General features: G+C 38.6%; 28 protein-coding genes, 3 long non-coding RNA genes and 1 other non-coding gene across 63 annotated transcripts; 16 read left to right on the top strand and 16 right to left on the bottom strand.

The window, feature by feature from the left end:
- Nucleotides 1–25282: 25282 nt before the first annotated feature.
- On the top strand, nucleotides 25283–27970 carry LOC112178545 (flavonoid 3'-monooxygenase). Its single transcript, XM_024316694.2, has 3 exons — nucleotides 25283–25808; nucleotides 26243–26689; nucleotides 27191–27970. Exons 1-3 carry the CDS (start codon nucleotides 25365–25367, stop codon nucleotides 27839–27841), a joined length of 1542 nt encoding a protein of 513 aa, XP_024172462.1. The 5' UTR covers nucleotides 25283–25364; the 3' UTR covers nucleotides 27842–27970.
- Nucleotides 27971–31672: 3702 nt separating this feature from the next.
- Nucleotides 31673–34004, top strand: LOC112175828 (protein CANDIDATE G-PROTEIN COUPLED RECEPTOR 2). The gene is made up of 6 exons (XM_024313577.2): nucleotides 31673–32083; nucleotides 32167–32358; nucleotides 33138–33300; nucleotides 33380–33482; nucleotides 33572–33653; nucleotides 33751–34004. Exons 1-6 carry the CDS (start codon nucleotides 31796–31798, stop codon nucleotides 33826–33828), a joined length of 906 nt encoding a protein of 301 aa, XP_024169345.1. The 5' UTR covers nucleotides 31673–31795; the 3' UTR covers nucleotides 33829–34004.
- Nucleotides 34005–34155: 151 nt separating this feature from the next.
- On the bottom strand, nucleotides 34156–52278 carry LOC112175827 (DExH-box ATP-dependent RNA helicase DExH14). The gene is made up of 49 exons (XM_024313576.2): nucleotides 52023–52278; nucleotides 51793–51854; nucleotides 51533–51701; nucleotides 50945–51392; nucleotides 50773–50838; nucleotides 50338–50442; nucleotides 49954–50247; nucleotides 49231–49347; nucleotides 49087–49146; nucleotides 48554–48625; nucleotides 48335–48451; nucleotides 48071–48232; nucleotides 47200–47265; nucleotides 46967–47119; nucleotides 46801–46884; nucleotides 46521–46595; nucleotides 46303–46434; nucleotides 45957–46022; nucleotides 45377–45442; nucleotides 45144–45266; nucleotides 44549–44698; nucleotides 44192–44404; nucleotides 43724–43879; nucleotides 43403–43627; nucleotides 43215–43316; nucleotides 43033–43113; nucleotides 42837–42917; nucleotides 42471–42674; nucleotides 42248–42364; nucleotides 42020–42142; nucleotides 41167–41256; nucleotides 40929–41054; nucleotides 40704–40766; nucleotides 40132–40220; nucleotides 39960–40050; nucleotides 39070–39219; nucleotides 38788–38979; nucleotides 38624–38689; nucleotides 37938–38093; nucleotides 37702–37845; nucleotides 37420–37487; nucleotides 37153–37318; nucleotides 37001–37063; nucleotides 36658–36753; nucleotides 36399–36566; nucleotides 35606–35776; nucleotides 35051–35194; nucleotides 34855–34986; nucleotides 34156–34460 (listed from the first exon to the last, which is right to left on the bottom strand). Exons 1-49 carry the CDS (start codon nucleotides 52130–52132, stop codon nucleotides 34347–34349), a joined length of 6288 nt encoding a protein of 2095 aa, XP_024169344.1. The 5' UTR covers nucleotides 52133–52278; the 3' UTR covers nucleotides 34156–34346.
- Nucleotides 52279–58380: 6102 nt separating this feature from the next.
- LOC112180876 (PLASMODESMATA CALLOSE-BINDING PROTEIN 3) lies at nucleotides 58381–62324 on the top strand. The gene is made up of 4 exons (XM_024319446.2): nucleotides 58381–58564; nucleotides 58972–59208; nucleotides 59309–59342; nucleotides 61661–62324. Exons 1-4 carry the CDS (start codon nucleotides 58510–58512, stop codon nucleotides 61968–61970), a joined length of 636 nt encoding a protein of 211 aa, XP_024175214.1. The 5' UTR covers nucleotides 58381–58509; the 3' UTR covers nucleotides 61971–62324.
- Nucleotides 62325–62776: 452 nt separating this feature from the next.
- On the bottom strand, nucleotides 62777–73024 carry LOC112178949. 16 transcript variants are annotated; one of them, XR_002927556.2, is made up of 14 exons: nucleotides 72808–73024; nucleotides 72513–72612; nucleotides 72105–72170; nucleotides 70019–70108; nucleotides 69844–69867; nucleotides 69435–69757; nucleotides 69177–69303; nucleotides 68581–68662; nucleotides 65846–66006; nucleotides 64835–65042; nucleotides 64578–64636; nucleotides 64343–64432; nucleotides 63891–64135; nucleotides 62777–63796 (listed from the first exon to the last, which is right to left on the bottom strand). It is a non-coding gene; the product is annotated as an uncharacterized LOC112178949 (long non-coding RNA). The 16 variants fall into 16 exon arrangements; XR_002927563.2 differs by lacking the exon at nucleotides 72513–72612 and having other exon boundaries at nucleotides 69177–69299; nucleotides 69435–69527; nucleotides 69615–69757; nucleotides 72808–73022; XR_002927558.2 differs by lacking the exon at nucleotides 72513–72612 and having other exon boundaries at nucleotides 69435–69527; nucleotides 69615–69757; nucleotides 72808–73021.
- An 11621-nt stretch (nucleotides 73025–84645) lies between these two features.
- On the bottom strand, nucleotides 84646–85705 carry LOC121050322. The gene is made up of 2 exons (XR_005802671.1): nucleotides 85647–85705; nucleotides 84646–84803 (listed from the first exon to the last, which is right to left on the bottom strand). It is a non-coding gene; the product is annotated as an uncharacterized LOC121050322 (long non-coding RNA).
- Nucleotides 84797–87717, top strand: LOC112179964. The gene is made up of 3 exons (XR_002928008.2): nucleotides 84797–86450; nucleotides 86596–86826; nucleotides 86923–87717. It is a non-coding gene; the product is annotated as an uncharacterized LOC112179964 (long non-coding RNA).
- Nucleotides 87718–104588: 16871 nt separating this feature from the next.
- On the top strand, nucleotides 104589–110616 carry LOC112175774. 2 transcript variants are annotated; one of them, XM_040510227.1, is made up of 9 exons: nucleotides 104589–104925; nucleotides 106071–106171; nucleotides 106920–107542; nucleotides 107635–107820; nucleotides 108113–108233; nucleotides 108707–108940; nucleotides 109035–109168; nucleotides 109368–109715; nucleotides 109813–110616. In XM_040510227.1, the coding sequence occupies exons 1-9, from the start codon at nucleotides 104923–104925 to the stop codon at nucleotides 109917–109919; spliced, it is 1857 nt and encodes a 618-aa protein (XP_040366161.1). In that variant the 5' UTR covers nucleotides 104589–104922; the 3' UTR covers nucleotides 109920–110616. The 2 variants fall into 2 exon arrangements, with proteins under 2 accessions (XP_040366161.1, XP_040366162.1); XM_040510228.1 differs by having other exon boundaries at nucleotides 109816–110616.
- A 9-nt stretch (nucleotides 110617–110625) lies between these two features.
- Nucleotides 110626–115444, top strand: LOC112176361 (histone deacetylase 5). Of its 2 annotated transcripts, none has more exons than XM_040510226.1 (14): nucleotides 110626–110891; nucleotides 111233–111434; nucleotides 111741–111887; nucleotides 112048–112160; nucleotides 112345–112556; nucleotides 113115–113179; nucleotides 113316–113486; nucleotides 113616–113702; nucleotides 113964–114099; nucleotides 114176–114297; nucleotides 114470–114663; nucleotides 114752–114884; nucleotides 114989–115050; nucleotides 115138–115444. In XM_040510226.1, exons 1-14 carry the CDS (start codon nucleotides 110719–110721, stop codon nucleotides 115301–115303), a joined length of 1983 nt encoding a protein of 660 aa, XP_040366160.1. In that variant the 5' UTR covers nucleotides 110626–110718; the 3' UTR covers nucleotides 115304–115444. The 2 variants fall into 2 exon arrangements, with proteins under 2 accessions (XP_040366160.1, XP_024170003.1); XM_024314235.2 differs by having other exon boundaries at nucleotides 110627–110891; nucleotides 114986–115050.
- Nucleotides 115445–115528: 84 nt separating this feature from the next.
- Nucleotides 115529–118657, bottom strand: LOC112176360 (DNAJ protein JJJ1 homolog). The gene is made up of 3 exons (XM_024314234.2): nucleotides 116680–118657; nucleotides 116116–116174; nucleotides 115529–115990 (listed from the first exon to the last, which is right to left on the bottom strand). The coding sequence occupies exons 1-3, from the start codon at nucleotides 118591–118593 to the stop codon at nucleotides 115936–115938; spliced, it is 2028 nt and encodes a 675-aa protein (XP_024170002.1). The 5' UTR covers nucleotides 118594–118657; the 3' UTR covers nucleotides 115529–115935.
- Nucleotides 118658–119716: 1059 nt separating this feature from the next.
- On the bottom strand, nucleotides 119717–121390 carry LOC112176431 (DNAJ protein JJJ1 homolog). Its single transcript, XM_024314352.1, has 2 exons — nucleotides 120671–121390; nucleotides 119717–120553 (listed from the first exon to the last, which is right to left on the bottom strand). The coding sequence occupies exons 1-2, from the start codon at nucleotides 121388–121390 to the stop codon at nucleotides 119717–119719; spliced, it is 1557 nt and encodes a 518-aa protein (XP_024170120.1).
- A 753-nt stretch (nucleotides 121391–122143) lies between these two features.
- Nucleotides 122144–126046, bottom strand: LOC112178938 (S-adenosylmethionine carrier 1, chloroplastic/mitochondrial). Its single transcript, XM_024317218.2, has 9 exons — nucleotides 125822–126046; nucleotides 125388–125503; nucleotides 125236–125293; nucleotides 124816–124965; nucleotides 123877–124087; nucleotides 123614–123659; nucleotides 123280–123400; nucleotides 123086–123158; nucleotides 122144–122640 (listed from the first exon to the last, which is right to left on the bottom strand). Exons 1-9 carry the CDS (start codon nucleotides 125919–125921, stop codon nucleotides 122406–122408), a joined length of 1110 nt encoding a protein of 369 aa, XP_024172986.1. The 5' UTR covers nucleotides 125922–126046; the 3' UTR covers nucleotides 122144–122405.
- A 3966-nt stretch (nucleotides 126047–130012) lies between these two features.
- LOC112180017 (ATP synthase subunit gamma, mitochondrial) lies at nucleotides 130013–133638 on the top strand. Its single transcript, XM_024318507.2, has 9 exons — nucleotides 130013–130255; nucleotides 130724–130767; nucleotides 130882–131034; nucleotides 131347–131460; nucleotides 131556–131683; nucleotides 132106–132228; nucleotides 132327–132446; nucleotides 132950–133071; nucleotides 133311–133638. Exons 1-9 carry the CDS (start codon nucleotides 130164–130166, stop codon nucleotides 133378–133380), a joined length of 966 nt encoding a protein of 321 aa, XP_024174275.1. The 5' UTR covers nucleotides 130013–130163; the 3' UTR covers nucleotides 133381–133638.
- A 2205-nt stretch (nucleotides 133639–135843) lies between these two features.
- Nucleotides 135844–140036, bottom strand: LOC112180016 (respiratory burst oxidase homolog protein A). Of its 2 annotated transcripts, XM_024318506.2 has the most exons (14): nucleotides 139523–140036; nucleotides 139156–139312; nucleotides 139021–139069; nucleotides 138757–138870; nucleotides 138265–138672; nucleotides 137772–138158; nucleotides 137596–137691; nucleotides 137397–137512; nucleotides 137196–137298; nucleotides 136923–137111; nucleotides 136703–136834; nucleotides 136468–136596; nucleotides 136236–136314; nucleotides 135844–136147 (listed from the first exon to the last, which is right to left on the bottom strand). In XM_024318506.2, the coding sequence occupies exons 1-14, from the start codon at nucleotides 139824–139826 to the stop codon at nucleotides 136038–136040; spliced, it is 2373 nt and encodes a 790-aa protein (XP_024174274.1). In that variant the 5' UTR covers nucleotides 139827–140036; the 3' UTR covers nucleotides 135844–136037. The 2 variants fall into 2 exon arrangements, with proteins under 2 accessions (XP_024174274.1, XP_040368002.1); XM_040512068.1 differs by lacking the exons at nucleotides 135844–136147; nucleotides 136236–136314 and having other exon boundaries at nucleotides 136469–136596; nucleotides 136703–136823.
- Nucleotides 140037–142481: 2445 nt separating this feature from the next.
- Nucleotides 142482–145785, top strand: LOC112180981 (phosphoserine phosphatase, chloroplastic). 2 transcript variants are annotated; one of them, XM_024319572.2, is made up of 8 exons: nucleotides 142482–142640; nucleotides 143052–143286; nucleotides 143604–143736; nucleotides 143819–143926; nucleotides 144223–144316; nucleotides 144708–144857; nucleotides 144934–144987; nucleotides 145377–145785. In XM_024319572.2, the coding sequence occupies exons 2-8, from the start codon at nucleotides 143058–143060 to the stop codon at nucleotides 145500–145502; spliced, it is 894 nt and encodes a 297-aa protein (XP_024175340.1). In that variant the 5' UTR covers nucleotides 142482–142640; nucleotides 143052–143057; the 3' UTR covers nucleotides 145503–145785. The 2 variants fall into 2 exon arrangements, with proteins under 2 accessions (XP_024175340.1, XP_024175339.1); XM_024319571.2 differs by having other exon boundaries at nucleotides 142494–142640; nucleotides 143043–143286.
- Nucleotides 145786–147368: 1583 nt separating this feature from the next.
- On the top strand, nucleotides 147369–151202 carry LOC112180976. Of its 2 annotated transcripts, XM_040512030.1 has the most exons (5): nucleotides 147369–147515; nucleotides 147809–149027; nucleotides 149256–149677; nucleotides 150076–150318; nucleotides 150415–151202. In XM_040512030.1, the coding sequence occupies exons 2-5, from the start codon at nucleotides 148160–148162 to the stop codon at nucleotides 151042–151044; spliced, it is 2163 nt and encodes a 720-aa protein (XP_040367964.1). In that variant the 5' UTR covers nucleotides 147369–147515; nucleotides 147809–148159; the 3' UTR covers nucleotides 151045–151202. The 2 variants fall into 2 exon arrangements, with proteins under 2 accessions (XP_040367964.1, XP_024175334.1); XM_024319566.2 differs by having other exon boundaries at nucleotides 150076–151202.
- A 230-nt stretch (nucleotides 151203–151432) lies between these two features.
- Nucleotides 151433–153823, bottom strand: LOC112180979 (glycine-rich RNA-binding protein 3, mitochondrial). The gene is made up of 5 exons (XM_024319570.1): nucleotides 153666–153823; nucleotides 152827–152977; nucleotides 152670–152738; nucleotides 152440–152546; nucleotides 151433–152037 (listed from the first exon to the last, which is right to left on the bottom strand). Exons 2-5 carry the CDS (start codon nucleotides 152969–152971, stop codon nucleotides 151654–151656), a joined length of 705 nt encoding a protein of 234 aa, XP_024175338.1. The 5' UTR covers nucleotides 152972–152977; nucleotides 153666–153823; the 3' UTR covers nucleotides 151433–151653.
- Nucleotides 153824–154169: 346 nt separating this feature from the next.
- Nucleotides 154170–155121, top strand: LOC112180978. The gene is made up of 2 exons (XM_024319569.2): nucleotides 154170–154635; nucleotides 154720–155121. Exons 1-2 carry the CDS (start codon nucleotides 154185–154187, stop codon nucleotides 155055–155057), a joined length of 789 nt encoding a protein of 262 aa, XP_024175337.2. The 5' UTR covers nucleotides 154170–154184; the 3' UTR covers nucleotides 155058–155121.
- A 16-nt stretch (nucleotides 155122–155137) lies between these two features.
- Nucleotides 155138–157971, bottom strand: LOC112180977 (glycine-rich RNA-binding protein 2, mitochondrial). Its single transcript, XM_024319568.2, has 5 exons — nucleotides 157827–157971; nucleotides 156942–157095; nucleotides 156789–156857; nucleotides 156344–156450; nucleotides 155138–155828 (listed from the first exon to the last, which is right to left on the bottom strand). Exons 2-5 carry the CDS (start codon nucleotides 157084–157086, stop codon nucleotides 155331–155333), a joined length of 819 nt encoding a protein of 272 aa, XP_024175336.1. The 5' UTR covers nucleotides 157087–157095; nucleotides 157827–157971; the 3' UTR covers nucleotides 155138–155330.
- A 1876-nt stretch (nucleotides 157972–159847) lies between these two features.
- LOC112180201 (presenilin-like protein At2g29900) lies at nucleotides 159848–161837 on the top strand. The gene has a single exon (XM_024318720.2). It carries the CDS (start codon nucleotides 159997–159999, stop codon nucleotides 161281–161283), a length of 1287 nt encoding a protein of 428 aa, XP_024174488.1. The 5' UTR covers nucleotides 159848–159996; the 3' UTR covers nucleotides 161284–161837.
- A 2640-nt stretch (nucleotides 161838–164477) lies between these two features.
- LOC112176434 lies at nucleotides 164478–166938 on the top strand. Of its 2 annotated transcripts, none has more exons than XM_040512035.1 (3): nucleotides 164478–164777; nucleotides 165202–166193; nucleotides 166478–166938. In XM_040512035.1, exons 2-3 carry the CDS (start codon nucleotides 165253–165255, stop codon nucleotides 166677–166679), a joined length of 1143 nt encoding a protein of 380 aa, XP_040367969.1. In that variant the 5' UTR covers nucleotides 164478–164777; nucleotides 165202–165252; the 3' UTR covers nucleotides 166680–166938. The 2 variants fall into 2 exon arrangements, with proteins under 2 accessions (XP_040367969.1, XP_040367970.1); XM_040512036.1 differs by having other exon boundaries at nucleotides 164478–164747.
- A 901-nt stretch (nucleotides 166939–167839) lies between these two features.
- On the top strand, nucleotides 167840–171369 carry LOC112179066 (replication protein A 70 kDa DNA-binding subunit B). The gene is made up of 12 exons (XM_024317379.2): nucleotides 167840–168060; nucleotides 168397–168543; nucleotides 168635–168805; nucleotides 168901–169078; nucleotides 169188–169458; nucleotides 169544–169646; nucleotides 169748–169872; nucleotides 169975–170053; nucleotides 170132–170276; nucleotides 170421–170581; nucleotides 170687–170807; nucleotides 170887–171369. The coding sequence occupies exons 1-12, from the start codon at nucleotides 167927–167929 to the stop codon at nucleotides 171076–171078; spliced, it is 1827 nt and encodes a 608-aa protein (XP_024173147.1). The 5' UTR covers nucleotides 167840–167926; the 3' UTR covers nucleotides 171079–171369.
- Nucleotides 171370–171765: 396 nt separating this feature from the next.
- On the bottom strand, nucleotides 171766–174881 carry LOC112179068 (glycerophosphodiester phosphodiesterase GDPD6). 2 transcript variants are annotated; one of them, XM_024317381.2, is made up of 8 exons: nucleotides 174645–174881; nucleotides 173507–173685; nucleotides 173217–173400; nucleotides 173022–173096; nucleotides 172753–172862; nucleotides 172438–172656; nucleotides 172206–172361; nucleotides 171766–172116 (listed from the first exon to the last, which is right to left on the bottom strand). In XM_024317381.2, exons 1-8 carry the CDS (start codon nucleotides 174658–174660, stop codon nucleotides 171877–171879), a joined length of 1179 nt encoding a protein of 392 aa, XP_024173149.1. In that variant the 5' UTR covers nucleotides 174661–174881; the 3' UTR covers nucleotides 171766–171876. The 2 variants fall into 2 exon arrangements, with proteins under 2 accessions (XP_024173149.1, XP_024173148.1); XM_024317380.2 differs by lacking the exon at nucleotides 174645–174881 and having other exon boundaries at nucleotides 173507–173713.
- Nucleotides 174882–175455: 574 nt separating this feature from the next.
- On the bottom strand, nucleotides 175456–179083 carry LOC112180856 (ninja-family protein 6). The gene is made up of 2 exons (XM_024319421.2): nucleotides 178798–179083; nucleotides 175456–175859 (listed from the first exon to the last, which is right to left on the bottom strand). Exons 1-2 carry the CDS (start codon nucleotides 179081–179083, stop codon nucleotides 175456–175458), a joined length of 690 nt encoding a protein of 229 aa, XP_024175189.2.
- Nucleotides 179084–181596: 2513 nt separating this feature from the next.
- LOC112179447 (mitochondrial import receptor subunit TOM5 homolog) lies at nucleotides 181597–183066 on the bottom strand. The gene is made up of 2 exons (XM_024317864.2): nucleotides 182913–183066; nucleotides 181597–181922 (listed from the first exon to the last, which is right to left on the bottom strand). Exons 1-2 carry the CDS (start codon nucleotides 182997–182999, stop codon nucleotides 181845–181847), a joined length of 165 nt encoding a protein of 54 aa, XP_024173632.1. The 5' UTR covers nucleotides 183000–183066; the 3' UTR covers nucleotides 181597–181844.
- Nucleotides 183067–183261: 195 nt separating this feature from the next.
- Nucleotides 183262–184170, top strand: LOC112178671. The gene is made up of 2 exons (XM_024316854.2): nucleotides 183262–183427; nucleotides 183759–184170. The coding sequence occupies exons 1-2, from the start codon at nucleotides 183299–183301 to the stop codon at nucleotides 184128–184130; spliced, it is 501 nt and encodes a 166-aa protein (XP_024172622.1). The 5' UTR covers nucleotides 183262–183298; the 3' UTR covers nucleotides 184131–184170.
- A 63-nt stretch (nucleotides 184171–184233) lies between these two features.
- Nucleotides 184234–190310, bottom strand: LOC112176441 (nuclear transport factor 2). Its single transcript, XM_040510715.1, has 10 exons — nucleotides 190304–190310; nucleotides 189320–189540; nucleotides 188096–188290; nucleotides 186944–187247; nucleotides 186623–186861; nucleotides 186346–186520; nucleotides 186010–186131; nucleotides 185859–185921; nucleotides 184939–185002; nucleotides 184234–184824 (listed from the first exon to the last, which is right to left on the bottom strand). The coding sequence occupies exons 1-10, from the start codon at nucleotides 190308–190310 to the stop codon at nucleotides 184574–184576; spliced, it is 1641 nt and encodes a 546-aa protein (XP_040366649.1). The 3' UTR covers nucleotides 184234–184573.
- Nucleotides 190311–194088: 3778 nt separating this feature from the next.
- On the top strand, nucleotides 194089–196674 carry LOC112179538. Of its 2 annotated transcripts, none has more exons than XM_040509901.1 (2): nucleotides 194089–194564; nucleotides 196341–196674. In XM_040509901.1, exon 1 carries the CDS (start codon nucleotides 194178–194180, stop codon nucleotides 194556–194558), a length of 381 nt encoding a protein of 126 aa, XP_040365835.1. In that variant the 5' UTR covers nucleotides 194089–194177; the 3' UTR covers nucleotides 194559–194564; nucleotides 196341–196674. The 2 variants fall into 2 exon arrangements, with proteins under 2 accessions (XP_040365835.1, XP_024173747.1); XM_024317979.2 differs by having other exon boundaries at nucleotides 194090–194564; nucleotides 196374–196674.
- A 4425-nt stretch (nucleotides 196675–201099) lies between these two features.
- On the top strand, nucleotides 201100–203515 carry LOC112179537 (transcription factor TCP5). 3 transcript variants are annotated; one of them, XM_024317976.2, is made up of 3 exons: nucleotides 201100–201375; nucleotides 201891–203185; nucleotides 203386–203515. In XM_024317976.2, exon 2 carries the CDS (start codon nucleotides 201994–201996, stop codon nucleotides 203146–203148), a length of 1155 nt encoding a protein of 384 aa, XP_024173744.1. In that variant the 5' UTR covers nucleotides 201100–201375; nucleotides 201891–201993; the 3' UTR covers nucleotides 203149–203185; nucleotides 203386–203515. The 3 variants fall into 3 exon arrangements, with proteins under 3 accessions (XP_024173744.1, XP_024173743.1, XP_024173746.1); XM_024317975.2 differs by lacking the exon at nucleotides 203386–203515 and having other exon boundaries at nucleotides 201891–203337; XM_024317978.2 differs by lacking the exon at nucleotides 203386–203515 and having other exon boundaries at nucleotides 201100–201331; nucleotides 201891–203337.
- Nucleotides 203516–207980: 4465 nt separating this feature from the next.
- On the bottom strand, nucleotides 207981–208052 carry TRNAT-CGU. The gene has a single exon. It is a non-coding gene; the product is annotated as a tRNA-Thr (tRNA).
- A 331-nt stretch (nucleotides 208053–208383) lies between these two features.
- On the bottom strand, nucleotides 208384–214420 carry LOC112177065 (protein LONGIFOLIA 1). Of its 4 annotated transcripts, none has more exons than XM_040510482.1 (7): nucleotides 213869–214420; nucleotides 213660–213737; nucleotides 213230–213559; nucleotides 212823–212893; nucleotides 210202–212226; nucleotides 209956–210106; nucleotides 208384–209442 (listed from the first exon to the last, which is right to left on the bottom strand). In XM_040510482.1, the coding sequence occupies exons 3-7, from the start codon at nucleotides 213375–213377 to the stop codon at nucleotides 208616–208618; spliced, it is 3222 nt and encodes a 1073-aa protein (XP_040366416.1). In that variant the 5' UTR covers nucleotides 213378–213559; nucleotides 213660–213737; nucleotides 213869–214420; the 3' UTR covers nucleotides 208384–208615. The 4 variants fall into 4 exon arrangements, with proteins under 4 accessions (XP_040366416.1, XP_024171014.1, XP_040366415.1 ...); XM_024315246.2 differs by having other exon boundaries at nucleotides 213660–213745; XM_040510481.1 differs by having other exon boundaries at nucleotides 213230–213737.
- Nucleotides 214421–222335: 7915 nt separating this feature from the next.
- LOC112176578 (titin) lies at nucleotides 222336–229480 on the bottom strand. 4 transcript variants are annotated; one of them, XR_005803117.1, is made up of 8 exons: nucleotides 229328–229480; nucleotides 225606–228638; nucleotides 225438–225519; nucleotides 225293–225359; nucleotides 224895–225080; nucleotides 224723–224783; nucleotides 223619–223836; nucleotides 222336–222597 (listed from the first exon to the last, which is right to left on the bottom strand). XR_005803117.1 is itself a non-coding variant. In XM_024314574.2 (7 exons), the coding sequence occupies exons 2-7, from the start codon at nucleotides 228580–228582 to the stop codon at nucleotides 223673–223675; spliced, it is 3537 nt and encodes a 1178-aa protein (XP_024170342.1). In that variant the 5' UTR covers nucleotides 228583–228638; nucleotides 229328–229480; the 3' UTR covers nucleotides 223391–223672. The 4 variants fall into 4 exon arrangements, 1 of the variants encoding a protein (XP_024170342.1); XR_005803116.1 differs by lacking the exon at nucleotides 222336–222597 and adding an exon at nucleotides 222622–223320; XR_005803115.1 differs by lacking the exon at nucleotides 222336–222597 and adding an exon at nucleotides 222622–223326.
- Nucleotides 229481–240102: the final 10622 nt, after the last annotated feature.

Below are 240102 nucleotides of genomic sequence, written 5' to 3' on the forward strand. Positions count from 1 at the left end.
AGGTGCTCAAAGCTACCTACCTCCGTAATGAGCTCTCCCATTGACTGGATCATGTTGCCATGTTGCTTCTTTTGCCAGCGAGGTTCTAAGCCCTTGATTGCTAGCTTAACCAATTCTCTCTCTGGCAGGACCATGTTCAGCTTAGCCTTTTGAATTTGTAATCATTGAAGATAAGTAACAGCAGACTCAGTGGGTTGTTGAGCCATCTGGGTAAGGGAAGCCAAATCAGCCTCAGGCACTATAGCCCCAAAGGTTTCCCGAAAAAGCTTTTCCATCGTGGATCGCGACTGACCCCGGTCTGAGTTTAGAAAACCAGGTTAAGGCGGTCCACGCCAAATTTCACTCTCCAGCAGTCAAACACCCCTCGGACCATTCGCCTCGGCGAGGGTACAGCGGCTGCTAGCCAGATAGTGCCACTTTGCAAGCTGCTCGCCAGATTGTGGTGATGTGAGACTGATGTGCTCATATTTTCCTATATTTCTTTAACTCTTAATCTTAGTATTTATGCTTAGTCCTCCTTATTTTGAGTCATTTATGTTGTTATAGTGTTTTTGTAGGTTTGCCTCATAAAGAGAAGAAAAGAAGCCAAAATGAGCTAAGTTGGATTGAAAGACAATGTGCAATCTGAGACTGGGAATCTGCCTGTGCAGAACCACCAACTTCTCCGAATTACTGGGAGTTACTCAGATCGAATCAGACAATGAACCTTATATCAATGGAAAGCTACGGATGTCTACTTTCTGTAGAATTTTACGGATCTCGATTTTGATACTTTTGGAGAAAGTTATGATTATTTAAGTGAAGATAGGTCGGACAGGAAATCTGCTCGAGAATTTACAACCATTCGTGGAGAACTCAAGTTTTGCAGCACAAGATCGTCAATTCTAATGTTTCAAGGAAGTTAATTCAGATGAGGATTCAAGAATACATGTATTCCTACTTCTACAAGAGATATTTCAAGGTTTTCCCATTCCAAATGAAGAAAGGAATCCAAATCCAAGTCCTACAAGGAAACTTGAAGCCAAAGATGAGCAGAAATCTTCCCTATATAAGGGAGCACGAATTTACATGAAGGAGAGTCTCGGGAGCACATTGAAGACGCCTAAGGAGCGGAGACGACTCACCCATCTTTCCCCATCTTTTTCCCTTCCATTCTTTTTATGTTTTTCCTATGTTTTATTTAGTTATATTTTGCTAAACCTTTTTCTAGGTTTATGATGATGCCCTATCATGATTGTTTATGTACTTTGATGTTTTATTGATGGATTTATAGTTTCTTTATGATGAATGCTTAATCACTATTTGAATTGATGCTTTATGTTTAAGTTCTTTGATTGATCACCTTAGGGCTTTGCATATAGTAATTGGAAGACAAATTTGAAGCAGAGATGCAATATAATTTGATTAGCTTCTTGTGAATAAGTGTGGTAAATTACATTATTACTTGAGAAAGACTAATGGTTTGCTTGATTCTCTTGTTTTCTAAAGCGTAATGAGTCTTGCATGTTAAATTTATACCTGAGAAGGATAAACTGCATGGTTAGGATATACGATCTTTACCCGAGAGGGAGAGCATCATACACTTAAGGAAAACTATGGTCTAGAGTACCTGAGAAGGACTTAGATACGGGAATTATCATCTAAAGAAACAAAAGAATCTGTTAATTGCATTGAAACATGAATAGGATTGTTAGTGGTTGATTATGAAACCCTAAGTTTTATCATTATTTTGTTTCTTTCTTTCTTTCTTTAAATTTTCATATTATTTCTTTATTCAAAAATCCAAAACCATATCTTCTTTAGTTTGATTGCTTATGTGTTTTTGTGTTTGGATTAATTAGGTTAGGATTTAAATTAATTATCAATCCTCAGTTGGAACGACCTCGTACTTGCACACTATACTAACGACGATTCGTGCGCTTGCGAGTTTTAATTAAAATTTCACAACAAGTTTTTGGCGCCGTTGCCGGGGATCGATGATTGATTTTGATTCTAACTTGATTACCAATTTTGTTTTCTTTTTGTTTCTCCATTTTCTATAATTTTCAATTTTGAATTTGTTGACGTGAAATTTCTTTTTATCTTTTCAGGTTCTGTACCTTCTTTTTGACGTAGATTCTGGATATCTTCCTGGAAGTTTTAATAGGCTTATTGCATATCACCAGAAAGCTACACGAGTCTAGTTTCCAACGCACCAAGCAGATCATCATTCGGAGCTGTGAGCTAAGAGATATTTGAGAAATACCAAACAGTGCTCAATCTGCGCGGAAATTTTTCCTGATGACTTCTGCAATCTTTTTTTGACTTCAACATCGGCTTTGTGCTATTCTTTGAAAAATCCCAGGGAGCTCTAAACTCTTCTCTTTACTTTCTTGTTTTTATTTTTCACTTATCTCTTTTCCATGCTTTTATGTGCATTGCATGCTTTAATTCTTTCAACATTGAGAACAATGTTAGATTTAAGTGTGGGGAAAGGGATTTTGATTTTTGTTTCTATTAGGTTGTTAGTTTTGTGGGTTTTTTAAAAAAAATTGAAAAAAAAAAGAAAAATTAAAAAATTGTGTTTTCTCTGTTATTTTTGAGTCATTATTTTTGGTTTTTGTTTTCTTGAGTCTTAGGCCTTTCAACAACTATGATGAGTATATATTTTAGAAATCATGGCTTAAGAGGATCATAAAATTGAGATGATGTTTGACTTTATTCTTTGGTTAATAAGGATGTATGATTGTCATATGTATGTGTAGTGGATGTGGTTTTGCTTACATGGTACAGAAAAGAGCATGTTAAGATAAGTTTTTGATTCATACATAACCTATGTGAGATATTTGAGCCTATTTGCCTTTTCTTTGTTGAGTGTTGAATGAAAAAAAAAAATATATATATATATATATATATCATCTTATTTTCTTGGCGATGATTTTGTTAATCTCATTATTCCTTCATCTTGATTGATTGCTTGCCATAGATTAAATTTAATGAACTATAAAATGCTAGAATTCACTCTTATACTTGTCAAGACTTTTATCAATATATGCTTGGACCTTGGAAAGGATAAAGGCACCTTAGGAAATTATCACCATTGTCAAATTGCCATGTGTCCCTATTTGTGTATACAAGATGTACACCCCCATAGATAAACCCCTTTGAACCTACATTGAGTCTTTTCTTTCATCACCCTCATAATCCTTAAACCCCTAAACCTTAGTATAGTTATATCCTTACCCATGTTCTAAAGACATAGTGGAGCTAATTTTTGAGACATACAAGAGGTTTTTGGCATCAAGAATGAGATGGAGAAGAGAAGAAAGTTCAAGTGTGGGGGTAAGACTTGTCCATAGAAAAAAAAAATTGCATGTATGTATATGCCGTGAAAAGTAAAAAAAGGAAGAAGAAGAAAAAAAAAAAATTGAAAAAAAAAATTTTATGTGACGGCAATGAAGAAAAAAAAAATATGATAATTGTTTATGGATTTTAGTCCCCCCATGTGGATTTGGAGTTTGCTTTGAAGTGAAGGCCCATATAAGAAAAAAATTTGGTCTTTGTCCGATTCACAAGCATTCAAAGGAAAAGGAGTCTATGATGTTTCTATTTGGTGGAATTTCAAGATTGTCTCTCTACATCAACAAGAGCTCTACTAGGCTTTTAGGATACTTTGTTATTTTCCTATCCCCTCGTTTCTATAAACCCTAAGCCTTGTCCCAATTACAACCTTAATTATAAGACCTCTTTGATCCTTGCAAAGAGCAGCCTTTGATCTGTGGAGATGAGTTATAAGAGTTGAACCTATGGCTTGGGTCCATTTGTGCAAGTAGTTGATATCCTTCATGAGATCATACTTGAAAAATATTTTCAGAAAAAGCTTTTTATTTCTATTATATGTGAGTTATTTGTTTGTCTTATATATTATCTCTCTCACATATAACTTGAGTGAATATATGTTTTTGCATGAGCCGTGAATCTGAGAGAAGAAAGAGGGTAAACCGGTGAGGATTTGAGTCATAACTTGTTTGAAGCATGCTGAGATTAATATCACCAATGTTGCCCCCATGTCCTACATGTTTATATGTTAAGTTATATATTTTTGTTAACTCTCAAATAAATGTTGGATTGATTCTTGGTTGTTGTGTTAATCTTGATGCCATGAAAGTATGAGATTTTTGAGACTAACGTTGAAAGGCTTAGTGTGTTTTTGTTTGTTTTGTTTTGTGTTTGTGTGTTCTTAGTTTTTGTTGTTTTGCTCGAGGACAAGCAAAGTCTAAGTGTGGGGGTATTTGATGTGCTCATATTTTCCTATATTTCTTTAACTCTTAATCTTAGTATTTATGCTTAGTCCTCCTTATTTCGAGTCATTTATGTTGTTATAGTGTTTTTGTAGGTTTGCCTCATAAAGAGAAGAAAAGAAGCCAAAATGAGCTAAGTTGGATTGAAAGACAATGTGCAATCTGAGACTGGGAATCTGCCTGTGCAGAACCACCAACTTCTCCGAATTACTGGGAGTTACTCAGATCGAATCAGACAATGAACCTTATATCAATGGAAAGCTACGGATGTCTACTTTCTGTAGAATTTTACGGATCTCGATTTTGATACTTTTGGAGAAAGTTATGATTATTTAAGTGAAGATAGGTCGGACAGGAAATCTGCTCGAGAATTTACAACCATTCGTGGAGAACTCAAGTTTTGCAGCACAAGATCGTCAATTCTAATGTTTCAAGGAAGTTAATTCAGATGAGGATTCAAGAATACATGTATTCCTACTTCTACAAGAGATATTTCAAGGTTTTCCCATTCCAAATGAAGAAAGGAATCCAAATCCAAGTCCTACAAGGAAACTTGAAGCCAAAGATGAGCAGAAATCTTCCCTATATAAGGGAGCACGAATTTACATGAAGGAGAGTCTCGGGAGCACATTGAAGACGCCTAAGGAGCGGAGACGACTCACCCATCTTTCCCCATCTTTTTCCCTTCCATTCTTTTTATGTTTTTCCTATGTTTTATTTAGTTATATTTTGCTAAACCTTTTTCTAGGTTTATGATGATGCCCTATCATGATTGTTTATGTACTTTGATGTTTTATTGATGGATTTATAGTTTCTTTATGATGAATGCTTAATCACTATTTGAATTGATGCTTTATGTTTAAGTTCTTTGATTGATCACCTTAGGGCTTTGCATATAGTAATTGGAAGACAAATTTGAAGCAGAGATGCAATATAATTTGATTAGCTTCTTGTGAATAAGTGTGGTAAATTACATTATTACTTGAGAAAGACTAATGGTTTGCTTGATTCTCTTGTTTTCTAAAGCGTAATGAGTCTTGCATGTTAAATTTATACCTGAGAAGGATAAACTGCATGGTTAGGATATACGATCTTTACCCGAGAGGGAGAGCATCATACACTTAAGGAAAACTATGGTCTAGAGTACCTGAGAAGGACTTAGATACGGGAATTATCATCTAAAGAAACAAAAGAATCTGTTAATTGCATTGAAACATGAATAGGATTGTTAGTGGTTGATTATGAAACCCTAAGTTTTATCATTATTTTGTTTCTTTCTTTCTTTCTTTAAATTTTCATATTATTTCTTTATTCAAAAATCCAAAACCATATCTTCTTTAGTTTGATTGCTTATGTGTTTTTGTGTTTGGATTAATTAGGTTAGGATTTAAATTAATTATCAATCCTCAGTTGGAACGACCTCGTACTTGCACACTATACTAACGACGATTCGTGCGCTTGCGAGTTTTAATTAAAATTTCACAACAAGTTTTTGGCGCCGTTGCCGGGGATCGATGATTGATTTTGATTCTAACTTGATTACCAATTTTGTTTTCTTTTTGTTTCTCCATTTTCTATAATTTTCAATTTTGAATTTGTTGACGTGAAATTTCTTTTTATCTTTTCAGGTTCTGTACCTTCTTTTTGACGTAGATTCTGGATATCTTCCTGGAAGTTTTAATAGGCTTATTGCATATTTGGATAGCTAAGTTGGATTGAAAGACAATGTGCAATCTGAGACTGGGAATCTGCCTGTGCAGAACCACCAACTTCTCCGAATTACTGGGAGTTACTCAGATCGAATCAGACAATGAGCCTTATATCAATGGAAAGCTACGGATGTCTACTTTCTGTAGAATTTTACGGATATCGATTTTGATACTTTTGGAGAAAGTTATGATTATTTAAGTGAAGATAGGTCGGACAGGAAATCTGCTCGAGAATTTACAACCATTCGTGGAGAACTCAAGTTTTGCAGCACAAGATCGTCAATCCTAATGTTTCAAGGAAGTTAATTCAGATGAGGATTCAAGAATACATGTATTCCTACTTCTACAAGAGATATTTCAAGGTTTTCCCATTCCAAATGAAGAAAGGAATCCAAATCCAAGTCCTACAAGGAAACTTGAAGCCAAAGATGAGCAGAAATCTTCCCTATATAAGGGAGCACGAATTTACATGAAGGAGAGTCTCGGGAGCACATTGAAGACGCCTAAGGAGCGGAGACGACTCACCCATCTTTCCCCATCTTTTTCCTTTCCATTCTTTTTATGTTTTTCCTATGTTTTATTTAGTTATATTTTGCTAAACCTTTTTCTAGGTTTATGATGATGCCCTATCATGATTGTTTATGTACTTTGATGTTTTATTGATGGATTTATAGTTTCTTTATGATGAATGTCACACCCCGAATTTTGAAATAAGGATTCAAATCCGGAACATGACTAATAACAAATACAAGTAACGTTCTGAATTTTTCTCTCAGAAACAACCACTAGTTACACCTCTTTTTTTTTTTTTTTTTTTTTTAATCAACAACAATGACCATCAAAATATTTCATCCCGTGCAACAAAGAGAAAGAGAGCAAAGGAAACAGTAAAACAAGGACATCAGAGCAAACTCCAGAAAAAGGAAAACAAGGACTGAACAAATAATCAACAAGCAAATCTATAGGCCGGCCATGAGACAAAGTCTCGACCAAAGGCAGAAGACAAGAACTGGGGTAACGAATCCCATCTGTGAGTACCTTCATGTGATGCACCATAGTTAGCTAGCACATCTGCCACAACATTCCCTTCCCGAAAGATGTGAGTGACACGTAACTGCAATTGTCTTGCTAGAACCATACCGTTTAGCCACTCAATGCGCAGCCTCCAAGGGACAAGAGATGGGGATGCAATATATCTGACCACTACCGCTGAGTCCGTCTCAATCCACAAATGGCGCCAATTGCGTGACCTAGCCACTCCAATTGCTTCCAGAAAAGCAAGAACCTCAGCATCAAGGGCACTAGGAACTCTTACCCTAGAAGCAAAAGCATGGACAAAAGCACCTTCAGCATCACGAGCTATACCACCATATCCAGCATTGTCCGCATCCCGGAAAGAGCCATCGGTGTTAACCTTGACCCAAGGGGGAGTGGGAGGCGTCCAGGTCACTTTTATGAAACGAGGAGCGGTTGCTCTCAAAGATGAAAGTGATAAGATATTAAAAATAGGATAAGTTGAGGTTGGGGGAGAATGGACAAAAGCCAAACCTGCAGACTCTTTCAATGACAATAAGAAAAAGCGCATGAATCTGATGAGGTTGAAAGCGCCACCCTCATGTCTCAACCAATTCCTTTCTGACCAAAAGCACCAAAGAAGATTGCAAAGAGTGATGCGCCAAAGCAATTTCACTGAGGGAGAGAGAGAAGATATGAAGGATGAAGAAAGGAGTTGAAGTATAGAGTGTCGTTGCATGGAAGGGAACTTGAACATGCTAAAACACCACCTCCAAATCTCCCTCGAAACGATGCAGCTCCAAAAAAGATGCTCCCATGATTCCCCAGCCGACCCACAAAAGCTGCATTTAGATGGAAGGGCCACACCCCTCCTTTGTAGCCGCTCATCAGTAAGAATCCTCCTGTGAAGAATCTTCCAGGTGCAAATGCTCTTCCGTGGTTGTATTGCCTTATGCCAAATCAGCGAACCCCAATGTAACTTGGGAAGCGGATGAGACAGGGTGCCATACGCATCCTTAGCCGTTGGAACACCCGATGAAGTATCGGACCAAACAACCTGGTCCCTCATAGGCTCGAAAGGAAGGGTATAAGAGGTGAGAGCAGCTGCAACATCAGGAAAGGCCTGGAGGAAAATATCTGGCAAATCCCATCTTCCATGAACAATGAAGTCACTGATCTTATTGTCAAGTTGCCCCAAAGTTTGGGAATCAAAATGAAAAGCCTCACCTAATATGTCACCCATCCAATTATCTTTCCACAACCTAATCGACTTGCCATCTCCAATTATCCAACGAAGCTTGGAGAGTAGAACTCGCCAAACTCTTTTTAGACCTAGCCAAACTGAGGATTTTTTATAGTAAGAACAAGGTTGAAACCCATTCGAAAGAAAACAAGCATGAAGAAACTTCGCAGAAGGTGAAACGTTAGAAACAACCTCCCACCCACGTTTAAGAAGCAAGGCTTGGTTTAACACAAAAAGGTTCTTTAGGTTCAACCCACCCCTATCCTTACGTTGACATACTTGATCCCAAGAAACCAAAGCGCCTCCATCTTTCAATGGGTCCCCATTCCAAAAGAAGTTACAAATCCACCTTTGAACCACTTTCAGGAGAGAACGGGGCCAGGCATAGATATGGAAGCTATAGATGAGTAAGCTTTGAATTACAGAGTCAATAAGTTGTAATCTAGCAGCTTGAGATAACAACTTACCCTTCCAGGAGCTGAGTTTACAACGGACCTTATCCGCTATCGGTCGTAAAAAGGCATTAGTAGGACAGCCTTGAAAGATGGGGACTCCAAGATAGCTGAAAGGAAGAGTGCCTAACTGTATGCCCAATGATTGAATGATGATACTCTGTCGAGGACGAGCTGAGGCCCCTAAGAACAACAATGACTTGTTTTTATTCACAACCTGGCCAGAATTAACTGCATATTCCTCTATAAACTCGGTAATGGCCTTAAGGCCAAGGGGGCTAGCCTGCATAAAACCATTATGTCATCTGCAAATAGCACATGTGAAGGAGGAATACAAGCACCAGGAGTAGCAATACAATCAATCTCTCTTTGAGAAACAAGGAAGGACAAACCCCTGCTTAACACCTCTTCCGCAAGGCAAAAAAGGATTGGTGATAAAGGATCGCCTTGGCGCACTCCTCTTGAACAATTGAAAAACCCACAAGACTGGCCATTGACTAGGATGGATAGATGTGCTGACTGAAGAATGCAATGAACCCACCTCACAAAAACCGAGTCAAACCCAAAGGTACTAAGAACTCTTAATAGAAAATGCCAATCAATTGTGTCAAATGCCTTTGCTATATCAAATTTAATGGCAATATTCCCATACTTACACCGATGGTCAAGGAGATTCATGCATTCAGAGGTAAGGATAATAGGGTCCGCAATTGATCTTCCCTTGATGAAAGCACTCTGATTCTTGGAGACAATCCTTGAAGCAATTGGACGAAGACGATCAGCAATAATTTTGGTAATGATTTTGAAAGAGAAATTTGCCAGAGCAATCGGACGATAGTCACTAATGTCTTCTGCTTCAAGAACTTTCGAGACCAAAATTATAAGGTTGGAGTTAAAGTGGGGAAGAATGAACCCAGTTGCAAAGAAGCTTCTAACAGCATCAATCACATCTTTGGAAATTATATCCCAACAGAAATTAAAGAAACCACCTCCAAACCCATCAGGGCCAGGGGAGCTACTACCATCCATACCCTGAACTGCTAACACAATCTCCTCATCTGTAGGGATTGCAGTAAGAATCTCATTGTCCGCTGTAGTAACTAGATGAGGAATGGTTCTTTCGACAAGGCCCGTATCAGTGATGCTCCGGTCTCTAGTAAACATATTTGTATAGTGTTGAACAATATAACTGGCAATGGAATCATGATCTTGCAAAATGGCATTCCCATCAAAAAGAGAGGAGATGGATTTATTTGAGCGACGAATCCTTACCAAGTTATGCAGAAATGCAGTATTACGATCACCATCCTTGAGCCACCTCACCCTAGATTTATCTCGGAGCATGGTGTGCTGCAAAGAAAGCTCCGCTTGAAAGAGTGCCTGTGCATCATCTTCGCGCCTGAACCTTTCATCGGAGGGACCCAGATTACAAATTTCAGATTGGACACCATCCAGAGCCTGCCTGGCAGCCTCCACCCTTGCGTTAATGTTACCAAAATGCACTTTATTCCAGCTTTTAAGCATTATCTTCAAGGCCCGTAGCTTGGAGCTTAAGATAAACATCGGGCAACCATGGAATTGTAGCGTGGTCCAAAACTCCCGGATTAACTGGAGGAAATTCGGGTGAAGCAACCACATATTCTGAAACCTAAAAGGAGAATGACAAGGGATAGCAAATCTTTGGAAGGAGAGCAAAATTGGACAGTGATCAGATGTGGACTTTGTTAATGTGCAACACTCCATAACTTGCCAAGCTTCCAACCACTCCAGATTCCCCAAAGCTCTATCCAACTTCACATCAATACGACGGTTAGACCAAGTGTAGGCAAGACCCTTGGTCGGAATATCAATTAAGCCACAAACAGTACACATCTGCTGGAAGTCCATGCAAGAAGTTAAGTTAGGAGGACCACCACCCCGCTTCTCATGCGCACCAAGAATGCAGTTAAAATCCCCAAAAACCACCCAAGGGCGACCATAAAGGTGGGAAGTATTAATCATAGAAAGATCCTGCCAAAGCATTCTTCTCCCAACAATAGTAGTCTTAGCATAGACCGCAGTAATAACACAAAGTAAACCATCCAGTGAACAAGAAAAGGTGATCTGTTGGTCAGTGGAAGATAATACAATAGGTTGGAGTGCTTCTTGACCCAAAACCCACAAATTTGGTGCTTGAAGTCCACGGTTATTAGTTGTTATAGGAACAAGGCCAAGAGATCTCCAAAAAGACCGGTTGATACTATCCAGCAGAATAAACGGTTCAGAAAGACAAACAAAGAGAGGACGATGAATACGTACCATGTCCAAGAGAGCCCGCTGAGTGTCATCATTAGCGATTCCCCGGGCATTCCAGTATAGGAGCTTCATTAAAAAAGCTTATGTTTTGCTCCCTTAAGCATGAGAGCACGCCCTGCGACAGACTTTCTACCTTGCACTGACTTTCTACCTTGCGCTCTAGCAGTAGGTTTATCAAGCTTCCTCAGTTGTTTTTTAGTTTTTTTTGACACTACAGGTGTAAACTCACCCTCCTCTATAATGTTGGAAGTTTCACCAATTAAAAGAGAGGTTGGGTCAGCCGCATAACAAGAAGGCTCTAAGCGTGTTTTACCAACCTCACAATCCCCCGGAGGGGTGACATCACCATTAGAAGCCATGCCGACTTCAGAGGCAGTTGGCTCCAATCTCTGAAACCCTGGAGGAACACTATCAAAAGATGAGGCTTGGTCTGAAAATTGTTGACAACCCTGGTCCGAATTCACCTTGTTGGCCTGCATCACATGCTCGTGTGGAACAAGGTCAACCGGAGCAGCCACCTTTTCCAGAACTGTCTGCCTACCCACTGTGCTATTCTCAATCTTCTGTTTAGAATTCTTACGCGATGCATTAGATCTTCTTTGCCACCTACTCGATCGCTGAAGGGATCGACCACGTACTGTTGTTGCATCCTCCATGGGGAGCACCACATTCAACACTCTGCAGGTAGTACTTTGATGCCCCACAATTCCACAATTCGAACAAACAGTCGGTAAAGCCTCAAACTCCACACCAATAACAATTTGCTGACCTGTAGAACGAGTCACCCTCAGCTGGTGAGGCAGAGCCTGGGAAAGATCCACATCCACTAGAACCCTAGCGTACAACCCCACAGAGCGGTTCACCGTTCGCGGGTCGAGTTTCAGAGGGACACCAATTCCCCTAGCTATCTCGAACAATGTTTGTTGCTCCCAGAAATCAAACCCCAAATCCCAAAGTCGAACCCAGACTTGGGCAAATGTGTTCTTGTACGTAGAAGGGGAGAAGCAAGGTGACCATTTAATTAGACGGAGGGCCCCCTGTTGCAAACTAATCGATCCCAACGACCAGATATTTTGCATGTCTTCCAAACTCTGAAACTGAAGCATAAAGAAGCCCCTGCCAAGGGGGGAGACAGACCAAGTGATGATAGAAGGCCACAGAGCACTGAGCTGCCGCTTCAGATCATGTGACTTTAGTGGAGACGCGCTCGAGGGCAACACTAAGCGCCCGACTAAATTGGTTTTGCAACGCGCTAGTCCCCGAAGATATGGTCCCTCTGAGATACGGACAGAGAGAAGTCCATTCTCAACAAATGGGGGCTGGAGGTCGTCTATGCAGAAGTCAAGAGGAGGGGATTCAGAGCTGAGAAGAGAAGCAAAAGTGGGTTTCGGGGGTGGCTGGGCCGAGTGTAGGCACGCATGGTTCTGGGAGCAGTCAATTCTCTGATTCCTGTCTGCATCAGCAGTTGGTAAGCATGCACCTTCTTTCATCACTTTTGTCTCTATTATGTTAGCACGCGGGAGACAACGTTCCAGATAAAATTCCACCAGTAGACAACTTTTCAGAACAATTACTTTTTCTCCACTAGTTACCTCCACGTTGCAAAGCAAAAAGATAATAAAAAATAGGAAGAAACTCTCCCTGAGAATCCACAGATCGCCACCACACCGACGGAATATTCACAGAAAACAACCCAGATCAGCAGCTGGGTTACAAATCCAAACAGACTTGAAAATGCTTTAGTGAAGAAGTAAGAGAACCAAACGAAAACCGAGCAGCGATGCTAACACAGTGAACAAGAATCCGTCATCGGGTGTGCTAGCATCCCTGCTGAAAGACTCATGAGTATGCACGGCCATGCAAGGAGATTGAGATCTCTTGAGCCAACCAGTCTCGAGCATGGAAATATTTAGATCCAACTTCCCATCTTCACGAACCGCGAAAACCCAACATTTCCATCCATGTAGATATTGCTTACCGGAATATTCACAGAAACAACCCAGAATCTGCCCTCACCATCTTGATCTCCAGTTGGTGATGCGCGCTCTCTAAGTAGACAAGACTGAGGGAGTCTCCACAGATCGCAAAGACCCTGTTCGTTTCGTCTTCTTCGTCTCCGTGGGCGGTGGGGCGGTCGCCTTCAAGGTTAAACTCGGGCTGAGTCCTTCGGGAGAAAATCAGACTTACTCCTTGCCACTAACATCCCATCGAGACTAACCTTGAGAATTAGATCCTTGGCTCTTGGGGTTGTTTCTACTGGCTACGGTCGATAATGAACATCCCTCTAGTTACACCTCTTGATTTGGTTTTATGTAATAACTAGTTACACCTCTTGATATTACATAAACCAAATCCTCAAGCTACTTATTACAGTACACTCTCACCAAATCAAATTGTAAAACTCAATGAGTATAATTCTCCTCACAAAACAGATGCTGTAAATCCAATACTAATACTCTAAACCGCACGATCACTGCCCTGATTCTCCTGACCTGTAGGATTTACCCGCTACACAATTTGAATAGTGTACCGGGAATGCAACAACACCAAACCCGGTAAGCCATGACAGCCCGTATGAGTAAACAAGAAAGAACTGTTGATTTATTTAATTACAAATCTTATAATTCAAATAAACAATCAACACATTCACAAGGTAACTCCAAAAATCACATAAACATAAAAGTAGGTATTTTTCGATACTCTCTTTTAAAACTCAATCAACAAATATTGCATCATTAATATGTGAAATAACATTAAAGCAATGCATGCTTGATTTTCTTTTTACCAACACCTTCACATATTCAAAATATATCATGGATAGATATTTGATCAACTTCACATAAGTACACTTCTCTTTTTAGTGAATTTTCGGATTAACTGGTAACAAATCATAAATCCACGTGTTAGGGTCCATAATACCAAAACACGGGATAACCAGGTTGACTGGTATCAAATCATAAATCCACGTGCTAGGGCCATAATCCCAAAGCACGGGAAACCACATGCTAGGGTCCATAATACCAAAGCATGGGTAAGCCGCAGCATACCAAGGCCACTCTCCAAAGTATGTATACTCAAAGTAAGCAACCTTCCTAAGAGTATAATAGTGCACTATCTGAAGGGACTAGGGCCCACAGCTTAATCGTCATCATAACATCAAAACACATTTACCAGTAATTCACTTAAGCACGGGGTTGTTGTAATCACCCGGCTTCATAATTATATTTTTTAGCCATAATCAATTTCTCCACATACAATCTTTATAAGTTTTAGATTGTATAAATGTATATGTACACCCATATAAAGAGACAATATTATTTCAAGATAAATCTTCACTTCTTAAAATAATTTCCACATTTTCATAATTAGCCATATAAAATAGCTTTCACATCACATGATCAACATTTCATTATTCAACAATTAAATGAGAGATTAATAGCTTGAATAATATCCAATCAATTCTCAATCATTTCATCATACCAATCACACGTCAAATCAACATATATATTTCACGTAAATATATATATACGTAATCATCCGCTCAGGAATGACCACTAATACCAACTATAGTTCAAGTATAAAAACCGTGAAATTCATTTGTATAATAAAATCATTTTACTTACCTATGGACCGTAGTTGATCAAGTCCATATGATTTAAAACAAATATTTATTCCATAAATATTTTCACACAATTACGACAAAATAAAGTAATTAAATTTATTCAGTTCGTAATATGAGACACGTGAGGTTTACTCACCTCTAATCCCGCTGCGTCTTCTAAAAAGTCAATTATAACGATATTCCAAACGCTCGTCAACTCAAACCGTCAAGTACCTAATCAAGTATGGTCTTTGCTTAGTAAACGAAACACGAAATAAACTTAAACGACGATCCAACGGTCAGATTCTAAAATAAAGATGATCCAACGGTCGGATCCTCACGGATCGCCCTTAGGATCATCCTCCAAAATTATCACGAAGATCCAACGGTCGGATCTTCCTGAATCGTCCTTATAAACATCTCCACAAAATTTCATGAAAATCCGACGGTCGGATTCTCACGAATCGCCTTCCGAATCACTATTTCACAATTATACGAAGATCCAACGGTCGGATCTTCGCCCGTGACCTAACAAAGTCACCGGGACAGTCATACGATCAACTTATTAAAATTTGAAGTAAAACCGATGGTCTGATCTTCACAGATCGTAAACCGAAGATAAAACGTAAAACCGTTAAAACATAAATCCACTATTTATCAACTTTTTCTAAAATAACCTTGTAATATATCAAAACGCTCGTATGGATGCGTAGATCATCGTCCAGATAATATAAACTCAAAATATGGTCCGACGCGCCGCCACAAGCGGTGGTCAGTGGGTGGTCAACACGGCAGTCAACCACCTCCGATGCAAAAGTCGTCAACTACAAACTTCTTCAAAATGAAAGGGAGATCAGCTTTCATACCTGGAGCTAAGTCCGGTTCGGCATAGATCGTCCTAGATCAAGCTTTGAAGTTGGATTAAATCTCGGACGCACGATCAGATCCTAGATCAAATCAAGGACGTCGAAAAAGTCAAACCTTGATCTAGCGTTCTACACACAAAATCGTGATGAAAGACTTACATGGGGATGATCAGGGGGAGGAGGAGAACCCAAAACCGAGAGGATCGGCCGATATGATGCCGGAAAATAGGTTTTCCGGTCGGGTCACCGATCGGGGGCTGGGTGGCTTCGATCCAGCTTTCGGGGCAGCGGCGGAGCAAAGCGACACAGAGGGAGGCTGAACGTGCGGAGGCGAGTCCAGTGAGGTCCGGGTCCGGGGCCGGAGGAGGCCGGAGGGGCCGTGTTCGTCCGGGTCGGGTCGGAGGGTCGACGGGCCTGGGGAGGGTTTCGAGCGAGAGAGAGAGAACCGGAGGGAGGGACTGTTCAGCAAAACTTAAGTTTTCTCGTCCTTAATGAAAAATCCGGAAATTCCCTCTATTTATAGAAAATTTCCAAATTTCAAATATTCATAACTTATTCATACGAACTCCGAATATTGCGTTCCACATATGCACGCGATCGTATCGACGAGCTCTACAACTTTCATGAAGGAAGTTTTCCCAAATTCCATACGTATAAAAAGTCACTTTTTGAGATCCCCTAAATAACGTTCGATTTCGAAAATAAAATCGTTCGAACTACTTCCACAACTTCTCCAAGCTTCGTACTCGCTCCTAATACCGCAAAATCAATTATAAAAATCCATGGAATTTAATTTGGATTTTTCGGGGTATTACAATGAATGCTTAATCACTATTTGAATTGATGCTTTATGTTTAAGTTCTTTGATTGATCACCTTAGGGCTTTGCATATAGTAATTGGAAGACAAATTTGAAGCAGAGATGCAATATAATTTGATTAGCTTCTTGTGAATAAGTGTGGTAAATTACATTATTACTTGAGAAAGACTAATGGTTTGCTTGATTCTCTTGTTTTCTAAAGCGTAATGAGTCTTGCATGTTAAATTTATACCTGAGAAGGATAAACTGCATGGTTAGGATATACGATCTTTACCCGAGAGGGAGAGCATCATACACTTAAGGAAAACTATGGTCTAGAGTACCTGAGAAGGACTTAGATACGAGAATTATCATCTAAAGAAACAAAAGAATCTGTTAATTGCATTGAAACATGAATAGGATTGTTAGTGGTTGATTATGAAACCCTAAGTTTTATCATTATTTTGTTTCTTTCTTTCTTTCTTTAAATTTTCATATTATTTCTTTATTCAAAAATCCAAAACCATATCTTCTTTAGTTTGATTGCTTATGTGTTTTTGTGTTTGGATTAATTAGGTTAGGATTTAAATTAATTATCAATCCTCAGTTGGAACGACCTCGTACTTGCACACTATACTAACGACGATTCGTGCGCTTGCGAGTTTTAATTAAAATTTCACAACAGAGACGCGAGGAAGTGGATGAGATTATCAGGTTGGAAAATCCTAGGGCCCACCTCGACGAGGTGTACGAGGGGCCTTTCCCGCCACTTATAATGCTTGTGCTTTTTCATAGAGGCTATAAAAATATCATATTTTCTACTTTTTTTCAGGGGAAGATACAGAGAACACGACAACTCATCTGGCCAGGTTCAAGGTGCAATGCAGCCAGTACTAGAATGATGACAGTCTTAAGTGCAAAATCATTGGTACTTCTCTACCTGGATCCTTCGCCAAGACTGTTATCTTAACCGAGTTGCCTACCTGGTCAATTCTATAGTAGTTGTCTGGAAGCTCCTGGTATATGTTCTCTGCTCCATCACTATCGTATTAAGTAAACACGGTAGTCTCAGCAAGGGTACCTTCACCGATATTCAGAGTTCTGCTATTTTGCACGACCGGTGATGTAGCCTTGTCTTTGCCACCAATTACCAGGGATTTTTCCTTGGTTCTGGTCGATGCGGCAGTAGCTGTGGCAGAAGGTGTAGCAATACTACTGCTAGCCTTATCTGGCGCATTTGGTGGCACGTACTTGCCGGACCCAGCAGGCTGACCAAGTGAACCTAGGATAACATTGGGTTCTCCCAATGCCTTATTCAGAACCTCTTTAGCCTGGTCCAATTCAGCTTTCTACATGGCAACTTGGGTAGCGAGATTAGACCCATCATTACCAATAGCCGCGACGTATGTTGCAATATGTTTGCTCTGGGCAGCCTGGGCATTTATCATAGCCATGAGTTGCTCGTGGTTTTCTTGGCTTCGTTGGGTCATGTTCTCTAGACGCCCCTGTGTTTGCCTCAATCCTCGCCCCAGGTCTTGGACCCTATTACAAAGGTCATCAAGCTTCCATCACTCTTCCACGAGGCCTTTTCTTGTCTTCTCATAATACAAGGCATTATTCTGCTAGAAGATGGCAAGTGAGTCGCTCCTCGACACTCGCATTCTCTAGGATAGGAATAGGCACGAAGTCATCCGTTATGACCTCGTCTCCAACCACCTGAGTAATGTTAGATGCATCACTAGCCTCAGCAAGCCAGATGATAGGAACATTGTTGCCCTCAGTGGTGGGCTGGTGATTTCCCCCCTGTTTAGTTGACATGTCAAATGACGGTGGGTGGAGAGAAAATCTTCAAATTATCTGTTCGTCAGAAAGACCACAACAGTTAACGTAAACCTTTTGGTAAGGGTTTCCGCTTGACTTCCGAATGGTGGCAATCGCGCAAAAACACCCCCCTGTTTAGTTGACATGTCAGATGACGGTGGGTGGAGAGAAAATCTTCAAATTATCTGTTCGTCAGAAAGACCACAACAGTTAACGTAAACCTTTTGATAAGGGTTTCCGCTTGACTTCCGAATGGTGGCAATCGCGCAGAAACACTATGCAGGTCCCACTGGGCGTGCCAAAATGTTTGGCTCCAAAACCAGTCTGGCGTGTAAACAGTCTCTTTTGAGTGCGCAGGCGTGCCAGCACCGTGGGCTGCAGTCGTCGGGGCGTCCCTTGACCTGACTTCTTGATCAAATGTTGTGGACGAGGAGAGCACCAACCTCCTCCCCATGTTCTTTTCTATGCCTTTCGGAAAAGGATTTATTGCCTTACGGATAAGGACTTATGGTGTGGTCTCTTGCGTCACCAAGTCGATACTTAACATTGTAGGTTAAGCAGAGCAATCACCTGGAAGTAGGAGAAAGCATGGGTTTGCTAAAGTGTGACTTTAGCTTCGCTGGGTTGTGAGGGCATTACCCTTGCTTCGTTGGTTTTCAACTAGGTTGAAGGTTGGTTTGCTCCGGAGAGACTTTGATAATCGTTGAGATTGATTGGAGAGTTGTGTGTTTTTGCATCCTTGAAACCTAGTATTTATACCTTAGAGTTTCGACTGTTCCTTGCCATACAAGATTATTGATTGAAGATTCCTAATCGGTCTCTGCTACTTGATTTCTATATGGGCTCGTTTTCCTTATGGACCTCAGAATGGCCGAAGCTATAACCCAAACCCAAGTAGACTTAATTTTGGGTCGTAGGTGCCGGCCCGCTATGCTAAACCCCCTAAAAGGATCTTACCAAAAATACTTTTGGGCTCAAACACAACGTACATAGCAGACCTAAATATATAAGGTTAAGCTAACAACCCCCTCGTGTATCAGCTGGTTTATAATTCTCCACTTTGCTCAAAGTTAGAACTTGGAAATGAAATAGGATAACTACCATTGCATTTAGAAATGAATTGATATATATCTTTTTGTAAATATTTTTTACCGAAAACTAGAATAATTTCAGTGAACAAAAAAGTTTGTTCAAGTATGTTACTCTCGATGCATTAAATATCATTGACTATTCTATAATTATAATGACTATGACATTTTAGGGTCCATTAGAGCAAATGCACCCATGAACCAAGGGCAATTGCTGATTTGCCAACCAAATTGGTACTACAAATCCACTGTTCATCCAAAATTGGCATTTGCCTCTAGCTTACACAATGCACCAATGAAAGGCAATTTGCCTGTCAATCTACTATTCACACTTCAAATTTAAATAATCCACTATTCAAACTATTCATGAATTGATGGAGGAAGAAGATGGAGAGGTAAAATTTTTAGAAATTTTGGTGTGAGAAATTAAGGTGAGCGAATTGGTATTTATAGAATTTTTGAAAATAAATTTAAGATTTTTTTTTTACCTTCTAGATTAATTTTTAGAGTGGAAAAAAATTACCGTTGTCATTTAATTGCTGCCGTTGGATCGTTCGTTCCAATGGTTGAAATTAAGTGACTGTTATCAAATAAGATCAGTCAAAAAAGAAAAAAGAAAAAACGGTTGCCAGTAGGCCCATGTGCCATGGACCCACCACCAGCGGTCGGGCAAAAGGATTGCTAACTATCATCGAACTACCTAGGCATGTGGGGCCCTCCAATCAGTCAGGCAAGATTTTGCCGCTGCATTAGCTAGGAAGCCATAATTCTCCAATAGGTACTCCGCTGCATCTGCTCTTAGAGGGTAAGTGTTTTTTTTTCTTCTTCTTTTTTTTGGTTTGACTGTTTTTTTTTTTTTTTGCCAAATGTATATAAAGCATTAATTAATGCATACATCTTAGCTTGTACCAAGTTAATTAAGCTAACAACCTCCTCGTCTATCAGCTGGTTTATAATTCTCCACACCCCACACACAAGTTATTGTGTATATTAAATTATTAATTTTATTGACTATTTGTGTCTCTATAAAGAGCTGGGGTTCATGATAGAAATTAGAGAAAGAAAGATGGGGACGGCATTAAATGTTGAGAAAGGAAGATGGGGACGGGATTAAATGTTGGGAAATACTGATTGATGGTAAGTAGTGGTGCATAAATACATAGGACAAAAAATGATATACGTAGTCTACCTAGTAAAAAGTCGAGATTTACGTGATGAATGAGTGATAGCAGAGATCGTTAGGTTTTGAATTGGTACCACTTCGATCATATATCATTGTTGAAGATCCATCTTTGGCTACTTGATGGGGTGGTAATTTAAGCCAAGAACCCTAGCTCTTTGTATAGACACAAATAGTCAATAAGATTAATATACACAGTAACTTGTGTGTGGGGTGTGGAGAATTATAAACCAGCTGATAGACGAGGAGGTTGTTAGCTTACTTAACTTGCTACAAGCTAAGATGTATAAGGTTCTAGGGCGGACGTCTCCACTACCGCAAAAGTGCGGAAGTCGATGCTTCTACTTTGTCCAGGCGGCGACAACGTTGTGGGACTTGTCGGACAAAGGCCAGGTGTCCGCACTGACCTTCTTCTTGCTGGTGGACTTGCTGACTACCAGTTTGCAGTCACTACTCAGAACCTTGAAGTTTCAGGTGAGGTCGCTGCCCAGAACCTTCGACTTCGATCACTAACCAGAAATGGTTTACTACCCAGAAATGGTTTGGGATGCCTCTGGCCTCCGTCCGGCAAGATTCACGTCGTCGTCGGCGCCTGAACAAAGCAGAAGCATCGATGTCCGACCTTTTGGAGCAGTACGGATGTTCGCCTCTGATCCTCTATATATATATATATATATATATTTATATTTATATATTTATATATAGCCCTTCTCTGCTAAGGATATCCTTAACTTAGCTTACTGTACAGATTTCCATATTTTGACCACTTTTCAATCATATATTTTTATCTTAACCGTTCAGTTTTTAGGTCCTAATGTATAGATCATATCTACAAATTTTCAGCCAAATTGATGATCGTTAAGGCATCCAAAACTGCAATGTACACGAACGAACCGAATCTGTCAAACCTGACCTAATGTATAGTCCATTAATTCCTTTGCTTCTTCTATATATTAATCACACCATTAGAGTCTCATAAATTCAACTCCAAAAACAGCAAAAGTTTCATCTTCGACAAATTTTTTTATATTTTTATTATGACTGAAAAAGAAAAAATTTACAAGGTAAAAATAAAACCACGTGGAACACCCCCTCCCAGCTGATCCAAACAGAACGCTGGGCACACAGAAAGGGGTAAGCAGTAGAACAAAACCTTTGAATTATCACAACTGTAGGCTAAAGAAGCTAGATGATCAACTACAAAATTTGATTCACGATAAATATGTCTGAAGATGATATGATGAACTTTGTCCGCCAAATCTCTAATATCTTGAATCAAAGTCTTGATATACCAGGAAACAGTCACAGAGCGAAGAACATAGTCAATGATAAGCTTAGAATCCCCTTCCACGATTATATGGTTGAAACCTTGAAGATAAGCAGTATGCAATGCTTCACGTAAAGTTGTGGCTTTTGCTACTAAAACATTAGTAGATCCCAACATCCTGTAAGCTGCTACTAAGGCATTACCATTTGAATTACAAATAACAAAACCATGGCTGCCTTGCTGTTTGTTGTGAAATTTTAATTAAAACTCGCCAGTGCACGAATCGTCGTTAGTATAGTGTGCAAGTACAAGGTCATTCCAACTAAGGATTGATAATTAATTTAAACCCTAACTCAATTAATCCAAACACAAAATCAAAGAAACACAATGAACAATCAAGAGAAAGAAGATATTATTTTTTTAGATTTTCAAATAAAGAAATAATGTGAAAATTAAGGAAAGAAAAATGTAAGTTGATAAGTAGAAAAGCAAAGATGATAAAACCTAGGGTTTCAGAATAAACCACTAACAATCTTATTTATGTTTCAATGCAATTTACAGATTCTTTTGTTTCGTTAGATGATAATTCCCGTATCTAAGTCCTTCTCAGGTACTCTAGACCATAGTTTTCCTTAAGTGTATGATGCTCTCCCTCTCGGGTAAAGATCTTATATCCTAACTATGCAGTTTATCCTTCTCAGGTATAAATTTAACATGCAAGACTCATTACGCTTTAGAAAACAAGGGAATCAAGCAAACCATTAGTCTTTCTCAAGTAGTAATGTAATTTACCACACTTAATCACAAGAAGCTAATCAAATTATATTACATCTCTGCTTCAAATTTGTCTTCCAATTACTATATACAAAGCCCTAAGGTGATCAACCAAAGAACTTAAACATAAAGCATAAATTCAAATAGTGATTAAGCATTCATCATAAAGAAACTATAAATCCATCAATAAAACATCAAAGTACATAAACAATCATGATAGGGCATCATCCTAACCCTAGAAAAGGTTTAACAAAAGATAACCAAGTAAAACATAGAAAAAACATAAAAAGAATGGAAAGGGAAAAGAAGGGGAAGGATGGATAAGTCGTCTCCGCTAGCTCCTTACGCATCTACATTGTGCTCCCGAGACTCCTCTTCTCATGTAAATTCGTGCTCCCTTATATAGGGAAGATTTCTGCTCATCTTTGGCTTCATGTTTCCTTGTAAGACTTAAGAATAGATTCCTTTCTTCATTTGGAATGGGAAAACCTTGAAATATCTCTTGTAGAAGTAGGAATAAGTTCATCATCGAATTCTCATCTGAATTAACTTCCTTGAAACATTAGGATTGACGATCTTGTGCTGCGAAACATTAGGAATAAGTTCATCATTGAATTCTCATCAACCCAAACTTCACCACCAACACCACTCCATTACTTTACAGGTTCCATGGCAGATTCCAGATAAATCCGACGGTCAGATTTTTTTAAATCGATAATCAAAATATCAATCATCAGAAATTCAAAATCGATATCAAACTTCTCCGATTTCCACCAAAATCATATCTACAAGTTCTACAATATATATATATATATATATATATATATAATTTAACTGGCTAAAAACAGTAATTAAATTCCTACCCTACGAGCCTCTACGCGCATCTACAGTAGCAGCACGTGGGCCCCACGCGCCGCAGGCCACCACCTCCGATGGGCACCAAATTTTGGGAACAACAGCTACTCAACAAGCCCAACACTTTTCTCAACTATAAGAAATTCCAATTTTACCTTGAAGTGTTCGAGATTGGCCGGTGAAAATTTTCCTGAAACTTTCATACCCTAGGATCAGCTTTTTCCTTGATTCTTCCTCTACACTGCAAATTGGAGCTAGAAGTTTGAGGGAAAGTGTTGTATGACTCCAGGCGCTCCTATTGGACTTGGTTTGGTGGCCGGAGATGGCTGGAATTAGGAGAAATCGGCGTTGACCTCAAACTGCTACAATAAACTGTATGGCTTCGATTCTCTCTTCTCTAGCCAAAATATCATAACCCAATGCCACAGGCTTTCAGAGGAGGAGGACGCAGTTCCAAAAAGACTAGTGGCCCGCCATTTGGTGGCCGGACGGCGAGGAATTGGCAGAAAATCAGAATACCTGAAGAAAATGGTGCTGCAGTCCCTTCTCCTCCTTGCAGCACCTTGCACAATCCAAAATAAATCACCAAACCGCTATATAATTGAAGAGGAGGAAGAGAGCTTTCCAACGGTACTTTATGCGTCAAAATCCATTGCCGGATAGAGGAGAGAGAGAGAGGGAGAGAGAGAGAGAGAGAGAGAGAGTAAGTTTCTGAAAAATGAAAACTTACTACAGTAACTTTTCATAGATATAGAAAGTTATCATGAACTGTAACCTTAGTATTTTGGCCATAACTTTCGCATACGAACTTCGATTTATGTGGTACATTCACAGACTCGGTTTAACGCCCTCTACAACTTCCATGAAGAAAATTTTCTCAAAATTTAACCCGAACAAAAAGTTAACTTTTAGGGCCCCTAAAAGATCGGAACGGAGTTAAATGTAAAAATAAATGTCATTTACCGTCCGAAATACTAGAAAACCGGTAAATTTAGGCTCGGGACGTAACAAATACCTAAACCACCTTTATCCTTAAGTAAAGCAATTTGGGACTAAGAGACTGTAGGATTTGAGTTACCCCATAAATTTTTTTTTACAAGATTTATCAATATTTCTATTTAACTTAGTAGGACATTTTTTTTTTTAATAAAAGGCTAGTGCAGCTGCTTTCAAACCTTGACTTAGCAGGACATTTAAAACAAGACAGAATGTGATTAGGCATTCCAGAGATATTAGCCTTTATTAAAGTGAGTTTACCTGCACGTGAAAGGGTATTTGCTTTCCAACCGAAATTTTTTTTTTGCATTTGAAGCATGAGTTCATTTCGATTAATAGGATCTTTCTAGCAAACAATATTATAAAGATTCAGCTTGCATTGGTATACATCATAAATTGTCTACTGGTAAGTATCTTGTGAAGAAGAAACATAGAAGAAAAGAAAGGAGTGGATTTGTGATAATTCACCTGTTGGCCTGAGGCTTCTGAAAAGGTTTGAAGCGTATTAAGAATATTTTAGGCTGCTGAGACATGAGATATTAAAGAAATTGGTCAACTTTTCAAGAAATCAAGGGTTAGTTTTATTGAGAATTTATACTACACACACATATATATGATACACACACATGTAAACTATAAATAATTTTCAACTTTCATCACTAACCGTCAGATTTTTTTATCCATGATGTACATGTGTATATAATAAAATTTTGGAATTTTATCCACCCACTAGAAAAAACTCAAAAAAGTGAAGGTTAATCAAATAGGGGTCGAGACTCCTCCACATCTTTTTCTACTTGCAGATATTTTACAAGCTTTTATTAATGGGTAATTAACAATGAGGCCATATTCTTGTGATTTTGTCAAGAGAGGAAAATATCGGCCTTCCATATTTTTCTTTTCTAATCATATTTCTTTAAGGTTTTAAAATGGGATACCCGTCCTTCAAATAAATAAGTGCATCTACCATTCACTTATACCAAAGTACTGAGAAACATCCAACCTAACCCACACACGTTGTAACCTACTAGCCCCACGTACCTCACTCCCCAATACCCCTACCTCTATATTATGTCTGAAACCTTCAACACACTCGACTCAGATTGAACAGAAAGAAGAACAGCCATGTTTCTCATAGTAGTGATTACCTTCCTCTTCGCCGTGTTTTTGTTCCGGCTTCTTTTCTCCGGCAAATCCCAAAGCCACTCGCTCCCTCTCCCTCCTGGCCCCAAACCATGGCCTGTGGTTGGCAACTTACCTCACTTGGGCCCCTTCCCGCACCACTCCATCGCGGAGTTGGCGAAGAAACACGGGCCGCTCATGCACCTCCGCCTCGGCTACGTTGACGTAGTCGTGGCCGCATCAGCATCTGTAGCGGCCCAGTTCTTGAAGACTCACGACGCCAATTTCTCCAGCCGACCGCCCAACTCCGGCGCCAAGCACCTCGCCTATAACTACCAGGACCTCGTGTTCAGGCCTTACGGTCCACGGTGGCGCATGTTCCGGAAGATCAGCTCCGTCCATCTGTTCTCCGGCAAAGCCTTGGATGATCTTAAACACGTCCGGCAGGTAAAAATTGACCAGCTGCGAATACGTTAAAACTCTCTAGAATATTGTTAACTGTTCGTGCCCAAAAATAATATAACTGTAAAGTATTTAAGTTACTGAACGTACAGGGTCAGACACCGAGATTTTCACTCATCACCACTTGTTTTTTCATCATTATAAAACGTTTTCTTCATCTTAGTTAAAATTATGTTTAAAATTAGAGCTTTGAGTTTGATATATATTTGTTTGATATAATTTCTTTAGTAATGATATCATTAGCAGTGATAGTTAAATGATTTTCATTGACTGGAATATTATCTACCTAATAAATTTACAGATATGTAGGCTCTTATTTAATTGGCCGTTCATGTTAATGACCTATTCATAAGTGTTAAATTAAGAGTTTCCTTTTCTTTTTCTTTTTTCTTTAATTAACTATACAAAAATAATTGTAGGAGGAGGTAGGTGTGCTAGCGCATGCCTTGGCAAATTCAGGGTCAAAGGTAGTGAACCTGGCGCAACTGCTGAACCTGTGCACGGTCAATGCCCTAGGAAGGGTGATGGTAGGGCGGAGGGTTTTCGGCGACGGCAGCGGAGGCGACGATCCGAAGGCGGACGAGTTCAAATCGATGGTGGTGGAGATGATGGTGTTGGCAGGAGTGTTCAACATAGGTGACTTCATCCCCTCTCTCGAATGGCTTGACTTGCAAGGCGTGGCGTCCAAGATGAAGAAGCTCCACAAGAGATTCGACGACTTCTTGACCGCCATTGTCGAGGACCACAAGAAGGGCACCAGCACGGCGGGGCACGTCGACATGTTGACCACTCTGCTCTCGCTCAAGGATGACGCCGACGGCGAAGGAGGAAAGCTCACCGACACTGAAATCAAAGCTCTCCTTTTGGTAAGTGCACGTCTCTATCTCTCTTGTATTGAACCAAAAATATACAGTTAAGGTTTAATTATGATGATGCTAATGGTCCTGACCCCTGACCGAGATAGATATTCAAGGGCCTGAAAATCAATAAATGACCCATGTGGGCATGAGCGTGATTGCGCGTGTTCCTCACATGCAGTGAACTAGTACGGATGTAGTTAGACAGGACATGGAGGATGGCCTTTCCCTATGTTACTCCCCAACCTCGTAGCCTACACGCACCCAACCCCCGTACACATATACATCACATTTTACCTTGCTATAGTGAAGAAATTTAACCTAGGTTGCATGTCTTTCTAGTAATTTTAGCCGCTTTTTGATTGCCGTAACTTTATTATTCAAAAATCAAAATTACGAGACCATGAATAAGTTAGTATCCCATCCATTTATTATGTGTTTGTTTGTTTTTCTAGAAATGTGTCATTTTTACTATTATTTGACCATATTATGTGCATTATATGTATGCAGAACATGTTCACGGCTGGCACTGATACATCATCGAGCACGGTGGAATGGGCAATAGCTGAACTCATTCGGCACCCTCATATGCTAGCGCGAGTCCAGAAAGAGCTTGACGATTTTGTCGGCCACGACCGACTCGTGACCGAATCAGACATACCCAACCTCCCTTACCTCCAAGCCGTGATCAAGGAAACGTTCCGACTCCACCCATCCACTCCTCTCTCGTTGCCTCGTATGGCAACCGAAAGTTGCGAAATCAACGGCTACCACATCCCGAAAGGCTCCACACTCCTCGTCAATGTATGGGCCATATCACGTGACCCGGCTCAATGGGCCGACCCACTGCAGTTCAAGCCCGAGAGGTTCCTGCCAGGGGGCGAAAAGCCTAATGTTGATGTTAGGGGAAACGATTTTGAAGTCATACCCTTCGGTGCCGGGCGAAGAATATGTGCCGGAATGAGCTTGGGCCTGCGTATGGTCCATTTAATGACTGCAACATTGGTCCACGCATTTGACTGGGCCTTGGCTGATGGGCTGACGGCTGAGAAGTTAAACATGGATGAAGCATATGGGCTCACTCTACAACGAGCTGCACCGTTAATGGTGCACCCGCGCACCAGGTTGGCCCCAGGTGCATATAAAACATCATCATCTTAATTAGAGAGCTATGTTCTAGTGTGGCCGGTTTGATGTCTCCATGTTTTCTATTTAGGTTTGAATCTGTAAGATAAGGTGATTCATTTTTTTTTTTTGGAAATAAGATAAGGTGATTCTATGCATGCTGAATCACAAGAGTTGCTATCTAAATTCCATGTCCAATGAAAACGTTCTTCTTCCCTTTTGTAAAACTTTCTCTTATATAATATATTCTTTTGATTTGTTAAATATATTTATTTCAATCATCTTGATCGAGATTCAAGACATAACTACTCAACAATGCAATAACGCAATAATGTAACAATGTGTACCAAGTTGACTATGGCTAACTTTCCCCTAGAAAGACCTATCTTTGGAATAGGTCTTTCTAGGGGAAAGTTAGTCATAGTCAACTTGGTACACATTGTTACATTATTGCGTTATTATATTGTTGTATAGTGTAATTGACTCATAGTAGAACTCATTTTAAAAGGGTGAGGTATGACTTCGATGCGTGGAAAGAGCTGCAGATCCTATTAGAACAAAAGAGATAGATGTCAAGTTGCTGATATCAGTCGACATGCTTGATGGCCAATAAAGAGAGGGAGAAAAAAAAAAGCAACTATCTAATACTTTAATAACATGACCAACCGACTTAAAGAAGGAAAGAATGGTCATGTTACGTCATCTATATATCAGTTGCACGGTGGGAAAGCCAGGAATCAAGACTCCAGGGGGATTGATACTTTGATGCATCACATATTCATCTAAAGTCTTTACGCACGCGCGCACACACAATGTACAATATATACACACACACACACACCCTTCACTCACCCAAACAAAAGTATCACATATCTTAGAAGTCCGCACCTGAAAGAATTTTGAACAAGAAATTATGTTTAATTACATTTAGATGTAGATTTAATGATGAAAAATAAAACAAGTCAATTTAAATTTTTTTTTTTCATCGTTGAATTTACATCTAATGATACTTGAGTATCAGTTAACAATAGTGATGTTCACCTGGTTAGTTTCTGACCAACAAATTATACTATCATTTTTTTTTTTTAAAGTGTTACTCAATCACTTCAGGATGTAAATCCAATGGTGGAAAAATAAAACTACTCAACTTAAAAATAACTTTTTCAAGGTGAAAACGATGTTATCAATTGTATGGTCACTTGCAAAAGTCAAAAGTTTAAGCAATTTTTCATCCCCAACTCCAATAGATTCTCTATTTTACAGCCATCTCTAAAATCTTCATAATCTTTTTAAAATTTTAGAGATTGCTATAAAGATTATGAAGATTTTAGAAATTGCTATAAATTTAGAGAATTTTGTTTTCTCTTTTCTCACTGTCCCTAAGGGGGGTGTATTCAATTCAGATTTTAAAAGATTTTGTTTGAGTTTTTATAATCCATGGATTTACTTAATCCATGAATTGTTTAAATTCTATATGGACTCTAATTGATTCTAATAAATTGATTTACTGGTATTTGTTTTGATTTTACAAGTCCTTATGATATTTTTGGTAGATTAATTTTTTTCTTCTTCTTTAAAGGCAATGGATATATGGATCCAACTATAATTCTATATCAATGACAAAAAAGTGTGTGTGTGTATGGTAATGTACCATTCTTTGGGGAAAGACTACAAACTATATTAATTGAAACTGAGGAGTACATGGAGTGATGCAAACGCATAAAAAGAAAAATAATAAAACATGACAAGATGCACAGTTGCATCTATAATGAAGAAAAAATAATAAAATATAACAAGATGCACAAACGCATCTAGAGTAAAAGGTAACAAGGACGTGACTTGATACCAAAAAATTTGATATCGCTACACTGCATATGTCACGAGAGCAGTGTAAATGTAGTAGTAACCATAGACGTAACCGTAACCGATGATAGGAATTACCTAGGAGAGGTGATTCGATCACCAAGAGCTCGAAAGTGACTGAAGGTGTCAAAAACTCGAATTTCAGCAGACGAACTCCAAAAAACCAGAACCAATACCAACACAAAATGAGCATCTGTCTCGAATCTAAGATCCGAATTTGGGTACGACCTGGGTCCCAAATTCGGACCCAAATCCTTCCCGAATCCAGAGACAAGCCCACCAGCCCAAATAAGGCAAGAGTTCAGGCCCATGTGCCAAGGTCAACCTATCTAGAAACGCTAAGGACACCCAATTTGCTGGGCACCCTAGCGCCGATCATCTCTGGTCTGAAAAGCCATGCTGCCCATCAGATATGACGCTCCGTCGATGAAGTTTGAAGAGGAGCAGACTAGGAGAAGGTGCCCAACGATGGAGAGCACTGTGACCCCTTGAAAAGGACTCCTCCCCATCGAAGAAGACCCGATCTCTCCGCTAGAAGGGTCAAACAATGCGCCTCCGTCCAACGTAAGAACAAAATAGCGCTGGTCCTACAACACCCAGATCCGCACTGATTCAAATTGATCCAACCTTTGAGGCGCGCTCGCCTTGGCCTTGATGTCCCTCCATCGTGAACCACCAAGCGAAAACACCGATCAGCGTCACGGTACCCCGCAAACTTCCGATCGATATGCCAAAGCATTCCAGGTACCACAACCAGCGGGTTGAACAGAGGCAAGCCACGATCTCAGAGAGATCGACCAACAGGCACCGTGAGGAGGGGAGACCTCAACCGGAGCTAAATTTTTTGATATTAGAAGCCCTAGGGATAGGGTTCGCCGCCATAGAGGGAAAAGAGAGAGAGCAGTCGCTCTCATCTTTAATGTACCATTCTTTATGTTGTGTGTTAGTGTGTAATGATATATGAATAATAAGAGAAAACTAATCAGCCAAAATGTTACACAAAAAATAAAGTAATAAACTAATGACATAATTTATTTCATATTTAATTTACAAAAGAAACATGTGTGTATGTATCATCTTAACAATACCATTGAAAGTGAGCTTAATTATCTAAAATGATTAAAAATAAAAAATAAAATTATTAGATGAAAACAGAGGCAGAGGTAGAGGAGGATAGTGAGAAGATAGGTCTAAGACAAAATGGATGAGTATCATCTATTGAGAGCTACTTTTTTTTTTTTTGTGAATAGCTTCTTCATTTTTTGAGTGAGAAAGAATCCATCAAAATCTCTTGGGAAGTGGTTGAATTGTTTTTGAGTTTTGATATGTATAAAAAGCACTATAAAATCCTTCAAAATTCAGCATTTAATGAAATCCTTAAAAATCCGTATATTTTTGAATATCTGCATATTTGAATGGATAATTCTAAATCTTAATTGAATACATCAAGATTTTAAAGGATTATTAAGAATCTCAATTGAATACCCATAGACCTTCAAAATACAAAAAAATCTTGTAGATTCTTAAATGAATACACCCCCCTAAAATGAGGATAGTTAATGAAAATCTGTTAAAACAAAATAGACTTATTTTTTCTAAGAGAAAAATCAAAATACGAGGACTGTTGGAGTTGCTCACAAACTTAGAGCAACTCCAACAGCTTTCCTATAATTTTTATATTATAGAGAAGCAAAAGTCAAACCTTTAGCCTATTTTTCTTCTCCAACTCCAACAGATTCCCTAGTTTACAGTAATCTATAAAATCTCCATATTCTTCTTTAAAATTTTGGAGTTTGCTGTAAATATAGGGAATTTTGTTTTCTCTCTCCTCACTTTCCTTAAAATAGAGATAGTTATAGGGAATCTGTTGGAGCAAAAGAGACTATTTTTTTTTCCTAAAGTAGAGAAAAATCAAAATATAGGGAATCTGTTGGAGTTTCTCCTGACTAGACTAGATGAACATTATTGTCTTAATGGCAACCAGGTGAACATTATTGCGTTAATAGTGCACTCTCGCATAGTGGTGCGTGACGCAGAAGCGACGTCGTGATCTCTATATTACCAAAACTAATGCTATACTTTCTTTGATTAGCCTAAACCCTTGATGCAATCTCCTCGGCCAGAGCTATGGCAACAGATCTCCTACAACACCTGAACGCCTCGGTCAACCCGCCGATCCCAAGCCTTCCCGCCACCGTCGACGGCGAGGATCGGAGGTTGTCCAGCTCAAACTGCCATGGCCTCTGGTACAGCGCCGTTCTCGTCGTCCCTTCCGTCATTTTCTTGGTCTACTTGGCCTTCCACGCCAAGAAGAACCTCAAGAAGCTCTCAAATGGCAGCTCTTATATCATGATTTCCTATTATGCCCTCGTCTGGGTCGCCGCCCTCCTCAACCTCGCCTGGTGCGCTCTTCAGGTCCGTGCAGCTTTCGCTTTCTAGGGTTTGAAATTGCTTTTGGAATTTTAGGGTTTGAGATGAAATTGGCGTTTGCAATACAGGGTTGGCAATGCTCTGGTGGAAAGGCGGTGGCTTGGAATCTGTTGACTTTGTTCACAGCTTCTGCAATGATGTGTTTGGAGATTAGCTTGGTGGCTTTTTTGCTCCAGGACAATTACTCGACTGGAGTTGAAGCTCTAGCTCAGACTTTCCTTTTCTCAGGGATCGTTGTGAGCGTGGATACACTGCTCAAGGTACTATTGAAAATCCATGTTTTTACCTGTTTGTAATTGACCACTTGTTTCTGCATAATGTGATTTCGGCTTAATCTTTCGATATGACATATTTTGGTAGCAGTAGATTCTGTATGTATGATGTGGGGTGGTCTTGTTCCGGTTTCCACTTGTTTGTAGTATTGTTGAGTGGATTATTACTGAATCAGTTCATTCAGATCCACAGTCTGAATCAGATAATGTGACCATCTGTTAGTAATTTCTTTTACTACTACTTCCAATTTTATGTTCCAAAACCCTTTTGCTGTCTCTGAGCATGCACTCATTCGTTCAGTGGTAGAACAAGCAATTCAATGATCTCAGCAAAAGATCCTATTCTTCAAAGGGGTTGCAACCTGGTGTTTTAGTCTTGAAGAAGTGTAGTGTGTTTTATTTTAACTTGACGAAGAAGTTTAGTTACTTAACACTCTTGACAGTTACCTCTTGCATATGCAAAATGGTAACAGAAGATTACATATATACACCCAACACTGTGCGATCAATAGATTAAATGGTGGAGAGTGGAGGTCCGCAAAAGGGATTTGTGGCGGATGTTCACTCTAAAACTAAAACAGGCCTTGTATATCTATGATTTAGTTGTCTTTGTATTTCTTTCCCCGTTCTTATTTTAACATCTTTGTGTTTCTCATTCCGTTCCAATGAAAAAAAAAAAAAAAAATTGGCTTCCACCTATGTACTGGCACTGGCACTCGAACCATCTTTACATCTATGGGTTTAACATAAGCCTTGTTCAATTTCAGGCAATCTATGTATTTGGATTTGGGGTCCCTCTCTTCATGGTTGGTGTTGGAGGTACGACTGGAGTGAAATGGGGCCTATGGTTCTTCCACAAATCATTGCTTACTGCAGTCTATGGCTTCATATTGTTTGTGCATTTCTCCAAATGGAGAGAAAAGCTTCCGCGTGAGTACATGTCTGGTTCTTCTATTGCCACAGCTTTGTTTGACCAATTTAACGTGTAGTTCTGTTCTCATGTTTACAGCCAGACCAGCCTTCTACAACTACATTGTCGTGATGTTTGTATTTGGTGCTGTGACAATGTTTGCTTGTGGGCTTGCTGGAATCGGGGCTGGTTTTGGCATTTGGTAATTAAAGATTTGTTGAAAATTTGAATTAGGACAAAGTTATTATCATTATCTTGCAATTAAAAATTTGAAGTATGTATCTCTTGCAGGTTGTACAATTTGACAGAAATATGTTACCACGCTCTCTATCTTCCTTTTCTATATGTAACCTTCCTGGCAGATTTTTTCCAGGTGATCATTTCAGAATCATGGTTAAACAATGTTTTCTGGTTTTCAACAGCTTATGGGAAGGTGATAATCATGTAAAATTATGTTTTCTTGTTTACAGGAAGAACAATTTCTTCTGGATAATGCATATTACTCTGAGATGAAGGATGCAGGGTTCTTCGATGCTGATTGGGATTAGTCTCTTGGTAACTTGTAACCATCCGGCCCTGCTTTGAATACCTTGTAAATAAGATGCAATGTGTATTTCAAGGGTAAATTAGCGCACGAAACAAAAACCATACTCGTTGGGTAATAATTGTAAATGCAACTTTGTTGAGTAGTGAGAGCAAATCTAATTGACTAATTCTGTAGCCATCTGTGCTTGCCAGAGCTCATTCATGTTGCTTGGATGGTCGAGCTGAAGAAATTCATGCTAATTTTTCACAAATTTTTCTTTTCTTTGCATAGTCTGGTACCGTCTAGTCTAGTGATATTAGATTATTTTGTTGTTGTTGGAAGTCCCGGGTACGACTCATAGACTAATTATTGTATATTCTCAATCTTTTATGTTATCTTCAATTGCACCTGTTACCATATACAATCTTGCTGACTATTTTTCAACAGTATGGACATTCACAACTAATGTCAGAACATTTATGCATATACAAACTTGCTGACTGATGTGCAATGGCCAGCGAAGTAAAACATGGCGATCTATCAACTGATAATCCTACTCTGGTTACTGCCATCCTTCAAGGCTTCAAGTTCTGAAATTGAATGCTCTTGTTCGAACCCCAGATAACAATCTGATATTAAAATCAGTTTCATCCCCTGAAGAAAACAGTAAACAAAACTTTTATAGTATCAAAAAGATGTCCTCCTCTCACTACAACATATGTAGACTTACTGATAAAGCAAGACAATTCCAAAAACTATAAACAGTGAGAAAAACATCAATAACAATCCAATCAACAGATCTATGCAACATACACACTAATAATTTACAATGCAAAATAATTTCTTTACGCTGTCCAGTAATAATTTACAATACTACATAATTTCTTTACACTGTGTGTAGTTATTCCATTGTATTTACACCAACACCTATTTATCTTTAGTGATTGTCTTTTGAAAATTACATAAATACAGTTCCATTTCTATAGACACACCATAATCAACCAAATTTAAGCATAGGTTATCAGTCAAATTGAAAGCTAGACAGTACCTGGAGAGTGGTTGAATCGGATGGCAACTCCATGTTAGTAACCAAGTGATCAGAGAAAGATACTCTCTTCAGAGCATATAGTTCCAACGTAGAGGTGTTCCCAAGGACCAACCACCATGCTTCATTTTTCACCTGTAAAAAGAATGTCGAGATTAGATTGGTGCGCTCATAACTAGTTTAGAACAAGAAGTTTTACCTTAGGAAAACGTGGAGTGAATGCTCTTGATTTATATTTCCTGAAATTGGTCTTCACCAATCTGATGTTTAAAGAGCAGGATTTTCCACCATCTTTCGGTAGAATTTTTAACTTGACTTCGATGCGTGGAAAGAGCTGCAGATCCTATTAGAACAAAAGTGATAGATGTCAAGTTACTGATATCAGTCGACATGCTTGATGGCCAATAAAGAGAGGGAAAAAAAAACAACTATCTAATACTTTAATAACGTGACCAACCGACTAAAAGAAAGAAAGAATGGTCATGTTACGACATCTATATGTCAGTTGCACGGTGGGAAAGCCAGGAATCAAGACTCCAGGGGATTGATACTTTGATGCATCACATATTCATCTAAAGTCTTCACACACACACACACACACAAAACAAAATAGAGAGCTGAACACCTCAAAAAAAAAGAAAAAGGGAAGATGGTTTTTTCGATTACGGGTCATAGTTCTATACACTCAAACCACTAACCCCACCCACCCTTCTCTTACCCAAACAAAAGTATCACATATCTTAGAAGTCCGCACCTGAAAGAATTTTGAAGCAGGGAAGTTTCCAATCATGTTCTGCAAAGTTGCCTTGGGAAGTTCCAATAGCTGCTGTATATGGAAGATTCCTCGTTTGCCGAGTGATTCCGCAAGTTCAACATTCATGCAAGGCAACATCCATAAGGAAGAATCCTCATCAAACCATAAGCCCTGAAAATACCACAAAAGGATATGAGATGAGGCAAGAAGGTGGAGTCAATACTTTTTAAAGAACAAACCATCTAACCCAATGAATAATTGCAAAAAGATGACTTGACATTTCTATAAACTAATCAAAATTCACGCCTTAAAAGTGACTAAGATTTTATGGGGTCTCCTAAATGTCTAGTTAGCTCAATTCCGACCCTTCATCAGGCAAATATGACCACCTGAAGGGTAATAGATTCCTCTAAAAGTTATGTTGTAGGAAGGTATCTGTTTCTCTTGTTGATTCTTCTGTGTAAAATCCTCAAAAATACGTACACCTGCAATTTCTCTTTTGTAGAAGGTTCAAAGTTCTGGGCAGATGGCCCTAAAAGGTTTGTAGGCCTTTCACCTTGAAAGAAGCAAAAAAGGAAAGAAGAATTTTTCTTGGAACCAATGAAAAATTAAAAGACCATCAACAACAATGAAGAAGACATCAACTAACAAAATTCACAGATATTCAGCATCTCTGATACGTCTAGCTAATCAACAGGTCTGTTATCTGTAGATATTCCCTTCTCCATCAATCTAAGCCATTATTTATTTTCATGATAATAATAGTTATAACTGTAACTACTAAGAAGAATACCTGCATGACCATCTGCAAAAGATGCATGCAAGTAACTGAACTTGAAAGCCACCCACTGTTGGCACATATATCTATCATGGCCTGGATAATCCGTATACTTTGATCCAAAACTGACTTCAAGTCTGTGACATAGTCAGTAATTGGTAATTCTAACTGCGAGAAATGTGCCTGAACAAAAAGTTCATATAAGGTGAGAAAATAAAATGAGAGGAACTAACAAAAAAACAACAGAAACTTCATGGTTGAAGACAAGTCTGACCTGAAATAGCAGATTTGCTTTGACATGTGGATCATCTAGGCGATCCTTATCCACTTTATATCGAACTCTCTCAGACAATGCCTCATTGTAATTTTCCTATTACCAAAGAAGAGAGTACCCAACAATATTAAGATACTAGTCTCATTTTTTTCTTGTGTGTGCTGATCAAGGAAACTGGCAGCAAGGACTACTGTCGGCCAAAATTATTGGTTTCCAATGAAGAACTTAAGGTCCTCTTTGTGGCGTTGTAAAGAAAACATATGTAGCAGCATATTGTATGCAAAACATATTTATCTAAAAGGAAAACTAAGTACACATGTATCGACAAAAAGGCAATATTTACCTCGTTATGGCGAACAGGAAGCTCATCATATTCAGAAGCAGCAGATAGGATATGCAAGAATACCTATAACAGAAAACCTCCTTGAGCATTACAGAGGTGTAAAAATGAGAATTTGGAATACTGAATAAAAATCTTCATGAACCGTTTCTTACTTCAAGAGAGGTATCTGAGCCAATGTTTGAACCAAACATCGATACAGTCAAGTAGCTAAGGTAATACTGGGATGCTATCGAACCCAGCATCATTGGCTCCACACTGTCTTCACTCATCTTGATGCATCCACTGTCTTCCAGATCCTCCAATGTGTTCTGCACTAACCTGCAGAAATAAATCAGCATGTAATCAAAGCAATTCCACCAAAAGAGATCGATGCATCCTGATAGAAATACATTTCATAACAAATGGGAATATACTATTACCTAGACAAATAAGAACTGAGACTTTCGGCGTCAGTATTGTCCAAGCCATAGTAAGCCGGATTAAACATCTGTAGCAAAGAAATTTTCCACGTAAGATCTTGGACAGGCTCAACAAATAAATAGAGTTTACTAATAGCACAATTATAATAAACACTAAAGGGTTTAACTCATCATGTGTCACAGTGTCACAACAGTAATGGTAGAGACCAAGAATGTATAATCCAATTCACATATTTGTTTCAATATTATTACACATACATATCACAGATACCAAAACCATACCAGTCTGCGGAATAAATATGTCCACGTAAGATAATGCAATGCATCCTCTTTATGGCAAATTGTGCCAGAAACTATCTCCGCATTAATGTGATTATGCAGCTGTTCCCTCAGACTACTCTCGACAGGAAATGGTTCATATAAAAACTGCAATTCACAAAACCACAAATTACACCATGATCCTAAAAGATATGCATTCCATTCCACTAACTATATAAAGTCACTGCTTCAAATTTGACCTTTTTATAGAAGCTCTTTTTGGGTTCATGAACAAGAATGACTGCTTTCCCGTGTTGATCAAATTGTGGGCGACCTGCACGACCCATCATTTGCAAGATATCTGTGATTGGGAAGTCGACGTATCTTTTTGTTTTCCCATCATAAAATTCTGTTCCCTGCAAGAGAATATAAAATCTAGTCAAAATTGTTTCTACAAGGGTGGAAATCAGGAGCGTACAACGGAGAACATTTCATGCACAGCTACCAGAACTCTAATAATGTAAAACACATCCCAAATGCTTTGCTAAACACGGGTCACTGAGAAATTTAATATTAAAAAGCAGAAAAAGGATGGTTACAACTCCTTTTGGTTCTATTTCCAAAAAATTTCTTGTTGGTAATCTTTCATTTATCAAGACAGGACCCAATAGATCTTTGTCTTCTAATTGAATCTTCCTCTTACCCAAAATATCTTCACAAAGTCCAATACCCCTACAAGACTTGTGCTTCAAATCCATAGAAGGAAGTGCTTCAACCCTCAAGCCAAATTCTATACAATCTCACTGATTGATTTGAAGACTCACGTTAAAAGCATGATGTGAAATGTAAAAAAGATCCAAATTCTGAACAGCAAAACATCCCAGATAGAAAGTTTCTTATACTGGGAAAAAAAATGTAAAAGCATGCCACACAAGTATTGCCTTACCTTAATAATAACCAGATGCGCTGGAAGGTTTACACCCCATGCCAACGTGCTAGTACAAACCAATACCTACATTTTAATGAACAATACTTGATCAGTATAAAGAATGAAAGGATATGATCATTGTTTATTCCTTTTCCTACTGTATTTGGGTAAAGGAGCAATGCCTGAATCTTGTTGTTTGCAAAAAGTTCCTCAACCAGGGATCTATCTTTGTCATTCAGACCAGCATGGTGTAATCCAATGCCAAATTGCAAGGTGTGCCTCAGGTTACTATCAGCAACCTGATAAAGAACCATCTGCAGTTCTTCTTCCAGTATACAAAGAAACTGCCTTGGATGCTCATCTGAAGCTGCATACTTTAATTACCAAAAGAAAAAGAAAAAATGTTTAGTCATAGTTATTGATTGCTTTGTATCCCCAGCATTACCATGGAGTTTCAATCCTACCTGAATGAGGTCCAATGCAGTAAGCCTTGTCTGGCGACGTGAGGAAACAAAAATTAGAACCGGTTTTGTAGGTGAATGGGTGCATATAGCAGCATATGATGGTTTGTTCATGCTATTCATCCTTGGACAATAGAACTTTCCTGGATATCCCTGTTTGTAGAAACTGGCATATTAATACTATGAAGTAAACTATAAACATGCATAGATCAATAGGAAGACGGTATAACTTCTAGTTAAAGTAGTCATATACACCCAACAACAGATAGCCTTGTATATCTAGCAGCAAGTGCAACAGGTTCATGCATTATTTCCCTTTATATAAGAAAATAAATTATTTTATAGTTATTTGAAAAGGAAAAAAAATAGTCTACCAAAATAGTGCAAACCAACTTGGCAATATTCTTTCACTCTAAGTTAGGGATGGGAAAAGCAGTGCTGAATCAAATGTGCTTTGCTTGTGCATGATATGACTGCAGACTTGTTTTTGTAGGAAATCTTGTTAATCATCATTGTAGTCTTTTTATAATTTTAACATTATTAAAACAATATTTAGCTAGAAATTTTTGTCCTTGTAAGTAATATCATTTGTTAAATTAAAACTATGAAAGATACATGACGAAATAATTTTGCAGCCGCAATTAAAACTTCTCTACAAAACCAAAAATAAGCACTGCACAAATTAATACAACAGACAGGAGAGCAATTAATAAGAGAGACAGAAGGACAGAAGATTAATAATAAATTTCAAAGTAACAAAATAAGGATGTCCATACAGCTCATGAAAAGTTATTGATATATCTAAAATGAAACAGAAAGAGCCAAGATTAATACTACAGATAGCCAATTACTATTCAAGAACCAAATCCATTTGAAACACTAAATCCACTTACCTGGATATGAACTTCAAGAGGTACAGGTCTGACACTTGGTTTGAAATTGAAGAGTCCAGTTTCTCCAACACCCAACCAATCAGCTAAATCTCTATATAATTCAAACAATATAAAATTTTAAAATGTGACAGCTTGTGCAAGATACTAGGATCAAAGATACAGAGAGGCATACCCTGCATTTGCCAGAGCTGTAGAAAGGCCTACAAACCGTACTTCACGCTCTGTCTGTGAGGATATGTATCTCATCCTTGACACAATAACCTGAAACAATGAATCTGGGGTTAGGATGTTCACTGCATAAATGAGAGTCAACTACTCAAGCTAAAAGAACTTGGAATACAACACATATGAGGAATGGAACAGAAACTCGTGTAAAAGAATTATACAAACCCCGGTTAATTTATGACTTGACTACTATCGTAAAACGATGTGATTCTCACAACTAAGTGGAATCCAACAGAGGAGACTTCAGAGATTGCCAATATTGATTTTTTTTTTTTTTAATTTCATTTTTGACAAATTTAAGGAATAGCTACATTCAGTCCACATTTCAGTTGAATTGCATACTTAAGTTGAGTAGATAAAAAGTCCAGAAGCATTTGAGATGAGAAAAAAAAAATGGGTTAATACTAGCACTCAAAACATACATTTCACTGTACAATCCAAAAATATCAGTAAGAAGCTACATAACATGAAATTGAAAGTTGTAGTACAGCTAAGAGCACGGAATTTTCAAATAAATACCTCGAGTATAGGCCCACGGTCAGCTCCCAACAAGTGAATCTCATCCAAAATCATAAGCCCAACCTACAGGTAAAATCACAGTTTAAGATATGACTTCATATGATCTAGTAGAAAGGAGTGTAAAAAGAAAAAAGAAAAAATTGAGAAGAATACCAATTAATGAAAGTAATACAATGCCTTCTTGAAAGAATAAAAAAAGAGAGGCTTATATGTAAATGATTGCACCTTTTTAACATAGGTTCGGCTATGCCAATTACGACTGATACCATCCCATTTTTCAGGAGTTGATATTATGATATCTGCTGACAAGATGGCCATCAAATCTGGAGTATAATCTCCTGTCATTTCAACCTGATAGTAAAGTTCAGTCAGTACCAGTACCACATGTTAAGATATAGCTATAAGCAAAATAAAATAATATAATAGTGAAAATATAGTAATAAATAAGAAAGAAAATACCAACCATTTTCTTCCCTAGCTGAGAGACAAGGCGCTTCCTCCAATCATTCATTCTTTCTCGAACAATAGCCTTCAAAGGTGCTATGTAAATGACCTACAGCAAACAATTCACACAAATAGCACTTTAGAATACAAAGCAGCATTCAAAACATGTGGTGGAACACATACATCATACACCCAATGTTAACCCTCATACCAAGGAACCTTAATAGCCGTTAACTATATACTGACTACAAAGCATACAAATCCAAGAGAAAGCTGTTTTATAAGGTAACTTTTCAGTAATTTTGTCCATCAATTTGACAAATGTAAAAGCATAAGACTTGGATTACTGAAAGTGATTGTCCCTTTGTAGAGTTGCCCAGATCAGCAACAACTGATATCCTCTAAAAGACTAAAACCAACCCTTGCCCTTTATTCTCCTAATAATTTCTTAAAATTTCACTAAATGGAACCTATACAATATACCCAGAAATTCACCAATCCCACTTCGCAGACCTGGGCTTGAAACTTGAGTCTGGACTCTGGTGCCTCTTTCTGAACCCTACAATTAGAAGACAGGAAATTCTAGCAAATGGCTAGGTGGGTAACGTGAGGGGGTACACATCCCAGACCACATGGTAGCAAACCATGGCCCTGACCAAATCCATACAATATAACGAGCCTGCTGCAGTCTCCAAGCAAGAAAGTGTGCTGAGAACGAAGTTTTTCTTCATTTCTGAAGAAGGCCCAATATTGAACACTACTTCACTGTGATCCTCAAAATTTGTTTTATTTCTTTCTCACCAAACCATGATTCCAAAATAGTGTTCATCTAATTTTGTGCTGTGTACCATTAAGAAATGTGAATAACATACCTTCATATCAGGCTGGGTGTTGAAGAGACGAAGCATAGCAAGCTCGGCAGAAATAGTTTTTCCACTTCCAGTAGGAGCTCCCAGTAATACATTATTGTCTGTGTGATACAGCACATGGAAAGTCTGCCCCATTGCAGAAAAATTGTCAAGTTACTGAAATGTAATGGATACAGCCCAAAAGAGCAAAAAGAAAAACAAATATAAAGGAGTACAATCGCCGAATCAAACCTGTGTTTGTATTGGATTAAAGTGCGAGAATTTGTACAATGCTTCATAAGCAGTGTTTCCAAGAGATGTCACAGGGAGAGGCTTTAAATCTAGCAGTTCTGTATGTGAAGTATGGGCCTGAAGAAAGCATACATGTCTGATGAGACAAAGCTTTTGGCAGGACCATCTTGAAATTGCAACCCAAAAAAAAGAAAAGAAAAAAAACACGGTGAAATTTAATTACCTCTGGTAGTGTTAGATTATGGAAAGAAATGGTGTAGAATGCCTCTGCATGCAACCAAGAATCAGAAACAGCACGTATATAATACTGTGGCGGATGTGGCTCAAATATTGGCACAGTGAACGAGAGCTTCTGGGGTTCCCCTTTAGCCATCCGTTTTGTTAGAGTGAATAGCTCCGAGTGGTAGATATGATCATTCTCAGAATCCTGTTATGTAGTTGTACAAAACTCAATTTAAAATATATAAAGAGTAATTCTGCTAGTTAAATATGTAAAGTATATGAGGCCACGATCGAAGTGACGTAAGATTACTATCATACAGGCAATCATTCCTCAAATATTTAACAGATAGAGGATCCAGGTCTGCACCTCAACTAGAATCCACCAACGCTGGGCGGTGCCGTGAAAACGATCTTTCCATATAAAGTCTGGTTTAATATGCAAATCCACCTGAAAATTAAAATTAATCAAGTAGGATTTGAAGATGAAATTCTTGAACCATTAAAACGTATTAAGTGAGGGAGAAACTAAAATATAAATTTTAAGGTTCACAACAAGAATTTACCTTTAAAACAGTTCTGGTAATTGGACTTACAGTTGCTGCTAACTGGATCCATGGAAAATATCCCAAATATTGCTTAACCAACTTCAATCACCCAAAAGAAAAAAGGCGTTGGACAAATTTCTAATAATTTGAGGCATACAGCACCACATGAAGTTTAAAACACCGCATTAAAGAACATATACCCTTCCTCCAGGTCCATAATTGACCAGTTTCCCAATCTCTTTTTCCTCCATATCATATAGGCGATCAAGATCAGCACCTCGTTCCTCAAGATTTCGCAGTATCTGTACAAAAAGAAGCATTTTACATTTTTGTCAAACACCGGACAATACTTTGAGTAAGTAATAGGATAAAGGTACAATGGACAAACTTGTGCTGAAATCTCCCTGTCAAATTGTCTGAAAGGATGTTGATAGGGCCAAACTTGGCGGTCCACTGCCTTGCAATATTCCAACATGAACAATGACATCTCACTCCAGCCTTTTCGCAAACAAATCTCAAATAAGGCCCGCATAATACGTGCCAAGCTTGCACTTATATATTGAGCATCAGAAACCAAAGAAAAGGTATCAATTGAGCCTCTAGATATGTACACCTGCCGAGCACATAAGTCATAAATTAGCCAACAAGTATTGCCTTTTCTGCCAGTTTCTAACTAGTATTTGGTACCAGTTCCAGAGCAAACAGCAACCTGAATGAGAACGGAAATCTTTCCATGTTTATTTGAAGGACCACCCCTAACTTCTACTGGACACAATTTTCGCACCAACATCTCAAGCTCATTTTGTTCCTCTTCTCGAATAACAATATTTTCAAATTCTGAGGAGTGGGCTACCATGTCAATTACCTGCAAGACCAGCAAGAAGAGTACAATCATATCAAACATCACAAGACAGTAATATTACCAGTCATGGATGGATCACCCATACAGTTTTCCTATGAAGACACGCTTTTAAAGGCTCTAGTGGGTTCCCTCAACTAACTCACACTACGAGTTTCCAGCTCATTTTTTTAACAGGAGCATGATCAGTCCATAACAAACAGCATCTCTAGGGGACATATTATTTATTTGGAAAGATACTTTTGTTGAAAACAATTGGGTGATGGTAATTTTGAACACACACAAATCCAATACAATTTTATTAAAGAAAACAATTACCTCAGTCTCATTCATGTGACGTTTCAACATTTCATTGTAGGTTTCAACACTAGAGTATTGAATATAAAAGTGGCTTGCTATGCGACCAAGCTCTGTACAATAAAAATTGCCACTTTTCTCGTCAAACCGCATCATTTTTGCTTTGTCAAGGGCACGCGCAGCATCTGCTATGAGAGATCTCTGCTTTAAACTCAAGGAAGGATCTGCCATAACCTGCAAAATGCAAAAGAAATTTTTCCTGTATAAGCACCTAAATTCAAGTGAACTAAGCATAATGTAGTTCAGAGAAAAGCCATCAACATTCAACGAGGGTCAACCGGTCAACTATATAGGTTAAGTGTAATCAACATACAGTACCTCCTCCCACGCGATACCATATGCCAAAGGGTTGAGCCTCATCCTTATAAAAAGGTATGTATATCCAAGCCATGCACAAGCTTCCTTGACATTGGTGACAGTTCCAAGTGCCACCTCTGCATTTAAATTGTCCTTCAAGGAACTGATGAACTGAAAATAAAAAGACAATTTTTAAACAATAAGGAAATTAAAGCATCTTGACAGTCTTAGATAAATCGAATGCACAAACAAGCAGAATTCAGAATTTAGAGCAACCAATAATAGCTTTCCATTAGAGCACACATGAATATTATCAATATCACCACTATACTCATATTTTATAAGAGCCACAGGTAGAACCAGAACATGAATCTGAAATGTGAATGTGAATTTCTATTGACGTACGCATAATGAAGTTCTTGAACACATCACACATGAGAGACATGAACCACCACTTGGTTGCACTTTAGATCAACTAAAGCTGACTAGTGAGTAGTGACAAATAAGAGAAAATAAAGTAGATAATCAATAACGCAGCTTTCACCATCAGTTTCTCCCGAATTTATAGAAAGTTCCTGCCTGACATAATTCTCTTTTTTGTAAACTACAAAAGTACCTGACTTTCAATAGGAAGTTGACTCGTCAGCAACCGCAGATAGTAGGCCAGCTTGTCATGAGACGTGATTATAATACCTTCACCACTTTTATCGAATTGAGGTCTCCCAGCTCGTCCAAATATCTGAAACCCAGATGTCATGAGTACAAAAAAAATAATAATAATAATAAAATAAAAACAGATGTCAAAGTTTACTTGAGAATCGAGATAAGAGCAATGGTTAAGAGGCTTACCTGCATAACATCAAGCATTCCCAGGTCTCGCCACCCACCAGCCTTTGGATCATATAATTGGGTCCCCTGGAAAAGAACGCAAGACACTTTATACTTTATGCATAATATTTTGTATTTTTTTTTCTTTTTTTATGTGTAGGATACAGGAACTATTGTAATAAACAATCAAATTGTGAAAGATAAACCAGAAGTCAATGCGTCACAAGATTTCATCAACAAAAATTCTTCCCATTCTTGAATTACACTCAAAGGTACATCCCTAAATTAAACTGAAACAGTATCGTTTAGTAGAAATCTTGCCATTAAAGTTATATACATTGAGAGAGAGAGAGAGCAATGTCTAAACTTAATATGATATACTATGGAAGAATTTCTCCTTCATTAAAATGTCTAAACTTAATATGATATACTAGAGACAGATGTAAAAACTCCTCAACAGAAAGAAAGAAAGAAAAAAGGCGACAAATTTATAGTCCATTTTGTCACATCTTGTGGCTTTATAAAATTACAGTATATATGCTAACTAAATGCAAGACTTAAGCAATGGACATATATAATACTTTTGGATAGATGCTCAAACCTTTATCACAACAGTGTGAGCTGGTAGATTTACACCCCACGCCAAAGTTGCTGTACAAACAAGTACCTATATAAAGAAAATAACAGAAGACACAAATGCTTCAACCAAATAAAAAGCATAATGGTACATGCCACATCATGTAATCAGGCTGGAAAATCTTAGGAAATGTAAATGGAAAAAAAAAAAGTATTAGAAAATAAATAAGTGAGATTTTTTAGTGAATTTTATGTGGTACGTCCACCTCATTTGCCACATCAGGTGGTTTAAATGTGTTACATGAAAATCTTTAACATTATACATATAAAATTGATGGTATGATGTACGGAAGGAAACTAGATTTATCTACCTTCAATAGTCCATCAGAGAAAAGGCGCTCAGTCAGACCTCTATCAGAACGTAACATCCCAGCATTATGAATTCCAATTCCAAATTCAAAAAGTTCAACAAGATCTTTGTTTCTGGATTTTACAACTTCCCTCTGAAATGCATAACATGGGACATCTATGAACAAAAAGAAAACAACACTACTACCAATAAAATGCAGAAAATCAGGGATTTTCATGCCTGGATCAATGAAAATTGTGGGTGCTGATCATTCTTAAAGAGCTCCAGTCCTTCAAATTTGCGAGCAAGTTCAACCTGCCAAATAAGTCATATCAGTTGATAATGGGAAGCAACATATAAAACACATCACATAAGACGCTAAAGAAATCACATAAGAGAAAAGAAAGAATGCATACTGGTCTCGCTGATTCATTGGCATAAACAACCAACCTAGTTTCTTATTAACACTTGCAAACAAAAATTTCAAGCCAAAACAAATCCAAAAAGATAAAGCACATACCAGCTTCTGAGCCGTTTTTGCTGTGTCCTTTCGAGAATGGACAAATACCATTGCCTGATGACCTTGCCTTAGTGACTCCACAACCTGGCCGAACAAGTATTTAATCAATCAATGAGCATTCCCATACATAAGTGGCACAAAAAAGAACCTCCCAGGAAGCACAGACCTTCTTGTAGCATATCTCATTCAACAATTCAGTTTTGGCTGAAAAGTTTGTCTCACTAATACCAATATACTGTTGTGCAAGGGGCACTGGACGATAGCTAGAATCAAAGTAGAAGAGTCCTGCCTCTGGATTCACTCTCAGAAACTGTGCAACCTACATTATTATAAAAATAAGTTCAAAGTATGGCAGTTGAAGGCAACTGAACAGATTATATTAGTAAGTGGCCAAGATACCTCCAAATAGTTGGGTAGAGTGGCGGAAAGTCCCACAATGCGTATCATTGACTGTGAAGACTCCACCTGTCGCACATAAAAAACAAAACCAAAAAGAAAAATCAAAACATAAGAAGAAAAAACGTAGTTTGCAGGTACTCATAACATGCAGCTATCACATAACACTTCTGAAGAGACAATCCTCTTCTGGATGACTAGGCAAACAATACATTTTCATTTTTATTTATTGTATAATTGTAAGCTTGTTATACATTGTTGTCCTCATCCCTTATAAATTAAGCTCCAGTGGTAGTGTCATATGGTAAGAAAGGCTTGGTTGAAGTAGGTCTCATTCACCCACCTATTTGCTGATTAGCAAGGTGAAACTCTTGGTATGCATAATCATGAGCAAGATGGATTTGCACAATAGGAAGATGCTAGTTCGATATACATTGTTATTCATTCCCTAACAGCAGAGACATTTGGCCATTTGGGCCCAGTGGATGTTTGGCAACCTTCTGAATCTCTAATCTCTCTAAGTTGGAACCAGTTAAATAAACACAGAACTTAGAAGTCACAAATAAGTGGAAAAAAACTAAATGCATTGAATGATTCACCAAAAATTCAATAGATTAAACTTAGGACTTTCTCAAAATATGCATTAAGCAAACGTGTAGTGTATTGGTCCAAGTTAAGAATTATGGTAATGAGAAGGGAATAAAATTCTCCCTCTACTGTCAACCAGACATCAGAAGATAGAACCAAGAGCCAGCAAGTATATAAAAGCATCCTTCATGCACATAAGTTGATTGTACAAATTGAATCAATCACACTTAACTGGTACAATAATTATTTAACAGCACAAAGTAAGACATTAATGATTAAACATTACCTGGCGTAAAGTCCGAGCAACTAGTGCCTCAATTACCGGGCCTCTATCATCATTCAAAAGATGAACTTCATCAATTATTAGAAGCTTCACCAGCATTGAAAGTGACATGTCACTGCTCTTGCGAGTAATGACATCCCATTTCTCAGGTGTTGTTACTATCATCTGAATAACAAGATACGAAAAAAATTAGTTTGTAACAGTAATAATATTAGTTTTTGCATGCATGTAACAACCAACTGAGCCATCAGAAGTTGATCAATTGACCTGAGTTTCTTCAAGTTCATTCTTAGAAAGTTGCATGTCTCCAGTAAGTTCTCTCACAGTCATATTCAATGGAGATAACCGATGGCTAAAAGTTGATGTGACTTCTGCAGCTAACGCCTAGAAAAAGAACATGATTATAAGTGACAAATCACTAAGCCAATGCCCACTTCCTGCCCTCACCCACTCAAAAAAAGCAAGAGAGTAATATATGGGAGGAACCTTCATAGGTGCAACATAAACTATTTTGAACTCGTCTTTGTGCAGGTAACCATCTTTGAAGTGCTGTCCAATCTGCCACCAAATGCCTCAGTTACTATCTAAATCTGAAAATGGATCCTAAACGACAGTAAGGAATACTTAACCATGCAAACACAATAAATTGAATTCTACATGAAAGGTACTTTACTATACATAGCGCCATAACTAAGGCACCCAATAGCTTAGTTTTCTTCTTGCTTTTTGGCAAGGTGATATTTTGAAGAGATGAATTCTCTTGGAAAATATATTATATTATTATAATATTTCCCAGCTCAAGGACTATGACTGTATGACAAGCCTCTCACACATCCCATACGGAGGAGGAGGACTGTGCAATGAGCCCAAGTTCAATCATAGATAACAAAAACAAAAGTGCAAATCTTTGACCATTTCCAAGTAACAAGAAAAAAGGGTTTACTTTTTTTGGGTGCCTAAAGAGAAACAGTCTAATCACAAAATGCATATTAGAAAAACAGGAATGGCAATCTTTGCACCTCATGTAGAATGGAAATCATAGCTATGTTTGTTTTGCCAGCTCCTGTTGGAGCACAAACCTGCAAGTTTATGGAGAACAGATTCAGACACATACTTTCACTACAATGGTTTGCAATTCAGAAGATCGGAATAAAATATCTTACTAGTATATTCTCATTTGTGTAGTACACAGTATGATATATGCGGCTCTGAATGCGGTTCAAAGATTTGTATCCACGAAAAGCAGCTTGAGCAAACTCATCTAACTCCGAGATCTCAATCTGACAACATGTGATAGTGAGCACAGATTGCAAAGGAGAAATGAAGGTCAGAAGTTGATGAAATGCCAGGGCAATGGCTATTTGTTAAACCACAGTAAATGCAGAACTTATTATCAGTTTGCCACTCAACTCCAATTGCATCACAAACCCATTTTAAGGAACATAAGTCCATACAATTATCTACAAAAAATTGCATGGTTCATATGATTCTTCTAATGAAAGTACTATCTAAAGGCTTATACATGTCAAACGCATTCTGTTCAAGCCTCCTTTAGAGAGAAAATGTACAAAAATAGCATGCGTTTCCAAGTAGTTTGTATGATAAATTTAGCAAGCCTATTCATCAGGTAAAGGAATAGACAGGTTTAGTACTTCATTGTTATGAAGTACATAAGATAATTATTATGAAGAACGGGCATCCCTCCCCTGGTGTTCACTTCTGAATTACCTAAAGGTCCCTATTAAACTCATTTCTTTTGTTTATTGACTTGGTTATGTAACATTGGAAATCTAATTATTAAATATCTAGTAAAAGCATTGAGAACCAGTAAATAAAACTGGAATGAGAGTCACGAAGTACAATGAACAAGAACTGCAAATGGTTACCAGCTTTTCTCCAGGTTTCATTTGTGCTCCTGGTGTTGGAGGAATTAGGACCTCCTCATACCCCTTGTGGTGCTTCCTCTGGGTTCCTTGCGGAAGAGCATTAACTGCTATCCCTTCACCAAGGCCCGATAGATCATCAAAAATATTTTTTTTCTCACTTGCTTGTAGTAGAGAAGAAAAATTTACAGCAGCCAGATCACTATCAGTGCCATATTCTGTTCCTCGTCTATTTCGCTTTTCCTCTTTGCGCCGAAGCTTATCAATCTGCCGTTCAGATTCTGTTTGAACAGTAACCTGAAAGACAAGTGAAATTGTTTGATGCCACATGTTACTCTTTTATGTTATGTAGTAATGGGAACAAGTTTTAAACAGAACCAGCTCTACCTGTGTGCCATAACTCGGCATGCGAGGTTGAGAGGTCAAAGACGATTTGTCAGATTTCATTACTAGTAACCCATGATGGATCGCATCAACAAGTTCCTTTCGATGCTGAGAAATTTAAGAGAAGAAACGAAACAAGAGTTTAGCTGTAAACTCATAAAAAAGTAAATCTAGAATGGACTTCTCCAACAAAAGTCCATTCAATAACTAAGAATTAAGTATCGATAAGACTAAATCTTTGGAGAATATATTTTGAGCCTTTTCTACAAAATGAATATGTACATGAAGTGGCGAGAGAAAGATCCTGATAACACATGTCAGGAAATCAAGACTACTGTGGGAAGAGATTTTGTTTTGTAGTGTGTGTGTGTGTTGAAGATGAACCATAAGGAGTATCTAAGATCAATCTTAACAGTACTAGAATATTTAGATTCTTACTGATATGAGGTCTTGAACAGTTTCAAATGCACCATCCCCCACAAGGTCCAACAAGTCACCTGCTATCTTTATTGAATAAAACAAAAAAGAGCTTACAATCAGAATGAAATGGAATTAGTTGTGTAGAAAAGCTCAAGAGTGAAACCAACATATATGAACTATTAGCCAGTACCTCGTCACCAGGTTTGTCAGAATCAAGCACCCGACAAATGGCCATAGCCAGTTCATCTCGAGAAAGCTGTGTAGTACTTTTTGTTATCTGATCACATGCATCTTGTAGCCAAGTCAGATCGATGCTGCGCCCATCAGTAGCAGAATGACCGCCACTCAAGCCACTGTGACCATATGATCCTTCATAATAAGAAGAAGGTCCAGCGGTTTCCTCACAAAATGACTCCGCATCATCCAAAGAAACATCTACCAAGAACCGAGCCGGAGGATGAAAAACAAGGTTGGCACCAAATTCTGCATCGTCATGAGATCCACTTACAGGCCTTTCTGAAACAAGTGTAATCCCATGATCACTAGACTGCATCCCACAAAGTCTCTGAGCTAGAGACACAACTTTCCGCATGTTAACATCTGAAACTGTGTGCCCCAAAAGCATTTGCACTTCCTGCCTACATTTCAAAATGATAAATGCAATCACAATACTTGAAACTTTTCTTTTCCTTTCAATACATGCATAGAGTCGATTACACTTCCAAACTAATGACTGATTAAAAAAAGAAGATTAGTTATTCGGAAACAGGATTTATACTTTTTTCCGGTAAAATTTGTTTCAACACTGCCTTCCTCCTCCGGTCTGCCAAAAAGCCGGTAAACAACGAGTGCCACCTCACGAAACTCCTCGGATTGAACTTCTCCATCTATCAACTCCACCACAGCTCCAATAAACTGCTTGTAAGCTTGCCGCAGCTCATACGAAGCTGCTCCACAAATTTCCAAATTGCATAAAGATCAAACACTCCCAAATGCACAGCTAACATTACATCAACTTCTTAAAACATAAGCCATTACCTTCCTCCCATCTATGAACTATCTTTCTCGCAAGCTCCGACTCATCAACTGAGCTCGATGATCTATACACACATCAATACAAACATTTCCAAACATATATTAAGCATCAAGCACAAGATCAAAGGCGAAGTAACTAGCAAAATGACTAGTACAAAATCAAATTTCGATTTCGGACCAAAGCGAACAAAATTTCAACTACAATCAAACGCAGTAAATAAAATCAAACATACTGGCGAGGCTTGGTGTGGTTTTGAAGGATGAGCTTGCGCTGCAAATAGGCCTGGTCGACGTCGAAGGGCTCCCTCAGAGAGCTAGTCAATCGCGGAAGCTGAACCAGCATTGTTGAATTTTTCGCTCGGAGAATTTTGCTTTCCGTCTACTTGTTCCGGTTTAGGGTTTTGCTTCGGGCGATTACGGCGCGAAATTGAGGAGGGAAATCGAGCTCCGGAGTCTGAAGCGTTTCTCGGACTTTTGAGAGAAGAGGAAGCTTTACTGTAACTTACGTACAGGTCCTGAACCGGTTAACCGGTTTACTGCTTTTTGGGTTTGAGCCCGCTATTCGGTGAAAGGTGCCAATAATCGGGCCCAATAAAAAGTTGAGAGTAATCGAGGCCCGGGTCGTGAAGGAAATAGTTTCATTGGGCCAGTCTCTCCCAAGTTGATTGGACCTGGGAATCTCCCATCCGGACTAAAACGGACCGTAGTGTGTACGTGTGGTCCATTTGTATAATGGTTTTTTTTGCCCAATAGGCCAATACCATAGTCAATTTTGATGTTCACCATAGGTTCGGCCTTAGAATTTTTTAGAGTTACATACTGGTTACTCTCTATAGTTATAAGATTTCGTCGTTTTAGTCCCTGACCTTTGAATTTCACCTAAAAAATCCTTGAACTCTCAATTTCCTCTCATTTCGTCCGTGCCGTCAAGCTCCGTCCAAATTGCCCGTTAAATTGCTGACATGGCATTCCTCACGCGCTGAAATGCCTAATTTACCCTCACTTAATTTTTTTAAAATTTTTTTTTCTTCTCTCTCTCTTCGGTTTTTCTTTTTTTCTTTTTACCTCTTCTTCTTCCTTCTCTTTCCTCCTCTATTTATCCGAGTCGAGTAGGTCTTTGAGGGGGAGGTGGAGAGAGCCGACTAAGGGTTTGGGAGTGTCGGAGGGTTTGGAGTGGAAGATTTTGAAGGTGAGGAAGGAGTTGTAGAGGGAGAAGGAGAGGGGGAAAGTGAAGCGCTCATTCCAAACGGGTCGAGTGGAGCCGGAGTCGTCGGATTTGGTGGCGAGGAGGAGGTAGAGGTCGACCCATAAGACGACGTAGGGCTTGAGGTCGTCGTTCTTCGAGTTAACGTTCTTCAGGTGCTTGGCGGAGACAATCATAAGGTCGAGATCGGGAGGCTTCGGCGGCAAAGGGCAAGAGGAGGCGGCTAGGCGCTCTCTTAAAACTTAAAAACCAAATTGACAAAGAATCGAAGATAGGGTTCTTGGGTTCAAAATCAAAATGATGATACGCCATCTCTCTCTCTCTCTCTCTCTCTCTCTCTCTCTCTCTCTCTCTCTCTCTCTCTCTCTCTCTCTCTCTCTCTCTCTCTCTCTCTCTCTCTCTCTCTCTCTCTCTCTCTGGCACGGCTGCACGGGCCCTCTATTCTCAGCCTCTCTCCCAGCCGATGACATTGTTGATTTGTTGCCTTGCTGGTAAGTTGAGTTTCTGGGTTTTAGACTTCTAGTTGATTTGCTGCTTCTCTCATGAATCATGATTCTCACAATCTCACAATTTATGGGTTTACACTTTTCAGTCGAAGGCTCGAACTCTTCACTCTTGGTTTGCTATCTTTGACTCTTCCTCAAGCTGTGATTATGTGAAGCTTGATGACACAAGCTTGGAGAAATTTTGGGTTCGATTTCTGGGTTCAAGCTAGGTGATTCTTCAAGCTCGATTTATGGGTTCGAATTTCTTGAATCTCTTGTTAAGTTGCTGGATTCGATTAAGTTTCTCATTCTTAAGTTTTTGATTTTGGGTTATGGTGTTTCTGGGTTCGATTAAGTTGTTGGGTTTGACCTGTTTTGGATGACTTTGCTTACTGTATTTGTTTTGAAATATCAATATTTGGCCTCTGTATCTATTTTGGATGTGAATTGAATCAATTGATTAATTAATAATTGAATTGCATATGTTTTGGCCTCTATGAATGAGAATTGAATTGATTGATTGATTGAATTGCATATTTGCATCTGTTTTGGCCTCTGGAGGTTAAAGTGAATGTTGATGATGTTGTGGAGGTGGGTTCGAAGGAGGAAGAGAAGTGGAGGAGGTTGAGGGAGCAGGAAGTGAAGATGGAGAGAGCTGGGTTTATTTTTGGAAGAAGAAGACAGAGATAAACAGAGGAGAAAGAAGAAGAGGTTAAAAAAAATGTAAGTTAGGGTAAATTAGACATTTCAGCGAGTGAGGAATGTCACGTCAGCAATTTAACAGGCAATTTTGACGGAGCTTGACAGCGGGGACGAAATGGGAGAAAATTAAGAGTTCAGGGACTTTTTAAGTGAAATTCGAAGATCAGGGACTGAAACAACGAAACCATATGGCCACGTTTGGTTCATGGAAAGTAAACATTAAGAAATGAAACTTGTTCCTTTCCTGTGTTTGGGATGCAAAAGGAAAGGTAATCATTTACTGAATGAAGGTAAAATAAAGGGGAAAGTGGTTCATTTCAAACCCCAAATGAATCACTTTCTCTCATTCTTTCCTTGCATTTATTACTCACAACATATTATTTTATTACATTATTTACAAACTTTTCAACAACTTTCATGATAACTTTATTTATGTTACCAAACATTTGAATGGAAAGTTATTGAGAAATTTCATTTCCCTTCCAATGGGAAATACAAAGGAATTACTTTCATTTTCGTGAACCAAACGAGGCCTATAAGTATAGGGAGTAACTAGTAATTAACTCAATTTTTTAGCAAATAAAAAAAAAAGTACAAATACCTTTTTTTTTTTTTTAATATGAATTGATTTCATTAGTAATCAAGCTATGAAAACATGTTAGAGTCTAACATAACTTACATAAGGAATTCCGGAACAAACCAAATAACTTATCTAAGCCACAACTAAACTCATTAAAGTCTAAAGGGACGCTCGTTGAACAGCAAGCCTAAACTAAGCAAGACTAATCTCGCTCTTTAAGGGAAATATATTCATCTAGTTTAACCTGCCAATCATGCAATTGCGGTACAAATATCAACTAGAAAGTCTTAGAGAAGCCTATAAAAATTACCCCTACTTCAAAAGGCTTGAGTTCAAAATGTCTAAAAGCCTAGAGAACTTAAAGAGACGCTAGTCCCTCCCCCTTAGGATTAGAACTAGCACCATATTCAGCCTCTGTAGTACCCAACAACCTTGGCATCATGTTGGTCTCTCGGCTCTTGGTTGTAGTCTTCACGCTTGAGTCAGTATCACTTTTTCAAATTACCCACAATACGACCTCTCTTCCTCTTTGATTCTCTCCAACAATCTCATTATCATTGCAGCCAGGTGCATTACAGGAGAGCCCAAATACGATAATATATCCCAGACATAAAATACACCCTTTGCCCTCTTATAGAAATTGGGCTGCCCAAATGCTCTGGGCACCCAACCTTTTAACAACCCGAAATCAGTGTCGACACCTAGTCTATAGCTCCACCACTCATCTCAGCCGCCATCCTCAACCAGGTTCCTCCTGTAATGTCGGCGCTCTTCCACACTGCTTTCTTCCTCAGCCAGGTTTCCATCCAAACTAGGTCATCATTGCCACCACGACCCAACCATCGCACCGCAGTCAAGGCGTCAAAATCAGGGATAGACATATTGATTCCACCAACATCAACACTCCGCCGTCTAGCCAAATCACCGGGACGCCACACTAAAATAGCATATGTCGTCCCACCATCATCATCCCAGAAGGCCAGGCACTCATTAGCAAAATCCTTCTCCCTCAGGATCGGATCTGCAATAACAGATCGGAGCCAAGACCAACCATAAAAAGACCATAGGGAGAAAGTTGACACCAGAGCGAGTCTGGCACATTGTACGAGGGCGGCAAGGACCACCGTCTTCATTAGCAAAATCCTTCTCCCTCAGGATCGGATCTACAATAACAGATCGGAGCCAAGACCAACCATAAAAAGACCATACGGAGAAAGTTGACACCGGAGCGAGTCTGGCACATTGTACTAGGGCGGCAAGGACCACTGTCTTCATGCTCTGCACCTCCAGTCAGCGCTGCTAGGGTTCCACGGGGGAGAGGCATACTTTTTTTTCTTTGCAATGAGTTTTCTAAACTAAAATCATGGACTATAACGCAATGGGTTTTTTAGGAAAATTAATTTTCTTTAATTTCTCACCAATTTTTTTTCACCATCAGATTATGAATTTTAAACACTTCTCCAACTGACGGAACTCAAAAATATGAACTCCATTTTTTAAAACGATTTTTCATAGTTGAAAATAAAAATTTTGCTTTAGAAAATCTTGTCATAGTTTAAGTGTTCCGTCTATTTGAAACCCTTTTAAAAATCATGCTCTATAAATTGTGAGCTTATGACACATGATAATTTCAAAAATAAAATGGTAATCAGAGGGAGAAATGCCATGGTGGCCCCACATCAAGTCCAATCATGCCAATAATGTCAAGATCTATTTTCGTTTAAATCATCTCATGTCATAATCTCATAATTGGTAAAACATGATAGTTTGTAAGTTGTAGCCTAATTTAGGGGTAAACAAACTAGATAAAATAACATGGGTCTTTTATAGTGGGGTTAATTAGGTTATATAGGAACAAGTAAATATCAAGTGTTAGAATACACATACTCGTCACACTGTGAGAAGAGAAATGAGAATAAAAGCAAGACAGACGAGTTGAAGTCATGCAAAGTTGAATATACTAATTGTGGCAGCAAATAAGTCACACGTCAATTACAATAACTTTGTGGCATGTTTTATTCATTTTCACATATGAATGGCTAGTGCTTCACTGCTTCTAATGCATTATTCTTTCTTCTTTGAGTATAATGAATAAATTCAAACTCAAACGAACACAATTCATAAGCTCCTGAAAACTCGGAGCTTAGTATACCGAAACCTAAGGTTTTGTGTAGCAGGGCGGCGGCGACTAGAAGGTTTTCTGCATGATATAGGGCGCTTCCGGCGTCATTCTCTTTCAGTGTATGTAGCAGGCTTGGTGGTGGAGGCGTCAGACTCGTGATAAGATCGAGTTGTTTGGTGCTAGGATTGATGTTTAAAGATTTGGTTTCATCGTCGTACTGTGGCAAAGCAGTCACCTCTGAGGAGGTGCTATTGGGTTGAAGACGACGCCGGCGAGAGGCGGCGACGGTCCAGATTGTTTTGTCGGGGTGAGTACCGACCGGCGCCGTTCAGTTGAAGGTGGCTCAGATCCTTGCAAGCCTTCTTCGGGGGGAACTTCTTCTGGTGGCTCCTATGGCTGAAGAACGTTAGCGGCCGCCGGAGTGATGAGCATAGGTTGCTCTTCTCGAAGTTCAGCTCCGGCAGTACCGGGAAGGCTGAGAAGGAGGGGACATGGTTGGGGTCTAGGGTCTCAGTTTCTTTGGACCGCAACAATGCGCCCTGGTGGGCTGGGCTTTAGGGCTTGCCCAATTTTTTTGTTCTCTCTCTTTTGGGTTGGCTTGATCTGGGCCTTTTAGGGGTGGCATATCCTGCTCTGTAATTGTTGTTAGGTCGAAGTTGTCTGCTGTTTTCATGAGTGGAAACGTACACCATGAGGGTTTTAGGCGTCTAAGCTTCTGAAGACAGTTGTTTTGCCTTAGGGTGTATAGGAGTAGGGGATTTTATTTTCCTTCTTGGTTTTTAAGTTTAGGAGTCTCCGTTTTTTTTGGAGTTTAGTCTTTTTAATAATTGAGCATCGATTATGTACTATGAAGGGTGTTTGTACCCTTCATGCTTGACCGAGTAAGGTCGTCATGATTTTACATCATTGGATTAGTTTTCCATTGCCCTAAAAAAAACGAACACAATTCGTAGATTACTTTATATCAATCTTCCACCCTCCCCTCGTCCATCTAACCTTCATTACCCTTGAGTTTGGTAAAAGAACACAATTGCAATGTAAGAATGCATCATGCATGCTGATATGATCGATGCAAATATAAGAGTGAGATTACAGATTACAGGATCCCAATAGTATGTTTTACCGTATACAAATAATTCCCAGGAAAACCGTAGAGTAGGCAGTACGTATGCATGCACAGCTAGCTAGCATTATTTTCGTATCTGAGCACCGCTCGGAAACCCTACGAATCGGGACAGACACTCTATCCGGGCCGTCGGCTGTGCTAATTAGACTGTTTTACTAGTCCCCATGCCACCACACCTTGTCGATTTTCAAAACTGTAAAAAAGGTTAAAAAGAAGCAACAACAACTGAACGATCTACAGAGACAGCAGGACACGAAAAAAACAGAAAAGCACTCACAAAACGACACGACGTTCCCACAGTAAGTTGCCACTACCGCCACCGTCAAGTTGTCCACATCACACCACTATCTTACAAATTCAGTTCTCTCTCTCTTTTCATATTAACCCCATTTCTCTCACTCTCCCCAACGCCACTTCTCTCTCTCTATCTGGTTTGAGCTCACCACCATTATTGTTAGCTTCCTCAAACACTTGCCACAAAGCTTTCTGTTCAGCTCAGTCATGGGTGTTCTAGCTTTTGCAGCTTTGGTTTTCTTGGCCATGGCTGGCCAGTCAAGTAAGCCCTTGCTCTTCTTTAGATATTCATATCTATATATTTTCCTTATTTTCTTCTTGAGGCATGAAAAAACATAAATCAAGTAGTTTTTTTTTGTTTTTGAAAGTATGATATTTTTCATTACCAGTAATGTGTGGATATTTTGTAGATTTGAAGACATTTTACCCATTATTTGTTTTTTTTTAGTTTCTTTTTTTTGTTTTAATTTTCAGCATTTTCTTGTGCTAGAACTGGTTCTACAAGATTAGTTCTTTTTTGTTCTTACCCAAATCTTGTTTTCAGTTTTATTCTGTAGGACAAGAAAAATCTGATCTTTTGCATTTAGATGTGCAAGTTCTACCTTTTTATTGTGAAAGTTTATTCCCTTTTTAATTTTAATTTCCTTTGTGGGAGTACTGCTATTTTAGGTGCCAATTGGTGTGTGTGCAAGAGTGGGAGTGATGCAGTATTGCAGAAGACATTGGACTATGCCTGTGGAGCTGGGGCTGACTGTAACCCCATACATCCAAATGGGGCTTGCTACAACCCTAACACTGTTAAAGCTCACTGCGACTATGCTGTCAACAGCTATTTCCAGAAGAAGGGCCAAGCTCAAGGCACCTGTGACTTTGCCGGCACCGCAACCCCTGTTACATCCGATCCCAGTAAGCCTCCATTGCTCAATTAATACTCCTTTTTCGTATTCTTTTTCAGATCAGTGTGGTAATTAACCAACTCTTTACATTGTTCTGTGGTGATTTACAGGCGTTACTGGTTGTGTTTTCCCATCTAGCGCCAGGTATGATTTTTGACCCATTTTTATGTTTTCCAGGGATTTTACTTTTGCCATCTTTTTCAGTATTTTAGGTAAATCTGTTCCTTGTGTTTGCACATTTTGATTTGGAGAAGACCCACACATTTCATAAATGATTGAAAGGCTCAGCCTGAGCATATGTATGATGACCTAGGGGTTCTTCATTTTCTAAATCACCCCAACAGAACTTAGCTTGATGAGCAATGGATTCTACCGAAGTAGAATAAGTTACCAAGAAGCAATCTGCATTTACTTCTCACACTTACGACATTGCCCTTCAAGAGTCTTCTATTTACTTCTTAAGCTTTCTAGTTGAGTGTTATGAACCGATTGGGAGGACACATTATTTCTACAAAGTCTTTGTTTATATGGCTGAAACTAATTTTTTTTATTGTCATCTAAGAAAAGAAAAAAAAGGAAGGTTTTTTTATGCATATTAGGTTCGCAAGTTTTTATTTTTAAATTTAAGTTACCGTTTAGGGTATTTCTGTGGTAGTGTTGGTGCCTCTAGCCTCTAAACTAAAGAACTTTGCTTTTATTCAAATATTTCTCCTGGTGGGATAGGCATCTTTGCTTTTATCATTGAAAAACGGTGCTTTCTGAAAGAATGATAATTACTTTAAATTATTTTTGGTTCTGGTTACGTCAATTAGCTCATGATGAACAACCAATACGCTCCTCTTCCTTTTACGGTTTCACCCCTTTTTCCCCAATCTGAATTGAGTTGAGTATTACGATGATGTCCCTGACCACCACCCCCTCAATTATTGGTGGGGGAGCTCCTTCATTGTGTGCAATAATTCTGAGCTCCTCATTTCTACAAAAGGTGCTACAAATAGTTGGGATCCGATGCTTTTTTCCTGAAAGGCTTGAACAGTGCAAAGGGTAACTTCTTACTTCCCCCAAAATTACAAACTGGTCCTATGTTTATCCCTGTGATAGGAGCTTTATTGGCTTTTGGGTAACATACAATGCCATATTTACATTATGGGATCTGACCCCATGGTCAAAAATTCAAAAGTAATGGCCACCATGCACTGTGGTGAAAGGGTTTTGTCTACATTGTGATGGGCAATACTTTGTCCCTTATAAAAAGCATAGTACAACTTTCATAGTGGGACAAGTATTCTGATTATATGATAAAAAAGCTTTGGGGATTTGCAAACTTTTTGAGATTTGAGCCAACTTTTGAAGGTTTGAATTCTTGACGGTTGTGCCTGTATGTGTAGTCCCAGTCCACCGTATTTACGGGAGTACTCCCCTAAACTCACTTTTACCTTTTTTTTTTCCTAGGATAAAAATGAATAAAAAAATTAACTTAGTTTCAAAATATATAATTGCTCTTTTTTTTTTCCTTTATTTGATGCATGCATCTTATGCTTTAACGAAACTCTAGCAAATACTTTTACTTTCCTTGATTAAAAAGCTTTCTAGGATGACCTTTGAAGCTATGCCTTAATCTACTTAGCAGTGACCAATGTAGTTTTCACACCTCACACAGCACAAATATGCTTATGTGGTTTAAAGTCTTTGACTGTAATCAACTAATTTGATTGGCATATTGCAAGATTCATACACTTTAATTATCAGCTCCCAACAACATAAGGTGCTTTGATGGATAGGATATCAATAGATTGATATTTTGGAAGTCAAAATAGTTTCATTGTAATGTAATGATATGAACATTATAGTCTTTTAATAGAAGTGCCTGATCTTGTAAGGCACTGTGAGTCTGCATCAGTCAAAATAGTTTCAAAGATATGATAATCTTTGAGTCCACTGTGAGTCTGCAAGTCCTATAATTCTAATAAAGCTCAAAGCTTGCTTTGCCAGCATCTGTATCAGGCTTTAGGAAATTAGAATATAACTGCATCTACAATGCCATACTTGTTCCATTACATGATGGAGATATTCATCCAAAACATGTTGTCATAAACTGTATTTGTATATCTTCATGGCTGAAAATGATTTGAGAATGGCATGACTTGTATATTGATGCTCTGAAGCTGCGATGATTTAGGAAATATATCAATACACTTGTTGAGTTCTGGCAAATGACCTAAGATACTAGAGTTAATTCACATGATAATGTGGGACCATAATTACATCTCCTAGATTGAAGAATAGGACCTGTACTTTGAAGAGGAGAATAATAATGCCAGATGGTTTCTATTCCACAATATAATATTGGTTTCAGTTACTATGCTTCTGATGTTCATGGGCTTTCTACTTGGATTTTGACAATTCTACTTTTTGTGGTTGATGTTCATGACCATAATATTGGTTTCCTTTCTTTCATTCAGTTCTTCCGGCAGTACGACTCCAAGTACCGGCACAACCACCCCAAGTACCGGCACCACCACCCCAACCACCGGCACAACACCCACAAGTACCAACACAACACCAACAACCACCGGAACAACCACAGGAACAACCACTGGGACAACCACCGGTGCCACTCCATACACTGCAACTCCAGGAGTATTTGGAGTAGGGCCATCTGGAGCTGGCATCACGGATGACAGTGCTGGGATTAGACTCATTGACACTACTAGTTTGTTCTCTTCTTCCGTAACCTTATTCTTTTCAAGCTTGATGCTTTGGTGGGGTTGATATGAAAACTTAAGAGGTGGGGTAGGGCTGGATATCCAAGATGATGCTATATTTCAATATGCAGCGGTATATGCATGTGATGCTGCTGTTGATTATTGTTCATTTAGGGACAGCCTTGCTAAGTTTTTGTTTTCTCTCCATCCTACTATGATGTATGGGGCAAAAGTGCAGGGGCATTTGATTCCTTTTGGGTGGTGTTGCTAGTGGGACTATGGAAGCATATCTTTGTGTCTTCAACTATTTCGGTTTTTGTAAATTAGATCTAATCAGAGCGCGTACTGCTAGCTAGTGTATTAATTTGATGAGTATTTGGCACTCATTGGTATTAAGCTTATATTTCTCTCTTAATTATTATCATTTTGTTTCTTGTGTTGGGTTCTTTGTGATTATTGTGCCCCACTCTGTGCTAGGGTGTACATATATATTATAATGAACCTTGGTAGTTTCTTGAGCTAGTCGTTGTTAGATCTGAAACGTAAGCACATCATGCCACGGTTAGCTGAAAGTGTGGATGGATCTACTTTCACTGTAATTCGAAGAGTGTGACGTGACAATTGACAGATAATCTTGGAATAATTATTATGCACTAGAATAGACGCCCGCGCTCTGCCGCGGGTTTTGGAGGTTTAGGTAAGATAAAAAAGGGAAGGAAATACTATAAAATACTATACGTAAGGGTTATAAGGAAAAACTTACAAACAATTGTGGAAGATTCATTGTGGGGAAGACATTTTAAGTCCGAGCAATGGTACCCGCGCTTTGTTGCGGGGATTGTTGTTGGTAATAATTTACAATAATGAAAGATATAATTGAAAATGACTTTATTATTGATCAAACTGATAAAATACCATATATTACATCAATTGCAGTAGTATTTTTGTGAAGAGACACAAATTGTTCCCAATTGAATTGCTCTAGAAAGTACTTCAATATCATCTGATTCCTCCAAGCCTTTGATTTCCATTACCACATTGTTCTGTGACAGAATATGTATCCCTCTAGACAATCAGCTTTCTGTTTTAGCCGTGCAACAATTGCATCCAGCGACATTAGCAGTACCTCACCTGGAGGTAACTCACCTGGACGGAACTCCCTCTTGAATTCAATTTTCTTATCAGTCAGACTTGATTTGGCAAACTAAAGTCAGTAACTGCTCTCTCTTCCGCAAATGGATATTCCTTTACAAAGTACTTAGCAGCTAAGAAGAAGCCTCCGCTTAATGTCTCGATGTATCAACTTTGGTTCAATGGCGTTGTGTAAATAAGCAAGAATGCGAAAAAGTATATCTTGTGACTCGTTGAATAAGAAGAACACGTTGGCATCAAAGACAAATAGAGATACCCATGGTGACGGATACCTCCATGAAGTTACTGCTCCAAGTTTCCATTGTTGACATACATGCAGTATATCTGAGATAAACAAACCTTGCGATACCGCACTTTGCCTCGGGTAGTATAAATGCATTCTAGTCATATAACAATTGTAAATTGCTTTTTTCCTAACTGAACTAACAACCAACAAAAATCAAACGAAAAGGATTCAAATAAGAAACCAACCCAAAATCAGAAAAGAACATTCACAGGTTAAGTATTCGGCATCACTTCTAAACGCATTCTGTGTCACATTCTCACTCTTTTCAATCGATCCAATCGTTCATAGGTGAAAATTTTCAAGTTAGGCACCTTCTTTTCCAAGCTCTTTAAAACCTCTTATAGTGTTTTGCAATCTAGTAGCTCTTCTTGATTGTGTGTAGACAGTTTCATTGAAACTGGTTCATCACACTCACTGTCCAATTCACCACCAAGGCAAGGAAGAAATATCCTTTCCTGATCAATGAAAGCAGTGGAGATTAGTATTCATCATGGCACTACATTTGACTTCAATATAGAGGAAATTAATATTAGCACAATTAAGTGGTACCTCAACGTGTGTTGGGGTTGGGTATTCAATCATTGATTCAAGTAGTTGAGAAGCTACAACTACTTGATTGTTTAGCTGCCCACACACTTGAATTATTTTCTCTTGGACCATTGGAATCTGTTTGAGTGGGATTTCAACTCCAAGATCAATCCGAGCAATCATGACTCCATAGAAAGCTTTAATGATTTTTTCCTGCTTGTGAATGGCTTCGAAGCTCTCAATTTTCACCAAAACTCTTAATAGATCTGCAAACAATCCCAATAGATAAAATCAATTTTATATAAATAGAAAGCATAGATCTTTCAAGATTAAAGAAAGCTATACATTAGCTGCTACATAATAGAAAGCAAAGGCATATTCCCCAAAAAAAAAAAAATTATAGAATTTTTTCTCCCTCTTCTCCTCTATGCAAAAATATGATACCAAGTATAAGCTGATTTGTTATACCACACCTTCATTCTTAACAACTCATGGTCTTGGACAGGAAGGGAAGATCTCCACCAGGGTATAACCCCCTTCAACTGTGATGATAGCAGCTTGGACTGCAGGGAAATTATTTAAACCTTTTTAAATGTATGCACTTAAGTCTCATGGGCTTTAAACATACTACTCAAAACAAATTGAAATAAATCCACCAAAAGAGACAATCAATATTCAGTACATTAGATAATAGTGTTAGAACAAAACCTCATTGTTAATTTCATATATTGGCAATCAGATCACTCCAGCTCTACCAATTCGTCAAACTGCATAAAAATTAGAGAACAAAAGAACAATACTTTTTTAGTATAGTAATTGACCAAACTGATGCAGCAGCTTTCTTTACATGCATAAATGATATACTATTACCTCAGTAGTAGGAAAAGAGTTAGATGTGTTATTACTAAAAGATAAATTTGTGCTGCTTAGACTTAAAATTGCAATGATAAGCATAGACTTTTTACCTCATCAAGATCAGTTAATCTTCTCTCCAAAGTAGAAGTATTCTTGTTTAGCCCTAACCTTTGAAATTCAGGTTCAAGTTCTGCCTCTATTTTACTCATCGAATCTGAACTTATACGAACCCTACCATCATACTTGGTTCATTTTCTGTTCAGGAGATTTGTTCTAATTCGAATATCAGTAACAATCATCCTGTGATCCTCTGGTGTGCTGTTCCAAACAATAACCTCTTAACATAAAAAATATATATAAAATATAAAAAAAAAATATATAGGAAAGCTGATAATGAATTTGAAAAGCATTTAGCCAACGTTTCCTTTAAAATATATATGAAGCCACAGCTGTGATTCTTTATACTGGAAGATACGTATCTATGTGATTACATACCACTATCCATTTCCTGCCCTACAATATTCCCGGAACTGTTGGCATTCAGATGATATACTGAATACAAAATATACTGACATTCTTTTTGAATAATGATAAATGCATAATGCCTCTTATAGAAAGCTTAGATACTGGTATATTGTCTATCGCTATCACTTGTAAATTTAGGGGTAGGTTTGTTTACTCAAAATCTAATGAAATGAAATCGAAAAAATTCAGGAAATTATTTCTGGGAAGCAAAACTCACAATAGATGAATTTATAATAAATTATACAACAGAAAGTTCAAGTATAAATATTAATAACCATATTTTCATATGATTTCCATTTTTGACATGTACAGACTAACATGTTGGATCTAGTATCTATTTTTCTGTTTCGTAAGTAAATAGATCAAATCTATACAAACTAATCCGAAAGTAACAAACCCAAAAGATTTTGAAACAGCTAAACATAAAATCTATCAAATCCATCAATTTTTATAATATTTGAAACAACTATACTCTGTGTTTCAATGCAATTAAAAACAGAAACGTAAATTAATCACAAATTCAGAAATAGAAATTTAAGAAAGAAAGAACTCACAACTCACAAATTAAAAAGCAAATTGGCTTAGAGACAACTAACCTCGTACTCAGATGATGAGGTGACAATCTCCTTTTGTGAATATCAGCTATCTCTCTCTCTGTCTGTCTTTGTGCAAAGCAAAGCAAACAATCACAGCAAATCTCTCTATTTCTGTGTGGATCGTTCTTGATAAGTGATCGAATTGAAATGGATCAAAATACCTGAAAATATATATAACCAAAGACAGCACAGCTTAGTGGAAGTTGAAACATGAAGCTAGATAACTGAATTTTTATTTTTTATGATGTAAGACGTACAATCGATGTACAATTAAGCTAAACGCATAAGAATTCAGTCAGTATCTAAGCTATCAGTATCATTATTGCCTTCACTTCAAATTAAATGTCAAAAAATTACATCCACTGAAAAGACAATAGGAAAATGGACAACCATATACTGGTAACCCCAAAATCATATATCTAAAGCTTGTCCCAATCTCCAGTTTCTCTTTCTAAAGCACCAACACAAACAAAACAAAACAAAAGAAATAACGATACTCTATAATATTTGAAACAACTATACTCTTTGTTTCAATGCAATTAAAAAGAGAAACATAAATTAATTCCCCACACTATTGCCTAAACTTACATAGTAACATAACTGCATTTTACTAAATGAACTAAAGCAATGGACAATATGACAGATAAGGATGAAATTTCAAAAAAATGCTCATTATAGCGTCAGTTTCAGAATCATCAACTCCCATGCCTAATTTTATAATCAGTTTATAAAACTTATCTCACAATTTATAATCAATTTCCTTCTATACTTAATAATTCATTGACTAATACAAATTGTGATAGACGACAATTGTAATCATTGACAGAGAAAAAGGGAAACTCAAATGGAACTAATTCAGATTGGATCAACAAAATGCGGAGGACACCAAAATGATTTAGCAGTGGGTGCCTATTTTAATATATTGGAGTCGACTAATACTATTTCGTAAAGAGTTTGAATATGCACAGTTGATCAATTCTGTTTAGGATAAATGCAGAAACTAAGCCTTAATGGGTGTGTAAAGGTATAGCTGCCAAACAAAAGAAAACAATTCATACTATGATTGTCCTATCCAAATTGATATACAAAATCATATCTAACTTTGTTAAATTGCAGACACAAAAACAAACTCGCATTATTTGGGAATTCTGTACTTCAGTGCTTTCTAAATCAATTGCTAAATTCATAATTATGCTCTAGATCCAATTCCTGGGTGACTGCCTTTGCCTAAACATCTTACCTCTTAAAGGAGCTATCTCCCTCACTCTCCACAGCCTACCTTAGGAAGGATATAAGAAAGTCAAATTATGGACCACTTCTTCAACTGTAGTTAATTGCGAATGAAAGCTTTTTTATAGTAGAATGTACGATTAAGAGAAAAAGAGATCATAATAATGATAAAAAATTAGAAAAGAAAATCAAACAAAGATAGGAGATTAGAAGAAGGCACACTTGGTCTTCCCATACGATGCAGGGTCCCTCTTAGAATTAAAATTTTTATTTATATTAGTTGCTCAATTGAAATAAACTCAATAAATCCCTTTAAAGACAACACCATCATTCGTTCAAAGATGCAGGGGTCCCTCTTAGAATTAAAATCTTTATTTTTATTAGTTGCTGAACTGAACTAAACTCAATAAATCCCTTTAAAGACAACAACATTCTTTTTCTTCCAGTAAAACCTGATCACCCAAAAACAGTAACACCTCTTTTCACTATTCTTCTACTTATTTTTATTATAAATTTTCTCTTATTGATAACTCTTTCTTTGTCATCTTCACAGTTATATATAAAACTCACACAACAATATACCAAAGAGACTTTTCATTTTCCAATAAAAAACTTTCATAATTAGTTGCATATTTTTTATTTCAGATCTTCCTTGTTTGGTGATTTGCTGCCATGGATTGAAATATTTCAGCTCAAGAAAGCAACCACAATATCTTAAAAGCTGCGCTGAGAGGTATACCCCAAGATTGAAATAGGGCGAAAGGAATTGATAGACCACACACACATCCATACCCTAGGGTATGCAGCTCATAGGCAAGTATAATTCAAAAAACAACTATAGTCATGCATAACATGCAAGAAAACAAAAGACTCAGACCTCAAATTGCACCAAATTCAAAGACAATACTTCCCACGTTTGAAATTTTTACAAAGATTTGTTTACAACCATCCCAGAATCAAAGCCTAATAATAGTGAATAGTCCATGGAGAAATTTAACCATTCCTTAGATACTAAGGTCTTTTTTCACTTAATCGAAGCATGTAGTAAACACCCGAAGTAGCCACTATAATAGCAATTTGAAAACTAACAAAATCGTTTACACAAACGACCTTTAAAATCAAAAGCATAGATGGTGACTCATTTTCAACCAGATTGGTTAACATTGATTGCTATTGATTTTCAAATGCCTAATGTTTAAAACACTAATTAATATCTGAAGTTGCCATAAAATTTAGACTGAGCAAATTATACCTAAAGCTTTAAAATTAGATTATCGAATCAGATTGGTTAACATCGATTGGCATTGACTGTCATATATCTACTATTTAAAACAGTAATGTCTAAAGCTGCCATAAAATTTAGACTAAGCAACTTATGTCTAAAGCTTTAAAATTAGATTACAATTGGAAAGCTTTCAAGTTATATATCTGGCACTATAATTAGGAATATGAATATATCATTATCACAAAATTGGGAATTATATTAATATAGCAGAGGAGTTTACCTAAGCCCTGACCAAGTTATGACCAGAAACTTCGATTGAAAGAAATGTGCTAAAGCCTTGGGAAGTATCTGATGATAAAATTCTGTGGGAATTAAAGACACAGTTAGATTGGCTTTAAGGAGAAACTAAGGCATAAGAATGCCAATACGAAATAGGATTACAAATCAAACACAAAAGCAAATCAAAGAAGCAATTAAGAGCAGTTTACTGAAAACCAATGGCGTTTAACAGTTGCTTAGCTTTATTGAACCACCCGCACAACTCAATAACACAGGAAAAAAAGAAAGGAAGGTAAAACCAAACCCAAAGGCCAAAACCAACTAACCCAACAACCAAGAATCAAAATCTTCTTTCTGTTCTCATATCAAAACTAACATCAAAATCATACACTAACAAATAAAATACATTTACTTTTATCCAAATAAGCCTAACTTTCAGTCAGTAAGAAGAACTGAATGATGATTCCCCTTTCTGGGTAGCTAAATGATAACACCTATCTCCTTTCCTCTACTCTTACCCAAAACCACCATCCCCCTCAAAAACAAAAGAAGAAAAAATCCAACAACAAAAATCACAGAACGATTCAAACCACATACCTTTGCAACCGGTTTTTTCTTTCCACTCTCTTTTTTCGCTTTTTTCGATCCCAGACCCAATAGATCTTCTCCTTTCCTCTCTTCTATCCCTCTTTGCAGACCCGATAGATCTCCTCCTTTCCTCTTTCTTACAAATGTAACAATCAGAAACAATTATCCTCCATAAACAATTTCTAAAAATAAGCCAAAACTATCATCCCCCTCAAAAACAAAAAAAAATCCAACAACAAAAACCAAAGAACGATTCAAACCACATACCTTGCAATAGATCTTCTCCTCTCTCTTCTTTCGCCTGGACAGAACTGAAATTGTTTGTAAGCCACTGAATCGCAGCCCGATCGTTATCCAAGACTGAGAAATGCAAGGACGAAAATGACCCGATCGTTATACCTGTCCAACGCTGACAAAAGGAAGGACGAAAACGACTTTTCCGCCAACCTGATATTCTCCTTGAACAGTGAGGACAAACGGGTTTTCCGCTTCTTAGCAATAGTGTAACAGTGTTATTCACCCTTTATATATAGAATAATTTTGTTCTAGCAATCTTTTTCCTCTTCTGTGCCTGATATCTGATGCCATAACTACATTGAAAACCAAGGGAATTAAAATCAAAAATGACTTAAAACCACTTTTATAATCAAACCTCAATCCAAAACATTACAACAACCTGAGTGCACACTGTCCCAAAGCTCTGCAAAATTAACATAAAGGAAAAACTAATTACAAAATACAACATAGTTACTCAAACATACATAGTTATATAATGTATTTTGCACAAAAAAAACACACAATGAAAGCAAACAAAGCCGCTAATTGAGCAAACAAAAATTCAAAGTTCATACCTGAATAAGAATGAAAGATGCAGACAACGTGAAACAGTAGACCAAGGAATAGTGGCAGCCAAATGATGTTTAGACTCTTTTGCATAAATTCTGTAAAAAGCAAACATAACTGTAACATACTTATCAAATTAATTATATAACTACAGAAAACAATACCAATACCATATTTGTTAAACCAAACCAAAAACAAAAGAAAAAAAAAAGTACAAAAATAAAGGAAATTTTTTTTTCTTACAACAACAAATTCTTATTTCAATTTGATAAAAGTACGTAAACAACCACGCTCATATAGTTAGGCTTTAAATATTCATTGTTGCATTATTTGAACTTTTATAGAATTGCAAGGACCTAGGAAAAAAAAAGAAGAAAACTAAGTTCAGCAGCCAAATTGGATTCATTTCAACTGTTGGTACTCTTCGAAGCTAACCATGGAGTTTAGAATTAGGAGACCAGACCAAAAGTCTGTGAAGATCCACTTTAAAAAAAATAAAAAGAAAAACAAAGAACTTTTTCCTAATAAAGCAAAAAAAAAAAAAAAAAAAATCTGGATAACTTTTTCATTTTTGTCCTTGCTCTTCTCTGTGTATCCAAATGATTGGAGTTGACATGCTCATTAGATCTACATTCGTGATTACTCACTGTTTTTTCAACAATCTGGATAACTCTTCTATTTTTGGGTCCGTTCTGGTTTGAATTTTAGTTTTCAGTTGGAAGAAATAAGTCCATATTGCACAAAAAAATCGCAATTACATGGGTAATAGCATCTAATATGTTGATGTAAGAATATATAATTTTCAAAGATCGAGGCTTTGGTATCTCAGTTAGGCTGAAGGAGTCATCTTTATTATCCTCACCAACCCAAAACACTGTCTCATACTACCATACACATACAAAGTCCAAATCCCAGTGAAGAACATATAAGAATTCATTTACAAAGCTGCAGTACACAGAAAATCATAAAATAGTATATATTACACACACACACACACCCCACTATATGTATACATGTATCAGTATGAGTATATATATATATACATATATATATATATATATATGTCACTATATGTAAGGCATCTATATCTATATATATATATGCTCCTGGTGAAATTATAATACACATACATCTATATCACTAAATGTATATATGAGTATGAATACATATAGTATATATATGGTTGCCTATATCTATATATATGTTGGGCATCCCATGCATCTCAAACATCACAATTCACAACCCATCAAACTTCCCTCTCTCTCTCTCTCTCTCTCTCTCTCTCTCTCTCTCTCTCTTCAGGACTCTCTCTCACTTCATCAGCAACCGGTTTCAGATCGGCCAGTAAGTCCACACCAGCCATCATATATTATATTCACAGAGCTTTTCAGTACTACCCATCTCTGATCTCCAGCAACATTTCTGGTCATTACAGAGAGATTTTGGGTAGGATCGAGTTCAAAAGGGTGGTTCAAATGTATACATGATCAAGAGCTTTAGTCATATATATAGTACTTAAACCCCATCTGAGTTTGCAATTAGCTTATTATCTTCGATCTTCCCCAATCTTTCTGGTACTAATTAAAAGCTCATATGGGTGGTCAAAACATCCATATATGATCAAGAGCCTTGAAGATATATGTATATAAATACACACATAGTTATTACTTACAGATGTTCTTAAGGTTGTTCAAGGTTTCTGAATCAGTGTACTAATTTCACCTCATTTCATATGCAGTACTATAGAGAGAAAGGTTTCTTATCGTACAACTAAAAAGAGAGACGTGCAGGATTAAGTTGAACATATAAGAATTCATATAAAAAGCTGCAGCACACAGAAAATCATAAAATAGTATATATTATACACATACACACACCCCACTATATGTATTCATGTATCAGTATAAGAGTATAAATATATATATATATATATCGCTATATGTAATGCATCTATATCTATGTATATGTATGGTCCTGGTGAAATTATAATACACATATATCTATATCACTAAATGTATATATGAGTATGAATTAAGGAATACATATACAAAGAGTACAGCACACAAAAAGAGATGGGAATTATAGGCAACCAACCTGAGAAAGATGATTGGAATGTCAACAGCAGCTTGACAATTGACAACAGCTCAAATGCTACCTAATCTGCATACAATAAATCCAACTGATAGAATGAAAACACAAAGCTAAATGACTATATATATTATTCGTAAAGTTTATCTAATCCCATATATTACAGACTAACATACCCAAAAACTAAGCAATCCCATGAACCTCTGATTACAGAAATAATTAGTTGCTCCGATCTTTAACAATAATAGTTGCTCATATTGTTCACCAAAAAAAAAAAAAACTCAGAGAACTGAGCTGCGAGGAGCGAGGTTGAGAACATGAGGCATTAGAGAGAGAGAGAGAGTTGAGAGCTTCAGTTATTATTTTGCAACTACAATAAGAGTATAATCACTTGTGGCTGCCAGGAGATTTTACCAAACATATACCCAAATCAAACACACATCTCTTCCAAAACCCAGTAACCTCTTCGACCAAATTCTTCAATCTCTCCACTTCTTTATCCTACCCCAACAATCTACCATCAAAATCAAAAACCTTACATCAAATCGAAAAGAATAGACCCTACAACTTAGAATCAACTTCAATCAACCAAGAAAACCCCCAATTCAATCAACCAACAAAAGTATCACCCCCTCAAAAACATCTAACAAAAGAAGAAAAAAATCAAACAACAAACAACACAGACCGATTCAAACCACAAATCCAATACCTTGCAACCGGTCTTTTCTTTCTTCTCTCTTCTTTCCAGAGCTCACACATCTCCTGCTTTCGCCTCTTATATTCCTCTTTTCTCTCTGCTCTCTTCTTTCGCTTTTGTTGATCTTGATGGTCTTTTCCTTCTTCTCTCTTATTTCCAGAGCTCACAGATCTTCTCCTTTCTCCTCTTCTATGCCTCTTTTCTCGCTGCCCTCTTCTTTGGGTTTTGTTGATGTTGATGTAAAGCCACCGAATACCAACCCCGAGTCCCCGATCATTTGGATACACTGAGAAGATCAAGGACAAAAATGACTTTTCTGCCTTCTTGATATTATCCTGGAACAGTGAGGACAAATAGGGCTTTTCCGCCCCTTATAAGAAACAGTAAAACAGTATTTTTCATCCTTTATATATAGAAAAATATGATAACTACATAAGCCGTTTAAACTTTAAAGCTCGAGCTTAACGGCTATATTGTGGTTCTTGCAATTTGCAAACTTATGGAGGACTTGAAGGGAACAAAACATTTACTGGGATATCTCTGCAAAAGTTGCAGACTCCATTATATTGTGTGCTCTGGTCCACGCACCTTGATAAGGTTGGTACTATATAGTCTTCAGTTAGCGTAGAGCGTTCAATGAAGCACTAATTAGCTCACCAACTTCACTGTATATTGACAAGGAAGCTCACCACATATTGAGAAATGAAGGCTCGAAATAATGTGGTTCTCAAAACTCCCACATTGAAGTTTAAAAGAAGCAACACCATGTGCAACACCTTGAACCGAACCGACCTTAATTCTCAGTTTAACCTTACGACCTCGGTAAGAAAATGTGAGAGACTGCAGGATCAAAGAAAACTCGGTTCACATGGTGCCACATTTTTATAATGAAAGTGTACTCTATTTCCCATTTACTAATTCCCAGTATCTCTCTAACCCAATTTTTTTATCAGTCAAGAAAAAAAAAATTGCAATTTTTATAATGTGCATGCTTTTACAGGGTCTGACATATCAGGATGTCGATCGTTGTGCACTTGTACTCCACATTCTGATTTTTGAGTCCAGGGTTCTTGAATTTACAACTAATTGTTCAGTAGAATATTTTGTAGTCTCTGATTTTTCATTTCTTATCATATACTTGAATATTCAGATTCCCACTTCTTTCTTTGTCAGCAGACTCCACTATTATAGGCACTACTCTTTTAGAATATGCCAGAAAGTGAGAAGCATCCTCACTCAAATTTTGGTATCAAAATTGCGCATGTAAAAGAAGAAGAAAAAATCGTTTAGCATTTTGGTAATTTGAATTTAATTGTTCTAATTAGCTGTGGCTTTACTTGTTCTTTGTTGAATTGGGTGGATTTTCCCTCAACTTATTCTAGTAGGCTAGGTTGGATTAGCCGACTTTTCTCTCTGCTAGGGTTTCCCTCTAGCGAAAAAATTGATTGAGTTTGGGCTGCCACTATGGCAGGGGAAGCGGTGGCTAATCCTGCAGGGATTGAGGCGGCTGTGGTGAATCTGATTGGGGATGGCGAAGCGGTCCATGATCCTTTCTTTTATCTCTGTGGACGTCTGCTATCTTCGAAGCGCGTGGTGATATCGTCATTCTCGGCGACGATCTCTGGTGTTTGGAGATTGAAAGAACGTGTTTTGATCCGGCAGTAGGAGGGAGGTATTTTCATTTTCTAGTTCAAGGAGCAGGAGGCGAAGACCCATGTCCTCAATGGCAGCCCTTGGTTTTATAACAATTCAATGTTGTTGGTGGCGGATTACGATGGAGTTCATGATGCGAAGGAGGTACCGCTACGCTACCTTGATGTTAGGGTGGCGGTTTGACGGGGCTTCGTATTGCTATGCGTAATGAACGAGTCCTAACCCTACTTGGAAAGGATTTGGGGCAGTTTGTATGGTTTGATCAAGCGGCAATGGTGAGGAAGGATCGGATTCGGAGGATTCGGGTGATCCATGATGTACAACTTCAAATATGGGCTCGGCGCATGTACAATTTTTCGCCGGTGGTGGCAGTGGCTCTAGAGTTCAGGTACGAAAAGTGCCATGGCATCTGCAAGAGGTGCGGGTTCTTCGTCCATGGATAGGATGGCTGAGACAAAGCACTTGAAGGAACGGCGGCGGTGTTGGACTGAAATGGCTTGTAATCGAGCTTTGAGTTGGCGTCCAGTCCGCAGGTATCTGTGGCGGCGGCGGCGGGGCCAGAGATGCTCCCTATAGGGCTGGCGGAGCTGGGCTTGATGTCGAAGATGGCTGAAGATATGGTGGTGGTGGATGGACCAGCGCCGGATGTTGCAGCAAGTGTTGCTGTGAATGCTCCAGAAAAACCTGCGGGGAACCCTAATTTAGAATTAGGGTTGACCGCAGGTTTTACTGGGCTGCACAGAATTGGCCGGGTGACATCTCTAATGTGGGTGTGGGCTCTGCTGGATCTTCTTCTAGGCTTAGGGCTAAAAGAGGCCCAATGGTGGATTTTGGTGTGAGAAAGAAGATCTTCAAGCCTAGTTTGGCATTTATACCGTCGGAATTCCATCTTGGTGAGTTGGTGGAGGTTCTGATTTTGATAGGGCCAGCTCCAAAGAAGAAGAGGGGTTGTCCGACTAGTCGCCCGGTTAAGAAGGCGGAAGGTAAAAATGCAGGTGTGGATTTAAGCTCCAACTCGAATGGGAATGAGCTGTTTATTGCTTAGCTATTTTGTTTCGGGGTTAAGCCTGTGCGAGGGTGAGTAAGTTTCTATGATGTTTCTAGTTTCTCTCTTGTACCACAATTGCGTGATTGGCAAAGAAGGGCTAGTTGAATGATTTCTTTCCATAGGAGGCGAAGCTTTGTCATTCTTGGATATGATTGCTTAATTGTGAGATTCCCAATGATGTTAATTAGTTTGCTTTAGCTTGGATATGATTTCCCGGATTTTCTTGCCGGAACTCTTATGTAAGTTTTGTAAGCTATGACCCATTAGCCGTTGGTTAATGAATAACAATAAACTTCTATTTCCGAAAAAAAAAAAAAGGCTAGGTTGGATTAGAGGTTTTAGCCTCTACTTCGGGCCCGGGAACTTCCGAAATTGGAATGGGCTAGGCCTCAACCTTCCTTTAGGGGTGAGTCCAAGATGTATAAGACAGCCTGCACCCTAAACCCTATATTATTAGGAGTGTTCTATAGTGCTATGAAGTATTGAAGTCGTTGAATTAGCTCATGGGGGAGGCCCGTCAAAAACTGTGACTAATTAAAAAAAAGGAACGGCTCTCAATTCCAGAGTGTTAATACCCTGGAGAAGAATTTTTGGAATCAGAATCACCAGTACAGCTTTTCATGTGCAACATCTGTGGCAGCAATATTAACACGTGTGGATTAATTACTGGTTATAGTTGCAGTCTGCCCCACCATTCTGAAAGGCAATAATGGTGGAGACAAAACAACGTTAGCATATAGCAGTGAAATTTGAAGACATGTATGCATATGTGCATTAGACTCATGAATACCTTTTGCATCAACAATGATCAAATCAAAGATATGACGAACAAACACACTTTCAAAGTTCATTGCAAATTGATCATTCCTTGCACTATAATACCAGGTAGGCTAGTTTGCTTAAACATTTTTCATAACTAAATATATAACTACATAATGAGATCCCAATTCTCATCTAGAAAGCTAGGATTAAGAGAAGTGCTTACTTCAAGCTCTACATAAATACACGAATAACTTCTGTCAAAGAGCGAATTATGCTTTTCGAATTGTTGACAGTTTTCCACTGCAGCTGGTGAGTGACACCATCACAAACATACTCCATTTTCAATTCCCGTCACAAACATACTCCACTTTCCCAGGGCTTACTTTGATGTCACCAAGGCTTTCCAACCATCCAGCGCCAAGCATAATATGTCACAGCCCCACATTCGCCTCACATAATAGTCGACACTGCAAAACCCATGAAGATTCAACAGCAAAGGCAGGTTCAAACACTTCTTCACACAATCTATTTCTTCACCTTTAGCACCAAGCCTCAAAGCACCTAAATGAGTTTCCGCCACAGTGGAACAATTAGCCTTCTTCACAATCCAAGGCTGAATAAAATTGTAGGTACTGAGTACTGACAGTGCCTATGACCACATTTACCTTAGCCCCTCCAAGATACCCATTCACTCTCATTAGTCTAGGGTTTAAGGTTTTAGGAGTTATTCCTAGTTGTCACAGGAAGGATAATTTCCTTTCTTAATCTCTAGCCAACAGATACGCTTGCTGAACATCTTTAGGCTTATCTTCCATAACAAGACACCTAATGTTTTCACTCAACCCATTGATATAGATTTTGAGCAGACATTTCTGCGCCCTCCTTTGATCTGATGCACATTTTTCGAATATTTCATATTGTACGTAATCCTCGACACTGCCCGTTTGTTGCAAACTACACAGCGCAGTTTCTGGGAATTTCACATCTGGGCAGCCGAATTTCGCATAGAGATCAGCCTTGAACTCCTCCCAACCACTCCATGGTTTCGATATCAGTCTCTTCTTATACCACTCGCGAGCTCTCCTTCAAATATGAAGGAAGCTGTTCCATAAGACACTTATATGACCGCTAGTGATCGATCAAAATTTGAATTCATTACGTGAGAATTAAGTAATTTGGAAAATAGCGTTTCTCACCTTGAAGGTTCTCATATATTCATGTCGTTAATGAATTCTATTAAGCGTTGGGAGTCCTTAGACATTGCAATTTGACAATGAACTTCTTAGAAGAATATGAACATCGTCAGAAATTTGAGAGAAGATTTCGGTACATTAGGTTAAACTCTAAAGCACGGGATCCCATAAAGACTCTTACAGTGATCAAAATTTGAATTCATTACGTGAGACTAATAAAAATTATTGTGAGAGCAAGCTTTCGGACGATCAAGTCGTTTGAAAAATGTCGTTTCTCACGTAAACAAATCAAGAATAATACTCCAAAATAAACATGATCTTAGCATGCACTAAAACACCAAGTAGCTTAAACAGTTTCAGTACTAGGATACTACATAACAAGACCCCAATTGTCGTTTAGAAAGCTGGAACTAAAAACATTTCATCACATTTGTCTTAATGAACACCTTGAAGCTCTTATTTGATCACCTAACCTACTAAAACCTGCTACAATTCAAGAACATCATGGAGCCAATTCAAGCAAGTTCATCATGATCGAATGGAACTTCCCCAATCTCCATTCATAATCCCTGGCCAACCTAAATGCAGCGTCGACATGCATCTTTGGGCTTAGCTAACATAACATAACATAATCCCTAATGTCTTTACTCAACCCATTGACATACACTTTAAGCAGAAACTTCTGTGGCAATCCTTCAATCTGATTCACAATCCTCAAATATTTCTCGTCGTAATCCATAACACTACCTGTTTGTTGGAGATTGCACAGAGCGATGGGCAGCCGAATCTAGCAAAAATATCTGCCTTGAACTCCTCCCAATCACACAATGGTTTCGATTTGATTCTCTTCATCACCCTATACCAATCTCCTGCTTCTCCTATACCAATCTCGTGCTTCTTTCACTTCAAATGTGACCCCAGCGATTCGGATTGCTTCTTCGAATGGGATAAGATAGAACTCGCAGAACTTTTCTGCTTCAAGGGCCCAGTAGTCCGGGTCTTACCCGCTGAAGCTTGGAAATTCGACCTCGATGTAAGGAAAAGTTATGTAATTTACTTGATCCGGATCAAGGTGTTTAGGGTTATGTTGCTTCTTTGGTTTTGGCGGGGGAGATTAATTGAGCTTGAGGGACTTCCTTGAAGCCTTCTTGATCACCAATCATACGGTTAAGGTTTTGGTTCATGACGGTCAATTGCTGACTGATTTGGTTGAGCTGAGATCCATGGCGTCCTACTGTGTCGACCAGTTGTCGAACCTTTTGATCCATTCTTGGCTCTCTACAAAACCCTAGAATTTAAGAGACAAGGTGAAAGAAAAGTGACCAGGTCGGCTCACTCTGCTAAACATAGTCATTTTTCGTATTATACGCGAATAAAACACGTACTTAATTTTTTTTTCAAAAATATTCCCGAACTTTGTATTTTTGAAAGGGACTCGTTAAATTTCCCGTACTTTTGAAGTTAAAAATATTATACACGTACTATACACGATTTTTACGTTTTTTTTCTTCTGTATTTTACACATATTATTGAACAAGAATGAATATAAATGAATATTTTTAATTAAAATTTTAATTATTTAATTAATTAAAAATATTTTGCCTAACTTTTCAACGAACTATTTGATAAATGTCCGAATAATACACGTACTATATTTGGCGTACTATACACGTCCCGTTTTTTACTAACTATGTTATTTAGAGGGTTAAGTGGATTAAATGTTCGACCTTTGGGTGGTCATGACTCATGGACTTCCTAAATGATTTAAGAAATTTAAAACGTGACAATAAGAGCATTTTTAATGGGCTTCCTAATGATTTAAGAAAGTTGAAAAAAGACGATAGAGAGTAATTTTCCGTATAATACGTAAATAAAACATGTATTGATTTTTTTTAAAGATTTGTTATTTTTTTTGTATTTTTAAGCCATAATTTTTTTGTATTTCACATATTTTTATATTTTACACATATTATTGAATAAAAAGATTGATTTATTTTGATAAAAAAAAAGAGATTGATTTATTAATTGATTTTAAAAATATTTTGTCAAATTTTTAGGAACTATTTGATAAAATGTCTGAATAAGCGGAGATTCTTCAGCCCACCTGGGCTCTGTTAACAGAGCGTGCAATGCACGCGTTAACATATTCAGCCTAAAAAAAAAAAATCTGATCTTCAGTAATAATTGGGTTTACTGGCACATGTTCTTCACGTGCAATGTTTATAATCGAGAAGGTCGACTTATTGTTCTCGATGTTTATAACAGATTCCCATCGCTGACTGCAAACCAAAGCAGAGAGTCGACGATTGTTGAGGGTCGTTCGAAACTTCATCACAGCCCATTGGAACAGAAGATTTGCAACAAGTCCCTGTCATCGATCCATATCCACACACTTGAGTGCTATATACACACTCACTTGAGTGTGTGTGAGCCACACTCAGACAAGTGTCAACTTCTCATAACTTTCCACTATTTAATTACATAATAATAATTAATGCAACTTTGAATTTATTTTTTTCCATCTCTACCCCTGTTTAGGAAAACATAGAGATTAGAGACCATTTTCCTTCTACTTTCCTTCCCCGGCACAAGCCAATTAAAGCTTCATTTTTCTCGCCTGAGGGCTTAATTACCTCAAAGCAAACTTTTGAGATCCTTGATTTAGAAAGAAAAAAAAAACAAGCTTCTGAGATGCAATTTCCAGCTATATTAGTTACTTTCGTGGGTTGCCTTTTACATTGAGGTAAGATTCTTAATCAATTTATGCGATTTTTGTGTTGATAGTTGGTACTGATATATACTCATGATGGTCCCTAATTAAATCGGTACTCTATTGTGAGATAGTTCTTATTCTTATATACCTGATTTCCTCTTTTAATTGACATGATTGTAGGAAATCAGTTAATTGACCTGCTATTATTTATATTGTCCAATTAGTCTTGTTTCATTTCTCAGGTAGTGAAAATCGGTTGAATAGTAGTTTTTTTTTTTTTTTTTTTTTTCTGATGTAATTTTGCAAAACGTTAATGGAAATTATGATCTTATTTTGCTGTTCTTATTTTTTGTTGATCTTAATGGTTGAAGAAAAAAAAAAAGGATCTTATAGTACCTTACCAACCAAGTTTGCTAAATGTTAGTTCTTGATAAACTTCCTAGCTGTCATAAAAAAAAATTAAATAAATAAAAAACTACCTAACTGCTATGACTAATAAATGCAACACTATTGTAGCTGAATAAGTCAAGAATGGAGAGGCTAGTTTGTTTGATTATATCGTGTTTTATAATGCTCATAATAGGCTATTAAGTGGTACCCATTTTTTTTATAAGCATATTCACAATCACATGAGTTATGATTAAATGGGTTCTAGCTATTCAGAGTTCTATATAGAAATAGATAGTGGAGGGAAAGTAAAAAATGGAGGGAGAAATATGGTTAGGGGTAGAGATGGAAAACAATAAATTCAAAGTAGCATTAATTGTTATTGTGTAATTAAATAGTAGAAAATAATGAGAAACTAACACTTGTCTGAGTGTGGCTCACACGTACACACTCAAGTGAGTGTGTATATAGCACTCCCCTCTAACCAATATATGTAATTAACCATGCATGTCAGCAGTGAAGTCCTCCTTTGGATTGATTGCTTAAATCTAAAGAGATTCAATAGGTTTGAATTGGATTGTGAATTTTTTTTTTTGAGGATTTTCCTAATTCTTCTTCAACCTCCTCCATAACCTGGGATTTCAAAATCTGAATTCAACACTTTCACCCAAGTAGCTCTCTGAGAACTAGTGGCTGCATGTCGAAACTTCCCTGTCATCTCCCCTAAGTTCGGGGGACCCTTTGATCTTCTGAACAATATAATGAACATTTTTCATCAACAATGGAGCAATGGAAGCATCCTTATAGTGCTTAGACTTGCCGTCCAAATTAAATTGCAAAATTAAAATAATTCAAATTAAATGCAAAGCCAACGGGATATTCCCCTCCAATTCAGCAAAATTTCATATCCGGAGTTGTATGGTGGCCAGAGTACCACGACCCGGTGGGTCTTCGACGTATGAATCAGAACTGACTCCAACGACGTCCATTCAAACACAGAATCAAGTCGTGTAAGTCGAGAATCTTGAAGAGCTTCTCGGCGACCTCTGGCTGATGCTAATCCCATCGGCGAAGTAGAAAAGCTTAATTGCGTTTTTATTGGGTTGAGTGAAGACTTTTTGTCCAATATAGTTTGAAACTAACGATAATGGTCTAACAGATCATCCAATGGCTGAGATCTCTTAGTCGCTTAGGGGCAATCAAATCTCTTGACACCACATCAGGTGACCCCCCACCTGGGTGGGTAGAAGAATTTTTGTCTTTGCATAGAATATGCATCTGGCCAAAACTTTAGTAACTTGTTTAAGTTGTAATAGGGTAGAACTTTAGTAATTTGTTTAAGTTGTAATAGGGTAGATATCTACAAGATATTTCATTCAATGTAAGATTACGTCTCATTATAGAATTCAGATTATGTATTTTGTAATACTCTATATAAAAAGGCCCATATTATCAATGAAATACACATTCATTCTCCCCAATTCAGATTCTCTAAAACACGTATGAATTTTTTACATATTATACGCGTCCTGTATTTTATAAACTCTGCTATGTTAAAATAAAATTAATAATATTAAAAAAAAAAGATTTAAAAAAAAATAGTAATAAGAGCATAATATTTAATGCGTTTCCTTGTTTGTTTAGGAAAGTTTTAAAAAAATTGCTTCTTTCACAGCGAATCTCTATTGGCTCTGTACCGTATCGTATTACCTCCATTAGAGTCGAGGAAGCACAAGAATGATGGAACCGAGACAAACCCGCACGCCTGGTGCCTGGTAAAAAAAAGAAAAAAGAAAGTAGGCAGACTACGACCAGTCTTGATTCTCTTCATTTCAATTAGATTCTTCAGCTTCATTATTATTCTTTTTGTTTCAAACCTTACTTGGAATGCGTGATGGTCATTCATAATTCAGAAGTGTACTCTCGGATTCTTTATTTACTGCAACCTTTCCTACTCTGACGTCTGATAGTTACAATTAGGTGGTGTCTTTGTTCATATGATATCTATACATATATGCTTGAAAATCTCAATTGTCTATGTTGTTTCATTTTCCTTTTTTCTGAACTCAGGACTTCTTGATTTAATTGTTTTGTCATGTGTTAATGAGGAATGTGATTTTACATGAGCCCTTTAGGTTGTGAAGAGATTGAGAAAGGAAAATTTGATGATTTTAGACTTAATTCTTGATTAGTACTCTGGGGCTCTGGGCTTATTGTTTCAATTCCATCATTATGGAGCTCAGTAGCTCACTAGCACATGCTCATGTACGAAAATTTGAGTTTCTTCTTGGGCAAGGCTTTGAAATTGATATAGGGGTGGTCAAGAGAGCATTGTTCTGACAGCCAATTCGTGTTGAAGTACACACCTCTATCGCATAACCATAATCAAAAACAGCCCCAAGGTTTCGGGTACATAATTTAGAGTACCAAGATGGCTAGCATGTTAACAGTCATTCCAAGGAACTTGTGCTCCATGAGCATATGTCCCTCGATCTGCAGATAAAAACAGCAGTTGGTTAGACAAGAGTTTAGATTTCTGTGTTGAGTTTGATTTTGGTTGGTCCTACACATTGAATTAAACGCTGTTCGCTTTCCCTCGCTGGATGAAATTCTCTTTAAAAGAGTTACTGAGACCATGCCATCTCTTTCTTTTCATTTGTCTTATCAAATGATTAAATCATAACTTGTGTGTACAAGAGCTTGAAGTGAACTTCATTATTCTTTGCTATATCTCCGACTTCACATACAAAATCTCCCCGAGTACTTGTGTATGATTTGTTGCTTACTCCCAAAACTCCCTAAATTGTCTCTCTTATCTAACATATGTTATTTTTATGAAGTATGTCCTTGGTCAAATACATGTGTGAACATATGAATCTGTGTTTTTGTGGCATGTTCTTGACCTTAATATGCACTTATTTCATTACTTCAATAAACTCTGTGTTATTTACTTTATAATTTGGTTCCTGTTGGACCAAGGAAAGTGCAGTTCTGATGATATGAAGTCTTCTGTTTTGATAACTATGCTGCTACATGCTTAGAAATTTTTTTCAATCATAAGAGTGTACTCATCGAGTCCGAGGGGTTGGTATATATATTGTTATTCGATTTGTATTTTTCTTTTAATAACATTGTTAAAAGGATCATATTTTTGTGTAACCAGTTGTGACACTTGAACTGATAATGTTCACCGTTTCTATTTCCAGCTACTGCATGCAAGTACTTCTTTAATTTTATCCAGACATTTGGTTTCGTGGGACATGTCGCGATCTGTGGGTTCCAGAAGGCTATTTGAAGAGTCTGGCAGTTCAGGTCATCTAACAAGGAGAATCTCAATGCGAACCAGAGGAGAGTTTTTTTCTTTTGACAAATATGTTAAAATGTCATATAGATCTCAGAAAGTGGATTTTCCGTCACCATGTAAATGGCATGCAGGCCCTGTCCAAATAGATACCATGGTAACAATGTCTAGAAGGCATTCCAACGAGTTTAAACATGGCCGTAAAGATTTATCTTTTCAAAAGGTGAAGGTTACTTACAAAAGTGAACCTACTGGACATGGCACTGAAGAAATCAATTCAATCATTGAGAAACAAGAGTCTAAATCATCTGCTGAACTAAAATGTATAAAAACTCTGGCACTGATTGCATGAGAATTTTTCTTGTGAAGAAGGTCATAATTACTTGCTGCATTATCTCGAATTATTAATGCATTTAAATTTTTTTGATCCCCTTATGTTTCTGTTTCAGATAAAGCTACTTCTATCTAATAAGAGTAACTCTCCACCATCAGACAAAACATGCAAAAGACATTTAGGAGCTCAAGACCACAATTTGTATTTGGCATATCAATGTTGTCTGCCACGCTTGTCCACGCTTGTTTAGCACATCTCTATGCTTTGTAGTCTATATATTTGTTATCCTTTGTAATCAATCAATAAATTCAAGCAAGTTCATTTTTCTTCATGGTATCAGAGCATCTGCTTAACAGCTCTTGATCCTGTAAACTCCAAAACCTTCCCTGGGTGTGTGGAGTCATTTTCTCCATGCACCCACGGGTTGCAGCATCTCCGAATCTTTCTTCTTAGTTCAGCTTTCAATTCAACACAATTATGGCAGAAGCATCATGTTTCAATTCCCCACCCAATCCCAACAACCCTTCTCCTCATATCTTCATCAACTTCTTCTGCTGATTGCAGCATCTATGACCCTTCTTCTTAGTTCAATCTCCGATGAACCATGCCGGAGCAGCCTCCCGATGAACCATGCCGGGCCATTCAATCTCCGATAAACCATGCCGGAGCAGCGTCCCGATGAACCATGCCGGGCCATGCCGGAACAACGTCTCCAATGAATCAGCAATGCTGCATCTCTCTTCTTCATTCGCCGCTCTTCTATAATGATCTCTCTTTTACTTAAATCTTCTTCTCCTCATTTCCTCATCCTTTGAGATATTATATTCCAAACTCACTTTCTATAATCTGCCCACTCTCGGTCATCTTCTCCCACTCATCTATGTATCTCTCTATTTAATCATTCTTCAAGTTATTATTCCCTATTCCGTCTTTTTCTCCCAAATCCTCCCGGTCTCTCTCCTTCAAATTTTTAATCTTTATCTACCTCTCTTCCATGCTTTACATCTATTGCTTTTTTCCACATCTTCCCCATTGTCTGCCACACCAACCTTAAACCAATCACATCAAGACAAAGTCTTGTCTCCCATCATCTTCCTTTTCCTTTGTTTACAATTTCTTCTTCCTATGCTTGCCAACTCTCTCTTTCTTATTGTCCAGACACTGCGTCATGTTCATCTTGCTTTTACTATGTTATTTTTAGTCTCTCTTTTCCTTCCCTCTGCATTTGCTTTTGCTTTATTCAAGTCTCTTCCCATGTGATTGCTGCCTTTTTTCTTTTCTTTTTCTTTTGTTAAACAAACCCAAAACTCTCTTTCTCAGTTTCTCTATTCTCCCAATTCTCTATTCTCCTCCTCTCGGCATGAGGCAACCATCTTCTTCTCCAACATTACTCTGCAGCCATTCCGATCTTCCTTCTTTTCACACTTCTTCCCTTTTCCTTTGTTACATTTTCTTTCAACCAACTTGCTATAACAAGCTGTCTCCCTTTCCTTTCTTGCACTTCAATCCGAGCTCCATCCCGTCGTCCGCAGATTTGAGGGGCCCTTTGGGTTCGTGCGTCTGCGGTACAGTGAATTTACTCTTCTCTCAAAATTCAACCTGTTGCACACTACTTCTTCAATCTCTCTCATCTTTGGAGTGTGTCACCTCTTCTGCTGCTTCTTCTCTGTTTTCTCTCCAATCTAGCCATTGTTGCCGATATCTTTACCGAAGTACTTCTCAAGCATTGCTTTGCAAATCTTAGTTCCAAGTTCCAAGCTGCTTGCTCCTCATCACCGCATCAGCTTGCGGGGGGATAATAAGAGTAACTCTCCACCATCAGACAAAACATGCAAAAGACATTTAGGAGCTCAAGACCACAATTTGTATTTGGCATATCAATGTTGTCTGCCACGCTTGTCCACGCTTGTTTAGCACATCTCTATGCTTTGTAGTCTATATATTTGTTATCCTTTGTAATCAATCAATAAATTCAAGCAAGTTCATTTTTCTTCACTATCAAGTATAAGAATCAAAACAACTGCAAGAAAGAGTCACAGGATGCTCCGCTCATCAACTTTCCAGGCAAAAAGCTTCTCGGAAGTGTTTCTTATTGTTATGTAATTTTTTTCTGTGCAATATGGTCCTTCAGTTACATCTTTGGTGTTTACTAATTGAACATGTGTTTTCTCAGGAGATAACTCTATTACCTCTGAACTGCTAAACATCAAACCCAAAACAGAGATAAATCTGCCAATTCGCGCAGTTTTAGATGCTACTTGGTGGTGAGTAACTTATATTTCATGAAGGTGCACACTCATTCAAACTGTTAAAAACATGCAATATAATCTGACAGAATATATTTCTCTAGAACTTGTGTTTGCCTATATCGACATTGTTTGGTTACTGATGATGATACTTCTGCTGTAGTGGAAGCCTTGAGATCCTTGATAAGGATTCAGGTTGTCAATTTTATGATGGATTTGTGGCTCATCTTCCTGGAAAAGTTTGTCGTAAAGCTCTAGAGCATACACAACTGATGCCTAATGTGCTGCCTTGTACTATGCTCTCTTGTTGCAATGTATGGGAAGAAATATTTCAGAACGAAATCCCCACCATTGAGGATATTGCAGTATTCTTTTTCCCTGGCAATTTTGAGAGGTCAGTTCATGAACTAATTTTGTAGTTCACTTAACTTATATACAATCTCTTAATAGATGATGCCTTGTCATTTAAGAAATCCTTCAATCATTTTAGGTCCAAAGAGCAGTACTTTAGCCTTGTACAAGTTATGGAGACACAAGATCTGATACTGAGGAGTCTTATAAAGGGCGTCAATCTATTGATTTTATCTTCTAAGAGGCTGCATCTGGAATTCCGTAACGTATTGTGTGAAATATTATAAAGCTCAAGGGTTAAGTCTCATACAAATAAAAGGAAGTAAGAAAGAAGCTAAAACATTGCTGTTTTCCTTAAAGACTAAAGAACATTAACCTCACCATGAAACATTACTCATATTCTCTTTAATATTGGCTTGGATATGAGGGAATGAACAAAAGAGGAGCCAGATTATAATATGGCATGAAATTGATATGTCTCATTGTTGATTTAGGATTGAAAATGAAATCTTTCCTGTGGGGAATATATTGCCCTCTCCAGCTTACCAATGACTCCCAAGCACACTCAATGAAGGCTAATTGCCTCTCCCTGATGCAGGGGATGCTGCTCTACCACAACATGAGTTGAGAAATTCATTGACATCTCAAAGTTCAATGTACTCCTGCTATGATGTTCTGTGAAGAATTAGATAGAGATGTATCGATCTGCTGGAATTAGAAAGGCTAAGTAGTGATGCATTGTACTAATAAATATGACTTGCGTAGTGCAGTACGTCGTTTTGAGAAGATGGGGAGCTTGATGAGAAATGTACCAAGTTGGCTATATTTCTAGAACTGTTTCCTCTGTCTCCATGGATATTTACGATTTCACACATAAATGGCTGAATCAATATGCACTGTTTCATGGTTATATTCACCGGTTTGGTTCCTAATAGGAGGTATCGAAATAAGTTTGTTTTCTCTTTAATGGTTGGAAGCATTTGGAGAAAATGACACTAATGTTGCTTCAGAGATGACTTATATGTAATTAACCCTCAGAGATATTTGTCATTCATGAACGACCCTTCATTAACCAATCTGTGATTTCAGTTATGCGTAAAGTTGAAGCGAGTCAAGAGCAAGAATAAAGTACTTAATGTTCTTCCTAAATTTCCTTTGAGAAGCGACAAATTATACCGGACATGTCAACAGAAAATCAGAAATTACAAACAAGCTCTCACTCACATAACCAATCTGTGATTTCAGTTATGAGCAAAGTTGAAGCGAGTCAAGAGCAAGAGTAAAGTACTTGATGTTCTTCCTAAATATCCTTTGAGAAACCACAAATTATACCGGACATGTCAACAGAAAATCCGAAATTACAAACAAGCTCTCACTCACATAAAATAAACTATCATGCAGTCTTTTTTTTGGAACTAACGAAAGGAAGTGTGTGTCGTCGTTGCTCCTCACCTCAGGCTAAAGTCCAATCGAGCAGGGAACTTTGCAGACGTAAACAAGAACATCCCAATCCTGGATTTACTCTCTCCCCCACGAACAGAAATGCACAATCTGTTTCCAATCCATCTACACAACATTGTATATGTCACATTTCACATTCATTCCTTCATTCATCCCAATGGATGCTCAGTCAATTGAAACACAAAAAATAGACGTAGAAATGCAATCACATACCTGATCGATCAGATTCTGTTTCTACTGTTATTGAGCACCTGCAAAACACTCTTACTGGCACCTTGGACATCTATTTTCACTTCCTTTGGTGTGCTGAGGGATCCTAAACAAAAGTACAAAACCTCTTCATATTGTAGCATTTGAGGACTTTTATGTCTTTCACTAGTGGCCATTTCAAATTATATTTGCCTCGCGAAAAGCTTCTGAGATTTGGTAGCTCCTCAAGAGTCAAAGTACATAGCTGAGGGAACAAGCTGTCTTCCTCTGTTTCTTCACCCTCTGCTGCTGCTGCAGCTATTTCTTCAATCTTCTCGCAGTCTTTTATCTTTAGTCTTTGGAGCTTCACAAGACCTCTGGCAATTGAGGGAGAGAGCAGAGTTCTCAAACTTTCACAAGAAAAATTGATATCTCTCTAAGATTCTGAAATGCTTGACGAGATTGATTCCTTGACTCAGAAATTGTTAAAGCAGCAGCATCCCCTTCATCATCGACAGTCAATCTTCTAAATTCAAAAATCTCTTCCAGAGAAGAACAGTACGATGTGTGTATGCACTCCAATTTCTGCAATCTATTTTGCATATGTGTTGGTACCAAACGCAATAGTTTGTGACATTCGGTCACCCATAAAGATTTTAGTTCACAGAAGGATTCTGCAGAGCTGTTCCATATCTCTCTTAGGTTCCAAGGAGATAATGTATAGTTTTGTCAAGACTGGGAAATGAACCTGCATGCAAGTACATGTGAGTCTGTCAGTCTATACTTTATAGTACTATACTGTCTCCCAAAATTACTCTACTTGTTTGCGTATGCTGTCTAACAGATAGGTTATTTGTTGAACATTATATATATAAATAGTGTGATGATACTGAACATTTATTGAACTATATATATATATATATATATATATAAACACGAACGTACGGTTTCACAATGGTTGTGTCAATCAGATTTTCAGCCCTATAAATGAAGGAAAAGTTAAAGTTTCGCCAACAAATAGTGAAGATAAACATGAGTAGTTGGGTTTAGGGTTTAGGTTCGGAAGAAGTTATGACCAAAAAAGAGAAGAAACAGATACCTTTGTATCGAACAGAGGTTGTATGATGATGTCAGATTGTTCTGGGCTTATGTCTTCTAGTAGCCGTTCCGACCCATTAGAGATATATTTGCTTATCCCAGTGAAGCTTGGTAGTGTTGAGAGAGTCAATTCTGTCAGACTTTGGAAGTTGAACATCTTTTCATCATCTTCAAAGGCAAAAATCCCTTCCAAGGAGGAGCAGCATTCTATTTTCGAACTTCGTATTTCCTTGAGAAACCGCGTTGGCAGCTCACCATGAAAAATCTCTTTCAGTCTACTTGCATAACTGATCTCCAGTGAATTCAAAACAGGAAAGATGCCGCAGCTGCGATGTGGAGTAGTAGGTTTCACAAGGGTCGTGTCAATCAGATACTCCACAGCATCACACTCCTCAAGTGTAAGAGACTTAATCTTTGCAAAACAGACCGTATCTAAGACATTCAGAGCTTGAGTTTCTGTTAAATTCTTCATTCTAAACTCAAGAATGTTGGTTTTCTATAGCAACAAAGTGATTCCACCACCCATAACAGCGCTTCCGTCAAGATCGTGAACTCTCAAGTAGTTGCCATCATGCTTCAAGTCCCAAAGTATATGCTGCTTCCATCCTATAAAGATCTTCTTCTTTTTTAATGAGAGAGGAAAATTCGACCAAACAACCAAGCAAAAAACTACCGAAAGGGAAAATTAGGAAGTCCCATAAAATCTCTATTGCAAAAAGAAGCAACAAAATCTGGGGGCGGGTCCCACCAAACCATAGTATCTGAAGTGAGACCAAAGTTTGCAAGAGCATCTGCAACTTGATTCCCTTCCCGAAATATATGAGAGCACCAGAATTGCATTTGAGAGATGCGGTGTAAGCAATTACCCCATTCCACTCGAATTTGTCAAGGCACCAAATTGGGTGATTTAAGAAATTGAAGAACTAGAGTTGAGTCAACCTCTAACCACACATGTTTCCAATCTCAAATCCAAGCTAGCTCAATTGCTTTAATAACCGCCATTACCTCAGCTGCCACTGAACTTGGAATGTCAAGATTAGAGCAAAAGCCACCAAGAAATGTACCGTTGAAATCCTGAAACACACCACCGTAGCTAGCCTGACCTGAGGCACTCCTCCAAGAGCCATTTGTATTAATTTTCACCCAACCCATTATAGGAGGGATCCAATTAACCTCAATGATTGAAGGAGCTCTACGTGGCCTGCATGTAGCCCCAAACCTTTTCAAAACAATTAGCTCTTGCACATTATTAAACATAGTACCTGAACCAAGCTTACTGGAAGCTAAGATCTGTCCATTAATCAATTGATATGCCTTGGGAAGCTCGACAATAATTCCATCATGAAGATCTTAAATCTTTCGAGCTTGTTAAATAGATTACTAGTTAGAAGCTTATTAACTGGTGGCAGAACAACTTCTAAAGTAGTCAAATGGGACAAGGAAAGTAACTTTGCAAGTATCCCACTATCCCAGTTTTCCAGTCCATGGAGTTAGCCCACCTTGTGTGCTCATCGTTTGCTCTGTCCAGACCTTGAACCTCTTTTCTAAACTGGTTTCCTATGTTTGCTGGTTGCTCAACCGCCAATCTGTTGAATCTCTTCCACGTGTCCAGTAACGTTTCCCGATAGTCCACTTCTTTGGATTCATCAACTCTCTCCTCAGCCTCCAATTGAAAGATCCAATTGGTTGTTTCGATCGAGGCTAGTTTCTCAACTACCCAATCCTCGAAGCTATGCAACATGCATAATTCCTTTAATGGAGATAAACTTGATATAACACCTGGTGGTATTATTTTTAGCTCACTACATATGGACAAATCAAGAAATCTCAGATTAGACAAATTTTTGAATGTATCAAGCAACTGTTCAATGTCGGATCCATACAAATTGAGTATCACGAGTGTCCTTAGCTCCCCAATTATAGATACAACATAGTATCACACATCTAGACACAGTGTATGAAGGTTTTTCAAAACTGGAAGTGATGGCAGTAGTGACAATGGAGACATACTCTCAATTACTAGAACCGTGATATCTTTCATTCTACTTAAAATTGTGGGTGAAGGCTCTGATGGAATTCTAGTTAAAGGTAGAATTCTCAACAGTAAAAGCCGACAAAGCCCAGCCCCTTGATACTCAGTGAAGTACAATAAGTAGATTTCTCAGCAACACTATTCTTAGCAGGCCAATCCATCAATTTCACAGTTTTTGCTTTGTCTCTCACCACAATTAAGTCAAAATATGAAATGGAAAGGAAGAGATATTTGTGAGTGATGAATTTTCTCATATTGATTCAATGGTGTAAATGAGGTTATATATACAAGCCCTACACTACTACATTACACATCTTGATTTCCAAGTAAACTTGTTCTCTAAGTGTACTTGTCCTCCGAGTTTCCTTCTTCTACAAGATTATATGCAAGCAAACTTGTTTTACATAACATGACTCACAAGTCAACACTCCCTCTCAAGTTGGGGCATAAATGTCACGAAGACCCAACTTGCCTAGTGAGTCATAGAACAACTCGCTAGATACAGCTTTGGTAAGTATATCCGCTAATTGCTCCTCGGTTGGAACAAAAGGAAAGGAGATTAACTTTGCATCCATCTTTTCCTTAATGAAGTGTCGATCAACTTCCACATGTTTTGTTCGGTCATGTTGTACAGGATTATGTGATATGTCAATAGTTGCTTTGTTATCATAGTATAATTGCATTGCTGACTTACGCTTAAAACCCAAATCTCAAAGTAAATTTCGTAGCTACAGAAGTTCACACACTCTATGTGCCATACCTCTATATTCAGCTTCAGCACTTGACCTTGCAACAACCTTTTGCTTCTTATTTCTCCAGGTAACAAGGTTTCCACCCACAAAGGTGAAGTACCCAGATGTAGACTTCATATATGTGATAGAACCGGCTCAATCTGCATCTGTATATCCACTAACATCGAGGTGCTGACATTTAGAAAACATTAAACATTTTCCTGGTGCTGACTTTAAGTATCTCAAGATTCTTACCACTGCTTTCATATGCCGTTCACTTGGATTATACATAAACTGACTCACAACACTAACTGCATAAGAAACATGAGGTCTAGTGTGTGACAAATATATCAGGCGTCCCACTAACCTCTGGTATCTTGGTTTATCAGTTGGAACCTGATCAGGATATTCTGCTAGTTTGTGATTTTGCTCGATTGGAGTGTCAATTGGAGAACAATCCAACATACCTGTCTCTGCCAAGAGATCCAACACATATTTTCGCTGACATAAGAAGATGCCATCTCTCCCCCTGGCTACCTCAATCCCCAAGAAGTACTTCAAATCTCTCAAATTCTTCATCTCAAACTCAGAAGCCAACTTCTTCTGAAGACTTTCAATTTCTACCAAGTCATCCCCTGTTATTATCATATCATCAACATATATAATAAGCACAGTTACCTTCCCCTTTTGGTGCTTTAAGAATAAGGTGTGGTCTAAATTGCTCTGCTTGTATCCAAAGCATCTCATGGACTGAGTGAATCTGCCAAACCATGCCCGGAGTGACTGTTTAAGTCCATAAAGGGATTTCTTCAATCTGCAAACAACATCATCATGTGTATATATCTGATGCATATCCAGGAGGAAGACCCATGTATACTTCTTTAGTTAACTCCCCATGAAGAAAAGCATTTTTTGGCCAATTCAGATTAGCTGCAAGTGACAACAATACCCGAATAGTATTCATCTTGGCTATCGGAGCAAAAGTCTCATCATAGTCAATCCCATATGTTTGAGTGAACCATTTAGCCACCAACCTCGCCTTATATCTACTTACTGTGCCATCTGCATTATGTTTGACAGTGAAAATCCATCTACACCCAACAATCTTTTTACCACGAGGAAGTGGTATAAGTTCCCAGATATGATTCTTTTCTAATGCCTCCATTGCCTTGGCCAACTTTGGGTCTCCCAAAGCCTCCTGCACTTTGTTAGGAACAGATACAGATGATATTTGATTCACAAATGATGCATAAGATTTAGATAACCTATGGTGTGACACAAAGTTAGCTATTGGATATTTGACTTTAGCAGTTATGGAAGGTTCATACTTTTTTGCTGGTTGACCACGGGTAGTCCTACTAGGTAACACATATGTAGAATATACAGACTCTACATGGTTACCAGGTGAAGATACTATACATACCTGAGATAGAGCTTCTTGACCAGAAAGTTTTGCATTAGGGGGTGAAGTATCAGATGAGGGGGAAGCTAGAATAGAGTCCTCTTCAGAAATCGACTGGTCGAGAATTTCCTTTGATTGGTCTAGTACACTTCTGCCCATTTCGCCAGTTTCTTCATTCGACTGGTCTATTTGGAAAATTTGACTAGTCAACTTTGGGATGTCAGTACTCTATTCTTCTCCGTCTTTATTCATCTTTAACTTTCCACCAACAAACATCTCTTCAAAAAACTCATTCTCCCCCTGAAGAGTGGTGTTGTTGGGGGAGAAATAACACATATCTTCATAAAATGACATGTCCATGGTGACATAGAACTTTCGTGTAAGTGGGTGATAGCATTTATAGCCTTTCTGATGAGAACCATAACCTACAAAGACGCATTTAAGAGCTTGGGCATCCAACTTTGACCTCTGATTTTTTGGTATATGGACAAAGGCAACACAACCAAAGACACGAGCAGGAAGATTATGGAAGGAAGGAATAGAGACATGGGTTGACAGGACTTCAAAGGGAATGCGCCCCTGAAGAACACTAGAAGGAAGACGATTAATAAAATGTGAGGCAGTCTGAACCGCCTCACCCCAAAGATACTTGGGCATGTGAGCACCAAATAGCAATGCTCGTGCTATGTCTAGAAGATGACGATTTTTACGCTCAGACACACTATTTTGTTCAGGTGTTTGAGGACAAGTGGTTTGATGGATTATACCTTTTTCTTGGAAATATTCCTGAAAATCACGATTAACAAACTCCCCCCCCCCCATTATCAGAATAAAAAACTTTGATATGACCATTGAACTGTGTCTGAACCAATTTTTGAAAGGCTTAAAAAGCAGAAAACACAGCATCCTTAGATTTAAGCAATGCTACCCATGATAATCGAGTGCAATCATCAATAAACAAGACAAAATAACGCATTCCAGAAACAGTGGGTTCTCTGGAAGGTCCCCACACATCAGAATGAATAATCTCAAAAGGCATAGAACTTTTATTGGAAAGACTCAATGGGTAGTTGACTCTATGGCTTTTCGCCAAAACACAAGTTTCACAATGTAAGGACGACTCATCAATGCCAACAAATAAAGAGGGCGTAGCTTTACGCATTACACTGAATGAAGGATGCCCTAAGCATCTCTGCCATTACCAGACTTCATTAAGCTCTCTAGAAGTCAAAGTCAAAGCAATTGGGACATTTTTCCTTGGTCTCTCCCCGGCATAAGCTTGATCTAGATGAAATAGTCTCCCCCTCATATACCCCTTGCCAATGACTTCCTTGGTCAGAAGATCCTGAAACACCACATACATGGGAAAAAAATGTCACAAAGCACAAGGATTGAGTATTCAATTGGGGAACTGAGATTAAGTGGTGAGACAAGTCTGGTACATACAATACATCATGCAATACTAAGGTAGGTGTGACTCTTATGGACCCAATACCTAAGACAGGAAATGATTCACCATTGGCATTTGTAACATATGACACATTAGGTGTGGATAAGGTAATGAAATACTTCTTATCATAGGTCATATGATCTAAAGCATCAGAATCAATAATCCAAGTATTTGAACCTACAAAGTTAGAAATTTTTAAAGTCATACCAATCTTACTAGTACCTCTAGCAACCATTGAAACTGAGGGAGGGCATCACTGCCTGTGGTATGATCTTGCCCATCGACTCCAAAGTACTCTGAACTCTAAACAAGATGAACAGCTGCTTTTCCTCTACCTCAAGGTTCAGGTGGTTTGGGTTTGCTGAAGTATCCAGCAGGGTACCCAACCAACTTATAACAAGTCTTCTTGGTGTGTCCAGTCAATTTACAATGTTGACATACAGACTTGCCTGGAGAAGAACCCTGAGTCATGGGATGTAATCCTGATTGTGGTGTACTGAACCAGGAGGTGGACCTTGAGCCCGAGGGGGCTTAGCTTGGATTATTAGGCTGGAGATTTCAGAATGAGCTGTCTTTGTGCTACCTTACTGAGACTCATCCTTGCGGATGTAGGTAAAAGCCTCAGTGAGGGAAGGAGGCTCTTGCCGAAGCAACAACTCTCCCTTGGCACTGTCATGTCTAGCATCTAATCCACTCAGAAACTGGTGCACACGCTCCAACTCCTTCTCCTTCTAGTACCAAGAAATATCCTCAGCATTCTTCAATCTGTTTGGTCGCCGTTGATCAATCTCGGGCCAAATATTTTTCAGCTGGGTGTAGAACACTGAAACTGCTTGCCCATGCTGCTTCATCCTTGTTGCCTTGCACAACAATTCATAGATCTGGGAAAAATCAAATTCATTCAGATAGAGATCATTGAAAGTCTTCTAAACTTCTGCAGCAGTATCACACCCAATGATTAATTGGATCACCTCATCAGTCATGGCCTTGTACAGAATTGATAGTACAAGTCCATCAGCATCTTCCCACTTGACATATCTTCACTTTTCTCATTCTCCGGTGCCTTAATGGTACCGGTGACATGACCCATCTTATGGATTCCACGAAGGTGAGCGGAAATCATCTTCTTCCATGTCCTATAATTCTCAGGTCCATTCAGTTTTGCTCCTCCGAATGAACCTGATGAAGAATCTGGGTTTTGAACTGAGACTTCAACTTTTTGAATACCGGAATTGCTGGTATTCCCTCCTTCTAGAAGTGGAGCATTAGGGCCAGCCATTGGAATTCCGACGAAAAAACAATATGCAACGGAATTGAGACAGAAGGTATGTTTGACAAGTTGAGAGGGATTAATCGACTAGTCAAGAAGTAGCAGTACTTCCTAAGTAAAGAGAAAATAAATCTTATGCTTAGGTGTTGCCTATTGCGCAACCTTTCGGTAACTCCTTTCAATGCGACCAGATAAGGAGGGTTAAGATTTTGGTGGAGCAATGCTCACTTTTCCACCTTTCGGTTACCTTTCTCTTATTTGATCCTTGGCCTAGACATCGCATTAATTGGATGGACCTAGTAGTGTTGGGCGAGTAAGCTCGACGTTACAAGGATAAAATTCACCTTCTAAAAGATAGAAAACAATCCTAACCTCTGAATTAGAGGAAGGAACAATCTTACCCCAGAGTGTGAGGAAAGAAGAATGAAGGAAAAACAAAGAGACAAAGTCCTCTCGCATCTTAGCTTTGATACCAAGTCAAAATATGAAACGGAAAGGAAGAGATATTTGTGAGTGATGAATTTTCTCATATTGATTCAATGGTGTAAATGGGGTTATATATATAAGCCCTACACTACTACATTACACATCTTGATCTCCAAGTAAATTTGTTCTCCAAGTGTACTTGTCCTCCAAGTTTCATTCTTCTACAAGATTATATGCAAGCAAACTTGTTTTACACAACATGACTCACAAGTCAACAAATTCTCTTTTCAACCCCATCATTTTTCTTTTCTATAAAGTCTTCAGTGGTTATATATACGGCTACATCATGCACCGCATCATGCATTCTCACAAATTCTGGCTTATCATCACTGTCTAACAATACAAAGCGACTTTTAAGTGTCTGAACCAATGTTTCCATACAGTGTCTTCCTTCAACCATTGAATCAATGCCTTTAAAGAGCTCAAGCCCAAGCCCGTATCTAACCAAATCTTCGATTGGTATATCAACGCTTTGTTCAAATATGCAACACAGTAAAAAACATAATTTGGCTTCCTCGTTTCGTAAACATTTATAGCTGAACTTTATTTTACCATACACATGTTCTATCACTCCCGGAACGTTTTTCTGGGCTAGCCTTTTCTAGTTCCTTTAGTGCATTCTTCCAAATTGCAATGCTTTCACCTTTTAGTGCCATTCCAATAGTTGAAATTGCAATTGGCAACCCAGCACATTCCTCCAGAACCTTTTCTGCTACAACATGCAACTCGAGATCAGATTCGATGGCACTTCCTGCTGTCTTCTTAAATAGACTCCAGGCATCTCTATTTGGCAAACCATCAATTGAAAAGTTCTTTCTTCTGTCCATGTCCTTGAATAGATCTTGTTGCCCTGATGTGACCAGAAGTTTACAACTAGGGGGAATCCCTATTTCCCACAAAAGGTCTGAGGTTGTTGTTGAAACATTGTCTAACATTACAAGGATCTTCTTATTACCTTGAGATAATCTTTGGCGTAGCTTACTTGCTCTTCGACCTCTCTCTTTTTCGTCCTCAAGGATCTTCTTGCCTAGATATTCTGCAAGTTCACCTTGAATCTGAATCACGTCAGGAGCTTTGTCAAGAGATTCCTTAACGGTTGCCTTTGTATACTCATCGAACAGACCCTCTTCCTTCGCTTTCTCAAAAATTTGCCCCATCAATGTTGTCTTCTCAATGCCTCCCATGCCGCATATGATAATCGGATTGAATTGATTCCCCTTGAGAGCTTCCATCACATCTCTAATGGTTGATCTTCTTGAATCAAAATTAATATTTTTTCCTTCATATGGAGGTACCTGTTCTTGGTTTGATGTATCTGAGGAGCTGCCACCTTCATGCAATAAGTCCTCTGTGGGTTGGAATTCCACCTCTGGATGAAGAGCAGGATGCGCTATAGTCCTGGGTTCATTAGCAAGGAGTTTATCCACCTCATCAGTCATCTTCTTAGCTTTCCTTCCCAAAGAATGACGACACTTCAAATTTGGAAGCCACCCATTACAACATGCCGCCTTTGCTGCTACAGTTACTTCACTGAAACTCTTCTCCTGTTCTACTGTGATCTTTTCTACATCACCGAGCCAGCGATCAACTCCGGGACCAATAATCTGTGAAGCTTCTCTCGCAGGTTTACTCTCTCTCTTTTGTCACGGAGTACCTGAACCTTTCTGGTGAGATGCTCAATGTTGCTGTCGTAGTGAAACACATAACTCAACCGTCGACAAATAGGTCTCACCGTCCATTCTGCCAATGGTTCAACAAATGCTACAATAATCTCTTGCATTTCTTTCACTACTATTTTGTTGTCCTTCTTTTGTTTTTGACTGGAATAACAACGTTTGAAAGATGAAGAAATTAACGAAGGAAAGGAAAGAAATAACCAAAGAACGATGAAGGACACTATTTTTTATTTTATTTTTTCCCCTGTTCTGGATGAATAGAACAGATTGATAATGTAATGATAACACAGATAAAGAACGAATGGCAGAAAGAAGGCAGATAATCAACTCAAACAGCAAGTTTTTTTTTTTTTTTAGAATTTTGTTGACTAGAGAGAATACATAATCAATAAGTGGAGACAAGCTAGTGTACGGGTGGGTATGAGATACCCTCATTTACAACTATTTGAACAAAAATTTACAAGTATTTGAACCAAAATTACAACATTGAGAACAAAAGTTACCAAATTCATTTACACTATTTACATATAGTTAAACAAAAATTACAACATTGACAACGAATTTGTTCAAAAGCTTGTAAAAATGTCGTAAGAGGTGTAATTACCATTATTAGAACTAAGATTACAACATTGACAACGAATTTGTTCAAAAACTTGTAAAATGTCGTAAGATGTGTAATACCATTATTATAACTAAGATTACCCAAAGTATGACTCAAATTACAACTTTGACAACAAAATTTATTCTCACTTTTGTAAATGTGGGTATGAGATACCCACCATTACACTAGAATTTCCTCAATAAGTGAAGCAATACTACGCATCAATTAATATATGTTAAGGGACTGAAAGAAACAAAATAATGGAAGTGAGATTGAATAATGATTTGCAAGTGCAAGGCATACCTCTGTCTCTATCGATCTGTTGAAATGTTTGTAGACCAGATTGAGAAAGAACTTTGGAGCACAGAGAAAACTAGACACAACACAAGAAAACTCAAAAAGTGACAAAGCACACATTATGGAAATTTTAAAACGGGATTGATTCCTTTCGTTTGCCACACTCCTCATGTCATTCTAAACTTTTCTTCTTTCGAAAACTTATGACACGTTTACTGACTTGGAATGGAAAATAATCATGAATCGGAAACAAGTGGAATTGGAGAAGAAATGAATCGGTATTGATTCCGGAGGAATGATTCCTAAACTCATCCCCCCCTTCGTAATAGAATTCCTGAGTATTCAGGAATCGATTCCTGATAAAGAGGTGAGACCTACATCCATTCCGATTCCTTCATGTGTTAGTAAACGCAGGAATTCTTTTACCCGGAATCATTGATTCCTTTATGTGTTGGTAAACTCAAGAATGTTTTTACCCCGTAATCATTCCCTTTCCTTTCAAGTAAGTAAACGTGCCATTAGACTCTTCAGATTTCATAATACATTCTTTTCTCTTTTCTTTTCTTTTCTTTATTTTAGAGTAGAAAGCACCATTCTCTCTTCTCCTCTGCAAGCAATCAAATTGGGCATGGACGTTGGAAAAAACTGCTAATTCACTCTTTTAATCTTGGACATGAATAAGTAATGGCAAACTGGGTGTGAAAGTTGGCCGTCCCAAGAGGAATTCCTTGCCCTGTGAAATTCTTCAATTAGAGTTTACTAGTTTGTTTTTTCAGCAGTCCTGTGAGGTCTATATGTTAAAACCCAAAATGGAAACTTTCAAATACTAAAAAAAAAAAAAAAAAACCAAAGTTGCAAAATTGCAGTAGAGCAATTGTCTAGCAAAAGGAGCTAGCTAGCTTGTTCATGAGCACAAAATGCTAGCATGAGTTGATTCAAGGGGAGTCAAGTCTAAAGCGGTCTTTACCAAAGTAAATCAGGTAATAGAAGACTTTGGAATTTGGATAGTCTCATGGTATTAGTGTTGCCGTAGCGTGTTCAAAAACAGTCTCAAGGCCTCTGACTACTCAGTTTTTGACATTAACTACATTTTTTTGTTGAAATTGAGGGGAAATTAATTGCCATACAAAATGACATTCCAATCGTTTGTCCCCAACAAAACAAATGGAAATGAAAAGTTAAAGCTTTGATTCTGAAGATCCATTTCATTCTCATTCGAAATGGAACTTCTAACTTTTTGAGATTTTGATCAAAACTGTTTCATTTCTTGCACGATCAGAGAAACCTTACTTGCTCCTCCTCACAAGTAGACATTCTTTTGCTTAATTAGTCATTGTTAGTATAGATATATTGTTGGCATTCATTCTTTAACAAAACTCTACCCAAGACCCAAACAATTGCAATCTTCTTCTTTATTGTGGTTGTTTTGCTGTCGAATACCAAGTTTGAAGATCTGTTTAATTGCAACTTTGCTTCCCCATTATGGCTTGCTGTCTTGTCGGAGATCAAGGTTGCATTTCCTTCATACTCATGGCTCAGGTAAGCTCCTGCATAGCATATGATGGGTCCTTAAATTGCTACAAAGTTATGGGTTTTTTATGGCTTCCATTCTTGTGTCAACCATGATTAAGGGCTTTTGGGTAAAACTGGTTTTTCCAATTGAAATTAAGGAGTATGGGCTTACCTTTGCAATTTGAAATTAAGGGTATAGCTTTACCTACTCCAACTGAGTTTAAGGGGCTATTGTATTGAAAATAATTTTTGGTTTCTTATTTTACAAAGTGTCTTGTTCCATGTTGAAAACGTTGAAAACAGTTGAAAAATACAAACCTTGCATTCATATTCATCTCTTGCATCCCATGAGGTCATTTGGCATCTGCAAGCTTCAAAGGTGAAATCTCCAAGAAAAACTTGCCGCGTTCATAGCTGAGATTTTCTAAGTGTATCACTTGTATAAACATTTAGCAAGAAGTGATTACACACAACCTAGTGAGTTAGTCTAGGAGGGATTGTCGCGGTCAGTGCAATCCCTGTGTTTTAAACTTGTAATATGTTTTTAATTAATGATTTGATTTTGGTCTTTCAAGAGTGAAAGACCATGCAGATGTTTTCCCTTGATATTACTGCGTCAACAAAACATGTGTTCTTTACTGTTTTAGTTGGCTTGTTTGATTTTACATACATTATCTTCAATATCAGTATTCATGATTGATCATCCATTTGCAATCTCTGAGAAAATTTTTGATCGAAAAAATTGTTTGTGAGCCTATTCACCGCCCTCTAGGCTTCTTCCAAGATCTCCAGACATGTTGCATAAACTTTAGTTTTTGAAATCTGTAATCTAGTCATGTTGTCACTGCCTCTCACAATTTTTCAAAAAGATAAACTGCATAATGATTTAATGGGTTTAGCTACGCCTCTCTTATTGTCTCCGACCCTGGTAGTGACACAAAGATCTTTCTATATAACAAAACGAACCCCCCTTTTAGCTAGCATTTTCTACAGGTCCCGTGTCACTTTTTCCAAAACTTATATCATAACTGAAACAGCAAACTAAACATGACAATACATAAATTAGAATTAAGCTTTTTGTCCGTCTAATTCTCATGCCTATTTGCATTAACTAGTCTGTTATTTGTCTTTCATTTACACCACACGACCACTTCTTGCTGACAATGTACTAATTCTCATACCTTGTTGTAAATCATGAGCCGCTGCTGAGCAGATGTAATCGCACCTAGAGCAGAGAGAGGTTTTAGATGTAAAAGACAGATTATCCCAGTCGATGTGACGCGCATGTGACAGCTTTACTAATTGTGTTAGACAAAAGGTTATAGTTACAGCATGAGCCGCTGCTAAGCATATGTAATTGCAACTAGAGCATAGAGAGGTTTTAGTCTTTTAGATGTAGATGGAAGACAGATTATCCCAGTCGATGTGACGCTAACTTGAGAGCCTTACTAATGGTGTTAGACAAAATATTATAGTTATAGTATGTAACTGTGTAAATATGATTTTCTTCTACCAACTCGGCAAATTAGAGGCTTGAGAGTGAATTTGTGTTTCATTTTCTACATTTCACTAGTGCGATATCAAGAAAGTAACACAGTAACAATCAATCACTTAAATAATATGGACCTTAGAAGGAAGAAAGTGAATCTCGTCCCTCCCCACGTGGCCACGTGCATACTCTTTTTTTTTTTTTTTTGGCAAAAGGTATAACTAAGAAAGAAAGAGAAACAAAGACAATAGACCACACCTCAACCCCTAACAGGCGGGGGAGGGGGTAGACCATCATACAGTAAAATACGAGAAAGAGAAGAAGGAGGTCGTTGTAACCAAGTGACCGGGCACTTCTTCAGTTCTTCTGTCTGGCAAGCGAAGCTACTAGGTCAGCAGCTCTGTTTGCTTTCCTACATCTCCGCGTTAGGGCAAACCTACAACTTCAACTCCGAAAGACTAATGTGGAAAACGTACCTGTCTTCACAACTCCCAGGTATGAATTTCCGCATGAGATTTACAAATCGCGCAACCCAATGTAGGACTGCTGACAGCAGGAGTCGAACTTGAATTGAGACTCAACCACAAACACCGCCATATGTACCAACTGAACCAAAGCGTGTTGGCTATACGTATTCATTTTTCCTTTCACCTGGGATTGCTTTTCTTTCCTGAGTCGCCAACCGAGTTTTTCGCTCCTTTTCTTATGTACCGAAATTTGCACGTACCAATTTACCATTTACATAAGGATGTCATTTTTCTTCAGTCATGTTTCTGATTTAACACTCAATATTTGATTTTTCATCGAAAATGAAAAGCAAACCCAATGGATTTAACGATTTTTTTTCCCTCTTTTTTTCATGTATCAAAACTTCGTGAATCTAAGTTTGCACTTGCCAAAAATGAGAATGGTATTTTTTATTCATGTTTCTGATTTAATACGCAATAATTGATTTTCCATGGAAAAAGAAAAGCAAACCCAATAGATTTAACGCTTTTATTTCTTCTTTCTTTAATGCATCAAAAGTTCATGAATCTAAGTTTGCACTTATCATGGTAATAAATTTCGGCGTGCAATATTGAGATATAAAATAAAGGAAACATATACTTTTTCCTTCTACCTGGGAATTTGCTTTGTTTTCGTCTTTTCTCTCTCAGCAAAAACTAATATTACAAACCATAGAGAGAAGCATCTAGTTAGGTCCAGAACAACCATATCTAAAACTACTGAAATTCTGGAGGTGGAGACCTCAAGTCCAAGTGCGACTTCTACCAAGAGAGTAAATAAACCCATTGTCATCAAGCTATCTACAGGGTTGAAAGAAATCTCACCAAAAAAATTATATGTTGGCCTTCTTTTTGTTATCATTTTATATGTAGGATCTTCTTGAAGTACTGTGTTTTTTATATTAAAACATTTTAATAACCTATGATCTAGGTTGGTGAGTGAAATTACAGTTACCTTCTTTTCTTTCTTTTGCTCTTTGCATGATAGCTTTGCTGCTGGAAACTCTGGATGCAGGTTTGCTGTTTTTCCATTTCAGGTAAATAGCTTCTCCTAGAAGTATAGTTCTTTTATTTTCTCAATATTTTTTGTCATTACTCATTAGGCCCACAATTATAATAAATATTTGTCACATTAATTAATGATATTTATGGACCACAGGATCATGAAGAACCCCTCATTAACCAATCTGTGATCGATCTCCATTGAATTTAGCCGACTTCCCATTACATGCTTCTAATTAATCAAAGCTCCTACTTGTTAACTACACATTAACCACCAATCTCTGATTTGACAGAAAACATAGTCAAAGCATTTTCTCCTTTTGAAAATTTTACAGTATTCTGGAGTATTGAAACGAACCGTTAAATTACAGTATGTCCTATCCAATAAGCAATCTAACGATTTAAGACTTTAAAATTTTAATAATCCGGAGCGCTACAGAATACACATAACTTTTTAAAAAAATTCTATAGTATTCGGGAGTATTAAAATGAACCGTTAAATTACAGTGTGTCCCACCCAATAAACAATCTAGCAGCATAAGATTTTAAAGTTTTAATACTCCAGAGCACTACAGAATACACACAACTATTTTCTCCACATTGGCCACCTGAAACGAAACCAACAAAACAAAGTCCCTCACTGAAATCGGGTACACAATTCAAACCAGAGAGCCCTTTAATCGGCCATAGCTGTCCTAGAGAGCAAAGCCAACACACCCATTTCCTTCATCCATTCCCTTTCTACAAAAACCAGTCACCATTTTCAAACTGTGATCAATGCTCTGTTTTCTCTAACCCTGTTCATTCTTTTGTAGTTGGTAGCACTTGAGTGAGTCCCTGAATTTTGGGTCTCCTTCAGTTCTACACTGTTCTTCAACAAAAGGGGACCAAATATCAAAGCTTTGGAGCTAAGAAGCTCGAAATTACTGAGACCCAGATGGTAAAAACCCTAAAGTTTTAATCTTTACTCGTATTCTGCTACCCTCTGCACTTTATTTTGTAATGTATGTTCGAATGATCTTTTGTTTTGAAGAACGATATTGTATTCTGCAACAAAATGCTTGTTCTTGATAGTTTGTGCAATTTTTTTGTCAATGTTTACTACAAAAAGTTTGATTTTTTACTGTTAATTATTTAGTTTTGTGGTAAATTTTGTGTTTTGTTAAAACCTGTGCCTCTCTGTTTCTATCGAGAAAGTTTCTCAATTTTGTTTTCACTGCCTTGTATTTATTTATTTCCTTTTAGATAGATGATTAGGATTACTCTGATGCATGAACACCTATTGATATCTGAAGTTAAGCAAATGAATGAGCCAATGTTCTTCAGTAATTTGAGATTAATTTATTCTTTTCACTAGTGAATGCTCTTGCACTAAGAGAAGGTCCAGAAGTGTTAATTAGGAGCAACGAGTAAGTTCCTCAGGGTTTTCTAATTGAAAGTTATTGAGCTTGGACAGAGTATGATTTTGCCGGTGTGCAAGTATTAAGATTGTTAAACTCTATAGAAGAACAATAGTGTGAGTTAAAGATCAACCAAAGTAAAAGAAAGTAAATGTGATGCCCCTTACATTATTTTGTTGCTCAATATGGTACTAGCAAGCTCATTTAAAATTTTGTGCTTTTACAATAGAGGTGTTTCAGACAAACCTTTACATTGAATTTAGTTGAAGTTGGGCTCTGCCCTTTACATTGTATTTAGTGCAGTTTCCAATCAGCATAGAATTCAAACAACCAATGCCTTGTTACATGCTATTGGAAGTGCATGGGACAATAATATATACTTGATGGGCAAATAAAAACATTTGAACTTTGAACTTATGTGCATGGGACAATAATATATATCAGGTTGTACACACTTTCGAGTTTGAACTTTGAACTTATGTGGAATTTTCATGATATCTGAAGAAAAGAAATAAAATAAAAACATTTGAATATATTTAGATGGCTCTTGTGCAAATGGTGGAAAGCTCATGTCAAATTGGCTGAATATCAGTGCATCCATACTATTTCTTTTCAGGAAATATGCTGTATATCCATGAACTCTTCTGATTTTTTTATCCTTTTCTGTATCTCTTTGACTTTTCAGGGCGGACCCTGTGATATATGTGGTGGATATACTGATCGTGGTAATGCTTTTGAAAATCTGATTGTAACTTGCTGTAAATGCAGAATAGCTCGTGAACATCTGTATGACTCTCTCTCTCTCTCTCTCTCTCTCTCTCTCTCTCTCTTTCTCCATGAATTTTCCAGTTAAATCAAGATCCATTATGTATCTTACTTGCTCCTTTTGTGAAAGGTTATCACTAAAGAATAAAGATTGATAAAAGTACATTGGATGTGAACAAGTAGTTCTATATCGGAATCATAACTAGTAACTACCATCAGAGAGCAGATATAAGAAAACCAGCTCTTAAGTAACAGCAGCTTTTAATCAGCATGGATTGAGAAAACTAGTATTTCACAAAATATAGTTGAAACCAAAGCCCACTAAGTTTACTAATAAAAATAAACTCTTCCCACAACAAACCATTCTACTGATTCTAGGGAGTTTTTCTGCTAGCTTCTTGAAGTAAACAGAATCACTCTAAATTTCATGTGCATCTCCTTTTATTACTCATGTATATGGTATTTTGAACAACAACATTGTCGGTCTGATGTCCTGTCCTTACACTTTAGTTGCTTAATTATTTTCAGAAATACATTTTAGACGTGGGGAAAAGAGGGGAAAACAAGGTAGCTAAGCTGGAGGGTAGATTTTATAATTTATTTTATTTCAATGCCCTGTAAAAAGTAATAGATTTGTCTTTTTCTTTTCGCTAAGATCCCTATTTAATCTTAATAATGCTTGTTACTATAATTGTTTCTGGTGGCTGTAACTGTATTTTCTGAACTATCTTGACCGTTGCATGTTGTAATGTGATCTCTTAATTTTCAGTTATTGCATGCGGGCTAAAATTTCCTATTGTAATTGGGATAAATGGGCTTGCGAATCATGCACTAAGGAAGAAGGGACGCTTTGTTCGAAATCTAGTATTAAGGGAGATCCAGTACCATTGTCAGCTGATATAGCCGACTATGATGGCAGACATTTCGCAAGCCCCAGCAAAAATTCAGGGTGGCAAGCTCACTCTAGCAGGCAAAAGGCTGTCAAGAGTGGAAAAGTAAGGTACATTACACATGAAGAAGTCCAACAGCTAGCTAATACAAAATCAACATCACCCCAAAAGACTTCTATTGTGGTCAAAACTGTTGCATCAAAGCCCCCCTTATCCAGGGTTAACGCACCTCCAGATGTGACGTGGCCTAAACATAGCAGACCCCCTAACAGGCAAAGCATCTCCATTTCAGAAAAGGGCAGCCCCTTCTCCATTTCACAAACCGTGACGCGTCCTAGACGTGGCAGGCCTCCTAAAAAGCAAAGCATCTCGATTTCAGAAAAGGGCAGTCCCTTCTCCAGTTCACAAACCGTGATGCGTCCTAGATGTGGCAGGCCCCGCAAGATGCTTAGCATCTCCAAGATTAATCATCAAGCATCTCAAATTATAAAACATTCACAAGGTGATATATGTAATCTTGCTATAGTAATTTGTATCCCATACCTAAATAGAGATGGATGTGTTATAGAACTGATGTTATTATCTCCATTTCAGAAAATTGGTCTCCTGGAACACATACAAAAGGGCACGTTATCAAGGAAAAACCAATGGATGGATCAGTACTTTCTCGGGGAGCTGAAACTTCTAGTAGGAAGATAATGAAGGAACCGAACACACTATCATGCACACCATCACCATCACCATCACCATCAAGGCATTCATCACTAAATATGAGTTCAGGTAAAATAAATTCTCTAATTATTAATACATTCTACTGACTTGGATCTAGTTTCTATTATAGTAAATAAGTTGAACAAATCCTTCAACTGTTTTTATTACAATTTCTTTGATATGAAGGAGCACTTTAAGATTGATTGGGAGTCAATGATGAAATAAAAAAGTATAGTGTATTTGTGGGTGTTCAGTTCTTTCCAAGCAATAGTATCTTATCATAGAATTGAAATTTTACCAGAGTTGTGAATGTGGTTGGTAATTAGTTGCCTTACTAAATATTGAACATGCATTGCTTTAGGTGGTGAGACATCTGCTGCTGAACATAATCATACAGATGGTGAAGAAAGAAACCTCCTCAACATATTCTCTAGTCTCCATTTATATCACGCGTCTCTTCCTGCTCTGCATGCTACCTGGAAGTAAATAACTTCTCCATTTTAAGATATTACATATTGTCTATTCTTGATCTTCCCAACTCGCATGCTGATTTGAATACCAAGAATTATTAGTTGATAAAAAAGGAGTTGCTTGACAGCGTGATTTTTATTTTTTATTTTTAACTTAATCATCTGGTGGTTTCACTTTTGTGTTCAAAGTTTTGAACACGCTACTTTGTGCAGGGCCTCTGGGCTACTGTATCACATATATATTAACATCAAACTCCTTTGTCAGGCTCTATAATGTCTATATGATATACTGATATATGGTTGTCACCTTTGTTATCCACCCTCACCTTTTCTAGCTGGTAGTATTTTATATGTGTTAAGGCATACTGATTGAAAGAATGGTTCTTATACCATTTTCAGGTCCTTAAGGTGTATATGGCATTTAATCTTATCTAATTCCATTAATTAAGTGTTTTCAAAAGCTTAATTAGTGTATCTTTCTTTAGGGGAGGCTTCTTCATCTTTGATGCAGACACACCTGCTCAATTCATTGGTGGGTTCCAGGCACAACTTCCCTGTAAGGTTCGTCGTAGAGCCTATGACTTATCACAAAAAATGCCTGCTGTTCTTCGAGCTACTTTGCTTCCTCGATTGCATCTTTGGGATGATCCGTTCCAAAATGAATGTCCTGAACTTAAAGATGTTGCACTGTACTTCTTCCCTGATGATAACATTGCCAGGTCTGCTTTGGTTTCTATTGCATGCATGGTTACATCTGGAATGTGTTTTACAGAACCATCTTATCTGAATATATTTTTTCTGGATGATCTGTAGCTCAAGAGAGACTTATGCTTCGCTGTTTGAGGTCATGGATACCAAAAGTTCAGTCTTGAGAATTTACTTTGATGGAGTGGACGCTGCGGAGTTGCTTATATATACATCTAAACAGCTGCGTTTAGACTTGCTGGGTAAGCTTTCTCTTGTAGATGACTTTTTGGAATTTTTAATTAAAAACTCCCTAACTGAAATTCTTGCATACATTGCTTATCTACCATCAACATATTGGTTCATAAGTTATTGCAAAAATTGGGTCTTTCATAGTGTGCTTTGCTTTGCGCTTGTTCTCTCAGTGGCTTAATATGATGGCCTGCAATTCTGTTTTTGCAGACACTGTTACATGTCCAAAGACACAAAATTTCTTATGGGGAATCTTTCGTTCTGGAAGTAATTGTCAAGCTGACATAGATGACAGCGCAACTATTGCAGATATGGAAGTTGACATGGTTGGTGGAAAGATGGTGGGAAGTGTTGATGTAGTTGTTTCGAAAGATTCATCCACCCCTTGCAGAATGTCTGAGCAGCCTAGAATGACTGCTGTGCAACAACTTTTGTGTATTACAAAGCAGGAGCATTCTTCTTACCAAAACAGAATGAGGCTTCTAGATACTGCTATTAAACAATTGTTGGGAGTTAAATCAGAAGAGCCGAAGGACTCTGATACTTCTGCATCATCAGGTGCTATATACTATTGTGAACTGTTGTGTTTTTTTTTTTTTTTTCCTCCTCCCTTAAAATAGGAACTTCCTCATGGTCTATCATTGTAACATTTTAGCGGCAATGGAGACCACAATTGCATTGCAGCAAGCGATGTTGGAGAAAGACAATGACGAAATGGTAGGGACTTCTTCAACTACCGATCATGCAGATAATCAGAGTTAAAAAAACCTTTTGCAGAAGAGTTTGAAAACCACACTGGAATATAGTTAGCTACAAAGGACTTACAGGAACACTACTTCTACAACATCACTTCCAAAGGTATGCACAGGTTTCCGTGGAGAATGCACCTATTCTGTTCACCAAAAAGAGTTAGAGTCAGATGCTTAGAGCTACTCTGCTAGAGTTCACACATATTTTAGTTTTACAGGTCACTGAATTGAGTTAGTTCACTGATGTAGCTGGTATGTTATGGATGTATTTTGTTGGCTCAAAAAACTCATGTCTATGTACTATTTGCTCTCCATCTTTTCTTGTGTTTGCATTTAAGATTTTGAATTATTTGATAGGGTATGGCATGCAAGGTTAAATGGTTGAATGTCTTTAGAAAAAGTCAAAAAAACGACCCAACATTTGGCCAATGTGTAAGGTTGGGTCGTCTTTCGATGGGTAACACATGTAATTGGTAAGTATGTCATATTTCGATTTTTGCAATATATGATGAGATGAAAATCTGATCATCTGTTGTATTGGTCGAGAAAACATGAAGGTATGGCAGAAGAACTCATTTCAATTTTCAGACTTTTTTCACTTGTTAAAGTAAAAGAGAAAGAGCAAGGGGAAAAAGTAAAAAAGAAATCAAAGTGAAGGCAAAAGGGCAAAAAAGGTATTAAAAGAAAAAAAAAAAAAAAAAAAAAAAAAAGGAGAGTGGGAACTTGGAAAACCCCAAAATTGAAATTCACAGTCCAAACGAAACACAAAAGGAAAAGAGATTGGTTGGCTCAGAGTGAGAGATCAGAGCACGATGGAGGTTGGTGGTGGTGTTGACTCGGAGAGCAAAAGTCAACGGCGGGTAGGGCTGTTATACGACGAGAGGATGTGTAAGCACTCCACACCGGACGGTGATCCTCACCCGGAAAACCCTGACCGGATTAAGGTCATCTGGAACAAATTCCAAGCCAATTCCATTCCTCAGAGGTATAATATACACATTCATCATCATCATCATCATCATCATTCAAACTCTTTTTTTTGCTGACAAATTAAGTAGAAAAGAACAAATCTTGGGATTCGTGCTTTTGAATTAGTGATCAAAGTTCACTACTTTATTGGTTTCATAGTTTTTTCTGTGTAGAGTAAAAGGTCTAAATGCAATGAGAAATAGAAGGAATTGTGATACTTGAACAAAGTTGTGTGTGTGTGTGTATGTGTATACAATTTGTATATACATATGTATATTATGTACTATGGTGGGAGAGATATTGCTTGGGTTATTTGCCATTTCTTGAAACCTGTTATGAATTCTTTTGCTTTCTCAGGTGTGTTCTTTTGGATGCCAAAGAAGCAGAAGACAAACATATCTTGGCAGTCCACTCCCAAAAGCATGTTAATTTGATCAAGAAGATAAGCTCCAAACAGTTTGATTCACGGAGAAATCGAATTGCATCAAGTTTGAATTCGATATATTTGAATGAAGGAACATCCGAAGCTGCCTATCTTGCCGCCGGCTCTGCCATAGAGGTAATTAGTGTAATTGGTGCATTGAGAGTAATTCATGATTGTTTAGACTTTAGATCACATAATTTGTGTTTTCTTGTGTTTGAACGGTGCGGATCCAAATATACCTTATTTGGAAGAAAATGACAGTCTTTTATCCAGAATTTGGTTTAAGTGTTTAATTCAGGCGGATTCCACCCCTGATAGCAAATTTATTGCAACTTTTTTATCAGTTACAAATGAGCTACTCCTACATGTTCCTGTCTGACTGTATGTCTTGTAGTGTATTTCAACTTTATAAATTCCAACTATGCGTGTTTCCTTATGTAGGTAACTGAAAGAGTTGCAAAAGGAGAAGTGGATTCTGCTGTAGCTATTATTAGGCCTCCAGGACATCATGCCGAAGAAGATGAAGCTATGGGGTTTTGTCTTTTCAACAATGTAGCTATTGCAGCAAGTTATGTTTTAAATGAAAAGGTAAGAATGCCCTATAAATTGTAATCGTTTCTAGTAGTCGTGCTTTCTAATGCTTTCTATTCATTTGAGACTTTAAATAAGCTCTTAAAACATCAAATTTTTCCCCAACACTTCTATTAAGTTGTCATCTGAGGTTATGTTCATACTTTGTGCTTGGCAGCCAGAATTGGGAATCAACAAAATACTGATCGTTGATTGGGATGTGCATCACGGTAATGCCACTCAAAAGATGTTCTGGAAGGATCCTCGTGTTTTATTCTTCTCAGTTCATAGGTATGTCAGAACTTTGAGCTGATAATCTTAATGATAATGAGTAGGCAGAGTAGCATACACAAAAAATTATATTCCTTGATAACGATTTGCTTTTAGCTTGTAGCTTGTTTGGTTTAATTTGTCTCACATGAAATCAAGGTTTTCATTCTTGTGGTGACCGTTTGGAGTTGTGCTTTGTTTTCAGGCATGAGTTTGGAAGTTTTTATCCAGCTACTGATGATGGTTTCTATACTATGGTTGGAGAAGGACCAGGAGCAGGATATAACATTAATGTCCCTTGGGAAAATGGTCGATGTGGAGATGCTGATTATTTTGCGGTTTGGGAGCATATCTTGCTTCCAGTTGCCAAAGAATTCAATCCCAACTTAATTATAGTCTCTGCTGGATTTGATGCAGGTTGGTAACTCCTTATCTGTTAAATATTTTCCTTTTACCTTCCATGTTTCTGGCTGATTGAGGGTTCTAATCTATTCTTTATCAATTAAGGTTGTAAAAGGAACTTATTCAAGTCAAGAAAGTTTTTATCCTTACTATCAGGGGTCATCTTGTAAAAATAGAGCAATCATATGAACATTTTTTTTACCAGGGGAAGGACGGGTTGGTCTGAGGTTATGTATTATCACCATTATTTCAAGATCATTAGCTTCTATTTTATATTCATATTAAGCATTTGTAGATCACCACTCCGAAATTGACATGTACAAGCAAGAACAAAAAGTACTGTTAAGGTCCTGAGTCATTCACTGGTTACCGAGGGACAGTTGTTCTTTCATGTTGGTTTGTGACTGTTTATGACTTTAAGATGATTTCTTGGATGTTGATATATTTATTTCTTCCTCAAAAAAAAAAACAAAAACTTTTTGTTTGATGACTTTAATCATTGATTACTTGCTAGGAATATTTAATTGATAACTTTAAGTATCATAATATTTTTAATGAAATTGCTTGAAACAGCTATTGGTGATCCTTTGGGGGGTTGTCGGATCACACCATATGGATATTCAGTTATGCTGAAGAAGGTAGTATTTCAATTTAATCTTATTTCTTCTTCTGCCTGTTTTGGTTGTGTTGTCTGTCCAGTTCAATAAGTTCTCCATCAGTATTGTTTTGTAATGATCTGTGATGATCATGTTTATTGATTATATCGTCTTTCAGTTGATGAATTTTGCCAATGGAAAGATCGTCTTGGCTTTAGAAGGAGGATATAATTTTGAGTCTATAGCAAAGTCAATGCTTGCTTGTGTTGAAGTTCTGCTAGAGGACAAACCTATTCTTGGATCTTCGGAGGCATACCCATTTGAGTCTACATGGCGTGTGATACAAGCGGTAAAATAAGATTTAGTACTTTTTTGCTTTTGGGTTGACATCCTTTCTGCTGGATCATCCATTTCTTCTTTGTGAGTCAATGGTACTATGCTTCATAAAACTTTGATGCATTTGTACTCTTCTTTTCAGGTTCGCCAGAAATTAAGTGCTTACTGGCCGTCACTTGCAGATGAATTGCCAGAGGAGTTAATCAATCAAAAAGTGGCTCCAGCTGTGGTACATTTCCTCTTCTCTTGCCAGTACTTTGTTGTTGATTGTATCTGAGGTTAAGTAGTGATTAGTCATACGTGAGAATGCAAGTTAGTAACTGTTAATTGTTAAATCACTCGGGAATTGGGAGTGCATAATTCTCTCGTATCTGTTGGGTACTTGGGTCATCCACTCATCCATCTATCTTTGTCTCTTGAATCTCTTCTGTTTAGCTGTATCTTTTATTCCCCCAAAGGAAATGCTAAGATAGTTGTTTTGCAATTCTAGTATGTTCTGACCTCAAGCTCTGACTCTGAAGCGGAGGAGGATCACGAAAGTCCAAAAGTATCTCAGCATCTTGAGGAAGCTCTTCAGGAGATTATAGAGCCCCTTTCAAAGCTGAAAGTTGATGAAAGTACTCGGGGTTAGTTGATAACTGAAGTTTAGAAAATGCTGTCAATGGTCTGTTTTTCATACGTTGAGCTTTAAATTGTTTCCAGATCATGTGGCAAGCAACTCTTACACATGGAGGTCGGAGCTTTCGAAAGTTGACATCTGGTATGCTGCGTTTGGATCAAATCTGTGGTTGAAAAGACTGCTTTGCTATATTGCAGGTGGACAGGTAATACACAACTCCAATAATTCTGTCTGTAATGTTGACGCACTAAATTTGTAACAGCATTCTATAAGCGTCAATGTTCTCTGCTTTTAGTCTCTATATGCTGTCCTCTTGTTTTGATTCTTGTCTCCAACACCCCTGCTCCTTTTGTTCACATCCTCAAGATGGCTTTCAGGTGGACGGTTTGCAAAAGTCATGTGTTGGTTCGGTGGATAAAACTCCACCGAAAGAGATCACGTGGAAGACTTTCCCTCGTCGCATGTTCTTTGGTCGCGAATCTACTCTGTCATGGGGTCCTGGAGGGGTTGCGTTCATGGACCCTGAAAGCAACAGTCAGGATAAAACTCACATGTGCCTGTATAGAATTACGTATGTTACTGCTAGTGACTCCATTCTATCCTATTGCTTTCTATTTAATCCAGTGGAGCTGAGTATTGAAGTTGGTGTTTTCTTGCAGGCTCGAGCAGTTTAACGATTTGTTGGTGCAGGAAAATTATGGAGGCTATGCCATGAGCTCTCCTTTGTTCGACTTGACTGCTTTAAATTCAGTCACAGGTCAAGAACCTAATTCCCTGCAGGTTCGCCTAGAGGTATGTCAAAAGTTGTTATCACTTGGGGCCAGTCTGCTTTTTCGAATGCATCATTTTGATAGACTTACTTACTGCTCGGATTGTGCTTGATTTTGTTTCAGAAGGGTTGGTACCGTAATGTTGTCTACTTGGGCAAGGAGCGTGACATTCCAGTACTGACTATGACGTATGCGGCAGTCTTCAATTTTGATCTTCTTTCTATGATGTATAAGGAATTCAGTCGGTTTGATTGCATTAACAAATTACAATGCAGGTGCACACCATCGGACGTTGAGGGCTTCAAATCTGGAGAGCTTCCCTTGTGCGCTCCAGCCAAGAATTATGCCAACACAATAGTGAGAGGCTTGGTGGAAGGAAAGCAGCTTTCACAGGAGGAGGCAATGGCTTACGTACAAGAAGCCGCTACTAAAGCATTATGAACTGGATGCCAACTTCTTATCCTTGCAGTATTTTGTAAATTTAGTACACTTATTGCTGGAATAGGATCATACAGATGCTTATTCATAGGATATTAAAAAACTTTTCCAGGCTGCCATTGCAGTGGTTGTCATTGACTATCATTTTGGTGCTTTTTTTTTTGCATTTTTTTTGCATTTTTCAATGTGTTTAGGGCTTATGAATCATAAGAAACCAACGAAGATATAGATTGCAAATTTCAAACAAAAAGAAGGGATACCTTCTAATAAAGGATTATATAAAAATGTATCAAAATTTTTATCAGCATACAAGGCAAATTGACTATAATTATCATTTCATTCTTCTTTGGTTACTCCTTTTGTGAAGACTGAAGAGGGATTTAACAAATCATATGAACCAGACCAAACTGGCCGACTGCTTTGCCAACATGCCCCTTGCGTATCTGTAGCATGCACTCAGGTTATCAAAAAGAATGGGTTGCTTCCTGCAGACCCTTTTCTACTTCTGCAACTTTTCCAAATGAAGGAATGCTCATAATAAAGAATTGCTGCCTATCAATGTCTACAACCCTCTTCTATGGTTCACAGTTTACTCACATCAATCCAATATTCAGCAAGTTTCCGTAATTGGTTCTTCACCTCTTCAGTGAAGCATGTCCAGTGTCACCTAAATGCTTATGTAATTGATTCCTGTCATGAGAAAAACCATCCACATCCTACTAATTAACATCTACACCAGAAAAAAAAAACTATAATTGATATTCAGATGTCGAAATGAAAATGTATGCATTGCATCAAGAGATGTAATTAATTACCTTGATCCAAACTCCTCTCCACATGCCTCACATGCATTGCTAGAATTCTTTGACGTTGCCTGATTTGGGAAGTGTGATCAATTAATAAACGGAACCAATAAGCAGAACCAAAGAACAAGCAGCAAACAGTATGTAACCAAAATCCAGTGAGACCTAAATTTCGCTAAATCAAGCACTAAGAAAAATCTTGATATAATAGATTCTGAACAGTGTAGTCTCCAGTCGTTGCAAGTTGAGACTTAAAAAACAAGCAGGCATTAATCAAAAAGAACCTTTTCAAGTACCATCCTAGCAAGTAATAGTCTTCAAATTTTCTTTGCCATCATAATATCCAGTTTTAAACCACCAGTAGTAGGTAACTACCATGGGATGTCTATTTACCTAAGCCCATTAGAGACTGCAGATTTAACCTCAACAATTAAGGACAAGCCATACAAGCGGTTCCAAATTAAGCATTCAATATGAGTTGCAGGTTTACAATTACAAACTCAGTATAGTATATCTAGACAATTGTGGTCCCACAGCTGAGGCAAAAAGAGCTGATTAAGCAAGCAACTATCTTACCTTAGCTTTCTTCCCTTTGGAGGAGCTCTTTGATTTGCCGTTGGCCTCTTTCTTCACATTCTCTTTCTTCTTCTCAACAGTTTGTTTTGAAGATTTCTTTTTTCTGGCTATTTGATCATCCTGTTTTTCGTTAGTACTCGCCATTTCCACCATAGAATCAGATGTGGATTCCTTTACATCTGAATTATCATTTTCACTAGCTGCCTCACTTTGACCATTACTAATTTCATTCATATCGACCCTTTTAGTTTCTCCACCACTCTTCTTGCTCTTCCCTTTCCTTCTGGTGGGCTTCCGATTCTCATATTCCATAGGAACGGACTCTACACCATTGCTATCATTATCCACATGAACACCGGTCACCAAGGGATCCTCAACCTCAACCCTTGAAGCTGCATTTTTCCTACTCTTTCGCCCTGCCACCAATGCTTCAAGAATATCCATTTCATCCTCGCTCCCACTATCACCATCATCAACTCCAACTGCTTCACCAACATTTTCCCTACTCTTCTGCCTGGCTGCCATTGCTTTTAGAAGTTCCATTTCACCGTCATCATCACCATCACCATAAAGCTTTTCCCTACTCTTGTGCCTGGCCGCCATTGCTTGAAGAAGTTCCATTTCATCATCAAGTTCCATTTCACCGTCATCATCATCAGCATCAGCATCAGCATCAAGCTTTTCCCTACTCTTGTGCCTGGCCGCCATTGCTTGAAGAAGTTCCATTTCATCATCATCATCACCACCACCATTATCATCCTCATCATCATCATCAAGCTTTTCCGTCAGAATTTCATCACCAAAATCATAAAACTCATCGTCGCCGGCACTCACTCCAGCCCCATCATCCTCCTCCCCAATCTCCAAACCCTCCCTCATTTGGTCACCTAAATCATCCACTTCCTCTTCATCAAGCTCCTCATCCCCAATCGACTCCCTGAACTCCGCAATCTTATCCTTATGCTTCTTTGACTGCTCATGATTCTTCCACTGCTTCTCACTCTTAAACTTCTTCCCACACACCACACAATACAACTCATTCCTCTTCCTCTCCTCCTCCTCCTCCTCGTCATCCCCTTCCTCTTCCTCCTCGACCGCTTTCGCCCACTCCGGCTCCTCATACGCCATAGCCCTCTCCAGTTTCTCCTTGTCCATCTTCTTCTTTCTCTCCCTCTCCTCCTTCTTCTTCCTCTCCCTCTCCTCCTCCCTCTTCACCATCATATCCATCACCCTCTTATCCCTCTTCTTCACAAACTCCGCCAACCCCCGCACAGTGTCATTATACTCTCTCTTAGCCTTCTTCCTCTGCTTCTTATTATCCTCCTCCATCAACCTCCTCACCTTCCGATTCGGCCCCGCCATGACGTCATACTGATCCACCCAGCAGAAATCCATCACCGTACAAAAACCTAGCCAGTAGCCATAAAACGCCGTCACCTGAGCATAATCGCTCTTCAAATTCCCCAACGCCGGAGCCTCCCTCACCGCGTCAATCCCTAACCCTAACTTCCTCGCGAAACTCAGCTCGTTCGAGTAGATTTTATTGAAGACGTCGGCGTAGACCTTGTAGAAGCCCTTGCCGGAGTCGGAGTAGCCGGAGAAGACGGTGGTGGAGAAGAAGCTGAAGAGGTTGGGGATGACGGAGTCGGGGACGGAGTTGGCGGCGGAGGGATCGGCGAAGAGGATCTGGGAGCGGTGGGAGTCGTACCAGGCTCGCTCCTTCGGGTCGGAGAGGACCTCGTAGGCGTGGCCGAGCTCCTGGAACTGGGCGTTGGCGTCGGCCTGGGAGACGCCGGTGGGGATGAGCTTGTCGGGGTGGCGCTGCAGGGCGAGTTTCCGGTACGCCGACTTGATCTCGTCGGCGGTGCAGCCGCGGTCGACGCCGAGCACCTCGTAGTGGCACCGCCGCTCCATCCGAATTTTTGGTTATTGGCGTATTTGTGTGGGGTTTATATAGGTTGGCTCCGCAACGACATGCCGTTTTTTTTGTTGTGGCTTTTCCGGGAAGGAAAGGGAAAGAGCAAACAGACTCTAAATTTGCATCTCAAGGATGCTTTCAGGTTCCAACTGTAACAGTGGACTGGTCACTGTAATGTTTTGTTCAGGCCATTTCGGCCTTGGCTCGGATCTTTTGTTTCGGTTAGCTGGACGAGTCGGTCGAGGCGTCGAGCAGAAGAGCAAACTCAGCGCGCAGCTATTGGGTTGTCAATCTTCCTCTTTTCTTGTCTCATATTCTGTTGTATGATGTTGATCCTATTCTGATGTCTCTGAGTTTGGGGTGGAACTGGAACTGGATGCCTAGGTGTACGAAGTAATTTAGTCTTTAGGGGTTAATTTGTATGTACTTGTTACTGCTGCCTCTTAATCTTGCACCTTCACTCAAGTGAAGGTGCAAGATTAAGAGGCAGCAGTAACAATTAAGTACATACAAATTAACCCCTATAGACTAAATATCTAATTTTTGGCTAATTTTAGACGGTAGTTCCCAAACCAAAACTACCGGGACGTCATTTATTTTGTTAGAATCCATGTCAATCTTCTACAATTAAGTAAATTGCGCAATGAGTGTGCATCATACTCATTAACTCGTTTCAGTAGTGAAAACTGCTTTTATATGTGCTTTTAGTAAGTTCTGTAGATTCAGTAACATGAATCAAAAACAATGCTTCTGTGGAAGTAACAAATAAAATCTACATTGTTTCGATTAGAAATGTTCTCAAACCTTCATTTCATCCCACCTCATGCCATTTGAGGTAATATTAAGGGCATAATCCACCAAAGTCTTTTATCTAGAGTTAATCTACAGAAGTACTTCTAGAGTTAATCTGCAAACTAGAGAGAAAATTCACTACAGTAGCAGAAAGTCCTCTAAATGACTAAATCCCACTTACTTTCACTTTGAATATCATCAAAATCTCAACTATGATTAAAGGACAGTTGAGAGAAAGCAAAATTATGAAAGCTCCAAAATCAACAAAGTAAAACAAAATATGAATTATACGATAACATTCCCTTAAAGACCACAACAAAAAATTAATTAATGTTTGGTAAAATCACCTCTACTCTTCTTCCCTGCATACCTTATCCTATTACTAGACTTGGAATTCTTTACACCAGAATCCTCATTCTCACCATTACTTTTGGTATTCCTTTTACTCCTCTTCTCTTTCTTCCCTCCCTTCTTTCTCTTCTGCTCATCTTCACTCCCATTGTCAACGCAAGATTCCGCACTAGAATCCGATTTTGATTCCTTCTTATCATCATGTTCATTGATTCTAGTACTCTTCACACTCCTCCTCCTCCTCTGTTTCTTCTCTCCTCCATTCTTATCCATGTTCTTTGTCTCCTCGTGCTCCATATCCACCTCATCCTCCTCTACAACAATGATGGTTGCCATGGGCTCAAAAATTGGTTCACCAACTTTTACACTAGTTTTTCGCCTAGCCACCATTGCTTCAAGAACTTCCATCTCATCATCCTCCTTATTCTCTTCTTCCTCTTCATCACCATCAACAACTTCTTCTTTCGGATTTTCATCAACACATTCGGATACCTCATCTTCACTCTCACTCTCCTTTTCTTCTTCACCTTCTCCCTCCAAAACCTCATCTACACCATCATGCTCAAGTTCCTTATCCTCATCTCCCTCCTCCTCCATCAACTCCAAGACCTCCTCAACCAAATCGCGGTGCTTCAACCCCATCAACACTGCTACCATATCCCTATGCTTCTTCGACATCTCGTGATTCAAGCACTGCTTCTCGCTCTTAAACTCCTTCCTACACACCACGCACTCCCATTCCTCCCTCTCCTCTTCCTCCTTCTCCTCCACACCATACTTCCTCTTCCTCTCCACAGGCTTCGTCCACTCCGGCTCCTCAAACTCCAAAGCCTTCTCCATCTTCTCCTTCTTCAACCTCCTCCTCCTCTCCTTCTCCTCCTCCATCTCCTTCTTCCTCTCCTCCTCCCTGTGCGCCATCATCTCCAAAACCCTAATGTCCCTCCTCTTCACATTCTGCGCCAACCTCCTCACTTTATTATTATACTCATTCTTAGCCCTCTTCCTGGCCTTTATGTTCTTCCTCCGCATCACCGCCACTCCCTTCTTGGTAGGCGCCGCCGCCAAGTCGTACTCGTCGTGTGGCTCCTCCCACGTGAAGTCCATTATGGTCCCAAAGTTGAGCCAGTAGTTGTAGAACTGCACCACCGCCGGATAGGGTCTGTGCTCGTCCCCTATCTCCGGCGGCTTGATCACCGAATCCGGCGGCAACTTCTTCTCCTCTTGAAAAGCAACCTCGTTGGCGTATATCTTCTCAAAAACGTCACCGTAGACCTTGAAGAATCCCCGGCCCTCGTTGGAGTAGCCGGAGAATCTGAGGCCCTCGGTGGGCACGAGGTTGGGTTTGAAAGTTTCCGGGGTGAAGTTTTTCTTGCGGTACAAGTCATAGTCGGCTCTCTGCATGGGGTCTTTGATGACGTTGTAGGCCTTTTGGAGCTCTTGGAACTTTGCGGTGGCTTCGTCTTGTTTCTCTTGGGCTTCGGCTTCGCTCAGGCCGGCGACTCTGACTTTGTCCGGGTGGATTCTCCTCGCCGTTTCTTTGTAAGCCTTTTCGACATAGCGTTCTGCGTCATCGAGGTCGAGGTCTAAGAGGTCTTCCGGTTCGATGCCTAAGAGCTCGTAGAAGTCGAAGCGCTGGTTGAACTTCACCATTGTTGTTGTAATGGGCGAGAACAGGCGGGAGAGACTTTTGTGTAGTTATTAATGCATGGAGAGATGAGGTTCCATTGTTTATATAGGCAATGGAATCCTAATCCTCATTGAGGAAGGAAAGACTTCCTACGAGAAATCTACTTCCCTAAGTAGAAATTACTTAGGATTCAAGTTGTAAAGTTTACTTCTATATATACCTGGAAATCTTTTGAGGTCGTAAACAATTCTTGACTACTGTCCATCTGGACATATCTTACACGCAGAGAGAGAGAGAGAGAGAGAAAGTGAGTCTCTGAGATTGAGAATGAGAGAGAAGCAATTTCGAGCTGTACCAATCTTCTTCTTCTTCTTCTTCGTCTTCAATGTCTGTGATGCCTTCAGCTGACTCCCTCCAACTTCAAGTCCAAGGTTCTGGACTCGAACAGAATTTGCACTCTTACAGGTACTCGGTAAGTTAGAGAGAGATGTTAGAGCGAGACTGCATGAAAATCCTGAGATGAAATGAGGAAAGCTTTGCGGGAAGTACCTCTGTTGATTTGTGGATATGTGGTTCAATGTTGCGTACATGTAATGCCCCTATTTGTTTCATTGAAGTTGAGATAGTTTTTTATCAAGAATAGTGGATATGCAGTTCAACGTTGTGTAAAACTGTAAATGTAATGATCCTATTTATTTCATTGAAGTTGAGATAGTTTTTATATATATAGCCAATCAAAAAAAAAAAAAAACCTGTCCATTTCATTGAAAACGTTGAAATTAAAAGCATGGCCACTAACTCATATTTTGCTCTTTTAACCCTTTTTGCAGTTATCAAGTTGTTTTCATCAGCATCAAAGTGCTGTTTGATATATACCATAGTGAAATTTGTAGTAGAATAGGTTAGATGTTCATCCTAGCAAACTCAGTAAGTTGTGCCTGACAATGTAACAACTTCATCTGAAGAATGCAGTATCTATAATCCATTCTGTGCAACAAACTGGATGGGATCGATGGGAAAAGTTCCAGTAAATTTTTTTTAAGCCGAACCTTGCAAAGGTGAATTCTTTTTATCTACTGTCAAGCTAGCAACTTCTTGCACGCTATCAATGCTCACTCCTTCATTAAAATGGTCTCTGAGAAACTCCACAGCCATAAATGTAAGAGCTGAAGCTGGAATATACCATGTAATCCTGGGGATGCTACCTCTGAACAATCCCTTTGCACCTTCAGTCATCCATATACTTCGCAATGCATCCCACCAGCCATTATACCTAGAGTTCAGAACATTAGATGAAAAACCAAACAAGTGTTTAAGTATCACATCTTAACTTCCATATCAGACATCCAGATCAAAAGGAGAATTGCTTTATCAAATTTCCCTTCCCCATCATGTTGAGCCTATTAAAAGCTCAGTTCTAAATTACAGTAATTGCAAACAGTACTAAAGCATGTTAACCAAATACTTTCCCTTATAAGGTGATGTGAACATCCAAGATAGCATGTTAGGCCTCCTTGTAAACAGGTTTAATGGTGATTGTCAGTGTGAGTATTTACATGCACATCAGCTGCCTTAATAGAGAAAGCTAAAGCCTTGGTCAGGTAACATCACCATAGTTGATAGTGAATGATAATTCCATATGATGCTTGGAGCAATTTAATCATACGCCTAGAATTACAAAAGTCGTTTTGAAATAAACAATAATAATTAATGGGTACCTCAATGCTGATCCCTGTACTTGCAATCTTGTCTTGATCACATCGAAGGGAGTGGTAAGATAAGAACTCATGCCTGTACAAATTAATGCAAGTATAAATCACCTTCAAAGTTCAGTCAATTCTAATTGCTGAATTTAATCACAGATTACTTAAATGTACACAAAGCAGATGATACATAAGCAAGGTACACATACCACCAGCCAATCCTCCTAGGACAAGTCCCTCCAAGGAACTATTAATATGGAAATTCGGATTGCGTACGTACTTTTTCTTCCCATACTCTGTCAAATCTTTCAAGCCTTCATAGAACATAACCTGAAAAGTGCAGACAAAATCTTTGAAACAATACTATAAGAACCTAACTGCCTATGAGTCATCAATGATAAGAAAATATGTCAGCATGTATGGTTTTTACTTTTTGTTAAGAGTTTGGTAATCCTGTCTGTGATCACACGTGTGAATGTTGAGAAGCAACTGATGTAAAGCCAAATAAAGTGAGCATAGTCAAATATTCAGAATTTCACATACCATCAGACCCGCAAAAGGCACATCCCTAGCAAGTGTTGACCCAAATCTGCCAAATGAACAAAAAGAAAGTTATGATCACACTTCATATATGTGCACATCCATGCTTGATGTGTGTCCTTCCATGAGTATTGGGTGTGGGAGTGCATGGTTGGGTCATGAACAGGCAACAGACTAGTAATTTACAATTTACGGTAAAAACAGTACCATGCATTGGTAAAAGGATCACACCTAACCATTATTGATTTTAATGTTGAGATATATACCCTGCATATAATCCTCTTGGCCCCTGCTCCTTCCATATTGAGCAGCCTGCCTGGAACATCCCTGTATAGTAATCATACATTTGGATACCAGGCTTCATAGAGATATTATCTTTCAGCATAACAGAACTCCAAGAAGCCTTTGTCCCTTGAACCTGCATGCGTTGCTTCATCACTTCACATGGAACATATACAAAAGAACCAAGTGTATCTCCTGAAATACATAAGGAAAGGGAAAAGATGGATTTTGAGTCCCCTGAGGCACATGATGGCTGAAGAGTCCACAATAAATGTTGCTACTACTAACATTGGAAACGAACAACAATTGGCAGCTACAGCAACTAGATAATGCGTAGAGTGCACGACAGCACGAGCACAACCAAATCTCTATGGATGAGCACACAAAGGGGGATTCATGCTAAGGTTGTAAGTGGTAAAGTAAATGCAGTCTAACATCCATACTGAATGTTTGACTTCACTTTAAAACAAAGGTGCGATATGTACGCACATAACAGAAGCTTTAATTTATTTTCTTAAAAAACAAACATGTTTATATTATAAACAACGAAAACAGGACACTGTAATAAGTTAAGTCAAAACAGTTCATAAATCTAGGATAAAAAGGAGTCAACTGAAACATCAATTACTTCTTAGTAAATCAGAGATCTGAAGCATTAATAGGCCTTAGATTCTACAAACTTAAACCGACATCCAATCAAACTTAAGGGCATCCTTGCAACAATTTAAATACAGCTATATCTCCAATTATAAACGCAAATGTCATAATGTCACTCATAATCTGAAGCCCTTAAGATCATTAGTGAATACTGAATACTATCAACATTTAACAGTCTGAAAATTTGTTCCAACACATGATGACTAAGATACACTCGAACATCTGCAGTACGACTGAGATAAAGTTTTGAGAGCTGTAACTCTTACCAACTGCTCCAGCAATGAAATGCGCCCAATGTCCCCCAAGGTTTGGATGTGATTCTTCAATCCAGTTTTTGGTTGATTCTATGACACCAAAATATGTTGCTCCAGTTGCAAGAGAACCAGTGACACCAGGAGCTATGCCTCTATAGAAACCTACAGAATTATTAGTTAAGAAGAACCACATGCTCTGAGAAGGCACCAACAGTAAATCAAGAAAACAACAATCCCTTGGTTCAAAATCCAAAACTGACGTGTTACAAGTAATATGTTTGGACTTTGGATACTTCTAATTCTTGATGATAAAAAGTAAAACTTCTGTGATGTGGCAAAAGATAATGTACAACATGTAACATGAAAAACAAATAGGACTGCAGGACGGCATGCAAAAACTAGAAAACTGCTTTAAAATGAAAAGTGAAGTACCCTTTAATCCATCAACAGCCCAAACTGTTCGTACCATCTGCAGTATGTTCTTTTGGTGCTGCAGGTGTGAAATAATTCAAACACTATTACACCATGAATGGAACATTGGCAATGAATGAAAAATCTGTAACATCTATACACCATGACCATACCTGACTTGCACTGAAAATAGCTTGGCTTTGAATACGAGTCTTCACGGTGTCGATGGGATGCATCACTCCTTCCCCAAAAGCCCCAGCAATACCTCCCCATAGAAATTCTCTCCAAACTGCATTAAAATATTAAAACCCAAAACCTCAATCACCCCAACTCTATACGGCTATACCCATTTTACAATCATGCTATGTGCAAAATGCACTAAACAAAATCTATATACAAATTCTAGAGCATACATTTCTATAATCAAGAACAGAAAATTCCCTTGGTTTCTGTTACTGCCCTACTGGGTTATTAAATTAAATAAATAAATATTTAAAAAAAAATTTCTCTATCAGAAAAATCATAGTTTCAGAAATGGGTTTTCATTTGCTGCGAATTCCAAACACGTAGCTAGAGTTATTTGGGGTTTAAGAATTTGAAAGCTTACCGAAGAAGTTGTGGTGAGTTTGTTTTGCTGGGGAGGAGCTTTTCTGAGTCGTGGTGCCTGGAGCATGTGCTTCCCTCGAGGTCGAGCTCTGTGTCGCCATTGGAGGAGCTCTCAGTATGGCTCTGGTTTAGGGTTTATGGATTGCTTTGAAGTGACTCGTGAGAGAGGGTTTTAGCCCCGGCGCTATAACCCCGAAATTCAGTGCCAAACTGCCAAACACGGAAAGGTTTCACCAAATTTTGAGATTTTTTTTTCACATAATATTACCGTGTAATTCCAATTCTTACTTTATTCAGGGATTTGATTTTTTTTTTAATATATATATATATATCTTTACTACTATAAATGGAGGTCATCTTTTGGTGTCAAAAGGCTTCACCAAATTTTGAAGTACCTGTAATACTCTTCGATAACATAATTATCAAATTAAGTTAATAGAATATAAATAAATAAAAGTGTAAAAGTGTAATTAGCCAAACATCTAAAAAATTACTACTATAAATGGAGGTCATCTTTTGGTGTCAAAAGGCTTCACCAAATTTTGAAGTACCTGTAATACCCTTCGATAACATAATTATCAAATTAAGTTAATAGAATATAAATAAATAAAAGTGTAAAAGTGTAATTAGCCAAACATCTAAAAAATAAATAACATCTATTCTTTTTAGTTGATCTATTTTCCATTAACATTATAATATCACCCGCGAGAAACGCGGGCAAGTTGCTAGTACTATTATTAAGAGAAGAGACTTTGTTAGCCAGAGTGGACGTTAAAAAACGACTAAATTCTTAGACCATAGAGCATCTAAAAATATTTTTTAATAAATAGAGGACATAATCGTAATAAGAAAAATAACAAAATAATATTTAAATTTATTTTCCCCTAAAATCTCTCTCTATAACTTCCTAATTCCACAGCAAAAAGGTAAAAAAAAATATTCCAAAACTCCCCACATCTTCTCTAATGATTATTTATTTATTTTTTATTTTTCAAAATTAAACTCACACAGAGAGTATGTGTTTTGGTCTAGTATATATATATAGGAAGCCGTTCGGAAGCGGACGTCGATGCATATATATAGGAAGCCGTTCGAAAGCGGACGTTGATGCTTCTGCTCCAGTGCTCCGCTGAGGCTGCGTCGGTGCCGCACCGCTTGCTGGAATGAGGCCAGGGGTCGGACGGACCAATCTGCAGTCGGGTGGGGTTGCCGGCGACCAGGTTGCTGCGCTACCTAGAACCTTGCAAGTGAGGTTGCTGCCCAGAAGCGGTCTAGAATGCCTCCAGCCTCCTTCCGGCAAGCCTCGCTCGGCCTTAATCCTGCTGCAGCGTCGACGTCCGCTTGTGATTGGGCCTATAGACACACACACACACAATCTTTCTATGCTAAGAAGGTCCGTTCCTTAGCTAAGGAACAGACTTCCATATTTTAACCACTTTTTGATCACATATTCACATGTTAACCATTCAGTTTTTAAGTCCTAATGTATAGATCATTTCTGCAAATTTTCAGCCAAATTGATGATCGTTAAGGTGTCGAACTCGATTAAATCAATGAATGAACCGAATTTGTCCAACCTGAACCGTTCATGTTCATAATTGTAAATTGCAATTTTGGATCATCAATTTGGCTGACAATTTGCAGAAGTGATCTATACATTAGGACCTAAAAACTGAATGGTTAAGATGTGAATATGTGATCAAAAAGTGGTCAAAATATGGAAATCCGTTCTTTAGCTGAGAAACAGATAGTCTTTCTATGCTAAGAAAATCTAAGGATTCCCTTGAATAGACTTACTTTTTTATCTCATGTCCACATCTTAACCGTTCAGTTTTTAGGTATACATGAGTAGATCATCTCTACAAATTTTCAGCCAAATTGATAATCATTAAGGCATTCAAACTGTGATTTACAATTATGAACACAAACAATTCAGGCTGGACAAATTCGGTTCATTCATTCATTTAATCTAGTTTGATACCTTAACGATCATCAATTTGGCTCAAAATTTGTAGAAGTAATCTATGCATTAGGACATAAAAACTGAATGGTATATATGTGGATATGAGATCGAAAAATGAGTCTATTCAAAGAAATCCTTAGATTTTAAAATCTAAAAAGGTCTTTAGCATAGAAAGATTGTGTGTGTGTGTGTGTGTATAGATATATATAGGGCCTTTCCACTAAGCGATCCCCTTTTTTGGTATTTTCTAGGGATAGGGCATTAGACCAACTTTTCTATCACATTTCGGCATCTCAGCCATTCAGTTTTTAGGTCCTAATATGTAGATTATTTCTGCAAATTTTCAGTCAAATCGGTGATCGCTAAGGTATCAAACTAGATTAAATCAATGGACGAACCAAATATGTCAAACTTGAACCGTTCATACTTACAATTTTAAATCACCTTTTTGAATGCCTTAACGATCACTGATTTGGCTGAAAATTTGCAGAAATGATCTATACATTAGGACCTAAAAACTGAACGGTTGAGCTACCAAAATGTGATAAAAAAAAGTTGGTATAATGCACTATCCCTAGAAAATACCAAAAAACAGGATCACTCACTAGAAATACTATATATATATATACACACACACACACACACACACAGAGGATCAGAAACGGTGCGACTCTTGAGCTTCTTCTTGCCAGTGGACTCGTCAGCTACCAGTTTGCAATCCACCTTGATCGGGCTTGAAGTTTCAGGTGAGGTCACTGCCCATAACCTTTAACCTCGATCTCCTTGACCTTCATCTTCATGGTGAAGCAGTCCGGGACGCCCTTGGTCTCTGTCTGGCAAGAGCCGCGCCGCTGTCGGCGCTTGATCGCTAAGAAAGCATGGATGTCCGCACTTTTGGGGCACTGTGGATGTCCGCCTCATAATGGGCATGTATATATATATATATATATATATATATATTTGTGTGTGTGTGTTATAGTACTGGAATGTTGGCCATATGGCCCATATCTATTGTCAATTTTGTGTAATTTTAATTCCATTAGAGATTATAACTTCACTTATGATCTTATTACAAGTACTTAAATTTATCGTTAATGTTGTAACTTTAGTTCAATTAGATGTATAATGAATGACAAAGTGGTGTTAGTTCAGTGGTTAGAGCACCCACTACCTATGTACGCAGTCATGGGTTCGAGTCACCATGGGGGCAGGAGTGAAACTATTTGATCCTCTTTAAAAGTCACAAATAATAATAATAATAATAAATGTATAATGGATGAACGACATACATTGTTTGATACAAATCAAAACATATCCAAACTAGACTTTTGACACGCTTCAATTCATTTCAGACTAGTTGAGAATGATTTTGATCTATTTCACGACCTATTAGAAGTAGAAGTATTCCAGTCAGATCCTCCCACACCAAGCATCAAGTCATGCATCATCGTTTCCCCTCACCCAATGAGGTCTTAGTATTCCAAGTTTCCAACAAAGGTAAACTGATCTCTTGCCGCAGTGCACAAACCCGAAGGCCCCTTGAATATGTTGGCCACAAATTGATGGGAGTTGAGACTCAGATGGTAGAGATGGAGGTTTCATTCTATGTCACTCGACCAACCTTGCCACATCGGATGATTGTGTATTCTCGATTATTGATAAAATAAAATAAAAAAGATAAGTGTAGTGTTTTGGTTTTATTCTTTTTTCGTCTTTAGTTTTTTGTTTTAGTTTTTAACCCGACTTTCCGAAAGTCAATGAAGATTAGCATGGATGACAAGACACTTAATTGAGTAGAACTCTCACCCAAGTTTGAGCGCCAACATGCACAAGTCTCTCATTGGTATGTTGCGGAGTATTGGGCGGGATCCATGAGACGCTAGTGAAGGTGTCGGCTTCTGGAGAGTAATGGGCGGGATCCATGCGACCCAAATGTTTAATTGGGTTCTTGTGAGTGAGAGGTGGTTCGTAAATTGTAATGTTCCTGATCTGAACATGTGAGATTGCCTCCCCACGTCCAACTACCAGACCAAAAAAGAAAAAAAGAAAGTAAAAAAAAACGCGATCCTCCGAAAAGATTGTACGAATATTTGGTGCTACCTAGGCCGTTTAGCCAGTCGATGACACGCGGTTAGGTTTGGGTGGCGTCCTCACTCCGCGAAAAATAACGAGCCGACGTCGTTTCATCCTCATTGCACGTATCAAGAAGCGTCATCGCATATAAGCCCAAAAAGGTCTTTCTCGCTCACACACACACATTTCCTCTTCTACGAGAGACTGAAACCGCACCGGAGCTCGCCCTCGTTATTCTTCGGATCCGAACATCCACCTCCTCTAGGGTTAGGGTTTCGAGTAATCGATCACCGCCAATCTCAAAGCAATGGCCATGGCTGTTCTCAGACGAGAAGGGAGGCGTTTCGCCATCTCCCCCAATCCAATCGCCGCCGTCCGATCCTCCATCTTCCCCGCCGAGTACGTTCTCATTCAAATCTGCTCTTTTGTGGTTGCATTTTGCATTCTTATTCGTTCCATGTTATTGATGAATTTTGTGGAAGACTGAAATTGTGATTCAAAACGCTAAGATTAGAGAACCAGCCGTTTTCAGCTTTAGGTTTTCGAAATAGTTCAACTGTAGATAACAACGGTAGTGCAAAGTGTTGGGTGAATCTGGCTATTTGAGAAATGCAAAACGCCACGACTATGAATGAAATGATACAATTGAGCACCGAAAATTATAGTCTGACTACTTAGGGTAATGTTGAGTTATAAGATAGCTGTGGATGTTTGGATAGTCATGTTTGCAACTGTGCATCCGTTCCTAAGTTTGCGTTTGGCTGTCGATGGTGATTTACACATCAATCATTTTGTTAAATTTTTTGCCACTGTTTATCATTGCGTCTGCGCTTAATATAACTATTATCTTTTGGTTTGGGTTGGCAGGGAGCAGGCCCCTCTGGGAGTACGCTCAATTTCAACTCAAATCGGTATGAACCATTGCCATCAATTAGTTAATGTTTTTACCTGTTGTGATAAACTTTTGGTTTCACTTCCTTTTAATAAAGACCAATGATAATGTGGTTTTTTCGTACTGTATACAGTGAGAAACCGGATGAAGAGTGTTAAGAGTATCCAAAAAATTACAAAGGCAATGAAGATGGTTGCAGCCTCAAAGCTGCGAGCAATTCAATCCAAAGCTGAAAATTCTCGTGGCCTGTGGCAGCCTTTCACAGCACTTCTTGGCGACACCCCCAGTAAGTTTACCAGCATAATATATGCTGTTCAAGCTTTGTTTTTTACTTTTAGTCTCTGTCATTTATTACCTAGCATTTAAATTTTGTCATTGATAGCTGTTAGTTCAAATTGGCTAACACTGGTGATGAGTGCACCAACATTTCCTTTTGGTTAATGTCTTAATGGATACTTTTACTATTGCCAAGTCGTAGCTCCTCTGGAACTCAAAATTACTCTACTATTCTATGCCTTGTATGTTTCATATATCTGTTTATTCATATTGATATCATCTTAAGTTTTCCTCATTATGTATTTCTCTGTTCCCATGCTAGGTGTCGAAGTTAAGAAGGATGTTATTGTTACCATCTCTTCAGACAAAGGTTTATGTGGTGGAATCAACTCTACTTCAGTCAAAATAAGCAAGGCATTGAACAAGTTGAATGCTGGTATTTCTTGGAAGCCACAAAGCTGATGTTAGTCTTTTGATCTTTCCAAATTATGTACGCATTAATGCCATTTCTTCTTTTTTTGACTGTCCTAGGTCCTGACAAAGAAACAAAATATGTAATTTTGGGGGAAAAAGCAAAAGCTCAATTGATTCGTGACTCAAAGAAGGACATTGAGCTAAACATAACTGAGTTGCAGAAGAATCCTTTGAACTACGCCCAGGTTAGCACTTTTTGTTCCTTGCTTTTATTCCTTATTGATTAAGAGAAATAAGTTTTGTCTTATGGTTTCAGCTACGCATGCTAGTATATGTATTTTTTTTCTTCTGCCAAATGGCAGTCTGTAACTTTTATATTATATGAAGAGCATCTGACATTTGAGTCATAGAGGGGAGCCAGTAAAAATCTGATAGTAAGTCAACCTTTGGATTTCATTGAGGCCTCTTCTAACTTTTAGTTCAAGTTAGTGACATGAGTTTCATTGTCTGAGTTCCATGCATTAGCTTAGGTTTTTACTTTAAGCCCCTCAAACACTGAATTGTTTGTTGTTCATACTTTAAATGGTGAAGTGGAATTATACTGATGTGTGTTAAACTTTGACTAGTTCTTGCAATCATTCTAAGTGTGTACTTTTTGTCCTTTCAGGTATCTGTCATAGCTGACGACATTTTAAAAAATGTTGAATACGATGCTTTGAGAGTTGTCTTCAACAAATTTCAGTCAGTCGTCGCATTTCTGCCAACTGTTTCTACTGTATTATCTCCAGAGGTAATAATAATGCTTCAATTCTATAAATGCACATTTTACCCACCGTCTCATGTTTAAATTTCTGGTAAGTGAATAATTGATTTCAAATGTTTACATAGGTTGTGGAGAAAGAGTCTGAAGCTGGTGGAAAGCTTGGTGACCTAGATTCGTATGAGGTTGAAGGTGGCGAGACAAAGTCAGAAATTCTACAGAATCTGACAGAGTTCCAATTTTCTTGTGTAAGTCCTTCCTTTGTATTTCCCTAGGTAGTTGGGATTGGATCATTGTCATGTGCCACACTTGTATTGTTATTTATTATAGTGCAAATCATTATCAATACCCTGACCTGATTGGACAGTTCACTTCAAATTGCATTGATTTGATGATGTTAGATTTTTTATTTTTCTGGTTGCTTAAATTGCTGGATAGCAGCTCTAAAGAGAATCCTGTTCAACTGTTTTCTGGCAGAAATATATGTAGTCCATCATGGAAGGACTTCAGTGTGGTTGAACTTGAACACTTTCTACTAAACATTGAACATCCAAATCATTAATTTTGGTTTTCTCTGGGAGCTGATACTGTATTCCCTTGGGCCAGTGATAACTGTTTTTTCATACTCTGTCATGGAAGCAATTCCTTTGGGTGCATGTAAAAGGCGAAACGCTGTCACGTTGGGGATTTTCTGTTACTGAATTTGTTTTCTTGCTCATATTCATACAGAAGAATTTCATATTTTGAACAGGTCTTGTTCAATGGGGTGTTGGAGAATGCTTGCAGTGAGCAAGGAGCCAGGATGTCTGCCATGGACAGCTCAAGCAGAAATGCCGGAGAGATGCTTGATCGCCTCACACTCTCTTACAACAGGTCTCTTTCTTACCCCTCCCAATACAATTGCATGCGCGCGCACACGCGTATCCGATGACCCTAATTTTTTGTGTATAAAGATAATTTTCTTGTTTGGTCTTATCTAGTTAGTTAGATTACTTTCTTTTGGTATTGGCTATTTCTTTAGTATAGACTTATTTTGTTACTTTTTAGATGTTCCTTTCCTGTTTAAGGTTTAAATGACTGATCTTGGTTGTTACTGTGATTATCTGTTATAGAACCCGTCAAGCATCTATCACCACAGAATTGATCGAGATTATATCTGGAGCATCAGCACTGGAGGGCTAGTTTATCTGATGGTGACGAAATAAAAACTGTGGTTTGAAGTTTAAAGATGTTACCTTTGAGAGTCATTTTGTTATTCTAATAATTACTCCAGTGTCAAATTCTGGGCACTAAAATTGTACTAGTGATCAGTTAAATTAATGTTTCTGGGATTCCTTTCCCTTTTTTTGAGTTCCGCACCTGAGAAATCCATCTCAAGATATTGAGGATTGTACAAATTGTATCGGTTCATTTGTGATAAAGTTTTATTTTTGTTGGCCATCTTTGTTTTCTAACGGATACCATTTTGTCGGGTGCTCAAAGAGATTTTTGTGTGTGGGTATGTCCATTGTAACAATGTCTTTTTGACACAGTAGTGATGCCGGTGTTTCATACGTGCAGGGGCATCAACATCTTTCCTAAAACTTCATTTTCATTAAGGCTTGGATTCTTATCATTTCTGATTAAGAAAAAGCCATGGATTCATGTACCATGAGTTGGGGTTGCTGTGAAAGAAAAATGTTCAAACAACAACGGAGCTTAATAATTACAGTTCTTTCTGTGATTAGTTTTGGGTTCTTAGGAGATTGAGTTGACAATGGCCAAAGTTCGACCATATATTTTGTCCAAAGTTTCCGTGGGTACGAAAGAGAAAGAGAACCACATTCTGGGAGGTTTTGATTCATCGCATTTTTAGTAGGGGCCGTAACCATTTATCCAATTTTAGTCTAAAAATTGTCTACTTGTTCCACTAAGAGTTTTTTAACCTCATTTACCAAATCTAACATCTATTGACAGTATTGCCCTCATACTCTCTCTCTCTCTCTCTCTCTCTCTCTCTCTCTCATCCCAGACACTCTCTCTCAATGGACCAAGTGAATCACACCCAAACCCACGCCGGAATCCGAATCGGACTCACTGGCCACCACCGTCGGCTATCTGGTCCGCGCCGAGTTCTCTTTCCTCCAAGTCTGCGACCTTCGCTCACTCCTCAATTTCCTTTGATCCGTCGCAAAGTCTGACTCCATCATCAACCTATCTGTTCCAAACCCAATCTATTCTGGAGCTTCAAGGTCCGGCGATTTCACACCTGTAATTTCACAGTTCCAGTCGATCCGAGAGCAATCGCAGGTGTCTTCGTCCCCAGTCAAGCCGATCGCAATCGCCAGCGTCGTCTGTCCCCTAATAAAGAAAAAAGATTATTGCCCCCCAATAATATGTCTATTGGGGGGGCAATAATCATTGGGCTGTTTATTAAAGCACACTAATCTGTTAATGATAGAAACTGGTGATTTTTGGGGTGGTCTATTGGGGGGCAATAGACAGATTATTGCCCCCCAATAATTTCTTAACTGTGGTTAATTAATCACTGAAATTAGAGTTTTGATAAGACCTTATGTTGTTTTGAGTTTATTAAAGTACAATAATCTGTCAATGATAGAAACTGGTGATTTTTGGGGTGATCTATTGGGAGGCAATAGACAGATTATCCCCCCCCCCAAAAAAAAATAATGTTTTAACTGTGGTTCATTTATTACAGGTCCTTTCAACAAATTGCTGCTAGATTCATTAACCAAAATAATTAGGTTTATTGGGGGTCATAAAAAGTTTGTTGCCCCCCCCCCCCCACCCCCAAATATTTTTTTTTGAAATCTAACTGTTTTAGAACAAACAGAAGCAACAAATACGAAACGAAACTAAGATCAAAGTCAAAAAACCAGTTCAAACTTAACTCGAAGCTCAAATTCACCAAAATCAGTTCGAAGTTAACAAAGCAATTCAAAACTAACACAATGTACACAAAAAGACCTAGAAATTCAAATCAAACAAATTACACCGAGCTAAAATAAAAAATTTAGAGATTGATGAAGAAAAGAATCAAACCGCGATGAAGGAGGAATACAAACAAGAGCTTGATCTCTGTCTATGGTGATAATCACAGCACAGCTCCTCTCTCTATCTAGTAATCGCAGAGCTTCTCTCTCTAGAAATCGCAGAGCTCATCTCTTCGGAAATCACACCATTTCTCTCTCTTCTCGAAATCGCAGAGCTCCTCTCTCTCTCTCTCTCTCTTCTCTCTCTCTCTCTCTCTCTCTCTCTCTCTCTCTCTCTCTCTCTCTCGAATTTGCAGAGCTCGTCTCACTCCAGAAATTGCACCGCTCCTCTCTCTCTCTAAAATGGCAGAGCTTCTCTCTCTATAATCGGGGAGTTTCTCTCTCTAAGTCTCTTTCTGTTTCAATTTTCAGCTTTGAAAATTAAAAAAGGGCAAAACAATCCAAAAATATGAAGAAAACAGGTCCACTCTTAGAGTTTTGGGCTAGTGGAGTTTAAAAATAAAAACCGTTGTGTGAGTGGGTAATCTCTTAGAGTGGGTAATCTCTATAATCGGGGAGTTTCTCTCTCTAAGTCTCTTTCTGTTTCAATTTTCAGCTTTGAAAATTAAAAAAGGGCAAAACAATCCAAAAATATGAAGAAAACAGGTCCACTCTTAGAGTTTTGGGCTAGTGGAGTTTAAAAATAAAAACCGTTGTGTGAGTGGGTAATCTCTTAGAGTGTTTGGGTAAATGAGGTTAATTAACCCCAAAATTGGGTAAATGATCATTTTCCCTTTTAGTTTGTGGATTTGGTACAGGACTACAGATACAATAGAGATTTCTGTTGCAACTAAATGTCTAATCCTGTTAATAATTCTCCTTGTGAAATACAAATCTTGTGGAAGTTTTGGTCGAAAATTTGGTACACATTCCCTCCAACTCGTTTGCTAAGGTTGATGCGCCACAGTAGAAAACCCCTGTCCAAGAAAAAACCCAAATTTTCAATTAGCATATAGCAGTGATCAATCGACATAAATTTCTTTCTGTTTTCCGAGAGTTTCTCACCAATCCGTGCTCTTCTGTGTTTACATGCCAATTTTGAGAAGATGCTGGACCAGTTTGGCCGGGCAAAATGTGTTCTTACCTGAAAATTTCGTCACAAATAAGATCAAAATGCTTTCCTAGATAAACCTTCACTTAGTGAGGCAAAGAGTATAGTGTATAGATACCCCAAATGCACCATACTAACCAATTGATGAGTGATATAGAAAGAAAGGGTTTGTGATGCAGTACTTACCGGAGTCCGGGAAACAAAGTCAATCCCATTTTTGGCATAATGCAATGCTTGTATTGCACTTATTAGAACTGAGCGCGCATCTCCCTCTTCATACACAGAAGTTAAGAAATTGTGCATCTCTACAACAGACTAAGGGACGATCACCACAAGTTATTAGCATGCACATTGCAGACTGGTAAACCTTACTTCATCAATGAACAGTTGCAATGAAAGTATAACCTTTGCAGCCCTGTACCTGCTTTTCGCTTGAGTTTGATATTTCCTTCATGATGTCTCTAAACCATTCAAAGGAGCTTTGTTCCCTTGTGACCCAAAAAAGATAGGCTTTTAGTGGAGACTTTCTTGAGCTGCATTCTCTGCAACCAGACTATTTCAAATATAGCAATCAGAAGGATTTTTGAGTAGCCAGCTTGAAATCAATTTTCTCAAGTGAAAAACAAAACTAAGAACCATACATGATGATCACAATGTGATGACTTTTGAGCACCATTGACAATATCTTTGAGGATGCCAATGAAAGGTGTAGCGCCTATGCCTAGACCGATTAGAACAATGATATCATACTTGATATGGTCTTGGGAAGCAGCACCATAAGGCCCATCAATGTGTACTTTGGGGTAACTGTTAAGTCCAGATAATGTTGCCTGCAAAGTTTCATAAGAAAAACTGAACTGAGATTTGGAATTTATTCTTCTCATTCATTTTGTTCTCACAATTTTCCACTTTACCTCTTGGAAAAGACTGTATATTTGGTAACTCCAGTCCCCAGAAGTTCTAATATGCACACTTAGGTAGTCATCTTCTGGTCCTGATGTTAACGAAAACGGGTGCCTGAAATGAGAAAAGAACATGGTAAAGAGTATATTACATTGCTTATCTTTAATTGTAAAGCTGATGAATATTTGGTTGGAGAAAAGTAACGCGCTTACCATTCAAATGGTGAAATCTGAGGGCATTGAATGAATATGTACATGCCACTCAGGTACTTGAAACCTTTTGGTTTGTGCAATTTGAGGGACACAACTTTTCCAGGATGAATACTTGCCTGCACAAAAGGAAGTAAGACAAAACTTTAAACTTATTCCTTCAAATTAACAAGGATGATGATGATATATATTGGCATCTTACCTTCAACATTTCCACCTCATAAAATCCTGATCTCATGGCTCGAAATACTCGTTCTCCAGTATATAACAGAACTGGAATGGCAATGTACATCCACGTCTGCTCAAGCACATTGTTAGCATCACGACATTTTATGAAGTTAATATTCCACATACATGGGGACTAATCGAAAGGCTTACCGTTTTCTCATTTACGTTGTTTGTAAGGAAGAGGAATATAGAGTGAAAAATGAGCAATGCATATACAGGTATGAACAAGTGATGTGAGTACCAAAAGGTATTGTATCCTGTGACATTCCGGACAGACTTAGGCAGTGAAGGTGACCCCCGGCGTGGCCATGTTGTTGCAAGTGAGAATGCTATGGCCATTAGTATTACCATACCAATCCCTGATGCCACTTCCTTTGTGGACAATATTTCAAAGTATGATGGTTGATGGTACCCGAATTGGGCAGCTATTGTTTGCCTGAAGATTACATGATCTGAATCACTAATTCTTGGTAAATCACAGGTTAGGTGACAACCACCATGTAGGATAACTCCTACTGCTATCCCTCCTGCGATGAGCTATACGTAGAGAAAGTTATCATCTGTGTTAGTAATAGCTCAAAAAATTTCCTGTGGAGGAAGTTTTCTACTATTAGAGCTAAGCTATGACAATGAGCAACATTACCTTGTGGAAGTTGATAGTGTCATTGAATGGAATGATCGAGTTGACTGAACGATTCCTTCGGAGCCATGTAATTGTATTACGACATACAGGGAGGAGAATTAGAGCCATGTTGAATTTAAGGGTTTCAGCAGCACCTTTGGCAGAGGATAGGCAGTACCCCATTACTTGAAAAGCTGCTCTATGCCTATATTGCAGAAATTTCCAAGTGAACAGTGCACTACATATGGTCAACCACAACAAAACTATCCATGCTCGTCGCCAATAAGATCGAAACAAAATTTCTATCCTGGAATTTGGCTCCTGAACTCGGTCAAAATTGTGATACGGATCATGTCTGATTGACAAGTGATTATTTGAGAAGGAGGCCTTTGATAAGCTCACTTTAAAAAGAGTCTCAAATTGGGGAAGCTGCAAGATAGTCACAAACCTTCAGAAGTCAATATTATATCCTTTTGTTTTTCTAAGAATCCATTTGACATTATTGAATGATACCTCAATGTAGCCTCTTTTTTCAGTGTCAAGCAGCTCCATGACTAAAGCAGCATAGTCTTCTGCTTCCTCAGGTGTCAAAAATAACTTATTTGTAGTAGCACTTAGTATAATAGTCTGAAAAAATCATAACATTCCAAGTAAACCAGGAAGCATCAGCACAAAATTGATGCCAAAAAATTTGAAGTATAACTCAAAATTATGAAGTATTCACTATCATAAGAGGTGCTAGCTAAAGGTCTGCTTTTCATGACAGTACACAGTTACCTGCTTAATATCTATCTCAGTCATTCTTCCTTCCATGTTTCTGTCACACCTGAAAAAGAAATACAAAAATTTAGAAAATGGATTTATTATTCTTGCAAATAGGATATAAAACATTATAATATAAAGGATCATTACAAGTCAAAGAAAATCTGCATCCTTGAATTGAAGCAAGGGTCAGTCATACGACACCAGTAACTGTGCAGTTCATCTTTCCTCATACAAAAATTGCAATCCTTGCTTTTCCTTAGAGCCCTTAATAGCTGATTAGCAAACTCTTGCGACTGTTTCATCCCTACCAAAAATCGAAGTTATATAAAAAGAAGGAAAATGGAGCACAAAATCGATCAATAATATTGATGAAGGAGCTAGCTAAATATTCTCAAAGAAAAATATAGATAATGTATCATTATCATAAGTAGTAATATACCAGTCACTTGTACATGTATGCATAGGCTCCTCATTTTGTATCAGAAACCTTAAATATTAATATAAGTTTGCTCACCTATGCACAAACCAAAATCAGACCATTTTATAACTGGATCAATTTGGCAATGTGTGATGGCAAGCCGGTCAAACCGGTCCTCTACATCCTCCCACCTCATCCCACCATTGGCAGTGAGGTCCATAAATCTCAGCAATTCAGTATCTGACCTGGGAGTGGATGCCTTCTCCTGGTTCACAGCTTGCAGTGGTTCTGTTTTATCGGATTCAGTCCAAACCGGAGAGAAAGAAAGCGGCATAGTGTTATCATTAGTACTGCAAGATGATGAAGATGACAGTGATAGCGAAGATGGTTGTGGCTCCATTGATGGATACTTGGTGATCAAGTTTTCATGGGAAGAAAGAAATGTGGTTTGTGATCAATGTAGGTACTTATTGGGTTTTCCAGCTGCAAAAATCTTTCATTCTTCTCTTCTTCTAATTACTATGAAGGAGAAGGTAGACAGTAAAATAGCAATTTGTTTTCTTTGAGAGGTACAATAATTAAGCAAGCGAGGTTTTTGTTCTTTCTTGGAGTTGGGTGGGAAACTGAAGCAATAAGCTAAGAGATAGAGGTTTTGTTAGGGGTTGATATACTAATTAGGAACAGAAAGGAAGTGAGAGCAGGTAGAGTAGCTAGCTAAGCTTGAAGACAAGAAAGCTAAACCTGTAGACAAGAAATCATGGAAATGAAAAGGTTGTGATGTGAATAAGAGGTTATATCAATATTTCTCAACAGCTAAAACCAAAAGAAGCTCACACCTTGACATGTCTCACCATGCAAGAAAAAGGGTGTGGAGATGAGTATGTGTTGTTAAGTGTCGTGCACCCAACATCAACTTTTGCTGCAAAGCTATATGTAAGAATAAGGCAATTGATAGAGAATTCTACCTCTTGCATAACAGAAGCCAAGTTGAATCTGCTAAGTTTGTTCAGAAATCACATCAAGCTTACTATTAGTAAGGTGGTGAAAAAGAGTCAATTTTTCGTTTAAACGTATCTCTAGCTTCATATGTCAAGATATACCTCATATTTGACCTGTGTGTAAAGAACATATTTAGAAATAATTATTTGGTAGCACTTTGCAAAAAAAAAAAAAAAAATTGTAATTGGGTTTAGGAGATTCCCAAGTTTAAGGTTAGTTATACAAAACCAAATCCCTTTGTAAATTGCCTGAAAAAGTTAAATTATCTAAAAGTAGGACTTTTAATTTCATTTGGACAAATAAGTCAAGAGTATTTGCCAGTTGTGGAAGTTGGTGAGTTGGGTTGGTGAGTCACATATCCTCACGTAAATTTTTTTTTTTTTTTTGATTCAAGGAAAGTTCTCTATTAAACTCAAACAAGTAATACAGGGAAAGCAAATACAATCTCAGAAACTGAGATCAGCCCCTAACATCATTTGTTGCCTCAACTAACTCACTAAGCCAAGGAGGACCACGCTCCCTGCAAAACATGGACTGGACACTCTTCAAAGCTGATCTAGCCAATTCATGGGCTACTTGATTGGCTTTTTTACGAACATGCTTCCAATTCACTAACTCAAACTCCTGCAGCAGTAGACGAACTCCCTCCAAAACAGCCCCAATCTCAGTCAAATCATTTTCAGTTTGTGAAAGTGAATTAATGATACATAATGCATCTCCTTCAACTTCCAAATTCCTGATTCCCAGCAATCTGGAGTACCTCAGCCCTTCCTGCAGAGCCAAAGCTTCAACTGCACTTGGTTTCAAAGTCGCTGCAATAGGCACTGCTAAAGCACCCACCAACTCACCCAACTCATTTCTGATCACTGCACCCAGCCCAGCTTTTCCCCCATTAGCCTCACAAGCTCCGTCGAAATTCAATTTACACCATTGCGGTGGGGGCCTTTCCCATTTCACCTCCAACTGATTCATCGACCTAACATTATGCTTGTGTGCTTGTTTCTTTTCCCACACTTGCTTCAGTTCTCTCTGCCAATCACTACATTTTCGAAGCAGCTCACTTGGTTCCATAGATGTTTGCCTATGAATAAAGTTGTTTCGGTCTTTCCAAATCCACCATATAAGGAGCCCAAACAATTCCACCTGCTCAGCTTGTTCTGAATCCAACACGTGGGCAAACAGGTCCATAAATGAAGGTTCCTTCCAGATCTTGTAAACCGGCCACATCCAAGATAATTTCCAGATTTTTCTAACCACCCTGCACTCCCAAAGGCAGTGAATCACAGTCTCATCCGCCTCTCCACATCTTGCACACACCGATTGGGAACAAATCCTGCGTTTCACCAAACGCTCAACACAAGGCAAGAACGAGTGGCAAGCTCTCCATAAGAGTAACTTGACTTTAGAAGGAACTTGTAAGCTCCAGATCTTACTCCAGAGAAAATTGGAGTTTGAAACACCCATTCTGCCACTACTCCCTGCTCCCAACTTTATCTGCTTCCATTCCATCCCCAACCAGTACCCAGATTTGACTGTGTAATGTCCAGTCTTAGTGTAATGCCAAATAACAACATCCCCAACAGCTCTGCTACTCAGAGGTATAGATAATATCTTCTCTGCATCAATAGGTAAAAACTTTTCAGAAATGTAGTTAACGTCCCACATACCTGGCTGCAGCATCAGCCTCTTAACCCTGGTGTCCCTTGGTAAAAAAGCAGGTGTTATGATTTGAAAGCTCCAAGGTGATGGAATACCATCAACAAGATTTTTGCATTTAATTGGCTATATGCATAGCATAGCATAACAGTGAAATCCACATTCTCGATTTTACAATTTACGCTTTCTATTTTCTTTTTTTATAATACTAACACGTCATGCCGCACAGGTTTAAAGCCTCCGGATTAACGGGTGTCAACCCGTTTGCCACCCCTCGTCCTCGGCCATACGGCGAGGGGTCCATCACCCATCACAAACGGGTCGGGTTGCCCCCTACTATTGAAGGTCACTTTCGTAATTAAGACAAGTTTTCGGGTGAATTTGCTTCACACCAAACATAAAGAGAGAGGGAAGGAGCTCCAGAGAAAAAAAATGAAGAGCACAGAATAAAAGGAGCAGCTAGATCTTTGTAGCTGTTCCTATTTTAATCTTTGTACCAATAAAATAAAGGAGCAGCTAGATCTGAGGAAAGAAACCAAACACTGTAATATATACACAGGTAAACCTTCATTTCAATCTTCCTTGTCTTTTTTTTTTGTTTACCTTCGTAAAGTTTCAATCTTTTGCCTTTACTCTGTAACTTGTGCTGCGTTCAATTTGAGACTGGTAATGGCATTTTGCTCTGTGTTTGCTTGCCCAGAAAATGTGAGGAAGAAAAAAGTTCATATAGTATGAGTTGGGTTTTGTTTGGTGTATAAAAATATGAACTTTCTGGTTTAAATTGTGATATGTTTATGTATGTATGCATTAAATTTATGATCTTTAGCTCTTTGTTGTGTTGATATGTGGGTTTGTAGAATTGGGTTGTTGTGTTTTGTAAGAATAGTATGCATTATGCAACTTCTTTAGGGTGTTGGAGGGATTTTTTTTCTCTCTCTTATGATTGTTGTTTTTGATTTGGTGGAAGCAGATATTCATGGAAGGATTGGTGAATTCGTCTAGAATTACTGCCATTGGGACTCATTTTAGGCAAAAGAGCCATGCTTTTGTTCCTACATCTTCAGCGCAATTCACCAAAAGTTTGTATAGAAATAGAAATATTGGGATAGAGCAGCACCACAGATCTCTCAAGCCAATTGCTGCTTCGATTCAACCAGTAGAAGCCTCCCCATCGAGCCGCTTTGGCAACATGCTACCTTCTAAAGGTAATGTGATTGATCTACTGCTATGTTGTTTGCCTCTAGGGTTTATAATTGGTTTTAGAAAGAGATGGCATCATTGTGAGGACGTTAGGATGGTATTTGATTCATTGGAGCTGAACTCTGTTAAATATATGTATATTTAGTCGGTGGAAAGTGTGGATTATTGCTTGCTGATTCATTGAAAGAGTTCGTGCTTAAGACTGCAGAACAGTTGCATCAACTAGGCCTTCTTATGAAATTAGTAATTGTCCCACCTAGGCTTTATACTGTGACCTAATGGAATGACATGTTGATATGATTTGGTATTTTAATGTTTATAGAGGTTCTTGAGTTATGGAGAAATGCTGATGCGGTCTGCTTTGATGTGGATAGCACGGTTTGCCTCGATGAGGGCATTGATGAACTTGCAGAATTTTGTGGAGCTGGAAAGGTTGTTGCAGAATGGACTTCTAGGTGGGTGTCAGCTATTAAAATTGCTTAGTTTGTTTTGAATTGTAGAACTTTGGTCTCTGATTGCAGTTCTCATTCTTTCTAGGGCAATGAGTGGTTCAGTACCTTTTGAGGAGGCTTTGGCTGCCAGATTATCTTTGTTTAATCCATCCCTGTCTCAAGTACAAGATTATCTTGAAAAGAGGCCCCCAAGGTAGGAGGCTTCTATTAATCAGCTTGAGTGTATACTGGCTTTCTTTAAGTATCTTTAGTATATGTCACCTGCTTGTTTGCTCAAGGAGTTCCTTTGGTACTTTATAAATATTGAATGATTTTTGTGTTTTTATAAATTTGATTACAAAATATAGTATTGCTGTTATTGATACAAGTGAGATATTTAGATAAGACCATATAAGATTTAGGGTGACCTGAAGACAACACAATAAAGTATTGCCAATATTACCAAAGAAAAAGTTTCTGAAACTAATCTTCGTGCACATTCTTATGTAGGATTTCTCCTGGCATCACCAAATTAGTCAAGAAGCTGAAAGCTAATGGAACCACAGTCTACCTGGTCTCTGGAGGTTTCCGTCAAATGATAAAAGTAGGCTTCTGAATGTTGGAGTACTCCATTTCTTTATATTGCTACTTTGTTGGTCTCATTTATCACTTGTCAGTGGAAAATTAGAATTATTTGAAATATAAATGGATCATTAGAGTAGTCTGAATAAGAAAGACTTTGTTATATTATTTGCTGCATGCTCACTTAAATTTTCAGGAGGAGTGAAATATATGATAATGTTTTATTTGTGGCGGATTCTACAATTGTTCATCACCAAAGAGAATTTTTGTTCTCTATAGTTGATTTTTATTTTCCTCCATGTTTCTTTGGAGGGGGGTTGTTTGGGCCTAACAAAGAGCTTCTGATACATGGCTTTTCACATATGACAGTATCTTCTTTTTATGTTGTCGTTACTAACCGACTATTTCTACAGCCTGTTGCATCAATTCTTGGGATTCCGCCAGAAAACGTGTTTGCCAATCACCTACTATTTGGAAGTAATGGAGAGTTTGTCGGCTTTGATGAAAATGAGCCCACTTCAAGGAGTGGAGGAAAAGCCACTGCAGTGCAACGGATAAGGAAGGTCAGTCCATCGTCTTATGGTTGACGTTTAGTTTTCAAGTATCGTGGTGGTAAGCTTATAAAACTGATTTTCTCAGGCTCATAATTACAAGGAATTAGTCATGATTGGGGATGGTGCGACTGATCTCGAGGTGAGTAAATCACTCGAAGTCCATCTGACAACAAATATTACTTTGTGTTTTATGTGTCTTACTTTCTTGCATCTAGTCTTGTACATACAGCTAAATGATGATCAGGCTTCCTTGATTGAAATATTAATAATCTTTTCTCCTAAAATTATCATAGACTGGTTCAGTATTCTGGGGGAAAAGGAAGGAAGAGCAAAAAGTGAGGATAGGATTGTTTCATGAATTATCTTTCTTGTATTTTGATAGTGGTGAATGATCAATCGATTGAACTGATTTGTTCAAGGATGGTTGGCTAAATGAGTCAAGTCATGTTAGTGTGATCAATGTAATAATATTCTCGTTAAGCTTACACATGAAGTTTCGTAACCAATATTGTTTTTCACTGTTTCCAGGCACGTCAACCTGGAGGTGCTGATTTGTTCATCTGCTATGCTGGTGTTCAACATCGGGAGGCTGTTGCAGCAAAGGCTGATTGGCTTGTTTTTAATTTCGAAGAGTTGATAAGTTCCTTGGAATAGCCTTTACTCTTCTGTGGCCCATTGATTCCTAATTTCATGCTATTGTTTCTTTATCAGTCTGCCTGCCCTGCTGCATTATATGCTTAGATCAGTCCTATTACTACATGGTGGCTTGTGCTTCGTGTATAAGAAGATGAATAAAGAGTGAGAGAGCATTGAGTGGTTCTTAGGATGTTGTACTTGTGAAATTAGTGTCGCAATTAATGTAAAACATATTGTTGCAGATATACTAGTTTGAAAGCTTATACATTATGAATCTGAGATCAATATCTTTACCCTGAAATCCTTGATCAATTTGACAGTTTTTGCAGACTTGATTGTTTAATATGTGATAATGTTGGACCTGCCATAAGGCCCATAAACACACCTATGAATTTAGCCTTAATTTATTGTCAAATTTGGGTTTGGGGGATTTCAAAGTCCTATCAATCAAAAGCTGCGGGTTAGCCAACACATTGAACTGGTTTGGTTCTCATTCATCAAAGGAAACAGAGAATAATTGAAACTCAAATGTCAATATCATCCTTCTTTTCTATATAGTATGCAACTGTGAAATGAACGGCTTATAACTAAAGGAACATTGACAGGTATCAATATCATGATAGATTGATAGTTCAACTACTGAGTTCATATCTAATAAATATTATAAATCTGATGTGCAACCTCATCAAAAACTGTTACTCTCATCCATTGCTTGCTAATAATTTAGCATGTGAAGCACTTCTTAGTGGGTGGGGGAGTGCTTAGGGGTCCAATATACATGTGGGTTGGCCTATACTAATTACTAAATAAGGTCATTAAATTAAGGACCAAAGTCTCCCTTAACTTTTGTGTTCTCTCCCTTTTAGGGTCCCTATCCTTTTCACATAAAGGAGCTCAAGAAAATTACACAAGGATGTCAAAACTGGAGTCATAAGAAAATGACAACCTGATTTTGATTCAGTGCCATGTTTTTTATAAGATGGGGTGAAGAAGGTGGTTGCTGATCTTTTTCACTTCTGTTCTTTCCACTTCTGTTGTTGGAAAGATAAAATGAATCTACTCTATTCCCTTTTTCTGTTGGGGCGATTATATCAAAGAGTACAATGTACCTACTGCGAAAAGTATGTGAGAAATCCAAAAGCCAAATAGAATCAAGAAAAAATAAAAAATAAAATAAAGCATGTCATAGCCATTAGTTAATTATAGTGACATATATCTCATTGCGATCTCTTGTATTCTACTCAAGAAACAAACTCACCAAGTTAGAGTAAATAATGGAATCAGAAAAAGAAAAAGAAAAAATTAAAGTTAGGGTAAATAAGTGTAGGTATTTGTTTGACATCTACGAACTAATTCTTTTTTCCTCCAAAATTTTTGAGAAAATATATGAAAAAATGTAGGAGGAAAAATTGAAGAAAGATTAAAGCGGGAGATTTTTTTTTTATTTGTCAATCACATGGTGTCCGCAAAGACTTCTTAGGCCCAGAGACCGGGGGATCTTGTTAGAACGCTTCCTCCCCCCTGACCACAAAGAATATATTAGGATTTAATCTCAATAAGCTTTGGCGGGATTCGAATCCGGGTGTGGGGGTTCCACACCTGGAGGCTCTTACTAACTCGAGTACTCGACCACCTGTGGTGGTTTTTAAAGCAGGAGATTAATTTGACTTTTCTGAGATATTCTCGTAGATCTCGGTCTAAGTGCTAACCGAGTGTGTACTAACTCGTTAATGTAACCTAGATGAGTTGCTACCTCACTCCAATAAAAAAAAAAAAGGAAGATAGACAGAAAAAGGAAAAATAACCCATGAAAAAAAAGGGAGGGGGGGGGGGGGGGGATGGTATTTATATATGTGTCGTTATTATCTAATTTTGGTCAGAATAACGATTTTTCTTTTTTGTCGTCGTTTACCAAATGTAAGAACTTGTGGGTTGTATCGGAGCCCTGTAGATAACAGAGCAGCGGGTGCTAATTCTTCAAGATTCACAAGTTGGGCTGCTTTTGGATTGGCCTCAGGACCCTCATACAACGTAAAGTCTCTATCTTTTTTCTTGTTTCATTTTCAGAGCACTGAGACATTTTCACATTCTTGCTAATGGTGATTAGGAAAATGAGTTTGATTCAGTAATGGGTTTTGGTGGGGTTTGTGGAGTTTTCTGAGTAATGGGTTTTAGTGTTTGTAGGTTGCTATGAAGTGGGTAGTGTTTGGAATTTTATATATGTTGTTTATAACTTTATATTGTTGCTCTTGGTTGGTTTCTTATGTGGATTGAGGAGTTTAGTTCTGTAATTGTTTTTTTCTTTTCTTTTCTTGTTCTTGCAGAAAATTGGAGGTTTCTTTTTTCAGTTTTTTGGGAGTTGGATATTGATGCCTGTTTAGTGTCGTGTTGTTCTGTGGAAGTAGTATTTTCCAGCTTTTGATGCTGAGAATTGACAGCTGAAGTTCTGTTTTTGATGAACTGGGCATTGGATTTTGGTTCAAGTTTGAGTTTTTTGTAATCAAATGCTGCTCTGAATCTACAAAGGGTGTTTGATTCATTGGTTCAAAGGTTTTTTTTGTCTCCCCAATTTTGGCTTCATGGATGTTTATGGTTATGGGGTATTGAGAATTGAAAGAGAGAGAAGAGTGTGTGTGGAGGTGTTAAGTTAGGCTTTCTTTGTTAGAAGGGAGGATATGGATTTGTGGGTTGTTGCCGCAGCTGCCGGTGCTGGATATTTGACCAAGTATTGGCAGAAACTTTCGAGGGAGAGGGATAAGGATGGCTTGTTAAATGTTTCTTTTGGGGATGCAAATCTTGAGAAACCTGAGTCCCCAAGCTCTTCCCTCCGCAGACACAGGGCTAGAAAACCAGTTTCAGGTGAGAGAGTAGCGGATGTTAACGTCTGGGGAGGTGTTTCTGACACCGAAGAGGCTTCTTCTAGTGGGTATGATGGTGAAAAGCTGGCAAGTCTGGTGAGTTACCAACATTGCAATGTACTTTCTCTATCAAATATATCACCAGTATACCAAGCAAACAAAAATGAGAATGGAGATGAAAGTAGGCAAAATAATGACTTTGATGACAATACTGGTGCCATGTTACCTAAATCTTCCAATGGAGAAAAGGGTTCTTTTCATGCTCCTCTGAGGAACAGAAGGTCTTTAAGAACTGAACATTTACATGGGCATATTGTTAAGCCTCTAAATTCCTTAGAAAGTTGTCTGATGGCTCAGTTATATAAAGAGCGTGCTGAAACAAGTGTCCTTACCCTTCCTTCACCATCCACTCCAAGTATGAGACCATTGATTGTGAGTGATGGAAGCCGAATAATTAGCAGAGCAAATGGTGACCATTTCAGTGCTCAGATTGGAATCGAGGAAAATAAGTTGCATAAGGAAGACCATTTAGAAACAAATGAAAATGCCTCTGGGATTCCTCCACTACTAAAACTTGGTTGCCTGGATCTCCCAAAGAAGATGAAAATTGAGACAGGAAAGGGGCAGACTGGTAGATCCAACAGTTCCAGTCACACGGCCAGCAGAAAACACTTGCATGTTGAAGGTGGGACTCTTCTCTTGTAGCTTTATTTTGGGTTTAAATCAATAATATCCAGATATTGGCACATCTGACTAAAAGCAACTATAGAAGCTACTATATATGTGAACCATCAAATAATCAAAATTCAAATCTTTACCATTTATCTAATACTAAGTTTGTATTTTCTACTATTTGAATGGTCTTTCTCTCACTGTATCACAGTTCATGGCCTAATGCTTGTACCTTCATCAGGTTCACCAGATGGAGTTGTTCTACTCTGTCTTGGGGTTTCTATTGGCGTAATATCTTCTTTCATTGCAAATAGAAAGGAAGTTGACAAGTTGAAAGACGTATTGAAGCAGACCGAAAGCTTGGTTGAAGATCTGCATGAAGAACTGGAAATGAAAGATTCAGTAACAGTGAAGGAGCTAACTAGTGAGAATTATGGGTCACAGGATACTTGTGACAATTTGGATTTGAACAGGGCCCTAAATCCTTTTTCTGCTGAACAGAATATGGACAAGTATGATGGTAGAGATTCATATGAGCAGAAAGCTGAGGAGAGTTCAGAGTCGATGAGTAAAATAGAGGCAGAGCTTGAAGCTGAACTTGAGAGGTTGGGGCTAAACATGAATACTTCTACTTTGGAGGGAAGAGTAACTGATCTTGATGAGGTACAAAGTCGATGTTTATTGTTGCAATTTTAAGTTTAAGCAGCACAAGTTTATCTTTTTGGTTTACATTAGATCTTTGATTATTGGGTTCAACCTATCTGTGTAAATACACAAACGGGCAACCGGCTCTTTTCCTACTTCTGTAGTAATTTTGTGTACTGAAACTTTGTGGGTGAATCAAATTCTTTGATTTTCGTTGTGATAACTGTTGCTCGTTAAACATTATTAAGTTTTTATCTCCTTTTTTTCCTCAATTCCAATAGCTATCTTTTGCAGAACGTGAGTTGTAATTCATAGGAGCTCTACATGTTTTCTACTACTGCATGCACTTGTTCTTTTGGCAGAGGTGGAAATCTCCTCAATTCTTGTTCGCACTAATGGAGTTAAAATTTTTGCAGCTTGACCCAGACTTGATGGCAGATTTTGCTCAAGGCGAATTGAGAGCTGAAATGGTTGGTGGGCACACTGTTCCGCAACCCGAGTCAAATGAGAATGCAAGCAGCACCTCCACTGCTCATCACTTTGGAAACTATGCAGTTTCTCCTAGAGAGCTTAGCTTGCGTCTGCATGAAGTTATCCAATCAAGACTGGAGGAACGTATCCAGGAGCTTGAGGCAGCACTACAAAGCAGCCAGAAGAAGGTCCGCATTGTGGAATCAGAGGATAAGGATTGTTTGAGAAATCTCTCAAACAGTTCTGTGCAGTCCACAATCCGAGATGGTAGCAACCAGAAGGAGGTCCGCATTGTGGAATCAGAGCATAAGGATTGTTTGAGGGATCTCTCAAACAGTTCTGTGCAGTCCACAATCCAAGATGGTAGCAGCCAGAAGGAGGTCCGCATTGGGGAATCAGAGCATAAGGATTGTGTGAGGGATCTCTCAAACAGTTCTGTGCAGTCCACAATCCGAGATGGTAGCAGCCAGAAGGAGCTCCGCATTGTGGAATCAGAAGATGGTACTAATTCCAAAGAACAAAGCCAAACCATCATAGAGCCTCTAGTCATGAATTTAGCAGGGGAAGCTCTAGATGCATACAATGAGGCTTACGAAGAGTTGATGAAGCTCAGTGAATCGGAAGAGGAGGATTCACCTTGTCAAGATATTGAAACATTCCGAGATCAAATCCGCAATCAAAGTTTTGATGTGAATGGCTCCATTGGGCATTTTGCTCTCGAGGAAGAGAAATGGATAGGGGATGAGCACATTTCCATGGTTGAGTGTTCTGTCAGTGAGGGGGAGAATACCAATTCTGATGATGAGATGGAGAAACAGCTAATACTGCAGATTGTGGAGAAGACCAAGAAAGGTTCTCCTGTAGTCCTGAATGCACAAAAGTGGTTGTTTTCGATGAATGATTATGATATCTGAATTTTAACCAAATTAAGTTCTGCAAAAGTGTATAGACTATACAAAAATATAGGAGAGGTTAGGTATTCTTGACTTTACAGCTTAACGAATCTACCAACAATTCCTTCTAACATTGTTGGTTTCCTGATGATTTTTTTTGAACTCCTAATTACCAAACATGAGGCTTTGTGAAAATATGAGAATCCATATCAGTCCCTTCTTTCCTCTTGGCAAATGGATTTGATGAGTTGAACTTCTGTATGTTTACATCAAAATTAGCAGTTCTATCGCTCATGCTTAACAAATGCATAAATGTTCATTCAAAACTCCTAACTTCTGATAAAATTAGAGAAGATCTTCCAACATTATATTTTGCGAATGGACAAAAAGACTAAACAGCTCTGGACACTTAAGAGTAATGAACAAGCATGTAAGGAAACCTTGAATTACAATTATTTCCAGAATTCAGGTTTGATAAAGCACAACAAACGGTGCATTAAGTTCAAAGCCAAATTTAACAAAATAGAAATAGCAGGTTCAGAGGAAGACTGGGAGGGAGGCACTAGAAGTTGTGACAAAAAACAATCTACTTGTAGCACTGCAAACAAACGAACTAATTTCTCTTGAAATTTAGGCCCTTTTTTCGAAGTCTGCAGTGTCATCATCATCCCTATTGTTTCCTTCTAATGGCTCTTCGAAGCCACTTTTGTCCTCTCCAAATTGAGCTCCACCAGTGGAAAAGCTGTTGTCAGTACCACCAAAACCACCAGTGCTAGCATTATCAAAAGTGCCCCCGCTGTTGTAGCCAACTCCACTTCCACCGTATCCACCACCAGAGTTCCCCGAACCGTAGCTGCCACCTCCATAACCGCCGCCTCCATAACCGCCACCACCACCACCATACCCTCCACCACCTCTCGGGTAACCACCATCACCACCATAACCACCTCCTCCAAAGTTAGTCCGAGGCCTATCAGTAGCATAATTCACCCTGACGCGGCGGCCATGAAGCTCCTACAAGAATTTTTGAGACATTTTAAATTCAACAACTATGACATAGAAAAATCATATGTTAATGCAATTACATGAAGCAACATAATTTGCATTTTAAACTCAACATATTGTGTTCACTGGAATTGTCTCAAAAGCTACAATTCAAAAATGTACTTCAAAATATTACATGTTGAACTAATCATGACAGCGTACATGAAGCTAAAACTTTAACAAGTTTATATCAATTGAATTCACAGGATAAAAAAGCACAACTTTAGATCAAAATATGAGCTTTTTCCCAGCCGCAATTTCCACATGAAAATTTTCCCAAGTCTCATACTTTAGATTCTGTACTCAAGATTCATTCAGCAGGTACGATAAACTGATTTTTGTAATATTAAGGTATGAAATATGAATAATTACCTGACCATCCAAGGCCTGGATGGCACTTGATGCCTCCTCGCTAGATGTGTAAGTAACGAATCCAAAGCCTCTCGATCTACCAGTGTCACGGTCTGTGATGATTCTTACTACAACATTTATCATTTATCAAGTCAGTCCGTATTAAAGGTTCAAACTTTTGTAACAAACAGAAGAACTAATCTTAGCGAATGAAAAGTGAAACAGAAGAGCGTATTAAGAGTATTATATACCATCAACAACTTCACCATATTTGGCAAATTCTTCCCTCAAACTTTGCTCATCACTCTGAAATGACACACCTGCATTACACAAAAAAATGAGAAACCATAAACACAAAATCATCCCACAGGGAGGAGAGAAAACTTATTTAAGCAACTACGAGAGTACCTCCAATAAATAGTTTAGAACTTGGCCCAGTTGACATGCATCTTATCGCCTGAAAAATCGACGGCTTGGAAGGAACCAATTCAGATCTGATCTGCCTGGTTGCGGTCTGCCTAAGTATATTGCCAAATTTACTCAAGAACGCCATCGCAGCCTACAACAGAGCACAAAGTAAAAACAAGTTTCAAGAAACAATTCCACATCATACACAAGACTGGATACAGCAATCAACATTCCTCTTATCACCCCTGCCTAAACTCCTTACCGAAAACAACAAAAATCCAAAAACCCAAAGCCCTAATCAAGTTTTGTTTCAAAATCCAGAACTCCAATAAACCAACACCCCATTTCTTAAAATGACGATGTATATGGTTGGTTCCATGCAACTTTGCCTTTCCTACCAGGGTTTTGGGTCACAAAACCATTGTAATACCTTAACCCCGTTACAAAAAACAACAAAAATCCAAATACCCCCCAAAACCCTTAACAAGTTTTTCTTCAATCCCAGTACTCCAATAAACCCAACACCCCATTTCTTAAAATGATGAGGTATATGGTTCCATACAACTTTTCTTTTCCCATTTCGCTTGCAATGAAGAGCGAGATTACCAGGGTTTAGGGTTTCAAAAAACATTGTAATATTTCCAAAGATCCAAACTTTCACTCAATCTATACCCTTACTTGTACTATACAAACAAACCCAGCAAACACAAACCTTATGAGATTGTAAAGCTTAAAACTTTAAGCCGAAGAACAAAACCCACAACGAAATCGAGAACGAAGAACAGAAACCAAATCCAAGAACCCAAAAACAAGATCGAAAACGAAATGAAAAAGGGTACCTGATGATACTACTAAATGAAGTAGCAGAGGCTGAAAGACAGAAATTGGGGATTTTGTTAATAGAGACGAGAGGGTTTTTGTGAAAACACAAAGGTGGGGGGTTTGAGGGTTTGGGCGAGACGGGGGTTTAAATGGGCCACGAGGACTTCTCAGCTCAATTTCCCAATTTAGGGTTCGGTTTTTACTATTATCTCTTGGAATTATTTTATTTTTTCATATATAAACAATATCATTTGTTAATTTATTTTTATACTTTTCGAACTCAAAAAATGAAGTCAACATTTTTATAGTCCGTCACTTAGAAAACAATTTTTTTTTTTTAAATCATGTTCTACCAACAACAAAATCAATTTGAATAAAAGTGGTCTTAACATAATTTCATGATATACATATAATTATACAATTGGTCTCGTCGAAATCATTTTCCAATACTGCCATGTATAGTGGGAGCCTGTACCTACAAGGCAAACCCGAGAGGCCAAACTTGGGCCCATAACCATATACAATTTGTGTCGTATATGACCATATCCTATGTGCAATGTCAAAGGAGTATTGAGAAGCGAATTCGACAAGACAGAGCGGAGGAAGTGATGGCAAACCCCAGAAGGAACAGCCAGAGCTTAGAGAACCCATTTCATGGTCAAAGCCAAAGCCAAAGCCAAAGCCGAAGCCTAAGCCTAAACCAAAGCGTTTCATGGTCATCACTTGTACACTTTCTGAAGAAGCCCCATGCCTTGCCTTTTCTGCTCTCAATCTTCCTTCTGCTTACATGGGTCTCTCTCAGGCTCCAGCACTCCTCGTCCTCTCCTCATTCTCATAATATCAATACACCATTACAGAAGAGCATCAAGGACGACAGCAAGGCCAATCTCGTTAGGTTCGGTTCTGGGTTCCCCTCTCGGATTGCAAAAGATAAGCGGGGATGGTTGCTCGACCCCATTTCCCTTGCCCAACAATCTGGCATTTTGGGTACCTTGTCTTTACAATTTTTCATTGGATTTTCCAATTCAAATCTGCATATCGTCTAATACAAAATACTTTTTGGTGATTTAGGTGGAGCTGTGATTTGTGCTTCAATCCATCTTGGAGAAATCCGGCCTGGTGCTTTAAGGGGAAACCACAGACACCATTCTTGTAATGAAACGTTTGTCATATGGGGAGCAGAAACAAGGTTTAGGCTGGAGAATGATGAGGTAGATGATAAGGGTTACGCTGAAGTCACCATTGCTGCAGATGAGGTTGCTGTTGCAGCTAGTCGAAGCGGAACTGCCCACGCTTTAATAAACATAGATCCGGTTCGGACCACGTACTTCATAGGGTGCCAGGACAGTGTCATAGATTATAACAGCTCAAGTACTGATTTTAATGTCTGGGAAAGTCTTAAGCATTAGGAGCTTCTGGTGTTGCATGTAGGAGACTTATTCAGTGAAATGAAATATTTTTGTGTATGAAGTATTTGGGAACACGAAAATTTGAAACTAACAGTAAAGTATAATTATTCCAGAACTCAGGTTCTTCAATGCATTGAAGAAGCACGCAACCGTGCATCAAGTTCATAGAGCCAAATCCAACACAAATTAAAAGGTGTAAGGATAAGAAAAAAAAACAATCTATAACACATCAGAGAAGCAAACTAAATTCCCCTTAAGTTCTAATAATATTTATCAGGCCCTACTCTGATAGCCTAACTCATCGTCCCTGTTGGGAAAGCTACTGTCATCACTGCCACCAACACCAAAGTTATCAGCACCACCAGTTCCAACACTACCAGGAGAACCATAATTTGGGCTATCGCCAAAACCTCCACCGGTGGGAAAGCTGCTGTCACCACCACCAACTCCAAAGTTATCGGCACTACCAGTAGCAACACTACCAGAAGGAGCAAAATTTGTGCTATTGCCATAACCTCCACCACTAGCAGTTTCAAAAGAGTTTCCACTTCCATAATTACCACCACTATTATAACTGTCATTGCCATAGCTGTTGTAGCCACCTCCGCCTCTGCCACCGTAACCGCCTCCACCACCACTGTAACCACCTCCGCCACCACCGTAACTGCCTCCGCCACCCCCGTAACCACCATCACCTCCTCCATAACCAAAGCTACTACGAGGAGGCCTCTCATTGGCATAATTCACCCTTATTACACGGCCATGAAGATCCTGCAAGATTTTTGTTACTTCAGAGTTCAGACATTTCTTTCAAAACAGTAGATGTAGAATAACTGATGCAGGTATGCATGAAGTTGAGTTCCATTTTGATAAGAGGCAAGCCTTTTGATGTTGAAAAGAAGAAAGAAGTGTTCGGTCCAAGTCTCACACTTCAAATTCCATTTCAGAAATCCCAGGTAAGATTTTGAAATCCATTTTAGCCACTATTAACTGATTCCATTCACAGAAAGGGACCAAAATGCAATGACAACTCCAGTAAAATATATTTTGATATTCTAGCCACTCAGAAAACACAAGACAAGACAAGCCATAAAAGAATTCTAAAGGCTGGTGCACTTCCATTGCAAAAAAAAAATTTACTACAACATATGAAATCACATGGTTTCAGGATTGATCAACATGATGTTTTTAGTTCCAAAGAAAACAAAACAAGAGAATTGAAATGAAAGCCACCATTGGCTAATTCCATTCACAGAAAGGTATCAAGAGAAAATAACAATAATTACCTTTCCATCCAAGGCCTGAATGGCACTTGATGCACCCTCAGGTGTAGCGTAAGTAACAAATCCAAATCCTCTTGATCTACCACTCTCACGGTCTGTGATGATCCGTGCTACAACATTTATCAAGTCAATCAGCATTCAAGATTAAAAACAAATAAAAATGAAAAAAAAAAATCAGTCAGCATTAACTTATTGAGATGTTCAAAATTTTTGTTTCTAAAAAATACAACCTAGGAACTTTGAGAATTATCTTCAGTGTGAGTTGAATGGAATGAACCAGAGACACACTGCCAGAGCAGATAGAAATTCTATAAAATGTACTTACTTTAGATGCGATTGAAACAATGAAATGAAATCAATCTATAAAAAACCAGTTTCAGTGAACATACTACAATAACTGCAATGTATACTTTTTTTTCTAGAATTCAGATTACAGATTTCCACATACCATCAACAACATCTCCATATCTTGCAAAAGCCTCCCTCAGACTGCCATCATCCGTCTGATACGAAATACCTGCATTATAAAAACAGATACCCTATTAACAAAATTGCCCCATGGGGAAAGGAGGAAGATAACATTAAGGGATTCTAAAATCACCTCCGATAAAAAGCTTTGAGCCTCCCATGGATGACATGCATCTTACAGCCTGATGGGTCCACAGTTTGAAAGAAGACAAGTCAGAGTTGATCTGCTTGCCTGCAGACTGCCGAAGTATATTCCCAAATTTACTCAAGAAAGCCATCGCAGTTACCTAAAAGAATCCACAAGAACAGAAGTTTTGATAGGCAATTCTCCAAATATTAAGAGTGAAATACACATATCAGCCTTGTTTTAGTTACCCCTTAACCCAACCTTACCATAAAACCACAAAAAGGAACATCTCCAAATACCCAGTCTTGTACATTAGAGGCAAACAACACTTGTTCGAATAAATTTCACCCACCAGTTGAAAGCATATAAAACCACATTGTCCAAGACTCAACGTCCTTGAACAACCCTTATAAAAAATATAAAAAATAAAAATAAATAAAAACTCTAAAGTTGTGTTAGTGTTATAGACTTATAAGCAAGTACAAGCATGCATGCCAATTATGTACAAAAAACACAGACTGCCTACATTGAATTATAATCACGAGAGACACAAATTTCACTTCCTCTCTTCAAATTTCATCCAAAACAAAATCAAAAACCAAGCACAGGAGCCCATTTTGCAGAATTTACAAAACCAACCCACATTTCTTTTTTCTTTTTCACTGATTGATTCACCCAAATTGCGTCTTCTATAAAACCCAGGAATAAAAATTTCCTATTTCTATAAAACCCTTAAAGATTCTTAGCCATATAATCGAACAAACAGAGAACAAAGACGAACCGAATAGAAACAGAAAATGATAACCAAAAAAAAAAAAATTAAACGGAAGCAACATAATCGTAATCGTAATTGGGAAGAAAATAGTTATGATCATAAGGAATCGATCGTACCTTGCTCGCTGGCTTCTCTGAGACTCTGTTTTTTTTTTTTTCCGGGTCTGAGACTTCTAAAACCCTATGGAATGATCATAGGGTTTATGTAGAGAATGAGACTGGGGGTCTTGGTTATGTGGAGGACTGTGGACCGTTGAAAGTAGGAGAGAAAACATTGGCCGTTAGATTAGAGCCGTTGGAGAAATTAGAGGTGGGGTGCGTGTGGAGTGTTTAGAGTGGGTTGTTTTATGGTTTGTGAGACGGCACGAAAACTTTTATCCAGAGATTTTCAAAGGACCTCTAAATAAAATATCTCAAGTTGTTATGGATATTTTTGCTTGAGGGAAAATCACAGTATGTTAATAGATAAAAAGTAAATATGACGTCTTATATGTTTTTAGAATAGGATAAAAAGAAATATATATTTTTTTTATTTCTTTATTTTTAAAGAAGATCAAAGGATTTCACTCCTACCCCCATGGTGACTCGAACTCATGACTTCGTACATAAGTAGTGGGTGCTCTAACCACCGAGGATAAAAAGAAATATTATTTAAGTAATTGTATCTATTTTATAATACAGTTTAGTTTAGACATTCTTATGTTATTTTAGCTAAACACAAAAAAATAAGCTAGAAAAGTCCATCACATCCGAATCAAAGTCTAGTAAACTTGAAAGAAAATTGACGTCAATAGCTTTGCCGTGTATGTCTGCTAGATCATATGAGCTCAACATGAATATAGTCCCCATATACCTTGTATTTAGGTATGCGTGAGGAAAACCACATCCACTTCGAAATTCTGGTGTATTGTCATCCATGCCAGCAACAACTCCACATTGTGTGAATTTATCGACAAGCACCTATATTATCACCGTCGTCTGTCTTTTCTCATAAATCATACCGCCTTGTGTCTCTACCTCCATCAAACACTAACCCACGATAAACCTACAAACCAAAGTTTGTAATCACCATTGTGCTCATAGTGCAAAAATTTATGGTGCAGTGCACAAGACCACCACCATGACCTCAATGACGAAACACTAAAAAGCACCTATGTTTAAACATCACCCCATGATTAAAAATCAAAGAGCACAATATGTAAGATCCCACAAGGTATTGTAAATTGCCTTTAAATTGAATTTTTAGAGGGAGATATAGTTGATAATTGACTTTCACCTAGCTTTACAAAAATAGGGGAGAACTAGGGTTTGAGAAAAATAAAAGTAGCAGTGTGGCCTGTGCTTGGACAGGTGCGGCCTTCGGACCTTTTGTGGCGGTACCCGGAAAGCCGGAGTCGACTCTGACGGATATGGAAACGGTTTGTAGCAATGTTTTACATTTCTTTATTAGGTTTTTAGTTTTTGGGTTTTGGTTAGGTCTAATAAGTCCCTCCTCAATTGAGTGAGGGTTTGGTTGTCTTGGATTATTAGTTGTGCCATTGATATGGTGTCTTTCTCGAGAACGATTTGGTTCAATTCTAGTTTACTTTTGTTGTCAACTTGCCGACGAGCGATTCTTTACACGTGGTCTGGTATTTTTTGGACGCGGTGTTGAAGAGGACGACGTCTTCTTTGCTATTAACTACTGAGTATTACTGGGACTTTCGGGATAGTAGCCTTGGAAATGGGTGTTTTATGGTTAGAGTTTGGACCCATTGGCCTGATGATATCCGCAACTGCAGTTTCTGGAGGTATTGCATGTCCCCCGAGTGTATGTTTTCTGGTTGATTTAATGAAGTATCTATCTTTTTCTTAAAAAGAAAAGAGAGAGATATAGTTGTAGCTAACAGTATGGATATAAGAGATAGAATATTAGGGTTTCGTTTTGTTTACTTTCACAAATTATAATTTTATTTTCATATTTTAGTTCAATTCATGACTTTTTATCTATAAATAAAAGACCTAGTGTCTCATGTTGTGACTTAATTTATTTTGCATTTTTAAGAAAAAGAGTCACAGATACAGTCGCAGATATTGTTGTCATGACATCAGCAAAACTAAGAATTAGATTTAATAAAATCCAACCAAGATCAACGGGTAGGAACTATTCCCATACACCAGCAGGTCATCATTGCCCAAACGGTCAAGTCAAACAACCAAAACCTTCATAAACTTCCCTAATCGCAACTCTGAAATCTCAAACTCCGATCACCCGGACCACCCCAACAACCCAATTCCCGACCACCCAATGGCCCAAAGCCCAAGACCCAGAAGCATTCTCGAAACTCTCGGCGAAGAACTCGTCAGAATCATCACCCCTGTCTCCATCTGCATGTTACTCGTGGTCATATTGGTCTCGGTTTTAAGCTCCGATTCATCTTCAACCGTCACCGTTAATTCCATTGCCACCATTGCTTACACGGAGACCACCTCGGACTCCACCTGGGACAAATTCGTAGGTGCCCTTCTGAACTCTCTTGTGTTTGTCGCTGTGGTCACTCTGGTCACTTTTGTTTTGGTCCTTCTGTTCTATCTTAGATGCACTAAGTTCTTGAAAGCCTACATGGGCTTCTCTGCGTTTATTGTGTTGGGCTTTATGGGCGGCGAGATTGCTTTGTTTTTGATTGAGGATTTTAGTGTTCCGATTGATTGTGTCACGTTTTTGGTGGTGTTGTTCAATTTTGCTGTTGTGGGTGTGTTGGCTGTGTTCATGTCGAAAATGCCGATACTTGTCACTCAAGCGTATTTGGTTGTGATTGGGATGCTGGTTGCGTATTGGTTTACGTTGCTGCCTGAGTGGACTACTTGGGTGCTGTTGGTGGCCATGGCATTGTACGATCTTGCCGCGGTTTTGCTGCCTGTCGGGCCGCTGAGGCTGTTGGTGGAGCTAGCGATTTCGAGAGACGAAGAAATTCCAGCTTTGGTTTATGAGGCCCGGCCTGTGGTGGCTTCCCAGGATCCAAGGGGACGTGTGGGTCAGAGGAGGGTTTGGAGAGAGAGGAGGAACGAGAGTGAGAGTAATGGAAATGTTGGTTCTGGTTTGGGCGAGAATGGGAGTACCGGGTTGGGTGATAATGTGACTGCTAATGTTGAATTTGGTAACAGGAATGATTTGAGTTTGGTTAGGGCTGAAGAGGGGAGGGTTCCGGGTAGGGGTGAGCTTTCTGCGCCATTACTAGAGCACATAACAAGTGTTCAGCAGAGTGGGCAGGGTGATGATGTGTCGGTTGACAGTATGTTGCTGGAGGGTATTGGATTGGGATCTTCTGGTTCAATCAAGTTGGGATTGGGAGACTTCATATTCTATAGTGTTTTAGTTGGGAGGGCGGCGATGTATGATTTTATGACAGTGTATGCTTGTTATCTCGCTATTATAGGCGGTCTGGGAGTTACTTTGATACTGCTGGCTTTGTATCAGAAAGCTTTGCCAGCTCTTCCTGTGTCAATAATGCTCGGTGTACTGTTTTATGTACTGACCCGGCTCTTGCTTGAAGTCTTTGTTGTACAGTGTTCTTTGAATCTCATTATGTTTTAGAATTTAGATATATGAATTGGGTTGTAGAAGCTTGACGAGCAGCTGCAGAAAGCATGAGAGTATGCTGTAATCTGTATGATAGTATTGATTTGTTGCCACTCGAATGTTTTTCTACAAAGTGGTTGCATGTTCAGAATCTACATTGTTTAGGAAAGTTGGTTTGAGATGCAGTAGATTTTGGTTTCTAGCTCTTCACACTTGGATGTCAAAGAAATAATGAGGCACTGGAAGATGGTCACCATGCACATTGGGAGGAGGATCGGAGTTCAAACCGTAGTCCAAAGGTCTTTCCTTAACTACTTGGATAGATAGTTGTAAGCTTCATGCTGCTCGAGTTACAAAAAGCAAGTATACAAGACCTTGTTGTTACCCGTGCTTCACTTCCAAAGGTGATGCGCTTTTGTAAAGTTGATTATTCAGCTAGCTTCAGAATGTATTGGATATTCATTGTCTCTGTATCCATCTTATGTATACTCAGTGTTGTATTTGGCAAAAACATTGATGCTAGGTGATTTTTCAATTGGAAAAGTTGATAGTTTAGTGTTCAATCTTGATCTCTCTGCTTTGAGTCTATGAATTCCCTACTCCATGTTATAGTATATCAACATCAAGAATGATTCGTTTATACCTTCTTCTTCTTCTTCTTTTTGTTTTTGTTTTTTGCAGATAGTAAGCACAGGTTGGGTAATAGAATCTGACAACCAAATAAAGGGTTTGCATCAAACAAACTTACTTTAGTCCATGAATACTTCTGTTTCTCTGGCTGTGATTAAGACGTTTCTTTGAATAGAAACAAGCAAGAGCTTTCTTCTTACAGTTCAAGCATTCTCAATAACATGAAAAAGCATAGATGAGATTGCTACAAAAAGAGAAAATGTTGCTGATATTTTGCCTAATTTTGCTTAAGAAGATTAGAAACAATTGCATTTACATCTATTACAATGCATTCCTGACAAAATAAAACACAAAACACTAGAACTATAAACAACAAGCAGAGTTTCACTTCCTACACGTAAATGATTTGTTTAATAATCTCCGCGACCCTTCAAATAGATCAAAAAGATGCTTCTCCAGATCATCAACAGTGTACTTCATGTACTTGTTAGTGATCTTAAACTTTACAGAGACCCTCTCGACAAAATTACGATATGCAGGGATTACATTCTGTGAAGTTGAAATTTGTAGGTCTTCCCGAAGCTCAAGATCTGGTACGTACCATCCTGTCTGTGTCCTGTACACCTCCTCAAAAGCATTAGTAAAAGCCTTGCACCTACTTTTAGAACTTCTCTTTGAGAGAGAATGTGACACTCGAATATCATGTCTTAACAAAGAAACGTCTGAACTCCAAGCAGCTCTCACATAATCTTTAACATGTTGCTGGACTTTACTCTTTTGTGTTCTTATCCTTTCATCTCCTAAAAGAAGCTTGAGTTTGGTGTTCTTTATCTTCTGCACCATGTAGTTGAGATTGTTCATCATGAAAACATGCTGTAAATCTTCGTACAATTTGGATCTGTTCTCGAGATTTGATTTTAGAATCCCAGTAATTGACATAACATGAAGAGATGTTGGAGTGAGCGTCGAAGATGAACTGCCTTTCTTATCTTCAAACTCAATTTCTGTAATTGATCCTTCTATGTGTTGATCCTTGAGAAGCAAGTTAAGTGTATCACCATAGTCAGTAACAGTCTTAATAAACCTAAGGAAATATGAAATGGATCTTAAATTGTATCATGGATCGTGTGCGAGAAAATATCAACTACAAACCTAAGGAAACCATGAGGACATTGAGCCAGAGTATGGGGTTATTATACTATATTTGAAGGCCCATCGAGCTAAAGAGCGAGCCTTCGAGTTGATATATGGAATGCCAATGAAGGACATAGTTTTTAATCAAGCCGAAGTTCAGGGAGTAGAGAAGGCCTGGCATGATGTACTTGATCATTGTAGGAAGAAGTCTTTGAAAGGGAGTCCGGTGCACTGTAACCTGTGCAAAAAAGCCGGACATAATAGGAGGAGTTGCATGAAGTCAAGTCAAACTCAAATTCAGGCTACGAACAGAGAAACAAATTGTCACTGCATGATCTGCAAACAGAATGGACATAATAGGAGGACATGCCAGAGCAAGGTAATTTATCTGATGCCTCTTACATTGATTCCTTTAGGAAACACAATCATACGCTTTATGTTTCTCCCTCCCAACTAAAAAGTGTTCAATTTGCAGCTGATGGAGCAGAATCAACAGATGTGGATGAACTAGTTATAGAAGCTGTATCATAGTAGGTGAGTTTAGACGGCTTATTCATATGTGTAGCTTACTTTCTGCTGGTGTATCTACAGAATCTATACAACTATATCTTCTTCAACCTTTTAATTCTCGGGGAAGGGTAGAAAATTTTATGCCAGATTTGATTATGCCATATATGTTTCACATACCATTTAAAACAGATTGATTTTATATGTTGAATTTGGGATAGTTCCATATAATTACCTCCAGCAAGATTGAAATGTCTTAATGTCTTGTTATTATTTATGTGAACCTCAATGTCTTGTTGGTCTGACAATTTGAGTAGTTTCTTTCTTGAAAACCAACAGGTTCTCATTTCCCATTTGTAATTCAGCTATAGCTTGATATAACAATCTGCAGAAGTTAAAGCGAGGGCTGAATTTTAAATCAAGGTCCCATTGTATGCTTTTATTCAAGAGGTGCTCAATTTTATCCGGCACAACAGCGACATTACATTTTGGTCAGACATCCCACTCTCTCTTTTAAGACCAATGTGGAGCCTTATAACTTCAAAGTTAGACTACTTAATTCGTCTCAGAAAGAAACAAGGACTACTGATGAAGTTAATGACGGTCTGTCCGATGAAATGTTGGAATTCTTCTATCATAGTATTGGCATGGTTGTCAAATCTAATGATAGAAAGTAATCAATACCCTGAAGGGAAAGAGACTCCGGTCTATCGGAAGTATAAAAATGATTGGTATGGTAAAAAGTTTTGATTCCACATTGACCGTAACTAAAAGAAGCATTTAGAACACGTAAATAATTTTGGATGAGATGAGTCAAACAATTTTCATATATAGAAGTGTTACATACCAAAGGGACAAAAAAGGGCAAAGACAGCCTGAGATTTAGTAATTAGTTAGGATGACAGACGCGGAGAGCTGGTTGTTATATGGAACAGAACGAAAGAGAGAGCAATGCCTATGTCTATTCAAGGCCTTCTAACCTCCTCCACTTTTATCTCTCCTCCCGTTGCACCATTTCGTTTTTGATTTTTTGTTCTTGAATTGGTTTCTGTTCCAATTTTCAGTTTTACCCGTCACTCCTCCATAGGTGGTTAATTCGGCGTCAACGCAAAACTGAGACTGCTGTTTCTCAGGCCATCATCACCGGGATCAAGGCCGGAGATTGGCAGTCTCTCTAAACTTCTCTCTCTCTCTGGGGGAGAGTGTTGGTAATTGCCTAATTGGCATTCATTTTGCATGAAAGTTTTGTAACACATGTTGCTTACTTTTTGTGGATTTTGCTTCCCCCTCAATTTTGTGTGCATATTTTGTTTCATTCAAAACATGTATTCATTGAATACATTATGTTTCTCATGAATTTTATGCTAGAAGATAAAGCCTTTTTCTTTTTTCTTTTTTGAGGAATCAAGTATTCCATTGAACTCATATATGTAGTCTGCGTTCTGTTCTCAATGGAATGAATGCATTCGAGGATTGTATGATTGTTATGTTTACTTTACTTTTTCCTATAATTTGGGTGGTAATTAATATCAGGGTTCTTATAATTTGTAGTCATGGTGTAACCTAAGATTCTGAGATGCAACTTTCAACAATGTGTTTGCATTTGAATTTTCACAATGCGATAGATTGGTTTCTAATGCTTGTGCTTTTTTGATTTTACAGAAATCCGATGGTTTTGGACCACCGGAGCTAGAGAATCAAGACATTTAAGTTATGGAATCTGCGAATGAGAAAATAACGTCAAGCCCATCTTCCTCCCCATTACCATCATCTTCAGACCATTTGCAAGCAGCCCCTGAAAGCAAAGGCATAGGGAATTCGGACCCGAGATTAAATCAGACAGATACAGGTGCTGGTGAGATTGCATCTGCAGGCAAAGGCTTAAGCCCCAAGACCCCTGCAAGTACTTCTGGCCCTCTGGAAGTTGATGTGGGCAATGTTGTAGCTACTTCGGAAAATGGTCTTGCAACGACTCCGTCCCCTGCTGGCTCTCTTCTAAGTACAAGCTACATCGATGAGGATTTTCAAGGCGGCTCGACACCTAAGACTGAGCAGCTTAATGGTGAGTTGAGCCAGGGCAATGATTCAGCAACACAATCGCCTCCTAAGCAGGTGATGGAGCGGCCTAGTGAGCCGAGTACTCCGTACAGGATCCCGGATTATGTCTTTGCGAGGAAACCATCCACAGCCCCGATGGAATGGAGTGCTGCTTCCAATGAATCCCTATTCAGCATTCAGATGGGTAACATGAGTTTCACCAGAGAACAGTTTGCCTTTTTAGGTAAATCTGGTGAGTTGGGTTTATCTGGAGAACAGAACATGTTGTCCGGTCCATATATAGACTTCTCGAGTAACCAGCCTCCGGATAAGCAAGTTGAATTTTCCCAAAACGGCGGCAATTTGGATGAGGGCCCAAATCCGAGAGTAACTGAAGCAAAAGCCGTAGAGACCATGAGAGAGGTTATAAGGGAAATTGCCGAAAATGACAACAAAGCAAGTCCATCATCTTCGGCGGATAATCACAGCAAAGGAAGCCCGTCGCCCAGCGTCCGAAATCCTATAGTCAGCCCATCCCTCACTGAACACAAGTTTCATAACATATCTAGCCTTTCTCATGCTTCTGATGGAAGTACTAAATCATTTGCATTTCCAGTGTAAGTTGCTGGTTTTGCATCCTTTCATGCCTAGGTTATGAAAACTTAGACATTGGAGTAAATAGCTTTGCATCCTTCAAACTTCTAACTGCCGTCATATCAGAATAATTCCAATCTTTTGGTAATTTTGAAATTGTGTTATAGCATTAACTTCTTATCATTAAAATTAGCATAGATCAATCATTTGCAAGAGCAAGTATATTAGTAAAAAGTTGCTTTTCAACTGTTTGTGCATATTTCCATAATGTTGAGCAAAGAGCTGAATTTGTTCTTGGTATATGAAGATTGGCAGGCGAGGAGAGAAGTGGTTCACTGAGGGTAGATGGAGTAGGGAAGCAAAAGCAACATTCACCACGAAGAGGCTCACGGCCACAAACACCTAAAGAAAGCAGAAAGCCGATTGCTGCATCTCAGAGCCCGAAATCAGCCCTGACCCCGATTAAGCACAAATGGCTACCTTGCTCTTGTTGCCCATTTTGTAACTGATCGAGACTCATTGTCGAGGGTAGTGGTACTATTTCATCTGCCAAAACTTTTGTTAACATCGGAACAAAGGAAACAAAAATACCCTGAACAAAATTCTAGCCTTGTAGTTTCTTTCTTTCTTTTTGATCTTATGGATATTAAGACATGTTATTTGAGGTTAATATGTTTTTAGTAACATTAGGTAACAAGAAAGCACAGGACACATTTAGGAATGTAAATATTTAATCCATGAAAATTCAAGACATCCCTTTATGTTACTGTTATCTTTCACATTCTCTGTTATTTCTAGTAAATTACGTGCACTTTGATACCTGCGGGTGTTGCTGGATAATCTTAGATACACCGTAAAAATTGTTACAAGATAGATCATGTACGATTGGGAGGAAAGAATAGCGACCTCATGAGCAACCTCCCCTAACCGTCACTGACCCCTTCTTTGGATCCCATCCTTCCTGACCACATTTCTCCATCTTTTTAAGCCGAGCTCAGTCTATGCCAGATACTGTTCGATATCAACTATGAAGTACACACCGGTAGAGCCATAGTATATGTCCCTTTTTGGGACAGGAACCAAGCGGAGACCTAATTTTCGCCCGGCGCTTTTACAAGGCAATGAAGTCGTCCCACTAACTTGAGCCACTATTGGACCTCAGACATATAATAGTCAACTTCTTTTGAAAGTTTTTTTTGTAAAATGGATCAGGTGAGCGTGAATAAGACCCAACAGTAGTACTCACCTTGTTAGTAACTGACTAAGAAATTATGCTCAATCACCCCTTAAATATAAATCCAAGAGTGAAAATAATTATTTTTTTATCTGAGTTATTTTATTCTCCAGCGTTAAATTTACATTTAACGGTAGCTGAACGTTATTGAAAAGACGCCAAATGAGAACAACACAAACAGTAGATGTGTTGGGCTTCTGCTATTAGTCTATTACCCATTACCTATGCCAGAGGCTAGCCCATGGGTTGCTAGAAGGACAAATAAGTAAAAACACACAGAATTTCCAGCGGGCGCGGGTGGTCCTCAAATTAAAAATAACGAGAGGGAAAGGTAAATTTGGCGCCGAAATTAGTAACAAAATTTGCTTTTGCGGGAAACGTTTTCAAAATCTCCCGCCAAAAACCCTACCTATACAAAACCCCCCAAATCCATTCTCAGACTTTCATATCATCTCTCTCTCTCCACACCCAAATCGCCCCCAAAAGTTTAAGAGAGAGAAAGAGCGAGAGACCCAGAAAGAAATGGCGAAGCTTGGACCAACCCCAGATGCGATTTCGACCCTCTTGGCCAACCCATCGCCGAAAGAGTCCAGCCCGATCCCGGAGATCGTCGTCCAGGTCGTCGACCTCAATCTTAAGGGCATCAACCGTTATATGTAAGCTTCCTATTTACCCTTCAATTTTGTGAATTGATTAGGTTTTGTTAATGCGTATTGAACCCCAGATTAGTGTGTATTTTTTACTGTTTGTGTTTCGGAAATGCTTTGATTGTTAATGGGTATTGATTGAATCGTGTGTTTTTGTTGTGATTTCAAGAAAAATTTGTTCTTTTTTGTTTTTTGAGTGATTTTGTTTTTAGGGTTTGAGTTGGGTATTCAGATAGGGCTTCAAAGATCTTAGATCTAGGTTGTTTGGCTTGTGAAATTATAGGGTATGGAGCCTCAACCCTGCAAAAAAAATAGAATTTAATTGATTATTATTTGGTTGTGTAGGTTTACTGCTAGTGATGGAAAGATGAGGCTAAAGACGATGTTGAACACAGAATTGAGTCCTGATGTTATTTCTGGGAAAATTCAGAACCTGGGCCTCATTCGACTTCTTGATTACACTGTTAATGACATTCCAAACAAGCCCGAAAAGTAAGCGGGTCACTTCTCTGTCTCTCGGTTTATTTCTTCTCTCAAGTATTGGGTTTCAGATGTTGAAGTTTGGATCTGGTTTTTGTCTCAGATATATGATTGTAACAAAATGTGAGATGGTCTCACCTGCGCTTGAGATGGAGATTAAAAGTGAGGTCAGTAAAGATGAGGTGAAAGGAGAACAGGTTGGGATTATTTTGAAGCCCAAGCAAGAGATGGTGACTAAATCAGCTGCTCAAATTATGCATGAGCAGAATGCAAAGTAAGTGTTTCGTTTGTTATCATTCTGTTGTGTTGGAGTTTGTAGCCATGCACTTGATTGTACTGACTGTTTGCGTTTGGTGTGAATTGATTTAGTATGGCCCCGGCTGCACGAATGGCCATGACCAGAAGGGTTCATCCTATTGTTTCCTTGAATCCTTATCAAGGCAATTGGACCATAAAGGTTCGTGTTACAAACAAGGGAACCATGCGTACTTACTCGAATGCTAGAGGTCAAGGCTGTGTCTTCAATGTGGAGTTAACAGATGAAGATGTAAGCAAAAGACTCATTAGATTCTGTTTACATTGTTCCAATGCTCCTCAGTTATATTTGTGGCTTAGTGATTCTCACTTATGTTTCATATATGTTCAATCTGGTGTAGGGAACTGAAATTCGAGCTACAATGTTTAATGAAGCTGCCAAGAAGTTCTATGAAAAGTTTCAACTAGGGAAGGTCTATTATGTTTCAAAGGGAGCTCTAAAGGTTGCTAACAAGAAGTTTAGCACAGTACAAAATGATTATGAAATGACCTTAAATGAGAATTCTGAGGTGGATGAAGTCAGCAATGAAGAAGCTTTTGTTCCTGAAACAAAATTTGATTTTATCCCAATTGATATGTTGGGTCCCCATGTTAACAGCAAGGTGCTTGTGGGTAAGTAGCTACTTCTACAATATGTTTTACTCTTTTAGATGTGTGGTTTTCTAAATCCTTGTTATACACTGTTGCCTTGTCTCAGATGTTATTGGAGTTGTTACAAATGTGTCTCCTACAATGAGCATCAGAAGAAAGAGCGACAATGAGAATATCCCAAAGCGTGACATTACCATTGCCGATGAGTCGTAAGTCTAGTTGCTACTACAATTGTATGTCAATGTTCTACATCCAAACAATTGGTATCCTTTTCTTTTGGACTGACAAACAATTTTTATATGAACTGCAGGAAAAAAGTGGTTGTGGTTTCTTTATGGAATGATCTTGCAACTGGTGTTGGCCAGGAATTGCTGGACATTGCTGATCAATCTCCTGTAGTTGCTATCAAATCCCTTAAAGTTGGAGACTATCAAGGTAGCCTGAAAGTTTATGTCGTGAGAGTTTTGAATTGTGTAAATTCTGAAGAAATGGGCAAGAATTCCTATTATTAACAGACTTTTGTGCATACTGTTGTAGGTGTATCCTTGTCTACGTTGTCCAGGAGCTCAATATTTGTAAATCCAGATTTACCTGAAGCAAAGAGGTTGAAATCCTGGTAAGTTCTTGCATGGCAGATTATTACCTTCTCTGTTTGTATCTCAGTGGTATCCATTATAATTGTTTGATTTGACAGGTATGATTCTGAAGGTAAAGAGGTTTCGATGGCATCTGTTGGCTCTGGTATGAGCCCATCAGCCAATAGTGGAGCATGGTCCATGTACTCTGATAGAATCTCCCTGTCTTATTTGAAAGATAACCCGTCCTTGGGTGAGGACAAGGTAATACTAGTTCCCTTGATGTGAAATTTCATGGAAATGGTCATTTAACCTTTAACATTTTTAATGAACTCAAAAATCTATTCCTTGCAATTCTAGTGGTAGGCTTTCTTACTCATTTGTGATCTTGTGGGTTTTCTTGGGCAGCCTGTGTTTTTCAGTGTTAAAGCTTATATAAGCTCCATCAAGCCTGATCAGACTCTCTGGTACCGGGCTTGCAAAATGTGCAACAAAAAGGTGACTGAAAGTCTGGATGGTGGTTTCTGGTGTGACGGGTGCCAGAAAAATGCTGAAGAATGCAGTTTAAGGTAAGATGACATTTTGGTTGACAATGCATGATATAGATGATATTGGTTCTGTTGGTGTTTTACGGTCCATGTGCCATCTCATTTAACTTGGTTCTCTCTTTCCAGGTATATATTAGTTGCAAGAGCTATGGATGCAACTAGTGAAGTATATCTTTCTGTGTTTAATAATGAAGCAGAGAGAATTATTGGGTGCTCTGCAGATGAGCTGGACAAACTGAGATCAGAGGTATATGATTGCACATGAATTCTTATTTTGAAAGAGTTAAAGCTGATTCTAATTTCTCAAGTTTTTCAATTTTTTCCAGGAGCACAGTCTGTACGAGGTGAAGTTGAAACAAGCTACTTGGGTCCCTCATGTTTTCAGGGTCAGTGTTTCTCAGAATGAGTACAATAACGAGAAGAGGCAAAGGATAACTGCCAGGGCAGCTGCTCCACTTGATTTTGCTGCTGAATCAAAATTTTTGCTAGAAGAGATATCAAAGATGAAAGCTTCCTAATTTCTAATAGACTGCCTATGCTCTTTTTTCATTAGAAACTATGGTTCTAGAGCCCATTGAGAAAAGGAGATGAGGATTACAGGCAATTCACCTTTGGTCTCCCTGCCTTAAGTCACTGGCTGTGTTTTGTCATTTTCCGGAAGAGCAGTTGTCATGACATTTCAAATGTTGGTTCTCATAACATGACTTGTGTATGCCATTTTAGAGTTTAGACCAGTACAGATGGTCTTGTTGAATTCTAGAAATGCTAAAACCTTATCTATTTATTATATAAGAGAGTTATTATATGTAGTCCTTTCTGTGATTGACTAGTACAAAAGTTGTTATTTTGCTGTAGTCGCTAATTCATTTTTTTTCTTTTTGCAACTTCCTCTTGTGGGATGAACGGAATGCACCAGGGATAATACTTCTAATTTTCTAAATCTTTCTAACATGGACTTGAAAAATCTGAGTCAATACAGACAATGGTCAAAAACAAGATTTGTTCAGAAAACCTGTGGGCTATAGATTGTATAATTGTAGCAAGGGAGTTGAGGTACCTTGTTTTTACAATCTCTTTAATAGAAGCAAATTCTGTAAAGGTAATTTCCTTTTCCTTTGTTCTTCTGGTATAATGAAAATGTGGTTCACCAGAAAATCTCGAGGTAATTCACTCCTTGGATTAACATTATTTGATTTGAAAGGTAATATTAATAATTACTGCTGAGAATGTTAACTGTACTGGTAATCTTTTTTTTTTTTAAAAGAACTCAAATCTGAATTTTATTACAAGACAAAATGATACACAAATGTACTGTCTCATGCCTTTGTATAGGAAGAGACCAGCAATGCTATTTTATGCAATAGCTTTGACGCATTACTGTTATCACTTTGATTAAAAGAGGTCCATTCTTGATAATTATGCAGGCTGCCTGTGAAGTCTGTAAAGAGTCCATCAACGCCTATCTTATTAAGCCAGTACTCGTACTCTTGATACGGATCTTGACGAAAGTCAAAGTGCAGGGAGGAGTTGTCATTCCTGAATGTATAGGGGTGCACCTGGATTGGAATTCAAGAACAAATATAAGAATGCCATCGAGAGTGACCACATTACCCAAAACCCAACGGAAACAGAAAAGAAACCCTACCTGTAGGTTATGTGCATGAGCCATGGGGACCAGGTCTGTAGGTGTTTGCAAATAATTATTTACTACAGGAACCACAGTATCCTTCCAAGGTCCAATGCCTACCACATACTCCTTAATGTAGCTAAGGTAGCTGTCTGAAGTAATTTCCCAATACGACTGCACATTACAGTGATACAGTTTAAGGTTTATAAAGAGTTTTTCCTTGTTAAACACATTAGGAAGTAACATGAACCTGATTAGTGTCTTGAGTAGGAATTGTGATATCGTCAATCAAAAAGATCTTGGGCAAGTCTGTCAGATTTGATACATAAACAAGTGAAGTTGGAGCAAATGACTGGATAAATGCAGGTTGTTTCAGCCAATCTTTCGACATATATGAACCCTTGTATCCGTACTTTTTAAGTGTCTCCACAAACTTGTCCTCGAATCTCTTACCATTTGACCACTTTACCTGTCATTAAATTAGGCATTAGCTGAGTGTGATTGAGAAAGGCATAACACTAATCAGGTTTGGTGCAGCCTTGGCTGCAGCTTTCAGGGTACTCACATGTTGGTTGATCAATACAGGATTCTTAATCTCCGGATATATGCCAACAACTCGGGGTGCATCCAGTGCGATTGAAATAAACTCCTCAAAAGTAATAATAGGAAATTTTCCTGAGGAAAATACCAAAAGAATAAACTTACTCTAAAAGATCATAGATGATGTAGCATTTTACATATATTCTATATAATGATCAAGGGTACTATGATTAATTCTGTACTTTAAATATTTATTTAAATAAGCTCAGAGTTATTTATCTGAAAATAACTAACCATTATATTGTTGATCACGAAATGGGTATCTCTGCTTCACTCGTAATGTCTTCAGTTCTTTAAGTGTAAAATCAACTGCATATAATTAAAATGATGTTTTATTATCCTCAGTTAATTACGGTAAATGGCAATAAGATCAAATATTCAGTTACATTAACATTTTGACAAGTGTTGAAAGCAGAAGGGCTTCCATACCGGTGAAAAAACCGGTGGTGTTGACCCCTTGAACGTCATAGGTCCGTTTGCGATCTGCAAATTCCGTATGCTTTGCAATATCAGTTGTCTCATCGAGGGTCACATCATGAAAGCATATAAGGACACCATCTTTAGAAGATAGAATATCTGTTTCAATGAAGTCTGCACCCTCTTCAATTGCTCTCTGCAAGAATGCCATGTTTTAAGAACTACTTTTAATCAGGTCAAAAACAATGAGAATCAGGCTAAGCTAAAAGCGTACAACATCTAACTATTTTGTGAATTTGTACCATGTATGCTGCAGCAGTTTCTTCAGGGATCTCTCCATTTGATCCTCGATGTGCAATGTTGTATGGTCTAGAAGTTTGTAGAGGCTGTCTATATCTATTGGCCTCTTTACTTGGAAGTGGATATAACGGCCTTGCGGAACATCCAACGAGGAGTAGTAGAAATACAAAAGGAGCAAAGCCTGTCAAATGCATAATCACCATAATTAAACTCTCTAAACATAAGAGTGGTTATTGTGACCAGTATAGATAAATACAAATTTGCCCAGTATGTTCACTTTCATATATATTGGAGAATAAAGACGTATTGTATCCCATATTTAGAAAACCAATTGTCTCATTAAACTCTCTAAACATAAGAGTGCTTATTGTGACCAGTATAGATAAATAACAAATTTGCCCAGTATGTTCACTTTCATATATATTGGAGAATAAAGCCGTATTGTATCCCATATTTAGAAAACCAATTGTCTCATTAAACTAAAATACCTACTCGCGAATAGAATAGAAAGCACAACCTCAGATCAAACACCCAGGTCTATCATTTTGCTAAAGTAAGAACAAAAATCAAGGCATTTTCCAACTAAAACCAAATTTCCCCAAAATGCAAAAGAATCGTATCCTCTTTAATCACCAAGATGGGTTGTTTTCTATTGTCAAATGCCAACTTTAAACAAATAAAACAAAACCAGATAAGCAAATTCCCAAAGGCAAACAATTAACAAGATTGAAAGCTAATATCAGAATCACATCAACTACCAGAAAAGATAAAATTTCCACAAAACTGAAAAAAACCCAGAAATAATTCACACACAAACATTCAAAAACATGCACCACCAACAAGAACAATACTTTAAAAACACAAAAAATGCATCACTACACTACCAAAAAAAAAGATCAAATTTTTCAACAAAACTGAGAAAACCCAGTAACCATTCACACACAAACATTCAAAACCTGACACCAGCTACAAGAACAAGACATAAAAACAAAAAATTTATCACTACACCACCAAAAAAAAAAACAGATCAAATCTTTCAACAACTGACAAAAACCCAGTAATCATTAACTCACAAACAACACGAACAAGACTTGAAAACATGAAACCCATCACTATTTTGGGGTCAAGTTCAAAGCTTACAGTGTGAGGAAGCCATGGAACTTTAGGCTCCTTTTGAGAACCCCTAAGATGATCACAAAAGCGTGCGCCTTGGGAAGTGTAAAGCAATCATATGTGGTTTTCTGAGGTAAGGTAGAATCGTGTGTGAGCGAGACCTTTACAATATGGGAGACTCTGAATATTAAGCGCCATGGATCTTAGCTCTAAAACCAAAGAATATTCCTCGTAGAGCCGTTGGGACTGTGAGTTGGCGTTGACTGAATGGTTGTTTGTCATTTGTGGCTTGATTGGATGATACTAGGTTTTGGATTAGAATTTAGAGGAGGAGATGTCAAACAAATAAGGGAATAAAGGGCCAACATATTTTTCTTTCCAAGGAGAAATGAAGCAGAAAATGTATTTTCCTTGTTTGGTTATTTAGAATTTGGGTCAAGGACAAGAGAATTTATCAAATATGGCTCTTGGGCTTGGGATTGACCTTTCGAACCAGATTATAAAGAGCAGATTGAGCTTGGGCTTGGGCTTTGAAAATCATTTCAAACAACAGGATGTGAGAACCATGCATTTTGTAACCAAAGCATACAAGTGATAGAACTGCTATCTACCAAACTAAAACAGCAAGGAAAAGGTCTATATAAACCTATAGTCTATGGACAAACATAGGCAATTAGTTTTATTTAGCTAAGATCCATTTACAATGATGGAACACCAGAACATGACACTTACATGATGAACAAAGTTAATTACGTACGAAACTCATCAGGACGTCCGTATTTCTTAACATTCCACAGGGGGTGACTGCATTAATTGCCACCACCATAGACCTAGTTATTTAATCAAGGGAAACAGTGATTTGCTTCAAAGGATTGGCGACCTCATTGCCACCGGCATGCTTGACGAACTCCGCTGGGGACTGGAAAGTCCCATGGCAAGCACATACAATCCGCACTTTTCCTTCAAGATACTTGTACAGGTACCCTTCCACTTTCTTCCCATCAGCCCCAATGGTTTTCACAGAAGGCATTCTAACCATCCCTTCACGCCTAATTGGCCTCACAACATTGCCATGATAAACTCTAGCCCTCTTTGCTGCACTGTCTTGTTCAGGGTCATCAGCCTTCACCTTTTTTGTGTTAGCCATCATTGTCGTGGTGACCACAGGCTGATTGGAGCTCCCTTCTCCAGACTTAAGCTCAGAACTAACTGTGTTGCTTGTTGCAGCCAAGCGTCCAGATCCTGTAAGGAACTTAGATTTATTTAGAACTCAAAGGAAAATGTAGAACAAAGTTGAATGGAAGCATATGTCCGTGTCAAAGCAAAGGCTGGACGTGCAAAATACTTTGACCGTGGCTTTTTGAGCAGGGATTTCAAGCATGTATGCAATTCTAATGAATGCTTAAAAAATACGTGGACATATCATGTAATGTTGGTGTTTATGTTTAGCATAGTGTGGCAGCAAAAATATGCTAGGAAGGAACTCTGATCGTTGTAAAAGATAGGATCCACAAGCATACATCAATAACTTATCTGCAATTGGTTTATCAAAATGAAAACAGATCAGGTAAACCAGAAAACCTAGAGAAGATTCGTAAAGTGTTAAATATGATAGACATTTCCCTAATTTGTCGACACATTGTCGGATATAGACTTTTTCTTGATTATATTTGTCGATTTGCTAATGAATTTGTTTCTTAGACATTTTCCTAACATTTGTCGGTATAGTGGATCCTCGACCTTTTTCTTAGCATTTGTCTATATGCAATAATTTCGAATTTATTTTCCTTTTTCCTAGCTCGATAATTGTCAGATGAAGATTTTATTTAATTTTTGTCGGAAGGCAGATTTTTGGAAGATTCGATATGTTGTTCACCAATCATCACCATCGTCACCATTGACCATTGAGGGTTCCGCCCTAATCTCATGTCTCGATCCCCCACACTATCTACGTACCCTAGGCGTTACACTTTTCATCATAGAATCGAATATACGCATCTACCAACTAATAAATCGTATTAATTAGGTACCTAAAATATTTCCCCATGCATAAATAATTCCGAGGCCTTCCAAAAATAATTTGAGATATATATGTTTTCCTAGTAATGACATTGTTCCTCTTTCATTCTAATTAGTTGTCTCTTCTCTTTACTATCAATCTAAGCATTCAACTAAAGAGAAACGTGCATAGACACATATATAGACATATATACTGATATACATGATAATTAAACATAACAAGAAAAAACTCCCTAAATCCATACCATCTAGGGTAGGCCTAGACTTGAGATTTTGAGGCTTGAGGGGAAAAATAAAAATATGCCTATATTTTTTATAAAGAAGAAAAAAAAATATTTACAAAAATAAATAAATAAATACACAACAGAAAAGGAATTCACACCTAGGCTAGGAGTAACATAAAAAAAAAAGAATGCAACTTACCAACTATACCAATCTCATTTTTGAGTAAAAGACTTACGTACATTTTATTTACTTAATAATTTTTTTAGATATATAAAAAAAAATTTAGGCCCCGACGAGACATTATGCCTGAGACGACTCACTCACAGACCTCATGTCAGGTCCGATTCTGTCCAGGGGCATCCAAACATGCATACAGCTTCTTCAAAAAAGTTAAAAACAACTATATATGTAGTTCTTTCAAATAATAATAATAATAATAAGGGTCCTTGCCCAAAAGCACCAAAATGAGCCAAATTTTTCCCACTTACCCCAGCAACAGATTTTTATTCTCACTAACCCAATTCAGAGTACAATGACAAATATACCCTCAGTCTAATTAAACAACTTCATTTTATGCCATTCTCTCATCTCTCTCTCTCCAGCACAGCACGATTCTCTCTCTCTCTCTCTCTCTCTCTCCATAATCACGTACAGATCACCGACCACCTTCACCGGAGAAAGTTTCACGGTGACATGGAGATCTATTCTTCCCGGACGGCGACTAATTCAACCACGGAGACGACGCAGAAGACCCATGGCTCTACACTGTTCGACGCCGTCTGATTTGGACCGGAGGATTTGCAGAACGGCGGCAGGGATCTGTCCGACTCGAGACATCGTTGAGGAGGTCATCACCGGCTTCGATGAGATCGATCTCCACCGCTCGACCCGAAGACCCGATCCAGCGAGGGCCTCAGCTCCGTTTTGCAGAACCACCAGCCGCCGTCATTTCAGCCTCGGGCTCCGGCGAGTTCAGATTTGTTTCAGTGACCAGCCAAATCGAATTCGATTCAGGCCTCGTCTCCAATTCGATCCTTTTAGCGCTAGAGGAGGAGTCGTGGACGAACGTCCGGTGCTTTAGAAGGTGAGGCCGAAACGAAGAGTATGGTTTTCGATAGACTGGGGGATTTGGTGCAGCAAGAAGAGAGGGTTCCGGTCAATTGGGGAAGAAGAAGATTGGGTGCCCAGATCATTTTCTGGGTGCCCAATCCGTTTTTTTTTTTTTTTTTTTTTTTTTTAAAGTAACTGGACAGTGAAAGAAAAAAAAATTTTGAATGTCTATTGGGAGACAATAGACGACTATTGGGGGGCAATAGACGTCTATTGCGGGGCAATAGATGTTTTCAATTGATGTAATCTCTTATTTTTTTTTTGTTAATTAAAGTTTTATTTGTCTAATTTTAGCAAGATTAATTTTCATTCCGGCAAACGAAAGTTCTATTGGCGGGCAATAAACGTCTATTGGGGGGCAATACATGGCTGATAGTCATCTATTGGGGGGCAATACATGGCTGATAGTCGTCTATTAGGGGGCAATAGACTATTGGGGCAATAGACGTCTATTGCCCCTCTATTAGGGGGCAATAAATGTCTATTGGGGCCGGTGACCGGAATCCGGCGAAAGTTGGCCGGATTCCGGCGGCCGGCTCCGGCGAAGTTTCCTATAGTTTCTCTCTCTCTCTCTCTTTCTCTCTAAGTAAATAAGGGGTGAAGGGTAAAATGGTATTAAAAAAAAAATTAAAAACAAAAAAAAAATCTTAATGGGGTATTAGGGAAGACTCCCTTAGAGTGTATTGGATAAGAGAGAATTAAAAAAACTCAATAGGGTTAGTGGGAAAAAAATCCCTAAAAATGGGGTAAATGGACAAAACATATGTATTTATAACCATATATGCATTTAAAAGGGTAAAATGGTATTTAAAAAAAAATCCCTAACCATATATACACGCCGCTGCCGGAGCTTTCTTAGCCTTTTCCTCCTGAATAGTCAACCTCAGGCTTGTAGCCATCGCCCTGCTCAGAAACTGAACCTCAGAGACCCTCATCATCTCCAGCTCCCTAACCGACGGCAGAGAAACCGCCCTGGGACTCGGCGCCGCCGCAACCTCAGTCACATTGACTCCCACCGACACAGCGCGTGCCATGCGGGCCCCACCCGAGTTGCCTCGGTAAAGTCCCCCAAGTGAGAGCCCGAGATCGTGTTGGTCCTCTTCGCCCGCCATTTTCCTATATATATATATACACCACAAAACACGAACAAAAATTTGTAAACTCGGTCTGTCGGTCATAACAAACTTAAACACACAAGAGAATGAATGAAACTAGGGATGGCAAAAGCGTCACCATCAACAACCAGAGGTCGAAAGTTGAAAGTTTTGACCTTTGGAGGATTTGAAGGTGACCAGTGGGTACTGGCTTTGCTATCAAAGTAATGACAAAAGCGACCCCCACATAGTAGTGATAGTACCCACCGGACCTCCACAGCCATCAACCAGGGCCGGAAAATGGAAGAGATTGGAGGTGGCCGGTGGGTACCGACTTGTGCCATCTCTAGAAAGAAGAGAGAGAGAGAGAGGAAGAGAGAGCTCTTACTTTCTTCTTCTTCTTTCTTGAGAGACTAGCTATCCAACCAAATGCATCCAAGGGAGACAGATAGGGGAGGATTAAATAGAGATGACACAAGAGAAACCGACGCAGGTTCTTCTTTCTTCTTCTGCTTTTGCATTACAAGTGACAATTGACAACGCACATCTAAGAGTCCACGTGGATATTATCAGAGCATTCACAGTGACACTCGAGCTAGCCCTATTACTCTATTAGAGTGCGAGAAACAAGTGCTTCTTTAGCCCAAGTTGCAGAATCTGAGCTTCTTCCACCACCTGTAACCTAGCTGTGTTCTATATATCTGCCACTTTCGACTTTGGCCCGGGTTGTAAATTAAGACGGTCCACGAGGGCGGTTTAGCAATGGAAAAAAAGACACTTAGATTGTGGCCGAAACCCGTAGACTCTGAAACTCAAATTGCTCAGACTGGAGAAGAAGTCTGTTGGCTAAACTCTGTTGCCCTAGAGTTAAAGCACGTGTCGAATATGGGAGGAAACTTGTAAAGCTTGTTACTAGCATGGAAGCCATTTGGCTTGGATTGTTGTGGTAATTACCGAGGGCGGATTCAAAAACCCAAAACTCTATCCCGCTTTCACTTTTCTCAAATGGGTTTAATTTGCTTTGACAGATGTAATTAGGTTTCTCAGTTTCTGAGTACTTTGCCATGCATTTCTTCATGGATTAATCCAAATTTGATCTTATCAGGTTAGAGGGGTTGACGGATGAGGTTAAATTTGTAACAACTTTTAGGGGATGCTCACACTTTTCTTCACTTGCATTTCATCATGGTTTAATGTCCTTTTATGTTTATCTCTGCTTTGCATTGTTCTTTCATTTCTGTGAGACTTTCCATCTCTAATTAATTACTCTGATGGTTTTGTTAGCCAGATTTGGTTTAATGGTTTTAGTTAAATTGATGGGATTTTTAAACTTAGAAAACCAGTAGTGGATCTTTCAACATTCAAAAGCTTAAGCATACAAACTTAGTTTTTGGTAACAGAATATATATTAGAAACCACAATATAATTATGATTAAATCCAGTAAATTATTATTGTTATCATCGTCTAGACACAAAGTAGGTGATACCTTTGAAATGTTTTAAAAGATCATTTACATCATGGTTCAAACGGAAATAAATTTATGTCATTTCCAATAGAGAGTCAAATCGACCCAAAATCTTCAAATATCAACATTATACAAGAAGTTATTTTATGTACTGACAGTATTATGTGATTTCAGTCATTATTATTTGTAGTCCATTATTACACATAATCTATTTGAGTTTCTAAGGACTATAGCCTATTAGCCTCTACCTGAATTTATACATTCTTGCAGCCCACACCATGTCGATGAGAAACAGCTATAGGCTATAATTTGACCACGGAGCAAGTGGAAGACGGGTAAAAATATTTTTTACGACGGTTAATGGCAGTAATTTTGGATTGGGAGCAAAAAAGCGCGGCGAGGAATTAGTGGAATTGGCGGCGTCTGTCACTGGGATCGGATGTAACGTGTGGGCCATGCACAAGGGCTTCTTGCACTCAACTTGGTGCTTCTGACGATGACAGGAGAATTGATCACGTGGTGACACGTGACGAAAATCTGTAAGAGGGACGTCACTTTTGATGATGCAGATGAATGGGGTCCGCGCAAGTGGGAGTTTGACAAGTAGGCAGAGTACGTGGCAAGATCTCCACCGTAATACCTGCTTGTCCCCTTCCGCACGATTTGCTGTCAGTGCTGGCGCCCAGGCGCCGGGACCTGGGGGCCAACCGGCCTACTTGTTTTGTTGGAGACAAGTGCTTTTCATTATAGGGGGAAGTGCTTTTCTTTGTTGGGCCTGGATGGTGTTTTTCTATTGGGCCTGAGAAGTGCCTCTAGCTCCCAAAGATGGTTTGTCGTTGTGGAGAATACCTACAATGACGAAGTTGGGGAAAAACATCTATGATTGAGGTACTTTCCTCTGTTGGGCCTGAAAGTGCTTTTTTCTCTCGGGCCTTAAAAGTATATTTTCTATTGGGCATGAGAGCACTTATGGGCCTCATGCGTCTACGCTCTAGTTTATACTTTGATGGAGAATGCATGTATACAATCATACAATGAGGGAGTTGGAGAAAAACAACTTTGATGGAGGTACGGTAACTCTTTCACATAAGCAATCATTAATTACGAAATTGGGATGGTCTAATTGAAATAAACATTCAACAATTCAGTGGCTGGTCGCCCGATTACCATTTGCATTTTCAAAATCCAAAAACTCTGCCAATCCTTGTATACACAATACAAGGATGTGTACCCTAAAACTGCTTGACATATAAGACAGACCTACAAGCCATGAAATTAAGGGGGCTAAGCCTGTGTCAGCCCTCCATCAACACTCAAATTGCCATCATATCACCGTAAGTCCGCATCAGAATCACTGATCCTGCAAAGACACCGACAGCACGGAGCAGTTTCTGCAAGAGAGGAAACACAAACTTTAGTTCCTTGATCTTTACTGTTTCATCAAACAAAAAGAAATGATATGCCAACTAGGTCCATGTAAAACAAAGAATTCTCAGTTCTACAAAGAAAGTCATACAATTATACAAACCATTAAAATCTGGAACTTTTGAAAGATCAAAACAGAGGCTCCAATTTCTCCTGAATACAAAGATCAAACCCTAAAATAGCGAGTCACCTAATCACAGCACATCTATCTCCAAGTGTAATTTCTCCATAAAATTCATGCTTCCTCTTTGAAATGCTATTCTGATAGACGAGACACCTAATCAGTACATCCTTCTCTCCAAATATAATTTCTTCATACCATGCAAGTTTCCTCTTTTCTCAAAGAGATAACGCTATTAAGATAATAACCCTATCATAATACCTACATCGTGAAACAACAACTAATACAGAAACGGATATAGTCATATAACTTGGATCCGCATCTTAGATAAACAGAGAGAGTTTTGGCCGCACTTGATGATCTAGCACAGGTCTCTTATCATGACACAACAGCCACCCACTCGGTAATTCTATGACAACGAATACACATCAACTATTCAAATTCTGCTTACAGAACACTGATACAAATTCAAAAAATTCGCTCCTTCAAAACCAGCTCACAACTGAAGCCTGCCCACATATTCCTATAAACCCATCACTAATCCCACAATTACAAATCCAAACTAACATAATATCTTCAAGTAATTACTCCATGACTCCATCACAAATTCACTTAAATCTTGAACATCAAACTTAAACTATTCCAATCACTCTAAACAATCTGTAATCATGCAGAGGTTTCTCAATTCTTACAGCAAATCAAACTCTAAGAAATTCGGAATCCAAATACTCAGTAAATCAAACTCAAGAATTCCATGTAATCTCCCAAACTAATTAATACACACATACACAACACAAAATCAAAAAGGAAAGAGAGTGATTCAGTATATCAGTACCATGTTGAGAGCCCACTTTTCCTCATTCTGATACTGAGAGCGCAAGAAAGCCTTGGCCTTGTCAACTGGGATCGCGTAGCTCGCCATCGAAATTTTCCGGCAACTCAAGAGAGAATTAGGGTTTTAGATTTGGGGTTTTTGATGTGAATCGACGGGGGCCAGCTGTACTTATACGGAACGGACCCTCTAAGTTGCGAAATTACCAAAACGACCTTCACTGATTAAAAATAATAGATAAAAGAAAAAACTCCTTTACCCAACCACATGGTGCCACGTCGACGTTCGAAACCTCATCTGCCTTGTCCATCACTACTTTAAGCTCAAACCAACCATATGCTATGTTCTGACTTCTGAGGAAGCATTTTTGAGCACACACAGAGAGAGATATGGAGGCCAAAGCATTTTTGGGCAGTAGAGGAGTGCTGCCGTTGGTGTATACTTCTCCACAGAGACCCAAATCCATGGCTGCCCGGACACCGATCCGCGCAGCGAACAAAACCGTTAGCTCCAAAAAGGTCGGTCCATCACAAAATTGATTACAATTTTCGCGTTTTTTGGTTTCTATGTAGTTAATCTTGGTCACTCATATGAGAAATTTCGCTAAATTATATTGCAATGGTTGCAAGTGAATCACACGTGTAGCGACTCTTGACTATGGAGTTCCCTACTTAAGATTGTTGCCTTTCCTATAGCGTTACTACCGTGGTTAAATTTTGGATGTATTGATCGAGGTGTGAAATAGGTATCCGAAAAATGGTACTAGGGTAGTTGGGTTGCATAAGTAGCTTGGTCATGAAATTTGTTTGACAGTAGGGACTAAAGGATGTGTGCAATATTGCAATGCAGAATTCGACTCAGGTGAAGCTACTAACAAGGGTGGAGCAACTCAAGCTGCTGACCAAGGCCGAGAAAGCTGGTCTGCTATCGGCGGCAGAGAAGTCCGGACTCTCACTGTCGGCAATAGAGAAGCTCGGTCTGCTGTCAAAGGCTGAAGAATTTGGAGTCCTATCGGCGGCCACTGACCCTGGAACTCCGGGGGCATTGCTGACTCTGAGCTTGGGACTACTGCTTTTGGGTCCATTGTCTGTTTTTCTTGTGCCTGAGGATTACCCTTGGGAGGTTGTTGTACAGGCTGTGGTTGCCGCTGTTTCTGTGGTGGGTGGTTCTGCGGCTTTTGGTGCATCAAATTTTGTATCCAACTTGCAGAAATCAAATTGAAATTCGATGACCTAGGTCTCGCTTTGCGATTTCTTGCTCATTATTGGTGACTTATCTACGATAGTTGTAAATTCAAACATAAAAAGAGATGGCAACAAGCATATATCAGAATATGGAAGGGGAGAGATTCTTAATGATCAAAATACAAGAATACATGATTATTTTGGTTTCTAAACAAAGGACTTATGGATGAATACATTAAACAAACACGAAATTTTTCATGCCCATAGCTCTATAAGATTAAGCTAAGAGAAAACGGGGGTTAAAAGTACGTATTAATCTTACAGAATCTCCTGTAATTATACCAAAAAAAACCTAAATTTCTAATGGCACAATACCACTGCTTTTATCCAACACCAAAATGCAATTCAAGGAAAGAAAAAAGTGACCCCCTCGAGTTGTGTCAAAAAAATCTCCTATCCATCAGTTTCTTTCAGATTCGTTCAAGTCGGAACAGAGCTGCGGTTGTTTGCTGCCCCTTGGCGACCACCACCCCTTCCATTTGGATTGACGCGCTGATAACCCTCTCCATTGCGTCCAGCCGATGACTTGGATCGTGAAAACTCACCCTGGTTTCTGAACTCATTCCTTCCAAAGCTACGGCTCCCACCATAGTTTCCACGACCACCCCTGAAAGAGTCACTTCGGAAGCCAGCTCTTCCGGAAGAAAACCTCCCTCTTCCACCATTGCTAACTGCAACAACCATCAACTTTGTCAGTTCTACATCATATCTCAGAAACAAGAGAAGAGACTGGGGAAAGCTTCTAAATTCTATACCCAAAAAATATAAATTGTTCATCAGCTTACCTCGGGTTGTGGTTCTCTTTTCCTCAATCACTGCTTGACGATCGCCGATCACGATAGGTGAAGCCTGACATGAATTTCAACAAGTTTAAAATGGATAAACAAACAAGCCCAGTCAACTGTTCATGAAGATCAGAAGAAACAATGGTTAACGAAAGGCAAGAACGGACAGGGCAAAGCTCTGAAGTCTTAGGTTTGGGTCGGGTCAGGAACAAGTTCTTAGTCAATCTACTTAAAGAGTAAACATTACATAAAAAGAAACAATCAAGTTCACAGATTAAAGAAAACCTAATTAATGCTTCGAGTTAAAGAGCAAGCACTTGCATCAGATAGCCGACCATATAAAATGTCACAATAAAAGGTCTGATAATCCGGTGGTCTAGGTGCACTAGCTTGTTAAATATAAGAGGTTAAAATAATCGGAATTTAAGCTAATGTAGCTGTAACTACATAATCATTCAATTTTTCTCTGGTGGCCTTTCCAAGTCACTAATCCAAACAACAATTATCCACAAACTAAGTTGAGATAACATTTACTAGATATTCAAGAGCCAGGAATAGGAAAGCACAAAAGCACTCAGTTAAAGACTCACAAGTTTTGTAAAGTAGAAGCTAGTGCTGGAATTTTTTAAACACCCCACAAAGAGAGAAGGAGGGATGGTGAAGTCATGTAGTGCCTGTCATTATATGACAGACAGCAGCCACTGCCTCCACTTTCTTCTCAAACAGATATAAGCATCCCCATAAATTTTATTGAGGTAACAGTCATTGCATTAATGCCAATGGCCAGGCGGCTGAGATGGTGGTCTTTTGTGTCTTTCTTTTTTTTTCTTTTCAGGAGTGGATCATAGGGCTAAAAAGGCAGACATCAAGAAATTTCTTGCAAATAATGAAAAGTGGAATACAAAGGTAAAAGACAATACCTCAAGTGCACTTTGCATGGAACTCACGCTTTCAAATTCAACAAAGCCGAAACAGAATCCTTGCTGCAATAAACCAATTATATGACCAGTAAGCCTACATCAAAGAGTTCTCAATTGAACATGGAAGTGCACTATAACACATAAATCACACCTTACTACTTCTGACTTGTATCCCGTCCCGCTTAATAGACCCAAATTTCTTAAACTCCTTCTCAAGTTGTTCGACAGTTGCATCATATGGCAAATTCCTTACATGTATGGAGTGACCTTCAGCTGTAAAAGATAAAATATAATTCAGAATATAGATTTTAAAGCTAGAACATGATACCACTTTCTTTTCCATGAGGAAAGAGTAGATGAGTACTAAGACAGGTCTAGACAAAGTTAACTCAGCAATCCAGCCGGAAGGTGGCTACTTTTGTTTTTTGTCTTTTCTTTTTTTCCAATTTGAATTAAAAAGTGAATCTGGAAGCTGAGTATTATTTACCTTCCTCATGAGCATTGCTACTTTCCGGAGCAGCATCACCACTAGGAGCTGATGCCTCTGGTACCAGAGAAGGTTTTGCGGAACCAAGGGATGGATGGTCAGTGTTTGCAGATACTGTCCTCACTCGGGCATCACGGACAGGACTGAATCCGACGCTACTTTTCATTACCTTTACCTAAATGAAAATTGCATTAAATAAACACAAAAATAGACTAGACATAAAAAATTTAAATCTTCTTGGTCAGAAGAAAAAGAAGAGAAATGAGCCTAAACTCACAATTGATGCATATGATTTCTTCGGAGCATCCTCCTGGGTTTCAGGGATTGGATCAACTTCTGGAAGATCTCTACTCTGACTTGATTCAATTGGGGGCTCCTCTATCACAACCTCTTCTTCAATAACTGATCCTTCCTCATTATCTGAAGGATCACAAACTTCGGGTACATTATTGGGATCCTCATCCAAGGAACTTGCAGGTTCCTCCACCACAAGATGATCAGGAGCTTGAGTAGGTTCTGAAGACAAACATCGAAGCAATTGGAAAATGAAGGCTAAAGCAAATCAAAAGAGAAACCAAAAAAGAAAGGTAAAGCTCACCTGGTTCTGCTATCAAGGCAGCTTCTGGAGCACTTTCATCAATGGTGTCAACCGGGACACTGTTAGTCTGTGATGATTCATTGTCCTCGATATACCTAAAAACATCATTTAAGACGAAGTACCCATTTTCCTGTGGAGCTAGGAAGAACGTTTGGGTGAATTTCCTTCCCACGTTGTCTTTTCCAGTCAAGCATCCAGTTACTAAAACAATCACCCCTTTCTCAAAAGAATCCTGAGCATCTGCAGTCTTTATTTCTGCTGTATACTCTTCGTAATTTAAGGATTTAATTTTTACCCTTATTGCCTGTTCCAAAAATATTCTACGTTATCAAATGCAACACTTTAATCGACACTTCAGAGTTACATTGATAGTTCAGCATTCTTCAAATAGTAAATTCAGCCCAAGAAACAATTGCAAAACACATTCAAAAGCCAACAAGAAGATCACTATGATTGCAGAATGATGAACCATACTGATAATTTCAAGTAATGGCAACACCTTTTAGTCTATGAGGCACACAATAAATTTCCACCACGAAATCCATGATTTTTTAACATAGTTGTCAAGGAAAATGGCAAAGCTGACGCCACTGGGAAACATAATGCCAAAAACTGCATACTTGCACAAATTCTTTTCTTAAAAAAGGCAGTGAATTTGGTCCATAGGAATCCTCACTTCTTACACTTTCAGTTCAGTATGCAAGCTTGCATGCCAGTTTACTAAAACTTCCATGACCAGATTCATAGGTAACAGTAGTTGGGTATGTTACCAAATAGATTATACCATTATAAATCGATTATTATTGATGAATAACAGTCTAAAATTAGAGCTTGCATGACATGAAACAAGTGTTTTGTCTTCTACTTGGCTTCATTCAAAGAAAGCTAAAAATGCCATTGTCTTCTTCAACAACAAAAAAAATGAAAAAGATCTACATACTCCTTATCAATTGAAGTTTCAAATAACTAACCTAAGGCCTTCAGTCAAAACTGAATCAGGAACATTGACAAATAGGTTGATGAATTCATGTACAGCCATATGAAATAAAATAGTCAAGTCTTTGGCAGTGACTGTAATTAAATTATGTAACTGATTTAAGGCAATAGAGTGAAATTGAACAAGGAACATAACCATATTCCAAGTACACTTACATCCATGGTTTTGACTGTTGTCATATTGCCATTGATATCTGTCCTGCTTAAAGCGCTTGAATCTTGATAAAACTTATACACTAATTCTGGCGAGTGGTGAAGGACTTGGTAGTATTGCTCCACAAAGGCATTGCCGACAAGCTGAGCACTGGGAGGAAGGGTAGGATTTGCCAACTTTGCTTCTTGCATGGCTATCTACAGAAAGTTCAAAATCTAAGAATTAGTAGAAGAAACTATTAATAAAACCACTTGGATGTCTAACGTGGATAAGTCATAACAAGAGAGCTAAAAACAACATATTCCAACGATAGTTGACCAAACAAATGCATTTAAAAAGAACTTATAAATATTTAGCAGGGCAAGTAGCCTGACTATTTAGAAAGCAATACTCAGATTCCATAAGCAGGCACAGCAATGATAGGTTACTATATCCCGTAAACAAAAGAACCAGCGAAGTGATAACTATGTACAAGACTCTGAAGCCAAAATAAGTGCAAAGAGGACTTTAAGCACCAGCATATTGCATGAATGCTTTGCCTTTGAGGATCACTAAAAGCTATGAATAGGGATCAACACCTAACTTTCTTTATGAATGGTAGTTCTACGATTTGAAGGTGTTAAGCATAAAACTAGCCCAAATTCTTAGCCTGGATCCAACTCCTTCTCCCTGTCTCTCTCTTTATATATGGCAAGAAGACCTAACCGAACAAAGACTTTATACAAGACCAGGATAGTAGACAAGACCAAGTACTCTAAGCTAATCAGTAGGGTTTAGAGTATCATAAACCATAGAGTAAGATCAAATGCCTACATAAACACCCCCAAATCGCGCGAATATGCAAACAAATACAAGTATTTTAGCACAGCCAAAAGTATTGGAATCATGTCATAGAAACAGTAACCCCAGAACCACCTGGATTGAGCAAGCACAAAGACTTTGAACTCAGCAAAAGAAGGGTCAGCTGAAAACTGCAGCAGACCCAGACCCAGACCCAGAACTCAATAGAGAAACCAGTATCTGATTGCAGATTGAGATTGGATTAAAACCCTACTACACAAAAAACCCCAAAACCCCAAGAGGGCCAGAACATACCAAACAAAAGCACAGAACTTGACCTAAAAGATTTGAAATTTGCAGATCACTTACAAAGTATGTTAAACAAATAAGATTAAAGATGGAGAATAAAGAGTAAAGAGGGGATTCAAGTGAAGAATCTGCAATACCTGCTTGGAAGTGATCTGGGCTTTGGAAGGAGAGAGATCTGTGGGGCTTGAAGTGAAGCTGAAGAGACAAGGAACAGTAAGTAGTTGAGAGTAGATTTGAAGAAGAGGAGAGAGCAAAGGTGCTGGAGCTTTTTTTATATATTTGATGAGATCACAAGAGAAAAAGCCCCTTAAGACTTGCAACTGTGAGTAATTAATAAAATAAAAAGACCCTTTTTTTCCTTACTTATTTCTTTGCAGTTCTTGGAATACACAACAGAATGGGGTATTTTTGGATTCTTTTCTGTTTATGAGTAGATTTAAAACTGTATTCCAAGTATGGAAATTTTACCCTAATAAGGATGTCCAGAAATAAAATATCCAAATTTTCTGAAGATTCTACGTAATCCTTTTAAGATTTTTTTTCTTTTTTTTTTCCGATCTTTTGTTTTTGTTTATAATAAGTTGCTTTTTTAAATTATCTAAATCTAACCCCAAACAAATTGACCTAAAAAAGAGCCTAAACTCAACTCCAAATAAATTGGGCGGCACCCAAATTTTATCTAAATTTTGCTTTTTCTGTATACATTTCAATTCTTTTGTAAATCTACTAGTATACTCGTATATTGATATATTCTATATGAAACTTTTATTAATGCTCCCGTGTAGTTTATAACTCTTTTCAAATATTAATACAAACCGGCGTGTTTAATAGTTTTCAAATTAATGCAAAGTAGATGCTTCATCTCATAATCCCATGTCCTAATCTCTTCGATCTGGTCAGTTCTATGATTGAAAAGCAGTGGAGTAGAAAGTAGAAACCACTACAGCTTCAAGTGTACTTGAGATTAAAAACACAAGTACGCATCCGAGTATTGATTACCCGTACCTTATCTTTTCTTTATGAGTCTATGGTAAAAAAATATATATAGATTCTCTTTTTGTGGCAAACATTAACAAGTACAATACAGTCAAACTTAGTTTCTGACAAAAAAAAAAAAGTACCGGCCATCCCTCGGTGCCTCTACTATTTGATATCAATTGACATGGATATGAAGTTTTTTCTAAATTGGGATGTCCTCGCTTTGCAGGCTCTGATTTAGCAACTTCAAAGTTCAATTGACTAATTCCAAATCAGTTGGATCATACATATGTAACTAGCATTCTAGCTAGACTTTGGAGTTATAAGCATGCAATAACCATGAAAGCTACATGTGCCAAGCTTTTCAGCTTGTGGATTGTGTGCCATTCATGTGTTGGTTTAATAATAGATGGGTTGAAAAATATAGGTAAACTCTTTGGTGAACATATTAGTGATTAATTTCTTTGGGGAGGTTCTATTCATATCTCTAAAATTAGCATTTGAACCTCTTCATTTTTTCAAGTGATAGTTAATTTTGTCAACTCATGTTAAATTACCACTAAAGACACAAAAGAGGAGAAAGAAAAAAAAAATTCTTCTTACCTCTACGAACAACAGTAGTCTTCAATTTAAAGAAATTATGTGGTTTTTGTTTCGTTTATTAACATTTCTTGATTTGATGCCAAGATTTTTTGGGGAGAAAATAAACTTTCCCCTCGTCTTCTTCTTGCTTTGATTTTTTTTTTTTTTTATAACTTCAATAAAAGAATGAAAATCTATAAACTATCCCACATAGGAAAACTGACTGAGAATATAATTTTGATGAATTATGGTGATGTTGTTTGAGTTTCAAAAAGTTCCATAACCCTCCTACCAACTAATTTAAATGGCAAAACCCCATAAACTTTTTTTTGTTGTTGCAAATAGCTTTGAGCTATCAAATCTCATGGGATTGTTTTTGTTTCTCGGAAGTCTATGATCCAAATGATCTTGCTAACTATGGAGTCATTCAAGAACAACTGAAGCCCTCATTAGATCTTCTAGAAGATGTTGGATTTGAAAAAGAAAAAAAAATCATCTAAGCTGTTGATGATGGTGATCAAGAAGAATTCAATGACATGAAAGAGAAAGATGACAAACTGTTAGAAAAGCCAAATGCTATTGACAAGAAACTTGAAGAAAAGCTAGCAAAGTTGGATCATACTTTTGGAAAGAAAGGAAAGGTTCTAGAGAAAGAGATCATAGATCTAGCAGAGGAAATAAATGATTTGACGAAGAAGAAGAAAAGCCCTCTCTATAGAAAAGTATGTAAAAGTATCAAGACGCTTTGATTACAGAAAATTATATATACCGCATGTCCTTGAATTCATGGATCACATGCTTGTTGTGGGTGACTTTGATTCATGGCTGGGCATGGACTCCGAGGTTATTATCTTTCAAAAAAAAAAAAGGGTTAATTACATGTAAGTGCATTTTTGAATGTTTTGTTAGTCATAAGGCCACCAATTAATTTTTTCCCTCATAAGGCCACTAGATTAAAAAGGATGTTATATTTTGGATATAAAAAACCAACATATTTACATAAATGCTACAAGAGTAAAAAGTCAACAATCATTCTCTCTCTCCTCTCCGGCGAGGTCTCCGGTCAACTCCGGCAGGTTTCCGGCCGACCTCCGGCGGGTCTCCTGCCAACTTCCGGCCGACCTCCGGCGACCACAAAAGCTACTGTCAGTAACACCAAAAGCTACTGTGGCAAGCAACAAAAGCTACTCTGATGAGATTTCCGGCAACCTCCGGCGAGGTCACAAAAGCTACTATCACTAGCAATAAAAGCTACTGTCACTAACAACAAAAACTACGCTGGTGAGATTTCCGGCAATGTCACAAAAGCTACTATCATCAGTCACAAAAGCTACTATCACAAACAAAAGCTATGTTGGTGAGATTTCCAACGAGACCACAAAAACTACTGTCACCAGCAACAAAAACTACTGTCACTAACAAAAGCTACGCTCTCCAAAATCAAAAGATACTATCCATACCAACAAAAGTTACTGTTACCAACACCAAAAGCTACTCTCACCAACAACAATAATCAGTCACAAAAGCTACTATTACAAACAAAAGCTACGTTGGTGAGATTTCCAACGAGACCACAAAAACTACTGTCACCAGCAACAAAAGCTACGCTCTCCAAAATCAAAAGCTACTTTCTCCAAAATCAAAAGCTACTATCCATACCAACACCAAAAGCTACTCTCACCAGTAACAAACACTATTGTCACCAACACCAGAAAACTACTCTCATCAGTAACAAAAGCTACTCTAACCATTATCAAAAGTTACTCTGACCACAGTGCAACACAAATCTCAACCAAGAAATGCTAGAAAACTAAGTTTCATACAAAATTATGATACAATGCTAGCATTACACCAACATACATGCAATAGCATATAAGATAAGACAACAATCAATCAATAACAAATGGCAATAGCCAGAATGTCAATCTTTTTGCTTCCTCTGACCCTAACAGGGAATGCATTGTAAGCTGCAAGACCTCAAAATGCATTTTTCATTTTTGATTTGATTCTAAGAACCCATAGCAGTGAATACTACTCATCGATCATAAACAAAAGTTCGATCCAAATATACTACGAACAATTACTTCACAATTTCCACTAGGCAATTAAAATCGAGGTTTTCAAAACAATTTGCAGCTACAAATTCAAATTCAAACGAATTGGAAAATGCGAATTACTTGGGAAAAGACGGAGGCGAGGCGAATCCGAGACTTGGAGACAACGAAGCCGAGGCAAGGGAGCACGAGAACGCTAGGAAAGTCGATGGCAGAACACCGAGAAACGCTGACAGCTCTCGGATCTACACCGAGAATGAGATCCAGAAGCACACCAACACCAAAGTCAGAGGACGGCGACGTCGGCCTTGTTAGTGACGACGACCGGAGCTTGCTCGTAAACCTTGAACATCTACACGCACTAGTGGAGCAACGCGAGCTTGTTGGCACCGTGGATCTTCGAGTCACAGGTCAGGCACAGGTAGGCCGAGTCGGTGAGGCAAAAGAAGGCCGCCGGCAACAACTTGCAGGTTCGTAGGGCTTGGGGAAGAGGCCCGAGAAGCAATCTCAACGCCGAAGTACGAGCACAAGGTCGAGTTCACATAGAAACCACAGGCGAGTTGAGAATCGGAGATCTGAGTTGGACTCCAATGAGGTAGCTCCGATCAGAGCTTATTCGTCGTCGTCTTCAGGCGTGGCGGCGCCGTTTCGAGGTTTTGCAAGCTTGGACCGATTGAAATCTCACCAGATCGGAGGCAGTGGTCGCCGAAATTAGAAGGGGGGAGCGTTATAGCGGTGGTCGCCGGAATCGGAGGCGGAGACCAAAGGTGTGAAAATATGTGGTCGAGGAGAGAGAGAGAATGTGATCGGGGGGGGGGGGGGGGGGGAGAGAGAGAGAGAGAGAGGGGTAAAAGGGCGTAGACTAATGGAAAAGAAAGTGGGAGGGTAAAATTGTCACGGATGAATTAATTTGTGGAAGCAAGTGGCCCTATGTGTACAAAAATAATTAAGTAGCCTTATCACTAATTAAAGTTTCAAAAGATCACTTGTGTGTAATTTTCTATATTGAGAAACGGTGTACCATAAGGGTAATTTTGAAAGTTAAAATACAAAAAAATGCAATAGACGATAGTCCAAATAACATATGAGAGTTTTTCCCAAAACTCTACACCCGCCATGAACACTAAAAGTTAATGAGACTGACTAATGGATCATACAAAATTCTAAAGTTCATAAAAAAATTAAAATAAAAACTTTTAAAAAATAGTTAAATTGTTTTTATTTTTTCAAAAAAAAAGAAGAAGGAAAAATAGTGTTCATAAAACAAAATGGAAGAAAAGAACACGTGTACATCACAAAACTTCATCTTCTTCCACCGAAAAAGTGCCCCTTCTCTCTCTTTCTCTTGTTTTTTCTCAGGAATCACCTGATCTGAATCTCCATGGCGAAAACGGCGTCGTCCCTCCTCCAAACCCTAAAGCGCTACGTCAAGAAACCCTGGGAGATAACCGGTCCCTGCGCCGACCCGGAATACCGACTCGCCGTCCCGCTCGCCACCGAGTACCGCCTCGAGTGCCCCGCCACCGTCAAAGTCGCCGCTTGCGTCCCCACCTCCGACCCCGAGACCGTCTTCGACATCAAGTACTTCCCCCGCGACCAGCGACGCAACCGCCCCCCGATCAAACGCACCGTTTTGAAGAAGGCTGACGTCGAGAAGCAGATGAAGGAGAAGACCTTCACCCCCTCGGATTTCCCGCCGGTGTACTTGGTGGATTTCGTTGAGGAGGACTACAATGCCAGAGGTGGAGGCTATTGTAGATGAACTAGGGTAAGGTTTACTGAATCGTAATTTTTAATTTAATTTTTGGGTTTTGATTATAATGTGTAAGAAAATTTGATGATTTTGATGGTGAAATGGAGTAATGGAATGATCTATATGCAAAAGTAGGAATCTTTTTTTCTTTTTCTTTTTCCTTCAGTTTTGATATAAAATGGTGAGTGTTGAAACTGTTTCTGATTTTTAGTTGCAAAGATGGTCTGCATTGTGTTGTCTTATCATAGCGTAACGACGGCATAAGGGTTTCTATTTGAGAATATATGTGTGTGTCTCCTTTAGGGTTGGGGAATGCATCAGATGGCCGTATTAGGATTGTAATTTTGGTTTTTTAACTGGCTCTGGAAGCATATGTTTACCAGAGTTTGATTTGATTGGTTATAATTGTTGCTTGTAAGAGGTATTGTAGCTATAATTTTTTATTAGTGCAATTCATGGTTCTATGTTGCTTGAATTAGACTTTTTTCTTGTCTCGTCGGACCTTTTATATGCTTCATTGTTATGGCATTATTGTTTGGAAACCATGAGATGTTCCCATCAGTGAGTCTTATTAGACATCATGTGATAGTAAGTCAAGTACTTACACCCTAGTTCACACCTTAAACCTTGAGGCATAGTCCTTACCTCATTGGAGGATCGAAGATATGGCTGCATTGCTTTATTTTGGAAGGTTTACTGTTATCCTTATCTCTCTTTTGTAAACTTAACTGAAAGAGAGATTGGTCCAAATGACCTTATGTTGCTCAATGGGTTTGTCAACCCCATCAGTTCAGGGCAATGTTGTCTTCCTGGCTTAGCATGGCATGCCAAAAAGAGGTGCTCAGAATTTAGAATAGTAGGTAGACAAAAAATAATGACGAGAGCTTATAATTAGATCCTGTGACCTCCCCTAGACCTTAGTATAATGCCAATGTAAGGCATAAGCCAATCTATTAGGGTTTAGTTGTACATGCAGTAGTCAAAGTCCACCGGAGTTTGTTTGATATGCTCTTTATCTTTGATTGGAGCCTTTAATCACACTTGAAGAAAATATTTTGACCTCTTGCTTTTTTATAAATAACTTGATTCATCTATCAGATAATGTGGTGCTTGCATTGCACATTCATTGTGGGGAACTGAAGTTAGAATTAGAGAAAAGATGCAATCTTTTAATCTATTTTTCCTTTCTTCTGCATAGGTTGGAAATGAAACAGAGAGAATCTCTTTAAAGGAGGAATTAAAGAACCAGGACTTTTTTCTTTATTTCCCTCTTTAAATCCCCCAATTTTGTAGAGACTTGCATGCTCCAGTATTCTGTTTTCTGATAATTAAAAAAAAAAACACTATTAGTGGAATATCGTCTTTTCATAGATGGTATCTGCTGTTGATATCAATCGGCATAATTGTTTTGTTGCATGACATCCATAGTTGCCCACATACCATCAGTTCTGGTGTTGATTTACATCTGCTCAATTCATTGAGCTTATTGACTTACTTCGTGGATGTACTATTTCTTTCGGAAGCCGTACATGTGTAGACAATTGTGTTGTCATAAAGTACAGGAAATGGAGTATATCCACATGCTCTTTCGTATTTCTTTTGTTTTCCTTTGTTTCTCTCTCTGGCTCCTTTCCTTGTCTTTGTATTTTGTTTTCGTGTATATATCCTCCTTTTTTTTTTTTTTTCCAAAAATTACATTTATTGCTGTTGCTTTGCTTCTTTTGATCATATGGTAAAACCCAATGATGGCCTTTTCATCCGTATTCTGATCGAGGTATTACTGTGTGCTAGTCCCTATCGTTGACTCTTGGGAGCTTCTTGCAGGCTTATGGACTTGTGGAACTGTCACTAAAGAGGTGGTCTTCATACTGAGGTACATGTTCGTCTAGTCTGCTCAGTTATTGTAATACTGTGTTTGACATGAAATAAAGAGTACTTGCTGCTACAACCCTTTTTTCCCCCTTTGGTTTGTCGAAGAATGTATTTGTATAAAACCCAAATGCAACAGCAGTTGGTTGATGGATGACACAAAAAAGTTTCTTGAACTTTTGTGAAACTTCTTGATTTGCTTTCCCCTGCTGCACCCATATTTTATTAATTCCAAGTGCCTCATGGACTCGTGTAAGTTTTGATGATTATCATGAGCAAGATGATCGACTGGATCATTGGAGTGGTCCTATCGAATGACTTTTATACCAAAATCTTTGGAGGGTGAATCTGCTGTGGAAATCGTAGAAACGTTTCTCTGATCTTATTGGCTAAAGAGATGAATGTCACTGTTGTGATATTATAGTTTCAACAGTTCAGGTCTATTGGCTAAAGAGATGAATGTCACTGTTGTGATAGTATAGTTTCAACAGTTCAGGTCCCGCTTCTAGTTTTCCGTGAGCTTTAGTGTTTAATGCTTGCTTTTCAAACAGTTGTCTGACTACCCTAGTTGGGCAACTTTAGTGCTTGATTCTAAGCTAAATCTAACCCTCTACTTAACTTGGTTTCTAAGGACCAGGGGTAGATGATAGTTATTGCAACAATGCTGACTTTATCACTATTTCATAGCCACACAAATTATTTTACAGAGGTAATGAACTCTTTAGAAAGTTTGAAATGAACTAAAATGTTCATCCCACTCTATGCATTATTTGCCAATGCCATGAATCGATCTCATGCTCACTCAGGATGGGTTCGTCGACAACGATTTGATCAGCTTAGCGAGAGAACTTGGCGGTTTTTGTAAGGTGGGCTCCATAAGCAACTTAAAAAGATATCTGGCAAGAACATTGGGCTCCAAAATTCAGTTTTCATACGGCCCAAACCCATCAATATTGCTGTACTAAATGTCCTCTTCCGAATTCTCCAGCTCTTTCTGCGCGGATGTTAGGAACAATTTTAGAGTACCTACCACAAAGAGGGCATGATCTTATTACATATCGACTAATAATTTTGAATTCTGTTAGTTCATGATGTGTTTAAAAATCATGCTTCAAGAGTAGGTAAATTTTTGCGACTCCACCATACAATGCCAAACAAGGATACCCTCCCTTCGTTACATCTCTTCCCTTTTCTTCCATTTCAATCAACTTCAAATCTAAGAGCTGGTGACGAGTCACTTCACAATATATCTTGGTCCCCCGATGCAATCTCACTACGTTTAGTCTAGATTCATTTTCATTCCATCACCACTTTTCTTCCTAGCTTTCCCTTAGGACTTGTTTCATACCATTCCATAATTGATGGAAGCTAGGGTTTATTTTCAATCTAGTCAACATATTCATTTGAATGGAATGCAATTTTGGTACGTGATGTATAAAGAAATTGTATATTGGATATTCGACTTCTAACTCACCGGTCCTATACTAAGAGTACATAGATAAGCTGACAAGCTGTAGTAAATCGACACTTATCCAAATCACTTGTGATATCATAGTCCACATATCCAATGACATACCGTCTCATTTTATTCCCTCGTATAAACAATCCAACATCCACAATACTAATAGTTACTGTCTCTATTTCAGAGTTTGCCAATTACCTTTGTAAATCCAATCCAACAGATCGCTGACTCATATATCTGCTTATCACACTTAAAGCCTATTTAATGTCTGATCTAATACACACCGTATAATATATTAAGCTACCAACAACACCAGCTTAATTAAAGAACTTTAGCTATGTAATTAAACTCATGATCTGTGCTAGGAGAGATTCGATTTAAATTCTCATCAGTAAGTCTGTAAGTGCATATTGATTGTATTACTTTATCGTGTCTTGAAGTTTACATAATCAACGGTACACCAAACCTTTTCAGAACCCGGAATGCCCTCACAAATTATCACTTTCTTTCCCTCTCTTTGGTAGCCGGGCTACAAAGCTCTCTTGCAGAAGCTGCAGCTTTGCATTATATTCATAGTCGACAGAGAGACTTCACAGACTGATCGATACAGCATTTAATTTTGGTTCTGATCATTGCTGTTACTCGCCGTGAATTGTTTCTTACCTTCTTTTTCCCTTCTCTGTAGGGTTTGCCACTGTCACTTTCACTGTCAGAAAGAAGACAAGAAGAAGGTCGAAGAAGCAGCAGCAGCAGCATCGATCTATATATAAATAAAGAATATATGCTTGTGAAGAGAGTAGTTAAAGTTCATATACAATATGTATATATTATCTAATTCCATATGAGATATCTCTATCCAGATCTGATTCCTCCTCTCCCAGCACACTATATATACCAGATACAATTAGAATTTGGATCTGTATCAATCTCTCCCTCTTCGACTCCATATATATCATTTTTGATTTGTCCATTAGCTCTTAGTTCTTTTCTAGTACTACTTGATTAAGGTCTAGCTTCCTTAATTTGATAATTAATTGACATTAATATGTTCTCATTACTCGCTCAATTGAATATAGGAAAGAAAAGGGATCGATTTCTCATCAAGTCTGTGACTTCTTCATTCTTTATGTACACCAAGAAATTAAGCATATGCAAAAAGGAAATAAATGAAAAAAAAATTAATTGGTTCAGCTGGGGTTCTTCTGGGACTTGAAACTCGAATTGTAATGGGTTTCCTGAACAAAGAGTAACACTGCTGCAGTATGGGCTACAGAAATTAAGATGTGAAAGCCGGAAAGCAAGACAGAACGACTCTTCTGGGGAAACCCACCTCTATTTTTCTGCTAGTTTACAGCAGATAGACACACAGCTAGATATAACTTCTGGGTTTCGCAATAAAAGCCCTAAACCTGTAAAATGACCAAAGCTTTTAAAATTTGAAAAGCTAGGTTAGGGCTAGCTTTTACTTCTGTATATGTTCTTTTAGGCTAGCTAATGACTTTCAGAGGGATTAAGACCATAAAAGGTTTTTTTGTTGTTTCAAAATTGGTTAAAAGTGGAGGAACATTTGCTGATCAATTACTAGAAATGAAATGAGTAAACTGTCCTGGAAAAATATCAGGGTGTCAGCTGGTGAATTTCTCTGTCTCGATAGAGAAACTGAAAAAGTAGCTAGAGCTAGAGAGGGATATAAAAGCAGAGATAGTAAGTCCGTTCAGCTTTTGAATCACTGCAACTGTGAATATGCACAGTCTATTATTAACACCTTCCTTCCTCAATTATTTTGTTGAAAAGATTCCACTACTTTTCTTGATTATTGAGGTGCATTCATATTAATGAAAGCAAACAACTACTACTAGTCTAGCCATACTGTTCTCTCTCTCTCTCTCTCTCTCTCTCTCTCTCTCTCTCTCGACTATTCTGTTGAAGATTCCAACTTTGTGGTAAATATTCGTCCATGAATGCAAAATGACTGAAACCTAGCTAACACAGGAAGTACCCCTTATATTATGTTCTCCTTTTTCTCTATGTATATTTTTCATAAACTACTGAAACTGTGTGTGGCTATCTACAATATAAAGTATTTGCGTTAAAACATAACCAAACAAAGTACAGCCAGCTAGGGTTCTATTTCCTCACTAGTTTTGCAAACTTGTGCGCTAGTACATATAGTTGTTTGGTCAGAACTTACATCAGCATGTATATATACTATGTTTGAAGGGCTTTTGCAGATCACAACTCCTAGTTACATATAAAGAAGAAATTGTAATAGTTAAGTTAATCACCAAAGCAAAGCAAAGAGCAACTTGTATACCATATCGTGCAAATCTCACTGCCACATCTGTGGGACTAGTAGTAGTGGTCCTTCTCTTCTCTGTAGTCAGTCTTTCAGTGGATGCATGCTTTAAAGAACCTGCTTTGGTCCCTCCTCTACAACATCTACAACCCTATCTGTCTATAGATCCCTTAATCCCTGCTTACTAATTATCTAATTCAATTTCTTTGTCTCTGTTCGTAGCTGTATCTAATTCCGTGAATTAGCTACTTCAATTCTCTCATTTCTTGCAAAGTACTATTCTGCAAACCCTAGTCATTAACTATATGCCTAATTCCTCAATGAAGAGGATGCGTCAACCGTATTACCATGCCATCTGGTTCTTTAGCTGTGTTTGCATCTTTTTTTCTATATTGAGATTACGCAATAAATTCGAAAAAGGGTTAAGCCTTCTCGATTAATTCCAGCTAGCTGGCCATAGGTGCATGCATATTCATCTTCATCAACCTATACTTTGTGGAATACACCAATAAAGCTGTTGACGATAAAGTATTATTAGGATGGTCCTAGGCGTTTGAAATTAACCAAACGTAAGGACGAAGGAGGAGGTGTCTATTATTTCTATTATATACTAATTATAGTTCACACAGTAAACTACGACCAAACTTATTCATTGATTAAGCACAGTGATTGTTCAGTTCGTAACTCGATCTGTGAATAATGTTGCACATTTACCCTAGCTAGCTTTTGCCTGATTGATGTGTCAACACTTGTGAACGCCACGTGGCTATAACTCCGCCATTCCTTTTCCTTTTCTGATATAATTCCCATGCAACATGGTAAAATTACCCTATGGCTAGCATCTATTTTTCCTTTACGAAATTGTGTAAAACTATTATTATCTCTGGAGCTAAGATACCATGCAAATGAGCTATATACATGTACATGTACATGTACAGCTCAGTAAGATTGAAGACTATCAACTTAGCAAGATAAGAGTTTAAAGCACTGCCAAGTGGGGCATCTTCTCTCTCTCTCTCACCCTCTCTTGTTCTTCTGCTTCTCCTGCTTATATCCTTTAAGTTTTGGAGTTCTGCACTTCGATCTGCACCCAAGAAAGAATCTGGTCATGAGCTGCTGCAAGCTACTGCAATTGAACTCAATTTCCAGTTTGATGTGAGTATTCCTCTTCTGACCAAACACGGATTCATAGGCGAAAGGTAATTTAGGGTTTCCGGGATTTGAATTAATTTCTACAAATTCCAACTAGCTTTCCTCATCATAGTTCGATATTTTCGAGTGTGATCAATATCTTCTGAGTTTATATGTTTTATTCAATTTTGAAAAATTCCGATTTCATTGCTCTTTCAGTGAATAGTTGAGTTCTTTCGAAAGATTAAACCAGTCATCATCAACTCAATTGATTCTATTTTTTGGATGAATATTACTTTCAGCTCAAAAAGAATTCCGAACTACATGGTTTTCCCTTAGAAAATCGTGCTCAACTTCTCAGCAAACGTTATCAAATTTGATGATGGAGAACACTTTTGATTAATTGAAGGAGTTTAAAGTGAAATCAATTTGTTCTTTGTTATATAATGTGCTAATGTTGCAAGACAAAAGAAGTTTGATTCCACTTAAAATAGTTGTATAATTGCAGGATCAATAAATAGATCGGTTTCTGCAAATCATTTATACTTTCTTATCTCTAGTTTCTTTTTCTTTTTTTTTTCAGCTGAATTATTTGGAGATCAAAGATCGGTACGACGATTTTGTTCAGGATAATTGGAAGGGAGCAATATGATTCAGATCATCATAATCGATCAGAATTAATTACAATGATGACAAATCCAAGGGGAAAGGGTTTTCAAGCAAAGCAAGAGGGCCAAAACAACAACAACAATGATGGGAATATTATGACTAGTTATAACAAGGCAGCTTCATCTAGTACTACTACTTCAAGGCAATGGTCTGGATTTCGAAATCCAAGGATTGTTCGTGTCTCGCGAACCTTTGGCGGAAAAGACAGGCACAGCAAGGTCTCAACTGTGAGGGGATTGAGAGACAGAAGAATTAGGCTTTCAGTGCCAACAGCAATTCAGTTATATGACCTTCAAGACAGGCTTGGTCTTAGCCAACCTAGCAAGGTAATAGATTGGTTGCTTGAAGTTACTGAAGATGATATTGATAAGCTCCCACCACTCCAACTACTTCCTCATCATGGTTTGCTCAATACTACTAGTTCTGCTCATCATCAATTTCATCATCATCAACAGCAAATTCTCAATCCTCTTAATGTTCCTTTCTTTGATGTGAATCAAAGGCTTACTGAGCAAGTAGTACTTGATGAGAGTAAAGGCAAGTCAATCAAAGCAAATGATCATCAACGAGATCATGATGATGAAGCCTTGGCTCAGAAGTTATTTCCTATAGGCAATATGCCTTCTTCCATACCTGGATTGCTGAACAATGCCATGGCATACAACAACTACTTTCACCATCACAGTTCAGAGCCTTCGAGTTTGTCTCTTTCTCAGTTTGGTAGCAGTCATGGATTTCCACTAATGCCTCAAATGGATCATATGATGAGTAGTAACAATGGCTTATCATTTTCAACTACTTCAATGCCAATGGCATCTGGGTCTCAATTGTTCTTCTGTCCATCAACAGCTACGCCGGTACCTTCACTTTTTGGTCCTTATGCGCCCTACATTACCACTACTACCCCAGTAGTAGAGAATAGTAGTACCAGTAATGATCGTCAGCCAGAACTTAGACGAACCAATAACCACATGATCCAATTGTTGAGCTCATCAAGTACTACTAGTACTACTCTACAGAATTTTGAACCTAATAATGCTCTCATGCCTTCTCTTCAATATTCTATTGGCTCATCTTTGAGATCCTTTCCAACATTGGTTAATCCGAAGCTCCATTCACAAAACAATGATGGATCATCAAGCCAACCAGACAAGGACCGTACTGGTTCCTAAAGCTAGTTAGCTATTAGCAGCTCCTCAATGCATGCATGTAAGTTCCTATATATAGTACTTAATAATGTCCAATTATTATGTTATATAGTGAATCACTTTGTAACTATATGAGAATGTACTTTATATACATATACCTGATTGCGATCGATATGAAGTGCTTCATTAAAATTTTACCACTTATACCAAGGCCGACACATACACATTTGTTGCTGTGATTGATCCATGATCATCATATAGGAGATTCGATGCTATTTTGAAGGTTAATCAAGGGCATAAGAGCTGAGGATATCTGTGTTACAGTACGTGGTTGTGGTAAATTTACATTATTGTTAAGCCATTCTATCATGTTACCTGTAGAGTGAAGTTAATTTGGTTGTATACATATGGAGGTTTCTCTACTCTATAATTATCAAAATGGAAAATGATCTGTGACCTCAGTAAGGCCTAAGATTTGTGGCCTCAATCTTAGGTGTCATGTCATGTCATCTACATACATCACCTATTTGTCAAATTACGCCATGTAACTATTAAGAAAAAGACAATCTTATCATTCTAAAATCAAATGACTCTAAATTATTTTGGCTTTCTTCTAAAAAAAAAAAATTGGGTTCCTGCAAATTTTGAAAATATAATGTGAAAAATACATATTCATATTATTGTATAATTTTTTGTTCATTGTTTTCTCTTTTATGAGTTTAAACGTTAGATCTGAATTTATTATTTTTTGTTTGTCTTTCCCCTTATATTTAGATTGCAGATGTTAATTAATGGCAGCTAACATGTAATTTTTTCTTACCTCTTAATTTAGACATAAGTATTTCCCAAATTCAATTTACTAATGCTATATTTTTTTGGATGAAATTAATCAATATTTGAAAAAAAAAAGTTAACGTCTATTTCTTGACACGTAATTCAATATATTAATGCCAATTGGGAAGAAAAATTAAAGGAAATAATTTAATTAAATGAAGAAAAATATTGATCAAAGAATCTGTAGACATATTTCTTAAATTAATATATAATTAATAGCTGATATTTTTTTTGTCACCTAATTAAATTTATTAATATAATTAATTCACCCTCTAACATTTAAAAGGAAATGTAAAAGGGTAAAATTGGTGTTGAAGTACTATGATGTGGCAAGATATATTATATAGAATTGAAAATAAATTTTTATTTACTTACATGGCATGACACTACTTACATGGCATGACACTACTTATTGAGGCTCCATATCATTACCCTATAAAAATTTAGTATGGTATAATTCATGTTACATAAGTACGTATAGCTAGTGTTATTCATGCTACATATATAAGTGCAAGGGTGTTTTTTTGCTGCATGTGTCTTCTCATCTAAAATAGCTCTTTGGTTTGTTTATGGATTGGTTGAATTAAATGAACCAATATGAAGCTCGATCGTCCTAATGATCACTAGAGAGCCAATTCGATCGATCTGTTCACTGTCCCAACTGATCATCAATAGACAACTCGATCTTGATTGATTCTATCCTTTTGTACTCCAGAATCCTTTCTCGATCCATTGCTCCACAAGCTAGATTGATGGTCATTATAGTTCTAATTAATTAGTACTAGCTTATTGTTCTGTCATAAAGCACTGTCCACAATGTTAAGCTTGCATGATATATTCCAATTTTCAATTATAAGAGCTTTAGTCTTTTTGTTTTTGAACCCTAATTTTAGGTACTGCATGTCTCTCTTGTACATTTCTTCCGATCCAGCGGGCATAAAAGTATGAAACTATCTAAGCTTGAAAAGTTGCGAGAATTACTGAGCTTGCTGGGGTATATTTCCAATGTCTATCGAGCTATAGATCCTTTTCTTTTTGAACTCTAGTATTAGGTACTTACTGCACGTTCCTCCTCTCTTGTATTTGCTTCTGATAGAGTAGGCTAGGCATGAAACTATCTAAAAGCTTGAACAGTTTAGAGGATCAATGAGCTTGTATATCAATATATATATCTATACATATTATGCCCTACGTACGTATAGAGCTAGATTGATCACATGATTGAGTGTTCAGGACAGCTGAGTTTTGGGGGTCGTCCGGAAACTTAATTAACAAAATAAATGGATACCATCGCAGTTGTAATTGGCATCTGTACCTTCATATATATATGTTAGGATCGACTCTGGCTGACAATATTCACTGTCACTGACTCACTGCAGTTATATGCATATATGTACCATCAATTCATACTATTAATCAACGTACGTACAGTGTTCTAGCTACTACCTTGTGGAGTAACTAAGTTAATACTCGCTGCATGGGGCCAAAGTTAAACTGCGCGCAAAATTATATACAGTATGTCTCTTAGACTCTTTCTCTGTTAAAATTTCATGGTCATGAGCACGATTGGCATGATCTGATCTAGAAAGACCTAGGTACATAGTTTCTTGCTTCAGCCTTTTAAAACCAAAAAAATCCACACCGACTCTATTATTATTGTTTAATATAGGTCACCAATTAACTGGTTTGGTAGTTGTGCGCGCTGGCATAATTTCTTTAATTTTGAATTAATTAAGCAGCAGCCCAGATAACCAAGCTAGCTAGCTATTGCCAACCTTCTGAATTTCTAGGGTCGTTAGTTGTTGCTTTATATATAGTTGTACTCTCTCTCTCTCTCTCTCTCTCTCTCTCTCTCTCTCTCTCTCTAAGCTTTGGTCGTCTTTTTGATCGATCAAAATGCATGGCTCCTCTTGTATGACCCAAGTCCCCAACTATGTATTTTAATTCGCTATTGCCAGCTTTCAGAATTTCTAGGGTTAGTTGTTACTATATAGCAGTACTCTCTCTCTCTCAGCGCTTTGGAGCCTATATATAATTGTTTATGATCTTAAGTAATTTCCTCTGCGAGTATTTTAAAACAAATAGCTACATGAAAGAGCTCGAGTAGTTGCTAGTTCTCCGCCACAAAATCAAAAACGAAAGAGGCTGACGAAATATGCATTAATTTCTAGTTGTGCTTTAGTTAGAGATACAGTACGTATTTTTAATTTCGCGTTTAATGATTTTTGCGATACGTATCATTTTCGCTTTCAAGAGTGACTGTTCTTCGACAGCTTCGTTATTTCTCTCTACTCCGATCCCATCCGTGTCTATCCAATGTAGACATGAGAATAAATTGGCTTTGCACATGAGAAGAATTTCCCACATCTTCAAGTATCAAGTTATACATCGTAACAAACTTTGTAGAACAAAAAATCTAAAAGCATAAAATGACCTAAGATTATACTATCCTCTTATAATCTGATGAGACATAGCTAGTTACAAGTCCCTAACTCCAAGGGAAAGCAATAAAATATGTTGTTAATTGAAGCTTTTGGAATCTGCAAGTCTTCTGAGAAGGAAAAGGAAAGAACATGAGTCCACAAGAAGACTAAGACTGAAATTATAATTAGAGGAAGGCGCGCAGTCATGTCTGTCAGTCCTTCTGTCTGTCTGGTCTGTCTCACGCTCAGCTCTTATCAACTGCAGCTAGTAGCAGCTGCATTATGTTACAGGATCCAAGAAACATCTTTCTTTTTGGCTGAGAGATCCAAGAAACTTTAAAGCATACCACCCAAGCCTATGTACATGTTCGTCTGGGTGTGGCATATATCCCAGAAAAAGGCTTCGGCACTCATAATTGTGGTCCTATAAAACAAAGTGAACACTCTACCATACTTCAAATTAAGAATTGTTAAATTTAGTGAATTTTAATATATATAACGGTAGAAACAGCGGCGGCGTAGCCAAAAATCTCACTTAGGAGGGTCAAATTTTATTAACTAACAAATTATACTCATTTCCATGTCGTCCTCTAAAAATAACAAAATCTTTTGCCCAAATATATATATATATATATTAGTATAATTAAGAAAATTTAGGTGTAATATTTCTTGTACTAATGCTGAAATTGAAAGATCCTTAAAACATGTTGAATAAATTTTGGGATTTAAGATGAATGATAAATATAGAAAAAATTATGTGTTACTTCAATTTAACATATGGACAAAGAATCGTAAATATGTGCATATGGGCATATATCGATCAATAGGGTAAGAATGAAAAGATTCGTATTAATTAATTAGATATATGTAGTGTATTAATAGTGTAATTCCATCAAAGTTCAAGGATAATTAAAACTAATTAAGATAAATTTGTATTGAATTTTGAAAATTGAGACTAATTTTTCAAAAATTGAGAAGGGTCAATTTTATTAATTTATTTCATTCCATTAAGGTTCATAAATCATTAACACTAATTAATGATTTTCCAAAAATTGAGAAGGGTCTAGGTGTGCCCTTGGGCAGAAACATCTAAAATATGTCATATTCTAAAGTTAAAAAAAAAAAAAAAATAGTATCTCAAAACACTGTTTTTCGTAGAAGATGATCGAGAAAGACTAGATTCAAGAGAATAAGAATTTATATGAGTGATTATATATAATCGATAAAAGGATTTTTTTTTTTTTTTTAATGTAGCGGAAAGTGTGTCCGCAGGCATGATAGATACTCCTACTTAGATTTATGGAATTTTTTGTGGTCCTAGGGAATGGACCACGTTAATTTCATCCATGGTGATGACTGATGAGTGGTGATGAAAGTCTTATTCAAATTTATATGACTTTTTCTTTTCAGTTTCATTTAAATTGTTTACACACAAAATCCTTGAGTAATACCTAAATAAATTTCACAAAAAAAAGGAATACCCAAATCAATTATTACAGATGGTTTCGGTAAAAATGAAAACGGTGAAAATTATAAAGGCAAATTAAAAAGGATTAATAATGGTAAAATGCAAAATCAAATTAAATGATAAAAATTTAAAGCCCCCGGCGAGGATCGAACTCGCGACCTTTCGCTTACGAAGCGAACGCACTACCACTATGCTACGGAGGCTTGTTGTTAGAGTAAAGTTATTCTTTAGTTTTATACAAAGATCGAAAAAGACAGTTTTAATGCTTAAATTGTTGCCCTTAAATCCCTATGAAATACTCCTAACCATTTCAGTAATGATGGCTGGATTATCTCAATTTCCTATATAAGAATTTATCTGCGACATTATAATTCCCCAGTTCCAACCTTACAATTTAGCAGCATCATCAATTCATCATATGTTTCCACTAGATTTAAATTCAAGTCCCAAAAGAAAATGACACTTTCCTCTGGTTTCATTAGACAATAAGCTCAAACACAGCTTCTGTGAAACAATGATAGTCAGCATGGCAAGTGAAGAAGCAAAAAGGGTCTTATATATTAATCTTCCAAAGTATGTATCTTGACAACTTTGACAAGTTAACCTTCTTTACCAACTTTGACAAGTTAATCCTTTGGAAGGTTAACTTTGACAACTTTGCATGAATTACAACACTATAGATCTTACAAATAGATTTATTGTGATGTTTGTCACAAAAAAATTAAAACCAAAGAAAAAAAGTGGATTGAGAAGAACTGAAAGATCATTACTTAGCAAACAGCTTTCGACGCCTGGCTGCTGGCTTGGCACGCAAGCTAGCTGCTTCACCAATAACAATTTCGTCGATCAAATCCTTAAAGATCAACCTCTCAACATCTAAGACTGCCCCAGAAATCTCAGCATGGAAAACTGTCCAACTTTCTGACCTATGCATCACATCTTCACACAATATGCTTTTCAAACCATCATCCTCATCCTCTAAGTTGCACTCAAGTTTCTTGGCTTGAAATTGTTCTATCTCGAAAAACAGTTCCTTGAGAAGCTTTTGTGCATTGAGGGTTTTCTTTGCCAGTCTTGCAGGCTTCAACCACGGCTCAAGAGGGCTGCCAACTAAGCCCAACTTATCAACAAGAATTTCATTGACAGCATCGAAAATGAGTTTCCGGTGAAACTTCTCTTGCTTTGCGTGAGTTGCCTTTTCAGGGATACATTCTTCTTTTGCAAGCATACTGCTAGCCTTGGTTTGCTCCAAAACAAAGAACAACTCAGGGTTGATAGGGTGACCTGAGGGATGGAGCTGAAATGTAGTCAGGCTGGACCCCAGGTCTCTAAGTAGGAGACCTGAAGCTAACAATATTTCAGAAATGTATCTGTGATCCGGATTTGAATTCTCGCATAGTGATGCAATATAGTCTGTTCTTGCTTCATCATGACTAGAGTTCAATCGTCTAAGCTTCTGAACTAAGTTCTCAATGTTCTGCAATTTCTTACGATTAATCTCTGAGGTAAGACCAGACCCGATGCTGGCAAGATTATCTGCAGGGTTCCATTGATCTTCACATACTCTGAGATTTGAATCTTCAGCATCATCACCTGTATGTCAAATCAATTTTAAAGTGAGAATTGATCTTTCCAGAATGCAAGGATCAATATGGTTTACTCCAAATGTATGATTGCATTTATTACAAAAAGTTAACCATGATCAATATGTGGCTCATCAAATGTTATATGGTTATAGTACACCATGGTTAATGGTGGTACACAAAATCTACTAGCTAGTCAAGTTCACTCATTTTGGCAAAATCACAATGGTAGCAGTCAAGTTCACTCATTTTGGCTTTAAGATATCTGAATTTTCCGAACAGCTTATCGTGAAGGATTACTTACTGACCCTTCGGTGTATTAGGAATACATTAACAATATTAGTAACCACTAGTTCAACTCTATCTAATGTTTCTAGTTGGATGGGTTTACAAAAGAGAAACTTTTATTTTAATATTTTGGACTCAGCAAGTGAATTTAGTCATATAATCACTCGTTCTCATTTTATGATCATCTCAGGTTTGCCATGTCCAAGTTAAATTTAAGAAGACATTTAAACTGTACCTCTGAGGGCGTCAGGCAACTGCTTTACTGGAGATAGTGCATCATCTCTATATGCTGAGGTATCAAGTACAGAGACAGGACTAGGATGTTCTGGACCAACTGTAGCGAGTTCCACAGCAGACCCATCTTCTTCCAACCTTGCAGTTAACTTCTAAGGAGTAAAAACAAAATATATAAGCTAAACTTTCAAAATGGTATGAGTGGAAGCAGAAGATAAAAAAATAAAAAATAAAAAAAAGCACCTACCTGTTGCATTGAAGCAGAAGCTAAATACTTGGAAGCCTTCAGAGATGGACTCTGGCAATCATTTGTATCAGTACCTCGTACACTGCTAGACTCTTCCATATCTATGTCATCTCCTTGGAAACTCGACCGTCTAGATTCATTACTTATCTCACTCAACTGGTCATCACTTTGCTGCAAGTTGGAAGATTTTGGTCTGAGTTTTCTACCAGGTGAAGTTGCGTCTGTTGATTGCCTGCTGGATTGCCTTCTCGGTTTTCTTGTATCAGATGGCGGGGTAGGTGGACGAGATGGCTTCCCCAACTCAAGCTTCTTCTGCTGTAGTCTTGGGCTCACAGATCCTGAGCTCTTTGCTGAATTTGTTGCACTGTTTTCCTTTGGAAGAGATTTTACATTCCTGCCACTTGGCTTTTTGTCAATGGAGCCAACAGAAGAGTCTTTCCTACTGTTCTTAGGAGAATGATCTTTAGCTGTTCGGCTGTTAGTTGAAACCCTCTTGTTATCTACTGTTCCCCCTCTAGGAGCAGTATGGACATCAGACAGGCCATCCATTGAAATTAGTGATGAACTAGGAAGACCAGACTTTTCGACAACCTTTGCAGGTTTAATGATCACAATCGGGGAACCATAATTCTTCGAGGAATCAGAGCTTTTAATTCTGGAAGACATAGCATGGCTGTTTCTGTTTCTTTGATTCACAGACCTTGGGTCTGGATTGGAACTAGAACATTCTGGTTCACAGTCCTTTTGAGTTTCAAAATTTGAAGCTTGCTGTTCTTTTTTGGTTTCTAACAGCCCTTTTACTTGCATTGCTTCCAATATCTGTTTAAGAGCTCTAAGATCCTTTCCAGACTGTTTGAATTCCAGATCATTTAATCTCTTCTCTATCTCACTATAAACAGACGGGAAGGAGTTTTGGGTCCTTCCTTGAGCTTTTTCAGGTTTGGAAGATTGATAACCTCGATTTCCATCCTGCATTTTCCAAGGTGCTGGTTCAATTGGAAACCTTGAACTTGAAACAGGTCTCATAACCAGATCTGGATTCTTCCACCTTGGTGATGTTGGTTCTTTTGGAGAGCTTCTCAGGGAGTTTGAAGTGTGAATAGGCCTGTATAGATTGTTTGTCTTCAGTGGTTTTGAGAAAGGATTACTTTCTATAACTGGGCTGGTTTTGATCAGACTTAAGTTACTATCAGAATCTGGCAATGCTTCCAAACCCATCAACTTTGCTACAACACTTGGTCGACTCTGAGTTCCTGATGACTGAGGTAGACTAGGATCCCTGCCATTGGAGCTGCCACTATTCCGAAACCCTTTTGAAAGATGATTTGATCTTGAGTCAGATTGGGAACCACGCATTGAACCTTCTCTGCTATCCAGTGAAAGTCTCGGCAACTCTTTTGGCTTTGGAGTTGATCTGCAGGTATCTCTTGATTCAAAGGATAAACGATTCATCTCTCTCCCATCATAAGAAAACCGCGGAGCATCTTTTGGAACTGTATGCCAAAAACTATCTTTTGATTCATATGTTGATCTTGGATGATCTCTATCTTCATAATGCCAAGGAGCTTCTCGAAGTTGAGCAAGAACTCTAAGAGACTCCTTAAGATCAGCAGGCATATTTTGCTTCTCATTGGTCCTGACTCCATCAGATCCATCTGTTGGTCTGGACAGCTTCAAGGGTCTTGGAGAGTCTCTGCACTTCACTGTATTACCTGCTGCTTCATCTCTGGTTGTAGTTTTCAGTGATAGTCCCCTTGCTTCCCTATGCATAGAGTCCTTTACCACATCCCGGAGATCAAGGGACTGCCTTCCAAATCTAGGGGAGTTACTTGAGTGGTTAGTCACTGGATCCCTTGGGGGAGTTTCAGGAAAAATGATTCTGTCAAAGGAAGAGGTTCCCGGTTGTGCTGTTCTGTTACACTCCAGTGATGATAAGGAAGATGAACAAGTCGACGAGAAAGAGGCCCGTGATGACTCTGTTGAGAGTCTTTGTTTCTCATTCACAATTTTGTTCGAATTTATGTCCTGCAATTTCAAGCAGTAAAAAGTCAGTTTCAGTCAAGTAAAATTGCTAAAAGCACAAAGAAATTCATGGATTCAACTGCAATTCCAGTATAACCAGAAGATTGAATATGCACAGACATAGTGAATAATTAGGACAATATTCCATCAAGAACCATGAACCATTCAATTATACATCATTAAGTCAATCACATGCATGTTAAGTAGGGCGGGGGTGGTCATTTATCAAGGCTGAAACAGACTCAACTAACACTGTTAAGTAGGGCAGCATATTATACTGTAAACATATATACATAACTATTGACCGAATTTTGTATTGAATTGAACTTTCACCAGTTGCATTGAAAATTCTCCCTGTGCCTGTACTGCAAACTAAATTTTAGATGATTCCAAGTGCAGGCTAACTCATGATTCTCATCTAAAAGCTGTACAAAATTCGTAGCTCAAAGATATTTTCAAATACATACACACATCACCGTCAAAGCCCACATAGAAAATAATATACGAACAATGTGCAGTGAGTAGCTTAACGCTACCAGAAACATAGTTCTTAGCAATTTGCTAAAAGGAAAGGAAATCATCGAGTAGAGAGTGATTACAGTTACTGCTTGCCGATGGTATGGATTGTTGGACTCTCTTTCCAGGCCACCATTGCTATAGTGCGAATTCCCTGTGAAACAAATGAATGCATTAGTTGTCATAAGCTGCAATTCATTATTAGACTCTCATCTTAGGGTCTACGGAATCAAATGTTGTAGGTTGCAATTCATTACTCTCCTTTTTTGCGCCAATTTCTATGAACTAGATGTTTAAGGGTACTTTTTTCAATCTTTAAACGTGCAAAAATAAAACAAAATCTGCATGAACATATAGACAAATCTATAATTAGCGACAGGGTTGATGATGAAGCTTAAAGGGCTAGAGCATCTGAATAAAAGAAAAAAACTAGTATGACATTATCATTAACCAACAGTAGTTAGAAATGAATTCACCAGTAGGAAATTACCTGGAGGAAGCCTCTTGTGGTGGCTAATCCTTCTACCAGTGAGGACTTGGTGTCTATCGAAAATTTGGAAAATCCCATTCATGCATCCTATTTGCTTCTGCAAATCTGGGTTGTCATCAGCTAAAGAATGCAGAAGTTTTGCAGCCATCTCCACCTCTTCTGTCCAAATCAGTTATTTTCACTCCCAACTTTTTCTAAACATCTACTCAATTTTCTTCAAGCAAATCAGATTCCCCCAAATTCAAATCCAAGGCCCTTCAGTAAATGTTGGAAACAAACAAGCTTTGATTACAAAATACACAATCTTTCACTGCCACAACTCTGCACCCTCTGAAACCAATTTCAGTGATTTCAGGCAATTGTAAATGGTCTTATCCATTCTCCAGATATACAAAATTGGGAAGCTGTAAAATTCAGACACCTCACTGACCTCTGTTACACAAGCTGACACCAATATCCAGCTCAAGTACAACAAAATGTAACTTATCCTTCTTTTTGTTCCTTTCTCCTGAAGGACTTGAACAAAATGCAAAGCCAACAGGTCAGTTGCAGCTTTTTCCAGCCTCACAAACCATAAGAGACTAGACCACTCTCCTCATTCATATAATTCCAAACACACCTAGTACAAAATCAAATTACCTGCTAATTTCTGATCTTCTCAAAGCTCACAAGAACTGTCCTTTCAATCACAGATCACAACTTCCACACAATCTCCTCTTTTGGGGTCTTTCTTTTTCTCCAATCTCTCCAGTTCACAACAATTGAAAATAACTAAAATGGGAAAAGAAGTACACCCAGAAAACCAAATCCTATCAGTGAGGGAAAGAAACCTTATTGGGTTTCACAGAACAAAAAATACAATGCCTTGCGCAAGAACCAGAAAAAGGGACAGAGAAACTGGAGGGACCCATTACAACAACATGCACAGAACGAACAACACCCAGAGCTAACAGAAACATCTACCTTGAGACAGAATTGCCTAGCTAAAAGAAACTAAAACGAATGCAACCTGTAGGGGAATCTTGGCAGATCCAAGAAGAGAAGAGATGTTTTGCCCGGTAGAACAAATGGGAAAGACAGCTAGAACAGATTGGAAGCTTTTGTTATTATATGAAAAACGTTCGCCAATGTTGTGAGAGAGAGAGAGAGAGTTAAAAGAGTTTGGCTAAAAAAATTAAAGCTTTGTACAGAGAAAGAGTGTTTGTGGGTCAGATAGCTCGCAATCCATGTGGGATGAATATGTGAGTGGGTCAAGAGCTGTCTGCATGTGCATGTGATCTTGTCAGAGAGAGAGAAAGAGATTGTCCTTATACCTGCAAAGTCCCAATGGTGGGCACTGATTTACCATAACTACCATTCCAGCAGTACAGAAAAGTTGGAAACTTTCTCAGATAAAAAAAAGATAAAAACAAAAAAGTTGGAAACTTTCTACAACTGAACAAACCCAATTCAAGGCAATGCAAAATGAAATTGATTGAAAAAACAAAATGGAGCAGAAGAAGGTTGAATCTTTTTCAAGGCTCCAACGTGAGAAGCGTGAAGGGTGACTGATGAGTGGTTGCTGGTATCAATCCAGGAATTGAATAACACCCACTTGGACAACTGGTTGTTGAATGGTGGTGTCTCTAGCTTGGTACTTTCAATTATTGGTTAATATATATATATAAGGAGTTATTGAGAGTAATAAAATTTAAGAACCGCAAAAGCGGTCTGATTGTTTCATTAGCTCATTTTAATATTTTGAAACAGTGTGTAACTTTCATTCATTAAAAAAAAATGAATGAGTGGAAAATAACAAAACTCTTACACAGTTTCTATAAATAGTTTAGTTGGGTCTTTGATAGCAGCAGTTGTATGAAGAAGGGAATTAAGAAATTGTAGCAGTTAGAGAATATAAAACTATAAAAGGCTAATGCTGGCATATAAATACAATGCTTTACCATGATGATTAGAAGAGTCTTACACCTAATCTCTGAAGTCATGATTTACTTAAAAGAGACTAGAGACATGAAAATAATACTCGACATTATTGCCATGATGATAATTTTTCATCCAAGGATTTTGGAACAGGATCTTTATTTCCCTAACCCCAGTATGTATATATATATATATGTATTCATGAAAGATGTGGGTTGTACAAATATATGAAGATTCCACAAACAATAATAGAATAGAGATTGGCAAACTAAGAAATAGGAAGGAATTCTGTGTCAGATTCATTAAGCACATGGTTCTCCACCACTCTAATGCTTTGTCAATCCCTGCAGCCTCTAATTTTCATTCCACATTGTTAGAAAGTAGAGCAAAATTAGCTTGATATAGCTGTCAACATTCAACACAATCATTATGTATCATCACAGTTAATTCTATATAATTAGGCATTAATAGGCCACGAATAGTTTTCCTTTTTGTATCCTAGAATCAAGCTATATCTTTGTATATATGATATACAGATCAATACAGCAATCATCACTTCCTGAAAATCTGTTTCTGTTGTTTTTCATGGTATCAGAGCAGGACGCATAATCCTGACTCTTCTCTAGTCTTCTCAACATCAAATCCACAAAGCCATAATCACAATGGCTGGTGATAACGTCCCACCATCACCATCCAATCCCAGCAAATCAGATAATTCAAAATCTGATGTCTCAAATCCATTCTTCACTCATCATTCAGACCACCCTGGATTGGTCCTAGTCTCCAAGCCTTTGAATGGAGACAATTACACAGGTTGGAAGAGGGCTATGACATTGGCTCTTAATTCTAAAAACAAACTCGGCTTTGTGAATGGTTCAATCAAAGCTCCATCATCCGAAGCTGATCCTGAAGGATATGCAACTTGGTCAAGATGCAATGACATGGTCCATTCATGGATCGTTAACACTGTCAGTTCTGAAATTGCTGACAGTATCATCTACTATCCTACAGCTCATGAGGTATGGGAAGATCTAAGTGAGCGTTTTTCACAAGGCAATGCACCTCGCATATTTGAAATTCAGCGAGACATCGCTTCACTCAGGCAAGAACAACAATCAGTTTCAGCATACTACACGAAATTGAAGAGTTTATGGGATGAATTGGCAACCTATTCAGAAGCATCACAAGGAGCCCAGGCAGATCAACAGAAAATTATGCAGTTCTTGATGGGATTAAATGAGACTTACAGCGCAACCCGCGGTCAAATCCTCTTGATGAATCCCCTTCCAAGTATCAGACAAGCGTATGCTGCCGTTGCCCAAGAAGAGAAGCAACGTTTCCTTGCAGCAGCGGAGTCTGGTTCAAGCGCTGCTGCCATGGCAGTTCGAAGTGGCGGCCGGTTTAACCAGATCGGCAGCAGAGGCGGTCGTGGTGACCGACTGAATTTTCGGACCGGTCAGGATGCAGAACGCGGCTTCACCCCGCGTTTTGGTTCAGGTCGAGGAAGGGGAAGGCCGCATTGTACCTATTGTGGTGATCCTGGACATTGGGTCCAAACATGCTTTCACTTGATTGGTTTTCCTCCAGGTCATCCCAAAGCAAAGCAAGGATCAGGAAATTTCCCCAAGAAGCACACTGCTTCACCAGTCGCGCCCTCTCCTTCTGCTCACCAGGTTAGTGCGACAGGCATCGTAGAAGAGGAGAAAGGATCAGCAATTACTTTATCTGAGGCCCAATTCCAGCAGTTTTTAGCTGCTCTTCAACAAGCCCAAAAGCCCAATCCAAATACTGACTCGAGTTCCAAAGCAAATGCAGTAACGCAGCCAGGTTTGTCTAGAGTTGCTTCCCGCAATTGGATTATTGATAGCGGGGCGACAGATCATATTACTTCGTGCTCTAAATTGTTGAATAAAAATAAAAAATATGCATTACCGCCTGTTTTGCTACCTAGTGGAGAAAAAATGCATATTGAAGCCACAGGTTCTATGCCTCTGAGTACCGCATATTATCTACATGATGTACTGTTTGTGCCAAAGTTTAAGGTTGATTTAATGTCGGTTAGCCGTTTGACAAGAGGTCTGAATTGTTCAGTGACATTCTATCCTTATTGGTGTGTTTTACAGGATCTGGCTACGAAGAGGACGATTGGTTTGGGTAAAGAACGTGATGGGCTATACTATTTGGTGGCACTGGCGACGGAGCAAACCAAACATTCCATTACTAAACCTTCCAGATCATCTTGCAACCTTGCCATTTCCGCTACCAACCTTTGGCATCATCGCTTGGGTCATGTTTCTTCTCCATGTTTAAGTCACATAGCAAAACAGTTTTTGCATTTTTCCATTCAGCCATTTAATAATTGCCATGTATGTCCCTTGGCTAAACAGAGTCGTTTACCATTCGGTTCTAGTTCTATTTCTTCTACAAGACCTTTTGAAATGATTCATTGTGATATTTGGGGTCGTTATCGACACCCTTCTCTTTCTGGTGCCTTTTATTTTCTTACCATTGTGGATGATTTCACCCGATTTACTTGGGTTTTCTTAATGAGGCACAAAGATGAAACACAACCACTTTTAAAGCATTTTTTTGCTCACATTCTCACTCAATTTGACTCTCGCATTAAAACTTTCCGAAGTGATAATGGTAGTGAATTTATTTCCCTTCGCTCTTTTTTTCAAGATCATGGCGTTGTCTTCCAACATTCTTGTGTTTACACGCCTCAACAAAATGGGGTTGTGGAGCGCAAGCATCGTCATATTCTACAGGTAGCTCGTGCTTTAAAATTTCAAGCTCACCTCCCTTCACAATTCTGGGGGGAGTGTGTCCTCACAGCTGTCCATATAATCAATCGCTTGCCCTCGCCCATCCTTTCTTACAAAACTCCATTTGACCTTCTTTACTCCAAACCGCCTTCTTTTTCTCATCTTCGAGTTTTTGGTTGCTTAGCTTATGCAACTAATGTGCACCCTACTCATAAATTTGACACTCGAGCCATACCTTCCATTTTCATTGGTTACCCGGTCGGTCAAAAAGCCTTCAAATTGTTTAACTTATCGACCAAGAAAATTTTTACGAGTCGAGATGTTAGATTTCATGAAGATGTGTTTCCTTATGCCTCCAATCCGCCCACTATTCCTTCTGCCTCGTTGGCCCATGACCCAGGCCCAGGCCCCATTCCACTTCTCTCTAACTCCTTTTTTGACTCAGCTTTTGACTCTCAGATGCCTCCCACACCAGTTCGGCCTCCCACACCAGTTCCTTCTTCTCCGCCATCCCCAACCACGCGATCTTCTCCGCCAATCCCAGACCCACGATCTTGTCCGCTACCGCCACCTCCGCCTCCGCCTCCACTAGTCCGGCCCCCCGTCACCCTTCGCTAGTATTCCCGTCGACCCAGGCCGCCTGCTCCACCCCCGCTCGTCCCTCCTCTTCCTACCCCACCATCTTCTCCGTCTCCTCCTCCCTCACCTCCACCCGTCGCTCTTTCCGACCAGCCTCCTCCCGGCCCACCACTGCTCCGTCGCTCCACCCGCTCCGCTGCGCCTCCTGCTCGGTTCGCCGATCTCGACTTCTCCAAGCCTCAGTCCAATGCTTGCACTTACCAATCGCCCTCCTTCCCGCCAGGTCCTTCCAAAGGTACGCGGTATCCATTGGCCAATTATGTCTCTTATCATCGTTACACTCCTGCCTACTCCTCTTTTGTGGCTCAGCTCAGTGCCGTCCATGAACCAAATTCCTATTCTGAGGCAGCTGCTGTCCCCGAATGGCAGGCTGCCATGAGAGCCGAGTTGGAGGCCTTGCAGGCCAACGGTACATGGACACTCACCACGCTGCCCCCTGGGAAGTCCCCCATTGGTTGTCGATGGGTTTATAAAGTCAAGCACAAGTCTGATGGTTCCATTGAACGATACAAGGCCCGGTTGGTGGCCAAGGGCTTCACGCAGATGGCAGGTATTGACTATCAGGACACCTTTTCTCCTACTGCTAAAATAGTTACAGTCCGTTGTCTACTTGCATTGGCTGCGTCCCGTGGCTGGTCCCTTTCTCAACTCGATGTCAACAATGCCTTCCTCCATGGCAATCTGGATGAAGAGATTTTTATGTCTCCACCGCCAGGGCTTCGGAGACAGGGGGAGGAGCATTTGGTTTGTCGGTTGCATAAATCCTTGTATGGTCTAAAACAAGCTTCAAGGCAGTGGTTTTCTAGATTTTCAGAAGTTATTCGATCTGCTGGTTTTGTGCAATCTAGAGCGGACTACTCTCTTTTTACCAGAAGGCAAGGCAAGTCATTTACAGTCTTATTGATATATGTTGATGACATCTTAATTACTGGCAATGATCCTGTGAGTATTGCTGATGTTAAGAATTTTCTGCATAAAACATTTCGTTTGAAAGATCTTGGCTGCGTAAAGTATTTTCTTGGCATTGAGGTTTCTGCATCCAAGAGAGGAATTTTTATTTGTCAGCGCAAGTATGCGTTAGAAATTATAAAAGATGCAGGATTATTGGGCGCTGCCCCTGTTGATACACCCATGGAACGTGGTTTAAAGCTGTCAGATAAGACTGAGTTACTCAAAGATCCAGAGAAGTATAGGCGTTTGGTTGGAAGATTGATCTATCTCACAGTGTCAAGGCCAGATATTACATATCCTGTTCAGCCAGATATTACATATCCTGTTCATATATTAAGCAGGTTTATGCATCAGCCTCGAAAAGCCCATTGGGAGGCAGCCTTGCGAGTGGTACGCTACCTCAAGTCAGCTCCTGGTCAAGGCTTATTCTTTTCCTCAAATAGTGATCTTCGGCTACGAGCCTTTTGTGACTCAGATTGGGCCGGGTGTCCACTTACAAGAAGGTCTACTACAGGGTATTGTGTGTTCTTAGGACCTTCTTTAATCTCATGGAAGTCTAAACGTCAGAAAACAATCTCTCTTTCTTCAGCTGAAGCTGAGTATCGTGCTATGACAGGAGCTTGTTGTGAGTTGACTTGGCTACGTTATTTACTTCAAGACTTGGGGATTTTACACCAGGAAACGGCATTGCTTTATTGTGACAACAAGGCTGCTTTACATATAGCAGCAAATCCAGTGTTTCATGAACGTACAAGACATATAGAAATGGATTGTCACTATATCAGGGATAAGATCCAAGATGGTTCAGTGGAGACACGGTTTGTGAGTTCTGGAAATCAATTGGCTGATGTTTTGACTAAAGCTCTTGGCAAGGAAGACTTCATGCTTATGATTCGCAAGTTGGGCGTACAAGATATCCACTCTCCAACTTGAGGGGGAGTGTTAGAAAGTAGAGCAAAATTAGCTTGATATAGCTGTCAACATTCAACACAATCATTATGTATCATCACAGTTAATTCTATATAATTAGGCATTAATAGGCCACGAATAGTTTTCCTTTTTGTATCCTAGAATCAAGCTATATCTTTGTATATATGATATACAGATCAATACAGCAATCATCACTTCCTGAAAATCTGTTTCTGTTGTTTTTCACACATTGATCACTCTCTCATTATGCATCCTTCAAATAATTGAAAATTAGATATATTTCATAGAGTTTTAAGTTTTTCGTTAAAACCAATAATTGAAATTAAAATATTAAAAGTCTTCAAGTTACCTTTGGCCTGACTATAGCCGCGGGTAAAGCCACTTGACTAAATAGTTGTAAGTTGATGCGGGAACATCTTATTTAGTGCTCTAAGGCTGTGTTTGTTACACAGGATTGCCATTGCCCACCTTAATTTCTATAAGAGTCCTGGACTCCTCTAGCTTGGCTTATCCTATTCTAGTACTTGGCTCATGTTTGGTGATGACAGGACTATCATTGATATTTCCTCTTCAATGCTGCAAACTTCTTCGAGAGTTTAATCATCTCCAGATGAGTGTTCCTGTGAAGTTCCTCAAAATCTTGGTGAAGTTCCACTCCGGAAGCGAAGAAAGCCTCTCCGACTCCACAAGGAACCGGCAGAGATCATTCATCACCATCAGAATCCCACCCTCATGCGCGCCCAATTCCAAAAAGGAGATCAACTTCCCTCCCTTTGTCTCCCTCTCCAATCTCATCGCCGCCCTCCATGGAAACGATCAAAGTCAGCACCGCTGTCAAACACCATGTTTCAAGGTTCGAATCCACGCCACAACCAACCACAGGTGGATCTGTAACAAGATCCGGACAGATCCAATCACACACCCAGAAACCGGATCGGGTTTGTAGCCCAGCCACGAACCCGGCCACCATCGTCAGCCGCGAAACCTCGACCTGTGCAGAAACCACCTTGAACCGAAAGTAAGGACGATGGGATCCTCTCAGGCCCCCTCTCCGATCACCGGACACATTAAACACCCGTCCAGCCTCATTCGAAGCAAGTCGGCAAGGCCAGAAGCCAGCGCCAGTGCCGACATGCAGCCAAAATGAAATTGGGGGAGAGAGAGAGAGAGAGAGAGAGAGAGAGAGAGAGAGAGAGAGAGAGAGAGAGAGAGAGAGAGAGCAGGGTCGTGAGAGAGGGAGGGAGTGAGAATGATGAATAGTGGAGTAGAAGGAGTCTTGCACAATCCCATGGTTTTTGGTGGGTTTGTGGTAGAAGGGGTTGGGGCTGCTGTTGGGACTGTGGAGTCTCATTAAAAATAGTCCCCCTTGCTGCCAAACATGAGATAACTGGGATTAGACTAGATAAGGATGTCCAATCCCATCCAATCCCATGTAACAAACACGGCCTAAATGCATTCATGCATCAAATTCTAGTGTCTTCCACATTATGAATAAAATAATAATGGATAAATCACCTTTGCGATTGGTGAATATATAAACTATTATATACCATAAGCTCACCACCAATCGTAGAATATAATTTTTAAAATATATTTCAATTGATAGGTTAATGCCTGGATAATGTGTTCATCATTCTTTATTAATCACATTTTCTTAGTGAATTACTGAAGAGGAAATCCTTTTTTTTTTTTTTTTTTTGAACCCTAGAGAAGATATGATATCTGGTAATGATTGTCTTCTTGTTTCGAGTAAGCTCAGCATACATGTGATTGCTAGCTAATAAGGGCTTGCATGCATTTGCGTATTAGAAAGGTTGATATATAGTTGATGCCGATGAACCAAAAGAAGCCAAATGAAAAGGAGATGGTGATATTATATAGTTGGTTGATGATGAATACACCAAAGTGCTTGCATCTTTTGCCACATTCATAAAGTGAAGGAACTAGTACACGTGCTATGCCTGAACTATTTAGGCAAATACCAACTAATCCATGTCAATCATCCTAACCCATATCTCAAGGAACAAACATTGCACGTTCACCTCACACTCCATAGCTTTAGCCATCAGCACTTTAACTTGATTGTCACATTACCTTTTCAATTTCTCCACCCCCCACAATCATCAACATCATCCATATATATAATTGATAATCATTGAAGGAGCCCTACAAGGAATCCAATCAATAATAGGAGGGATTATGATCCGGAGGCAGGGAGGGACACGGGGATAATTGGCTAACAGTATGCGTTATCTCACAAAGAAAAACGATTTTATGTTATGAATAGAAGGAAGTCATCAATCTAAGAGTTAAGAAAAGCTGGTCTTGTATGCAATGTTAAACAATATGAAAAGTATCAAGAAGTTCTGAAATGCAAGAGATCACAGAATTGGGTGAACCAAGTCAAGCAATTGATTTGCCAGATGTAGCAGCACATGCCAAGTTGATCATCGTGGTAAATAAAAATCAGCCAGTACCAACCATCGATAGCCTTCAAAAACTTGCAAACAGACAACACAAAAGATCCTAGATATGCCTAATTAACTAATGGGCTTCAGTAGCTGTTACTTTGAACCAGGCACATAAATAGACATGGACCAATTGCTGGTTATATCAGTGGGTTTAAGTTTGGTTGGTGCAAGAGATGTACATTTCAAACAAGCTAAGCACAACGGTAACTGATAGCTGAATCAAGGCAGGCACATGGAATCAAATTTGGTTGGTGTTGTATCCCTGCTGGAAATATAACAAAGCAACCCCAGAAGATTTTCCTCAAACTCAAAGTATAAGATTTGCAGAACATGGTGGTTGAGTAACAAATTTCTATCGACTGTCAACAACCCCAACTATCTGCATCAAGTTAAAGATGGTGGCACCTATTTCACAACCCTGCATCTGTCGTGTGTTTTAGTTAACAATGACAAATAAATGTAAACAGAAAAAGAGAGGACCTATCATCTTTATAGGCACTCACAAAGAATGAACTTTGATTTGCCAATGCTTATTCAGTGCATCGACCAACAATAAATAATTCGTGCGCAGGTTTTACTAAACTAGGGATTTTTTTTTATCTAGCCTAGCAGACACTCTCTTCTACAACCAGTATACTTGGTACATCTCATTTAAGCAAAACTGAGACAACAAAAAATAATGGGTCGCAATGATACATGTTAAAGTGAAAACTTACGTCTGGTATGGAACTGTAAAACATCGATGGGTCCAAGGCATGAAAAAGGCCGAGTCATCTCAGGGGTTTTACATCCTCTATAACTCTCCTATAGAAGTTCCAAGAAGGATTTGATTTCGTTATGGGTCTCTGACCAAATGGATTCTGTTCCACATATTTTTGGGCACTCTCAGCCATAGCTAACCCTTCCAGGTAAGAACGGATATCGCCTCCAGGTCCTGTGATGAACAGAAGTGCATAAAAGACCACATCACAATATGTCATCATGTAAAACTAATACAATCATTAGACTTCTTTCTTTCTTTCTTTCTTTCTTTTTTTTTGAGTGAATAAAATCATTACACATAATTGGACAATTATATCTTACAATTCATTCTGAAAGACAAGGTATGATATAAGATGACAGTCCTGCTCAAAAACCATACTATGGAGAACAAAAGATAGGGAAAAGAACTAAGATAGACATTAGCACAGGCAGGCCCAGCCCCCATGGCCAGTAGGAGCTGATGCACTCAGAAAATTGTTTATTATTTTTTTTGTATAGTGCATCTGAGGCGTAGCAAATTCTAATATTACGAACTAATTCTAGCATTTTCTAGCCTATAAGCCCCCACACCGCAATTTATTTGTCAAATTAGAGTAAGAAGACAGCAACAAATTCAGGCCTCGAGTCTATTAAGCAACATATAACTATAATCCTGGGTCCGTAACTGGACAGTAGACCAAAACCACTATAAAGAGTCGATGAAACATCTGGAAATGCAAATTTCACAGTAACAACTAACAACATAATAAACAAATTAAATATATAATGAATAAGCCAGATATCTTAGCTTACACTTCTTGACGACTTAGAAGTAAAGAAGAACCATAAGAAAATTTCAACTGGAAATTAGAAATTTAGAAATCTAGAGCAGGAAAAGAAGACACAAAATAGACAATGCTTAAAGGGCATGATGGAAAGACTATGCAACACAGGCAAGACTTTTTGACCTACAGAATTACTTTCATGTGTATGACACCCATATGTATAGGTTTGCATCGGTTATTTTCCTTACGTTTCAAAAGAAAAGGAGATTAACACCTACTGTGATGGTGTCTCACCTAATGAAGAATCTTTTCTGTTCCTGAACTGATATGAATTGGGGAATATGGCGGTGTTCACCTAAACAATTAAAAGGACAAAGATGAAGAATTAAATCAGTTGTTATCCTCGTAGTAAAACCAATCACATCCAAAAGAGAAAATGTTAAGAAGAAATAGTAAATTAACTAACCGGATTGCGCAAAGCCTTGTATGGAGAATCATCCAATAATACTGTGTTGGATTCGTTGTACTCTCCTCTCGCCCAAGGAAGATCAGGCTCAAGCTTCTCCCATAATTTTCTAAGCTCTTTCAAAACGAGGGGCTTATTCTTGTTCTCCACCGTCTTGAAACTGGTAGAAGTGCAGTGCGATTGGTTCTGCAAAAGCAATAATCATGACAATAAAGTTGTAATTGTTGATTTCTGCCATCAAGCAGTTTTTATGTTTAAACATTAAAAATAATGGGGAACCTATTTTGCAGAAGCAAAATTATTACGATAAGATAATTAAGATCCTATTTTTCCTGAAGCAGAATAAATTAATATCATTTTAACATGACCATTTTTTTAAAATTTACTCTAATCCTTACCCAGCAAAAGAGTAATTTATGTTTGGAATCCCCCAAAAGAAAATCTATCACCGAGTTCACATTTTCCCTGAAAACAAGCGTAAAGGATTATATTCCAACAAACAAGAAACCAGAAAAGGTACATCTGTCCAAGAATGAAGCTTACTTGGTTCTTGAAGACCACACACCCACATTAAATCTGTCAAAGCAGAACTGTAGAAAATCATCGCAAAATGGCCTCTTAAAAACTGTGAGAAAAAAGAGAGGAGAGAATGAGGTTCCATACCACTTTAAGAGAATAAAGATCTAAAGATATTTAAATATCAATTATCACCTGCTTTCCGTGATATTATTGTGTCTGGTTTAAAACTACTGGGGATAGAAACTTCCATCTGGACAATATCAGCAAGCAGCCCATTAATATCAAGAATCAGAAGCTTTTTCTGAGAAAGATTGCCCTCTCTACCGATAGCAACTACTTCAGTATCAGCTTTTGGAGTCAAATGTGACAAGGAAGGAACTTCATCAATCTTGGTTTCTTTCCACACTGTACCAGTATAAAGTGGTTGTGCCACCTCTACCTCTTGTTCAGAGAATATTGCAAGCGGAGGCTGAAGAGATAGATCTGCTTCTGGCGTCATTGTTTCCACCAATAGCTCTTTATTCTCATTGGTTTTGCGATTTCTCTTTGGATTCTTTTTCTTCGTTTCTTGTGAGCAACTAAATTCTGCATTGGGCTTGGGACTCTCCGAGTTTGTTGTGCTTACTCCCTCCACAAGTGGTTGTGCATCAGTATTAAGTGGCTGTGGCACCTCTACCTCTTGTTCAGAGATTATTGCAAGCGAAGGCTGAAGAGATGGATCTGTTTCTGGCGTCATTATTTCCACTAAGAGCTCTTTATGTTCACTGGTTTTGCTCCCTCTCTTTTGCTTTTTCTTTTTTGTTTCTTGTGAGCAGGTAAAATCTGCATTGCCCCTGGTACTTTCCAAGTTTATTGTTGTGCTCATTCCCTCCACAAGTGGTTCTGCATCAGTATTAAGGGGTGGTGGCACCTGCAGTTCTTTTTCAGAAAGAGTAGGCTGAAGAGATGGATCTTCTTCCGGTGCCATTATTTCAACTAAAAGCTCTTTACTTTCACTGGTTTTGTGCTTTCTCCTTCGATTTTTCTTCTTTGTTTCTTGTGGGCAGCTAAAATCTGCATTGGGCTTGGGACTTTCTGAGTTCATCGTCGTGCTCATTCCCTCCACAAGTGGTTCTGCATCAGTATTAAGTGGTTGTGGCACCTCTAGCTCTTTTTCAGAAAGAGTAGGCTGGAGAGATGGATCTGGTTCCGGCATCATTATTTCCACAGATAGCTTTTTACTTACACTGGTTTTGCACTTTCTCTTTGAATTTTTCTTCTTTGTTTCTTCTAAGCAGCTAATATCTGCATTGGGCTTGAGACTTTCTGAGTTCATTGTCATGCTCATTCCCTCCACAAGTGGTTCTGCATCAGTAGTAAGCGGTGGTGGCACCTCTAGCTCATGTTCAGAAAATATTGCAAGCAGAGGCTGGAGAGATGGATCTGCTTCCGGTGTCACTACTTCCACTAATAGCTCTTTACTGTCACTGGTTTTGCTCCCTCTCTTTCGCTTTTTCTTTTTTGTTTCTTGTGAGCAGGTAAAATCTGCATTGCCCCTGGTACTTTCCGAGTTTATTGTTGTGCTCATTCCCTCCACAAGTGGTTCTGCATCAGTAGTAAGCGGTGGTGGCACCTCTAGCTCATGTTCAGAAAATATTGCAAGCAGAGGCTGGAGAGATGGATCTGCTTCCGGTGTCACTACTTCCACTAATAGCTCTTTACTGTCACTGGTTTTGCTCCCTCTCTTTCGCTTTTTCTTTTTTGTTTCTTGTGAACAGGTAAAATCTGCATTGCCCCTGGTACTTTCCGAGTTTATTGTTGTGCTCATTCCCTCCACAAGTGGTTCTGCATCAGCATTAAGTGGTTGTGGCACATCTAGTTCTTGCTCAGATAACATTGTAAGAGAAGGCCGAAGAGATGACTCTGCTTCTGGCAACATTGGTTCCACTAATACCTCTTTACTATCACTGGTTTTGTTCCCTCTCTTTCGCTTTTTCTTCTTTGTTTCTTGTGAGCAGTTAAAATCTGCATTCGGCCTGGGCCTTTCTGAGTTTATTGTTGTGCTCATTCCCTCCACAAGTGATTCTGCATCAACATTAAGTGGTTGTGACACCTCTAGTTCTTGTTCAGAGAACATTGCAATAGAAGGCTGAAAAGATGGATCTGCTTCTGGCATCATTGTTTCCACTAATAGCTCTTTATACTCACTGGTTTTGTGGCTTCTCTTCCGCTTCTTTTTCTTCATTTCTTGTGAGCAGCCAAAATCTGCATTGGGTTTGGGACTTTTTGAGTTTGCTGTTGTACTCATTCCCTCCACAAGTGGCTCCGCAACAAGCTGCTCCAATGATATTTCAACAGAAGGCTTTATATATGGATCTACTGCTGGCATATTACTTTCCATAACAGAAGTACCAACAGAAACGCCGCACACTTCATCATTACAGTCATGGGGTTTACGGCTTTTCTTCCCATTCCTTTTCTTGGTTTTCACTGAGAAACTCGAATCCTCAATGGTTTGTGGCACTTCTAGCTTTTGATCCGTCACTTGTGCAAGTTGAGGCTGTACGGCCTCAATGCGTTGTGGCACTTCTACCTCTTGATCTGTTGCTTGTACAAGTTGAGGCTGTATAGAGGGACTTTCACAACTTTTATCATTTGTCTCAGGGGTTTTACACCCTTTCTTGTTCTTCCTCTTATTCTTCTTCTTCTTCTTATTTTGTGAAAGACTCAGCTCCACATTTGACTGGCGACTCTCTGAATCTGTTATTGTAGAAATTTTCTCAGCAAGTGGTTGCGGTGCTTGTTGATCTGAAAGCTGTACAAGTTGAGGCTGTTGGGAGGGACTTTCACAACTTGTATCATTGGTCTCAGTGGTTCTAGACCCTTTCTTCTTCTTCTTCTTTTTTGTTGAAAGACTCGGCTCCACATTTGATTGGGGATTTTCTGAATCTGTTATTGTATTACTTTTCTCTGTAAGTGGTTGTGGTGCTTCTTGATCTGAGAGTTGTACAAATTGAGACTGTAGGGAGGGACTTTCACAACTCTTATCATTGCTTTCAAGTTTACACCTTTTCTTCTTATTTTTCTTCTTTTTCCGTGAACAACCCAGCTCCACATCTGGTTCAGGACTCTCAGAATTCGGTACTGTGCAAATTTCAGAAGACGGAGGGCACAAATCTTCCACCGCCATTTTCTCTTCCCTCTATCAGGAGCTTAATGACATATAGATTAAGAACTTGAATATGCCTGCAACCAGAGATCACAACACAGTATTTAGACAAAAGATTGCATAAAGTAACATATATGACTTCCCATAAGCTACAGAACATGCTGACTCCCGAGTGTTAACAATACATTCAATTAAAGAAAAATTAAAAAGCAAAAGGAAGTTCTTGAACTGATAACACTAGTCCTAATTGGTGATCATTTGAACTAATGCACTTAATCGTTCATCAGCTAAAACTACCTACTTTGCACATTTGAATCCATCATTGCTTTCGAATGCACAAACGACACAAAGAGTGCTGGTATTCAGAGCAGAACTAAGAACCCAACACAACACAATGCATTGATAAACAAGCAAGTTCCAAAATCTTAGCAATACAAAATGCCATGAGCTGTGAATCCAATATTCATCGAAACGCAATACTGCAAGAACCATTCGAAATCGAAACGGAGAAAACCAGCATAAGATGAACAAATCAAGCATTCATGAAAGTCTATAACTTTTCCAGATATAAAACAAAGTAACAAGGACCCAGAAAACCCAGAAGAGCCAGAGACATATCTGAACACAGAAATTGATAGAAAGAAGAATTAGGGGCGAACCCAGCAAACCCAGAAACCCCAGAATCGAATACGAACAGTGACCTGTATCTATCACCACAATCACTACCAAAAAGATATGCAAATGCTCAATTAGCAAATAAAAGTACCTGAATCGTCCGCAGAAACCCTAATTCTGATGAAAGGAGAAGGAAAGGTACGAGCTTTGGCTACTGCTTTTGGAATTTGGAGTGCTTTGCTTCGTTTTGCCTGGGGCTTTTGCTACTCCTAATTATACTGTTAATTCTTTTTTTTACCTTTTTACTTTTACTTTCTTTAATAGGAAGGTAATACGACTATCCCATCATTTAAGCCCAGTTTGACATGGCTTATAGTGTGTCAAGAACTGTTTAACGTATAAGTTAAGTGACGTACGGTATTTGGTGGTAAAATTTAATAAAAGTTTATTTTAAAAGTTATATTAGGTACTAGGGCTAATTCAAATGGAAAGACAGATTAATTGAAATACATTTCATTCATTGATGTCCATAATGGAGCCGTTGTGTACAATATAAGGTGATCTCACATTGGGTTATGTCACAAGGACAGAGGTTCTGTCATAAGGACATGGACAACTAGGTAGGAAGACAAAATAACCCAACAACACTGAGGACAAAAGATGGCAGGTTGACTCAGTCCTCGTCAAGGCTGCAGCAGTGCCTGGAGATCTTCAAATGAAAGGTGCAGGGTGCACTTCGTAATTGGGCTTGGGCCTAGAGATTAAGAGAAGGGTTTGAGTGTGACCCTAACAAGTCTCGCCCCTTTAGAAGAAGGCCTGACCTTAGGCCTTGAAATCTGGGAAGTGGTTAAGGATGGTTTAGGCTTCCTCCCAGATGGAATCCTCAACTGGAAGACCAGTCCACTAGACTAACCATTTGGTGATGGTTTTGTGATGTCGTCGTTCCACCTGCATATCCAGTACCTTCAGCGGAACCCAAGAGAGAGAGCCATCGTGTTCGAGCGGTAGGAGAGTGGTAGAGACAGAAACCTGGTCGCCCACCTTTTTCTTCAAGAGAGAAACATGGAACACAGGGTGGATCTTCGAATTGGGTGGCAACTTGAAGAGGTAGGCAACCTTGCCAACCCGAGCCGCGATCTGGTATGGCCCTTAGAACCGGGGAGCTAGTTTGTGAGAAGGGCGGCGGACCACTGACTGTTGCCAGTAAGGATGGAGCTTGAGGAAGACCCAATTATCCTCAGAGAACTCCCTCTCAGTTCGATGTTTGTCGGCATGTTGCTTCATACGATTTTGGGCCAATTGCATGTTTGCTTTGAGTAGGGAAAGAAGGGAGTCTCGGTTCTGTAAAGAGCATCCACAACATGTACGGCGGTTGTGCCGGGTAGGTATCTGGAAATAGAGGGTGGTGGAGTGCCGTAAAGAGCTTGGAAGGGAGACATCTTGATGGTGCTGTGGTAGCTGGAATTATACAAATACTCAGCCCAATGAAGCAAGTTGGACCACGAAGCCAGTTTGTCGCCGACAAATCAGCGAAGGTAATGCTCGAGGGAGGGATTGAGGACTTCAGTTTCGCCGTTCGATTGTGGGTGGTAAGCGGAGCTGCGGCGGAGCTTCGTGCCTTGCAATTTGAAGAATTGTTCCCAAAATTGGCTGATGAAGATGGGGTCTCGGTCAGTAATGATGCTACAGGGCATCCAATTGAGGCGAAAGACCTCTTTGATAAACAAGTTAGCAATGGAAGCTGCTTGTCACGCCCCGAATTTTGAAATAAGGATTCAAATCCAGAACATGACTAATAACAATACAAATAACGTTCTGAATTTTTCTCTCATAAACAACCACTAGTTTACACCTCTTAATATTACATAAACCAAATCCTCAAGTTACTTATTACAGCACACTCTCACCAAATCAAATTGTAAAACTCAAATGAGTATAATTCTCCTCACAAAAACAAATGTTGTAAATCTAATACTAATACTCTAAATTGCACGATCACTGCCCTGATTCTCCTGACCTGTGAGATTACCCGCTACACAATTTGAATAGTGTACCGGGAATTGCAACAACACAAAACCCGGTAAGCTTTTGACAGCCCGTATGAGTAAACAAGAAAGAACTGTTGATTTATTAGGTTACAATTCTTATAACTCAAGAAAACAATCAACAAATATTGCAGCATTAATATGTGAAATAACATTAAAGTAATACATGCTTGATTTTCTTTTCACTAACACCTTCACATATTCAAAATATATCATAAATAGATATTTGATCAAAATAACATAAGTACACTTCTCTTTTTAGTGAATTTTCAGATTAACTGGTAACAAATCACAATTCCACGTGTCAGGGTCCGACGTACTATACCCAAAACACGGAAAAACCAGGTTGACTGTTATCAAATCACAAATCCACATACTAGGGTCCGACGTACTATACCCAAAGCATGGGACAACCAGGTTGACTGGTATCAAATCACAAATCCACGTACTAGGGACCGACGTACTATTCCCAAAGTACGGGCAAGCCGCAGCATACCAAAGACACAACTAAGACATGTATACTCAAAGTAAGCACCATTCCTAAGAGTATAATAGTGCACTATCTGAAGGGACTAGAGCCTACATCTTAACTCCTCATAACACCAAAACAGTTTTACCAGTAATTCACTTAAGCACGGGGTTGTTATAATCACCCGGCTTCACAATTGTACTTTTCAGACATAATCAAATTCACAACATACAATCTTTATAAATTATAGATTGTAATATATGTATATGTACACACACATATAGATACATATACTTAGGAATAATCTCATATGAAAACATGTGTAACATAATTGTATATCACAAATAAGTAAATTCACTAGCAAACAACATAATTAAAAAGAAGCTTATACATAATTGAAATCAAGTAAAATAGGTAATAATAAAGCACAAACATTAAATAAGTAACTATAAACAATTAAACAAAATTATATTATAGTTAGTATTTTAGTCCTTATGTCAAAATCCATTGAAGTTCATCAACCATGTTCATTATTCAACAATTAAATTGGAGATTAATAACTTGAATAATATCCAATCCATTCTCAATCATTTCATCATACCAATCACACACCAACCATCATATATATTTCACGTAAATATATATATACGTAATCATCCGCTCAAGAATGACCACTAATACCAACTATAGTTCAAGTATAAAAACCGTGAAATTCATTTGTATAATAAAATCATTTTACTTACCTATGGACCGTAGTTGATCAAGTCCATATGATTTAAAACAAATATTTATCCCACAAATATTTTCACACAATTACGACAAAAATAAAGTAATTAAATTTATTCAGTTCGTAATATGAACCACGTGAGGTTTACTCACCTCTAATCCAGCTGCGTCTTCTAAAAAGTCAAATATAACAATATTCCAAACGCTCGTAAACTCAAACCGTCAAGTACCTAATCAAGTATGGTCTTTGCTTAGTAAACGAAACACGAAATAAACTTAAACGACGATCCAAGGGTCAGATTCTAAAATAAAGACGATCCAAAGGTCGGATTCTAAAATAAAGATGATCCAATGGTCGGATTCTAAAATAAAGACGATCCAACGGTCGGATTCTAAAATAAAGACGATCCAATGGTCGGATTGAAATTATATGATGATCCAACGGTCGGATCCTCACGGATCGCCCTTAGGATCATCCTCCAAAATTATCACGAAGATCCAACGGTCAGATCTTCCTGAATCGTCCTTATAAACATCTCCACAAAATTTTATGAAAATCCGACGGTCAGATTCTCACGAATGGCCTTCCGAATCACTATTTCACAATTATACGAAGATCCAACGGTCGGATCTTCGCCCGTGACTTCACAAAGTCATCGGGATAGTCATACGATCAACATATTAAAATTTGAAGTAAAACCGATGGTCTGATCTTCACAGATCGTAAACCGAAGATAAAACGTAGAAACGTTAAATAGTAACGTCAAAACGTAAATCCACTATTTATCCACTTTTTCTAAAATAACCTTGTAATACATCAAAACGCTCGTATGGATGCGTAGATCATCGTCCAGATAATATAAACTCAAAATATGGTCCGACGCGCCGCCACAAGCGATGGTCAGACGGCGGTCAACCACCTCCAATGCAAAAGTCGTCAACTACAAACTTCTTCAAAATAAAAGGGTGATCAACTTTCATACCTGGAGCTAAGTCTGGTTCGGCCTAGATCGTCCTAGATCAAGCTTTGAAGTTTGGATTAATCTGGTGCGTCTGATCAGATTCCAGATTGAATCAGGGACGTCGAAATCTTCAACTCGTGATCTTTCACTCCAAACTCAAAATCGTCGAGCAAGGAGGATATGAGGATGATCAGGGGGAGGAGGAGATTATGAAAATGGGAAGGATCGGCCGAGGGGATGCCGGAAAATTGGTTTTGTGGTCGGGTCACCGATCGGAGGCTGGGTGGCTTCGATCCGGGGATAGAGACAGCGGCGGGGCAAGGAGACACCGGAGGGAGGCTGTGCGTGCGACGGCGAGCTCGGGGAAGGCCGGGTCGTGGCCGAAGGACGCCGGAGGAGGGAGATGGATCCGGGTTGGGTTGGCGGAAACCTGCCGGGTCTGAGGGTCGAAGGAAGAGAGATAACGGAGAGAGCTGGGGGACTGTTCAGTAAAAATGGGAAATTTTCGTCCTTAAATGAAAAATTCCGGATTTTCTGATATTTATAGAAAATTCCCAAATTTCAAATATTCACTTATTCATACGAACTCCGAATATTGCGTTCCACATATGCACGCGATCGTATCGATGAGCTCTACAACTTTCTTGAAGGAAATGTTCCGTATAAAAAGTCACTTTTTGATGCCCCCTAAATAACGTTCGATTTCGAAAATAAAATCGTTCTAACTACTTCCACAACTTCTCCAAGCTTCGTACTCGCTCCTAATACCGCGAAATCAATTCTAAAAATCCAAGGAATTTAATTTAGATTTTTCGGGGTATTACACTGCTATATATGGGTGTGAGACTGGCAGGAAGTGGTCGTACTTTGAAAGTCGATCAACTACCACCATGATGGTTGTCTTTCCTTGAGATGGAGGGAGGTCGTCGATGAAATCCATGGAGATGTCGAAGAAGACATTTTCTGGCACCGGTAAGGGTTGAAGGAGGCCCGGTGGTTTGATGGTTTCATAGGATTGTCTTTGGCATTGATCGCAAGAAGCCACAAAGGATTTGACATCCTTCCTCATGCCCGGCCATGCAAAGTTCATTGACAAGCTCACAAAAGTGCGAAGGAAGCCGGAGTGACCTGCCGGTAGAGAAACATGGAATTCGAAAAGCAGCTTTGATCTCCAATCTGAGATACTTGGCACAAATACTCTATTCTTGTAGTAGAGAGTCTGTTGTGTAGCAAGGAGAAGCCTTTTTTGGTTGGTTGGCCTTGTGACAGAGCTATGGTGATGGTTTGGGATTCTAAATCTTGTTCACAGGCCTTGTCGATGTGGGTGAGACAATCAAAAACCGGCACTATGATTGTTTGGATTATGCAGACTTCATGGTAGCAGGAAAGAGCATCCGGAACCTTGTTGAGGTGGCCGGCAAGATATTCCACTTTGTAATTGAAACCCAGCAATTTGGAGAGCCATTGGTGTTGAGACGGAGTGGTGATGCGTTGATCGAGAAGGTGTTTCAATGTCTTGTGGTCTGTGAGAATTGTAAATTGTTGACCCAAAACATAATGCCGCCATTTTTCCACCACAAAAAGAATGGCTAGCATCTCCTTTTCATAGACTGAGAGGCCTTGGTTCCGGGGAGATAAAGCCTTGCTGATATAAGCGATGGGGTGTCGTTGCTGTTGTAAGACCGCACTGATCCCGGTTCCATTTGCATATGTTTTGATGACGAAGGGAAGAGTGAAAAACGGCTAGCACCGGAGCGGATGTCAGAGCTTGTTTGAGTTGGGAGAAGGCAGCCTCGGCTTGGGGGTGAAGGAATGGATGGATTTCAAAATTTTTAATTAGTGCGGAATTAGTTTAACCATTAAACTACTAACTAAACATAAAATCCATTCCTTTAACCCATGATCTTGGCTTATTGTGATATGTATATAAACATAGCATGCATAGTAAGGAAGAACAAAGAAGTAGTTTATGTTCTACTCACCCTTGGAACGTGATTTTAATCCAATCCAAGTGAACCACCAAAGTTCCTCTCCTTGATCTCTCCTTGTGTGTGTTTCCTCCACCTTGAAGCACCTTGAATTAAGAACTCCTTCTTGTACTCCTTCTTGTGCTTATAATCTTCTCCTTGATGTAATAGGTAAAGCCACAAAAGGATATGGCCTCTAAGGATCTTCACCAAGTGAATCAAGAGATGAAGAAAGATGAAAGAAAAGAAGAAATTATGCAAGTGTTCTTCTTTCCTTTAATTTTGTAATGGACCAAGGGAGAACTCTCTCTCTCTCTCTCAAATCTGAAAATAATAGTGTGGAGACACACTTATTATTATGTCCATGCTTTCACTTTTATACAATAGGAAATAACTCCAATTACTAAAAAAAAAATATTGACTTTCATAAAGCCAATATGTTGGCTGGTCCATACATGTTATTGGGCACTAAAAATGTGTCTTGGGCTTTCATTTAAATCTCATTTAGTGAAGCCCAAGTCCACACCAAAAAACCCGACAATCGTTTAGGCCCAATAGGTTCGGTTTTACCTGAAAATCCTAATTATGTCCAAATAATAAATCTAATTAATTATTTGGTCATAACCAACTCTTGTTTAATCTTCTTCATATACAATCTAAAGGATCCACTTATATGGTGTGCGATCTCTTAGGTTCTAATTAACAAGGTAGTGAAGTTTATAGAAACCATTCTATTTTGTTTACGAATCAAAAACTTCATTTTTTATTCTCCTTTGTTATTAGGATTATAAATGTTTATTAATCCTCAGGACTTCACAAGTCATGAGTGACGTCTTGGAACATATCATGACTACCCTAGTTAATGTAGAATGACAAAGAACCTATTCATTTGGAATTACAATACAATACGGTCCTTCTCTAACACTATGTTCTAAATCACATCATCGGGGTATGGAATTGATATATCAATCCCCTAATGTGATTTTCATTCTTATGTGATTCTTAGAATGTGATTAAAAACTCCTTTTTAATCTCATTCAATGCTTTGGCCAAAGACTCATTGAATCACATCTTGGAATATACACCTTATTTACTTAAGGATAGAGATTCCTTATTATACACTCACATGTCTCCATGACCGAATTGATTATACCAATGAATGCATCTATTATATTCATTAAGGGACACAATATTATTGCATCATCAAGAGATAATCCATTCACTCATAAGACAACTATGGTGTCTCAGGTCAAAGGACTAATTTGTATTATTGCAATTTAGAGTTCAAGTTTGACATGTAACTAAGAATACTCCATACAAGAACTTTAATGATCGCATTCAGTGTACTCTTTAAGTTAAGAGCACTCACATACTTGTATTAGTGTCTCTACACAAATGACAAGAGACATATCATCCTCCATATTGAGTATACATAGTATGACTAGGAACTTTTTAGGATAAGAGTGTGAAAGAGTAAAGGTCTCACACATCTAACTCTTTAGATTACTTTCTCTTTAACTCATATTCCTTGGACCTTATTCAATCAAATATTAAATACAAGCAATGAACAATAAAATTTCCCTTTGATTAATAATAATTACATCAAAATGATTGTTTTAGGACACAATTCTTTCAGGGGGGTCCAGTGAAAGCTGTTATGTTTGAGCATATCTGGGAGAGGCTTCACAATGACTCCATAGTTTTGGACAAATTTCCGATAGTAGCACATAAGGCCCAAGAAGCCAAGCATTGCTTTGGGGGATTGTGGTTTGGGCCAGTCCCATATGCATTGGACTTTGGAGGGGTCCACAGAAACGCCCCTGGGCTAAGATGACATGGCCCAAATAGGCTACACTTGGTTAAGCAAATTCACACTTCGACATTTTGACTTTCAAGCAGTGTTATTGTAAAACTAAGAACACTTGATGAAGATGTTCCAAGTGGGAAGGCAAATTTGCACTGTAAATAAGGATATCATCAAAGAAAACAAGCACAAACTTACGGAGCATAGGCTTAAATATATGGTTCATTAAGGCTTGAAAGGTCGAAGGGGCGTTAGAGAGCCCAAACAGCATGACGATGAACTCGAAATGGCCATCATGAGTTCGAAAAGCCGTCTTGTGGATGTCCTCCTCACACATCCGGATTTGGTGATATCCGGAATGTAAATCCAACTTGGTGAAGTAAGCGGAACCGTGGAGCTCATCAAGTAGTTCATCCACTACCGAAATGGAAAACCAGTCTTTGATTGTGACCGCATTAAGAGAGCGGTAATCCATGCAAAACCTCCAAGTGCACTCCTTTTTTCTAACCAGGAGGACGGGTTGAGGAATAGGGACTATTAGTTGGGCGTATGATACCCTGGTTTAACATCTCTTGCACTTGGGTCTCGAGTTCCTCCTTTTGAGAATGGGCATACCGATAGGGCCTCACATTGATGGGGCCAGTGTTAGGTATGAGGGGGATTTAGTGATCCATAAACCTCTTTGGTGGGAGCTCAGTTGGGGTTCAAATAAGGAAGAGAATTTTGTGAGTAAAATCTGGAGCGCTGGGATGGTATTGGGTTGGGCGACCGTGGGTAAGGTGGGTGTGATTTGGGCTAAAAGGTCAAGGTGATCAGTGGGTAGGAGGCCCAATAAGCCTGTATCATCAAGTGTTTGGGTACGAGAGTTGAGACCCCTCAAGACATGTCTCTTCCCATTCACAACAAACATCATAATCTTCTCCAAAAAGTGCCAACCGATGTATCCTAGAGAATCTAACTATTGGGCCCCGAGGACCAACTCACAACCGGCAACCGGAAGGAGTAAGAAAGAGTTGGTGTAGGTGTAACCTTGCATCTCCACCGAAACATCATGCACAATTCCCGATGGGGAAAGAGGATGGCCAGATGCCGCTGTGAATTTGTGAGGTGGTGGAGGGTGTATGGGTAGGCCCAGCTTGTCGGCTATGGTAGGGTGCAAGAAATTTAATGTTGCTTCACAATCTATGAAGACATCGATCTCCAACCCCAAGATAAAGCCTTTGAATCTCATCATCTCGCTGGTTTTAGAGTTGCTGATGGTGTGAAATGGAAGAATGGTTTCGATTTTCGCCTGAGTCTCCTCCAACTCAACTGGGCAATCATGGAATTCGGGATTGTCGTCTGTGGTGGAGAAGACGGATGGTCATGATTGGGTTTTTGCATATGTGGTTCTTGGAGTACTGCTCATCGCAGTTGAAGCAGAGGTTCTTGGCTAGGCGTTCCCGCTGTTCAAATGGTGACAGGATGAAAGTGTCGAGTGGTGGTGGTGTTTGGGAGTTGTGTGGTGGATGTAGTTAGGCGAGCGAGTGGTTGCGGTGCGGTGGTGGTATTTTGGGAAGGGGAGGTGAAAGATGATGGTGATGGGTTGAATCGATGGTGGGGGGTTCAAGAAGTAGATATTTGGAAATGAGAAAGACGAAGGTCATGATTTTTTTGCTCGTACCTCTGAGCTAGGCGCTAAGCCTGAGCAACTGATCTGGGCTCCATAGCCATGACATCATGGCGTAAATCCGGCTTGAGACCACCGCAAAAGATGGGTAAGAGTTTAGCATCTAACCACTCTAGTACTCGGCAAGATAGCTTGGTGAATCGGGTAATAAAGTCCTCCACATAAGTGGATTGTTGGAGGTGGGAAAGTTGTGCGGTGATATCGGTGGAGGAGCCGGCGCCGAAGTGTTCCAGCAGGGCCGAGGTGAGCTAGTTCCCAAGTGATAACGAGGTTGCGTTGTTCGAATGCATTCATCCAAATAGCCATTTCGAGTCTGAATTAGGCTGAGATGGTGAAAAACCTGTTCATGAAGGGGGAACACGGTTTACGAGGAGGTGGCATTCTGCCATAGCGAGCCAGCCCACCACATCATCACCATTGAAAATGGTTAAGTCATTTCGGGGTGGTCAGTAGTGGTGGTTGTCATGGTAGGGGGAAGTGGTGGAAAAACATGGGTGGCAGTTGTGGAAAGTGATGTAGCGGATGTACCGCCGGAGCTGAGGGGTGGGTTGATGTTGGAAATGGCTGTGTAGGAGGAAAGGGATGATGTAGGTGGTTGAAGGTGTGTTGAGACCATCGTAGTGAAAGTAGGACCGGCTGTGTACGGAGGAGTGGCGTTGTTGGAAGGTGAATGTAGTGGCTGGGATAGGCTTCCACTAGCCCATGGTATTGATGGTGGGGAGGGTAGAGAGCCAAAGATGATTTGCAGGAGAGTGAGTTGAGAGTGGGTGTTGGGTGTGGAAATCTGAGATATAACTGCCTCTGTGGATGGGAGTAGTGAAGAGGGACCAGATGCTAGTGGAGTTTGGAGGTGATTCATAGTTTCCATGATGGTTTGTTGCAGCGACTAGAATTGGTTGGTAAGGGTGGTTTGGAAAGAGTCCATGGTGGTATGCAGCTCCTCATTCTGGGCTTGTAATATGGCTACGGACTGTTGGACCTCTTGTATGGTTGGGTTGTCTGGTGGAATGGATGTGGAGGCAATTGTTATGGTTGTGGTGGTGATGCCATGGTGGTGGCAGTGGGAAGCAAGGATGGTGATGCCTGGTGCAAGCCCCTCATGTGAGGGCTCTGATACCAGATATTAGGTACTTGGGCTAATTCAAATGGAAAGACAGATTAATTGAAATACATTTCATTCATTGATGCTCATAATTGAGCAGTTGTGTACAATATAAGGTGATCTCACATTGGGTTCTATCACAAGGACAGAGGTTTTGTCACAAGGACAGGGACAACTAAGTA

The sequence above is a fragment of the Rosa chinensis genome, chromosome 7 (genome assembly GCF_002994745.2).
Source record: "Rosa chinensis cultivar Old Blush chromosome 7, RchiOBHm-V2, whole genome shotgun sequence".
Classification (NCBI taxonomy): domain Eukaryota; kingdom Viridiplantae; phylum Streptophyta; class Magnoliopsida; order Rosales; family Rosaceae; genus Rosa; species Rosa chinensis.

Coding starts and splice junctions, on each gene's coding strand:
- LOC112175827 (XM_024313576.2), bottom strand. CDS start 52,132: ATGCTGGTTCAGCTTCCGCGATTGACTAGCTCTCTGAGGGAGCCCTTC. Junction 49,147..49,230: donor ACACAAATGAGAATATACTA/GTAAGATATTTT, acceptor ATAAACTTGCAG/GTTTGTGCTCCAACAGGAGC. Junction 47,120..47,199: donor CTCTACCCAACTATTTGGAG/GTATCTTGGCCA, acceptor ATAATAATGTAG/GTTGCACAGTTTCTGAGAGT.
- LOC112179068 (XM_024317380.2), bottom strand. CDS start 173,707: ATGGTGATTATGCATTTGACAGGCTTTGCTCCTTTTGTATTTCTACTA. Junction 173,097..173,216: donor CACCACCGGTTTTTTCACCG/GTATGGAAGCCC, acceptor AATTATATGCAG/TTGATTTTACACTTAAAGAA. Junction 172,863..173,021: donor TCGTGATCAACAATATAATG/GTTAGTTATTTT, acceptor TATTTTCCTCAG/GAAAATTTCCTATTATTACT.
- LOC112177065 (XM_040510482.1), bottom strand. CDS start 213,377: ATGGCTGCAAAACTTCTGCATTCTTTAGCTGATGACAACCCAGATTTG. Junction 212,894..213,229: donor CCACAAGAGGCTTCCTCCAG/GTAATTTCCTAC, acceptor TTTGTTTCACAG/GGAATTCGCACTATAGCAAT. Junction 209,443..209,955: donor GTTGCCTGACGCCCTCAGAG/GTACAGTTTAAA, acceptor TTTGACATACAG/GTGATGATGCTGAAGATTCA.
- LOC112179066 (XM_024317379.2), top strand. CDS start 167,927: ATGGCGAAGCTTGGACCAACCCCAGATGCGATTTCGACCCTCTTGGCC. Junction 169,647..169,747: donor ATTACCATTGCCGATGAGTC/GTAAGTCTAGTT, acceptor TATGAACTGCAG/GAAAAAAGTGGTTGTGGTTT. Junction 170,808..170,886: donor TGGACAAACTGAGATCAGAG/GTATATGATTGC, acceptor AATTTTTTCCAG/GAGCACAGTCTGTACGAGGT.
- LOC112179538 (XM_040509901.1), top strand. CDS start 194,178: ATGGCGAAAACGGCGTCGTCCCTCCTCCAAACCCTAAAGCGCTACGTC.
- LOC112178545 (XM_024316694.2), top strand. CDS start 25,365: ATGTTTCTCATAGTAGTGATTACCTTCCTCTTCGCCGTGTTTTTGTTC. Junction 25,809..26,242: donor ATCTTAAACACGTCCGGCAG/GTAAAAATTGAC, acceptor AAATAATTGTAG/GAGGAGGTAGGTGTGCTAGC. Junction 26,690..27,190: donor AAATCAAAGCTCTCCTTTTG/GTAAGTGCACGT, acceptor ATATGTATGCAG/AACATGTTCACGGCTGGCAC.
- LOC112180017 (XM_024318507.2), top strand. CDS start 130,164: ATGGCCATGGCTGTTCTCAGACGAGAAGGGAGGCGTTTCGCCATCTCC. Junction 131,035..131,346: donor ACTTCTTGGCGACACCCCCA/GTAAGTTTACCA, acceptor TTCCCATGCTAG/GTGTCGAAGTTAAGAAGGAT. Junction 131,461..131,555: donor ATTGAACAAGTTGAATGCTG/GTATTTCTTGGA, acceptor TGACTGTCCTAG/GTCCTGACAAAGAAACAAAA.
- LOC112180876 (XM_024319446.2), top strand. CDS start 58,510: ATGGGTGTTCTAGCTTTTGCAGCTTTGGTTTTCTTGGCCATGGCTGGC. Junction 59,209..59,308: donor CCCTGTTACATCCGATCCCA/GTAAGCCTCCAT, acceptor GGTGATTTACAG/GCGTTACTGGTTGTGTTTTC. Junction 59,343..61,660: donor GTTTTCCCATCTAGCGCCAG/GTATGATTTTTG, acceptor TCTTTCATTCAG/TTCTTCCGGCAGTACGACTC.
- LOC112176361 (XM_024314235.2), top strand. CDS start 110,719: ATGGAGGTTGGTGGTGGTGTTGACTCGGAGAGCAAAAGTCAACGGCGG. Junction 113,487..113,615: donor CATGGCGTGTGATACAAGCG/GTAAAATAAGAT, acceptor TCTTCTTTTCAG/GTTCGCCAGAAATTAAGTGC. Junction 115,051..115,137: donor ATTCCAGTACTGACTATGAC/GTATGCGGCAGT, acceptor ATTACAATGCAG/GTGCACACCATCGGACGTTG.
- LOC112180981 (XM_024319572.2), top strand. CDS start 143,058: ATGGAAGGATTGGTGAATTCGTCTAGAATTACTGCCATTGGGACTCAT. Junction 143,737..143,818: donor GTTGCAGAATGGACTTCTAG/GTGGGTGTCAGC, acceptor CATTCTTTCTAG/GGCAATGAGTGGTTCAGTAC. Junction 144,988..145,376: donor ATGGTGCGACTGATCTCGAG/GTGAGTAAATCA, acceptor CACTGTTTCCAG/GCACGTCAACCTGGAGGTGC.
- LOC112176360 (XM_024314234.2), bottom strand. CDS start 118,593: ATGGAGCGGCGGTGCCACTACGAGGTGCTCGGCGTCGACCGCGGCTGC. Junction 116,175..116,679: donor CCAAAGGGAAGAAAGCTAAG/GTAAGATAGTTG, acceptor TTCCCAAATCAG/GCAACGTCAAAGAATTCTAG. Junction 115,991..116,115: donor GGAGAGGAGTTTGGATCAAG/GTAATTAATTAC, acceptor TTCTCATGACAG/GAATCAATTACATAAGCATT.
- LOC112180856 (XM_024319421.2), bottom strand. CDS start 179,083: ATGGCGGGCGAAGAGGACCAACACGATCTCGGGCTCTCACTTGGGGGA. Junction 175,860..178,797: donor GGCAGCGGCGTGTATATATG/GTTAGGGATTTT, acceptor AGTTCCTTACAG/GATCTGGACGCTTGGCTGCA.
- LOC112179447 (XM_024317864.2), bottom strand. CDS start 182,999: ATGGCGAGCTACGCGATCCCAGTTGACAAGGCCAAGGCTTTCTTGCGC. Junction 181,923..182,912: donor AAAAGTGGGCTCTCAACATG/GTACTGATATAC, acceptor CCTCTCTTGCAG/AAACTGCTCCGTGCTGTCGG.
- LOC112176434 (XM_040512035.1), top strand. CDS start 165,253: ATGGAATCTGCGAATGAGAAAATAACGTCAAGCCCATCTTCCTCCCCA. Junction 166,194..166,477: donor AAATCATTTGCATTTCCAGT/GTAAGTTGCTGG, acceptor TGGTATATGAAG/ATTGGCAGGCGAGGAGAGAA.
- LOC112180978 (XM_024319569.2), top strand. CDS start 154,185: ATGACCATATCCTATGTGCAATGTCAAAGGAGTATTGAGAAGCGAATT. Junction 154,636..154,719: donor CCAACAATCTGGCATTTTGG/GTACCTTGTCTT, acceptor TTGGTGATTTAG/GTGGAGCTGTGATTTGTGCT.
- LOC112176578 (XM_024314574.2), bottom strand. CDS start 228,582: ATGGCGGTGGAAGATTTGTGCCCTCCGTCTTCTGAAATTTGCACAGTA. Junction 225,360..225,437: donor GTGTGGTCTTCAAGAACCAA/GTAAGCTTCATT, acceptor GCTTGTTTTCAG/GGAAAATGTGAACTCGGTGA. Junction 224,784..224,894: donor ACAAGGCTTTGCGCAATCCG/GTTAGTTAATTT, acceptor TTAATTGTTTAG/GTGAACACCGCCATATTCCC.
- LOC112178938 (XM_024317218.2), bottom strand. CDS start 125,921: ATGGCGACACAGAGCTCGACCTCGAGGGAAGCACATGCTCCAGGCACC. Junction 125,504..125,821: donor AACTCACCACAACTTCTTCG/GTAAGCTTTCAA, acceptor ATTTTAATGCAG/TTTGGAGAGAATTTCTATGG. Junction 124,966..125,235: donor GGCTGTTGATGGATTAAAGG/GTACTTCACTTT, acceptor ATAATTCTGTAG/GTTTCTATAGAGGCATAGCT.
- LOC112180979 (XM_024319570.1), bottom strand. CDS start 152,971: ATGGCGTTCTTGAGTAAATTTGGCAATATACTTAGGCAGACCGCAACC. Junction 152,547..152,669: donor ATATGGTGAAGTTGTTGATG/GTATATAATACT, acceptor TAAATGTTGTAG/TAAGAATCATCACAGACCGT. Junction 152,038..152,439: donor TCCAGGCCTTGGATGGTCAG/GTAATTATTCAT, acceptor AAATTCTTGTAG/GAGCTTCATGGCCGCCGCGT.
- LOC112176431 (XM_024314352.1), bottom strand. CDS start 121,390: ATGGTGAAGTTCAACCAGCGCTTCGACTTCTACGAGCTCTTAGGCATC. Junction 120,554..120,670: donor TGAAGAGGAGGGACATTAGG/GTTTTGGAGATG, acceptor GAGTTTGAGGAG/CCGGAGTGGACGAAGCCTGT.
- LOC112180976 (XM_024319566.2), top strand. CDS start 148,160: ATGGATTTGTGGGTTGTTGCCGCAGCTGCCGGTGCTGGATATTTGACC. Junction 149,028..149,255: donor AAAACACTTGCATGTTGAAG/GTGGGACTCTTC, acceptor TACCTTCATCAG/GTTCACCAGATGGAGTTGTT. Junction 149,678..150,075: donor GAGTAACTGATCTTGATGAG/GTACAAAGTCGA, acceptor AAATTTTTGCAG/CTTGACCCAGACTTGATGGC.
- LOC112178671 (XM_024316854.2), top strand. CDS start 183,299: ATGGAGGCCAAAGCATTTTTGGGCAGTAGAGGAGTGCTGCCGTTGGTG. Junction 183,428..183,758: donor AAACCGTTAGCTCCAAAAAG/GTCGGTCCATCA, acceptor ATTGCAATGCAG/AATTCGACTCAGGTGAAGCT.
- LOC112175828 (XM_024313577.2), top strand. CDS start 31,796: ATGGCAACAGATCTCCTACAACACCTGAACGCCTCGGTCAACCCGCCG. Junction 32,359..33,137: donor GCGTGGATACACTGCTCAAG/GTACTATTGAAA, acceptor GTTCAATTTCAG/GCAATCTATGTATTTGGATT. Junction 33,301..33,379: donor ATGGAGAGAAAAGCTTCCGC/GTGAGTACATGT, acceptor TCATGTTTACAG/CCAGACCAGCCTTCTACAAC.
- LOC112175774 (XM_040510227.1), top strand. Junction 108,234..108,706: donor GCTCTGCATGCTACCTGGAA/GTAAATAACTTC, acceptor ATCTTTCTTTAG/GGGAGGCTTCTTCATCTTTG. Junction 108,941..109,034: donor CCTGATGATAACATTGCCAG/GTCTGCTTTGGT, acceptor GATGATCTGTAG/CTCAAGAGAGACTTATGCTT.
- LOC112179537 (XM_024317976.2), top strand. CDS start 201,994: ATGATGACAAATCCAAGGGGAAAGGGTTTTCAAGCAAAGCAAGAGGGC.
- LOC112180016 (XM_024318506.2), bottom strand. CDS start 139,826: ATGGAGCCACAACCATCTTCGCTATCACTGTCATCTTCATCATCTTGC. Junction 138,673..138,756: donor AAAAAAGAGGCTACATTGAG/GTATCATTCAAT, acceptor ACTATCTTGCAG/CTTCCCCAATTTGAGACTCT. Junction 136,835..136,922: donor CATCACATTGTGATCATCAT/GTATGGTTCTTA, acceptor TATTTGAAATAG/TCTGGTTGCAGAGAATGCAG.
- LOC112180977 (XM_024319568.2), bottom strand. CDS start 157,086: ATGGCTTTCTTGAGTAAATTTGGGAATATACTTCGGCAGTCTGCAGGC. Junction 156,858..156,941: donor CTCAAAGCTTTTTATCGGAG/GTGATTTTAGAA, acceptor TTTATAATGCAG/GTATTTCGTATCAGACGGAT. Junction 156,451..156,788: donor ATATGGAGATGTTGTTGATG/GTATGTGGAAAT, acceptor TAAATGTTGTAG/CACGGATCATCACAGACCGT.
- LOC112180201 (XM_024318720.2), top strand. CDS start 159,997: ATGGCCCAAAGCCCAAGACCCAGAAGCATTCTCGAAACTCTCGGCGAA.
- LOC112176441 (XM_040510715.1), bottom strand. Junction 188,291..189,319: donor CCCAGATCACTTCCAAGCAG/GTATTGCAGATT, acceptor AACTTTCTGTAG/ATAGCCATGCAAGAAGCAAA. Junction 186,521..186,622: donor AGAAATCATATGCATCAATT/GTGAGTTTAGGC, acceptor ATTTTCATTTAG/GTAAAGGTAATGAAAAGTAG.